Source organism: Scophthalmus maximus, chromosome 21 (assembly GCF_022379125.1).
Source record: "Scophthalmus maximus strain ysfricsl-2021 chromosome 21, ASM2237912v1, whole genome shotgun sequence".
Taxonomy (NCBI): domain Eukaryota; kingdom Metazoa; phylum Chordata; class Actinopteri; order Pleuronectiformes; family Scophthalmidae; genus Scophthalmus; species Scophthalmus maximus.
In genome coordinates, this window is record NC_061535.1 from 3211346 (window position 1) to 3499703 (window position 288358).

The window sequence follows — 288358 nt, forward strand, 5'->3', positions numbered from 1 at the left end:
TCTGAGATAATGACAAATGTAACCTGCAGAAATTTGAATTTTTTTTGGGGGGGTATTTTCACTCTCTGCAGCGCTCTGTCTTTCGTGTCACCAAAAATGGATAAGTTGCAGAACTGCAAAGTAAATTCCCCATTATCTCACAGATATTAGGGATACGCTCATTCGCCACTTAATGATGGTAGCTGAGGTTTTATGACCGGTATCGTTGACTCCATTAAGCAGCCGCTGCGCTTCATAACAAGGAGAGAGAAAGCGATTAAGCCAATCAAAGTTAAACAACGTCGTTCTTTTTGCATGGGGAACTTTTGCAGTGGCACTCATTCTTCTGCAGCTCGGTCGCAGCAGTAAAAGGTGGGCATCACGAGAGGGAGGTTTCGGGCTGGGGGATGCTTTATTCTTGGCCATTATCTCACTCCATCAATGTCAGTGGTGTGAAATTTAATTAGAAATTTGTGAAATTGGAGAAAAACTGAAGTCTGTGCAGCCTTAAACCAAAATCTTGTGATGTTTAATAGATAGAGATAAATAGAGATTTTTATTGTTACCGTAGTACAATTGAATTTTGTGTGGAGCAACCTGTGGATGCCTAACTAGGTATGGTACCAAGTTATTTTAGCTATTAAGACTAGTAAACATATGGAATTAACAGTAAAAAAAAACAACAACAGTGAAGATAGGATAAAACTATATATTTTCATATACATTTGGACAGGGAATCAAAAAATAATTATGTAAATAATTATGTCATGTTCTACTATCTCAGGTTTATGAACTGGTATGTATGAGAATTCTATCAGACTGGAGATAACTAAAATAACCCGAGAAGTACAATAGTTGTTCCTTCAATTTAAGAGGGAGCCGGTGTCACTAACAATTAGCCAATTGTTCAGTTTGGCCAGTGTACCTGAAGCATTCCTGTATTTTGTTTTCAATTGGCAATTCTACGTCATATGTCGTAGATGTGGTTGTAAAAAAACCCATCTGGTTAAACATGAGTTGGTGTGTTTTCTGAAAAACAAAAAACAAACCTGTTGCAGCCCTTTTATTTTGACAGCCGCAACCGGAAAACGCGGCGCGCATCGCTGCTGCCTTGACCGTGCGCCCTCCACTTGAAAGGCAGCAGGGAGGCAGGGTTAGGATGAAGACTCCAGGAATCACGTGGACCCAGTGTGTTTCACTGGAGTCCACTTGTCCCGCACCTCGGCTCTGTGGGGACACGTCTCACGGTGCTGCTGTCCAACTACCAATTCATTTCATAGTTCATCTCTAAACCCACACGTTTGCCGTCTCCAGCCTTGTCGCCCAGCATTTTGTCTTCGTATTACTCTTTTTTTTTGTTGTTGTTGTCGTGGACGTGCTGCAAACTGCACACACTTGCACAACTGAGACCTGCTGAGTGATGTGAAACACACCTCGATCCGCCGAAGGGAAAGGGAAATAAGTTCGGCAACCCACTTTACGCACGATGACCGAGGAGAGCAGGAGCGAGCACAGAGCCGAGAGCGGCAAGGACCTGGAGAAGCAGCTCCGCCTGCGCGTGTGCGTCCTGAGCGAACTCGTGAAGACCGAGCGGGATTACGTCGGGACGCTCGACTTTCTGTCGGTGAGTGTTTGAGAGTTTGAAAGAAAGAAAGAAAAAAAAAAAATGGAGACATACATGTGGCGATCACGCTCAGGGAACAAGAAAAGTGCAAAGCGCACAAACCAACACATCCAGCCTGCTCAGTATGCACGGTGCACCAGGCTCCATGAGCACCCCCACATGTTGACAACCCGTGTGAACCTGTTCACTTTTACTCAGGATGGCAATCTACTTTTTAAAAGTTTTTTTTTTTAGACTGTCACCTGCTGAATCCCATCACTTTCATGGAGATGTTAACTTTTTCACGTAGCGAGTGTGAAATTGGGAAGAAATGGAGTCACCAAAAGGGGGGCTCGGCACATCTTTGGTTCCTGCACAGCAAGTGTGATCTTTAATCCGCTTCTCACGGGCTGTTGAAGGCTCCTGCAACAGCTGATCACACATACACTGAACCCCTGGGGGGGGGGGGGGGGGGGGGGGGGGGGGCTCTAGATCTTTTATGTCTAAAAGAGAATCAGTCACACAAGTAACTGGCAGATAAACCACGAACCCCCACAGGGTTGAGTATTTTCTGTCACAGTGATTATTTCCTCTTTGAAAATGACCAGATCCTCACAATTCCACTTGGGAAGGGTGTTATTGTGATGGACGTCTTCAAGTTTAATGTGCATCATCCAAATTTTGCTGTGTGATTGTCTAATTCTTAAAAAAACGATTTGCGAAGCAGGCGGAAACAGGCGGAAATATAGAAAAGAAAAGTAAACAAATTCACTTGAGAAACTTGTGAAGTGGCAGTAACTTGTGTTGGCAGCATTACATTTATCATGACTCCACGCACCACACGGCGCAGAAAAAAATACACTGTAGGAGGAAGAAGTTTTGGCTGCTGCCATTGCAAGATCCTGATCAAATTCAGGGTTCAGGGTGAGAGAGGTCCGCCAAGGAGCGGCTCAGCTGGGCCTCGGATGAAGACCACTGGAGCTGGAGACAGTTTAATGGGATCACATCAAAATTATAACTCAAATCTGAAGACGTGATGGAAGGGCAGCACTGGGAACGTTCCCGGTTGAAACCTGAAGTCTATGAGAGGTTGTCGCCAGTGTTTTTAATCGCCTTATTTGGGTGTGGGGTCTCTGGCTGTTGAGGACGTCCTAGCAGTCAGCACACTAATCTGTGGCCTGGATCCGGGCCTGCTGGCTTTCATCATATTTTCTCGGCGCAATGGGAACTTAAGCGTGGAAGTCGGGTCAAAGGGGACGCTGTGTTGTGTGTCATTAAAAAACACTGTTTCCCAGACCACATGTATGAATGCGTACCCCCCCCCCCCCCCCAACCTACTACCCAGATGTTACGAATGGAGGGCAGAGGGACCAGGGAAGGGAGGGCGCTCTATCACGACCTTTCTCAGAAGTGGCTTAATTGGAGAGATGGTGTAGGCGATTACACCGAGGGACTGTGTCCTCTGTCGCGATGGTAGGGGGTTTCGGGGAATGCAGCCGCCCCTCCTTCATCTCCCCTGTAGTGCTGGAAGTGGGATTCGTTTTCAGAAGTTGCTGACCCTTACAAGGCGACTCTGTTCTCAGCGGGAATGTCGGGATGGGAGCCCGAGATTGAGATCTGACAGTGAGATGATAGTCAGGCTATTGTGGGCTCAGCTGACGTTATAGCTGCGGAGGTGGATGATTGGAAAAAAACCCCCAAAAAACCTGGAAAGTAAAGAGAAAAAGACAAAGAGCCACTATTATCCACTGTCTTATCATCTGGGAGGTCCCGGGGAACATCGTGGAAGATACTCAGGGTGATCAAAGACAGCTCTACTGGGGAGAGGGGTCATATATAAGACTTTCATCGGCACGCTTGCATGCCCCCTCTTCCTCCACTACTGAGCTCCAACCAGCTCTGTGTCTAGAGGTCACCCCCACCTCTCCCCTCTGTGAGGGTCCCTGGTGGGATAATCTAGGGTACTCCCAGCACCAGCAGGAATAGTTGTAAACGGGATATTGCCAGAGGGGTGAAAGGGAAAAGGGTAGAGAGGATCAACGCAGTGGATATTGCCAGGAGGGTGAAGGGTAGTGGGGGGTGGGTTCTTCCCAAGTGGCTGGGCTTGGTGCCTTCTTGTAAACCATATTTCCTGGAGGAGGAATTCCTCCGAGGCTAGGAAATGCAGGGGAACAATGAGGCTACGGTCAGCAGCCGAAGTTGAACCTCGGAGCAGAGATTGTTGGCGCTGATCCGTGGGACCCAAACATAATTCACCTCACACATACTTTACTGTTAAGGTAGTGGAAAAACAACACAGAGGACAAGGATGATTAGAGCAATTTGTCCCGGGACAAGTCTGAGCCTATTGTGTGGCTTTACCCAACCTCTAGGGAAATTTTGTGCAGATTTGCATCTTGAAAGGTGGACTTGCTCAGGAGTCTAAATTTGACTCTCTCTGGATTTCAGCGTCACCTTTCTGCACACCACGCCGAACCTCCACAGTAGTCTTGACAGAGATTGGTCGGGCACTCGGCACTGGGGAATGTCTGAAATATCTCCGGCCTATCTTACATAATGAACGATTGCATCGGGAGAGAGTAGGCGGCGGTGGACACTGGTGTTTATCTTGGACAGCTACGAGCCAATAAAATGACAGTCCCTCTTAGGAGAGCCTCATTGAGAGGAACAACTCAAGACATTATGTAAACATCGACTCTAATGAGCTCTTTCTGCACTTTTTTTCTTTCAGTCACTCTGTCATATGAAATTCTGTGCTGAGTCTCTGCCATTGTTCGCCGTTGATACAGAAACATTTGCTTGCACAATAAGCACTTAGGAGAGAGAATGCAAGAAAATGGGACAATGGAGCAAACCTTTCATGTCCCGGCTCTGGAGGGAGATCTGAGCCACGAGTTAATCTAATATATTCCAAAGAGCTTTGCTGTGCTTTAATAGTCCCTCAGCTGCTGCCTTCCTCTCCCCAACAAAAGCCTGTTGGTCTGTGAAGCAACCACTGACTGTAATGTTTAAAACATTATTAATCCCTTTGCATAAATTGAAATGGAGAAAAGTAGTGGGTTGACACATTGTAATATCCCGGATCTTTTCATTATCTCCAGAAACCTATTGAGGGGTGACATCTTTGAAATTCTGTATATTGCATCTGTATAGAGCTGCAACAGTAATTCGATTAGTAATCGATTACTAAATTAATCGCCAACTATTTTGATAATCGATTAATTGGTTCAAGTAGTGTTTTATGGAAAACAAAGTCCAATTTCAGCTTCTCTGATTTCAGCTTCTTATATGTGAATATTTTCTGGATTCTTTGCTCCTCATATGACAGTGAACTGAATATCTTTGGTGTGTGGACAAAACAAAGCATCATCATGGGGTCTGTGAAACACGATTGACATTTTATGACATTTTCTCTTCCAAACAACTAATCGATCAATCGAGAAATGAATCGACAGATTAATAGATTATGAGAATAATCGTTAGTTGCAGCCCTACATGTGTAGTTTCAGCTTTAAGCTGCATGTGATTATCCTTGTTATGTTGCCTGGGCTTTATGTGGGAAGACTTGTTGGTCAACAGACATGTAGGTGGTCACTTTAAGTCAGTAGCCTCTTTTCAGGGAAAATGGCTCCAGGAAGCGGGGCATCGAGCCTAATGAAGAAAGCAGCTGCGGAGAGGGAGCACTCACTAGTTCTCAGAAACCCAGGTGTCCAAGTGAACCCCGAATTAAGTGTTTGTATAAATAGGTTCCACATCTCTCTCCCTCTCTCCTTCTCCAAGGATTTGGATTTGTTCTTGGCTGGGACGGTCATGTTGGCCGCAGACTGCTGGCCCAAGAAGTTTCTGTTTTCCTTGTAACATATGACCAGTCAGCAGTCCTGCGTGAGTTCAGGTCAAGGGGGGCGGGGGGGGGGCAGCGAGAGGGCTCATTCCCTTCGGATAGACAGCACAGCTGATGACCCCAAAGGTCACAGCCGTGCCAACATCCAGGTCCCCTCCATGTGTTCTAATGGAAACAACAACATAAGATGCTAATGGCAATCAGTGCATCCTGATTTTATGAAAACACACAAACTAACATGTGTGAACGGCCCCCAACCCCCGACTTCACTGGAGTACTATAATACATGTGAGTTTAACTGATTTAGAAACACTTACAGATTACTATTTGCACAGAGTAAAAAGTCAATTTGTCAGTGCACTAGCACCGGCATCCCAGAACAAAACAAATTCGTCCTTGGCCTCTGCCTTTTTCTTTTGATCTACAGAGCCAGGGCTCGAAAAAAGACGAAAACCCCGATTCTTTTTCAGCGCACACAGATCCGACAGCTAGCGGACCGTGAGGAAATATATTTGCAGATTTTTTTTACAAAAAGTGTATTGCTTTAGATTCGCTTACTGCCCCTTTAAATCTGCTGGGTTGTGGTTTGGTCCAGCAGGTCCCGGCCATGTCGGATATGGTACTCGATTGGCACCGTATTTCGGTACCCAACCCTACTCCTGGGGTGAGCTATTCTCAGCTCAGGATTGAATATTTGATGAGATATGATTTTAAAAAGCCTAAATTGCAGAGCCAAGTTCTTGTTAACTTTTCAGAGGACAAATAGAAAGCATCCTAACACACAAGCCCATTCCCCCTGCTGCTGTCTGGCAAGCAATACAGACGTATCGGCTGCCGTGCCACTGGAGTAGTTTCTTTCCTCAGGATGCGAAATTACTGAGTTCATCCTCCACACTACACCACGAAAATATGTATTTTTATGACATTTTTTTTTTTTACAATAACTTATTTTGTAGCATAAGGGGAACACATCACTAATTTCCTACAATCCTGTGTTGCATAATGACGATTACACAGAATCTTAAATCCTTAAAATTGATTTCAGAAAGCTATGTACTCTTGCTCTCTTTATCTTTTTAATGTCTTCTTTTATGCCTTTATTAGGAGTTGATGAACGATGCATTGCACTGTTATTTCCCCCCACACCCGCCTCTCATCCCGCGTGCCCTTACAAATACCTGAAACATCTTTTGCTGCCTCTCTACCTTGCTTGTTGTTCACCACTGTGTCCCAGGGAGAGTGGTGTCTGCACATGTTCCTTCCATTATTGTGGATGTTGTGTTGAAAAGTGTATTTCTCCCCACTCTCTTTCTACATTAAAGTTTATTATGATCCCATCAGGCTCGAGCTTTTCCCCCTCCGTGGAGCAGAGTCTTTGTCAGAAACTTCTCAGAGAGGACCAGGTTAAATTCAGATCTGCCCTAAATCTGTCTTATTCCAAGTACATAAATGTGTGTGTGTGTGTGTGTTTGTCAAGCAGAAGAAAGAAACAGAAATGTTTTTCTTCTTGACTCTTTTTAATTTGATTCGGTCAGTCAGTCCTCTCTCGGAGCCCAGGCAGTTTTCTCTCTCTTGTGTGAGGCCCACTGAACTGACGAAGTGGCTCACTTGCATTTCAATTTCACAGCACCGCCACAACACAAAGGGGATGGCATTTTATGCCATGTTTACAAGGATGTAGCTGTCACTTCTGCATCGCCTGTGATTTGTCATATGCATTCCCGATGAGCGCAAATGCCTCCTCTCTCTGATTGGCCAAGCTGTGGGGATGTTATTTTTTATTTTGCATGTGCAGTGCGAGTAGAAGCTTGTGTGTCGTTTGTGTGCACAAACCTTTTTAGCACCTTGTCTTTGAGCTACATTTGTCTTTTAGCCAGGCCGAAGATAAATGATGGTGAGGATTAGCTCGTCGACAGGCCTTTCCTGAAGAGATTTTTGCTTCAACCTTGAGTCCCATATCAATTAGAACACTGAGTGGGATAATCCTTCATCTTCCCATTGAGCAATGCTGTTCGGGGAGCTGTTTAGGATTTGCACGACTTTCAATAAATGCATCCATTCATCTTTAGAAAAATACATTCAGCAATTTCCTACGAGGGAAAATATTCAGCAACACGCATGCCCACATTCTGGCAACTTGTCAAATGACGAGGAATATTGAATTTTGCATGTTTGGTGAGAGATGTGATAGTGAAAAGTTGCTGAAGGTTTATCTAAAAAGTAGCACCTTATATGTTTTACCTTTTGTGTTGGGCTGGGTTTGAAAAACCTCAATCTTATAGGGTGCAAGCCAATAGACTTTTAAAGATGGACAACATGAGAGCTCCCCAAAAGGGAAGCCAAATCATCTTGGTTGCCCCCTGGCGGCCGGCTGCAGTATAGGTCATTAATACTGCCTCCTCCATGTTAGTGGATGGCATATGGACCAAACTGTGTTTTTAGATTACCGGCAAGTGTGTGTATCAGCACAACCTTGAGACCACGGCTCCTTTTTCCACAATGTGGGATACTTTAGCTTAATTATTGTACAACGGGAGGAAGTGGAAACGCGTTGTCCATCTTTAGGAACTCAGTCTGGCAAGTTTGAACAATTGATGTTGGTGAGCTCAGCTTAGCAAAAAGACTGAAAACAGGAGGAAAACGGCTTCTCTGGTTCTGTCAAATCTGTCTACCGGCATCCAAAGTGTAAAAAAAAGAGTCAAAATTGAGGTTTTAATGCGGAATCGTGTGCCAGATGCTGGGCTGAGATCTGTGACAGGACTATGCAACCAGCAGAAACTCCAGGAAGAAGCCACCCCCACATAAAGACAGACCCTCTGTACACTTTGGTTCCTAGGGAGCTTTAGAGGTTTGTGGCGAAGCCAGGCTGACCAGCTGATGGCTGCATAGCTTTGTTCATAGTTCCTGTACAGATACAGATAGTAGTGATAATAATCTCATGGAATATCCCTATAGCACAGGTTAAGTCAGGAACGGTGATGACTATAGAACCCAAGAAATCCCCCCATCAAACTCTCGCTGTGCGAGTCTGTTGTTAGTCCGGTGCATCAAGAAGTCAAGTATGAATTAGAGGAATGACTCCATTGATAACTGTTCTGATACCGTCCTGTGCACATTCTCCCTGTCAGTGTGCCGTTCCCTCTCGCAGGGTCTTACTCTGCAGAGGCTTCTTTTGTCTCGGAGGCCATTTTTCAAGCAGGATTTCCTTCCTTCCTGGCCCTCCCCATCTGTACATTGTGCTGCACGTTTCCTGCTCAACACACGCACGCACGCACGCACGCACACACACACACACACACACACACACACACACACACACACAGGCCAAGGGAAAGCAGAGTTTTACCACAGATGCCCACTTGGCAGCATGAAGCTTCATTGCATTTGCGATGCTGTGACCCCCTGCATTGATTCCATGGCGTGGGGATTCAGCTCAGGCGGCAGAGGTGGTGCTGCCCCGCTGCCCGGAGGAGAAGGCCGCCTTTGATTTGGCCGGTGCCAGCTGCCTGGTCACATGGTGCTTACGTGCGTCAAGTAGTCAAAAGTGGTGGGACTGTGACAGAAACCTCTCAGGACGTATGCAGTGTGAAGGGGTCATCATCACAAGGGGGGCCTGTGTTTTTAGCTGGCATGCTCTGTTGCAGGAAACACACGCACACACACACACACACACACATGCACACACACGCACGCACGTACACGCACGTGTGTTCAAATCAGTGCTTGCAGAGTCAGTTAAGCGCTCTCAAACCTGCGTTTGCCATCATTTTGGAAGACACTATTGATAAAATGACATTTTTTATTTTGTCCACATGCCAATTAAATATTGGTATGTTGCCTAATTGTCCCACAAACTGTGGAGTGCACTCTCTACACTTTTGACACTGAGTGTCCGCTGAAAATATATGTCTAGACAAGTTTGCATGTTTCCTCTGTGGCTCTCCAACTCAGTCTTTCCGTGTCATTCATGTCTTTGTGTCCGTCCCGCATATCTGGGCTCACGATCCGTAAACATCCAGAGCGGCCCGGCCAGACGCGCTGGGAAATTCCACGTCGCTCGCTCAATTATTTAATTAAGCCCTTGAATAGCATTTGCAGAAAGAAGCTCTGAGATAGACAAGTGTCTCTGTGTCTCTGGGCATGCTTGGTCTGCAGACGTCCTTTGAACCACTTTCTTTTGCTTTCTTTTTTCTTTCTTTCTTTTCACTCCACTAAAACGGTGACACTATAAGCCAAATCTTGGACTGGCTTTTACAGTAAGAAGAAGAAACTCCACCATACTATGCTCCTTTTACTCCATGTCTTCCCTTTCACATAATACACTGCGAACTGTCAATGTAAAAATATTTAGAGTCCACACATTTCCACATTTATGGGACTTGAAATTGTTTGTTCCGGTCAGATTATCTTGTATTGAGGTTGTAACAATCTTACCTAGTCGCTGATATGAACTGACTGAATGGAAATGTATTATTTCACGTCTTTAGATGCTCTTCAATGGAAGTTACAAATGAACGTCCACTGACACACCGACGAAAAGAAGGCACGACGAGCACATCCCTGGCAGGAGGGTTTTTTTTTGTGGCCATGCTCTCGGCAGTCGTGCTCGGGGATAGAGAGTATAGGGGAGAAACCGGCAGGGTAGGTAGTTGTTCCATACTCCATTCTCCACCGTGTCCTGTGTTGTCATGTGTGAGAGAGCCTGACGCTGCAGGTTTCCTTTCTTCTTGCCGCTTCTGCTGAAACAGACAGCGGGGGGGAGGGGGGAGGGGGTGGGCTCGCAGACACTTTGGTGGGAGTCTGAAAGCGGCAACCAAATTCACCCTCTGGGTGTGTGTGTGACGGTCACGCTTTGGAGTGCACTACAGATTGGGCGACTGATGATTGTGCTTAATTACCTCGGAGATCAATACGGGGTGCTGGCGTGCGGCTCTGAGGAGGATTCGCCGGCTAATCGGTGGCCGGCGGTTCGCTTGACTGCACGGAAATAGGCGACGCACGGCGAGCTCGGTCTCCGAAGACTAGCGCTCATCTACTGGCGGCTCGTCTCACTGTTAAACAGCCAATTCCCCACAAGTCAAAGGATCTTCCTCACATGCTGAAGACGTCGGGCCGTTTGCCATGCCACGGGAAATTGAACGGACCCCGCAAGTCTGTCCGACATTCAGTTTAACGGCCGTGGCCACAAGCGTAATTCAACACTCACAGAGCTCCCCAGGCGCAGACACTGGACACAGACATATTCAATAGATAAATTGCTTCATTCCAGCCTCTTTTGAATCTCCGCGGGTGCCAGGGTCAGTGAAAGGACAAGAATAACATCAAAGAGAAGAGTGTTTCTTCTTTACCCTTCATGAAAAGGGTGAATTTGTGGTCATTTTACATGCTTGACCCCCCCGTATTTTTGGCATTTCCTAAAACAATACAATTTCAAACTGTATTCCTAGAGCTATCTCTTGTCGTCTTGAAAGAGGCCTCTTCATCTACAGTGTCTTATTTCATGCGGGCTGCCTGGATTTCAAAACGACGGCCGACAAAGCGCTCCTCACACAAATGCACTGTTGTTCATTAGAAGATCCTGCGAGATGAATGTGCACTATGTTCTCCGTTGCTGATTAAAACCGGAGACCCCGCACCGAGCTGGGCAGATGAGCCTCAAATCGCCTCTCCCGAGATGGACGCATTAACATTCCCCGCTGTATTTAAAGTGTCTGCTTCCACTACACGTCCCCGGTGGGGAAAAAATAGACCCGTTTGAAGAAAAAAAAACCAGCCAGAGGGCTAATAAGATAAGAGGCCCAGGACGACTTCTTGCAGGTGTTATCAGGACCTGTTGAAGACGGGAGGAGAGTGGCCTAGAAGGGAGAGGAGCTACAAAGAGTCCCTTTTCTCTGTGCGGATGCTCCCCACTGTGCGCTCGGGCCTCTGAGGCCGACTCTTGTTTGTATCTGGTCAGTGCGTCTTGGGGGGAAAGTTCAGTGTTTCATCGACGAGGAATTCAGTGTGTGCGTGTGTGCGCATGCCGTACAGTAGCTGTGTGTATGGGACTTTCAACCCCGCAACGTTGAATTCCAGTTTCGAAGCAGTTCCGTTGTGCAGGAAGTATGGTAAAGGCCCCGTTTCCTCCCTACAGGGTTGCCATGTGAAGGTCAAACAAGATAGGTCATCTCTTCTTTTTTTCCCCCCTCTCCTTTCCCTCTGTACTTCTTCTGCATTTCTTGTCTGTTTATTCTGTCCGCCTTCTATCTCTTCTAGCTCTCTCGTTTTCTCACTAATTCGCACACAGACAATCTGGAGACTCTTGCCCGAGGGGTGCCGAGCTGCCGGCGCACCTGTCACCTGCCGTCCCGTAACTGTTACCCGTCCGTTTCAACTCCGCCCTCCCAGGAGGACAGACGCTCCCTCAAAAAGACATTGTTACACTGACGAACATACCTTCACCCGTCTAGTGATCCACTGCGTTGGGCATCGTCACGTCGGGAGCTGCTGTTTGTTTGTGTCTCCATCTCTGCCGTGGCATGGCCTTTTTTTGTTTCCTATTTTCGCGATTCTTTCACGGAGGCTATGGATTAAAATCCAGTGGGATACTTGTACATATGTACTGTGATAGCCCCGCACATTTACATCTTTTTGTGCAACGGTGTAATATAAAGTGGAAAACAAATAGTGTACATACCGTTTATGTTTGGTGTCCGTCTCTCCAATCACGACAGCAGATCGGATCGGTGAATCGGCGGTGGACAAAAGAGGCAGGTTGTCCAATAGAGTTAGAGACAGGCCTTTATACTGGGGGACTAGTGCCAACGCTCTGCCACTGGGAACTTTTTCACTTGTGAGCAATAGATGCCGCATCACAGCAAAAGCAGTTGAACTTTTGGGAACAGACTATGATATATTTTTACCACTTGTAGTCCCAGGGAGAAGCAGGGTGTTCCACAGAGGGATTAATCTATCTGCTGGGACCTAAAAGGTCTGTTTTCATGTAACACATTAAGTGGACCCTGCGGTCCTGCCCACTCCTCCTTGAATGCTGAAACAGATGTTTGAGCGTTGTACATGATTCACACTACTTTCTGGTGCATGGGAGCTGCTGGATAACTTTTTAATTTGTAACGATAGCAATTTTTCTGCATGCTTTTTTTGCTCCTTTGGATCCGTTTAGTGCTCTTTTTCCCATTTTTTTATTCCCATCAGAGTCTGACGACGACGACGTGCATTTCCTCCCCCTCATTTTCACCTTCCTCATCCACATGTCCGCTCTCTTCACATCCACTGTATAGCCTCTCCTTTGTCACAACGACCACTTCGCCTCGGCTTGGCACATGTACTATACACACACACTTTATTATGAAGCACAAGAATGTCCATCATTGTCTGTCTGCTATGTCACTGGTACCTGCTCGAGGAAGTTAGTTGTTTCTGTTTTTTTTTTTGCCAAACTCCTCTGGTGTGATTCATCCGTTTCATTGACGCAGAGATAAACATATACGGGGGGAGAGAAGCCTCGCCTTCCTTTCATTATATCTTTGCAATCTGGCAGAGAGATCCAGGGGGGGGGGGGGGGCAACGCTGCATAACGACCATTCACAGAGTTTCCTGCCCCAGGTTTGGCAAAGCACACACAGTGTTGACATGGGAACGGCTCTCCAGCCAGTCTGAATGCCCCCCATGCCTCTCCTTTTACTAAATGAGACGAGGATGTGGGGTGTATTTTCAATCTTTTCTATCCCGATCAAAAAAAACAACTTTTCTGCAAATGTCCGTTATTGACTGAGCTGTCACTTGTCCAAGCGACTGCTCGGTCACGGTAAGCCGGTGATGGAGGGCTGCGTGATTCGACCTGCTGCGTGATTCGACCTGCAGGTCTGCCCACCGAACCTAATTTCAGTCTCTTGATTTTCATTTTTGGTTTGACAGTAAACATCTTCAGCTTGTGAACCCATGTCGATTCACGGCAGGTAGGGGCAAACGAAGCGACACATGTAGTCCCCACGCTGAGCCATCAGAGTGACAGCCTAGGAGATTGAACCAGGACTTTGTGCGAGTGTTTTTTTCACCGTCGAACGTTGTTCATTCATTATTAGAGATAGCAGTCGATGGGAAAACCACCCCTGCTAAATTTCCTTGCGGAAAAAACCCCCACGTCAGTGGCTACTCGCGCGCTTTAAAAGTGTGACATTCGTGTGACATGTTTTTATGAGTCTACCGCAACAATCAAAAGCACTTCATTCATAAAACCACAGACAAAAACATTAATTTTGTTTGGTATTTACTGCTCAGTCCGCCGCCCGTCTGTGTTCACATAAAATGTGACCGGGCTCACCAACAGCTCCCGTTGAGCTTTAAAAATTCATTAAAGTCTGCTTGTGTTTCAACAGCGGCGGCCTGGTGCCCATTTCCATGCCCAGGGAACAAAATGTGTTCCTCTGGAATTCAGTTGGCGAAGACAGCAGCCATGGTGAAAGATGGTGGAATTCTTTTTCTCCTAAACTAAACAAGATGTGGTCAAAACTATTATGTGTCTGGACTGTTTATGGTCAGTGTGTGAAATTACAGCCAGGGCGAAGTTGGAAAAACTGATATGAAAATGCAATGAGAGATGTTCAATTGTTCCCTTCCCGATACAGATTCCGAAACGTGGAATTTGCTTATCGGCAACAACTTGAATGACATATTTCAACAGCTGTTTTCTACTAACCCTGTATGGAAGCGATGATCGCTATAATTTTTTGTTTTGCCTGGCTCAGGTTAAACTCTTTGAAAAACAGAAACACAAAGAGAATGAATCACACACAACTTCTTTTGATATTAAGTTTGACGTCATGAACTGAAAAAGAACAAGACATAAAAACAACAATTACTTCCTATAAATGGCTGTTAAAGTGCAGCCACAGCTTGTAAAATAAAAGACCTTTAACGTTTCCAACAGAACAGCAACAGTATGAAAATAACTTCAAAACTGAATAAATCTAGGAATAAATGACAAATCCTTTGGGGAAAAAAACTCGAGGTGAAGCAAAGGTTCAGAAAAATAAAATACCTTCAGTCTGTATCTTTCACAGTAACAGCATGAATATGGTACACGTCGTCGCTGTTTTATTTTTGGGCCTCTCCATCGTGGAATATTGACAAATGGTTGACATTTTCGCCGGGTCTGGCTAACGCCACGCCATGGGGAAATCACTTCTTCGCCGCATTGCTGTTTTAGAATGGTGAAGAAGAAAATTGCAATTTTATGTGAGTGAAACTAATACACTTAAGAGATGTGGTATCGGATCGGTACATAGATTTGTGTGCTCGCTGATGCCCGATCGCGCATTTTCTGCAGTGTCTTTGAATACTATAGTTTGCATATTTTCAACGTCATTGTGTCGTATTTGAATTCTGCCAAGTGTGAACAGCTTGCTCTCATTTACATGTTTTTCTGTTTCTGTTCTCAGACAACAAAGAAAGTATGAAATAGTGATTCGGCATTAACACTATATACTAACCAGCCATTTCCAAGCCGCTTCTCTGCACTGCAAGAATCCTAATTTTATATCTGTGATGCCAAATCTACGTATGCATACATTAAAGACAATGGCTGTGCTGTTAGTTTAGCTCATTTACATGCATGGAAAGTGAGAAGCGACAGAATATGTGTGCCTCTTTTGTCCGCATGGAATTCTGGAAAATGTGCAGAAAAGAATCCGGTCCGGACGTTTTTCACCCTTTCGCACGCAGACGCACGCACGCACGCACGCACGCAGACGCACGCACGCAGGCACACGCACGCAGACGCACGCACGCAGACGCACGCAGGCGCACGCACGCAGACGCACGCACGCAGGCGCACGCAGACGCGCGCACGCAGACGCTCGCACGCAGACGCACGCAGGCGCACGCACGCAGACGCACGCACGCAGGCACATGCACGCAGATGCACGCACGCAGACGCACGCACGCAGGCACACGCACGCAGACGCACACGACCGGAGATTGTCCGCACATCGGCTCAAATCGGACATTTCGGGGACTTTGTGGTGAGGAGGCCGGCAGACTGTGGCCTGTGGCCGAGCCCCCCAGCATACTGTTACTGTGTCCATGAATCCAAGTCAGTCAGTCGGTCAACGTCCCATTCAGCCTCTGTGGAGCGGGATTAGTCTCTTAACAACATCAACCAGGCAGTGTCCTTGGCACCGTTTGCGGAAGAGTCATGGCGTTTCCACAAAACGAGTCTGAACCGTGCACAATTCTTGGAATAACATGAGCACTGTCTCTTTGCAGACTTTTCGTGAACGGTTTTCAAAAAAACAAACTAACAACCCCCTTATCTTGATAAGACAAGCTTATATATCTCCATCCAATCAGACTCCCTGCACTCCATCACAATGTGTGGATTTTCTTTTGCTCTTTTTAATTCTGATAAGCATCTGCAGTGAGGCTCCTTATATATTGCGGCAGAGCCCCCATAGCTGTAGATACATAATTAGTGCTTTCGCAGATGTAGTGATAATTTCCTGCGGGATAGACCCTTCATTATTAAAAAGCAAAAGTGATGGACTCCCTAATGAGCCCCGTGTTTGATGTCACACATCAATGATAGGAAGCGGAGTTTTTTGATGCAAATTGGCGCTACTTCTGCTCCGCTAAGGTCCTGTACACTAAGAGCCCTGTCAGACCTGGCGAGGGCCCGTGGAAGTCTGCTCCGTGTTTGTACATATTAGAATTGCTAATCAGATGCTAATGCCTGTGAGTGGCAGAGTTGCGAGGCGAGGCAGCTACAGAATGGTAATCAGCGCGGAGTTGGCCTACAACAAAGAGGCAGATTATTTAAGGCCCCCCCCCACCCTTTTTTTTTTCTTCCCTCCAACCGCAAACTCAGATTCGAGCATTCCCTTGCACATTTCCTTTTGAAGTGTAGCTTGACGTCAATGCGATTTGATTAAGATGATTTCCGTAATTCCCTTCACGTCATCTTGTTTTGCTCACGAAAAGTTAAGGGAACATTGGCGCCGTAATTGGCTGGAAATTGAGAAGTTACCGCTGATTCTCGGCCCGCGACCTCGCCATCTGTTCACACTTAATCAAATTGAACACTCGAAGTCACGACCACTCACTTAGTGCTGTGCGTGTGTGTCAAGGGATAATTCTTTGGCTTGTCTGCTCATTAAAGTAAGCTGTTTACTTGCTTTGTGGTTGCATTGTCCCGGCGCGTTCGGGTCAGGCTACCTGCTGTACGGGCTGCGCTGGGCGGCAGATGGCATGATGGCCCCTCAGCGGGGCAGTAAGGGGGATGCCCATGGTTAGGGTCAACTGCAAAGACGGATGCAACTTCTCGCGGCACTAACTGCGATCATGTGCTCCGGGAGCTGCTGTTGGTTGTTTGGTGTCATGCCGCACCGTGAAATGACTCTTTGTGCTGCCGAAGTGTCTTTCTGTGTCAGGATCAGTCTCTTTTACCTATTATGTTGTCTATCATGTTGCAGGGGTTTTTGCGAAAGGATTCGTGTGATCAGAGACAGGCCACTGACTCTTTCACAGGCAAATTGAGTCGCTGCACTGTCTGTCCTCGAGATTGTGCCATGATGAACACGGCTGGAATCAAAACCAACATTTTATATACCTCACTTTTCTTTCATTTGGGTAATTTACCTTCACTTTCATGAAGTGTTTCAACATTTTAGGATAATAAAATCCGAATGCACAGTTTATTCTACTTGGAGACCCAATCTGTGTCTTTGTCTTACTTGAGTTACTGCCTTTTGTGCCATTTGCAGATTAAATAAGTTAGCGGTGTGACATGAGAAATTAAAACAAATGCGTTATGCAAGTGACTTATTGCATGTTATGCCAAGGACATTTTTTTTTCCTGCAGTTTAAATTTGCACTCATTCACATTTGACAGCAATATACGAACACCGGTGGCCTTCATTGTTTTTTAACGCCTAATTTGATGAATTTACAATTCAGAGCTTTGGAATTCATTTATCCATGTACTTTATATTTTGTGAAAGTTTTGATTTTAAGCCTTGCTTTGGATTTCATCATGTGTTGTTACCCGACGTGCATCACAGACATCCACCAATCCAACAAGTTGGATGCAGCCACTTTGGTTTCCCCGGAGCTTTTCTATTGAAGACAGCATCCTGTCTGCCAAATTGTATTCCAAGCGTTGCACACACATAATAAACATAAAGATTCTTGTCTGATACCTGTCGATGGATGTCTACTTTAAAAGCTCTCCCCTCAGGCAGACTTCAGAAAATAACTAATCCCTCCTTAGTCACATTTTACGAATACATTCGAAGCACATCTTCTTAATTTGCCATTCTCAGAAAGTGCCCTGAAGCATTAAATGGGTTGTCGAGGGCTTGTGCAGCGAATCAGCCTGGGAATGGGCATCGTCGGAGACTGAAGAAAGTAAGAGTACATCCCATCCATCTCAATTTGCACACTGCTGGCCTCTCCAACTCGTCTCTAGCCACTTAACATCGCCTTTGAAATACCATGCGCTGCAATTATTCAGTTTTTTTCCCCCCCCATCCGGTGAAAAGATCGTGTTTCACGGGTATCAGGTGTCCATTGTGATAGTTACCAATTTGCTCTGGCAGCAGCTGCATTCAAAGCCTCAAAGCCAAGTCCTCTAGTTCGGCCTGCCGAAGGTACGAGCGGTCGGTCGCCAAAACGTAATTTGATCCTGGGGCCAGTTCAAAAGTCTTAACTGTTGCTTTCCTCCTCTGCTCTCCTCCAGGTGTTTCTACATCGTCTCAACCAGTTCGCCGCCACCAAGATCGACAAGAACATCACAGAGGAAACGGTTAAGGTGAGGGTCAATCGGCGAGGCATGGGACTGCATATTCAAGATTTGGGGAAAAAAAACTGCAAGGGCTGGTGCCTTTTGTGCCGCGACACTGCGCTCAAACCTTATTTTCATATAGTAACCTGATCCATGAAAGGGCCGGAAATTACACTGGAAGCTAAATTAAGCGGGTCCCATGCGAGAACCCATCGGGTTACTCTAAAATAGTTGAGTTCTGAATGGAGAAAGAGGCAGTGGGCTGTCCAGGAAGCAGCTGTAAATATAAAAAGGATTCTGGCCGGAGGATAATAAAGGATGCTCTCTCACAGTGGGAGTGAATATTTGAGTCGGTTTGCTTACTCGCTTGGAGGTAAACACACATTCAGGGGATATTTACTGCACGTCCCCGTGTTTTGGAGGACGTCTACTCAGGCGAAGTCTTGTTTGGGAACATGCTGTATGGAGGAGCTCTTCAGATAACAGGGGTCATTGGTGCTGTCGCCGAGCAGCTAAATAACATCCAGTCCTCCGGAGTGGAAATGCATTGATCCGGTTTAACCAGACTTTTTACTGTTCTCAGTATCACTAAAGATCATTTTGGCCTTGTAAAAGCCATAAAAGACTTCTGGTTTTTCCTGCTTTGATCTTTATTTCACTAGCCCTCTTCTTCCGTGCAGCCTCAGCATATTATTCTTTCGCTTTAATGCCCACCACAAAAGTGGCAAGAGAGGGGACAGAAGTCCGCGCCACATGAAGGCAAAGTTGCCATCGAAGGGATCTTAAAAGAAAGGGTTCCCTTTGTTTTAGCATCTCTGTTAAAATCTCCAGTAATCCACAGTATCAAAGACATTGCAGGCCTAAGATGGCCATTACAAAGAAACCTCATTTTTTATTCCGTGGCCTTTGAAATTCCCTCGCCCCACCGCCACTGACCACAACAAAGCAGCAAAAGCCAGATAATTGATTCGGGCAATCTACACTGGAGGAAAGAAAAGTGTTGACAAATATAAAACCCCAGTGTACTGTATATACTCAGTTCGGCCTAATCGCTTCTTTTTCTCTCTCCTAGGTTCTCTTCTCCAACATCGAGGAGATTCTGGCCGTTCACAAAGACTTCCTGTCCATGGTGGAAGAGCTGCTGCAGCCCGACCCTCATGCCCACCATGAAATTGGACGCTGCTTCTTGCACTTTGTGAGGAAACGCATGCTTTCCGTACCAGCGCCTTTTTTCAGTAACGCTTCCACTCCTGGAATGTCATCTCCCCACACCTCTGATTCTCATGTCGCCGCCTCGTCCAAGCTCTTACAGCTCACTTGCATCCGTGCCCGCTCTGTTTGCGACACGCCTTTCGTTCACTGGAGCCTGTGAGCTAAAGACTTTCTGTACTCCTTCAGTGTCGGAGCTCAAATGCAGTTCTGAGTACTCCTGAAAAAATGATGAGATACACCACGTGTTATCAATTTATCTCTCTGGAATACCCACGATGAGACAGCGCACATGTGTGATATGCTTGATAGCGCTCTGATACACTGTTCTCTCCTGCTATATATCACATTTCTTTGATCCGGAGCCTGCAGGCGCACTGGCATACAGTAGGTTTCAAAGTCTAATAAATCTTTTCCGTTGGGCTTTTGGGCGCCTCCTCCACCAGTAGTGGCAGGCTGCTGGCTGACACAGGTGAATGAGAGCAGACGTAACAGCACAGATAGTATTAGCAAGGTTTTCTGATGAGATGACCTCATTGAGAAAATGGGACATAATTCAGAGCATAACTAGAAACCCATGACTCAATGACCATCACTCATGTCATGTGTGATCATGTGAATCCGTTCAGATAAGAATTGGAGGCTGTTCTGCAGCTTTTTCCATCTCTGGGGCGATTTGTCGACGATCCTGAAAGTCCCAAGAAATCATTACACGATCCAGCTTTACTACAAAAAACACAAATAGGAGCAAACTAAGCCAACTGGACAGTGGTCCACTCTGAGTCAAGAATCCGCTCCTCCCTGTTGGACCGCAGTGAAATCACCCAGCGCCAAAAAAAAAGTTCTTTTCGGGGGGGGGTTCATAAACTGATTTCCTAGAAAACATGATTCAAAAAGAAAAGTACACTGTGCAGTTATAGTAATGTGTTTTTCTCAGCGCTCCTGCCTGCTTGTTGTCATGGAAGTTGTATCTCTCCATGTCCTTGTCAAAGCAGAGCGCCATTGTCCGAAGGACCGTGTGGCTGTGTTTCCTGCTCTGCAGCGAGTGATTTAGAAGCTGTGTGGTCTGGTGCTGCAGCTGCTGCTGCCTCTAAAAGACAAAGCAAGATGAATGTCGTTGGAACTGCATCAGCAGAAGGTTCATATGGCTGCAAGGCAGATGTCAGGATATAATCACATCCCCCCCATACGACTTATACATTATGTATTCAAAGATGGAGAGAAGTGTGTGGAGAAGAATACATACTGACTATGAATCCTGTAATTCTTCTGTATTGCCCTGTCCAACTCAATTCATTTAATGATGCTCACCCCCTCGCTTTTTCCCTGATTGACGCCGTCACACTCTTCCTCTTGCCTTCTATCTGTAAAAATAGTAATAATAGAATGATCATTTTCTACCTATTCATTTGACTTCGTGTCCATCCCTTTCACCTCATTTCTTTCTGTGTCTTGCAGAAGAGCAGTTTCCAGATTTACGATGAATACTGCGGGAATCACGAGAAGGCCCAGAGGCTGCTGCTGGAGCTCAATAAGATCCGAAGTGTCCGCACATGTTTACTGGTGAGCGGGGACTGTGAATGCGAACGCACTGTAAAAGTTGTAACTTACGTTCAGTTGTTCATGTGCTGTAAAGAAGGGATGAAGAAAGATGTAGTCAAGTCAGAGTTTTCAAGTCTGACGTTTCTTTTTCAGTTGTGCACTGCCATGGGCTTACTTGTTTCAAGAATTTTAACCATAACACTCTTGGATTATGACAGTTTAACATACCCAGTAGTTGTATTAGGATGTTTCTAATTTTGTGTTCATAAATGTCTCCATGCATCGTCGTGTTATTAAACCTCCATATGAAAAGAGTCCAAATGGGGTCGTGAGTGATCGAAAACTTGGTCTTGGGAATTCCTCTCGTATGAAAACACATCACGGCGCTCTCCCAGACATGCAAACACACAGTGACCCACGCATGGCAGCTGGACAGTGTAAAAACTGTGGACTTAATGTTCCCGCGTTTCTGACAGCCTGATGTGTGGGGGCGGACTCCCTCCTCCTGTCCCGACACTCTGAGAGACTTTCACTGCCACAGGGGAGCATCATGTTGCTAGAACATAAGATGAACACATCGCCTCTGCTGGCTCGCTAAACTCTGTCTCTGTGCGTGTCGAGTGTGCGCGTGCACTCCGAGAGGTCTAGAATAGGCACCCTTTTTATTTACTCACAGCTCTCCACTTTTCTCCTTTTTGGCTCTGATAGTTTGTTATCCCAATGCTTCTCACTCGGTTGCCTCACAGCGTCACACACTGGCATCACCGCACCCCACCACCCCTCGTGTTTCAAGGCTTCCATAAAAAAACTAAACGGATCGCTTTGAAATTGAGATCTGCAGCAGAGTTACAAACCCAGGAGGACCAGAGTGCGACCACCGACTTGTATTGATTGACCGGTTCCGTGACCTTTAGACTGTATTTAATGGTGCGAGAAATGAAACACACACACACACACACACACACCATCGGAGAAAGAGTTGCTACAAGAGCTCCGTGTCTGATTTACTGTCCGTGCGTGCCTTTAATTTAGGGAGTCAGAGGAGGCCAAGGTATTAATTGACTTTGATTTAATGGGGTCTTTATAGCCTTGACCTTTCCGTGACCTAGCCTTCCATCAGGGCTGTGCGGATATCGTGTTACTCTCAGAGTGTTACCCCCCCCCCCCCCAGGCCCTGCAGTGACCAGGGTGGGAGTATCCGCTAACCTCCACTAACCCATTTGACCTCATAGGCTACGGTCTCCACAGTGCAGGCAGTCGACGCTACATCTGTGTTTTTTGCTGCCAAGGTTTGTGGCTCGTCTGCGGGGTAGCATGTTAGCATGCTAACATTAGCTCGTTGGGAAAGTTTGACTTTCTGCCAGACAGCCTCATCGGTAGAGAGGCTTTCTGGGCTCAGTTTTCTGTCGCATTTGTTGGTTACATGTAATACACCGATACTTCTTGATAAGGTTTTATTAAAATATTGCGGTTCAGGGTGAAATTGATCCTTTCACAACAGTGTCACTTGTTGACACTGACAATAGATACAGAAATCAATCACTAAACACTACATATTTCTTATATCTATCTATCTAGCCAATTTTGGACATCTTTACCCAACAGTATGTGATATCATAAGTTCCTTCCTGGTATAGTTTGACAAAGACCATTCCCTGGCCCATTGTTGATATTAATTCACTACAACTTGTAAATTGTAAAAGATTTATACAAAATTAAAAAATCAATCAATTTGTCTCCTCTCCTCTAATCTCCTATTCCTCTCCTCCTGTTCTCCTGTTCTCCTCTCCTCTCCTCTTCTTCTCCTCCTCCTCCTCCTCTCCTCTCCTCTTCTTCTCCTCCTCCTCCTCCTCTCCTCTCCTCTCCTCTCCTCCTCCTCTCCTCTCCTCTCTTCTCCTCCTCTCCTCTCCTCTCTTCTCCTCCTCTCCTCTCCTCTCTTCTCCTCCTCTCCTCGTCCTCTCCTCTCCTCGTCCTCTCCTCTCCTCGTCCTCTCCTCTCCTCCTCTCTTCTCCTCCTCTCTCCTCTCCTCGTCCTCTCCTCTCCTCCTCCTCCTCCTCTCCTCTCTTCTCCTCCTCTCCTCGTCCTCTCCTCTCCTCTCCTCCTCTCTTCTCCTCCTCTCTCCTCTCCTCGTCCTCTCCTCTCCTCCTCCTCCTCCTCTCCTCTCCTCTCTTCTCCTCCTCTCCTCGTCCTCTCCTCTCCTCTCCTCCTCTCTTCTCCTCCTCTCTTCTCCTCCTCTCCTCCTCCTCTCCTCCTCTCTCCTCTCCTCGTCCTCTCCTCTCCTCCTCCTCCTCCTCTCCTCTCCTCTCTTCTCCTCCTCTCCTCGTCCTCTCCTCTCCTCTCCTCCTCTCTTCTCCTCCTCTCTTCTCCTCCTCTCCTCCTCCTCTCCTCCTCTCTCCTCTCCTCTCCTCTTCTTCTCCTCCTCCTCCTCCTCCTCTCCTCTCCTCTTCTCTCCTCCTCCTCCTCTCCTCCTCTCTCCTCTCTCCTCTCCTCTTCTTCTCCTCCTCCTCCTCTCCTCCTCTCTCCTCTCCTCTCCTCTCCTCTTCTTCTCCTCCTCCTCCTCCTCCTCCTCTCCTCTCCTCCCCTCCCCTTCTCCTCCTCTCCTGTCCTCTCCTCTCCTGTTCTTCTCCTCCTCCTCCTCCTCCTCTCCTCTCCTCCTCCTCTCCTCCTCTCTCCTCTCCTCTCCTCTTCTTCTCCTCCTCCTCCTCCTCCTCCTCTCCTCTCCTCCCCTCCCCTTCTCCTCCTCTCCTCTCCTCTCCTCTCCTCTTCTTCTCCTCCTCCTCCTCCTCCTCTCCTCTCCTCTCCTCTCCTCGTCCTCTCCTCTCCTCTCCTCTTCTTCTCCTCCTCCTCCTCCTCCTCTCCTCTACTCTCATCTCCTCTTCCTCTCCTCTCCTCTCCTCCTCTCCTCTCCTCCTCCTCTTCTCCCCCAGAACTGCATGTTGCTTGGAGGCAGAAAAAACACAGAGGTGCCACTGGAGGGTTACCTGGTAGCTCCCATTCAGAGGATCTGCAAGTACCCATTGCTTCTCAGAGTGAGTATATGGTCATGTGCATGCTATAACCATGTATTACGGAGTTGCCACGCCCTCTTGCCACCTCCGTGGGGCACCTTCTGCCCCTCTCTTCATCCTGCACCACCACCTAGTCATTAGTCAGGGCTGTCCCGTCCCATTCACATCAACCTCTCCCTCGCTAATGAAACACTAGTCTCATATTCCGACACTTCCCCGCTTTGGTTCCCCGGCGCAAACCGCATCGTAGGAATAACACAAGACCTATCATCACCTCCTCTGCCCAGCTGCGCCTTCAGACACTGTGACTGGGCCCATTCATACCTGCACTCTTGGTTTGTAGTTTTGAAATTTCCTTTCCCCCACACGTGAAACGTGAGCGAAACAAAATATGCGTTCAAAGGCTTGTTTCAGTCGGTGATCTGAGCTGTCCCGTGTCATTCGTCTTGTTATGATCTATTAATTCACCCAAGTGTTTTTAAAACAACGAACAGCACAGGAACAGAGACGTAACAATAATAAGGGGGTAATCTGATGCGCGGCCATTTGAAGTCTTCCAGCTGCCGGGGCCTCATTCTCTCCTCAAGATTGTCACCGGTGGCTGGAGATATATTCATTATAAATCAGCCCTGTGGTAATTGACACGCTGAAACTTAGACTATATATATGCAGAGATCGCCATTGCTTTTGCAGGAGCTTTACTCACAATGCTCAGGAACCGCTGGAAGGTGAGGGAATGTGGTATGGACATGAAATGGAATACATTTTTCTTGCTCTTTATGATTCAGAGACAGATTTGCAACATCGTTTGAGATGACGTCATTCAAACGTAGTTCGGCTCATCACACTGTGTATGTGTGTCTGCACTACCATGTAACACTCTTTTAAAAGTGTGCACATATGTGGTTTGTACGTATGCAGGAGCTGCTGAAGAGGACGCCGAAGAAGCACAACGACTACGCCCTCGTGCAGGAGTCTCTGCATGTGATGAAGGCGGTGTGCTCCAGCATCAACGAAGCCAAGAGACAAATGGAGAAGCTGGAGATCTTGGAGGAGTGGCAGTCCCATATCGAGGGTTGGGAGGTGGGCCTCGAGAGGACCAAGCACACTCGTGTTTAATTATTCAACTTCCTTCCAATTAGTTAAACTTAAATAGCTGTATTGACTCCTTACTGCTTTGTCAGGTTTCTCCCCTCGCCTTTTAACTCGCACAGCGGAGCTTTCCCCTCGCCAAAGCCAGAAGTCATGACTTATTTAAACCCACTTAGCCCTACTCCAGCAATTCGACAAGAATTCCAAGTGGCCTGACTTTTGTAGCCTTTTAAGCCTTCACGTTCTCTCTGGGAACAATGACTTGTATTCACAATGGCCAAATTCTTTCCGCCTGGATGAGCCTGTAGTTGAAGCAGTTATGCTTTGAGGTGACTGATCCAATCATCATCAGGTAGGCCGTACTTCTTGGTCTGTAGAGTTGCCTCTAGATGAGTTTAGTCCCCGCGTTCTGGCACACCTTGATAAGGGGTCAGTGGGCCTAGTGCTGGTTGGAAAGAGAACACAGTGGTAGTAATTCTGAGGGAGGGTGCGTTGCCTGTTAAATTGACGTGGCTCCATCCAAAGAGGGCCTAAAGGCTTCCTGGACACATGCGGACAAAGAGATGCTGCCGGTGTTGATACAGCTTCTGACTAACGTGTAGGAAGTAACCGTTTGTTTCTTCTGCGGCTTCCAACCCAGATACGAGTGAGACAAGATACAGCCGAGCGTGATTAGACTTCCTCGCATGTGTCCGTGAAGTTCTTCAGTTTTATTCTGAATGTGTTGTTTTAGGATCACTGTCAACATTAGAATGTTGCCGTAGTATTAACAAGGCATTTTAGTTATTTTTATTCTCATAGTAAAATAAACTGCCGCAATATATATATTTAGCCAATGTTGATGAATCTTGAACGCATTACCTAAAAAAAGCATAAGCGGCTAATGCATACAGACGGAAATAGAGGAATTTTTGGTGGTCATTTCATTATTTCTGCTTATTAGTTCAAAGAAAATAGACATTACATCTTTTACATTTGCATCATACATACACAAAAAGATCTAAGAATAAGACGATTGGACTGAGGCTTAGTGTTTGGGTGGGGTGACAAATCTTGTACTTGACATGGTCCTGGCTGTAGCCACTCTGCGGTTTTCTCCTCAGCGCTTTTATTAATTGTACACATTAGCTCATTCTGGAGCGGGACCCTCTTAAGTGCTGCACGCCAGGCTCTGCTGCTCCACATGAGATCGGGCTGATGGAGGAGGGAGGACAACCCAAGACAGAGTCGGGCTGGGGGGAGGAGAGAGAGCTGAGTGATGGTTGCATCTTGCCTTTCTGTGTGGGTGTTTTATGTTTTGAGGAAATGATGAGGAGTGATTGTGAGCGCTGCCGTTTTTTTTCTTCCATTCCTGCTCCGCCGCCTCGGCCGATTGCTTGTTAGCGCTGACCTGCTCCACAGCTGGCTGCCCTCGGGGCATCCTGGCAGGTTCACCTCGCGTGGGAGAGACAGGGCGATGGCCCGCCGCGGTCACCATGGCGACGGCTGCCAGCATTTGTCAGGGGCACCGATTGCCAGTTGGCCAGTGATGGAAGTGTCTGTGTTGTGGGTTAGGTTTAGGGCACCATAGAAATATGTTTGTTTTAGACCAGAGAATCATCAGTTTTCAGCTGTGCTTCACTTCACACTCTGGTTTAAGTTAAATTAGTATTCTTTTACATCCACTTGGAGTTGTAGACTTCTCTCTACTTTTGCCTTAATTAATGGCATTTCTTGTTAAATCATTTCCTCCTTCTCCGTAGTTGTTATTTCTGGTAGTTGTCTGCGTATGAAAACAGAGGGTTGAAATTCAGATGACACTGATGACTGAGGGTTTAAAGTGTTGCTCAAGTTTTTTAGACTGAATACACCCACTGTGGAGCTCTGGTTTGGAAAAAGGTTGATGCGAAGAGTGATAGAAAAATGCTGCAGAGAGAAAGAGATAAAAACTACACAAGGCTGCACAGAAAGAAGTAAATGGGCATTGGGGTTGTGTTGAAAGCATATGAGGCACAAAGGGAAAGCCTTAGTTCTTTTATTAAGGAAATGCAACTACATAACCTGGACCTGTTTGATATTGGTCCCTTCAAGTGACCAAGACAAGTTGGCCTTTCCATGTCTGGTGTGCACACTGGCTGCAAATTAGTTTGACATCTGGTCATGGGCTGGAGAGTTAAAAGGCCCTGAACCAGTGGGAGAATAATAAAAAAGAAAACCAAGTGTGGAGGAAGGAATGAAAGAGATAGAGGAATCGACCGGGGAATCGAGAGGAGGGGAAGGGAGGAGAAAGGAGAATAAAAAGGGCGAGGAGAGAAAGAGGGGAAAAAGCGGGATAGGCTCTGGCTCGCTGATGTCTCCAGCAGGAGGAAATGCTTAGCACATTTTCCGGCCCTGTGCGCATGGGAGATATTTTTAGCTCCGAAGGGCCGATCAGAAGGGGGCACATAAATTCCCAGCACGGGCAAAGTAAGGGAAACGACAGCGCACTTTATCACTTTAGCAGCAGGAACCCCGACCAATATGGTGACCGGGCGCGACAATGCGACGCATAGCTTGACTGGACGGGATGTTATTCTATAGAAGCTATTAACAACTGCGCGTTTTAAAGTCCCACAGCAATCTGCTCCGAGGAAGCAGGGAGTGTTTTCACAGACCCCTGAGAGAGGTAACAGGAAAGGCTGGGCCGTAATCCCCTCCTCCTGTTCAGACAATGTATGCAAAGACTGAATGGTATAGAAGTCATTTGCAGAAACTTTCTGCAGCCTAGACACTTTCTCTTTTAGAAAAAAAAGAAGAATCACAGTGAGGTTATTCTTTAGTTTGAACAACATCTTTTTCTACATTCCCCTGTGTGTCAATCTCCGTCCAAACATCTGCCTTCTTCTGTCTGTTTGACCCCTTTTTTCGCCCGTGTGTCCATTTCCAGGGCTCCAATATCACCGACACGTGCACGGAGATGCTCACGCAGGGCGTCCTGTTGAAGATCTCAGCTGGAAACATACAAGAGAGGATTTTCTTCCTGTTTGACAAGCTTCTGGTCTACTGCAAGAAGAAAAACAGGTGTCTGCGCCCTCTTTTATTCATTGCTCTACAGACAAAAAAATCCACAAAGCAGAAGATGAATTCAAAGTTTCTGAAGCGACGGAATGAAAATGTTTTTTTCTTTTTATTCCCCCCCCCCTTTGTCTCTTAATGTTTCCAAAGCATTCAGAGTATGGCTTTTCATAAATTATTGACTGCACCAGTTGTTTTCCTTTTTGACAATTCTTTATTTTTATAGAGAAAGGAGAGCAGTGCACTGCGGGAGCTTTTTAAGGGTTTTTTTGTGTGCAGGAGTTGAAAGAAAAGTATTGCTTTTTTTTTTAAATTGGGGGGAAACGGGGACATGTGATTAGTTTATGTGCGATCATCTTGTCTCCTAAGTGGATTTGTCTATCAATATCTATAAAAAAATGATTACGAAAAGTGCAACTTGTGTTGTTGTGCTTCTGCAGACAGAACCCGTGATAGATAGGCAGCTCTGTAAAAAACTAGTTTCTATTTCGCTCACACTGAACTAACAACTCGGCTGCTAACGATGCAGCCACATCCATTGTATGCTTTATTTCATCTGGGTTTTTTTTAGACCCACCACCAGCCAAGCGGCCACCTGCTTTGATCTGCTTTTATTGTACGTGTGTACGTCTCTCCGGGTAGTACATAAAAGTAGATCTGATCAGCTCAAAACGAGGAAGAAAGAAAAGAAAAAAGTGTTGCCCTGAGCTTCACTTCAATAAGTGGATACATTATCCTCGCTTAATTTGGTAACATATGGGCAAACATCATATGAGTACAATTAGTCTCTCATAAAACCCTGAATGGACTGTGAGTGAGACGAATTATACTGTAAGTGATAACATGATATGATTAAACCATGTTGGCTAATTCGTGCGGTTGCTCATCTCCGTCTAAGGCGTTTAAAAAACAGCAAGACGGCCACCGAGGGTCCGCGCTACCTGTTCAGAGGGAGAATCAACACTGAGGTGATGGAGGTGGAAAATGTGGATGATGGCACGGGTGAGTTTTTTCCCCCTGTAAAAAGATCCAGCATTTATTTTGGACAAATAAATGTTTGATTTTCTTTCTCTCTGTCTTTGCTCACTCGCTCACAGATGCTTTTTTTCTCTTCTATTTCTGCACTCCTGGCAGCAGAGGTTTTAAAATTATGCCATAATCACTAACACAGGAAGGTTGACAACACAGCCCTTGGCCTGAGCTGGTGCACAACTGTGTGATTTTATACTTGGATCACCAATGGAAAAATAAGATTTACCTATAAACATTTTTTAGTCATCTAGAGTGACACATCCCTGGGTCTGTGCTACTGCTGCTGGTCCTTGGTGAACTCTTGCGCTTGTGTCTCTTGGCCTCACGTAGCCGCTGATTATCATTTATATTTGTAGAAGCCATCATTTCCTCTCCAGCAGGCCTAGATGGGCCATAATATTGGGTCTTTTTGGGTGAGCGATGGAAGGGCTTTGGAGAGGGAGCGGGAGGATAAATATGCGAGGCAGGCGGCGGTGCGGCAACTCGTGGGTGTTCTGCGCCACAGGCGGGCGATCTCAATCTGAAGTCCAGAGTATTTTAGATGGATTCCTGCGCAGCGAAAGCGCCACAGCTTTTTTTTCAGCAGGCACACACTTGCTTGCCTGAGGTCGAAACACGCCCTGGAGGCACGCCATATAAAGGACACCACACTGCAGATGAATTTAGACCTGATTGTAATTGATGATTGTAATGGTTTGCTTTTTGTTACACCCTTAGAGGGAGAAAATCAGAGGTCAGCCAGGGAGGTGTTTTGAAATGTTGCCTAAGAGATGGAAATAATGACTGAGAACGGTCCAGGGTTCACTTCCATTTGCTGGAGGGTTTGGACATTAACGTCTATGTACAGTGATGAGCGTATATATATATATATGAGCTTAGGTGGTGAATCCCAAGTAACTTGTCCAAGTATTCTGAGGACTGGGTAAATAATGAAACAATGCTGATGAATCTTTCTTCTTCTTGCGTGCGTGTCCCTTCGTTTATCTCATTAAAGGAGAGGAGTGATAATCAATGAACCACTCAATAACCGGGCTAAGAGGGTTGACTCAAGAGGTTGGGAAAAAAAATTTTCTCAATACTTATTATGGGTGTTGTTTTTGGCCAGTAGATCACCCATTACTGTATAAAAAGTCAGATAAGTCTGCTTACTCTTGCATGAACCACAGTTACTTGGCTTATCCGTGAAGACAATCATCGGATCGTCGTGTTCGCCCTGTGTTATTGCTGCGTTTAATGCGGCAACCCTTGTTTACAGTGTCATGATCAGCGCGGCCCCTGAGCGACGGCCCTCCCTTTCAAACTTGGAAAAACGACCCTCCGCCCTAAATGAGCGAAAAAAATGTTGATTTGCGCCGTTCCACCCCCTCGAAAGGTGCCTTATAAAACGAGTGTGTCTGTGCTCTCCTTGCTGTGCCCCACAGCCGACTACCACAGCAGCGGGAACATAGTGAACAACGGCTGGAAGATCCACAACACGGCCAAGAACAAGTGGTTCGTCTGCATGGCCAAGACCCCAGAGGAGAAGCAGGAGTGGCTGGAAGCCATAATGAAGGAGAGGGAGCGGAGGAAAAGTAAGGAGGCGTTTTGGTGTGTCAGTGTCAGGGCGGCGGGGGGGGGGGTCTGCTCCCTAAAAATCACCTCGTTTTTTCTTGGTTTAACTGACGATATACGCTGTGTTTGGGAAGATCAATGCACTGCAATATAAACTGAATCATTTAAAAAAGGGGAACAAGTCCCAGCCCTGATTAGTATGTGGAATCTGCATCAAAAGACTGAGAGACAATTTCGGGGGTTTGAACAGATTTACAACGATCTAAAACGAAACACAGAGTGAAGAGGGCATGCCTTCTGTTTCCTTATTGTGAGATTGTGTACATGATAAGCTCCTCCTAATGCCGGTCATTAACCCCGCCCCAGGCCATTGGAAGGCAGACACTGAAAGGCACTGCTGATTATCTTGTGAAATTAGGAGACATTAACCTTCTCCGGCTAGTAATTGATGTCCCATCTAGTCGTGCTGAGTGCAAGATTATTGATGTCATGTTACTGACAGGCTTTTTGCACCCTCCTCCCTCCCTCCCATGTCCTGTTACGTAGGTCTGAGGCTCGGCATGGAGCAGGATACGTGGGTGATGGTGTCGGAGAAGGGAGAGAAGCTCTACCACCTCATGACTAAGGGTCACCTCATTAAGGATCGGAAACGCAAGCTCACCACCTTCCCCAAGTGCTTCCTAGGAAGGTATGGCTTCCTCTGTAGGATGTCATTGCGCTATACAGTGTGTAACCGTGAGGGAGTGAGGCGGGTGTCAGTTAGAGTGGATGAACCAGAATAAATATCCATATCCAATTCTGTGTGTTTGTACTATTCAGATTTGCGGGTGTTCTCATCCCATGTACTTGTACTTGAAGTGCCAACCGCAGATTAACAAAACACGTTTGTAATAAGGATCGGTTTCTCCAACCCTGCTTTCATTTTTTTTTAAATTGAGACGGATTTGCTAAGAAAGGGGCTTGGAAGAAGAACTGCATCAGACCCTCTTTTTTGTTCAGGAGACTGTGTGTGTTATGCGTATCCTGCAGTCTCAGCCGCGGGAAAAATCAAATCCGGCCAGATTTAGGCCATGAATCTTATTTACGGATTATCGGTGTGGTGTCTGGGGACGGATTGGCCATTGAACACCAGTCATAAATCACAGGGAGATATCTCTGTGCGGCTCAGCTGACTGGCCGCTCTCTCTCCCGCGACCATGTCGGATTACAATAAACTCTCTGTTGGGGAGTCCATGAGGTAACTGCTGGTAACTGCTGCAGAGGGCCCGTTAAGCCAGAAGGCAGCTGTGTGTGTGTGGATTTGTGACGTGTTCATCATCATCATCATCATCATCATCATCATCCTCGTCATCGTGCCCTCGAGTCTTCAGTTACGCTTGGGAACTTTCCATGTTTACTTAACGAGCCCAATTATGCCTATCTATCCTGCGTTTGCTGATAGGTGAGGATATTTACTGTAAGGGGTGCTTTGATCATAATCCCATCCTTGAGCTATTTTAAGTATGCATAGTTGATACCCTCATTTCAGTTTGCTTTCATCGTTAAGGATTCAGACGTTTCGCTGTCATATAGTTTCCCAGGGTTTAATGTAACTGGGGAAAAAAGACGTTCACTAACGCTTAAATTTAGTTCTGGATCTCCTGCAGTCTAATTCAGAATCCAGTGTTTAGGGAGAACGCACTGTATCTACAATCACTGATGTACTGAGTTCCTGTTTTCCGTAGACGACCATCCGATCCACAAGCTGTGATATAATATTCTTGTCGTCGAGCCTGAAAAGCTTTTCACAGCAAATCTTGATGGGATATTACACATCTTGCTCTCCTAAAATGGTGAAAGCGCAGAAACTTGTAACTACAATCCTTAAGTCTTAAGTCTTCACATCAAGATATTGCACAGTGTAGGGACGTGGGACTCTGTGAGACTGAGGAGGGGACAAAGCTGGATCAGGATGATAAAATCGACAGACATCTGGCTGCTGCCGAAGAGCGCTCCATGTTTGAAAGGGAGAAATGCACGCGACAGCCAGGAATCTTTTTATAGAGTGATGACACTATGCAATTTAATAAGGGTTGGGTGTTATTAGAGCTGTACTCCTTTCTTGGCTTTTGAAATCCCTTCACAAATTTACCTTGTAAACGCCCCATCACGCCTTAGAATGACCCCTCTTTTTCATTTGGTTTTCATTTTTATAGTGATCCCACTTAAAGTCACCTTAACTTATTCAGTCACTTCAAAATCCATGTTATTTTAAAAACACGGGGAGAGAAAAAAAACAACCCAAAAGTCCAGTCGGACATATTTGTGGTGAAGTTACATTTCACGGTGGTTTGGAACGAGGAGTTACTTTCTCCTTTGGTCCACGCGGACACCACCAGAACCCCTTGCGGTCTCGGGGAGGAATGGATCTGTCAGCTAAAAAGATTAAAAGGATAAAATGTTGCTCGTGTGTAGGTACCTCGTCGAGATCCGAGGCGATCGCACGATGAGAAAGCAGCCCAGCGGAGCACGTTTTTGAGAAACATATCCCTCTGCGTACAACTTGGCCCGACACCTGGGCGACCACGTGCGAGCGAAAAGACATCTCGAGACGCTCTGCTCCCCTCGTCTGCGGTGATTTTGGAGATGATTACACGTAGGCGTGACTGCTGAATTGGAACCAGCATGGTATGTCTCTGATGAAAGCCACATTGCCTATGGCTTCAACTCAGCCCACTCCCTCCATTGTGAAATGCTTTGCCTTTATTCTTTTTCAAGTGATCCTTGTTTTCTTTTTGTTTTTAGCTTTTTTTTTTGGGCAGAGAGCTATTTCTGGGTCTTGCACTCCTCCCGTTTGCATAGTTCAATCTTATTTGTTGTTCGGTTTCCAGAGACAGTGTAATTCATCAAAGAAAATGTCTCTGACAGCCAGCTAGCTCGCCGTGTACTTTACCGCTTTGAACAGAAAAACTCAAAGAGTTTCAAAGCGAATGTCTTTCCAACATACGGCGGACAGCAGGGTCCAACGGAACGCCCTTCAAGTGCTCAAAGAAGAGGTCGTACATCATGTGAGAAATGCCCTTTGCCTTATTCAGCTTCTGCTCCTCCTTTTCAACATCACTTGGCATACACCTTTTTCTTGATCGGCGTACACAAGTGATGAATTTAAGCACAAGCTGAGTTGAAAAAAAAACCTGGGAGATGTGTTCATACATCACTTGATATACTTCATTGACAATGTAAGAATGAAGATGCTTTTTTTTTTAAACGTGAGGGTGTTTATATTCTTCAAACAATAGTTTGACATTTGGGAAATACAGTGTGGTTCAAAAGTCTGAGACCACATTCATTGTACTCCACTGTATATTTATTTTTCTTTCTGGCTCTCAGAGTTAGACGGGAAGAGTCTCACCACTCTCTGGTTTGCTTAATACCGAGCCACAGCCACCAGCCAGCCACCTTAGCTTAGCATAATGACCGGAAACCGCAGATCTAATATAATAGATCTATGCTGGAAACGGGAGGAAACAGATCCTTTGTTAAGTCTAATGAAAAGAATACACGAGTTCTACTAATCTATAGTTGAATAGTCCGAAAATAATCTTATCAAATCCTATACAAAGCGGTGAGAGTAGCACAAAGAAAGCACACGTGAATGCAGAAATCCCTCATGGGAAATACCCAACTTATCAAAATGTCCCAAGTTCAAGTTTTGATTTTGGACCCCATTGCTCATGGTGGGAAGCTGGTCGACAAAAACAAGCTCTCAAAGGCTGAATTAAAGTTAAAACGAGCCATGATTTCTTTTCCTCAGAGACCAAGCTGCAACAGTCATACTCTGAAAAGATTGATATGTAATAATGAGTCTAAACTATTGGGGTGTATGATTTGCTCAAGTTCTTCCAGACCCACATGTAGGTTTCAATTGCTCAAAACTGTTTATTGGGTATGTGACCCTCGTCTGCTTGAGGCCATGAGAACTCCATCGTCCAAACTTTGCGGGTGTTTTTCCTTCCACGGTTAAGGTACAGAGGGTTGACAAATTGACACTGTTATGCACTTATGTTTTTCCCCTATGGCCTGTTGCAGAGAGAAAAAAACTTCAAGGATGAGTGGTCAGAGCGCAAGACTTTGGAGGTGGGATGTCGTTGGTCCGCTGTTCCTCTTAAAAAAAAAAGAAAGGTTTTCTAAACGGTGCTGTTGGCTTCACGCTCACGCCCCCCCGGCCGCCTCCATCGTGGCGTGGACGTGAATTCCACATAATTACGATGGTGCCGCTGGTCGTGTTTGTTTGACTTTTGTGGCCAGACGGGACATCGAGGATGTAATCTGATAAGCTACTGCTTCTCTGCTTGTTCTCACTGTTCATTCCTCTCTCTCTGTCTTTTCCCTTTCGTCTTCTGTCGTTCTCTCTCTCTCCCTCTCTCTCAATTGCCGCCTGTGGGAGTCGCTGAACAACGGAGAATTATTTACCATTTAGCTCATTAGGGCCTTCGAAGGATGATGGATGCTTTGTTTGTTGATTGTGCGGTTGGTTGGTTTTCCTCTTCCCAGTTGTAAATGATGTGGAGTCTGAAGCTCGACGCGTCAAGAACTTCCCAAGATCCAATCAAGTCTTTTGTGTTTATAAAGGAAATAAAGTTAAACTAGACAGAACACACCAACAACCGTAAAGCCTGCTGGTTGTTTTAACAAGTAAATGTGGCGGGTAAATCATTTTAGTTACATTTTTGCCAAGATAGTGTTTGTTGCCCTAATCACATCAATTGTGTGTAAATGTTCCTCTCTGGAATGATGCCAAAGGCCACCACTTTTATTCCCATTTTCGGAAAACCAAGGGTAAATTCCCCGTTGTTGGTTTTTTTTTTGTGTCTGTAGATGTTATCCATGCGTGAGTGTGTGCGTTCATATGCCGGTGTGGCGTTGTGTGGTTTGTGTTTCCCCAGTGAGTTGGTGTCTTGGCTGATGGAAATCGGTGAGACCGGCAACCCGGAGGAAGGGGTTCACCTGGGACAAGCTCTGCTGGAGAACGGCATCATCCACCACGGTGAGTCCCCGCATTTCTTTCCCCCCCTTCCCCTCCGACCTACTTCATCATCCTCTACTCGCCAATATCTAAAACCAAATCTACCACAGTCCAATTAACTTTGTGCTACACGACGTAGAGCATGCGAACGCTTACCACTGCCTGAGCCAACCGCTCTCCGTATCTAATGAACGCTCTTCCTCCAACAAGCAGAGGTTGATGATACTCCCACTCCCTTCATTGTTGATGCAGCTGTCTTATTCATGTCTAAGCAGGTATCCCATTTAAACAACCCCTTGACATAATGTTTAGGTAAGGGATTTAAAGCATTAATCTCTTCTCGCTTCAATGTTTGTGTAATATTTGCTAAGTGGCTGCTCCGTGGCTTTGGGTGACAAGTGTGTTCAGTGCATGAGGATAAGCTGCCTAAAGCTTTGCATTCACCCTAAACGGTGCGTATACTGCTCTACGTGTGTTGTTCCCTCAAAAGAGTCGGGGGCCCCTGAGCCAAGTCGTGTCTCAAGTCACCTGGAGGTGCTTTATTGCTTCCTCGCGGAGAAATGAGATTGGACTTTAAATGTGCCCGACAGAGAGGGATAACTCGGGAGACCCTCCGAGCTCCTTCACGCTGCGGTTAAAAGTCCCCAAGTGAAAAATGGCGGAATATCTTTTCATAATAGAAAAACCCTTAAATGGGAATCCACACGGCATTCAAGAAAACAGAGCAAACTCTTATTCTTGTTGGGAGGATCTCAGAGTCTCCTGCTCCTGCTTGTCCAGGAAGCTTGTTTCTCCGTGCGGCCGTGCTGGATTTCTTATCCTTTCAAACTTGAAGCAAGACAAATAATGCCCCCCTTAGGCTTTGGGACTTTTTTTGGGGGTGCATGTTTCTTCTTTTTGCTCTTTCATTCCTTCCAGAAAAATCCTTAATTGTTGAATTGCATTTTCAGTCACAGACAAACACCAGTTCAAACCCGAGCCTGTGCTGTACCGCTTCCGCTACGACGATGGCACCTACCACCCCAGAAGTGACATGCACGATGTCATATCCAAGGTAACCATATTACAGCAGTCTTGTTCAATTAAAATTGAACCTTACACACCTTTCACTGAAACAACCAAAACCCTCTCTCTTATTTCCCTCAGGGTGTTCGGCTCTTCTGCCGCCTCCACAGCCTCTTCACTCCTGTCATCAGGTAAGCAGCCATTTTCTTTTCCACTCCACTGCCACCCAGCCAGGTGGGCCTCCGGTAGCTTAGCATCTGGCCCGTGCAGCTAGAAATAACTTGGCCACTAAGATACCAGAGTGCAGGGGAGGGAATCTCGTGATGAACTATGAACTCATTGTTTTTAAAAGAGAAACTGACTAAGGAGGATTTGGCACAGACGGTGATGGAGTGCAGCAGGGCGTGCGGGTGATTGGGCTTGGCAGGTTTTCTGCCCGGTCTCCAAAGACAGATGTGCTGGAAGAGATGGAGTCGCTCAGATGTAACAAGTGGTTTAGGTTAAAATGCACTTGCTGATCAGGATATTTCCAGCTAGGCAGTCCAAAGGTATCTTACAGTGCAGTTGGTGATTTGTGTACACATATAAAAGCACAAACATCTGTCACGCCCCTTGAATAGTCACTAAACCTGAATGCAGAACGGGAGTTTATTTTTGCACCAATTACAGCACATGTAATCCCTTCGCCTGACTGAATCAAAATTTCATTTTATTTGGCTGATATGGTTTTCGGTGGTGTTTCTGAAAAAAATTCCATTTGAATAGTGTTCGAGATTCCGACTGCTAATGTGTTTTCAACCCGAGTCATGGCATTAAGGTCGCCTATTTATGCTGGATGTCAAATGGCCTGTAGAACAGCTTTTATTTCACACCAATAAAACTAGCTGGAGGATCCTGAATATATTCCAGTATAGAAGTTTCTCTGTGTATGATCCAGCTATCAAAAAAAGCCTAAACGGTGATTGCATGTGTTTGTGTGTCAGCCTTCACCAGTCTGCTGGTGCTTGTGTGGAGGCCAAACCTCTTGACGTAAAAAAGTCTTGGTCGGTGCAGCAGAGTTGTTTGTGTCGCTAGCCAGCATATCTGCGCAGCACATTCTGAGGGGCCAGTACAAAGCCGCGCAGGGCCTGGGAATGCCAGAGTTTAATTGGAGCAATCAGCCGCTGCCTAATTAGGTGGAATTTCCTGGCAGAGCGAGATAGATGAAGCAAAAGAAGGAGAGCAATCTACGCAGCCCCCCCCCCCCCCCCCACACACCCCCCCCCCCACACAGCTTCTGTGTCCCCATTTACAACCCCGCTTTCCTCACTCAAGAATGCTGTGAATCCTTCCACTCCAGGTGATCCGTTTGCGAGGCTTGAAATGTCCTCTATCAGCTGACACAATGTGTGCTGTAGAGAGGCAGTAAACACATACAATACGGGGAAGGTCACTCATAAATTATCTTCAGACGGAATGGATAAACTGGCATTTCAGCTCAGCGTCTCAGAAATATTGACAAGTTTTCCTCACAATGCTAAAGACTCCTCTAGAAACTCAATATTTATGGATATATGTAAATAGTTTTTTAGAATAACAAATAATATAGTGCACTGTGCTTGAGTAAATAATCAGACTGGAAACAGTTGATTATCATCTGTACTAGGTACTCCTAAAAAAAGGGCTTAGAAAGGACTACATTTGCCTAAATCATCCATTTACCCCTGCTCAAAATGTCAATGGAAACTTTCCCCTGTGGACAGAAAGTTAAGAACCAGCTCCCTGACCTTTCCCTCTGTTACTCCTAAAACTGCTGTTTCCTCATGCCGGACATATGGCTGCCCACTGGCCCGTGGTCTACCCCCCATTTTTCACTCTGACAGCCTCACTGTGCACCAGCCGCTGTAGCCACAGTCTCCCTGGCTCTGGTGTTCCCATTGGGGGGGAAAACAGGGTGCCTCTCGCCTCCTCTGGTCCGAGTGGTTTTATGCATTATGGCACGGCAAGGTGATGTACCTCACCGGCTCATATCCGCAATCAAAGCCCTCATCAGAGTGCAACGCAGGCTGTCAAATGCACTTGTTTGGAAACAGGGCGACATCCGGCGCCTCACGCTTCACATTCTGAAGAGCTCCAGACAGCTGAGATTGGAAACTTAAACTTGGCCCACATGTCTTGTTTGACTTGCCTGAACCGTGTATCATGCGCTTGCATGTGTGTGTCTGAGTGAGTGTTTGCATTTGATGGAAGCGGTGGAGTTGTGGAAGTCATGGTGGCTCTGGACTTTCCCTCGGCCCCTGCGTGTCCCCGGGGAGGCCCCTGTGTTCATGGGAAAGGCACTGCTCTATTTCAGACAGTATTCTCGGGGTCTGACAGAGCAACACTGAGAGCAGCGACGCCAGACCGACACGGGGGCACCCGAGGGCCAAAGACCGCTGGGGCCGTTACCAGCCTCGCTCAAAGGAATGCTGTTTTGCTGTCAGAAACTCACTTCGATTTATGACGCAACCGCCAGTGCTTCAAAAAGAGGCCGCGCCTTGACAGCGGAAATTATTAGTCCTCTTTTAAGCATTGTTTAAATAGGCCAAGCAATTACTACTCTACACGTTCCCCATCTGGGTTCATTACAGTTAAACTGAATAACACGGATGAATAACAACACGACACAGTCCAAGATTAAAGGTCGATTTTTGTTTTCCGAATTCTTAATCGTGTTTTCTTCTGCTCGGATGTCCATCCAGGGATAAGGACTACCATCTGCGGACCTACAAGTCGGTGGTGATGGCCAACAAACTGATAGACTGGCTTATTGCACAGGTAAGCCCTATATTATCATACATCAACTTACAGTGGAATTGAATAATGATGATGTGACTTGTCCAAATTGATGATTCTGAGTAAATTGTGATCCAAAAGGTTAGCTCTGTTCGTCATGTGTCAAAACTTTTGACACGTATAAGTTTAATTTTTAAAACTGTTTTTTTTTATACATTTGTAAATGTCATTATATTGGATAGTATTTAGCGTTTCTAATCAATTATACTGTGTTATTCTTTTTGAAAGTCATCGCCAAGGGGTAATTCACACATATTGTTCTGCACCTGCCACACTAGTTTCCAAGCATATTGGAAACATATTTGCGTCCATATGGAAAGAAAGAGAAGTTCAAAAGAGGCAAGTGGCTGTTGTCTTAACAGGCGAGCCACGTCGAAATGTGCTACAGAGGAAAGGGAGTGAGACAACAAAGCGTTTCTCTCCATCACACTTGAGGCTCTCAGAAAAGGAAACGACGGAAGAAAAAGCAGAATCGATTCGACAGCTCAGCTCTATCGACTCTGACAGGAAGCTTTGAGGTTGACAGATTGATAGTCCTGTCCGGGATGACAGCAAAGAAATGAAATGTATACAGCCACCACCGCAGAATCAATGACAGACATCAAAAGGTCTTTGTGTGTGTGTGTGTGTGTGTGTGTGTGTGTGTGTGTGTGTGTGTGTTTGCTGTCTAGACAAAGGGGTGTGTGACATCTTGACAGTTCCCTAAACACACAATGTTCTTTTGTCTGTTTTCTCTTCCTACTTTGTTCATCGACACACACTTGACACCTGAATCTCCCTTTACTCCTCTGCGTCCACTCTGTCTCTGTCCTCTGTCTCCTGGTGCAGGGCGACTGCAGGACGAGGGAGGAGGCCTTGATCCTGGGGGTGGAGCTGTGCGACAATGGCTTCATGCATCACGGTACAAGCCCTTTTCACCGCTTGCGGATCTCTGCGGAGCTTAAGAAATAGAAGAAGATCTGATCGTTCTGTGCACAAAAACTTTGGAGGCCTCCCCGTCACTGGCTCAACGAGAGTCGAACGCTGTGGAGAGACCGCGCAGAGGGCGTCTGGCATTTAGCGTCCTGTTTTTAGAACACCACTGCTCTTGTTCTCTTTCCATCTCTACTTATAATCCCTTCGACACGCTACAGGAATAGAAGTTTTTTCCAATCCAGCGAATGAAATTTGCAATTGTGTGTGCATGTGTTTGTGTTGCTAGGGCTACACATGCTATCATTAACTTCATGCATTCTTGTGCGCATATGACTTGATTGGCGAGTGCAGTGTACATGCATGATTTGCTTTAGCTTTGAGGAACTTGGAACAAATATATATTGCGTGGCTGTTTGTCAGATTAAGTGCAAAATTGTCAGATGCCATGGTTCCCTTGTGTTTATGAGAGTCAGACTTGTTTTTTAACTTCCCCGCTGCCCCTCGTGCTCGAGTCCACATCACACACTTTACAGTATGATTCACAGCCTGTCTCCTCGTATGCTCATGATGTAACCGCTCTGAACTACCACAGTGCAAGCCTCACACTACAAATTACCAGCGCGTCTGCGGAACATAGCAGTCGCAGCCGTCCAACTTCCTTTTCACTTCCACAGCCTACAGCGTAATTTTTTACCATCCGTGCCCGTAAGTTATTTGGCCTGACGATGTAGCTATTAAAGCTCCTGGCATTGGATCTGATCTTCAAAGGGATGAAGTGAGGGACTCTGAGGGAACTCTGTTTTCCCCCTCAGGGCTATATTTTTTCTTACAAAATTAAAGTCGAGGCGTTATGTTGCTGTGGAGACCGGGTTCACTCTGGAGTGATAGTTTACAATGAAAGTGGGGTCTCCCTCTTTTCTCACAGCGTGCATTTGTGCAATTGGTGTGCATTTGTGTAAGTGCTTGGGCCGACTCCATTTGGCATGTCACACCATCGCTGTCATGCTTAGACATCTTTAAACCTCTCAGCTTGATGCTAAATGATAGTAAGAGTTAACATAACATATTATTCCTTTGTCCAAAAATAATAAGGAATACCTACAGTAAGAGAGTCCAGATTTCTATAACCCACCAATAATTGAAGTAGAATGGTTGTCTTCAAGGAGTATTTTAATGTTTTTTTTATGTTTCCTTACTAAATGTCTATACTATACTTAATTGTAACGAAACCCAATTCATCCTGGGATCAATAAAGTATTTTGGATTCTGATCCTGATATACATTACTAACCAAGTTGAAATTTGAGTTACTGTGTGTAAGAAAATTGAATGGATTTTCGCCAAGTATCTTCTGGTTTCCATTCCCTTCCCAAGTTTTTTTTCAAGTTACATAATAGTTTTGAGGTTTTCTTACCATGAGAAAGATAATGTGACAAAAGTAAACTTTACTGTTATGGATTTTACACAACTTGGACAAATTTCACTGTGATGCCGTTTAATTGAGTCGTTTAATTGATTTCTATACTGTCTCGAAATAATTGGAACACAATGTCTCCCAGGAACAGTAGAAAAAACACATCCCAAAATAAAAAAAAGCTACCATGCATTTTATAATGGTCAGCAAAAATGTGTTTTATACTAACACATGATCTGCAGCCAAGGAGTTAAAACCTGTAAACACACTGGTTTGAACATCTATGCCTCAATTTCTGGAAATTTGATTATAATGCAAGCTAAGATTCACATTCATTGCTGTGTCCTCACCTCCCTCAGTGTTGGAGAAGAGTGAATTCAAGGACGAGCCCTTGCTGTTCCGTTTCTTTGCCGACGAGGAGATGGAGGGCTCCAACACCAAACACAAACCCATGAAACATGACCTGAAAATAGTGGAGAACGTCATCTCCAAGTCTCTTCTGGTGAGTACTCACTTGCAGTGTTCCTCTGTGCCTTATTGACTGATTATCTCTCAGTAATGTGCCATGACATTGCTATATTGTCCGCACAATTCAGAGGAACTCTGAAAAAGGGAAAAGTCATAACACTGCAAAAGTCCATTGTATACCTCAGTGAGCATTCTTTTCAAAGGAGTGAGCAAAAACTACCACAGCTGCTATCTGTGTGTGTGTGTGTGTGTGTGTGTGTGTGTGTGTGTGTGTGTGTGTGTGTGTGTGTGTGTGTGTGTGTGTGTGTGTGTGTGTGTGTGTGTGTGTGTGTGTGTGTGTGTGTGTGTGTGTGTGTGCTCTGTGAGAATGTGCTCTGTGAGAATGTCTTGGTTTGCTGACTTGGGGTTTTGCTGATGGGAGACATGTTTTTCACTTTTCCAGATAAGACCCAGCGATGGAGGCTGTGGCTTCACCCTAGAAGAGAGGAACCGAGTCCCCATCATCAAATCTGTGGAGAAGGGCTCCCCAGCCGAGGTGAGAACAATGAACAACTGACAAACACACACACGTAGTGGATACACACACACTCAGAAGTGGAGGCAACATAATCCCCTGTGGTCCTCTTCTAGGTTTTTCTTAAACGGTAACAGTTCTCAGTTACACCAGACATGTATTAGCATGCAGTCACTAGAAACTTGGTGAATAAAGTCACAAAAGTTGGCTTTTTGATCCAGCACCTCGATGTGACCTTCTCTCGACTCTTGTCTGTCACCTTAAAGGCGCAACAGACAACTTTCGTGCCCTTAGAGGTTCCAGGTGGTATTATTGTTCCGTCACTGCCGTAAAGACACCGGTATGTGTAGCAAGACGCCGGTAAGGACACAGGTACTTTTTCTTACAGCTCCTGAGGAAGTTGTCTACACAATTTTGGAGCTGATGGAGGAGAAGTATGTACCTTATGTGCCGTAAATCGCGTTGTTATATTTCTGTGAAAACCGCGTCCCAGTGGCCAAGAGAATAACATGGTGAAAGTCTTTAAGTCATAAGCGCGGGTGGTGACGTTTTTTCTGTCCCCATTACGCTGTGCAATCAGTATTAAAATCATAATGGCGATAATATGACAACATAATAATTAATTCATTTAAACCAAAAAGTCGTTTATTTCCACTTTAACCTCGGCACTGTCAAAACAGAGTCCAGATTGTTTTTAGTTCAAAGTCAACTACAAAAATGTGCTCATCATAGTTGAAACCAAAGTTGAACTGTGCTTTGACTGAAATCCACTGAGTGCAACAATTTACAGTAAATTCCATTCATGGATTTACATAATGATTCAATTAATTCTGCTGGAAGCGAGTCCTTCCTGATGGATTTACCTATTGTGCGATGAGGAGTAAATCCATGTAATCTCGTCTGTAACACGGTGGTACTCGGGAGCGTCAGTGTGTCCCCTTTTGTAATTCAGCCTTATCCTGCTGGTTTTGATTCTGCAAAGCCGCGTTGCCTTCAAAGCAGATGCAGACCGGTGAGCAGAAGCCTGCTGTTGATAAAACGTGGCTGGATCGTCAGTCAGCAAATATACAAACCTCTAACTGTTTGCGCCATCAATTAAACCTGATTTATGGTGATGGACACTGATGCGAGTACAGCGCATTAAAAGGCCGCCATATTTTCTAAAGGGTCTCATTTGGTGTTTAGCTTTGATCTGGGACAGAGGAGTTCGAAGGCAAATGTCATCACTCTGAGCGCGCGACCCATAATTCCCTCCAGCCGTGAAGTAGCTCTGAGTGCGTCTGGAAGGTCTGGTTCGCATAGAGATGGGTATTGTGTGCGTTTGCTTTTAAATAATCAATCTGAAACACGTGACACGATCCAGCTTCATACTCGTAGATAAAAGCTCTCCCTCATTGTCTCCTGTGACTGGTTGTGTGCACACTCTTCTGTGTAATATTCAGAAATCCTTTGGGATTCATATTAGTTGTCCTTTAATACCCGAAAGGTTAACTCGATCTAAACAATGGCTTACATTATTATTGTGATCTCTTGTAAGATGGCTGGCCTGGAGGTAGGAAAGAAGTTGTTTGCCATAAATGGAGACCTGGTGTTCCTCAGACCTTTCTCTGAAGTCGAAGTTCTCCTCAGGCAGTGCTTCAACAGCAAGGGACCTCTCCGGGTGCTGGTCAGCACCAAGCCGAGAGAGTAAGTCAGACATTTGTATAATAGTATAAATATATAAAATTATCATAACATCTCAATTCATGAGCTGCCTATTGTTCTCCCTCCTTTTCTTCTCTCTCCAGGACGGTGAAGATCCCAGACTCGGCTGACGGGCTGGGGTTCCAGATCCGGGGCTTTGGTCCATCGGTGGTCCATGCTGTTGGGAGAGGTATGAGATCGCCGCCGCTCGAGCTGTCTGGCTTCATCAGCAAAATCCTCTCCCTCACCTCTCTGTTACTGTGGCACAGCTGGCAAGCAGCTGCCACACAAGTCATAGGGGGTTGTGCGTGACTTGGCCACAGGAGGCCAACCACCCCCCCTCAGTGCTCTCCGTGACGCTCAGCCGGTCGGTTAACGGAGCTGCCAAAACAGAGAATTGAGCTGTGTTGTGTTTTTAGACAAAGGCGGGGCTCAATGTGCAGAACACAGGTAGAGAGACACGATGGAAATATCAAAATAAATAGACTCATCAACCTAACTCAAGCTATCGACAAGGTGGACGTGCAAGGGCTGAACTAGGAATAGCAAAAAGGTGCTGTCAACTAAATTACACCCAGAGTCTGTGCTCCAGAGTTTGAATTCCAAAGGTTCAGAGTTTTCCAGCCGACAGCTCGGGGCAGTGAAGCCTGTCTTCGTGCAGAAGCAGTGGTGTTGTGGCTGAGCGCCGCAGGGAAAAGTTCCTGAGCACAAGAAAGGCAGTTTGATACCAGGCGGGCAGGCAGGCAACCAAACCGAAACCAAAAAATCAAATGGTGTTTCTACCACGAGGTAGAAAGAGGATCTGGCAGAGAAGCTGTGGTTTAACCAGTCTTTATATATAAGCAGGTTCTTGTAGATTCGCTTGAATGATGAGGTGTCGGCAGAAACACACATAGTACCGACGAAAAGGCAAAACTACAAATAGCCAGAAAAGTCCATTGGTTATCAACCGTTTTCCCCATCACGCTGATTCCCACGTATTAAAGATTTATTTTCCTCAGCGGTTCAATTCCTCTGTGAGACGGAGAAGCAGTCTGCAATTTTTTTCCCCCGGGTCCAAATTCATTAGAGAGTGCCTCTTTCTCTTTTTTCACCTAACACAGCATGTTTAGCATCACCGCTATCGGAGCTGGCACGAGATAGGGTTCAATCAGAAAACAATCCATGGCCTTGTCTGGCCGTTCTCAGCGGAGTCGATGCTTGTTTTTTTCCTTCCCCTGAGCAATCTAAGTGGGATGGCAGGGTGGAGACGTGTCGGGGTATGTGCCCTAGTGTGCGTGAATGAGCTGGTGTGCGTGTGCATGCGCTAGTTTGACGATGCGGTTGCCCTGGGAACCTGCTCGGCGTTAAAGTGGATGCTCTGATCCCCGGAGACGGAGCTGATGATGTAGGAGGTGTCTAATCCCTGGGATTGTCGTAACAGCTGCCGTCCCCTGGTGTCTGGGGTCAGCAGGAGCAGGTAATATCAATGAGAGTCAGAGAGAAACTGGGAGATAGCAGAGAGGGATGAGATGGGGATATATGCAGCAGCTGAACAGATAACTTCATCGTGAAATTAATTGGATTTTAATCAATTAATTTTGTGAAATGTCTCCACAGCTATCGGATTGATTATCATGCTAATGAGCAAACCTGTGTCACCTTTCTGACACCATACTAAACTATGCTTTAAACAGTATGAAAATATAACTTCAAACTAAGTGTGCAGAGCTATTGACTATAGCGTCATAACAGTCTGTGATAAGAGAGTGAAAATAGACCACACACAATATGAAGAGATAAATCTCAAATAATATGAATGCTTTATTTACCTTTAGTGTCCCTGAAACATCAAATTGAATTCGAGATTATTGATAGAACTGTATAAGAACTTGTTCAAGTCTTTGCTGATTAAACTGCCTCTATGGTGTCGGCCTGTCGCCTGTTTTTCTGTTTCCGCACAGTGGACCTGTCTGATGGTTTACTTTCTCACCAAGACAGTCGAGGCAGCAGAGAAACTACCAGCTGAATAATTTGTTTCTTACTACACTCTTGTGAGCGGAATACAAATTCTTTGCATTGCAATGCGAGGTATGCACGGTGTGTGTGTGTGTGTGTGTGTGTGTGTTTTAGGAGCAAGAAAAACAAATGGGAGGAATATTTAGTCTGCCATGCACTTCCTCCTGATAGCTGTAAACCTTGAAGGTCTGAACTCCATCCCTCGGAGAGGCCCTCGTCTACCCCGGATAAACAACTTCCCTCCTCTCGGGCTCTCTCTCACACTCCTCCTGAGCTGCCAAAACAGGAAACAAAGTTGTAAATACAAAGAAGAAAAAGAGGAATGTTGTTCAATCAAATGTTTGTGCGCGCAGGAAATGGAAAATGTGACAGTGAGTGCGACGTGCCGTTGTTTTGTTTCACGCCGGAGTTCGCACCTGCCCGTGCAGTGGATGTCGCCCTTGACGCCCTGTCCTTTCTCTCTGCTCGTCTCTTGTCTCACGCCAGGCACTGTGGCAGCCATCGCTGGCCTCCACCCAGGCCAGTGCATCATCAAGGTGAACGGCATCAACGTGAGCAAGGAGAGCCATGCCAGCGTCATTGCTCATGTCACAGCGTGCAGGAAGTACCGGCGACCCACGCAGGTGAGACAGGAGGAGAAGAAAGAGAATGCATATGGTGGTAAACTACAGGTTAGACCTTCTTCACCCAATATTTACTGCAAGCTACATTTATGACAAAAAAAACTCAATATATGTAATTATAAACAGCACTAGACACTAGAAAAATAAAGTTCTCTAAGAACTCTAATGGACTTAAGACAATTTGCACTATGTGCTGATTGATCTGAGAGTTAAGCAACGGAACTAGAAGGAGAAGTGAGGGGGATCTTTAAAGAGCAGAGGGACACAAAAAGAGCAGCAACCTAGTTGACTAGTTGACCGTGAGAAAAACACAGACCTCCCTGCTCCCGCTTACCTTCATATCTCTCTCTCTCTCTCGCTCTGACTCCGTCTTTCCCTCCCTTGGGTCATTACGCAGTAATAATAGTAGTTTTGGCTCCTCCAGCGCTGACCTCTGGCTCACAGCGGTGGGACTGCTGTGGGAGACTGGCAGGCTGCAGTGAGAGGTGGGAAAGGATCTGGGGGTGGTTGGGACTCGGGCTGGGTTAGAGTGCTCGAGGCAGGGGGGGTGACGATGAGGAGGGAGGGGGGCGCCAGCCATTTGATTTCCTGGGAAAGTGGTTGACAACAGACAAGTGTGAGAGGAGAGAGTCGGCTCAGTCCACCTGTCGAAGGTGGGAAAATTGTGTGTAACCAGAAACCCTGGGGTTCGGGGCGCTGTATGGTGTGAGTTAGTGTAGTGTGTCGCTTTAAGTGAGTCCCACCGGGGCATCAGATTGAAGGAAGCACTACAGAGTTTCAACACTACTGGAGATCTGGTTTACATTAATTATGGACATGGAGGAACCACCCTCTCTTTCTCTGTCTCTCTCTTTCAGTGTGTGTGTGCGTGCGTGCGTGCGTGCGTGCGTGCGGACCACAGACCAGTAGGCAGGCACAGCATGTAGCCTTGGCAGAAAACCCACTGTGGGTTTGGGTGTGGAGTGGAGAGAACAGACACAGACGGATACACAGGAACACACACTCACACACACACACACACACACGGTGGTGGTGGGGGGGCTGTGCTGCACGCTAGAGTGGGTTGATGAAATTGGCATAGGTTTGCTTTTGCGGTCTCAACAAGCAACATGTTTCCATATGTGTGTGACGGCTTTTCACCGTACGCTCTGCCAGCCCAGCTGTGTCACTGCGCACCGTATCTGGGCAGAATCGGATATACATGCTACAATCAAATCCAAACCTCAGCACACACTGAGATAGACACACACACACACACACACAAACAGACACCTCAGTTCTGTTTTTTTTTCCAGTTCTGTTTTTCCTCATCTCCCATCTCTCTAGTAATACAAATGCTACCTGTTACCCACAGGCGAGAATGGGAGGCATAACATTAATTCCACAATAGCCTGATTTGTGTTGACAGTTGTGTGCATATATGACTGACACGGTTCCAGTCGATTTTATGTGAGTAAAAACACACAGATGTTTGACCTTTCAACATAAGTCCAGAATATGAATAGAAAACACAATTCATCAGAGTAAAAATAATTTCTTAGTTTTTATGATTTAAAAATCATTTTCTTCTAAAAATGAAACTTCTAAATGCATGTAAATCCTTTTTCTATTTTCCTGTGCAGCAAGATACTATTAAATGGGTGTACAACAACAGCGAGAGCGCCCAGGAGGACAAGCAGAAAACGAACCAGAAGCCCACCGCCGAGGAGAACGGAGACGGCTTTGAGTGTAAAGTAGAAGGTGAGTGCACTCGCGCACGCACGCTCACAAGAAATCAACATGGGAACTACTCGACTGGGACTAAAAAATTCTGCTCAAGGTGTCTGTGGATGTAACACAGGCTCGTTCGCGGGAACACGAGCCCCTCGCCCTGCTCTAGTTAACAAGTCAGGCCCGTTCAAAAGGGGCTCATCTGGAGTGTGTTAGCCTGAGAACAGCCTCCTCCTCTGGCTCATCGAGTGTTAACTCCCCCCCTGCAATTTATGGATCCCAACGAGAAAGTAAAGCAGGAAAGCTGTTCCCTTCGTAGCAAACGGCTCCAGAACAGGATTAATTGCCATATTAAGTCGTCGTGCTAGCACACGGCCGGTTAACTTAATGCCCTTTGGGATTGCTCATCATTCGAGGGTCTTCCTTCGAAATGAGCTGCAGGTTTGGTGGTCTGAGACCTCCTACGGAGCCACAGTGTGTTGGTGATAAAAACCCTTGCAACATTTGCAACCATGCATTCTGTGGGTGGAGATGGTGTCTATTTGTGTTTATCACAGAACATAATTACGGCCTAATTTCCATCTGTGCTGTCACGGTTGCGTGTTAGCAGACATCTGTGTCACCGCTGTCTCTCCGCTTTTCCGCCATCTCAGAGGTGATGGACAAATTCAACACCATCGCCATCATCGACGGGAAGAAGGACCACGTGAGTCTGACGGTGGACAACGTCCACCTGGAGTACGGCGTGGTGTACGAATATGACAGCACAGCGGGCATCAAGTGCCACGTGCTGGAGAAAATGGTGGAACCCAAGGGATTCTTCAGCCTCACTGCGAAGGTATTCTTGTCCAAAATCTAAGTGGGAGAAATGCTGAACATCTGGACTTGACTCGAGGCTAATTGGTTGGTTAAACATCGGGTTAGACGTGGGTTTAATTATGTGGGGCTTAGCCTGTTTCTTAAAGAACACAACAGTGAAGCAGTGAAGCTGGTAATTCAATAATTTTGATTTGCTTAGTCCAGCCACAAGGCTACACCCCCAACTAGGCTCCAGATTCACTCTTTGGCAATTACCGAATAAAGTGGTACTGGGGTAATTTGATTAATTGAATTGAATCGGTAATTTTCCTAATTAAAAGACCAAAATAATTCCCTTAATTTGATGTACGATCTGTGTCCAAATCGAGTCTGCAATCTCTCACCGTGCTACAGGGGAGCTGCGGATGAAGTCCAAAATAATGATGATTACTTTTTGACACATCTCTGCTGTTTGGTTGGAAGTGAAATCATCCAGGTTCTGTCTGATAGATCGTGGCATTTTCCAGCAAATCTGACACCTAATGCACATTTTCTATTTTTTCACTCTTGGAGCTCTTCAATTCAGCCAACAGCTCTCCTGCTGTGTAGATCGAGGGGCTTGACGCTTGTTAAAAGTGACAGCTTTATTTCCGTCAGGTTCCTTCCCAGCTGTGTTTAGTGCTTGCTTTTTTACATCCCAGCAGTGATGTTCACAGAATGATCATCATTGATTTAAGACGCAAGGGGGAAGGAAGATTAGACCCGACGTGGACTGCGCAAATGCGGGTGTGAAAGATAAATTGCCAAACTTCACAATGAACAACATCTCTACACTTCACAGTAAATTAGCAGAGATCACACGTCGGGGTTCATGTCTTGCTGATTACGGGCCTTGTTTCCCAGAGTCTTTAAAAGCACCATCCTAAATGAAACCCAGTGACATGCGTAAAAATAAAACTTACTGCATCCCATGCGACTATAAGTAGATTCCCATTCCCCCAAAGTGATAGCAATTGAAGTATTATTCTAAACATCTGCCCAAGCAGTCCATTGTTGTCCCCGGAGAATGGTGTTCAGTTGAATTTTAATATTGCAGATGCTGTCGGGGTGCTCCACTCTCTTCCTGCTGTTACATTTCCTCCCCAGCTTTTCTCTCTCCTCCACTCGGCAACTCATTAAGACAGCTCAGAGATTTGTGTCTCTCTTCCTGCTCATATCTAAACAGTGTACGTTTCTCAACCTGCGCTTATCTCCAATGGGTTTATGAACAGCTCACGGAAACTTTAGATGTCCGAGTTTAACTGCTCATGAAAATTCTGTTGAGTAATCAACCCTCCAGCCAAATTGTATTTTGTTTTCCGAGGAAGGAAAAAATACCTTTTTGGAGGCATTGCCGTATCAGTTAATCATCCCTGTCTCTGATTGCCCTCTCGATGACCAGATCCTGGAGGCGCTGGCGCGTAATGACGACACGCTGGTGCAGATGTGCGGCAGGCTGAGCTCCAGCTGCGATGTGATCCCTGAGGAGCTGCAGGTACGCTTCAGCGCCATGTGTGGCGACAGGGTGGAGCACATCAACCGGCGCACCACCAACTACAGAAAGGTAACTAACCGGAGCTGCTCTGATGACAAATGAGACCTTTCATCAGTCCCCGCCACGGACTGCATACATTAACACAGCTTACTGTAGAACCATGAAAATCGACTTTGTCTTCTGTAATTCTCTTTATACTGACAATAATAGAAACGGGATGCAGCCGGTGATTCAGCAGAAATTCACCATGAAAATAGAACAGAATCTCCCACATGTAGGGGAAGTGGAGAAAACTTGCTTTGCTTGTGTGCTGACATCAGCCTGTACAAGTGCATCAGTACAACGACACACTATAAACAACAAGTTGAACTGAAACATCTGACGGACGCTGTAAAAAAAAATAGGAATCAGTTCTTTCCTCACATGCAAGTGAAGAGGAAATGCTTAGCCAAGAGGTCTGTAATCGACGTACTTGTCGAAGGTTGTGTTAATGACGACACGTTGTTTGTAATTAGGTCACAGCCAAAGTATTTTCATCATTTTCCATCCCATCTGCATTCATGTGTCTAAAATGCAAAACATCCTAATGTGATGCATGTGTGATCCAGCTAGAGGGGGGGGGGGGGGGGCAAAGATCTGAGTTGACATTACAGTGGGCCTTGGATTAATTACCAGTCACTTAAAAATAGACGAGCTCAGACACAGCCGGGACTTTTGTTGTGTAAGATTCCCCTCCTGCATTGGAGCATTCCATCTCAGACCCCTAGAGAGAAAGCAGGGGGACTTGAAGAGGAAGAATGAGTGAAGGGCTGAGAAATGTAGACGGAGGAGGCACAAAAGAATGAGGACAGAGGGACGGTGAAGTGGAAAAGAAAGTGCAGATAAAAGGACAGATGTGAACTTGGGGCCTGGAAATAAGGGTGCGCAAACCTCAAAGGGCGAGAGGGAAATAAGGGAGATTTGAAGGGAATGTCAGATCGTGGTCCATCTGGACCATATCATTTCGCCTCCAACTGTCTGAGGTAACTGAGGAATTGTTAAGTTTTAGTTCCTTAGTTAACATATACAGTGTGGGGCCGAAAAGTCTGAGACCACTTTCACAGACCTTTGGACCCCCAACTCTACATTACGTTACGCTTATGTGGCTTGATGGGCCAAGTTGCTTGAAACTGATCCGATGGTTTGACCCATCTGCTTTCTAACATCCAAGAAATAATACTGGCCCTGTGACCGGAGCAGAGGGTTCAAGAAAAAATGCAACCAAATGTTGGAAAAAAAAAAAAATGTGCTTGTGATATTTGGTCTCAGTCAATCATGTTTTACATGGAGACGCTATCTCGTTGCACCGTGTACGGTATATTCAGATGCTCCTTCCACTTAGACAAACTCCTGTAGCATTAAACCACCCCAGAGGATATTGGCAGTCATTTATTTTGGGGCGGATGTGGCTCAGGAGGTAGAGAGGTTGTCCACAAACCAGAGAGTTGGTGGATGGACCCCTGCTTCCCCCAGTCAGCATGCCAAAGTGTCCTTGGGAAAGACGCTTAACCCTAAATTGCCTCTGACGACGCTTTGACTGTTCAATAAGACAAGAATTGCTCTATAAAAATACAGTCCGTTTACCATGTAACAGTGTATATACGGGATGCATGTGATGTAAACATATCTTGATATCATTATTTTTCAGTCTTAAGTTAGTATGATGTCACTCAAAACACGATCATACCTTCTGTAGAAGTTCCGAATCCAATCACAAGCACAAACAGTGAAATAAAACACATTTCCATCATTGTATCTGACAACATGTTGATGACAGCTGCTACGAATCTCATTTAATGAAATTCTTACCCATGAATGATTAAATGATAAATGGTTACGACGGGACTGGAGTTTTTCCAGATATGTGTGCGATGATGATGATGATGATGATGATGATGATGATGATGTGTGTCTGTCTTGGATCTTTGAATGGGTTAAACATTTGAGCTGCCACACAAGCAAGGAGGAATCTACATGAATGGATGTTTTACGCTTTTCTTCCAGTGCCACTATCATTCATGCAAAATACAACTATAGACTTCATTGGCAGGTTTTCGGTTCTGTGTTTCATCTGTACTCCTCATGGAGCCTTTCATTCTTTAGCCTGTTACGGTACACCGTAGCCATACAATGCCAAACTTCATACCTTTCAAGCCTGTCTGTTCTAATATATTAATTTCAACACATTTGATTGCTATTGATTATAAACCTAGCAGCCAGTAGTATCATGGGATGGCATTCCCTGCAGTCAGTGCCATCGTAGTGCATAGGGGGTTTCTATCTCTAAACCATGGACTTCCCTCTCTTTGTGTCAGTTTGCAAGGGTACTGAAGAACAGAGCGTGGCCCACCTTCAAGCAGGCCAAGGCCAAGGTGTCTCCCCTCCACAGCAGCGACTTCTGCCCCACAAACTGTCACGTCAACGTGATGGAGGTCTCCTACCCCAAAACAACCACCTCTCTGGGTAGTGCCTTTGGCGTGCAGCTGGACAGCAGGAAGAACACCCTGGAGAAGGGAGGACGCAGCAGTGCTGAGCTGGGTGAGTTGGGAAAGACCCCTGCCCACTGGACTCATTTTACATATTCATCCCAAACTGCTTTAGATTCCGGACTTCTTACACTAGTGCCTTTTTTTTCCTGCCTCTTCTTTACCTTTTACCTCAGGTAAGCTCAACCCGATGGTTAACGTCCAGCACACCATCACCACTATGGCCGCCCCGTCGGGTCACAGCTTGGGCAGGACCGAGGGACACGGCCTTCGCTTCCTGCTCAGGGAGGATGACCTGCTCACCCTGGACGCATACCAGAAACTCCTCTACAAACTCACCACTGTTGTCAAGGAGATGGAGACGCACGGCGCCCATATTCACGAGTGAGTAACCTCATCGGTCACATGCATGGAGGGATGCAAGTGGTCAAACGCGATCACACGTGCACACAAATAATCTCACGTATGCACAGCTCCTTGCAAATCATCCCCCCATGCGAGACTGGGTTTTGACTTTCGTCCAAATTGCCCGAGTTTGAGATTAATCTGTTCTCACACATTCCCCCCCTCAAATTGCAAAACACAGGGTGAAATTAATATTTTTTTGGAAACACTTCAAATCACTTGTCTGTGATGGAAAAGCGATACCCTGCCGCTGATTCTATTCAACTCGATTTGAGATGTTCCGTGAAACCAGATTGCCTCATATAACACGCTGTAACTTTAACTGCCTGCGTGGTCAGTGTGCTGCATCTGGCACTTGGCGGGCATACATTTCGGTCATTACTCTAGCACCAGGCTGAGTGCGTATCTGTGAGCGAGAGAGAGAAAACAGAGGGATAGAAGAACAACGGAAAGTCATGGCTGTGTTTTTTTCTCTGCCATACGTCGGCACAATTTGTGCACAAAGGTGAGCTCACGCTGCATCTATGTGGAGCATTTTTCACCTGCTGTGGTGTGTGTGTGTGTGTGTGTGTGTGTGTGTGTGTGTGTGTGTGTGTGTGTGTGTGTCTGTGTGTGTGTGTGTGTGTGTGTGTGTGTGTGTGTGTGTGTGTGTGTGTGTGTGTGTGTGTGTGTGTGTGTGTGTGTGTGTGTGTGTGTGTGTGTGTGTGTGTGTGTGTTAGATCAGTGTTTCCTTCCTGGCAACTCTGTGTTCGGCATGGTTGGCAGGTTCATTGTCTTGAGACACATGGGGCTATGAAAAGGAAATGGGAAACTCCGCTCTGTTCCTGCCTCCCCCCCCCCATCCCCACACAGGAAATACATCTCAGTGAGAAAGAGGGGTGTGTCACGGAGCCAGGTGCCCTCTCGAAAAGGCCATTCGCTAACAATGGACTACTGATGTATTCATGTGCAGTAGACAGAAACATACCAGAACACACAGCAACCTCTAAACCCACCTCTAATTATTGGCGGACAAATGACTGATTACAATAGCTGTGTGTGTGTGTGTGTGTGTGTGTGTGTGTGTGTGTGTGTGTGTGTGTGTGTGTGTGTGTGTTATGAAGCTTTTATATGACCACTTGATTGATTTAGATCATTAGAAGTCTGGCAGCAGCATTTCGCAGAATGACATTAAAAGTTGTTAGATGGAGCGCGGGGCTGTCGACTCACTGTGGGTGATAATGAGTTGAGTCCACAGCAGGGCTCTTAATAACCGAGTCCGGACACTTTTTGTCATGCTCCTGCCACCGCCAATTAGCGTGGACGCATCCACGTGCATTCAAATGTTGCGAGGCAGTGCGAGCGAGGGGGATCCTGACCTTTTTACCACGCGCACCTCAGGAGCTTGTTAAGGATGAGCCGCTCGGGCGTGAGTGTCTCACAGCTGTGGAACTAATATGGCCTGTGTTGCAAGTAGTTGCAGTCTTGTTGCACTGGGACCTGTGTTGGGTGAGTTGAACCCTCCAGAGCTCTTTGTTAGATTAGTTTGCATGTTGCCCTGTTCGCTGACTGGCGTTGGGGTCACGCACGCACGCACGCACGCACGCACGCACGCACGCACGCACGCACGCACGCACGCACGCACGCACGCACACACGCACACACACACACACACACTTGCCTGCCCTCTCCAAGCTCTCTCAGTTCCTCTTTGTCCCATCTTGTTTCTGCTACACTCTGCTTCCTACACACCCGCCTGCACACACAGACACAGACATTTGTCACTCTCGTCGTGTCCCTTTCTTTTTTTCTGTGCTGGGTGTGCCCAACTTTGACAGCACTACTTAATAATGATGTAATAATGACCTGAAGAGAGAGAGAGAGAGAGAGAGAGAGATATATATATATACATATATATATATATATATATATATATATATATATATATATATATATATATATAAGGCCTCATTGTGTGCTATGTCAAACACACCCCAACCACAGATCTTAACCACAAGGTCGAGAGACGAAGTCTGTGGGGAAATTGTCGTAGAATCTACATACAACTGGATGTAGAATGATGATACATCATTTCTTGGCTGATTCTCGAGGGTATCCATTTTGAGGCTGCGACTTGTGAACCTGTGTCACAGATGAGGGGTCACGGCCGTGTGGGGCGTGCCCGGTGACGTGCTTTATGTCGGGGGCCTCCTCCCCCTTTTCATCCCACTTCCCTTATTCTGTGCACATCATTAGCAGCGTCCCGACAGGCAGTGGTTTCCCAGCTATGGGGCGCTCCAAGTTCTTTACCTCCAGTGTAGATTAAAGCATTATGTAAATGTCCTACCATGAAACCGCCTGACGTGCAGCTTTGTAATGCAGATGCGATGGAGGCAATTGATGTCTAATGATTAAACGTGTCAAAGTAGGTTAAAGAGCTCCATGTGAGAGATTAAGAGATCTTTTCCGATTGCTTGCGATAAGCAGCGGTGCACTTTGGCGCACCCTCTCTTGCTTTTTGTTTTTCCCCCACTCTCTCTCTTTTTCCGTTAAACCCCCTTCTCTGATCCAGTCATTGTTATTCTCATTTGCTCCCTCGGTTAGTTTGCGCCCAGAAGGCCCCAAACTGCGCTCGCTTCTTTATTAACCAATAGCCAATCACAGGGCCGGGAGAGCTTCTCCATAGTGATGGAATGCCAATCTCCTCTTGGAGGGGCATTGTGGTGGCTCCTGGAGTGGACCATAATGAGGGCATCTCTGTGGCCCAGTTAGCCTCTGAATGGGTAGAAAGGGGCCAACGGAGAGAGAGACAGAGAGAGAGACGGAGGAAATGGGGGGTGGAGGTGTTTAAAATCATGAAGAGGCATAAAAATCGGAGACACATTTGGGTAACATGAGGGGGACAGGTTGTTTATTTCACATGCGAGTGGCCCCTAGCGGCCCCTCCCACACCGCCTCCACTCTGAAATGTCCTTCAGGCCGATGTTATGACACAATGGAAAATGTAAGCGGACACAAATTAAAATAGGCTCGAAATGTAAACAGACATCGCGTGTCAGAGTGTGTCCGTGGGGAGAGATCCCAAAAAAAAAAAAAAAAAGTCCAACCCCAGCATTTATTGGAATATTGCCTTAAATGCCACCATGTGTTGCTGCAACTGTAAAAATATCCAGGGCCCGGTCTCTTCCTGCTCCCGCCGATAGCCGCCAGAGAGAACACAGAGCAGCGGGGACAGTGGGAGCGGAGCTGGTCCCTGCAGCGGAGTTTGCTGCGTGTTGACACAGCTGCAGCCTGCTACGCGATCTGACCTATTAATATGATGTGGACGCCCGACCGGCTGAAGCTGTTGGTGCGGAAGTCGAGCGCAAACAGATGGGGGGGTTTTGTTTGGCCCGTTCAGTCAGCTGCTGGAGCCCACGCACGTGAAAGCGCACACTGTAAATACTGTCCGTACACGCAAGAGCTTCCTGTGCCGCATTTGTCCGATCAAAGAAGTTGCTCTGAGTGTTCGTTTTGAACGAATGTCGTTGCTGCTTTTATGTGTAATCTGTCTTTTTGCTGTTTGCTTCTCTTCCGCCCTCCTCAGTATCCTGTCCACCATCACTCACCCTCCAGCGTCGGAGGCGAGGACCCCGGAGAGTTACATTTCTGCAGAGAGCGAGGGGGAGAAGGGCGAGCGCAACGGGAAGAAGGTGTGTTTCAACGTGGCCGGGGACGAGCAGGAGGACTCCGGACACGACACGATCAGCAACAGAGACTCGTACAGGTATAGCTGAAGTGAACGGCTGTTACTGTACACGAGAGGTGCCGACTTTAATAAGTGTCTTAAAATTCATGGTTTAAAGCTTTTTAGAAAAAGAAAAAGGCCTTGTTGTATTTTATCAACTGATCGCCAGAAGTGTCGAGGAATCGGACCAAGGAGCACTTTCAAGTGTGTTTTGTCTCCTCTCCCCATTTCCCATCAGTGACTGTAACAGCAACAGAAACTCCATCGCCTCCTTCTCCAGCATCTGCAGCAGCCACTGCAGCTCCTACGTTCACAGTGATGAGATGGACTCAGGTACACGAATGCAACGCAGTTTACACAAGCATTGCTCCCCCTCCATATGAGAGTCAAGTGACAGTATTTTGCAGGTAGAACACACTCACCTGGATGACAGCTGGCGGCTATTTAGCATTGCATCGTTCTGTGTGTCGTCCACAGACCACGGCATTTCTGGTTGAACATCACAGTAATTGGCAGGTGCTAGGTGTGTTTTCAGAAGCTCGAATCACAACCAGCCCACAAAGGTGGTGTGTGACTTCAGTGTCTGCTCAGGACGCCCATATTCCACTGTATCTTTACACAGAAAATTGTTGTTGGCTGCTTTATTAATGTTTAAAACCGCGCATCGCTAGACTCAGGTACACTGGGACCACGTGACGATGACCCAGATATGTATTATAATCCAGAAACTTCAACAGCCACAATGTTGCAAAAAATACTGTGGTCCCAAAAGTGACAGGTCAAAATATAAGCAATCTTACTGGATGATTTTTTGTTGTTGTTGATGTCTAGAACCTTAAAAAAACCTGTTGAAGTTGATTCTAATTTGATTTGGCAGCTGTTTGGCCACACATCTCAGCTGGATTTGCCATTAACGTCTCACACAGCTGTTTATGCTGTCAAATATACTTCCCCCCACTGTCTCCAAGGATGTCACATACACACACACAAACACACACACAAACACACACACACACACACACACACACACACACACACAAACAAACATACACGCACACTTCTCAGCTGTGTGTGATGTCAGATATTGTCTCCTTTTCTTTATCCTAAGAACATATACATGTGAAGGAAAGACAAAAAAAACAAAAAACAGACACACATACTGAATTTGCAGTAATCATATATTAGTTTAGTTAGTTGCATTAGTAAATATATATATGTCATAGCATCAAGTATTTCAGTAAAACAACTTAGCAATTGTGCATGTGTCCATTTGTGGCCTAACGCTGACACGTTGCACACACGACTGTGCAGGAGATGAGATGCCGTCCAGTGTGTGGCTGTCCCAGGATAAGCAGAAGAAACTCCACAGCTTCCTGGAGCATCTGTTCAGCCAGGTGAGTAATTAGATTGTGTGACAGAAGGCAAACAATTATTAAGTTGCGTATGCAGACCTTCAGCAAAGGATAACCATATCTTACCTATACACTCCCGAGTGTGCTAGTGAGTGTATACTGTACGTGAGTGTTCATGAGGATGTCTCCATCGACAGTGGACAAGGAGAAAAGGCTTTCCTTTGCTGTCTTTGCACTTTTCGTGCGGCTTCCTGTCATTTGTAACAGTTCAGAGCTGTTTCCCCAGCTCTGTTTATACACCGCGTAGCGAGTTGTATTCACCGGGGCTCTGTGGGATTATGTGTTACAAAGACAGCGAGAGGAACAGGTGTTGATTATGTTTTTGGGCGGCACTCTTTTTTTTTCCACATGCTTTCTTTCGATACTTTGACTTGGTAGGGAACTGTATCATGCCGCCGCTTGACCCCTGAGTTTTTTCTTCAGGTGGACTCAATCACCAGCATGCTGAGAGGAGCAGTGGTGGCTCGGGCGTTCGAGCAGACAAAGTGCTTCACACCAGGAAGAGGATTACAAGGTAAAACAACGTGATTGCGTTGTACAACCGGCCCTGAAACTCTTCACATCTTTTGCCACATCTTATAACAAAGTATATGTACCCAAACAAACTATTTGATTCTTATACAGATGTTTGCATGTAGCTCTGCTTTTCGGGTCTTTCTGGGCTTCACAGTTAGCCCAGGAGAAGAAACATAATATTGGAGAAACTCCTGAGCCCGACCAGTACAATATTGAGAGAAAACAGAGCATATTCTCAAAACTTCGAAGCCGTCTGCACATTAGGGCTGCAACTTCCTGTCGTATAGAGTCCGTGTGTGCACAGATGTGATTGCAGAGACGACCGGGGATTTACTGTGGGTGGATTCCAGGCACCTATAAAGAAGATTCACAGCCATTTTCTTTATCTTTAACTCCAATCTCTCCACTTCTGTTCCCCTTCAGCGTATTCCAGCACTTTATAGTGTCGAACCAGCGCCACTTAATTGCACACTCATCTCCTCTTACATGGTTATTGTAGTGCTACTTACCAGCTCAATGGCAAAAGTGACCCTGTAACAACTTTTGTGCTCCTGTGTGTTATCTGCTCGTTTTGTTTTTCACTCCCGTGTTTATTTGCCGGCTCACCTCGTCTTGGCCTCGGCAGTTTAACAGCGGTGGCTATTGTTACACTTTATCTCTCCCAGGAAAATGTAGGAAATGTCGCTGGAAGCGGCTAAATTTGTCCTTATCATTAACCACTACAAATACACGGTGCCCTTTCATGATCCGCGGAGCTGTTCATGTGACTCAACCCATTCTGAAGATAAGGTGGAGGGGAAGCGAGACTCAAAAGCAACAATTGTTGTCTTTTTCGTTTCGATACCCGGCAGTGGTGTGCGAGCGAGTGTTCCCAGACTTTTCAAGGACGACAACTGTATGTTTTGTACCCATGTGGTCTGTATTAAACTATGTAAGGCTCTTTTTTGTGTGGAAACAGTTATCTCATTGTGTTTCCTTGAATTATTCTCGCATGGAGTGTGATAACTAAAAGCTAAAGAGGAGATTACCCATTTATTCTGCATGCAAGTGTGGCCTCCAAACACAGCGACCCATTCGGTACGCAGACTCCCCCGAATTGAGTGCAGATTTGCTTTAACGGAAAATAGGTCTGCTTGTGGTTTGTGTGTGTGTGTGCATGTGTGCGTGCATGTGTGCGTGCATGTGTTGTGCTTGTGTGTGCACAAATGCCCTATGGGGGGGATATGAAGGCCTTGATCAAGAGCTGATCCATCTCAACTCCAGTAATGTGTGTGGTTGATAACACAGCAAACGGGATTATCTCACAAGTGGAGCATTCCTGCATCTGATCTCTCACTCTCTCTCTGTCGCCCTCAGACTCACGCACGCACGCAGGCATGCACACACACACACACCCCCACACCCCCACCCACCCCCACCCACGCGAAGCCTGTGTCAAACAGCCACCATTCCGTTGCAGATCTGTTCCTTGTCTCCAGAGGAAACTTTATCACATTCAGTCATTTTGTCTAGTTTTGACAGAAGTTACAACAGGGTTTTACGCTGCAAAGGCACAATGACAAAAAGTTTATATTACAGGCAATCGAAAACTCCTCCACTTCATCTGATAGATAGATGGATAGATGGATATATAGGTGGATAGATATGAGGAAGCTGACATGGAAAGAAAAAGAGAATGAGACTGATGTTAATGAGACACATTTAGAGCAAGAAGACCAAATATGAAAAGAGATGATTCATGAGGCGAAATACAATAACAAATCAGAGAAAGATGCTGAGGAGTATAATGATTTATTAACATCCGTTATCTGTTCTGATTGCCTTTTCAGTGAAGACATGTGTTGACTGAATGATCAATCTCCTTAATAATTTAAGTGCGTTGTTCTTTGAAAGAGTTCGACTGCTTTAGCAAAGTGATGGCACTTTTACGGCAATAAGTTACGAGTTGAGACTCTTTGAGAAAGAGTGCTAGAGGAGTAATAGCTCATAGATTAGACATTATGAGATTAAGAATATATTTTTTTTTTTATTAGACACAACTGATTTGTACAGTACTGTGCCCGATACCATGTGAGTGTTCACCTTAATCACATGAACTGTACTTTTGGGTCAAGTGGGTCCTCAATGTGTCCCCTCAAATATTTCGGATTGCAAAGATGATTACAGAATTAATTTAATGCTGAATCCTTTTTTGTGGCCTATTTCGACAAAATCAGTTTGTAATGTAAATCCACTTTTCCCTTTATGCAAAATGTGCTCAACAACTGATACACATCTCATCCCATGTGCTTATTATTTGCGTCTGTCTGTGTGTGTGTGTCAGAGTTTCAGCAGGAGATGGATCCCAAGGTGAACTGCACCAAGAAGCTGCGTCTCCATGTCAAGCAGGATCCTTGGAACCTTCCCAGCAGCGTTCAGACCCTCACGCAGACCATCGCTAAATATGTTGAAGGTCAGAGAGCAGAGTGAATTATCCCGAACAGGGTTAACACAAACACACTTACACATTACTTACATATGACCGCTTTCACAGTGTTCCGAGCCTAAAGCCTCCTCCGCAATCAAATGATCTTGGAAAGGAAATGTACGCCTGGCTTGGGAAGTACATTAAATTGACCAATTCTCCAGTGCCCCTCATCATGTTTTTTGGATGCACTACAGTTGTGTAGTTACAGGTAGTCCCAGACTGCTAACTGCACTGCTCTCTTGAAACTTTAAGCCACATACATTTGAGCTGCAGTGTAACAATGTAAGCAGCTGAAGAGCTGCACTCTGTGAGATTCCCCCCTTTTAAAAAAAGATCTAGTTAGAAAGTCCACCCTCATTTATCCTCAGCCGCAGTGTATGCCATTGTGTTTGTTGGCGCACAGATTGACAGACACATGTAGACTTATACGGTACAGTATGTACATAGACACACACAAGCATATACAGTACAGATAAAAAAAAAAACCCAGCCCAGACCCAAGGCCAGCCACATGACACTCCTGGGAAAGGTGAGCTGGCGGTCACGACAGAGAGTACAAACAAGCAGAGTTATTATTAATGCGCAGCTTGGCCCGTGTACACCACTATTTTTTTCTCCCTACCTCTCCCCACGATGGCTTTTTCGTGCGGTGTGGTATCCTGCCAAGCCACCCGCAGCTCTGATATGACAATAAACAAATGCGGATTTATGTTATTATCTTTGCCTTTGGCTGCTTTTTATGATGCTGTGCTTTTTTCCCTTTTCTTTTGAGCGAAGATAAACAGCTGTGGAGCTTGTATAGAGCTAAAGAGTTATATGACATTGTCCTATTTATGAATTTACGATGTTGGGTTTTGTTGTAGAGGTCACGGTGTTGCCGTTGAGGAGGATGTCTCTTTGGGAGGTGAGGTCGTGTCTAAGGTTGTTCGCTGTCTCACAGGACTGCTTTATCTCTATTTTTTTCAGAGGTGAAGACAAGGCTGCTCTTGGTCTTACTACAGTATACAGGTTTGTCTTACCTTCCTCTTGCAGCGATACAGAAATACAGAATACTATTCTGACTTCAATTTTATAAACTGTTTATCAATTCCTGCACCCTTAAAAGACATAGCATCTTGCACCAACGACACAAACTCTGCATGTGGGTGGATTCGTTAAAAATTTGACATCACATTAATCATTTCTAAAAGGTTCATGAACTCATTTGAAACTCAGTGGATTGCTGAACTTTTTTCAAGGAGCCTATTTCTCAGGAATATGTGGCGGCTAATTATTTTCCACTTGGGCACACCTGTCATTTGCGCTCATTTTTTTTTCTGATACAATATTTAATACCCAAGCAGCCAACTTTTTGTCACCTTACTAAAAGCTTAGAAGTTCTCATAGCACCGAGTCTGTTGTAATTACCTTAGCAAACTCACAACTTTTATTTCTATCACTCCTTTTCTTTTGACCTTTTTCCTTACCACTTTACACCTCAGTTAATCATTTTCACTGACTTGGTTTTGTGTATTCCATCTCCTCTTCACTGTTCTTCTCACTTACTTTGACTGTTTCCATGTCACCTCTTTTTTTTATCACGGCTTTTCTTTCAACCTCATATCCTTTTGTTTTCCCATTAGACTCAGAGATCCAGTTGCGTCGAGATATGGTGTTCTGTCAGTCTCTAGTCGCAGCTGTGTGTGCCTTCACAGAGCACATGCTGGCCGTCCTCAACCAGGTAAATCACACAGTGGGGAAGAAAATCCGACATACTTGCCGATGTAAACTTTTTACATCATTTTGTTTGTTTTATTCTTTAAAGCTCACTGTTTAGCTTTATTGTGTCCACTTCCAGTTTCACATTGTCAGCAGGGAGACGGACGAGGACAGCTCGGATCCCCAGGACCTTCAGGAGGCTCAGGAGGCCAGCTGCCGTTGGCTGGAGCAGATTGCGAGTGCCGGGCTGCTCTTCCACTTCCAGTCCTTGCTCTCCCCCAATCTGGTGAGCACCAGAGCACGCACCTCAGCTCATCTGCTTTAACAATATTAATCTGTAAAAACAGGAGTTGCTGTCTATACACACGTGTATTTAAAAAAAAAAAATCTATTTCCTGTAGTTTTGTGCACGTTTGCGTAGATTTGCATTTTCCTCATTTTTCTACATTTTAGCTTTAGTTACAAGTCTATTATCAGATATTACGCTTACCGGCGTAGCCACGGGCAGAATTCTGTCTTCTCCCTTGTTTGTGTGTGTTTGTGTGGACAACATAACAAATAAAAAGTGCACAGTACGCTCGTGCAGAGCAGGGCCGTGGCCTGCTGCAGAGGACAGTAAAAACCTTAGGGATGCTTTAATGAGACACCGATGTGGGCGGGGTTTCTCCCGGTGCTGCCAATGGTCAGTCTGGCTGTGACAGACGGTCAATGTGATTGTGAGAGGGAGAGAGAGAGAGGGTGGAAAAGAGCGTGTTTAAGAGCTCTGCACACAGCTCTACGACAAAGCAATGGTGCAAAACACTTAGTCAGAGATCTTTTGTGTTGTGTAACAAAAATATTTGCTTCATTACGAAACTGTACTATATTATATACAGTATAGTGTTTATATAGTAGCATGTATACATCACCCATCCTTTTCATTTTCTGTTGCTTGAATAGAAGCTGGGATACATATAGACCATGATAACCATAATCAGATGTGAAATTATATGAATCACTGCATTAAAACAATTTGAATGACTTGACTTAAGCATGATCCACAATGCATGTTCTGCTCTCTGAAGAAGCGTAGTAGTGAGCTACAGGAAAGTAAATAAGATGAGATCTTCCCTCGCAAGTTAAGATTTTAGATAGATCATCTATCAAGATGCCTCGACCAGGCTGCATGGTGGGCACCAGGGGGAACAAAATCACTAAAATGTGCTGAGTGTAACACACAGTCTGCCCACAGTGACTGTGTGGATGCGGTCGGAATCGTTGTGGTGTGCTGCTGATTTGCAGAACCAGATCCTACAGCCGACCTCCCTCCCGTGTTACTCGGGTAGCAGACGGCTTCCTTCGTCCTTTTGGATTATTGCTTTTTAAGCTGGAACTGCTGTCTGGTGGTGATGTTGTGGGAGTATTCCAAATGGACAAATATGCACACACAATCAAAAACTTTAAATACCTTAAAAAGAAGACTGTTAAACGTTTTTTTTTTTAGAGGCAAACGCACAGAAAGTGTAAAGGTGAATTCTTTCGTGACCAGTGACTCAAGAAAGGAACAACAAGTTTGACCCTTCATTAGTGGCTGGATTTATTCATCGTACGACAAACAACCCTAGACTACAAGCAGATCATGCAATGCAGAATGAGATCTGGGATCTGACTCTACTTCCTCCAGCCCACCAATATATAGGACGGTTTAGTGCCCCAATAAAAGTTGTACTGCCCCCATATCTAATCGGCACCAGGACCTTCTGGTCAGTACCAAATGGCTGTATCTTTCCCACGTTTCCTCAACTCCTTTCCCAGATGTGTTATTCTTCGCACTCCGTAGAAACATCAGTTTACATAGGTCATTGGCCCCCACAGTCCAAGATCTGTTCCCGTGGATATTGTGGTGCCACAAAGCATATGGGATAAAAATTTCTCCCTTACTCACAGGCAGGGACACAACAACATAAACATTTCATACTCACAGAAAGCTCTAATTATCAGTGCAGTTCACACCTAAAAGTGAGGCGCTCAGAACTGTAAATCTCAGTTCATTGGTTGATGCCTTTTATCTTACATCAGTCATTAATGTAAATATGACTGGGCTGCTACCAGAAGTTAGTGGACAAAGAAAGTATTAAAATGTATCTAAATATAGAAACATAAATTTGACATAACAATATATATATATAGACATAAATATCAGAATTTAAATGGTTAAATACGCAACACAAACTGTGTGTTTTGGAAATGTTTAGCCACCAAAAATGCTCATCTATTCCAAAACAGCCTTTTAGAAATATAGGAAAAAAAGTATGAGTAGCTTTTAATATATATAAGAGTACGATAATCTATAACATTCTGTTGTGTATTTTGATGTGAAAAAAATCAATAATTCATTTAGTTTTGAAAAAGGAAACATGAATCTTTCCGTGACTCCAGGAGGCTTTTGACCTCTTTGACTCCAGGCTGCTCTATCCTGCAGTCCAGTGGTAAGACAGGATGTAGACAGGAGTTCATAATGAACAGTCACTGTGGGCTGCTAAAAGTGAGCAACGCACACACCGTGACCTCACTGAGATCCGAATTACTCTTTCCCTTCAAGAGTTTATTAATAATTCCAAAGGTGCCTCCGAGTTAGTTAGAGATACTGAAACTTAAAATGTGACCGGCTGAAGTAGCGGTAAAGATATTCTGTCATTTCATCCATGCGTCTTTACTGCATTTTGCGTCATCGACCACATAGAAAAAGATTTTTTATTGCAATGAGACATTTTTAATTCCGTTTCTATTTTCTCTCCCCCATCACTGGGAATACAACACAGGAAGTGCTGTAAAAGTTTCTCTTGGATGACCATGTGTTTAGGTTAGAGGGGAGAGCGGCTTACATCAGATCCCTAGAGATGGTTGATGCTTTCCTCTCTTCCTGCTGCCGCGCTGTCTCCTTCTTTCTCTCTGTCTCTCTTGAGTCTCTCGTTCCCTTTCTTTCCCAAGACACTTCCCTTTCAAGTGTCCCTGTGGAACACAACAGGGTTTCAGTACCTGCAGGTGATTCCAGAGAAATTTCAGCATGCTCCTTTTTATTTTTTTAGGGCAACACATGAAAGGAAGCATGAGACAAGCATTGGATACTGTTGATGTTTGTGTCTGCAGTGTGTCTGTGTGTCTGTGTGTCTGTGTGTGTGTGTGTGTGTGTGTGTGTGTGTGTGTGTGTGTGTGTGTGTGTTAGTGTGTGTGTGTGTGTGTGTGTGTGTTAGTGTGTGTGTGTGTGTGTTTATGTGACGCCATTTGACATAAACTTGCCCACGCGCAGCAGGCGTCACTTGGCAGGGCAGCGGGTTCCCCTCTTTCACATGTCGGACCATCTCAAATGTGACTTTGGATAAATAGCCTAATCCTCTTCCACCACGGCCGTGTCTGTCCTTCTGTGTGTGATGGATAGAGGGAGGAAGAAAGGGAAGGGAAGGGGAACGTGGAGGCGGAGGGGTATTGACCGAGGGGTTGCAAAGCGCCACAATTTGAAATATACGAGCTGCTATCTCTGTGGCCAGGAGCAGAAGTGCGTGTTTGTGTGTGAGGATGAGTGAGTAGATGTTTGAAAAGGAAACTAGTGCGCGCGCACACACACACACACACACACACATGCGCACACATGCGCACACGCATTCAGAGATATAAGCAAACACAAAAAAGCAAAAGCAAAAGCTGGCATAAAAACAGACCAAGACATGGACATACAACCACAGTCATGTGTGTAAACATAAGCAGACTTCTCAGACGGGCACGTGAGCATCTCACCCGTACAGTTATCATGGTCATAACCCACTGCTGGATGGTCGAAAGTCCCTTTCCTTCAAGGACATAAGAATAGTTTGCCATTTTTTTGGCTTTTATCGAGCAGCAATCCTTTTTACTTTGATAGGTATTGCTGATAATAGGATAATATTCCTGTACTTTTTACTTAAGTAAAATGTTTGATGAATGATTTGCAATTTCTTGTCATTAAGGTTTTTTTTTATTTTTTTTATATTGGGGTCAAAAGGAAAAACGAACATGAAGTGACTCAGTGAGCAGATGGATGAAACCGTGGGTCATCGTATGCTGCAGAACAGCAACAATCATCTTCTTCTTTTTTTTACTCTGTGTGTTTTCTCTTTCTCTCTTCAGACCGATGAGCAGGCCATGTTGGAGGACACTCAGGTCGCCCTGATTGACCTGGAGAAGGTCACATTCTACTTTCGGCAGTTCGAAGGGGAGCCGCTGGTGGCCAGTATGTCTATCTGTGACTCTTTCAGCTTACATACGATGGTGGCTTCGGCTGAGAGGCGTCATTACTGCCTCCTCGTCGCCACGTCCTTAAGCCCTAAACTGTGCTCTGGATCAAGCCTCTCCTCTCTTCTTCTCCTCCTCCGTGACAGACATGCCCATTTCCTACCAGGTGGAGGGCACCCGCCAGGCCTTGAAGGTTTGCTTCTACTTGGAGCGTTTCTACTTCTCCCAGCTGCCTCACAGGCTGAAAAACGGAAGCGGCATCAAGATCTACCCCGTGCTCTTCACACAAGGTAGAGTGAGCGTGGTTCATGAACATGTCCGCCTGTGGTGAAGAGATGAAAGCCTCTTCATAGATGATTGTAAACACCGGCAGAGGGATGCTTATACAGTGAATTTACCACTCGATCATTCACTCTTTTAATTTAACCCCTTGTCTAGCGCTGGAGAGTATGGAGGGATACTACTACAGAGACAATGTCTCGGTGGAGGAGTACCAGGCCCAGATCAATGCTGCCTCTTTGGATAAGGTCAAACAGTACTACAAGAGACTGAGGTATGTTGCACAAGACCCACAGACACAGATATTTCTTTGACACTACATATCCTGTCCGATTCTGCAGTTTTTCTACTACTACTGCAAATCCAGAAGACCTCTCGTCCAGTCGTGCTCGGCTCTTATCGCCCAGCGGGTCCTTGGGGCGGGTTGGCTGAGAGAACCGCCGCGGTGATGTTTTATGATTGGTTGTGGACCCACACAGCATGAGCGGTCAGCGGTGATTGGACGGTATTGCCCAGCGTGTCGCCGACGCTGATGTAGTGCTTCTGTAGAGCCGCCGCCCTCGGTAACCTCGCACCCCATTGGTTTTCCTGCACACAGGCAGACCCTCCTTTGATTGGTGGATAATGTAATGAGGTGGAAAGGGATGTGAGGAAACTGAGGGCTTGGCTTTATTTAATCTCCAGAACATGTGCAGATGTCAGGCCTGTACAGTATGCTGTCTGAATACGAGATGTATGTCGTCTCGTGTGAGATGCTACCTTGTGATTTCAGAGGCTGAAAATCACATTATTTAACCGGCTCTGTGTAAACGGATGTGAGTGTGATTGAATGTGAAAGACACATTAAGACTTGCTTATGGAAAAATCTTTGAGTAGTTAAGAAATAAGTTGTGGCTTGTGGAAAATGTGTTCTGCCGGTGTTTGTGCAGATCTATTATGAGCACTAAGTTGAGAGCATGATAGAATTACACACACACCTGATGTGTAATACACCTGATTCTTTTGGAAGTCTGTAATTTGGACACTTCTGTCCGTCTGAACATTTGAGTTAAGACTCTGCTTTGTTGCCCATGGACGACAGATACTGCAATATCAAGATTTAATGATACATAGACTGATGCCGTGTTGGTTAATAGAAAGAATCAGTCACACTTATGGAAAGTGTTTGAAGCCTGGCCGGTGTTTCCCTCACCGAATACCTTGGAGAGTGACAGCTGGACTTGTCTGCTTCAGCTAAAACATCTGCTGCTGATTGTGTGGATAATTAAACACAGAGCAGAGCTCACAGAAGAACTTCATCTTATTATTTAGGAAAAAATCTCCTTAGGTGGGGGGGTTTATGATATACGGTTTCGAGCTGCCATCTGCCACATCAGTTGCATCCGCTGCAACAAAGCTTCAGTTTTAAAGGGACTGCAGTTTTTCATTTATTTGCAGTGTTTAAGCTAGATGATCGAAAAGAATCTCATTCAAACATTAGTGTCTGTGTTCGTCAGATTTCCCAAAGCACAGTTGAGGAACAAATTGCCATTGGTCGTTTACCCATTTCTGTGCAACAGGCCTTCCCAAACGCCCTTTCATCTCTCAGTGTGCTGCTGATACTGTATTGTCAGCGAGATCTTCTGGGACACCACAGCCTTTTGATTGTGGAATACTGGCATTTTGTGGCTTCTCTTTCATAACACTGAGTCCTTGATTAGAGGAGTACAGTGTGGACGCAGGATCCTTCTCTCAAATGTCACCCTTCTAATTAAAATACCACTGGGAGAGATGTGTGAAATGCACAAATGTGTGTTTGGGCGCCTGCAGCACCTTTTAATATGAAATAATCCTAATAAGCCTGAATGAGGTTTAGTGTGCAAACTGCATGGCTTTACTGAAATCCGGCCATCCAGAGCCTGTGTTTTTGTATGTGTGCACGTGCTCCATACATGTCTGTATAGTTGGACCTGTACTGAAAGAGTCTCACCGACTTTACAGCAGACGCTCCGGCAGTAACGGGGAGCAGATGTGTGCTGACAGGCAAGCGAGTGGGGCTGGTTATGTGGGCAGCGTTAGGGTGGGGGTGTTTTTTTCATAGGCAGTGTTTTTCAGAAACCCAAACTAGTGTAAAACCGTTGGAGACTGTACTCTTTTTCAAATACTCAATCTCATTTTCAGCAAAAACCTGTCAAATTCCAAAACCAGTCAGCGCTTTGAGCTGTCAAGACAATTTTGCGGTATCCCACTGTGTGTATTTATATATATATTGTTGCACTTGGGGTTAGAGCAGTAAATCCATAAATTATATCAATATTATAACACTCACATTGGCCATTTTTCTTCATAATAAGAACTTTTACTTTTGATAATTCAAGTATATTTTGCTTTTAATATTTACATTCTTTTACTTTATTTAATTTGAATTGAAATTGAGTAATGTTGCATGTTGCATTGCTGCTTTTAACTAAAGTAGAAATAGACAACTTTTTCCCTTAAGCTTGTCATTATGGTGATAGAAAAATGACCAACCACGCTTATATTTGTCCCTTGCTAAGCCTCGAGTTCACCACGTTATTCTCTTGGCCACTTGGACGTGGTTTTCGAAGAAGATTTATTAATCGATTTTCGTCACAAAGGAACTGTGTTACCCGCTGCGTAACCAAAACAAGGAATAGAATGGTGTTCTATCGCCAATGATGGAAATGGCAGAAGGCGGAACAGCTGAATTGACAATATTAACGCTACATCACGAGAGAAAAAGAATCCTGTTGACAGAGAAACAAAGGAGAGTGATAGAGTGACCTGGAACCACTAGGGGAACGGAAGTTGTCTGTTGTCTCTTTGAGTAAAGGAGTACAATTCCACCACTGTGGCTTTAAGGTGAGTTGTCTGGGGCTGCAATTATTTATATTGTCCAAATTTTAACAATATTCAGTTTTTACTCGTGTGGGGTATAGAAAATGAAAAAAAAACCTACTTTAAAGTAGATCTTTAAATTCGACAATGAAATCCAGTCATTCAAGTGTGGAATAATGCTGTGAAGCAAAACTTGTGTAGCACCAGACACATGCTCGTTGCTCCCACCCGGGGAACTCCCTTGTATCAACTATAGTAAAGAAAATATTCCCAGCTGGTTGTCAACAGTCAGAAAATGCAGCGTCGCTGTCCATGTGACATTACCAGTAGTTTTTCTTTCGCCGACCGCCATGTGTCTGCTGGGCTGACCACAGGCCTAGGCCGTGATGTCACTCCCCTCTCCCCTCACAGCGCTCCGACCTCAGGCACCTCGTTATCCTTGGATCACGGCCACGGCAGGGTTGGGTTAAACCCACACTTAGGGGGTCGGAGCCAGAGGCTGACTGACAGACAGAAAAACAACACAGCACTCGCAATACTGGACTGAATGAAATGCAGAGCTGCGATTCTTAAATGTTTCGATGTCGTCAAACCCTTAAACAGACACCTCAGACCCACACATGCATTTAGGAGTCCCGGAATAATGATGTTCCTAGGAGGTGAAAATTTGACTTTCTGCTAAAATTGCATGTGGAGAAATGGTAGTGGTGAAAATAACCTTTTCTATTATTAATGGCATGATTTGCATTCAGTTAAAGATTAAAGCGGAATGCTTGAGCATGCAAAATTAGTATTATCCAGTTTCAGAGTTATATTGTTAGATCTCCCAGCAGCCTCTCTCCCTTGCTTTTGCTTTCTTCATCCACACCAAGATATAGTGTGATCCAAGCAAACCCATGGTGCCCGGTGAAGTCACTTAAATCATCCTTAAAGCATTTAACCCATGGGCAAATCACAACCACATGGCCTTCATAAACCATCTAAGCTGATGACGTGTATTTAGGAAGATGAGATATGAAAGTGACAGTTTCCTTAGTCATAGCCGTTTGTTTGAATTCCCTGCAGGGTAAATCAGGGGGATACACACTGTCACAACTTATGAGATAAGTGTTTAAAAGCGTGTCTCTGTCTACCTCTCTTGCAAGGAGGAAGAATCTGAAATAGGGGGACGGAAGAGCAGGCTCTAAAGAGAAAAAATAGTTTCCTTTAGGACACAGTCAGAATGGAGAAGGAAGGATTAAAAGGCGAATATAGATCACCAGAGCATGCTGGGAAAGATGGAAGGGGAACCAAGGGAGGGATGAGGATGATGGGTTGAGGAAGAGAGCAAGCTAGAGAGGGTTTGTCGGTGAGGGGCAGAGTGGAGAGGGGAGAACAACTAGAACAGAGGGAGAGATTATTGCAGGCATGCGTTTTCATCTCATTTTGCTCTTATTGACAGTAAGTTTCAAGAGGGGATCTGGTTTTCCCCTTGCATTGCTCCCTTGCTATTGATATTAGGAAGATGGCACATACAGCTGTGCGAAAGAAGAGGAGAAAAGAATGTCTAGCATGCATTACAGTTCGTCCGCTGCGGAATCATACTTGTATCATGTCCGTAAATGCAGAGCATAAGCGTATTGCTTTTAATCAATATCTTGGCCTCACTGCGGAGCGTTGGCTTTACTCCCAAATTGAAATACATCCGGGAGTAGTGGGGAAATGTTTGGCACCGTGTCACGAGGCAGTTGTGAATTTTCCACATCACGTCCGTTTGAAAAAAAAGCACTTGATTCTACACAATCTTACAAAGTTACAAGTTCAGTTAATTAACTTGTATCTACAACACTGTACAAAGCGGCATTTATTTTTACTTTTACAGATTTGTGTTTCATGCTTTGTTAGCTTTAACAGTCATCTTTCATCGGCACACAGCACATTTGTTCTCTGGCAGCGTTTGTGCTCCCAGCAGCTATGGGGGAATGTGTCTATCGCAGTGCACTTTGTCTTGATTAAGCCAAAATGCTTGATGCTCATTGCAGGTCAGAGTGTCCGTTTCAACACAGTCACTCCCTCCCTCCCTCCTTCCTTTATCTCTGTCGCCTCGTGGCCGGAGCAGCGCGCCCGGCTGATCGGATGCATCCACACACACAAAAAGATACAAATGTGCACACAGTTCTGCAACTGCAGCCGTATACACAAGTCACCCTGACAGACGTTTTTTGTGTAAATCATGCCATTTTGTTCTCCAAGGACATCCCCACGATATATGCTCGGAGAACGAGACGATAGATGATGTGGCATTGCCTCGAGTGGCTCAACACACACAGGCATGAATCCCACCGCAGTGCTCGACATCTAAACAACACCACAAATCTGTAACTGAGCTCATAAAGCGTAGTTGCTTCATGTAATTGATGATATTCCTGTCCTCCCTGGGGCCAGGCTATGCAATGATGACTAATAAGCAATAGCTGCTACCACGACAAGTTCCCACATCTTTCATCTGGTATGCGGTCGGTTTTCCAAAGATCTTCAAACAGTAAAACAGCAGAGTAGCTAGTTTGACGAGCATGATTTGCCGGGTGGCTGCGTCTGTAACCTCAGAAGTGATTTTTGTTTTTCCAGCAGAGAGAAAAAGTGCAGCATATTTTAAGGGATCCTAATTGATTATGGATATTATCCTAGCCTCAGCTGGGAGGTAATGGGGATTTTTTTGACATACGGTATATATATTTCCCAAACAGAAAGAGCCTTTTCCTCATGTTGTTCCTCTAGTTTTCAGATGTGATAAAAACAGTCTGCACCGACAAAGGGAGTCCCAATTCACCAGAGCACAGAGGAAGGTGTTGGGCTCCGTTCTGCTCCGGCTAGTGTGCACTGAACCCCTGTTTGTTAAGCCAAAAAGGCTCACCGTCAGAGACCCACTTCTGTTTATCATTTCGCAATAATGATGACAGCTCTACACTTAGAGAATACTTGATATTGTTAAAAAAAAGTATTAATCTCAGTAGTTTCCAAAACAAGTAAAAGGATACTTTGCATCTCCTTATGTGCAGCATCAAGGTTGGTTCTCTTTCATAGCATTTGTTTCCTGTCTCACCATGGGTAACGCCCCTTGCGTGCCCTCAACAGAAGCCTTCTATCACATTACGCCAGCCTATTGGCTGGCCCTGATGTCGTGTACGACATAGGCGGTGACAGTCCTTCCCATATATAAGGGGTAGGCGTACCGACATTCATCATTCTAAAACCTCTTCTGTCTTCACAAAGCCGGTCGCCGAATGCTTCGCTCTAGTCGCTGTTTGGTGTGAAGGGCAGAAAAAGCATCACCGCTTTAGCGCAACAGCCAGCTGGACGCAAATTGTAGCTGTAGCTGCTAGGCTAAGCCGAAGTAGCAATCCTCAGGGCTTTAGCCTAAAGAGTCCGGTGAATAGCAATATTCCCCACTCACCAGGTAGCAATACCTATCCCCTTAGTGCTAGCTCTACAGGGTAGCAATGCTCTGTGGTCAGCGTTAGCGCCAGCTAAACGAGTAAAGAATAAAATAGCAATATTTTTTCCCCACACTCGCTAGCCGAGCGATTGCTTTATTTGGTGCTTACCTCCCTGCTTCACAGCTACGGTGTACGATAAAGCTGTCAGTGTATAGCCACCCGTAGCTATTTACACTTCTCGACTAGTCAGCTGGCACACCTGTGGTTAGTTAGCAATGGCTACACCAAAAAACACCTTCAGCCTCTGCAGAGGAGGACAAGCCGCGGGCGCGAGCCTGTCCTAGCGGCAACAAAATCTCCCAATGGGACTCACACCCGGTGTGCGCTAACTGTCTCGGGCTGAAACACGCTCAAGCAGCTCTCGCCTCACCGGACGAGTGCATCCACTGTGGCGGAGACTAGCTCGTCAGGCTAACCTGTCTGGAGGTGATTCTCTCTTGATAACGGTGGAAACGCCGCGAGATCAGACAGAGCCGGCTGCTAGCTTGGAGCAATCCACCACCGCGGCATCGAGCTGGGCCGACCAGGTGGATATAGTTCACCCCCGGGTGCAAAGCCCATACCCACTGCAGCGGGCACAGAGCATGACGAGGCGGTGACGCCTTCGACTGTGTTGGATATGGACATGCAGGACGTTTGCAAACGTACGGCTACAAAGCTCAATACCCCATGGCCCACGATGCAGGTGGAGATATCCAGATCCTGCTATGATGGAAAGAAGCTGCCCAAAATCAAGAAGATGGGAAGGCAGCTCCTTCCCATCTTTACTCCTGATGGCCTACCAGGCAGAGTTGGAGGAGGAGATGACAGCAAAGCCAGATGTGAAACTGGGGGAGGAGATCTGTATTGTTATGAATCACTGCCTATGCCTCCACAAGATCGCAGTCCAGGCCACAGGAGAGAGCCAGGTGGTTGAAACTCACCAACCTCGCTACTCGTGAGAGGACCTCCTGGATACACCTGTTGTCCCACAGGGTCTCTTCGGCTCAGCAGAGGCCTCGATGCAGAAAAGATGTGAGGACAAGAGAAAGGAGGATGAGCTCTATAGCTCTGCCTGCCCAGGAAGGTCCAAACAGGCCCTACTGGATCTCCGCGGCAGGCGTTTGCACAAGCGGGAACACGCCCCGGTCCCACGCCGGGCTACAAGATCCCAAAATTCCCCAGAGCTCAGTCTGCACCGCAGACTGCTCCAGGGACTACACACACCAGGTCCCCTTGGGAAAGAAAGCCTACAACCCAGGCCAACCCACAGGCAGGTCAGCGAGCTCCTCCACCCTCTCAGGGGGCATGGAGTTGTCACCAATGCCGCATCCTGGCAAAATGCAGAGGGCTTAAGTGGCAATAATAAAGGAAAGACAATCTTTGAAAAACGAATCGATCTCCCACATGAACCCACGGGTAGAAGACCTGCCCGCCCGGGGTAGAAAAGGGAGTGTGGGGACAAGCTTGCGGGGGGCGGGGCGATGTCAAACATAGCTGCCTGTGTGGAGCCATTCCCATTTCCAGTCTCTGAGAGCGACGCATGTACCAGGAGTAATGAACTTTGGGGCGGATCTACTTTCGAGGGGCAGCGCACTTTACGCATAGTGGAAGTTGAATACGATCTGGGAGAATTACGGTCAGGCGGAGGTAGACCTCTTCGCGGCTCCGGAGAACACTCAGTGTCCCCCGTTTTTCTCTCTTCAAGATTGCACAGCCCCCCTGGGGGTGGATGCGTTAGCGCACAGGTGGCCCAGAGCTCTGCTGTATGCTTTTCCGCCGATAGGCCTAATATTTCCGACCCTTGCGAGGAGCCGACAGAAGGGCCTGTCGTTGATACTTATAGCCCCGAGGTGGACAGGGAAGCACTGTTTGGCGGACATAGTTCAACTCCTGTGCGGCCAGCCAGCTACGCTGCCCCTCTGCAGAGACTTCCTGTCGCAGGCACAGGGAGAAATATTCCACCCTCACCCAGAGAGACTGGCTCTATGGGTTTGGCCCCTGAGAGGTCCAATCTGAGAGCGGCGGGTCTTCCTCAGAACGTTATTGATACGATTCAGTCCACTAGGTCATTATATGTCTGTAAGTGGGGGGTATTCGAGAATTGGTGTACACAGAGCAATGTTATTCCTTTCAAGTGCTCTGTGTTATCAATATTGTCGTCTTTGCAAGAATTGCTTGAGAAAGGCAAGCGTTGTCCACAATCAAGGTCTATGTGGGGTTTGATGGTCACACAGCGGGTCAACACCCTCTGGTGGGTCGGTTTATGAAGGGGGCTCGTAGAAAATTGCTTTCGGTGACGTCTACGGCCCCATCATGGTGGATTTGAAGTTGGTGTCGTTAAAAACGGCACTGCTGGTTTCCCTACCCTCTGCAAAGAGGGTGGAGGAAATTCACGCTCTATCTGTGAATGAGGCATGTATGCACCTGACGGTTTGAGCATGTCCCTTAGGCCTCACCCAGTTTTTACCCCTAAGGTGGTGGGCACTTGCGCTCCTATAGAGCTGAAGGCCTTTCACCCTCCACCCTGCACACTTTGTGTCCTGTCCGAGCGGTGCGTCTGTACGTGGACAGGACGAAGGTGCTCCGACGATCTGACCAGATGTTTGTGTCCTGGGCGAAACCCCACATGGGAAAGCCAATTTCTAAGCAGAGAGAAAAAAACGCCAGTGCCTGAAGCCTGTAGTCTCTGGAATCACCAGCAGAGTGCGACTCCACTGGTTGCAAAATAGTCAGTTTCTATCAAAGTCTATGAGACAATTTCTCTACTTGTCACTTGATTTATAACGTCAGTAAACATTTTCCTGTGGAGTTTATGGTCTCATAGCTAGTTCCAAGTCTCCTTCAATACAGCATGATGTTCAATTTGTAAATGAACATGGAACGTGGTCTCATTTAGGGTAAATCAGGCGATAAAGCCCCGGAGCGCGGATACAGCGTGACTGACAGCTGGTGATGTCCAATCGGTGCATGGTTGCAGGTGCAGGCGGGCGCGCAGTGGACGAGCTCTCAGTCAGACCAAACCCCCAATTCTACGTCCGGGTGCAAAAGAACCATCATGGCGCTGGTCAAAATGCGAAACTCAAGGCTTCAAAACGTCAGTTCACAAACTGAGGGGTGACGTCAAGGTGGGTTGCCACTTGGTCATGACTGAGTAAACCAACACTAACACTAAATCAACATAAAAATCCACACCATTGTTACTTACATGTACTTCTAGTACTGTATATCAGCATATTATCCTGGGGGAGATTTCAATGCCTTTTCTGCTGGCTTGTGCCTCCGTATTAAACTGTGGTTGACATATAGGCGGTCATAAATATTTGGCTGGAATTGTAAATAGGAAGGAGGCGTGGGATAAGGAAATTACTTCCAATACACTACACACACACACACACACACCATCTCACTGGTGTCAGTGCAGAGGCATCAGTATGAGGCATCTGAGGGCTCCTGGAAGCTCTCATTAGCCCCCAGGCAGCTCTGCCACACACTGCAGAGGTTTGCCGGGGAAATAATAATGGTAGAGTGTAATCCATCATTTGTGTGTGTGCGAGAGTAATTTAAATGGACTAGCATGCACCTCTGCAGGGTCACTTACGCTGACTGTCATAAATCCCAGACACTTTACTTGTGTCCCCATGGGTGTACGGGTGAGTATCAAATCAAATCTACAGAACATGCTCATTTTAAACGTTGTTTCTCAGGGAGTCATTCTTGTTTGTTTTGGACCTTTTCTCTGGACTATGTTGTTGCTAATGTGTCCGTTCCCAAGCTGCTCCTGCGAAAAAACATCTGTGCCTCAGATCGTTGTTGCTGACCAGTAATGCTCCTGTGCTGTAAAGGGCCATGACTGTCCTGTTGTCATGAGAGAAGCAGAAACAAAGAATTAAGTATTCTCATTGGCCTTGAGAGAAAAAAACAGCTACACCAGCGGTTCGCCTCTGGCCCGCCGCCAAATTCTCCATTAGAGCATCATGTAAAAAGCTATCGTGACTGTGTGCGTGTGTGTGTGTGTGTGTGTGTGTGTGTGAGTGTGAGTGTGTGTGGTTGTGGAGTTCGTGACAGATCCCCAAAAGTGACGCCAAATCATCTTGATCGCCCCCTGGTGGCTGGCTGCATTATAGGTGATAAACCCGCCTTCTCCATGTTAGGGGATGGGATATGGACCAAATTAAAAAGTCAAAGTAAACATCAGACACATTTTTCTCAAAGATGGTGTCAGTCAATTTAAGGCGGTTCTAAATCACACTGACATATTTTTATAAGTGTTCTTTCTTAGTATTAATTAGTTATTTGATGCTACGATAACGGGCTGAAATGTCTCTATTGACTGCTGAGACCGACTCGCTGTTGGTCGTGCGCGTGTATCAGCGGGATCTCGATACCAGGGCTCCACAGCTTGATCACTACTGGGAAGACCCTACATTTTTGTTTTGATTTGGGTAAATTGCCCCTGAAAAACATGAGAAATAAGAAAGAAGCTGTTATGTTGTTTTATTTTCTTCTACTTTTTACCCTGAGCGAGCCAATGGGCTGATGGAGTTCAGGGGCTTGGACCTGAAAGCCATTGCAGACGGGAGAAGAAATAATAGACACCCTGTAGATTTAGACCACATGTAATATGCTCTTATTCCTCCCCCACTATATGTTTTCATGCTGTGTGTGGGCCTAAAAGTTCATTTTTCACCTTTAATAAACGTTTCCGAGGTGTTCAGTGTCCAAACCTCTGACTAAACATCGACAGCTCACAAGATGGAGTGCAGGTCCTTTTTAAACCACACATTACTTAAAGTCTGACACTTATTATTTAGTCATCAGAGACCTCCAGGAGAACCAGCCCTGTTCCTCAAGTTGCGGCCGGTGGTATTTTTAGAACAACTCCTGCAGCTCGGGGATGAGATAATCAGTGGGTACTGTGACCTTGCCTCTGTGTTAGAGGTGTGCAAGAGAAAATACAGAGGAGCTTCTATTTAGTCTAAAACATAAACAATATGTCAGCAGATGAAGTAGAGTCGAGCATTCATACATCAGTCAACTCCTCCTGGACAGATTCTATTATAGACCTCAAAAATCTGAGGAGGTCTGAGCAGTCGACCAATAAGCCATAGGGACGAGGGTGAGTAGATTCACAGTCGAATTAGAGAGGGATAACTGGGCGCACACCTGCAATACGAGGCGGAATAGGAAATGTTTCAATTTCCAAAAGTTTAATTTCCATTAAACTTTCTGTTGTGCTGCTGTGTTGACACAGTGTTTCACACTGAACCTAGACTCTCTCTTTGTTTGACCTGTTAGGAGAACGATGTTTTGTTTGCAAGCTGTTGGGTGTAACTTTCATTCACGGCAGTGGTTTGCCCAGGTCTTAAACACACACACTTATATACATAGACACAATATGGATGCCAGGTGTTAACTGTAGAAACTCAAGAGGAAATCAAATATTCAGAGGCTTTAACGTTCCAATCCCCCAAAAAACTGCAGTTACACCTCTAGATTGTTCAGCAGCTGCGGCCGTTATCCTCGGTCACTTGCTTTTTGTGAGAGCAATTGAAGAGGTGCTCAATCCGGGTGCGCTGTGATGCTGCGTAAAAACTTTATTGTGAGCATCTTTTGAAAGATAAGGCCATCTTGACCCAATTATACGGGCTGTTAGCTCCATCCGAACCCTCTGCAAGCTCTGCTCGTAGTCATTTGGTAGAGCCCCGCTCTTATTGAAGAATAATTCACCGGGTGTGGATCAGAAACCTAGAAACGTTTGACAAGCGAGGGTGTAAAATGGACAGCTCACTCATCTGTATCACAGAACCAATGTGTGTTAAACTGTGAAATTTGTGTGCGAAGGCGCTGGAATGAAAAGGTAATTCGTCGCCTCGGTGTTTGCAGGTTGTCTGCAGTATGACTTGTGTGCGTTTATGTGTGTGCTCGCTCGCAGTGACTTTTTCATTTCAACTCTGCTGCTTTCTAATCAATGTAAAATCTTGAATCAGGGATGTGTTGACTCTGCCCTGATTAATTAATTTCATTAATACTATGTCGGGCAGAAATGCCGCAGTCATAATGAATGCCTCCTTGGCCTGATTTTAATCACTTAATAGCCGAGTGAATGCAGAGGAATGAGCTCTGCTTCACTGATTCTTGTAAACAATCTCCGTCCCCCTGACTCTTGTTCGTTTCCTCTCTCTCTCTCTCTCTCCTTGACTATCTGTGATTACAGATACGTGTAGTATATGGGTGACTGTGTGTTGTGCGCTATCGTTGCCTCTGGCAGAATGTAATGGAGTATGGGGTTTTTTTTTTATGACATGGGGTTTAATGTGGTGTAGTGTTGCTATTTTTAGCGCGCTGCTGGTTTTACGGAGATTTGATGGAGTCGCAGACTGCTGAGTTTGCACCAGGAGCAGTCCTCCTCCGATTGACTCATTGCGGCATGCGTCCTCTCTCGTCTGCATAATGGGGACACTCGGCACGGGGCTGCCCCCGGTGGTTGGAAGGGGGAAATAACAGCAAATCGAACTCTACTACTCCATGAATGAATGAGGCAATGGCATTTGGAGTGATGCCCGGGACAAGAGATGCTCAGCCTGTGTTTCTGCTGAGCTGTGCCAAAGTTACTCTCGTGATTGATAGTCAGATGGCGGCGCTCCATAATTAGCAGGTGGCCTACTTTTCCCAGAAAGGTAGTCAGTGCCCCTGATGACCTGACGGTGCGTAGAAAAAGAATGCCAGTGTGTTTTTTTTCAAGCAGTGAAGTTTCTAAATAAAAAACACTTTTTAACGTTTTACTGTTAAATACCTCTGCCACAGTTTGTGTTGTGTCTCCTGCTGGGGTGCACATATCCACTTTTTGTTCGAATCGTTCCATTTGTGAAATGTTGCTTCTCCCTCAGGGCCTTCTACCTGGATCAGTCCAACATGCCGCCCAGCTCTGCGCCTAAAGCGGCCCTCATAGATAAGGTGAGGGCAACATCACACGACTCCATGCCGCATGACATAATGGAAAAAACTGAGGAGCCGGATTTGATCTTATTGCCGCCATGTGGAAGTGCTTGCACGTGTAACACGATGGAGCTTTCAGGATGTCAGTCATTAAGCTAACATGTGAAATCAAGCAGTGGCATTGAGTGAACCAGCTCGAATATATATAAAAAACAAATCCTATGTGGAATAATATTACATGTAGTTACTACCAGGAGGCTGAGATTTTAATCTTTTTTTAAATCATAAATTTGTGCATTACCAACACATTCTGAATACACCTCTTTGTTCACAAACAGCCTAGAAATGTTTTTTTGTTTTTTGGGGGGTTTCATCCTTCACTCACCTCTGTCCCCCTGTTCCCGCATAGTTGATGCGTCCCCTCAATGCTCTGGACGAGCTCTACCGCCTGATGGAGAGTTTCATCAGTTGCCGCCGCACCGCCGCCTGTCAGTACACCGCCTGCGGGGCCTCCGGCGTGGGGCTGCTCACCGTGGCCTCTGAGCTCTGCTCGCGTCTGGGAGCAACACACATCGTCATGTGCAACAGCGGCGTTCACCGGTGAGCGTGCGGGCACACACACATGCACTGTGCGCGTCCGCCAGTAAGCCGCCTCCAGTTAAATGTTCCTGCTCATCATTTTTTCTTTCTTTTGACACTCTCTGCAGTTTTCCTTTCCCTTTTCATCTCCCTCTTGCACCGACACTCTTCTCACCTTCTACCATTTCTACCACAGCCTCTCCCTGGCTCTGTGGTCCTCCTTTCATCCGCTGTCTACCAGTCATTTTCATGAGATCTCCATAGCCCCTGCTCTCCTGCACCAATGGGGATTTTCTGTGAATACACATTTTTCTGCATTAATTAACAGCAGGATATTCTAGTTAATGGGGCCCATCATTTCTCGGACCAGATCAGGGACTTTTAAATAGGCATAGCACTTTACGGGGGGGAAGGAGACAGGTCAATTACTTCCATTCTCATTGAATTCTATATATGGCTGCCTAATTCACCTGCTGCTGAGGGCGCCATTCATCAATGCACAGGGACAGAAATACCCTGATCGTTTGTCACCGCTGATCCCTCGTTCCAGCTCATCTTTCATCTCTTACTCTGCTCTTTCCTTCCACCCGCCCACCTAATACTCTGATACCCTCTTTCTTCACCCCTTGACAGTTTCCACATCTTTTTGTCTCAGACACACACACACACGAACACACACACTCTTAAGTGTGCTGGATGTGACTGATAGCTTGATAAAGTGCTGTGGATGGAGCTGCGTGGTTGCCTGAGCTCTAATAGAAAGTTCCTGTCTGTGCAATGACTGCTGCTGCTTTATTAACACTCGGCTTGTCTGTGTGTATATCTGGGAGCACACACACGCACTCATCCAGATAGGCAGCCTAAGTGTACCATGTCATAGCAAGTGACAAGGCCTGCAATATATAGGATTATTTTTGAACTGGCTTACTCCTTAAACACTGCTTTACCCTCCAAAGCTGCAGAATGATGGGGGTATTGGAGTCTATATCAAAGTCAAGTAAGTTTTAATGGACTCGCCGGATGTAAGTCTCCTCTGCTGTCATTGACTTTATGTGTAACCCCCCTATCTATTGACAGAATACAGATTATGCATGAATAAACCAATTTCACTGCTTACTCTAATATGTATTGCTCATGTAGATTGTGAGCACTCAAATCCATCTGGCATAAAGCAGAAACCTGTGAAACCAAGCCAGTGGATTACTAATGTGGAAACTGCATTATCAGTGTGGCAGCGCTCTCGGGTAGTATTGATTGGATTAGTTGGCTTGATGGATGAGTTTTAATAACCGTAAAGGCATGATATTTTAGGGGCATCACCATTTTGTAATATTCTTTACTCCACTACTTTTTGTTTTTTTACTCAGCTACCCCCCTTTTTTGTTCTCTTCTCTGCTGTTCTTTCCCTTTCTTTGTGTTTGTTGCTCTTGTTTCTCCTCTCTTATAAGTAAGGACCCAGCTCTGGAGAAACAATTGGGATATGGGCTGGAATGACATAAAACGGCTGGATATAAATCACGTCATACTATCTCTCACCAACCCTAATGAAAAGGAAAAACTGTGTAGCCTCACACACACACACACACACACACACACAGAGGAAGAATTTGTGCAGCTCCTTCGTCCTGTTCCAGCTGAAGAGATATTTAAAGATCCTCTGTGGGTGACTTTATTCTCCCCCATCTCCATCGGTGTGGGAAGCTGAAAACGGGTACTTAACATATTCTGGGGTGGACTGTGAAAGAACATCTTTTTCACTTCTATCCTGGGATTTTGTGTTTGGCGCATACTGGAGGTGATTGTTGAGATCATTACTTTTATTGCATCACTTTTAGCTGCTGGACCTCAAGGGGACATTTAAATCTACATCTGATTGAGTCAGAGTAATGGCTTCCGGAAGCAGCGTGTCCCTCTCGAACATCTGCTTCTTCTTTTGAAATCTTTAAAGATTTGTACAGTGAAGTCTGAACCCGACTGCAGGAGAAAGGGATCCGCTTAGATTTCCCAGCAGCCGAAGGGGAATGTGACCTAAATGAAAGAGAGCTTGACGGTGTCAGAACTTTGGACAGTTCAATTTGCAGAGAAAAGGCCCTGGGTCGATACACTGGTACCATAGAAAGGTCACCCAACAGCCTTTGTGTGTGTGTGTGTGTGTGTGTTTGTTTGTGTGTGTCTGTGTATCTGTGTGTGTGTGTGAAGACGAGAGAGGTCAGTGACGGCGTGTCTGTGAATGTGCCTGGCAACAAAGTTTGAGTCAGAGACTCGTGTCAACTCTCATTTTACACACCCTCTTGACGGTGAGAGTGTATCGCCTCTGCCACAGGAGAGACGCCGACTTCTCCTTGGACCCTTCTCTCCCGCCCGCAACAAGACGTATCAATCCTGTTGATCAAGAAACTAGGAAGTGTCCTCAAGCGCCGAAAATTCAACACCAATCTCTCCTTCCGCTCGGTCCCAGGCGAAGAACAGGGGATTTGATATTCTCCCGAAGCCGCGCGTCTGCTCGCCGTGAGTGACATTTCAGTGGCAAAGGGAATGATTCATTAGTGAGGAGATGAGCGAAGGTGAGGCCGGAAGGAATGCGATGCAGATGACGAGGTGTCAAGAGGAGCAAAAATTCACTCGGGATTTGACGTAGTCGTACTGAATCCTGCCAGCGCTTCATTACGTCTGAACGAGGCCCAGAGTTTAACATGCTTTTATTTTCAATTGATGCTCGCTTCAGTCTCAGATCTCGCTTTCAATCTCCATCTGTCGTTGTTGTTGCCATGAAAGCATGTTGAGAGAGGGAATGAGTTGGAGAAGGTGCTTATTGTCACTACAGATGATTTTCTTGTGCAGACTGTATGCTTTACCCACAGTAAATGCCCCATGTTTTGCTGCATATCAAACTTAACCAAAATGTACACCAATTTAACATCCACTTACCTAGCTCTGATGCATACGCAGAATGAGAGTGTATATGTTTGAGTTTGACCTCACGTTTTCCTGTCTGATCAACAGCTGCACCTTGAGTGTGACATTGGAGCAGGCCATCCTGCTGGCTCGGAACCACGGCCTGCCCCCTCGCTGCATCATGCAGGCCACCGATGTCATGAGGAAACAGGTATGTACTGTATTCTGCACATGCACGCGCATTGCATTTAAAACACGCACAGCATACATCGCCCCTTTGTTACTGTCTCCTTAGCTGGCGCACAGTCCCTGCAGTGACATTTTCTGCCTTGGAGTGAATCTAGTGTTTCAATCCACAGCACCATTTCGGCATCCAAAATCATTAGACAAACTGTATGCTTGATTGATTCGAATAAACGGTGCCTTTAGTGGAGCCAGTTTCGCCATTTTAGCTTCCTTGGTCAATGTTATATTCCTCTCAGACACTACTACATCAATAATATTGCAAGTTTTAAAGGAAGCCAACAGTACAGTATATATTTGGTGTTTGCTGTCCATAAGCAAAAAATTCCTCTACTCATGGCTATATTATAATTTCTATCACCTCCTTCCTTTGCCCTCCCCCTCACTCCCTTTCTGCCTGATTTTAATCTCATCAGATTTGCATCACTGTAACCAGAATATGAATTTGGCCAAATGGGGTAAAAAAGTAATGAGACACTGGACAGACCGGTTGAGAGTCTGGTGTTTGTTTGTTTGTTTGTCTGCATTCCTATTTGGGGGTCAAGGGAAGGAATTCCCATTACTTGCTCAGTCAGTGCGTACACATTTTCACCCCTCAAAAAGCTGCAGCCATGACCAGATTCTTGGCTCGCGTCTCAGATGCTCATTAGAACGTTTGAGAGTGGAGGTCATTTTGCTGTGTGCAGTGAGAGGAGAGGTTAGTCGAAGGGCTTGAGATACTGCGGGAGGAGAGGCATTAATTCCCAAACCCCTAGAACCAGGATCGCAGCCAGGAGGATGAAACTCTGTGCATTGTTTGACCTTGAGTACTACTGGACTAAGTCTTATGGAGGGCGGGGTTTGGGAGATTTTTTTAATTTATAAGAAGAGAACTTTTTCATTGTGTTGTCATTTTTGTTATGTCCGTTGTTAGACTCCCTCTGTTTTTCTTGCAACCTCATTGCCCTGCACACTGCTGAGAAGTGGCCTGTGCGTGCGTGCCAGCGTGTCTGTCCTCTCAGAAATCAGCCGTTGAACCTGATGAACGTGAATATGGATGATGCCTCTTCTTCCTTGCAGAATAGTGATACTTACTCACAAAAAAGGTTATTAGCACAGAAATCCTGTCCCAGCAGGACCAATCCATCAAGCTCACACAACGTCATTCAGAACAAGAACGCACAAAATTTATTTGGTTTGTAAACTTAACAGTTTTCAAAATGTGGACTGTATATGTATAGTGTATTATGCAGTATTTTGAATGTAAAGGTGAAGAATTGCTCATTATAATACAGTGGAGGACTTGTAGACACTTGCACATGCTTGTACTCTGCTGCAGCTTGAACAGTTGAATTGGATAAACTGAGATACATATGGTGAATATGTTTTTAGCCATGATGGTGGCATGGATCTGTGGATGGCAATGTTGGCCTGATGGTCAGTATTTTAAATATCTAAAACCTTCCAGAGGTTAGAAGTCTCAGAGACCTAATTTATGTGAATGAAGTTCCACTTGTTGAAGAAACCGTAAAAAGAGTTTTGATTCCTGCTGTTGTCTCTGACTCATCTGATCCTCCCTGGGTGCCGCGTCCCGTAGGGACATCGGGGACATCTCATGTCTGGAGGAATCAGATTAATCGAATAATTGCTGATGCTATCCTGCTATCTGAAACATAACTCTGAGGCCGACTCTCAGATTGTAGACGACAGAGCTGTAACTGAGAGGTCAGCTAATGCACTCTTGGACAGTGGCTCCCTCTATGCTTCAAAAGGAGACGCTGATGACTTGTTTGGATAGTGATTCAATTGTGTAATTTTTGTTTTTGTTTTGTGTGCATTTGTGCATCATAGAGGGAGGGAAGGCATTTGTGACAGCAGGGTGTTTGTGTGCTTAAATTGAAAGGCTGAGTTGCATCTTGGCCCCCCTGCAGATGTGTATCTGCCGACTCTGCGCCCAACAAGCAACCTACAGGAACATTAGAAGAGAGCAGACACGCACCTCACTGAGCACTATCAAACTCTGCAACACACAAACGCAAGCAGCATTCATCAAAGTCCTCTGTACTGTTATTTCCTCACAAAGTTTCTTCTGCGTGTTCTCCACGCACGCACGCATGCATTGTGAGAGAGCAGACACAGCTGTGGTCTAAATTCTAGGTTCTCCTCGTGCATCGTATGACGTCTAGTTTGCAACCTGCAGTATTTATAGGATCTGTTTATCCTAGAATTTATACCCTCGCTCTCGCAGGTGAAATGTCAGTCATTCACGGTCTGACGGGAAGCAATTTCACTCGACTCGCGTCAAACATCATAAGATGTATTTCACCTGAGATGGTTTTCGATTTTTTGGTTGTTCCTCTCCGGGCCCAGCTGACTTTTGAAATATGTGAACAAATCTGTTCAACAGCCAAGGGGAGACCTATTATGAAGAGTTATACCATTAAAATTTGCAAGACCTCAAAAATTTCAAATGCCCCCTGATAATGATGTAGGAAATGCATACATAATTCCAGATAGCATTGAGTTTGAATAATAATACTCAGCAGCGTATTATTTCGAAACAAATGCTGAATCAACAGACTCCTGTGTGTTTTTTTTTTTGAATACCATGCATTGGGAGAAGACATTTTCAATTCTCAGCAGGCGCAACTGTTCACTGGCTGTCTAAGCTTTGTTTAAGCTCTTCTCTCTATGGTTTTATTTCCAGCACCTTTTTATAGCTGTTGCATTTCAAGCTGATCCACAATGTCATGAATTGTTGATTTTTTTCTGTTGGTCTTTCAGGGGGCAAGAGTTCAGAATTCTGCCAAGAATCTGGGAGTGAGGGATCGTACGCCGTCATCTGTCCCAAGGTAAAACTGCAGTCATGTCCTGTCTGTGTGGCGTAACATCAGCCTATTCATCTAAGTGGCCTTAGCAGGCTTTGCATGTAATCAAGCAGTAACTAGACACATATCACATATACTGACCATTTTCAATATGACACGACTGCTTAGAATATAAGATGCTTTAAATATGTTGTATCGCGGAAATGCAGATGCAAAACTTTTAAGAATTTTCTTCCTGTCGGTGCTTTCAAGAACTCTCTGATTGGAAGATTTCCTTAACTGGTGTCAAATCACATAGTTTGGCTTCCTTTTTCTGGTGGATGACAATTGGTCATTGAAAGGGAGAGGAAACAAAAAGTCCTATTTAGCATAATTAAGTATTTGAAAACTTCAAAAACACACACTCGTTTTTGCTGACTCTTGAATCTTGGATGTCGGATCTCACCTGAACGCACCATGCTCTGTGTGCACTTTTTGTGCAGGAACAAGGCCAAATGGTTCCATTAGAGGGGAGCTCCCTGTTCTCAGTAGCTCCAAGACGAGGACACGGACCGCCTCAGCCATTTGGCTGTGACATATAGGCTTTTGTGTGACAGGCAGCCCTTTTGAACCTTTTAGTGAAATTGAAAATACAATTAAGTAGTGGGATGATTAGTGTTGAGACATCGTTATCACCGAGCAAAATTGCTGCACTCTCAGTAGGTTTATGTCATAATTGTTACAGATTGAGCGAGTTCTGTCGAATATATGTACTGTACAGTAAATGCGCTTTGTGGATCATGAGATATGCCGGATGTTCACGAGGCAGAGCTTCTCACTGATCTGTCGATGAAAGATTCCAGTGTAAGTGTCTCCCTGCAGCCGTGTGATGTGAAGTGAGTCTCTTCAGAAGCCAAAAAGATGTGAGTGGTGCAAATGATCATTTAAACTACAGAGGACAGTTACAGTAGTGCTGTGTTGACATGCAAGAAATGCAGCTGGTATTGGAGAAATTTGCTCTGAGACCGGAGGAAAATTGATCGTTTATGCATAACACGAAATAAATGTGTTACTAAAGTAATCTTTTCTGTTCATTTAGGAACAGAAGAACAGAACATATAATCCTTGACTGTAGAGACTGACTGATATGGATTTTCTCTGGCCGATGCCGATAGCGATATTGGGGATTAAAACATTTCTGTTACCAAAACATCAGTTTATATATATATATATATATATATATAATTAAAAGGCAATCATTCCTAAGATGGGATTTGAAGGGTTTGATAATGAACCCTAATGACAAAAACGTGTAATTGAGTCTTTTATATATTTTACAGTTTAATCATATACTGTACTGTAAAATATTATGAATAAGAGAACAACACAACCAAATTCATAGAACTTGAATTAAGAAAATACATTTTTTTTCCCATAATGTTTTTCACAGATATGTGTGTGTTTTGGCACACATATACCGATACAGTATGTCTGTGAAAGGTTCACATTTATTGATTAATTGGTCGGGCTCTACTTGACTGTGAGATGTGCATTGGCATGGTTGGAAGTTGAATGGACTTTATAACAGCAACAATAAAAAAAAGCTATTTAGCCAGTATGCATACTTTCTAATTCCCTTAAAATACAAACAGCTCTAACTACTGAATTATTGACATAGCATTTAAAACACAAAGAGTTCGACCAGCGCGAATTTATATTCAAGTGCCCTTGTGATTGTTACCATACACTTTAATTCGTACCAACAACACTTGTGAAGGGCTGCACGGTGGTGTAGTGGTTAGCACTTTTGCCTCACAGCAAGAAGGTTCTGGTTAATTGAAGACTTTAAATTGACCGTAGGTGTGAATGTGAGAGTGAATGGTTGTTTGTCTCTGTATGTGGCCCTGCCATAGGCTGGCGACCTGTCCAGGGTGAACCCCGCCTCTCGGCACTTCTAAGAGTAATTATTTTTCCACTTTCGTCTTGAAACTGCGGAAAAAAAATCTGATTGACTTTCCTTTGGTATCAGTTTAAGATACTTTTTTTGAAAATATTCTCTCTGACTGATCACTGTTGTTCAGTGTTCATAATATTTTATATTGGAATGTAATTAAGGGACATTTTCCGTGTGTGTTTCTCTGACCAGGTTGTACAAGCTGTGCCAGCCTCCTCCCCCTGATGGTGACCCATAATGCATTGTGCCCAGGAAGACGCTGAGCTTTGAGTGCCAAGCAGTCTGTCCTCCACCCATGAAGGACCAACCTAATGAAAAACATTTCATGGACATTTCTATATGTTCAGAATACCTGGCTGAAGTGTAAATAGACATTTTAAAAAACGTAAATAGTATTTTTAATACTTTATATTTTTCACTGTTGTACTTTATACATATTTTGATTTTTTTTAAATTGTTTAATGTATCTGTCAAGGAGATGTTACAGAGTGAGAAAACAAAAAGATTTTACGGAGTCGACCCTGAAAATAATGCCTGTTTTCATGAAGGAAATTTGCATTTCATGTTATCGGTGCATATGAAATAAGCAAGATAACTCTGATTAATAGAATATTGGATGATGTTTGGCATTGTATTTGTTCAGATTAGCCAACAATTTGTCTGCTTCTGTTCTGTGCCTTCAATGCTTTATTCAACCTGTGAGTATTTGATAACCATATGAATGTCTTTTCTAACATTCCTCGACATGATTTTTATTCACTTGTAAATATACATTTACAAGTATGCCCTTGTTCCCCACTGTTTACAAAAAAAAAATATTGACTGTTATATGCATGCATATAAAGATTTCCAATGATCCATCAGTATTAACACATAATAAATATATTCTGTTATTTTATATTGACAATGCTCAGGATTAAATGGTCTCTCTGTGCTACTTATTATGGGATGTTATCGTAGTAGAGTGGATGGCTAGCTTGATTCTATGCAAACAACCAAGTGATAATAAAATACATTAGTGTAAACTCTATTGCTCTTCCTACATCTTGTTGCTTCATCAGTGTAAAAATGAAGGTCAACTTTAGCTGCACATTTTCCTCAACACTAAAACGACGCAAATTTATTTAAGCTGATAACATGTAGTTTTACATCAATTCACCATTGACTTTATTCATTCAATAGTTAACATGGAACACTTGTATAATAGACTTGATTCATGCCAAAAAACATGCTAGCCTATCAGGCAAGGCAGCTTTATTTGTATAGGAACATCTCATAAACTGCAGGGCAATTCAATGCGCTCTACTGATGAATAGAATATAAAACATGATAAAGGATACAGATTCACAATTAAAAAAAGTTGATGATGTAAATGGTAAGATTAATTATTAAATGATTTATAGATGATAGATCAGGATTACAATGATTAATGCATTATATATATCATATAAAAAGTCAAATTTCGTATGGTCATTCTACTTCTATTAAGTAATAGTTTTATCTTAATTGGAAGACAAATAATAGGCTAATAGTTTTTTTCTATTTTTTAACCGCCATTTTTTCTCACGCTCGTTAACAAAATGCGCAGCACCTGCGTTAATTTCCCTCGGTGAGCTGCGCGTGCGGCTGCGCAGTTAACTCACGTCATCGCTCCAGGTGGAAGCATAAACGAGCGCGGATCACGAGAACACTCAACAGTCGCGCTGAGCTCGGGGGAGGAGCACGCCCGGCGCCGGCTGACCGAGATCGCCGGATAAATGGGAGTCGGCGTGGCACAGTGAGCGGAACCTTTGTAACGTCTGTCACGGAGCTGCTCGCGGAGCCACTGGCGTCCTGTCCGGGATAGCTGCCGCCGCGGAGTCCGCGAGTGAGGCGACGAGCGGGGGGACGGTCCCGGGGCTGAGTGTCCACCATGAGCCGGGCTGCGAGCCGCCTGCTCCAAACTTAACGCCGCTCCGCCGCAGCACCAGTGACATTTTTGCACGTTGTTTTTTTTTGCTTTTCTTTTTTCGTAGTCGCCGAAACGCCCCCCCCCCCCCTTTTGAAGGACGAATGACACCGGCTCACCCCATAATTTCATCCCGCTAAAAGCTCCAGGAGGCACAACAGTTTTCTTTTCTCCATGGCGTCTCCACAACAGTCAAGAATTCAGTCGTACCTGGAGAGGAACAGAATCGGACCCTTGTTCGAGGTGAGTGGCCGGATTCATCCTAAGAACTAGAACTCTGAAGTTCCAATTTAGAGCACCAGACAACATGAATGATGAGCGAGCACCTGCGACGCGAGCTGGTCACACTGGAGTCACTGAGTTTACATTGAACACAATTATTCCTCCCTATAGACCCTGTGCTGCATTGTACTGTAGATTATTTAGCATTTGGCTGATTAAATGGAAAACGATTGATTTGTATGCACTTCCTGGAACGTCCCACTGCTCTTCCATTTAAATTGACACACTACTATAGCACAGGAATACAAATGAATACAAATGAATACTGTCTGCTGTGTTTGCCCTCATATTTTCCATGTTTAGCCCTTTTATCGGTCATTTGCCTTTCAAGAGATGATGATCACTGCCACTGCCTGACAGTTTGTTGAAGTCATAGGGGCCACTCTGGGAAGCCAGTTCTGATTCCTATTGCACAGCAGTGTTGGCGTTACTGTGCCTTCGGCGACACAGTCCAACCAACTACCTGCCTCTCTGTTTGCCAGTCAAGGGATCTGTGCTCATCCTGGGGTGTTCTCTCACTGTGGCTTCTAAGCAACCCCGGGGGACGGCATGACTTCATTCTTTGTTTGCTATTGGATTTACTGCTGACAGGCAGAGGTGTGAGCCATAATCCCAGCAAAAACAGACAAAAATCCAACTGTCTCCTTTTTTTGTCGTTGCTTGAAATGCAGCAGAGTCTGTCAAGAGAGCTGGCGAGACAAAAGCGTAATGGGCATTCAATAGGTCGACATGCACTGTGCTCAGGGCAAGGCAATATTCACATGCACGTGATCTCGTTTTCTCGCCAGAAAGTGCTGACGTGTCAGTTCTGTGTTCCAGCTGGATGTGTAGTACTGTAGCAGCAGTACACACATAAACATGAAGTGCATGTTAATCAGATATAAGAGCAGTGGCGAGGCGCGTTTCAGCACCGTGGACAGAGACATTGTGTCTAACAGACAGTAGATTTAACCAGGGAAGAAGACATCTTGATGTGAGGCCACAGCAGTCACACAGGCTCCGCTGCACAACCATGGTCCTTTGTGCTTTCTGTCTCTTTCTGTTTGTTTTTTAGCCCTCCATCTTCCTCTTCCACCTCTCCTGCATCTGGTTTCTCCTTTTTTAAATTTTAGCATCTGTGCACAATTGAGCCGTCTCTGATGTGACCATTAAAGCAAAGTGACTCTAAGGTGCATCTCTTGGTGCTGATCAAAACCACCTTTGGTCCAAAGATGAATGAGCTCACATGTTAAAGCTCATACATGCTTTGTATTGCATCATGAAGTGTGTCCTGAAGGTGTGTTTATATACCCTGTCGACTCTCTATCCTGTCCAGCAATGACATGGATCATTGCTGAGTATTTGGATGATGGATGGTGTGGCTGAACTGTGCAATGTTGATTTTCAGGTTTGTTAAATTAGTTGGAAGGAGGCGTAGTAAGAGGAGAATGCATTGGAGACTCTCCTGTGTTTGCCACTCTCCCCATGAGAACATGATGCAAGTGCTACCCCGGTGTTGTGTTGTTGAAAAAGAAGAATCCAGGAGTGGGGCAGGAATTCTTTTTGTATTGTTTTTTTTGTTTTTTTTGGATCAGATGAAGAGAATTGATGCAGCAGATGTAATCATACGGCTGTTCTGCTGCAGTGCCCAAACCAAAAAGAGCTGATTGAAACTTTGATTGTCACTCAAATACGAATATACAACACTTTTTGGTTAAATGCATCAGTTAAAATGTCCCAACAACTTCCAATTACAAGAGCTCAATGATTTTTTTCTATTACCCATTGACACAACGTGCATTACTGTACAAAACCTATTAATATCGGTAATATGAGTCATATGGTGAACATATTGTAAATCCATCTGAGGGAAAGTTGTGCTTGCTGCACAGATAGTCAAAATAACAGGGAGACCAATGTTATGACCAGTAATGGTAACAAATTGGTTCTAACATTCCACTCTAACTCCAAACCAATAATATCAAGGATTGAGGCAATGCACTGCATACAGTACGTTACAGTGACACCATGCAGAGTTTCTGCAGTAAATTATATAATTTCTACAGAGAATACATTGATCGCCTCCGTGTGAGTGGAATAACGCAAAATCTTTCAGTCGATCTTAGTTTTGTTTTTAGATACAGTTGCCTGAATGTATTAATTGAGGAGCCTTTTAAGTATGTAATGTAGCATCATGTGTATCTATGATATGGGTGAGCCAGCATTATGTATGAACGTTTGAGCGAGGCTCTCCAATCCATATCTAATTAACACTGTGGGTTTGTTACTTCATGCCAAGTAAACACCACTCAATGTAATCAGTGTTTCACCAGAAACTGTTCTCCTCGCGCTCATCTGCAAACCACATAACCTCGTCCTCCTGCCCGCCACACTGCTGCAGTATTAAAACGTCTGTGTAACAGTGAGCAGGGATTCATTTACTCACTCTGATGAGACACAGCTTATGATTTGCCAGAGAATTGATTTTTTTCCCCCCCTTCCTCTAATGAAATGGTTGCTGTTCAGAGATAGGAAGCTGAGTCAACACCAGCGGCATATTCTCAGAGAAGTCAAGCAGTTGTCATAATAATTGAAGTAATTGCACCCCAGATTATTGTCGGCCACTTAATATTGATAATCTTTTCAAACACCTCCTCCTTTTCCATTCTCCAAATGGTTTAAGTGCAGCGTGATCTTTCATGCGTCTGTTACATTAAGAGTTATAGTGTGTAGCCAGTACAGCAAGTTGAAGGCCACATTTTCCGCATCCTTTTGTGCGATACAGCAAGCATGTGTGTTACTTACGTCATTATTAAAAAGGATGAGTTTGCCCCTTCCTGGCATTTGGGATTTGACACAATCCCATTAATTGTATGGAAAAAAAATCTGTAGATTGACATTATCAAGGATGATCAGCTGGATCTGACATTTAAACTTGTGTAACACAGCCAGTAGGAAAAAAAATGGGGCAGTCTTTGCCTTTATCACCAGACGGAATGAAAACCACTCATGTTGCTCCCTGCCATGATCAATGTAATTGCTATGTTGAAACAGTGAAGCGAAGAATCATGTAAATGTAGCTTTAACCCAAAGGTGTCACTGGATTGAACCAGAAATGGTGTAACCGTCAAATGTTGAGTTATGATGTTGTCCTGTGGAAGAATTGGTGTCATTGTTCATGATAAAGTCTGAGTTTTTCTTTAGTAGATTTAATAGCTTGAATATTGGTCTGCTCATATACTGTAGCTCAGGGCTTTTAATGATCCCTTGCTGATATGAATAAAATACTGATGAGTGGAAAAGCTGGATTTTGTATTGTCTTGGATACAAATTCTATGAAATGGATCATGTCTGTCTTATCTTTTTAGAGGTTTTATTGGTTGCACAAGAGCACCCACATTGACAATGAGAGTACAAATCACTGATGGCCATAGAACACGACTAAAGCTATAATTCAACTATAATTCATCACTTAAATCTTATCTCGTTGAAATACAGCACATTTTTCTCTCTGTAGTCACAGCCTCAGAATTCCTTTCACACAGAGGAATGATCCTTCATGTAATTCTCAATGTGCAGAAACTCACTGCAAATTACATGGTTGAATTCCATAAATAAAAAAGAAAAGCGAACTGCTGTCAAATCTGCAAACGGTTCCAGACAATAACTTGGGTAAAGGTGTATGAATTCAAATAAGCAAGCTGCTCTTTTGCTGCTATTGCTCCCAATAGAAAGGTAGAATAACTTTGGTCCTCCCCATAGACTTCTCTGTGGAAATATATTCATCCACATGGTTAAAAAGGTTCATTCCAACCTGCTCAGCCGTGGAATTCCGCTAATCTGCTGTGCTCCGTCTCTCAGTCGTGCAGTGCTGGAAAGCGGTCAGTTTGTACAAGCAGGACTTGGACAGGCCCACTCCCTTAAGAAGAGATTTATTGGACCTTGGTGTGATTGGGTTGAGGCTGTTTTCATGTGCTGTGCTAGCAGTATGCTCTGCCTTGTCTTTCCCGGTGTCATTTCTGTTTTCTTGTAACATGTCTTGTGTCTTTTAGCTATAATTCCTGTACATTTCCAGAAAAATGGAACAAAATCTATGGAATGTGTCGCAGATAATTTTTAACCTTTTTAGAGACAAAACACCCACACGCGGAAATTTTGCCGATATAGAGGTTCAGTTATACATGGAGAATAATCCATCATGGGTCCTATTACAGAACATGTCCAGTACAATCGCACCTGGCAACATTTCTCTCTGACAGGGTTACTGTGTCAATGGCATGCCTCCCTAACACTAGGTAGTAAAATCCCAGTCATTTTATCTCAACAGTTGGTTGCGTTGTGAATTTATTTGTTTGATATTTCACTTAACCCCACAATCCAAAGCAAGAATGTCTGCAAACTGAGGTTGTTGTTTCAGAATGAATACTGACCCTTTTTAATATTGATCTACAGTCCAATATGAGAACTGAGGTGCTTATACCATACTTCAGAGCAGGATAATCCCCTATACCTTCATGAATGACTGAACAGATTTTCATGAAATTTGGTCAAAGGGTGCAGCTATGGCAAATGAAGAACCTGTTGATTTTTGGAACGGATCCAGATAAATGAGCAGATCCAGGAGTTTTTCAAAATTCTCTTTAATATGCAAAATTGGCCGTTAGTCTTGGCGGTATGGAGATATGCGCTCTCCAGGAACCCATATTAGCACATATTTACATCTAAACGCATAAATGCTCACTTGAAATCCTATTTGCAAAATGCATGCTAAAAATCGATGCAATCGGTTGAGATTAACATGCAATTTGCAATTTCTGGTGGCATCATTTGGAAACTGAACTGAGGCGTTTCCCTTTTGTTTTGTCTCTGCGGGCCAAAGGAAGACATTAGGATTCACATTTAGAAATCAACAGTGAAGGAGAGAAACTGTTTTTTTTTTTTTTTTTTATTGGCATACCTAATCAGGCTGTGTTTTGGTTTTTAATTTCTAGATACCATTTATCTTTCAGTTTTGGTGATGGTCCTGAGTTTTATGATTTGATTCTGGCAGACATTTGGTCATGCATGGGTTTATACAGCTCCCCTCCAGGCACTGTGAGGCACACTTAAAGTAATTACATGACGACAGGCAGATGAACAGGCAGCCCAGGGCCGGGCCTGGTCCTGGCGGAGTAGAGGAATATAGAGGAAGTTGAATGGGGAAGACGAAGGATATCTGGGTGATCAGGCAGTGAGACCAAGAGCAAAGTCCAGTTTGGGGAAGATTTGGACCGTGCGACCTGAGGTAGTGTCAGGGAACGTCTGCGATTTGTGAGAGCACAGAGGAAGGAGACGGCGTACATGTTCTGTTGTGCATACTAATAAAGTTATTGTCCAATTTCAGCCCGAGGACGCTCGTGGCTTACTGCTGTGTATAATTGATGGTCATGCTGGTGGTATGGGAGAGCTGATCGTCTGCTATAGGACCTTGACAGTTTTTCAGCTGATGACTAATTGTGTGTCTATTCCTTTAAAGAGGGATTAATACAGTGTTTGTCTGTGCATATGTGTAAATACTACGAGGATGTGCTTTGTGCTGAATCTTATTTTTCAATCAGCTTCTTACTATGAGTGAAAGGGTCCTACAAATATTTTCTACCACAGTTAGAAGTTAGAACTGTTACTTCACAATAGAAATTTGTACTTTATTGACTTCTTCCGACGTGGATTAGTAATTAAAACAGTCCTGATTCTGTCGGTGGAAAAAATCTGAGTTTATCTTAAGTTCAATGTGAACTTGTATAATGCAAGTGAGTATAATGCAAAACTAGTTTTAATATAATTGATCAGACACTGTTTAGGGATGGTTACACAGGAGGATGAAGATAGTTCTTTTTTTTGTGTGTTTACACAATTTGATTTGACCAACAGAGACTCATGAAGCCTTAAGTTTTGCCAGAATTTAAGAATGCAGAAGGACCGTTTGCAGTGTTTAATGAGGTGAGGGACAGGGTAAAATGTCTGATTAGACCTCCTCTATGTGAGGTATCCCCATCAAGCATAGATGCATGTGATGCATGTAGAAGATCTAGTGTGGTTTAGACACTGTCGGTGGTGGAGTGCAGCCTGCAGGTTAATGATGGAAGCTCTCCGTTCCATCTCCTGACCAAATTGTGGTTGATTTAATTTTCAATCACTGTATAATTGATTGACTAATCATGAGCCAGCCCCTCATGCTAAAACATATTAACATTTGTGGTTATAAATGTGGCCTGGAAGCATTACTGCATGATGGAGTGAGCGAGGCAGACCTCTCTTCTAATGGGTGTTATCTGGTAGCCTCGGTCTGGTCAGGTGACATTGCCTCTCCCACGGTCTCCTCTTCCGCATGATCTCTGCTGATCTTGTCTGCTGCTTATTCAAGGTCTGGATGTCTTCCAGCGGCATCCTTCTCTCACTCTCTACCTGTCTTCACCTATCACATTGCTCTCTCCATTTCACCAATAATCACCCTTCTCTGTCTATGAAGCACATTGGACAGACACACAGGCATCACCTTAAATACCCTGTTATGTGACTTTGCATTCCTATATTTCACTGACAAATGACGGCTGCTGTAAATCAGTGGCAGCTCTTGGCCTCCAGTGCAGGCTTCAGGGACGGCGAGCCTTTTGGGAGTCTTGAAAGAGACGTTGCTGCATTTAAATGTTTTTACACAAGGACGAGTCGTGAGGAAAAATGTCAGATTTTATATCTGATCAGAGCCACAGCTTCAGAGTTGGTGTGATTATTGATTTCAATTCAGAATATCCTGCAGGTGAGGTTTCTTCTGGTTATTTTCCCTGACAAAACATGTTGTAATACATGTAGTAGATTGCTCCCGACGCCCTGTGTTTATCCTCAGACATGCAATATATTAACACACACTTGTCACGTTTCAGTAAACAGCTTAATGGATCTACTGCTTCTTAGGAACATGGACATCATAGAAATTGGGCCTGAGCAGAGTGTGTGTGCCGTTGGTTCAGTGCCTCCTCACGTTACACCAGCAGTCTGCAACAGCTGAGGTGGAAATTCATCAGCTCACAGTTTGACAAGAAAGTAAAGCTTAGGTAGGGACACCAAGGGCTTATGTAGCTGCATCAACTCCGTCTATCAGATTTTTTTCAATCCATTATTTTACTTTGCACTTTTTAGTGATACTGCCTTTTATTCCCACAAGCAAAGAGTCGTCCATTGGTCGGAAATAGAAAAGAATCCCTTAAGGTTTGGAATAATTGCTATACTCCCCTTTAAACACTTAAGCAGGGTGTATGGTCTCTGTCATCGTTAAACTCTGTGGCTGTCTTCCCTCTGTCCTTCAATCTACCCCTTTTGAATAGCCTTCAGAACTTTCCCTGATTACTGGTCTCTCCTTTTGATAGACTTTTTCCACTTTCAATTTGGGTTGAGTTTGTTTAAGTTGCAGAGACGCAGGGGGCATCAGTGAGAGCATCAGGATTGTCACTGTACCCGGAGGGAGTCCTTGAGAGCTTCCAAGGACACGGGTGTCTCTTGGCCGGCTGACAGCTTGTCGATTACCACTCCCAGACCATACTGCCTGGGGCCCGCAGATCTGTCGCCCCGACAACAGATCTGCACAGATACAAACTGTATGTCTCATGCCACCTGTAGCCTTGCTTACTGAACACTGATGCAGAGGCTCTGACTCTCTGCCCGTCTTTAGCTCTCTCTCTTGCACATACACGTTAGGGATGCACATCACTCCAAGCCAAATCCCATTAAAGTCTACTGGAATATAGAAATATTGACCAAATTTAAAATCTTACTATGCCTCCTGTCAAAAAAAATATGATCACCAGTCAAACTGCATTGGCTTATTTAACACAACTCATGTTTTTTTTCTTCTAAAACCACGATATCACCATAGCAATTGAAGGTGTCAGCTACAGTTACTTTGCTCTGCTGGATTTACGAGTTATGTAATGTACGCAAATCCACCGTGTGGATTCAGTAGGATCAGTTTCCTATGTTTCTTTGCTTTTTTTATGATGTTATTGAATATGGTGAAGGACACAAGGGTGCTTTAGTTTAGTCAGAAACTTGTGTCATGGATGCAAAACACTATAAACTAATGGGATGTGCAATCAATATACAGTATAATGTTGGTACAACAGTGTCTTACACTACAGATGTGGGCAGAATGCAGATGTTACCCACATGTGCTGCCTCTTCTCTGTCCATCTGTTTTTGCATTTCGCTGCTGTTTACTTTAGGCATCCACATCATGCCTGAGTTCCTCCCTCTACACATCCGAGTGTGTACTTTCCACTGGGAAGCAAAATCCTGAAAATCACTCCCCTGCAGTCATCCTTCCCATTCCCCACAAAAAAATAAACTTGGAAACCCCAGGGTAGTTAATAGAGTTCTGCTGGTGTGACTACGTGTATATTCTACAAAATTACAAACTTCATTCTTGACCTCCTGTTGGTACGTTAGTTAAATTACCCGCAGCAGTAATTATCACTTTTACATCTTTGCATCATTAGTGGTTTCTTATTGTTTCACACGGGGACACAGAAATCCCTTGCAGTTTGGAGGAGGGTATGCTTCACTAAACTCCCTCTGTCATATATTCTCTCATAGGATTCACTCATATGACTGTTACTCTTGTAGATCACGTCAGCTCACCGAGCAGTAGGGTTTGGTTCCTCCATTGTCAGACCTGCAGTGAAACATCAGTGTGATCCCTGTTTGTTACTACACACGCTGTGTGCTGTCAGAGCTGCTGTAGACACTGCAGCAGGGCAGGAATCTCCCCCTGACCGTTTACCTGATTAGCTTTCTGAGCACACAGTGCAGCCAAGGCTAGCAAGCAAGCTACGTATATTACGCACGCACGCACACACAGGATGTCTCCCTGTTGCCCTCCCCACCCCCTGCAACATACACACATGCAGAGACATGAGCAGGTCCACAAGGGGAAACCCATACCAGCCACACACACACAAAGATTTTATCCATACATTACTGCCAATTCACTGCAGTCTACTAATGACTTTCTTCTCTGCAGTAGTCATCCTGAAGTCAGCCACAGCTGCGTGTGACTGGCTTCAACTGGTCAAACTCTTATATTATATAATGTCAACACACAATTCACTCGCTCACTCTAGCATATGCTCATTTCACTTCACCGGTATCCCCCCTCCAACTGTAGTAAAAATAAAAGCTTTGCTTTGGTGTGAAATTCTTTGGAATACGTAAATTAGCGTAGACCTGAATTTTTTTGTGCTTATCAGTTGGCAAAGCTCAGAGATGGGACGTGATTAGTTCTGACACGATTGGCGGATTTGATACTGAATTCCCATCATGCATTTGAAGGATTTAAAATCGGCACGCAGCGTAAGATGTGGCCTCTACCCTTAGCACCTGTTACTGTGACTCCCTGTGTGCTCTCCTTTCTTTTCCACTATGAACAATTCCCAACCTTCCTGTTCCTCAGTGTCTCATTTTCCTCATTATAGAATTAACCTAAAATGCACTGAATAACCAAACCTTGCAGTGTTCGTCCGTTTGTCCGTCCTTGTGGTCTGATTTTGATGGAGCTTGCGGACATGTTTGCTACTAATTTGTACAAAAGGGAAGTGCTCCCATCTTTGGGGACACGCTGTTGTAGTTTGCCCTGAATTTTCAAATCATTTTTTAGGATGTTGACTCGGAGTCTAGCAAATTGCTGCAATTACATTGAAGACGATGGGATTATCCCACCAGTTGGCCACTTGTCTTCATGTACTCTCCCTTGATAGTGAAGTCATCTACAAAAGACATTTAAATCTTGTAGGGATTGATTCTCTCTTCTCGAGCATGTTCCGCTGGCCATACTCTCTATCTCATTTTGTAGTGCTGCTTTTGTCTAACTGCCCTCTGCTTTACTCTGCTCCTGTAGGAGTTGATGACCAAATTGATAACTGAGACTCCAGACCATCCAATCCCTTTTCTCATTGATCACCTGCAGACCAAGCAAGACAGCCCCGGCAAGCTGCACAGAGCTCTCTCTGGCTCCGCAGCATTGTGGGCACAGAGCTCCCCAGGTCAGTACACACATGTGCACATATTCATAATGTACACGTGAATGCAGAGTAAGGTATTTGTCTTTGTGCCTACTCCTCCTTACGATATCCGCAGGCTATGATAAATGGTAGGTTCAAAGACAGCTATTAGTCCGCATCAGTGTCGGAGACAACAGAGCTTGCAGAGTGAAGTTGAAATGCATTGATGCTTTCTTGAATTAAAAAACAACAACAAGGTGTCCTTGATGCTAAATGTTACTATATCTCCTAACAACAGAAAGCAAAAACACTCGAAGGGAGTACAGTAACTACGAGAAGCCATGGCAAATTCACCCAAAGAAACCGAAGAAATCCAAGAGCGACCTGGCTGTTTCCAGTATCTCTCCTCCTTCACCAGAATCCAAGTCTTGTGAGTTTCTTTTTGTGTGCCAACCGTACTTAAGCAAAGTTTTCCACTTCCTGAATAGTTTTGTGAATATTTAGATCACAGACACACACAATCCACTTAAGAATATGAAGCTGCACAGTGTTGATACCTGTTGTATCGGCTGTTTCCCAATTACATGCGCCATTGGCTTTAATCTCCATTTTTAATTTTATATAATTATATCTTATTAAAGTTAGTCACAGTATATAGTCTAGCATCCTTCCTCCAACCGCCTACAGCCCTGCACATGAGTTAATTACAATGTGCCACTTTTTTATCCACTGCTGCACTGCTACGCACTAAAGATAAATTGTTCACAAAGTTGATGCATCGCCGCAGAATGGACGCAGATGAGAAGACTTTTCTGGAACTTTTAGTTGCAATAAATTACTCCAGTTATGGTGTCAGAGTGAAGAGTGACACACTAGGTCAGATGGGGAGCGAGCAGAGCCATAGACTACTTCAATAATTTAACATTGTGCTCTGTCAAAGCCAGACCAAGTCTATTTTAGGTTGAGCTGAGAATTATTCACAATCAAAGAGACACAAGGACGAGTAAAGGAAAACAGGTGAGGGGGAGAAGTCAGAATAAAATGAACAACACTTGGCACACAGAGGTACACTTAAGTGAGGAGTGTTAGCGGTATTCCTGTTGCCCCCGTCAGAGTTAGAAGCCTCCAAGATGCATTTAAAGTCAAATCACATAAAAAATACATGTGAAGGTGTTTTGGTGTGACGAGCTAATGAAAGATTTAAATCAAAAGAACGGCCTCTCATCATCATTGGACATATCGCACAAACCCCTAACAGCGGTTGTAAATATACAGAGGTCCCAATAACACGCTGATCTAGTTGAATCCCTCCCTTTTACTCTTTTTTTCTTCACTGTCTACATTTTGCCAAATGTTTGCTGTGCTTTGGTCTCATGTCTACGTGACTGACGCTTTAATGGGCGGCCCCAGTGGGAATTGAATCCTTAACCCTTAATCTAAGCTATTAAGAAACAGCCCAGCCCTTTGCTGCGGCGGTGCAACACTCAGAGGGACCAGAATGGCACTCTTAGTCAGAAGTAATGGGAGATTTTTTTTGCCCCCCACCCCCTCCAGTCTGTTTTTGGTAGAGACATTTGCTGTATGTTTATGGTGCCAAGGAAGGATAAACAATGGTAGAGGATGGCAGATTGTGGCAACAGCGTTGTCAAATATTCACTATCTCACATTATTTATTTGACTGAATGCATGAGTGCAAATGCAAACAGAAGGGTGACGCTCAATTCAGGCGCTTGTCAACAGATATGTTGTTGAATGCAAACATGCAGGAAATGTATTCTAAACTCTTTTGCATTACATTCTAGTTAACATGTCTGTTCAGGCTGTGAAATGTGGCAGAGACGACCAGTTAATTTATTTGGCATCATAACCCACTGGTTTTTCATGTTCATTCAAATTCAGCTGTGTTTGAGCATAGGAACGTTTTATGAGGAGGGAACTACAAGTAATCCCCCCCCCCTCACAGCAATGTTGCCCTTCCTTTATCAATAATGTCTGAATCCAACAGTTTTTTTTAATTAACCATCATACAGAGGCTGAGCTATGCTGCCGGAGGCTGTTAGCTGGATGTCAGTACAGTATGTGGGTCATTGCCTGCTCCTGTTTTGAGTTATCTTGAGTGTTAAATCAAAGAGACTGACAGACACTGTCCCCTGGTCTCTGGCCAATGAGCTTTGTGCTCCTGGAATGAGACATGTCGGCCATTCTGCTGGTGTCTCTGCTCCATTTCATGCTGCAGTAATTCACACAGTCCAGTTTGTGGCGTTTGCATATCACATTTCAGTATGACAGATTTTATCTGATGTGCTGTCAATAACATAGTCTATTTTTGTGCGTGCTTTTTGTTGTCCAGTGCCCCGGTCAGTCGAGTGCCCATCCTGGGACTGGAGGGAAAGTCGGGACTTTGACGAGCTCAGCCACATTCTGCAGGAGAGCAAGAAGCTGGGCAAGGCCCTGGAGAGCCTGTCGCGCAGTGAGTGGCTGCACCACAGCAAGATTGCATGTTTACAATATACTGAGCAGTGCTTGATACATCGTAACATACAGAACTCGAGTGTGGACCTTTTTGTGAATGTCACTGTAAATCCTGGGAGGAAAATGGATCGAGCGGCTAGTCTTAGGAGCTCGCTGCTCGGCTCAGACTGCTTCTGAGCTGGGATTTAAGCAGAAGATGCTTCTCTTTGCTTTTAACTGTTTTCTTCTCTCTACAGGCATTGCTATCTCTGATGAGCTTGACCAGGTAGATATTAACTACACTGGAGTCCTTGATAGTCTCATATAAAAACATTGACATTGAAATTATGTGGAAGCAGTTTTGTCACAGTTTGCGACATCACTTATCAAATAAAACCCATGGTTTCAGAGCAGTGCTGCTCTTTTACTGATGAGCCACTATCTCATGGGAGTGCTATGTGAATGTGATACTTCAGTGAGCATGTCCTCCATCTCCCTTTCCTTTGCTGCTTCACTGTGCATCTTACTTGCAGATCCTTTTTTCTCTGAGCCCTGTCATTGTCCTCGCCTGGCGCCAACTCTCTCCCAACACAATAGTGCAGCGGCTGCTCAGGTTTGAGATGCACACAACGATTTGGAAAGGATGGGTCTGGATAGGAAATGCAGCATACGTTTTGACAGGGACTTCACACTCTGCTCAGTGCAGCAGTACAGTACACGTCCAATGTCCTTGGCTCTCAGCCCAGAGATTTTCCTGCGTTTCTGTGGGACAGGACAGAATGAATTCTAAATACCTGCTCCGATAACGCAGAGATGATGGAATTCAATGCTATCCCGGATTTAGTCAAAGACAAGCAGACATGGCTCTGAATTTTGTATATTGAGCAGGGTTGTAAATGTGTGCTGGCTGGTTGTTGGGAGCAGAATTGGAGGGTGACAGATATCAGAAAATCATCTGCTGGCTGTCAAAAGTCTTCCTGAGAACAGACACAGTTGTTATAGTGAAGAAAATTGTCTCACCCTGCATAGTGTTAAGAAAATGTTGTTGTTTTTTTTTTAGTAGTTCTGACTTTTTAAATTGAAATCTGCATTTTGTCTTTATTAATTTGCCATTTATCATTTCCCTACTGCTCTTTTAGAACTTGGGGGGTTATAACTCGATGCTGCGCCCTCGGGTGGTGGGGGAGTGGGTTGGTCGTGAGGAGGAGGACGCAGACCCACTTGCTGCCGAAATGCTGCGGCCCCCTGTCCCTCGGGCCAAAACTGAAGTTTGCTGGAGTGGAGACAGCAGTCCTGCTGGGAGGTTAGTGGTTGGCATTATATATATCTTGTGTGTGTTGTGCTTGCTTGCGAGCACGTCTGACTTAAATAATAAAAGTTTAAAATTGAAGAAATTTAGCAAAGCTATTATCGCTTTAAACATAAGGATGTTCTAACTGTGGCTCCTGCTGCCTGAGGAATGCCCATGTGAATGGGTTTGATAATCCCATTTCAAAGGCGCAATCAAACACGCTTGCCATGATACCACTTCGACCCAGTTTTGAATGAAAGCTAACCTCATTTATGTGTGCTCAAGGCCCAAATAATTTTTTGCTAATTTTAAAAATGTCTTATAACTGTGTCATGTGTTAAATAATTTCTTATGCTCATAGGAATCTTTTTCTTCACTCGAATGTTTGCAAAACTATCCAGATTCCAAACAGCCTGGTACTGCTTGGGTCTTCCTTGTCAGATGTTGGTATTACTTTGTATATGATGTAACATGCACTGACAAATTAGAGGAGGATTGGATATAAAACCATAAATCATGCGCGGGCCTGAGCTGACATAGACGGTGTTAATCTCATTAGTTTACTGTATGGGTGGATTATAGGGGGGAATCACTTAGTTCGAAGCCTGAGCTGGGAGATACTGTAGAGATGTGTGTGGGCTCACTGATGAGCTCTCCTCTGCGTATGCCTATAAGTGAGATGTGATGCGTTTACCTTTTGAGGAGTGTGATAAACTTGCTGCCTTGTGTCTTTGAGATGGCGCAGCAGCCCAAAAAGGATGACAGTTCCTTCTCTCAGTACTTTGCTCATCTGATAGATCACTCGTCTATCAACAGTTAATTGCGTTCACTGGGAACTTGCTCCCACTGCAGATTCAGTTTGAGGATTGAGATCACTTTCATGTTCTCTGAGCTGTTTTCTGGCACGCTGTCAAAAATGCGGAGATCAGAAAAACATAAGTATTTTCCTTTGCAAATCAAAGTTACAGTATGGTTCAGTAAGGATCTTGGCTTAACACGTTAAGATCAAGATACTGTAACTCTAGGGTCTAGATAAGGAGCTAAAGAATGAGGACACGGGGTGAATAGAAAGCTGGCAAAGACCAGCGTTGACCTCTCTTAAAATCCCGTCTGAGCCTTAATTAGATTAGATTAGATTCAACTTTATTGTCATTGCACAGAGTACAGGTACTTAGACAACGAAATGCAGTTTATCATCTAACCAGAAGTGCAAAAAGGCAGTAAAGTGCAATGTATGTGGGTATGTACAGGAATATATAAATAAATACAATAGGTTCAGCAGCAGATAGCAGTAGGTAGTGCAAATGGATCAGTATAAATAAAGTGCAGTTGACAGTACAAGTGATGGAAACAATGAATACACTATGAACGTATATGTGTATATATAGATATAAGATGAATACGCTATAAGGGATGAATACAGTTCTAAACAGATCTGTTCAGATGTTCAGTGGCTGGAGGGCAGATGTTCAAATGTTCAGTGGTTTGAGGGCAAATGTTCAGTGGCTGGAGGGGATGTGTGTGGCAGTCCAGGTGGAGGGGGAAGTACAGTCACTGGAGGGGGAGTGTGGGGGGTGTCACCGAGGTGCAGAGTTCAGCAGGGTGACAGCTGCAGGGAAGAAGCTGTTCCTGAACCTACTGGTCCGGGAACGTAGGACCCTCTAGCGCCTCCCAGAGGGGAGGAGGGCAAACAGTCTGTGGCTGGGGTGAGAGCTGTCCTTGACGATGCTGCGCGCCCTCCGCAGACATCTCTTGCCCAGGACAGCCTCAATGGTGGGGAATGAGGAACCGGTGATGCATTGGCAGTTTTCACCACCCTCTGTAGCGCTTTCGGGTCCGCAGCAGAGCAGCTGCCGTACCATACAGAGATGCAGTTGGTAAGGATATTCTCGATGGTGCAGCGGTAGAAGTTCACCAGAATCTGAGGAGATGGACGGGCCTTCTTCAGTCTACCCAGGAAAAAGAGACGCTGGTGAGCCTTCTTGACCAGGGTGGAAGTGTTGAGAGTCCAAGAGAGATCCTCGTAGATGTGGTCACCCAGGAACTTAAAGCTGGAGACACGCTCAACCTCCGTCCCGTTGATACGGATGGGGGTGTGTGTGCCGCCTTTCTTCCTGAAGTCCACAATGAGCTCTTTGGTCTTGCGAACCAGGTTGTTGTCGGCGCATCACTCTGCCAGGTGACGGACCTCTTCTCTGTAGGCCGACTCATCGTTGTTGCTGATGATGCCAACCACCGTTGTGTCATCTGCAAACTTGACAATGGTATTAGAACCATGTACATGTGTGCAGTCGTAGGTGAAGAGGGAGTAGAGTAGAGCAGAGGACTCAGCACACAACCCTGTGGAACGCCGGTGTTCAGGATGAGGGTTGAAGAGGTGTGGTTCCCTAGCCTAACAGACTGGGGTTAGGAATTCCAGAATCCAGTTGCAAAGGGAAGTGTTGATACCCAGGTCACTGAGTTTGGTGATCAGTTTGGAGGGTAAGATGGTGTTGAAAGCTGAACTGAAGTCTATGAACAGCATTCTCGCATAGGTGTTGTTATTGTTCAGGTGAGAAAGGCCGGAGTGTAGTGCCATGGAGATGGCATCCTCCGTGCTCCTGTTCTGGCGGTAGGCGAATTGGAGGGGGTCCAGTGTGGGTGGCAAGCAGGTTTTGAGGTGAGCCAGGACCAGCCTCTCAAAGCACTTCATGATGGTGGAGGTATGTGCAACAGGGCGGAAGTCGTTGAGGCTCACTGCCTTGGAGTGTTTTGGCACAGGTTGAATGTGTCAGTCAAGACCTCAGCTAGCTGCCCTGCGCAGGGCCTGAGCACGCGTCCGGGGATGCCATCAGGGCCAGCAGCCTTACGTGCATTGATCCTGATCAGTGCTAATAGGTTGTCCCCTCTGGTTCTCATGCACTTTCAGGCTAGAGTCTTCACATTCTCCTATGTATCTAACCTTGTTTGTCAAGCCACTCTATCGTCCTGCTCTTACTTTGCCTAGTTCCCTCTGTTTATTCTTGTTTCTGTCCATCTTTCCAGCCCACCTGTCACAGAGGGACATATGGAGAGATGACAGGTGGTGGTGAATCTTCTCTGTATGACTGACTGCGGAGTCTAGTAGGATAAATACAAGGGCCACATGGGAAATCAGATGCAGCTTTGGCAGAAGTATATTCCAGGAAAGGTCTTGTTTTTACAGACACTGTCCGGGGGAATGGGACATTATCACCCAGCGGAAGTCTGTGCCATATACTGAACTTCTACCCTCCTATATATCTTCATGTATTCTTTCTGTTGAACACTACATATACAGAACAAGTGTACATAATAACAGGGCCCGATAAGAGATATATTCTGTGGTGGGGAAAGGTAGCGTTACACCCATTTTTTAAAATTTTGTGTATATAGTTATTGTCTTTAATGACCTTGGACCTGAGGTAGGTCCTATGGGGAAAAATACACCGTTAGGTCTACCGTCATAAAGAGATGCATATTTTCATAGCAGAGTCTGTATTATTGTGCAACATAAAAAAAGCAATTAAGCTTTTAATTGCTTTTTTATATTTTTGCTTGTATATTTCACTTCTATAGATTCATATTTTTTGTTGTCTAAAGCTAAGACCACTGGAGAAAACAGTGAAAAATGTGCAGCACCGCACCAACCACCCTTCCTTGCTCATAGTAGCAGATGTAATTACCATTCTGAGGGTATGATGAAATATCTCTCATCTTATGGCCCCTTCCCATTATCTGTAAATAGAAGTCATTAAACTGAGATTAGCTGCAAATTAATTCTCTCCCAGCTCTCTAATCCATGCCTTCAGCTATTTGAAAATGGAAATTAATTTCTCTCTATTGAGGTAATGTAGTCTTCACAACTGTATCAGTGTGTTTAACTGTATTGGAGATGGAGAGAGTATTTTATATTTTTCATCCATTCTCCACAGATAACATGATTTCATGCCCAGAAGTAGTGGGAGAAGAAATGTGATTTCTTCATCATGTATTGTTTTTTTAAATTTAAAAACAGCTTTGGTGACCGCCCGAGAACTATGAAGATTTCTGGATTTCAGTTTCTGTAAATAGAAATGCATTTGGCGGCAATGGTGTTTCCACAGCTGCATCCTGTGGCAAACGGCAGCCAATGTCTCTAAGTTGTCATGTGTTGTAAATGTGAGCCAACGCTTTCATGATGAATAGTTGATTATGTAGACAAAGATCAGATGTAAACAGAACATAATCTTGCTGGAAAAGCAGTACTCTCGCTCAGTATGAGATTGGAAGCCATATCACAAACAAGTGCTGCTATTGGGCTACTTTACTTGAACGATCAAACCATTAAAGAAGTAGCTTACTTCTCCTTTGTCTGTTTGCATTAGATTTGTCTTCTTACTGACTAAAAACTACAGGGAAAAGCTTTCAACAAGTCAGAATACTTCTGTTAATAATTTGTGGCTATTTAAAAGTTGCTGCTTCAGAGCAATTATCCCTTGTTACTGTCTCCATGTTAACCATTTATTGCAAGTTGTGCTGCACCTGCATGGTATGTGAAATGACTATGTTATTTTGTCACTTACAACTATAGACTGGCCGCCGAGTGTAAGCAACAGTGGTGTCAGGTCTTTCACCACTGAAAGAAACAAAGTAGTCATGCACAACTAACGCAAATTAAATATTGTTGTACTTGCTAGGAAGCCTGAGTCTGCTTAGATACAAGCCTGACAGAGAAGGATGAGATGGTGTTGTTTGCTCCTCATAAGCCCTGACTCTTCCTCTTCATGTCACCTTCAGCCTCAAGATGGACGCAAAGAGCAAAGGGCTCAAGGAACAGCAGCAGCATCATAAGAAACTCCTTGCAGCCATGTTGTCCCAGGACTCCTTTGACTCAGTCCACAGCCCGGCCCCCTCAGTTGCAGAGGAAGAGATTGAGGATGAGGACGATGCCATGGAGCTTCTGGGTAATGTCTGTTTTTACACAACAACACAAACTGTGTAGCACTCTGCACTTCATTATATCCACAAAAAGTTTAATGTATGTGGTACTGAGCTGATTATGGGCTAAACAGGTGTATAAGACCTCACTGTGTGTATCATCTTGCTGTGTGAGATGGACACCTGTTTTCTTACATTACACAAGATTTTCAGTATTTCGTCAAGTCATTAAAAAAAAGATTCTGCTCTGTTGTGCATAATTCCACTTTCATTTCATTGACTTTTTGTATATCTACAAAATAATGGTTTGCTCTCTAGTTTTCAGTAGACCATAAAATGATCATGGAAAGAATTCAGTGTAATCCACACCTGCAGAATAATATTTTGAGCTGCTGTACCTAGAAAAGACGATGGCTATACTGTATGTCTGATGCCTGTTGTAGACACACCAAAAGTGCACCAACATTATGGATTCGGACAGGTAGGAATTCATCATAGAGGAGGCATTGATTTAAAAAAAAAAAAATACCCCCCCCCCCCCCACAAAAACCAATACTATCAGCCAAGGTTGTGGCTGTCCGATAGAAAAAATTGAATCACATATTCTAACAGTGCTACTACGATTATAAATACTGTTTGGCACTAGGCGGCAGACACACCATGTTCTGACCTCTTCTCTGGGTGGAAAAGCATTTAGAGTGAGACTCTGCATTTGAGGAAAAGTACATTATTCAAATTATTTCATTTTATTATAAGGGACTGACAGCTTTAAAATGAATGGATTGTTGCATATGTGCAGACATTTAGTGATGTACCTACTGTATGTACAGAAGTGATTGGAGGTCTGAATGAGCGAATCTGCAGTCAGTTTATGTTGCTGTACTGAAGAGCACTTGGGTAGTTGGCTAACTGTTAAAGGAAACTATGCTTCCTGTTTACATAGTCTGGCCAGAGTTCTCAGCCACTGAGTCTAGGTATTCAATCTGACAACAGGAAAATCACGAAGTAGCTCCTTTGATGTACTTTTTGAGCTTTTTTTTTTTCACATGCACATCATGCCATCATGTCATAATGTGCCGGCTTCAGAAGGATAAATATGTGGCAAAAGGAATGTCTGATGTGATGTCTTGTCTTGGCTTAATGCGGTGCACGGTCCAATGGTCATCACCCTGTCTGTGCAGACACAGGATGTAGTGCCTCTGCCTCATGCCAAACTGAATTTGTTGCCAGAAGCATTTTGTAAGGTAAAGCACTCTCGCTTTCTCTGTCACTTTGTGTTTGCTGCGTAATAACCTTTACTACATTATTCTTTTTGGTAAAGTAGAGTATCCCTGCATAGTTACACTACTGTAAAGGAAGGTTGTACGTATGTATGTACACACAACAGCTGCTATAAAGTAATACCATGCCGATTTTAGAATCCAAGCATCATTTATAGGATGACTGGGAAAAGTCACCTTTTTTACAAATTAAACTCATTAGCTATCACATCACTGACATCCATGAATTCTTTGAGGAATAACAACCCAAAACTTGCTCTTTTTCACTTCCGTCTGTCTACAATATGGGCCCCAATTATAGTGTGTCAGTGTCTTTTACCAATCTACTGTTGCTCTGTGGTAACACAATCTATGTAGGCCTTCACTCTCTGTACCACTGTCACAGCACTGTGTGAAACCTCTGGTTGTTAGCAGGATCTTTTCATCAGGGTCATTGGCAGGGTAACATTTCTTTATTGATTTCGGGCAGTGAAGCCCATTGCTATTAAAGAGCAGAGCTGCAACAAATGATTGGTCTTCTGCTTGTGTAACGTATAAAATATACAATACTTCATAATCGCTAGTCTTTAGAACCAAACATAATCCATACAAGTTGCTGATTTGGTCGGAAAAAATTGATTGTTTTTCTCTGACAGCTGACTCATTTGTTAATTGGCTGTTTGAGCACTAATGCAGGCTGTAATCAATTAAATAATGATCACAAATTCTGTACTTCTATTATATTTTGTTCATTGTTTTTTTCAGTTTTATAGTAACCCTGGTACAGTGATATGGTGTAACATTTGTGAAGGAATACATTTTCTTCCTTTATTACATGTGAAACTTATTTGCATTACATCTGTTCTTTATAACTCTTCTCACAATACGATGGCGGCAAGTTTCCTTTTCCTCATCAGCCAAATGCAGCCATGGCCCAGGACGGCAGTATATAGTGGTGATAAATGGAGCAATAAAGCCGGATGTTCATGGTGTGTGGTGGCCCTCTCCTTGATCATAGCTATGAAACCCAGGCCTGTCCCCCCAGTGTTTTTTACATTATAGTCCAGGACAGTAATGCAGCAAGGTCACAGTTGATTCTCTGTCAAGGCCTGGTCACGGTGCTGCTCCCAGGGACCAGCGCTCTGTGACTCTGAACGGCCTCGCTACTTGATTAAAGTGACGCTAACACGTAGCATGTGGAGGCCTGGTGGGCCTGGAGACGAACGACCCATGAAGGAGGATTTCTGTCTTGGCACAAATTGTCTTCCTATGACCAAATGCATGCCGGAGATGACTTATGATCCTTGGCAGGGATGGTGATACTTATGGTAGCATATTGATCCCTGAAGGTGATATTTATCTTCTTCCCCGTGAAGGTTAAAACATGCTCGGCAGCTCAGTGGGATTCGGTAACTGTGCTCAAGGACTTTGGTTTCTGTGTAGACGTTTAGCTGTAACAGTTAAACACATCTGACAGCAGTCAGTGGATCTGTGCACTATTTTATGACATGGCACTGTTGTAATGTCGTGTTTTTACAATTTCCCTAAGTAAGAGGACACCATATCAATTAATTTCCATTTCTGATCACTGCTATCTTTTAATTTGCCCTAGAGGCTTTATTGTGCAATGTTTCACGTCAAGTTATTCCCATTTGGTCTCTCATACACAGCAATGCAGCCACGACTACAGTACGAAAGAATGTTGGAGGCATGTTGTTTTCTAAGCATTTGCAGAGGGTGACCTCTAGTGGTTAAAATACGACATTACAACTGATATGACACATTGAGCCAGACCAAAGAAGTATTTCAAAAACGGTTAATTTATTAGTGTCGGGTGAGTACATTTGAATCAAGATGGAGGAATGTATTCACAGGCTTCAATAATCACAGCACAGTGACAACACACTTCACTGGTTCGGTATGTATAAACTGCACATGAAAATGTTTGAGTGCAAATAACTATCACACACTATTTAAACAAAAGACACTTAGTCTCTTCCATATATCTACACAATTTTCAATCATAGACACAACCATCTACACATACAGTGTTTATTCGGTGTATTGCAATAACGTACCATGAAATGCCAATCAAAGGAACATATGTTAACTCCAGATGCACATCAGCAGTTTCTTCATGTAAATGATTGTATTATCATCTGAGCATTGCTTTGTTCATCACTGCTGCTAATTGACTCTGAGCCTCCTTGTTGTGTTGATTGCCGCTCGTGCGGAGAGATCCACACTATACACAAGTGAGAGCAGTTATATTAACAAGAGATGAGCTGGATGTGATCGGTCACGTTTGTGTGTCCCAAACCTCTGGAGGATGGGGAGAGGAGAGTTCAGAATCCACAGTCAACATTAAACATATTGCAAAATAGCCACTGGGAGGCAGGAAAGGAGCTCTAAGTTTGTCCCGTAACTACATCTTCTGTGAGGGAATAAGATGCATTATAAATGCAGACTTAAAAGATACAAAGAAAGTTGGCAAGTGATCCTGATTTCCATATTGAGCAGAGATGTTTTCCTCAGTGAGTTGTCTTTTTGCCAGCACCTGGATAAGGACCTCATGAGAATGTAACACAATGGTTTACAATACTGCCGTCCAAGGTTTTACAGAGTGGATGCAAAAACCAAAGACATGGCTTAAGGTCGTTTTTGTTTTGTTCAGATTGTTCCAAAAACAGAAAGAAAAAAAATCTGCTTTGTGGTTAAGTCTTACTGATTCTTTAACTGCTCTCATGGATTGCACTGTGTTTTTTCCAGTTGTTTTCATTAGGTCTGCGCTTAATATTTACCACAGTCAAAACCATACTGGAAATAAATGACTCGCACGTTCTTGTGAAACCACAAAGTGTCAAGATTTGAGCTTTTCACTCGGCCGTGAGACCACAGTTTTCTACTGATCTGAAATGAGACCCAAGCTGAGTGTCAGTGTGTGTGGGGAGAAACACCCCGTCTTTGGCCTCGCAGTGTTGTTTTATAGTAAGTTAATGAGACAAGTTAGCCAGTTCCCCACTGTAAACTTACTGTTCCCGTTATCTCTGGTGGATGTGTTCCATTTCAGGGATATATCCTCTAAATTCTCAATCCACTTTTGTGTATAAAATCAGTGTGATCATGCAGGGAATAAAAAAATATATTCTATTTTTAAAATAAAGCAATTGTTGAAAAAAAAAAAATCATCAGTATATGTTGTATATTGTTCCTCGGAGCAACATAAACCTCTCAAGGTGCTATGAAAAAGCTTTCGTCCTTATCTACTATTACTCTGCTGAAAGGCCACTTGAAGACATTGCCATAACTTTTGACACCCTGTTGGGAGGAGGGGGGGCTTATTGCTGAATCCATTTCACATGCACACATTTCCAGTGTAGCAGTGTAAGGTAACACAGCGCCTCTCAGTACAAAATACAGTACACGACAGTCATCAGACCGTAAGTCCACCCCCCCCTTTTTTTTTGTATGTCTGCCCACTCTGGCATGATTCCTGAAACAGGAGAGGAGGACGCAAGAGTAGATTTACTCCCTCTCACTGATTCACGGTGACAGTGAAGATTTGGTGGGGACAGGATGAGGGGATGATGAAGTTCTTGTCTGATCTTTGATATACACACAGAATAAAGCCGTGTCTGGCGGATGAGTAACAATGCCTGTGTGTGGCTGTTTTTGTTTGAGGACATTATATCTTCTTTCATCCAGTGCTGCCTGAAGTACAATACAATGGCAGGGTTTTTTTTTATATATAACATATAGTAGACAAAGGAAAGTGAGCCAAACTTCTTTTCCCCCCACAAACTTTACTTCCTGTAATAGCCTGAAATTTAACTGCATTAAAAAAACCAACTTTGTTTCTGTAAGGCCTTCGCCTTTCAACTCATAGAAGCCTAAACATTTACTTAGTCCAACTATCTATCTTTCTGTGGTTAAAGGCAAATCTGTTATTGGATTCATTAAAGATAAGAATGACAAATATTTAATATTTTAATTCTTTCTTGTTGGAAAAATCTAATGGGAATTCTTTGTTTAAACTCGAACTGTTTTCACAAAAGCACAATACATCATTGTAAGTACAGCACTTGAGTAAATATTAGTTACCTCCCATCATTGTTAACAACATTAATATTATACCCCTTGCTGTGGTCATGTAACCTGTCATAACTATACATCCCTGTGTGTCTGAACGGACTAATTTCAGCGTTAACATTGCTGACCTCTGCCGAGACCAAAATCCAGATTGCCAGTGCTGGTAGGCACTTCCTGATGCCAGCAGCCGCAACGACTCCTGGCAACAACAGCAACACACACACACACACACACAAACTCTCACCGCCCGCATCAGCCCCTTCATCCTTGTCCAACCAACCAAAGACACAACAGTTGCCCTGAGAACAATATAAACCAACATTACAGCACCATCATCATGGCGCTTTGAGAGAAGAGGCGGCGGTGGATGAGAACATAGGCCTGTATGTCAGTGGTGTGGTTTGCTTCAGCACTAAATCTTTCACTTGAAGTACAGGCTTGAAAGGGCAGGGCTCACCTCTGAAGGTTTCAACGGCCCGATGGTGAAAAGAGTGTCGCCAGTAAAAGTCTAACTGTGCCCAATTTGACGCCAGTAAAAGTCTCCACGGTGCAGATGGATACGTTAATCGAGAGGCAAATTGCTGTGCTATTACGGCGGTATTACTGGAAGCAATTACCAATGGGCAAGTAGACTGCTGTGATCATACCATAAATCTAGCAGGAGTCATTACATGGAGCATGGTCCAATACCAGCCGGCGTGCGTATCTCTGCTGTGCGCATGCGCCTTAGATGAACCGAGCAGATTGTCGAAGGTAGCTGACCGGACACACTGATGCTATATTGTGGCTACTGTAGTCAGATGGAATAGTAGATAGACCCAACGTGGATAACTGTGGACAGTGTTATCTAGAATGACATTACTTTATGTTCATTTGTGTTTATTAAAGTTGGCTAAACACCACGACCAACGCTGCTGTGGGCAGTTTTATCTAGAGAAGTAAATGGTAAAATTTACCGTTTTCTGGCTCCTGTCTGCTTCAAGATTAAGATTGAAGAGACAAGCAGACAGATGACGTCATTTTTGTGCTTCTATGAGTGATTGCATATGTCAAGCTGCCCCTCTGTCCAAGGTTCTGTGCATGCTGCCGTATCCATGCGTTTATCAGAAACAAGCAGGGAAACGGTGATCATCAAAAAAGAAAACATAAGCTCGCCGGGGTAAATGCCTTGCACAATACTACCTGCAACATTATCCCATCACTCAAGATAACTTGTTTCTTTTTTTTTTTAATAGCTTTACAACCCCTCTCTACATTCTTGTACAGGCACATTTTTTTCCTGGCTGGGTTGCTCAATTCTTTGATTTATATTATTGTTTTTCATTGTAGATGGCAGCCTTGATCTTGGCAGACAGTAATTTTGAAATACATATTTACTATCTTCATCATTTGAAATAAATAAATAAATAAAATACTGCATTGAAGATCAAGCAAATACAAGTTTAGCAACAAGTTTATGTTGGAATGTCCAAAGCAGCGAATGAAGTGGCTTTATTCAAGTACAATGACTGGCATTGTGATGCATCGGTACATCGAGCTCCGCTGTGTCTGCAGTGAAGTCCTAATCTCTGCAATACTTGCGGTTAGAAAGTGAGTTAAAAGGAGGTTTTCACCAAGGTCTGTGATAAGACGTTCCACAGGCGTCAGAGCTGTGATGTTACCCTGCTCATGTGTGTCCCCATCTGATTCTGATCAAGGTTTTTACTGCCGCACTCAGAGTTGTGGGGACTTGGAGCCTAACGGGCATATTTTTAGGCCAGAAGGGGAGGAGGGAAGGAGGGGGAGTGAGCTGTGCTATTGAAAGCCGAGACATAATTATGAAATGTAAGTTGGAATATTGTTTTTATTACAAAGCCATATTTTTAGGCCAGAAGGGGAGGAGGGAAGGAGGGGGAGTGAGCTGTGCTATTGAAAGCCGAGACATAATTATGAAATGTAAGTTGGAATATTGTTTTTATTACAAAGCCAAACAAATGCGTCTCTGCCGCAGCTCACATCAAAGTTGTCTGTGCGACGGCTAACCGCTGAGTGGAGGCTTTGTGCTGCAGGCCTAATGAAACACAAATGCTGCTTGTATGTGTGAGGTCAACACAAGTGTGAGGTCTGCAAGTGTCTCTGTGTGTTGGGTTGAGTATGTGTTGCAAGGCCTTTTTATCTTCGCGTCTGAGTACGCTGCTCACACATGTGGTCCTGTGTGTGTGTAAGAGTGACTCTACATCGCAAGGAGCAAGCATCTATCACTTGCAGACTATTAATTAGGGCCCAGTGTTGTGTGGCGAGACGCCGTCGCCGCTCATGAAAGGATGGAAAATTCACTTAGATGAGGAACGATAACTCACGGCACTCGATGAAATGCTGTGGATTCGGTGCGAGAGATGATGAAGTGTGTACGCGTGTGCCTCCCCTCTCCACGTGTGGGGTGGTGCGTGAGGTGCGTCTGTCAACGCCAGATCCAAGAAGGTGTATATTAAGTTATTTGTGAAGCCTGTGCGCTAATTATGACTTCAGCTCTGCTTCTAGCCCCATGAAAAGCAGCGCCGAGCCAGTCAGTCCGTCGCTATCTAAACAACATTAAATTACATGGAAACTTGGAGAGAGGAGCACACAAACACTATCTGTGCACTCTGCTCCTTCCTGGCTTTACTGTGAGTGAGTGATTGCGGCACGGAATTCCTCATCGCTCAGGCCTTTTGTTGGGGTTGCATCGCTCGAATAGTTTCCATCAGCCGCCCCCCCCCCCCCCCCCCAGAGCAGACCCATTTTATTTATCTGCCATGTCTCATCGTTAGACAGGGGGAGCACGCATGGCTGCCCCGGTGCCCAGGGAGTGGAAATGTGACGGGGCTGACAAACGGGCGAGTGTGGACAGACGTTTGTTGTGTCTAGACGGAGGCCTGGGAGGCTGTCATGGTCTCAGGGTAAACTGGTCTCACGGGAGACGCACGGTAAACTTATCATGGTGGTACTGTGTGGGAGGAACACCGGGCTCTATTGTGAACCTGGAGAGAGTATGCATTCGGTCATGTATGTTTGACTAAGTAAGCACCGAAGAAAAGACCACTTGGACGTATCACATGAATTGTGTATACTAGATCTTCTACGTGAGCATGGCTTTGTAAATTTTCACATTAAAAAAAACAGCTAGGTGTGTTTAAAGTTTATAGAAATCTAGGTTACATAATGTATAAAGTGATATAAAAGCTGTTGAAACAACAAGCAAATATAACTTGTCCATCAGCAAAAAAGGATAAGCTGTTCATACAAGTTTGAACGCTGATTTGAAATATCTGTTTATTCAAGAACACAAATGTATTTATTTGGTTAACAAAACATTTCTGTGGTCATATTCAGGCCTCTACAGTTACACACTTTAATACCTGCGAGCTCTAGTGCCTGAGCAGGGAACACCAGCAGAACACTGCGGTTGTTGGTGGCATATTATTTTTTGTTAACTCATCTGTATCCACAATCTAGCACTACAAAGAGAAATGCATTGGCTTATAATGAGTTACTCTTCCCTTTTTAATTGAAACTGACCTGAAATGTTGTTCTGCCTTCTTTCATCTGGCCAGAAAGTTGGAACAGTTGCAAGTGTGGTACACGTTGTGCTCCCCACAAACCGTTGTGACTGTCTGCTATGTTTTTCAACTTCTGCTCCATGTCATTCAGCCACAGTCTGATCTGTTTTGTGAAAGGGATGCACTCCAGACAACGGCCTTTGTGTAACCCTGTGACCTTTCAAGTGTCTGAGATTAGCTTTCACCTCCCTCAGACACTGAGGTCTTTCTCTCCATTATATTATCATTTTATCTTGACCAGAGGGAAGCGAGTCCAAAAGACAAAGTGGGAGTTGAGGTGACGAGCAGCTGTGTACACTGAGGTCATATTGTCTGTCGGCGTCAAAGCCGGTTGCTGTTATTCTTATGGTGTGTCATGAAAGCTGCGGCCTCATAAGTGAATGTTTCCAAGAGTGGAGCAATGATTTGTATCGGTCTTATGACCCAAGGAAAATCTGGTATGTCATGTTCATCAGTTGCCAAAAGGAGAGGAAATGGCTAAAGAGAGGGAATGGAGGAAGAGAAAAGAGGAAAAGGTGAAGACCCAAACTCCAGCAGTTCCCACGACCAGCAAATTGCCCAGATCACTGGTGGCTCTCTGTCCCCACCCCCTCCATTGCATATCGTGATGAATGGGACATTTAATATTGCCCTGCTTAAGGGCATTACTGGAATGTATCTGTCTTTCTTGAAATACTACAACAACACTTGTTCTTAGACAGTCTGCACACAAATTGGTATCGGTATCGAAAAATGTAAGAAGATCTAGCATCTTTTGGACTTTGTTAAAGGCCTTGAATTAACATATTGATTTAGACATTTTGAATTTTAAGGTACTTTGACTGACTCTACAACTGTACTCGTATCATATGGACAAACATAGGGCGCACCAATGATTATGTTAGTAAGCTCCATCTTTTCATATGTAGGATACTAACAAGCTGCATATATATTTTGCATGTGTATGTTTTAGATACAAGTGTTTGACCGCTGTAGTATAGAGCCGTGTTCTCATCTGTCAACAAGACTTAATGTCTCCAGTCACTGTCACGGTCTTAGTTAAGCCTATTAGCATGCTAACATTTGCTAATTAGCACTTTTTTGCAGGTGCTTGGTCATAAATTAAAAATTTGACCTGTTATATTATGTTGGGATCACCATAGTTATTACAATTCATCAATTTAGAATTAGGGGGAATAATTTACCCCTAGAAAGATTAAAAATTGCATCATTATTATTATTATTATCTAGAGCCACACCACATTCTTAGAAGGCTAAAAAGAGTGCAAATTTATGAAAACACAGAATACAATGCATCCATTCTTACAATCTTTGCTTGTGCTCTGTGGTTTATGGGGGAAAAACTAAAGTAAGGATGTATTAACACAAGACTCTGCTAAGCGAAGGATGCCGTCACAGATAAGTGGACTAGATTGACGGAGTGCATTTAGGCATCCTGTCAAAAGGATTTCCTGACACCCAAAGGAGACAGGAGACGGGTGAGATTTTCTGGCTCCGCGCCAAGCTGATGGATGTAGGGAGAGCGTTCTCATGAGCGAGTGTCATCCAATATAATCCAGGTGATTAGTCATGCATTCTCTTCTTTCAAGGTGTGAGGCCCATTTTTGTCGCTCCCCCAAACCAGGGCTCAGGTAACGCGATCCCGAAGTGTAAAGTATCAACGTTGGTTTCAAATAACTGCATGTGCGCATACATGGACAGGCACGTAGCAAACTGTATGTACAAGAGCAGAAACAATGATAACAATGATGAGAATATACAGCGTGTCCTTAAGGCGTCCCACCTCATTGGCAAAGCTCCGAAATTCTTCTGTTCTGGTGGGAAGATCCTGGGGGAAGATATTGTTATGGTGACCAGTCAAAATATTCTGTGTGATTAAACATGTGTTCAAAAAGCTTGACTAGCACACTCAACCAATCAAGAGTCCAGACACTCACTCATCTTTTCTTTCTCTAATTGAAGAACGCACTGCGACATGTTCTATCTCTGGAGGATGCGTTCAAAACCAAAAGGTTCTGGCTGGTTCAGACTCATATCTTTGTTCCCCTGTAATATTTAACGGGCTGTTGCTATGCTACAGAAAACTCAGCAGTCCTAGTATTCCACTTCACTGTTTATTCATAACTCTTTATACTTGTCTCCTTCGTGCTAGTGCAGTGACTCTTAAAGAAAACCCGATGCAGAAAATGTCAGTATCATGATGATACTATAGTTGATAATCCCGTTTTGCTTGAATTACATCCAAATGTCAAACGTTTCAATTCTTCAATGAGTATTTCATAAAGACCTGATAAATCTGAGCCACTCAATAGACGGATAAGTGATTGTCGTGCATACCAAATGGATGCATATTCTTTGAGCAGCAAGTTGGTTTGACCCATGTCTCTCCTTGCATCTATCAAATAAAGGCTTGTACATGAGAAAAGGGTGGAAATAGGACCTGTGTGCCTGTTAACCGTGTGTGAGAGAGAGCAGGTGTTCATAGTGCTGTAAGAAGGGTTAGGATGAACAACACTGGCATGTCTGATACATATGGACGTCTTTAGAGTCAGAGGGAAGAGGGTCTATGCGTGTGTGCTCTCAAGGACACAAGGAGAGATCAGACTAAACCCAGCTCTCAATCTCCCTCTTTCTACTCGTTTTTTTTAAATGTCTCGTCGACTTCACCATCAGCTTGTCGACGTACCCTTCCTGTTTCTGCGCTGCTGTGATGTGGTTCTGTCAGCAGCTCTTACTCATCCTTCCCTAATTCAAAGAGTTTCTTTATGATAAACTTGTAAATCTGTATGTCTTTGTCGATGTATGTGTGCGCGTGAGCGATCGCTGCAGCAGCAGCAGCAGCAGCAGCAGCACTGGGCCGAGTGTGTTTATTTACTGCGATGAGCTTGTTTGCTCCCTTGGCTCTAAGCAGACTGTCATCACTGGGCATCATATTGACAGGAGAGACCAAAGTATGATTAATGACTGTCCCATCTCTGTGTTGTTTTCTCTCCTTTCCTTGGTTTCCTCTTTCTGACTCTCCTTGCGTCTGTTTGGCTCGCTCCACCCTCAGAGGACCTGGATGACCTGCGGATGGAGGGCGTGACAAGCTTGGCTCCATCTGGCAGTAAATTCAGCCAGGGACGCAGCTCCTATCAGGCTGAACCGCAGGCCAAAGTTACACTCAACATCTGCTCTAGGTGTGCCAGGTAAATGTTTCTGACTTCTTTTGGCGAGAGAATTTGTTTTTTCCCCCCTCCAAATAAACAAATAAATACAGCTCTACAGAGTCAGAGTTATATCTGTCAAGTTATTATAGCATAACCATTTAAAGTCTTAAAGGAATAGTTTGATATTTTGGAAAATACCCATATCTGCCTTCTCGCAGAGAGTTTGACGAGGAGATTGACACCAGTCTCATGTCTGTCTTGCAAATATAGTGCTACAGTCAATTAGCTTAGCTTTACATAAATACGGGTGTGACCACAAGTTGCTCTGCTCTTAAACTGCTCTTTTAAGAGTTTAAGTTACTTGAATTCAAAGATGTTTTGGTAACTTGACTTAGGTTTTAAAGCTACACTCTTATTTCCTTTCTGACATCCAACTTTATTCTTATCCCGGGTAATTCTTATTCCTTGTGCCCAACCCTCCACTCCCACCTCTCTCTTTAAATAGGTAAGGTACCTCAACATCCCAAACAGAGAACAATATCATATCTGAAGTGTGTTCTGGTGTTGCATGTTTTCACAAAACTGCTCTAGCATGCCTAATCATCTCCATTATCACCCTCTCTCTCTCTCTATCGCTGTTTTTCTCTCCCGACACATTTCCTGTCTACCCCCCCAGTCCACAGACATCTGAGCACACACGGATGCTGTGTGTTGGTTGTGATACCCCACAGGCAGGTGTGGGCAGGACTCTTCCCCGATGCCAGTCAAAGATAAACTGGTATCTCTTCGATGAGACGCCAGGCACAAATCTGCCTGCACAGCCTCCTCTGTTTGGAATTTGTTTGTTTCCTACTCTCCTTTCATTCACGCAGTTTATCGGTTTCGTTCCATGCATAGGCTGCGGGATGTTGTCAGAGATCCTGCAGGAGGATGAATCGTATCACTGAAATTTTTGCTGGCAGTTTATCGACTGGATGTTTTTAAGCCAATAGTTTATACTTCTGGGTTATCATAGAGTTCTCTGTTTGGATCAGTGGCAAAGCAGCACCTGTATCTGTAGTCATTTCTGGCTTTTGTGCTGAGTTTTGTCAGACATCTGTTCTCCTTCTCTGTCTTCCTCTCTCCTTCTTGTTCAAGCCAAATTCTTGCTTCGTCCTCTTTAACCTGACCACCAAATTCTTCCCAAGCTTTACTGGCGAAGGAGTCATGGTCGATCATAGCCATTTTTGGTGTACGGGTCATAAACAGATAAGTAAGCTGGAAGTGTTGCACGCACCATTTGCCTTTTGTGATGTTTTGTAGACGCAGAATTCTGAAATCAGGGGTTGTGGAGGAGCTCACACATGCACAGATACTCATGAGTCCACATAGAACATGTGCATGCATGTTTTCGCACGCATACATGCAGAGGTCAGAGGGGAGTTTGGGGAGCCACAGTCCTTACAAAGACTTTATGTGCCATTGCACTGTCATGATGGGATTCCCAGAAACACCTTCAAACGTGGCTCAATAAGGGGCCAACCTTTAAACCTGCTCCTCAGAAGACTAACATGTGGCACAGTTAATGCCCTCGTGGTTCACACCTGCAGATAGTACTACTGTACAGATGAGACCTTACGCTCAGACTAAAGTTTTACACTTCAACTTATTTTTCAAAGTTAATGATGTTTGAAATGAAGGGGCCAAGAGGTCTGAATGGTTTCTGTCTGATATTATATAACTCTCACAAAGATAGTAGAGGGTTGCTTGGACAAGCATTCCTCGCATACCCGCCACCCCTCCGGCATTAGAATTCTTTTTTTTTTTCTGCACATGAGCTCTTACGGGTCAGTGAGGTCCATCGTTTTGTGCATATTTACTCCGTCCTGTTGTTGAAGCAGTCAAATGAGACTAAGCCACTCGGCTCTATACCATGTACCGCCCAAAGCCAAGTAGAGGCGACGCTTACCTTCACACCCGCAGCGTCAAGGCGACAACTCTGTTGCTCACTGTCAAGTTTTACTGTGTTCAAGATCAACCTGGAATGTAACCGGTCATTCCTAGGAGGAAAGGAATAGGACTGGCACAGAAACCTCACACAGACCAAAACAGTTTTAAGAAAAGCCTTTAAGCCCTTAATACACAGATTAATATAGTGTCAATTACTGTACTGTATGTCATGCCTGTGTGCATATAAAGGGTTGTGCAGTATTGTGAACTTGCTGAGCCTATATCCAAACGTATCCGGGGCTTATCAGTCACCTTTCTCAGCCATTGTCCTTTTCCTTCCCTTCTTTCCAGACACTGTCCACACCACGAACAGTCCAGTCTGCCTGTGTGGCTCCTAACTGGCAGTGGCAGGTCAGGAAACGCGCTGCTTCCTCTGGCTCTTTACTGGTTGGTTGAAGTGTTAAGTGCCATGTGGCCTTTCTGTTGTGGCCATGTCTCTGTCTCTTGGGCTATAGCTGTGGTCACACCGGCATTCCATCCACCTCCTTCATGCACTCGATCAATTATTTTAATGGCTCTGTGCCTCTGCCACAAAACCTCCTGTGTACAAACGCATCCCAGATCGCGAGGCATGGCCCCGCAGTTAGAGGAGCAGTCTTAAGGAAATGGCTAGATCTCCGCAAACCTCTTTTGGGCTTGTAGTTCTCATTAAATTAATTGCTTTCATATCAGGAATGTACTGCAGGAATTGGTAGTCAGGACTTTTGCAGCTATGAGCAGGTTTTGTCCAGAGAATGGGAAAGGCCTTGTGATAGTCATTTAATGGTCTTATAAAGACCATTAAAGAGAAGGGAAGACGAGGAGAGGGATGTATGAAGAATACCCTTTAAAAAGCCATGTTCTTACCCTCATCGCAGAGGTACAGTAGAAACCAAGAGGCCCTGCGGCTGTGACGGAATGTAGCCAGGCCGTAAAATCGCCTGGATTGCTCTCCTTTGTCTTCACCCAATGGTTGTGCTGATGACATGGAAATAACATGTAGCGAAAGAAGCTGGAGCTAAAGCGCTGTGTAATTACAGTTAATATGTAGGATGATTTACAGTCGTTCAAATAAGCCTTAGAAAAATAAATGCTGGTTTAATTCCGTACAGTTAAGTGTGTAAATCACTTTGTAGAAGAATTCAAATGCAGTGAAAAGCCACGTGTGGCGTGTTTGTCTTCCTGCTGAAATGGCATTTCGATCGCTGTTTGTCTTTCATCCACAGTATACTTTTCCTGTCTATGGGAAACTTTTAGTACCTTAAAGAGGCCGGCCAAATCTTTCAGACCAGCTTCCATTTCAGTCCAAACAGATATCTGAAAAATGGTTTGGAACACATTATGATAAAGAACAGTGATTTAAGGGGAATCTGTGCCAATTTATTTCAGTTTTGCTTTTTCAGCAAGTAGAGTGAAGTTGGGTCTGTAAGTAGTGAGCTGTGCACAGCTGTATGTCTGTAATGCCTTACTATGGTTTCATGTAAAAGAAAGTGCCATGTCAGAAATATTTGAGAAGTAGTGATGAAAAAACAGACCCCTATTTTCTTGGTGCCATCCCAGATTTTTGCAGAAGATGATGTTGTAAACTCACCAAACATTTCCTCTTTGTCTCATCACCTCGGTCTGATAGTGACTTGCCTGTCTTTTCCTTATCAGTTTCTAAACCTGCATTGCAGTGTTGTGGCTAAACGCTGATTCGAGGGCTGATTTGAATGCACCCTGTTGCCAATGTGTACAGTAGTGTATTCAAGTATGTTTTACGTGTTGTTTCTAGGTTGCAGGGGGACAGTCTATCAGACAGCAGATCTGAAGAGGAGCGCAGGACTCGAGTATCTGAACAAGCTGTACCTGACATCTCCTGTAAGTTACATGACAGAGTTCAAATTAGTTTTTTAATTTTTTTATCTGTATCTACAATTTTGTGGTCTCATGCTCTGCTATGTCCATCTTTCCCCCCCTGTTTTTGTGTGTTGTTTGGAGCAGCTCAATTGCCCGGCTTGGACACGGTGGCGGCACGGTTGCAGGAATGCGAGGCCTCGTCTCAAGTGTCGGGCTCTGTAAGTGTCCTCCCTAGATCCATCACCAAACAATTATGATCCCCATACAGCCATCAATTACCACGTCACCCTCTCCTCCACAGCCTGTATTGTCTGAGAGTGAGTGAAAATCACCTCAAGCTTCTGGTTAATAGGACAAAACTGATCCATCTGTTTGTGGCCAGTTCAGCTTTCGGGCATTTTTTCAGCTTACACAACAGTTGGTAGCGCCGAACAATTGATACCCCAATTAGAAATCTCCCTATATCACTTTGCTTACCTCTAAGGGCACTCGTGGGGACTCTGAAAGGAATAAATGGAAAGAATATCTAGTGACACAATGACAATTGTGGCTGATTTAGAAGTTCTATACAATAGAGCGAAATGTTTGTGGGTTATAGGAGAACACACCGTTTTTGTCCAAAAGGAGGACTGCGTGATAACCTCACATGCTTTAGGGGGGAAAAAAATCCAGACCTAATGTGACGCAGACAAACATTCACATGCTGTTAATAAAGCGGTCAGCTAAGACGCCTCTACCTTTGTGTAATTATCCCTGCAAAAAGCCTTTTTTTTTATAATTGCCCGATCTAAGTGTTAGACTGAGCTTTTTACAGCATTTGTAAAAGAAAGAAAGGGGTTTGGAGCCGGTTGCTCCGTGTGCGGAGCAGATGCAGAGAGACTCCAGACTAACTGGGAGCAGACTTTCAGTCACTGACGGACCCATTGAAGCAAAGCCTGTACTCCGTCTGACGGAGTAGATGAAATGCATGCAAGACCCCGTCCAGAAAGTAGAGAAACTCGTAACATTAAATAGCATATTTTACTCTCATTTTCCTATTTGTGTAAACTGGCTTTTAGACATATATATATATATATATATATATATATATATATATATATATATACCTATTAAAATGGTTCAGGTGAAAAGCTTAGGCTTATACCAGGCACACGTTAAATCATTTCAATCCCAAATAACATCTTTCAGAGAAAGTCCAGCAAATTAATTTAGGTTTTACCTAGATCAGTTTTTTCTATTTAATGCTGACCTTCACATCCACGTGGAGCCTTTAATTTAGCTGCTTATACCAAGGAACTAAACACTTCATCTCTGCCGTTACACTACAGTTCATCACCACAGGTTAAGCCCTGCCTGGCACACTTAAGTGCAAGGAACTAATATGTCCCACATGAAGTCCTAACGTCTCCTGTCACCTACTGTAGCTAATCTGGTTGTTTTGTGTTTACTTGCTCATGTTTGGCTCTCTTTGAAAAGAAAATGCAATTTGTAATAACTGGTTATTTTTAATAGGTCCTTCAGGGGCTTGTGGGTCACGAGCTAAAAAAACCCAAATTTTTGAAGTCGTACAGTATGCGAAATAAATCTGTTGCAGATTGTTTCCTCTTTTTAAAAATTGACTAAATGTATCTCCCACTGCTACTTGTGTTTATTTAACGTGTATTTAAAAAGTGAGATTTAAGTTTCCTTGTTAGAAAAGTGCCCAATTATTTCTTCACTCGTTGCACTAGTTCTTGGTATTTAAGAAAGGATGCGTGCAACTTATTTCTCAGTTTAAATGTGTAAAGTTTTATTGTATTGTTGGCACAATTCATCATGTACGGCTATACATAAATGAAGTATGCCTTGAATTGCATATAGCCTTGGTTTGGGCAGTAAACACTGTTAATGGTTATCATTATTAGCCCTACATGCTCCCTACCTCTGCCAGCTCCTTTAGGTGATAATTGCCCAATAAAGACAAATATTTTCCTAAAGCAATCACCGGCACAAGTTCCCCAAAGAAATTCTCCTACAGTTTCTTTTGTAAGTGTTAAGTGATCAAATTTAGATTTTATGGGTGTTGCCATCATAAAGTATGGCAGGGGAAACGTTTGTACGGTAGAAAATACATGTAAGATAATTAGCATGATGCAATGCCATGCGTATGATGCAAGGCAGAGCCATTGTGATGGTTTATTTTAGTTTTTCCAGTGGAATTTGGCAGAGTTTGAGCCGATGAACTGTACGGCTTTTTGTATTTGGCACCGGTCTGCACCCCACACCTCCAGAGTCGTGCCCGCATGGTTATCCTCTGAGCAGATCTGTGATGTAGTGTGCAGGTAGCTCCAGTGTGCTTCTGCTACAAAGGTTGTTAAGGGTTTACAGATTTCCCATAATTGTGGTTTTGCTTAATTTCACATCTGTGTGCTGTGGCTTTAATTATTATTACAATACAATTAACAATCATATTGAACTAGAGACTACACTTCCAGTTTTGTCACAATTTTAATAGCCACGTTTTTTTTATTTTATTTTTATCCCAAAGGAAGTTGAATGGGGTTGGTAAATTTATGTTTATCTGAGTAATGTAATGTAAAATGTATTCTCTACTAGTGGTTCTAGTTATCTTAGGGTCCAACATACACCTACACTTGGACAATAACCCACTGCACTGCAGGGCCACATCACTACCAGCTACTGCTCATTAGCTGGAATTAAGCCACGGTCATTCTGACATTAGACATTTGACTTCCATGATTGTTTGTCATCGATTACATTAATGCTCCTAATGATGAGGCTCCTTTAAATTTCAGTAATGACATAGTTAAAACTTTAGGTTATAACAACAGATTAGAAAATGTGAGTTTTTCTTCAAGATTACAAAGTAGCTGCCTTTTTGACATTTACTAACCGTACAATATGATTTCTCTTTTCACCTCTTTGCACTTTGTTTTGGAACAACGCTTTACTCTTTCTGTTTCTTGTGTTTTGATTGAGGGACAGGCCGTATGTCATAACATATCCTCAAAAGGCTTACCTTAAAGTTAACTCTGTTATTGTCAATATCCTGTCTGTTTTCTGCTGTGGTTTGGCTAACACAGTGGTTGGGCCCATCAGCTGGTGTATATACTCTAGTCCATAAAAACCATCAGGTGTTTCTGCTGTGAGCCAAAACAACATGAACTCATATAGCCACCAATGGCTATGCAAGCTGTAGGGGATATACTGTGTCATAAAATTCAGTATATCCAGTGTCTAACAGTTGAATTTAGTCCATCAACCTATTTGAAGATTTTGATTTAAAATATAGATTTTTAAATGTCTAGGTTATTTCAGAAACAAGTTTGATCAGAATCGAGGAGTAAATACATAACACTTGTCTCCCTCACTTACATTTGAACATGCTTTAAACAAGGAAACAACTGTTGATACAAGTGGCTCATGCTATAAAGAGAGGAGACTTTTCCTTGCACGTTTGAAGAGCTGGTAATCACTAACTGACTTCGTGATTTAGTTCGAATCAAAATAACCCAAATGTTATACTCAACGTTCTCTATCTCACATGTGCAGATCAAATCCTTATGCCAGCAAGATCCCCTCTGCCAGGATGTTCTCATTTATTTGTCTCTGTCGTGAACCCACCCTACACCTGATTGATAAGAAAGAGGCATTTGTTGAGCTGTTGTTGGTCTTTGTTTATTTTTACATATTGGACCATTTTAAGTGCGATCGTTTAACTGAGCTCATTAGATGTGAGTCGCATTCACTCTTTTAGAAGGCAGAAGTTATTGATAAGATGTATGGTTGTCCCAACTTTGACCCTGTAGACAAAGTGTCCATGATGACACTCAAGCAATGGTGGTAGCATTTGTCTTTTAGAACTATGTCAAATGAAATCCATGATGCTCAAACATTCTTGAAGAGGAACCTGTATCAAACACAGGAATGAGTGGCCCCAATTTGTGTTACATTTGCCCAGGTAAAAGCCTTAAAATAATGAGAAATGCAGCTGTCTGGTATCTGTTTTGTTGTACATGTCATTGTGTGTGTGTTAGTCCCAGTGCTCTGGCCTGACCACAACAAGAGAGTTCCACCAATTGTGCTTTGCAAAGACCTCCAGCCCGAACATGTTCAAAGTCTGTGACTGCATGCTCACATCCCAAAGAGTTCGTGTTGTGTGGAGGGCAATGTTGGACCAAACCCCAGATTGTGGTGATTATTACTGGTGACCACACACGTATAGCTGCACACATGCAGGCTATAAAATATTTAACTCTAGACATCCATCCTCTCTCTTTCGGTCTTGTTTGCTCTCAACATGGAATCAATTTAGCAAAGAAACAGGATCCACGTTTGTTAGTTAGGCAGAAGCATCACCAAAGGGTTTTTCCCTTCTCTTTTTTAGGACTCCTTAGCTTTGTCGTACTTGAGAGGGAGATTATACAACTTGGGGTTTCCGCCATTGCGAAATCATAGGCGCTCTTTATTTTGGAGAGTAAAAAGCAAGCGCACCCATCTCTTTGTCTGCGCGGATTACAGCATCCACCCAATGAAAATAAGTTTGACCCATCTGCGCCCCTGTCATATGTTGTTTCCGATAAGGAGAATGGCTGTGGTGAAGGGAAACCACTTTTCACCACTTCATTTTGTCTCCTCAGTGTGTAATATAAAGTCCCTTTTGTAGTTCCAATTTTTTTTTGCCCCCATCTACCACAAACAGCCTTTCTGTTTTTTGTATATGATTTTCTGATATGCACCGTTGAGGCAGGCTGAACATGTTGACATCGCCAAGTGACTTTGTGTATGACTTCACCAAACACCGGGCTTCACACCAAAGAAAGGTCACATTTTGATCCTAACATCTGTTTATTTATTGATGTTATCTGCGGGAGGTGAATCGCGAGCAGACTCTGTATATCCTTTTTGTTCACCGGGCTGCGGGCCTGTGCAGCACCACCTGCAGTCCCCAGGATACCAGGTCTTGATTACAGTGTAGTCTTTCCTTTGGTGGACAGATCAGCTTGAGGGCAGTATCAATTCGACTGCTAAACTGTGAATAGTGCCGATAAGAGGAACTGCACATACACCAACCGTTCTCCTGAAGTAAGGCAGACTTTTTTTAAGGCGTCACAATAAAGTGGACCATGAACAAAATTGAAACCTGTATATGGATTTCCCTATAAAATGTAACGGTAACACTTTTATCTATGTTAACTTGGAGTCAAACTACATTATGACTTGCAGTATAATAAAGATTATACAAATGCATTTGGGAATCTGTTGGTGGCCTTGTTTGAGCTAGAGGAGGACGGGATGAAGTCATGCTATCAGATTTGGGGGGATACCACCAAAGAGAGCGAAATAAAGTCAGGGAGGGGATTCAGTTGTAATGTTTCAACCCGCCATGCTGCTTTATGAGGGCTGTAATTAAGGATTGGCTTGCGGTGCTGTGGCTCCGCTGCCTCAGAAACCCCTCATGTATCTGACCGACACAAAGTTCAATGCTATAGACCCTGGGAATAAAGTTGTTCCATTTATCAAGAGGATGGATGCTTCATTTGTTTTCCACCACACCTCTTTTTCAGTCCACTTTGAATTCAGAATATCATAAACTTGAGTTGCCTGTTACATCCCATGGTTTGTCTTTAAATATCGTTGGAAGGCTGCGGTGATATGTATATCACAGATCTCCCCGAAGCCTCACCCTGTCGGCACTTTGTCAAGTCCACTCATTAATTGCTTAGCACATCAAAAGATGTAAGCGCTGGCATCGGAGGCATCATAACTTATCTAGTGTAAACGGAACTAACAGGAGGTGGAGTTACGTCTGACAGCTTTTATTTCTCACCTGTGCCTGCGGCTCATGTGCTCTCAATCCATTGACTAAGCAGATCATCTGGCCACTCGTGTCTTGTCAGAGGATTAAAAAAGGAGGATTTTTACATGCTGCCATTGCAGGACTTGGCAAAGCGCGGGCTGACGGGTCTTCTTCAAAATCCTGCATGTGACAAGGAAGAGCTAGGAGCAAAATTATAGTGATCCAATCTGCCTCTTTAGAAGTTCTTTTCTTCCATATGCTCTGGAATATGATAGTCTTTATTCTGTCTTCATTTTTATATAGTACTAATATTGTGTGCATCTAAGAAACTACCCAAGAATTTGGCTAATTTATTGTTCCATAACTACTGTTGTGAGACTCCTTGTGTAACTGCTGCCAGGCTCTTTGCCAACAGACTAGTGAGCTTACAAGCTCCTATAGATTTACTGAAAGTTATATAAAAATTTCCTGAACCACTACTCAAGTACTTGAGTAAGACTCAAGCATTCCACATTCACTAAACAGAGTGTGCTGCACGCTGTAAAGCTTTCATCTACACTTGTTGTGGTTTCTTGTGTTTTTCTTACGCCCATAAAATCATAATTGCCCCTTCTTTTTTTTCCAGGAGATATGGCTCAGATATTTACAGCAATGGCTGAAAATTCTATTAAGAGCTAATTGAAGGGGCTTTCTTCTAGTGTGACTTTTTCTCTTTTTTCTCTTTGCCTTGCTAACCAGCGTCAGGCTGTCTGGGAGGCTGATCTGAAGGCTGCGAGAGGTGGGACCTCTGTCGGGCAGACGGGCCTGCTACTGGGCGACTCCCTCTTTTCTAAGGAGCTGGAGAACATGGGCAAGCAGCTCGCTGGTAGGCAGCACTGTGTGCATGTGTGTACATTTGTGTGTTCTGCCTTTGTGCCTGTGTGAGTTTGTGTATGTATCAGTAGATGATTATGATGGATTGTGCACACACACACACACACACACTCTTTAACTACAGAGACTTATGAAATACAAAGGGGTTAAGAGACTACTTTTGGGAGTTGGAGGGTGGATTATCTTGGTTAATTAAAAAGTGATTTTCCTGCTAAATGTGTCAAGGCTCAATTAAAAAACTAAAATATCAAATTTCCACATACCATACATTCATCTCAACTCCAGCTCTGGCAGGTTTCAAGTCTCGCTTTGCCGAGTCATTTGGAAGTGATTGACTCTGGAGACTGATCTGGCCTGACAACAATGGAATCTGTGTAGCATTTTGGAAAACATTTTTTCTAGTGTAGTTCAAGGCTCATCTTTGCTATCTGTGATGTCCGGGTGACTCACAGGCTGCTTCCATTGTCAGAAAGATCAAGTACGTATTCGCTCAGTTGTGAATCAGATGAAAGCCCGGAATGGAGGAACGTCGCCGTAAACCATCATATGTCACCCACTTGTTTGTTAACACAAGTCCTCCCACTCTGCTTGACAGTGTCACTGTTTGTGAAGAGCTCGTACACAGCTTCACATACCAGACTTGTTTGAAGCATGTTCATCCCACTAAGTCACCCTGTTGCTGTCGCCCAGTGGTCCCAGATCTTCTCAACTCATCTGCACTGAATGCACTGGTTTGTTCTGTGAATACGACGGGCCAGCTGATGCTTGGAAGGCAACAAAAACTGGACTGTTTGTTAATAACAAATCAACTTTCCCCCCCAGAGATTCTCAAAAGGCACTGATTGTTTTACTCCGGGAGAAAGCTCCCACCAGGAATTTCGTTGAAGCTGTTCAACAACCTGATTAAACTGACTCTTTTAAGCGTTTATTAATTAACTGCTCAGACTTTACATTGTCTGGAGCCAGAGCCTCACTTGTCATCTTACATCATTACCCCAATGACTTTTGCAAACCCTTTTGTGATGCAATGAATCTAATTATTATTTTTTTATAATATACAATGCAATTTAATTTAATTGTCACAGAAATGTGGGTTTTAATTTTAATTATCTATGTTATTACTGATACAACGGTTTTAGAAATATGGAAATATATCTATTATTTTTGCCGTTTTACAAAAACATCCTACTGCTTCTATGCATCAGTGTTGAAGGAAGAGTAACTAAAGCATTTGTTGCCAGCTTTTGACTTTTTGGCACTTTTCAGTGCTACAGAAATATTTTGGCCCGTACTCAAAATTATTAGCTTCTTAGTTACACCATATCAAAATGTGTACTTCTGTCCATTTTTGTACTTATAAAATGACAGTGACTGGTTTTGAAATGTTTTCAGGCAAGTAATTGTTGAAAGTAATACATGAAATACAGACAAATGATATGGCAATAGTGTATTTATTTATTCATTTAATTTTAGAGAAGGGAACCAGTAAAGTAAGCAGGAGTTCAGAATGGTTTTATAGCGTGCTATGGCCCTGTACTCTCCTACCATGTGCAACTGCTGCTTGATCAAAGAGTTTAATTGATTAGATCTGTTTCCATTTCGTCTTGTCTCCTTCTCTCTGTCTCACTTTCTCCCCGTCTTACGGAACGACTGGATCAAAACTTTATCAAAGATTTCTACCATATGGATTTTGATGGTAACTCTTTGATGTGTAGGAGCTGTCATTATATATCAGCGTCTCGGCGATGACTTATAATATTTCTGTATTAAACACAGTCAACTGCACAGAATTTCACAAATAAAGCTGCTCAAAATCGCCGGCTTATTGATGTCGAAGAAAGCGACTGGTTTACAGTAAAGACGAGAGTGGAGCAGCCCTTTACGGAAGGGAAAAAGGTTTTCACAGCACAAGCATGTTGTGTTTATCATTCTACTGGTAAATAACTTGAGATTAAATGTCAACTTCATGGGAACAGATTAATAATGATCACGTCCTGTTTACAATATAATAACACCATGTGGTTAAAGGCTCAAACTGGGACATCTTTGAAGTACTTATGCAGCAGGTCTTCAGGTTATGATCTAGTTGTTTATATAGACTATCAACTTAATGACAAAGCGGCTTTATGGTTTCTACCATAATGTTATGTACTGCAGTCCTGTCACTTCCACTAGCTGATGTCATGGTACAGTATGCCCTGTACGCCCTAGAGAGTTGATTTTCTATCATCTTTTTACTCCGACATAGCAAGGTCAAGGTGTGACCTGATCTTCTCTTATTATTTAGAGGGTAACGTGTACAATATACAAGGGGTTAAAGCAACACAGACACAGTGCCATTCAGTCAACACGCAGGTTATTGAACATATAGTCGAGGCAATATACAAAATGTGCTCTGCAATGCATCTCACTGTATAGGTCGCCCTCCTCATGACCAGAGCTGACTGAGCACAGAAACGGCAATCAAATTATTCATGTCAGAGAATTAAAATGTCTTTTATTCCCCAAAGGATGGTGTACAAAATAGTCCGGAATATATTTCAAACCAACCCAGTAATGTCCAGAAGCTGCATTTAGAGTAGTATTGCTGACATTTTCTGCTTTGCATTCTGCATTGATATTTCTCAGTGAATAGGAGCATGTGTTTCAGATGTTTGCGTGGAAATATATGTTTGTGTAGCAGGTAAGCACCAGTCGCTCCAAAACAAAGGTCAAGGTTTGCGAAACACTGACTGGCGAGTCATTCCTGACATTATCCTCTGAAATGATAACTCCCAGACTGATGAGTAAAATCTTGATTTGCCAAGATCTGGAAACGAAAGCAGAAAACACGGAAAAAATGACCCAGTTGTTGATCACAGAATTTGGCAGCGTCACTTCTTCTACAAACAGAAATGTTTTTGAGACTACCAGTGAGGCAAACAAATGTGTTCTTGTCATGAACGGGTAACAAAAATATTACCAGGCTGTGCTTACTGTATATCAACTTGGAACCTTCTGTCAGAGGAAACTTGATTCCCCACAATTTACAGGGTCTATAAATATTGTCATCATTGCCCAGAAGGATTAAACCAAGCAGTCTCGCCCACTTTAATGCTCAGTAAAGTTTGTGAATCATCAGTCTCCTAGGACACACACAAACCTCCACAGCTTCTGAATATGGAGTAAGAAATCAACCCAACTCCATTATGGAATCTGAGTCCATTTGCCAGAGTTGACTGAAATTAATTTTGATATATGCAATGATTCACAGCATTTTACACGAATCCCAAACATTCCCATTTACATTAAAGTGATTTAACTATAGAAACTACACCAGTTGACTTCAGTTCAGACAGTGTATGTGTATGTGACTGTTTTAAATTTGAAATATAACGTCTGGCTGTTGACTTGTTGAATTATGTCCCTCTTTTCCTCCAGAGGTTGAGAAAGATCTGGCCAAGTTGGCTGAAGTAGGGAAGATGACCAACTGGAGCTCTAATAATCTGCACAGTAGTCTGCTCCACAACCCTCTGCGTCACCGAACGCTGCCCGACACACTTCCTCTCCCCAGTCTGGTCTCCAGGCCCCAGTCTCCTGCCAGCAGCCTCTCGGGCAAGCCCTGTGGCGTCGGCCTCCCTTTGCTCAGCCCCAAGCCCACCTCCCTGGTCATGGGTCGGACTCAATCCCCCAGCAACCCTGGAAGCAGGACTCAGACCCCCAGAACGCCCAGCAGGCCTCTGACCCCGAATAGTTTACTGACACGCTCCACCTTTAACCCTGGGTCCCATAAAGAGGTGACCTTTAGGAGGTCGCGGAGCCGCCCGGTGACGCCGACGAGTCAGCCCACACTTCCCCGAAAACTGCTCACCCCTCCAGGACTAAGCACTACAGACAGCCTTGGTGCCAGCCTGCGGGCCTATCTGTCTGAGGTAAGACCACAAACTGAGAGGCGCGACCATGAAAAACACATTTGTCCTTACTGTTCAGATGTGAGCAACAATAAATGACGAGGTGCAACTATGGAGAGGAGACAACCCAACTTGTTGGGCCTTATTAAATGCACATCAAAGAAACCAAAAGTATTTTTTTTAATTGGGGTAAGTCTTGAAGGAATGTGCTTATTTTTTCTGTTTGAGATTTAGATGAAAGGTCAAAATCGATATCACTCTCAAATCTGCCCATTAATACAAAGGTGGAGTCAGAAGACGGTTTGCTTAGCTTATAGGATAAAGACTGAGGGGAAACAACAACTAGCCTGGCTCTGTAAACAAAAGTCCACCTTCCACCTCTGAGATTAATTAACACTTTGAACCTCATTTGTTCAATCTGTACAAAAACAGACAAGCTAGCTGCTCCATCAGTCCAGTCTTTATCCCAAGCTAAAGGGTCTTCTGGCTTTCATATTTAATGGGCAGGCATTGATTTTATTTAACCGTTGTAAGAAATCGCGTAAGGGCATTTCCAAAAATGTTACTGCTCCTTTGATAAACACGCCGACTTCCATGGGAAATGAAAAAGATCAATTCCCGAAAGGGAAAATCTCACTGTAGAACTCGAGAGCCTTTATACAGAAAGATTACGATGGAGGATACACAATATCACACGTGCATAAAGAGACAAACGCCGCACACACTTTGTGTGGGGTTTAGCCAAGAGTCGTGGAGGTCTGTACAGTAGGATGTCATTTCATTGTGGAAAATGAATCTAGCATAAAAGGGGGACTTTCAATGGGATTTTTGTCTTATATTCTTTTCATGATCTAGTTAGCAGCAGTGCTATAAAAAATATGAGACCTTTGTGAAGGCTCTATAAATGGGGGGGGGGGGGGCAGGAATTTTGGAGTCCCTCTGTATACGCTCACTTATACTAGCTGACACCTACTAATATTATCGAAAACAGCACTGTGCCCAGATTGGTTTCACTGAGGCCACCTGGTCCCATGTATAGGAGGAGTAAAGCCTCTAAAAAAACCTGGTTAGAGAGTGAGGGAATCATCATCATCCTCTCAATATACTGGATGAACAGGAAAGAACGGATGTAAATGCTGGTTTTCTTCACGTTTTATTAGTGTAACGCCATCATTTCAGCCCTGAAATATAAGACGTGGAATTGTTTTTGTTGGGACATTTATACAAGGCAATTGATGTTTCACTCTGAGGACTCCAAGTGTATGATAAAGATGATGAAAAAAAATAAGCTGCAGTAATGCTGTGCTAGTATATGCAGCGAGACGAACGGGTGTATAAATAAACTGACAAGACTGAATAACATTATTTTTCATCTCCATTTTCCTCTGTCCATTGAAGGCGCAGTAAAATTCCTCTTCCGTCATTTTTTCTCTGTTCCGTTCCCATTTCAGGATGAGTTTTACCAGCAGTTACAGGCCATCAGGCAGCCCTGGCATATCCCCAGTGACACAGACAGCGACATCCTGGAGCCTCCTGAACAGGATAAGAGTGAGTGACCTACCTAGCTCTTCCTTCCTTCTGCAGTTTCTTTTTTTAAACTTTATTTTCATTGTTTATCATCTCCTTATTCAGGTCCTCTTTACTAGAGCGAGGGAACATTCGTCGTTCAGCTACTTGTGGTTTTTTCAAAGCCTGTCTGTTGAATCAACAGCTCTCAAATCTGACTAATTGCCCCTCTAATGTTTTTACCTTACCACAGTTTTTTTTTCTTTTTAGCAGCAAGGCGTATTTTATTACTTTAAAGTCAAGTTGTCACAGTGAATAACTGATGCATTAAAGTGGCGATAGATCTATTTTAAAAAATTAAGATTTATATGCAAATATTACTTGTGAAATTTTGCGATGGCACACAAGGGCTGACGCATTAAAAGCCGACAAGGTTGGGTGAAATCCTCTGGGTTGAACCGTTGTCATGTAAAACTTCTCTTCCTGGCACCGCATTGGAGATGCACTGTATATCTATCAAGATCCAGTCAATAGACGGGAACGGTCCTTGCGAGAAAGTCATAAATCCCGTCATAGCAGTGGTCTGGCTGGGATACAGTAAAGCGTACAATATTACTCCAGCTCTGGGTCTGACAGACTTAGATCAGACCTCCTTCAATGTTCAGGTCCATAAATCAAATGACTGTATATGGTCATTTGGTCTGATAGTTGGAGGCTTGTCAATGCATGCGACTAAGTAGTTCTCAATTCACTGGTGTCATACAAACAAACTTTAACCTGTTAGCATTGGTTTACATATGGCTTAACTTCTCAGATCCTCTGAGATGTTTGTTCAGAGTTTATACTGTAGCTGCACCAAATGAAAACTAACTTATGTAAACATAACGGGTTGTGTTAAGGCCTGTGGGGTAAGGAGATGTTGGACAGAACATGCAGACCATAGAAAATGTTGATATTCTTAAATCCCTACAGTTAGGACTAGCATTTGTCCACATCTTGTCACTTAAATAAAGGCTTTGGCTGATGAAAATCAAAAGGAGATTATCCCCCTGGAAGAATATGATCTGCACATTTCATGACAACTTTAGTTTGTATTAGATTATGAGTTACTGTGTGCAAAGTTTCATGGAGTGTCAAAACAGGAAAGGCTCATCCACTGGGATACCTAATGGAAGTGTTATGACCTGATAAAAAAACAGAACCAGATTTCATGCTAACCTGGCATGAACAGTAGTTGTATGGACATGTCACTCTGGGGTAATGTGCTGGATGGACAGACAGACCAGACCAGTCCCCTACCTGGCCGACCAATAGGTCCCTTCACTGCTGTGCCAATGACAACTTTGATGTGAATGTAGGAACCCAAGTCCAAACATTATTTATTCAATGGATTCAGAAATGCTCTCCAATTAAACTCAGCCCTGTTTTCTCAGTAAGCAGAGAATCCGCATCAGCTACTCAATCAATCACACGTGGGATTCGCAAAGACAGCTTTCATTGATGTTATGAAACGAGAATCCCAGTCAAACAAAGATCAAGCATGCAAATGGTTGTCACATGGAAACTTAACCCCCCTGACAAGTTCCTCTAGAGGGTCGTTGTTTTGCCAAATGTGTATCTTGCAAAATAAATGGAGAAATTTTCCTCATAGCCCCTGGGAGCCTTCGCTGAGTCTTGGCAATGGCGATAGTATGTTGAGAAAGGATGTGAGCCACATATCGAGTTAAGAGGTGGCTCAGACACAGGGAGAGACAGGCTGACAGAGAAGGAGACCTAACAGCCACAAGACGTGACAAAGCATTTTCTGGCGTGAGAGAGGGCCCACAGTACTGTTCGCTGAAATCTGGTTTGTATGTCTTTGTGTGTGTGTGTGTGTTCAACGTGTGAGTGATTGTATTAGTCTGGGAAGACGGTAAAATTGTTTTCAGCAGCTTTTTTTGTCCTCTTAATTTTTTTGGGTTTTCAGGGATCTTTTTTTTTTTTTTACTTTGAAATACTGGAAACGTTGCACGTTGGCAACTGAACACTTTATTTGTACCCAAGTTTTTTTTTAATATCTTCTCAACAAACAGAGGAACAGGGCAACAATCACAAAACTCTTCCATTGCTGTAGCCCATGACTTAGACGTTGTCTGATCAAACTACAGCAAATTTCTTTTGGCAGGAAAACGTGCTATTGACTCATTTTACTTCACAGACATTTTTTAAAATTTTCAAATACGACGGTCGTGTTTGTCCTCAAAGCGGTTTGAGTTTGTCCACATACCTATGTGTGCGTGTGTCCGTGGATATTGGGCTTGCTTCATTAACACAGTGACACCCTCTTCTCATTATCACAGCAGATGTGTCTGAGCCGCCGCCAAATGTGTGGTGACTGAGAGTAAAATAATGGGGGGGGAATCCATAGGTATTTCCTGTTATTCTATAAACTTCCACAATGGGACAACCACACATACCACAGTGGAGATGAAAGAAGTCTGTTCATTTTCTCACTTCTAAACTACTTGTCCTTTATGGCTGTTGCCTCACTTCGCACACTGTTGAATCCAATACGGACGTGTACAGTGGACGTGAATCAAAATGTGATGCCTTACACCTGTTAAGACGACTGATTGGATTTAATGTACACAAGGTAATTATGTTATCATAATTTATGTGAAAAGCGTGTGATTGTTGCACATGGTGGACATGCTAACTATTTCAGCATACACACCACTGTCATGTTTGACAGTTACAGTTATGTGCAGCTGACCCCTCCTGATGAACTTCTTCTTGCACCGAACTTTGACTCTCATACTGAGCCTGTCTGAAGCTACAGTCGCGTGCAGCCCCATGTGACGTATATTCTGTCTTGATTTTTACAGGTGGTGCACGAGATGCCAGTAAAAGGTCGGTGTTTTCAGGTGAGAAACTGAACAGCCTTAAATCCAGAGACAGATTCACCGCATGCTGTGCCGTCCCTTTTTTTATACCAAAACCCGCTCCATTCTAAGAGTTCTGCTCATTAAGCAACTGCCAAACTGAGCGAGCCTCAACGTCTGTCAGTGACCTCATTTGTAGAGCCACAATATGCTGCCTAAATAACCACCAGTGGGTGACTTACCGTGGAAGCCTCCACCTTCATTTATGGTCCGTTCAATTAACGTCACAGAATAAATGGAGGGCACAGTGGCTCTGACATGTGATTGGTTCGAAGCCGGCCATGTGTGGAGACGTGCACGCCGTTGCCCAGTTCCATTAAGTCACTTTAGGCTCTTGAGTTTACACGCCTCAGACAGCGTCAACTCTCAGCGTCAACATTTGGGAGCAGGAGAAAGTCTGTCTGGTTTGAGGTTGTCTGCGGTTCTCCTTCTTGTGGCTCCGGAGGTGCCCACAGTTCCCAGTGTCAGTGTGCCAGTCTGGAGGGAGATCTGAGAGCAGGCTCCTGCCGCTTGGCTATCAGAGAGGCCAGAGCATTGCCACGGTAACCAAACTCAAAGCCCGCGGCTTACTGTAAGTCACCCCAATCACTGCTCTCCCAGAACTTATGAAATATGGTCGTTGGAACCCCGACTGGGCAACACGAGGCCTCATTTTCCACCTCATGTTTGCCTATGACGTTTAAATATTAAATGACTGTTTCATAGTAATTGCCCCAGTTATTATTCTTAGTAGTGGTTAAATGTGTCTGATTTTGGTTACTAGGAGACTGATGTTTTTGTCTTTCATTTTTTCACAGGCCTATAGTGACGAAGACCAAGGGACATTGATCCAATCTAACTATTATGCAAAACCCACTGGACATTTTGAAAATGCACATAGAAACAATTATTTTTATAATTCATATGAATGAAAAAGAAAAAGATTGTATACTTTTTTTCCAAAGATATTTCATAGACATTGTACTGTAACTGTATGATAAGATGTGACAAATATTACTTCAGAGTATGGAATACGACATTTATTTTTGTTTGCTCTATAGCATGCCTTCGAACTCCATGTGGAATCTGGAAACAGATGCATTTTGTCAACAGACTCTTTTTCTAGGCCTAGTGCACATTCACCTTGTGAGGGCAGCGCACCCATGTTGAGAAAACATTTATTGATATGCACTGTTAAAAGATGTAGTGTTCCAAATGCTTCACAAGTCGTGGAAGGAATTACGAGGAATGCTTTTATCTCAATTAAAAATGATTTGGTGCACAAGTCATTCATGTCCTTTTCTTTTTGTGCTTAGAAGATTCTGACATTTTGACATTGGCACTGTGGCGCTTACAGAGACGAAGTAAGCGGTCCTGACCATGACGACATTGTTCCTGTGTGTTTGCCCGGCCATGTTTTGGTCAAACTGTGGTTGTCTGTGTCACATGCAACGTCGGCACAAGACACACACACACACACACACACACACACACACACACACACACACACACACACACACACACACACACACACACACACACACACTAACTCTCTCTCCACCCTGACACAGTCTGATCCCTCCATTCTAAGACTACTGAGTTTTGTAGTGTGGTGTGGTACGCCCAAACCACACCAACTTTTGAGTCTGTCTCTCGGGATGTGGTCAACAAACTGCTCAAATCTCCTGTCTCCTTTCTTTGAGGGTGATTCCTGTAAAAAGGATGTGTGAGAAGACTAATCACTTAAATCCTGACCCTGTAAAACACTGCATGTGGAGTTATGTCCCATGTATTTCTGCACGTTTATTGCTCATCGGGATGTGGTTTTGTGCGATCTGTGGAAGAATTTTTAGGCCATGGCATAATCGAGTCATATGGATGCCTTGATAAAATCTTTATATCACCATAAACAATATTTTTCTGCCATACTTTTATATTCAGTATTTACTGTGTTGCTGGAGAGTTCAGAGCACGGTTCCCAATCTGTTCTTGTCCTGCAGATCAGCGGCACACTAACTCAGTTTATACTATCAATATCTTCTATTGAGTTCATGTCTCCTCCAGTCCTTCAGCTGTTATGTCAGCACAACGTTGGAGGCTCAAGGAGCTCTGGAATACGGCAGGATGAGTTTGCGAGAGGAGGACTTCAATTACAGCCACAGATGTCACACGTAGACGCCGCTCCGATGCTTCTCCTCCCCCTGTGGATCTGAACGACTCGGCACGTCACAACTCAAAGATGAATGGTGGAAACCTTTCTGATATCTCTTTGTATTGTGTCGTATTTCAGATTGAAGCCATATGACTTAAATATGATTATTATTGTTAAATGTATCATGATTGTTAATTTTATGCCTCACCTATAATTATTTAGTTAAAACTGCACAGTGTTGCGAATACATGCCATGTTACAAAGGAATTTTGCGAGACCACGTTTCATATCATTAATTCCGCCTCTCCTCAGTGTGAAGCCGCCGCTATCTCCTCAAAGTATGTTTTCTGTGCAGGCTTTATACACAAGGCCCTATTCAAAGCAACTGCGAAGGCCACCCAGGAACAGCGGCAGACATCACTGTACTTACTGGGAGATCCGGACCACCGTCAATGGTCAGCAGACTGACCCAGGTCTTAATTTACAACTGAACAGACTGGGATTTATCCTGACGTACAGCACGAATAAATCCATGGTGGAAGGGAGGTATGCTTTGAAGGCATATAGAGTCAGTATCGCTCACTGCTTGAAATGCTCCAGTATGGTGAGAATGTGCTGTATATGGAAAAACTAGCAGGGAGCGAGCGTACAATACATGAGCCTGGGTCTGTGTCGGTGTGCACAGGAAAGCGTGTGGAGATTTGCAAAACTGTTAGGTAAATTGAGAGTAAAAAAATACACCTAAAGGATATAATTACTTTCTATAGCCTCTTTAAGTGAAGAGAGATGAGACGGGACATGTCGCATGTACATACTCTGTGATGATGTGTGTTATATGACATTTACTTTAATATCCTCAACTCTATAAATACATACATTTTCCAAGAGAAAACTGCAAACTCCTGTCATTTTCCCCAAACATGACCGGACCAATGTTTGTACTTTGAGCTCAGCTATCACTACACTATAGCACCGTGTATAATTATGCAGAAGCTCATTTTTTTAACCCTCTTTCAGCAGACCTAATGAAATCAACCTCCTGCTGTTCTTTAACCGTTGACGTCTTCAAGGGGCTGTCATCGACATGAAAGTTACAAGTGTGGCTCTGTGCTGTCATTTGAAGCCAAGGTAGAAGTTCTATTCCGCACCAAAGTACAGTAATTCACTTTGTTTTACAGAAATTATAGTAATAAACACTTATAGTTGCTCGTGTTGACAGCACAGGCTCGTTCGTGTTCGCAGCCAGCATTGAGCTGTTCTGCACCGCTGGAACTGTGAGCGTTCAATTACCCCCAATCTCAGACATGTATTTTGTCAACCCCAGAGTATTTGTGGGAGTTGATGATTAATAAGAAAAATAGATAGAAAAGCAAAATCTGACATGTTTCGGACAGATTTCTTCTGTGATGCTTAACATTGTTTAAAAAAAAAAAAAAGAAGAACTCTTAGAATGAGATGGTAAAGTGTAAAATCACAACCTAGAGTTGAAGTTGCCAGTGAGTTCAACACTGAAGAGGATGTGCCATCTTCTTCATTGCCACATGGGGTTTGTTATTGACGAATGCCAACACAATAATAATTTATGTCTCAAGATTATAGAAGATTTCCATACATATTATATACTTTGCTCATCTGTCAGCCTTGCAATAACAAAGCTGTTTTTCTTTAGTGTGCAGCCTCTCATTGTAACTGGGAGAGTTTCATTGATCAAAGCCTTAAAAGTGTTCCAACTGTCAGTCATGTTGTGTTGTGATAAAATCTAATGGGGCATGCCCTCCTTGGATTAATGTAGTCCCACTTGATAATCATCGTTACATCTGAATTCTACATCAGAGACTCATCGTCTGCAGCTACAGATTCATTCAAGTCACAGATAAGGCCGCGGGTGAATTTGTTTGACGAAACATGCTGCTGGTTAAAAAAGGGAAAAAATGATATTTCCAGTGGAGTAATTTCTCAAAGACTGTCTAATTCAGATAAAAAATACAACATCCAGAACAAATTATTTTTAATCAGCATATCTTTAAACCAAAGCTGGGAATCTGTAATGACTAAAACACTTATGCCTAATAACTTACAATAGCTGTAAAGTTATACAATCATCTTCCTCTTCTGTAAGTGATGGCAGACTTGGAAACAGCGAGGGCGCATTGCTGCCCTCTATAGGTCGGATGCGGTCTAACGTAAACTATTAAATTAGTTTCTCTTTGCGTATATTTTGTTTTAATTCCCTTGCTCTTCTATTTATATTCCTCATGTCAAATGATTTTTAATGTCTCCACCATTGCAGAATGAAATATGTTCATTGTTATTTCCTCTGCGCACTTTTTCTCTTGTGCATGTTGGACAATAAAGTTTAAAAGCAAAACGAAAAAAAATTCACTTCCGGTTTCCATCTTCGTCAAAGTGAGCTTGCAGCATGGCCATCACGGTGTCCGGTGGGAAGACGTAATAATGAGGACTGCGTTGTGTTTTGGTTCCAGTCTGAGAATTTTCAGGAAATGCTAACTTACCAGTTAGATTTGCAAATAAAGGAGGCTGCGTTCGAGTCCAAGAGAAAGGAGCACGTCAAGGTAAGCTAACTGTCCTAGCTGTGTTTTGTTTGTTGGAACCGGGCTGAGGTCGGTTTCACATTTGACATCCGTCGGTTTTCGCGGCTGTGCTCTTCAGTAGCTCCGTGCCTAAACCTACACCTGTCCCCGTTGTGTCATGATAATGTCGGAGAGGTGATTCGGGAATATGTTTCACAGATTTTACCAATTCAAATTGACCGAAGATGACGATGTGGCGGAGAGCGCAAGGGGGTGGATGTCTGCCCACTGCGCATGTCACTACAGGCGTTGTCAGGGACGACCCGTTTCCATCTTTCCATCCAACTTTTTAGTTTTTAGACGTAGGAATGTCAAACCACTGACACACACCTGATGGATAAAAAAAATAAAATTTAATAAAAACACTAAAATAATATATTTCAATATATAATATTTTTTTACATTAAAGGTGTGCATTTCCAATAGCTCACTCATTTATGAATTTATTGACATTGAACCACCTCTAACGTGTCTGGGACATCCTCTCACAGCCTTCACAGCTGTTCGATTGTGAAAAAAGGCCTTTAATAATGAAAAGGACATCACCCTGGTGTTTGTTGGTTGGCTTCGCTGTTTTCATTATAAAATCTTTTGTTCGCAACCATGCAATAACCCCATCGCTCCACAGTGTTTGAAACGCTTGCTCTTGTTAGCTCATGTAGGCTACATTTGGTAGCATGACGGTGTGTGGCTACCTGGCGAAAGTGTAAACTCCAGTGTAAATGTGAGATGGCTCCAGTTTCTGCGTGCTTTGTTTGTGTGGTGTTTGGGGATTCTGTCTTAGGAACAACGGCTTAAATCCACTTATTTGGTCAAACCTCAGGCAGCATAATAAAAATAGCCGTTGACCATCCTCGCCCCAACGCTGTAAACCAGAAGATATCCATCACTGTTGAGTGGATAAGTCGAGGCTGTTAGGTTTGGCAGCGCTTGTGACGTGCTGAAGGACAAACTTGTCCGCGTTGAACGCATCTCGTGTTGTTTCTAGCCGAATAGTTTCCCCAACGTTTACAGCTGTTTGCTGTGGCAGTTCACCGACCTTCTCGTTTTACAATCATACGCGATTATGGTAACAAAACCATCTGTTCTCTTAATGCCTTTTTCCGTAAAGCTCAAGGTGTCAGTCTCAATTTTTGATCATGAAGGATGTGGAAATGCCCCCCCCCCCTCCTTTTCGTGTGTTTAAAAGAAAAATAGATCGCTACCGGGATTAACGATTACGATTTTGTATGATCCTTTGGAACGTCGCGCATTTAATGTTGTTTCCAAAGAATTGTTCAGAAAATCCAGATGGATTACACGTTGGATGGATCAACAGAATTCCCGTTGTGATCGCTGGCTGATTGAGAGGCTTTTCTGTCAAATCTCTCTTAAGAGTCCCACGAGGCCCCGGGGGCTCGAGCGCAGCCTGCACTCTGCTACGGTTCAGTTGTGAGACTCGAGTGTGTGAGAACAGTAGTCTGAGCTGTCTCGTCTGTATCTCCCTTTTCTTCCTCGCGCACTAATTTATGGTTCTTCTCCCTGACCGTGATGTGGTCAGTTTTCCAGACGCGCATGCGTGCGTGCGTGCGTGTGTGTTACACGTTCGCAGGCCCTGCGGTGGGTGAGGCTTAGACCTGGGTCAGATGACTCATCCAAAGTCGGTTGCTTGTCTCAGGGTCCAGTGTGGAATCCAGTGTGCTTGCATTAGACTTATTATTCTTTCAAATGCAAGCATCTAATCTCGGTCTGGTGGTCTGCCCTGTCTTGGAAAATGTTTGCGCTTTTACTTGCGTGCATCATGTTTTTTTTTCTTTTTTCCCCACGTCTGGAATGGACTGAAACTAAATAATTTGGCAGGGACACAAAAGACTTGTTAACCTGATCATTTGTTGAGCTATTGTTGAAACTGCATTCTCCTCTCCTACATCCACACAAACGTGCCCTCGGGCTGACGTGGAGCTCCTCCACTGCCGTAGCTGCACATGGGTTGTATTTCACCATCAGGGCTGATGGTTTCAGTGTCCCGTGATCCGAAAGCACCAGCGATCCCATCCGTATCCCCTGCTCTTTCCTTTTTTTTATTTACATATAAAGTTGCAGTGAATTTATTGAGTCTGCACATGGCTTTTTACTCTACACTGTGATTTATTACCCGTTGTCATGCTGCTTGATTCTAATTGGCTGGCTTGGTACTTTTTTGTGCATTCACCCATTTATCAAAGCCTTCTGCCTTGGGCTGCAACTAACAATTATTAAAATTTTTCGATTAATATGTTGATTGTTTTCTCGATTAATCGATCAGTTGTCATTTGTTGTTGTTCACAATTTGGTCATTTGTGAACAACCTTATTCCTTCGACTCACCAGAAACTTTTACTTAGTCCTGATGCTGCAAAGTCCCATTTTCACTCATCTGTGTGTGTGTGTGTGTGTGTGTGTGTGTGTGTGTGTGTGTGTGTGTGTGTGTGTGTGTGTGTGTCTGTGTGTCTGTGTGTCTGTGTGTCTGTGTGTGTGTGTGTGTGTGTGTGTGTGTGTGTGTGTGTGTGTGTGTGTGTGTGTGTGTGTGTGTTCTGAGGATTGATTGCCTTTGCTTAACCTTAAGCAGTTCCCGACCACTTTGGACACGTCTGTGGGTTTAATATGTCTTTCATTCACAAAACTATACTACCCCCATAAACCACCACTGCATCAAAGATCAACTCCGACATTCAAGACAGAACCGTTCACTCTGACGTGATCGGAATGGCTAAAGAGTGTTTCTCACAAAACAGAAAAATCCCTCCCCTGCTAATACCAAAGCACTTAAGAACAATTACAAGTTCCAGATAACCTGCTGTTCTCAACTGAGAATGCGGTAGAGACAATATTGAATCATTTGATTTGGCAACGCAGTGCGAGTGTCAGTGTTGTTATTTCATCAATGGACAAAGAAGGGCGGGGTACGGCTGAGCGATGCTGTCTGACGTTCAATAACCTCTGGTGGATCTTTGACCATAGGAAACCAGAGAGTGTGTGTACTGAAGCCAGAAGAAAAATATGACGGCTCTCAGCTGCTTCACACCTGCTGCTCCTTGTCTCAGCTCTTGCTCTCTCCCTTCGTGTATCATGTCCATAAGTTGGCGAGTAGTGTGTGAGAAACCTTTTGTTGCCGTTCTCTTTGCACATACCTGTCATCAGAATTAGCCTCAGTCAGTTGATGATGGTTTAGGGGCCACTGGCTTTGTCAGGTCCGAGCAGAAGGAAATGGCAAAGGACAGATTAATTGTCGCTCATGTGAGTAACGCTGCAAGTGTTTGGTTCTTCCCCCTTCCCAATCACAGAGATGACGCCGTTTCCCCTCATCAAAGGCGAATGCTGCCAAGAGTCTGATCTCAATTTCCCAGCAATGCGATGCTAAGTGGAATTATTCAGGGGTCACGATACATTAGCTTCAAGCGCGGTCGAGACCGACATGTGATGGACGGACCGGAACGTTAACAAGTCACATTTGTTGTTGTGACGGAGTTTTTGGTCATGATTTGCAAAAGATGTTGAGAGTATCAACATGAACAGAGGAGACAAATTCCCTAAACTTCACATCACAGCAGAGCCAGGATGAAAATTCTCCCTGTGAGTCATAAGTATTTTTTTGCTCTGGCTGCACAAAGGCTTTCCATTTTCTGGGTTTCACTTTTATGATTATTTTTTTCAGAGCAAAAGAATGACTGGATGTCTCCTCCAGCTGTCCCAGATAGTATTTTTTCACCATATCCACCCCTAAAGGCCATCCATTTTTTTATTTAGGGCCATTTTCATCAAAAGCTGTGAATGTAATGTTTATCCAAACGGGAGTGCTTCTGAAACCCCAGTAGTCACTCGAACCATCGGAGCAGGGTTGACTCAAAAGAAAATGTCGTACCAGAAGGTCACACAGCAGGTACGCAGCACCTCGACCACCAGCTTTGAAACAATAATACATTACAGCCACACACTCCCTTTTAGTCCTCTTTTAAGTGGGAACCGCAAAGGTCTAGAGAAGAGGGTTGGTTGGGGGGGATGGTAGAGTGTAGTAAAATTCTGACCCCACAAATGTGATCTATACAATATGGTGAGTGTGCAGTCAGGCTTAACAGCACATGATCTCACTGGGTGTCAGCGAACATGAAATAAAAAATGGATTTATTGGATAAGGGGGAGAACCCTGCTTACTACTATCCAGGGCAACTTTGTGCAGAATCTTGTGAAACATCAGAGCTAATTATATATAGAATACATAAAGCATGGATTTGAATCTTTTAAAGGGAGCAGACCCAGTGTTCAATGTCTTACCTTTTACGTTGTAGACCTAAAAGGGACAGTCATCAAATGTTTCTTTGTACTGAATGTTCTTTCCTCTCTCTCTTTTTTTTCTCTCTCTTCCCCAAGTTGTTCCCGTTACAGCATGTGAATCAGTCTTTGTCTCTTGCATCATCTCAGCGGGGTAGAGAGGCTGCCTCTAAAAATCCCCCCTTTTTAAATAGATTTTGATATTAATGTCTCCCTGTGGCTCTTCATAAAGAGGGGCGAGGGGAACGAACAAAGAGAAAATCATTGATAACCGAGTAGTTCCAGTGCTCCTACAGTGACGTAATTGACAACTTAGCTCATGGTTGGACTTGAGCTTATGAATATAGCACACTTGACGTTTAGGAGCCTTTCAAGTCAGAGCCAAACAATGAGGAGGTTTTTTGGGGCCTGATACTAGTTCTCTCTGATATATTTCCTTGAAGCTGAGAGGTACTTGTGACGTGCCAACAGTTTTGAGGGAGAAGGCGAGAGAAGAGCATCTAAAGAGAGAATAGAGAAGCGCGTTAGAGTGACTGTTGACAAATGTTTCATGCCAGTAGCTGTGGTCTCCTGTGTTTTTTTTTTTTCTTCCCCCCTCAGACTACATGGTGAGGGAGTGAAGACGTGTGAGGAGGTTGAACTGTGCCAGCCCTCCACAAGAGGGCACAGATGATGTTGCTGAAGGAGGTGAACTCAAACCTCCTCCTGGAGTGTTTCTGATAATGTGCCTTGTTGGTAGGCTCCCTCCTGTTGAGACCCTGGTCTTCAATCTGTTGTTATTAATCACGTCTAAAGTTTGCTGATAAAACCCCAGAAAATCCCAAGGAACAGAATGTTCTGTATTGCTTTTTCGATGTACACGCAGACAGGTTATTTTTTATAGTCTCCGTTTTGAATGATTAGTATAACGTGTGTATGATCCCTTCAGGAGGCTCTGCTGTAAAAAGTGATTTTGCAAATTAGCAACAGGGTAGACCGAAGTTTTTTAATATTTGTTTTAACAAGCAGAGTTGCTCTCATGTTTGAGGTTATAAAACACGTTTTATCAACTATCCCAGTCACCTGCTAGAATCATTTCAAACATCCTGTGTTTTCTAATGTTGTAAAAATTAGAAAAGGTTGAAACTTGTTTTAAGTCAATTTGGTAAATATTCCTTCTCGATCCGTTGATCAACAGTAAACATTCTGCAGCAGCTTGTTGATAAAATGACTTCGACCAGAATAAAAAAAGACATCAGAAGATGTAAACTAAGGCTTATGAAAAGTGCGTAAATGAAAAAAATAACCTAATGTTAATTTACTGGATTAAACAATTAATTTAGAAAATAACTTTAATCAGTGTTCAATATAATAATCCAGTACAGCCCCAATTCCTACCAGGTCTCAGTTAGCCTGCAGGAGTTAATCTAATCACCTGTGGGTCAGGAAATAAAGAGGTGAGCCACAAACCAAAGGTCGGTGGTTCGATCCCCTTTCCTTAACACTTGAACCCTAAATTGCCTCTGATGGCTATTCAGTGTATGAATTTAATAGAAAAAGTACGTAAATAGCAGCACCGTATGAATGTGACCTGTACTGTACAAAAGCTCTTTGGTAGATAAGACTAGAAAAACACTATATAAATACAGTCCATCTAACTTGACTTTATAGGTTGACTAAAAACCTGTTGAAGGTAAATATGTGTAATTAGGTTTATTTTGTCCAAATGTCAATGTCTTTGATGGCTGTTGAGATGTTCGCTCAGTTAAAGTTCCTCATCAGTGAGTTTCTCTTCAGGAAATTTGATTTCCCATGCTTTTCTTGTAGTTGGTCAACAGAAGAGTGAAATTGAATTTGGCAACTCCCTGGTGTGAATTTGACCAAAGTACAAGAACATTTGTACTTTTGGTCAAAGTTTCCATTAAAAAATAAAGGTTTAACACATCTACTAGTTTTTCCTGCTTCCTCTGTGCAGGTTTTCTACCTCTGTCTGCTTTGCTGGGCCGGCTTGCGAAGTCGGAGCTATGAAGTGATCTTAACGGGATCACCTGTGCTTTAGTGCTGCGTGTCAGGACGCTGACACAGAAGTGCAAGTCTTGGGGGTTTGATTTACAGGAACATGTGGTCAAGGCTGCTGTTTGTCCTTGCAGTCGGTGTGCTGTTACAGAGCCGTCCACTCTGTCGATGGCTCCATATGGAGCCCGAGACATCTGAAGTTGTCTTACTGTGTGTGGTGTTTTTCTTGGCATTGAAAAGCGGATAGAGCGGTTTCCAGTTGGGGGGGTGGGCGTTTTTCAACCGACGGTCAAACCGAATGTGTTCTTAGGTGACGTCAAAAGACAACAATCCTTCAAATGGAAATTGGTACTTTGAATTTGTGCCATTAAATTAAACCATATTCCCATCCATAGTTTTTTCATTGCAGCAAAGGTGTTAAACTTAGTTCTTCATACGTTTGCCATCGCTTTGCCTTCGTTTCTGCAGTTTTATTCAGATGTGCTGTTCTTTTTGCGAGGCCAAAATCCTTCTTTACCTTAAAAAAAACTGAGTGTTTACCATACTATACTATTAGCCTCCTTTTCCTCATGAACATAATTGATACCTTTAGGTTAGTAGTGCAATGTAAACAAGACCAGGCAGCTGGTGAGACGGCCATGTGTCTTTGATGGAACGAGCCAGCCGGTCCACAATGTTGTGCCGTTTGCATTGTTCACTCCCTCTTCTGCGGCTGTCAGGGCCCAACAGAGGCGAGGAGACGACCGCACAAAGGAAATATTTGTCCAATCTGTCCAAGCAAACTCGCCAATTGAGGACTGAACTTTCCCATCGCGTTGCTCTGTGTGTGTTACATGGAATTGAAAGAGGACTATATGCTTTGAACTGGGCGAGAGGCAGCCTGTGAGGAGTTGACATGTATCGTGTACCTGTTCCACCGAAGTTTGACCTGGGCCAAAAATTCATCATGCGGAAATAAATTTCGGGTTTTTATGATAATGAAGCCGAAAGTTGGAGTTAACAATAGCTTGGCAGCGTTTCCAAAGCTCCTTTTTTGCTTTTTGACAAAACATTTAAAGTTCCAAGAGGATTGTTGAAGACAAAAAGATATTAGTTTTAGGCCGTGCTCACTTGCAAATATGTTATTTTAATACGCCACATGAAAGAGTTTCCACTCTTTTTTAAATTTAACAAAAAGCCAAATCCTTATGTCTGCACAATGATTACCATATGCAAACATCAACTAAATCCTCATTGCGCCACAGCTGAAGGCTCGCCATTTAGACAGTGTTTTTCAAAGTGCTGTGGTCCAGAAAGCGGGGTTTCCTCTCGTCGTTTTTCTCCGAGCTTCTCAGAGGGCTTTGCTACCAGCGTCACAAAGAGCCAGGAAGTCGCCTTATTATGTGTGCGACGGCTCAAACCACAACCCATCTCTCGCGATTCATGAGATGGTGTTGGGTCTGCCGTCAACAACCCCCCCAGATTCAATGTGTGTATGTGTGTGGTTTGCCAGTGTGAAGTGAAAAGGGGTTGCCAGGGCGGTGAAGACAAGCTGTTTGCTCATGTCCAGAGCGGCAGAATGGATGGGGGACACAGATGGGATTTCTCTCCGGTGGACTTTTCTTCTGACCTGTGCCTCCCTGTGTTTGGAGAGACATGGAAACCCCGGCTGGAATTGACAGGCATCTTATTGAATGAGGGAAGACTTAGGGCTTTCGCCCGACATGGTGTGAATAGGTCTATGAGGAGACAGGCAGCCAAGGATTGTGTGTGTTCGGTGGGGGTTTGTCGAGATGAGGTCAGTAAAGTGAATGGCCCATGTCGTCTGCAATCGCTCTCTCCCTTTTTTTTGGCCCTAAAAAACATTTTTTTTTATCCCAATGATGTAACTAGTAATCATCTTAAATGCTAATGGTCACACTGACCCTGAGAGCATATGGTGGATTGATAGGAACTAGCGGTCTGGAAGATATAGTTGTGTGTGATGCAACTCAGGCGTGTCTGGGCCTTGCCCTCTGAGACTTCACAGAGCTGTAATAAAATTCAAAGTAGAAAAGGACAGATACAAGCTGCGGTCAGTCGATTTTATTGGCCCCGGTTGGCCTATCACTGATATATTGATATCGACTCATATGCTGTCAGATACGAAAACCTTACTTTAACAGAACATAATGCAGTAAAATACGCTCAGAATAATTTCGAAGTCTCCACCACAAATTAATCGACAACCTACCAATTCACAGTGTATATATACTTTGTAACACAAAGAATATATGTCAACATATTGAATTTTTTACTCAATAAAAATCGGTATCAGCATCCAAAATCCAGTGCTGGTCTCTACTTCAAAGCCTAGACTTTGAAATCATCTGGGTTTGTTTTTCCCCACGTCAAGCATTTTTGATTTGCTCTGGAGAACCATCGGGGGATTGGCAGAACATCAGCACACTTTCAAGAGAAACCAAAGTACACCTTGCTGTAATTGGAAACTGTTAAAACATATTTCCCTTCACTTTGTCAGCTTATGTTTCCCACGACATGGTTTTCTATCTACATCACCGTTTCTCACTGTGTTGCTTGTTAAAAAGCAAAGGGAGATACAGGTGTTGTCGGATGTGCTGCCGTTCATCAACATGCTGAATTGTTTGTTTTTGTTTGTTTGAACGGGAATCAAAATGGGGAAATGTTTCCCTTTTTTATACAGTAGGTGTTGGTCAATGGCCTAGAGCCTGGGACCAATTTGCCAGAAGCTAAGTGATCCGGACAGCACCGCTACCCACAGGGTCACACAGGCACAAAGTTCTCTCTGCCATCATGCGGTGCCTTGTCTCGGAAGAGAAAATGTGGATTTGTTTGCAGTGGTGTTGGGAGCAATAAAATTTGTTTTTTGCATAGCTTTCATAAGACACAGACTGACATTTTTTTTCTGGTGCAGGTTATCGACAGTGTCAGGTATTGTTGGGATTCCTCCTTTCAGTTTATAATTAAATCCTCATACATATCTTACCAAAGGTACCTACTTTAGTTGAAAGCACTAACTGTTTTGGTGCTGACAAGAATGGACATATTGTCTTAATAATTCTATGTCGTCACCTAGAGGGTGAGTTGTTTCAAAAAAAGGGAAGGACTTTTCGTTTCTCAGTATCTTGTTCAGGAGTGAGGATATAGTGGGGTGTGGGAGGAGGGGGATCCCACAGTGCAGTTGTGACTCACTTGACAGGTGTAGCACGTCCGGAGGGGGGGTCAAGAAGGTAAAGAAGGGTGCCATACAGATTTGGTAATCTGCTTCTCACAGGATGTACAACATGATCAACCAACAGTAGATCAACTTGTCATATACAGTAATATGGTCTCATTTGCATAACTGGCCAATTCACAATTGTTTATTTCATGCTTTTATTTATTTAGCAACTTTAAAACAATTCCTGTCCTGAAGACCTATCTTTGACCAATCATACCAGCACCTATCGCTTTAAAGGAAAATAATAGGTTTCAAAAGTCCGGTCTAACAGCATTGAATCTTTCCAAACACTCTCAGGTTGCCCTGGGACATCTGCACGGTTTCTCACATAATGTCTTGTCCACTGTGACGGGCAATAACAAGCGGTGATTGCGGAGGCACAAATGGGGTCTGTCTTGTTTTTTAAGACGGCGCTACTTAAAAACCACATTCGAAGGCGGGGGTGACGGCGGCTGGACGTGTGCAAGACCCCCATGGAACAGAACTTTGTTTCAGAAGTGCAGAATGGGCACATTAACATCAGGTTAAACCAACATTGGGAATGGGACTGAGCCAACATCATTAGAGAGCGAAAGCGAGCGACGGGCCGGGTCGGGTAACGTGTGTTGTCGACCCCGGACCTGCCCGCCCCAAGCCCGTCTGTCAGGGGAGAGGAGAGGGAGGAGGAGAAGGGATGGGGGGAAACTGATGGGCGACACATTTTGATACACATGCTTTTCTCAACAGCGTCCATTAAGCTGGACCGTGTTGCTGTTTTTGACATCGTAGAAAATGCCTAATCAGATGTGACGCTTCTATCAGAGACATTTCAATTCACGTTTCAGTGGAAGTCGAATGCGTGCTCTTTCCTTTTTGGACAGCCTGCGGCTAGTGAGTACTTTTATTCCAGTGAGACAAAAATAATACTACAGTATGGATCAGTGTTGTGTCAGTGACTTGTTTAACTGTGGGATGTCTGTGGCCTGGATGTGACATAATTCAGGGAGGTGAAGCCGGTGCTTAGTCAGGACCTAATGAGACCCGCTGAAGAGTCATTACAGTCTCTGGGAGAAAGTTGGACTGTTGAGCGTAGCAAACCGCCGAGTGAAGTCGGGGCCTCCCCCCCCCTCCCCTTCCTCCTCCTCCTCCTCCTCCTTTTCTCCTCTTCTTCCACCAGCTGCTCAACAGATGGAAGGACCTGTTGGCCAAAAAAGTGAGGGAGACGAAGGGATTGAAGGCGAGGAGGGTGGAAAAAAAAATTTCATTGACAGATATATTGAATGATAAGCAAATTTGCGGGTGTTTGAATGAGAGCTCGGGGAGCGCTTACACCCCCCCCCCCCCCCACACACACACACTGTGGAGTGTGTGTGTGTGTGTGTGTGTAGGAGTGACATGTGGCCACGATCGGTGATTGGGTTGTGTTATGTTAGAGTTTGGTGTGTTTGTTTACAAGGCTTGCGAAATGGAGGAAGTCAGATTGTGCGGGGGAAGGTGATGAGAATGTCAGAGGATGGGAGAGAAAAGTAGGTACGAGCCATACTGCTTACGGGGCTGATAAGGGTGTGGGCGTGGGTGTGTGTGTGTTTACTTCTATCCTCGTGAGGACCGGTTGGAATATTAGACCTTAAAGAGTGAAGACATTGTGGGGAAAGTGAGGACATTTTACTGTTCAATGGTTAAGACTTTAGGGTTCGCATTAGGTTTTTGTTCCAAAACTGAAACCATCTCCTTCCACACTTATCAGGATTAATCCCTGCCCAGACTGACACCCCTGAAAACGTACATCACTTGACCGTTCACATACACCGAGCATGTTTGTACCGGTGTAAACAGGAAGCAGATTGTCTACTTTGCTGTTGGTTACGGAGTTACAGGAAGTAATATGAACGAGTGATGACAATTGTGAAAAGTAAAAGCAGGGATTTTTTTTCTCTTGGAGCAATGATGAAGGAAGAGAATATGGGTGACTGGCCCATCGTTTCCAAAACGTCCACATTTTTGCTCGTCCATACCGCAACCCAGCGTTTTCAAACTAAAACAGGGCGAGCATCTTTCTAAACGTCTTAGTTTTAGGCGCCCGAAAACTCCGGAAGTAGTGTGGACGGCAGGCGCAAACGTAGCAGCAGTGATGCATTTTAAGACAAAACCGTAGTAATGTGGATGTAGCCTAAGGGTTAGGGTTAGGGGTTAGACATTTGGTGGTGATGGCAAAGGTTAGAGCAAGTAGCTGGCAAATGCATTATGTCAATGAGCGTCCTCACAAAGATACAAGTACAAGTGTGTGTGTGTGTGTGTGTGTGTGTGTGTGTTTGCACTCGGGGTGGAGGAGAGCCGCCGTCAGAATAATCTCTGTCCTGCTGTTATTTACTCTGCAGGCCCTTCAGAGAGGAAACCAGTGGGTGTGGTGGGATCAACAGGGACTTGTCCTCCTTGATTTATCCAAACACCACCTCCTCCGATCGGTTGAGAGTTTGCTCTGTCTGTGTGTGTCTGTGTTAATGAGTGCAAAATGTTTTAAACTGTATGCACAGGTGGCGAGGGAGTGAGGTCTCAGTCGAGTTTACCGCACCGTCTTTGTTGATTTTGGCTTCAATAGAGAGATTGTGCCCATTTATGGTATTTGATCAGTTCTGTAAAAAGTACATGTGTATTGATAGAGTACCTAATGACGACCGTTTGCTGTTTACCGTGAACAATCCTTTAGATGCAATCAGTGAATTTACATGAGGCTTTTTGAAAGCCAACAGAAGCTATCAAAATATTTTCAGTGTAATAGATTTATGATTCTATTACCATGGAGCATAGACGCACTTTTCTGATTACATGACAAGTAGAAACACCTAAAGAAAAAGTTTGTCATTGGTGTTGATGGAGCTTTTTATCTGCACCACAACAGTGGGAATCATGTGAACCTCTACATGGTTACCTTCACCAAGGAGGTCATGTTTTCATCTACGTTTATTTGTTAGTTCGCAGGATTGCGCAAAAAATACAGATTTCCAATACATTTTGTGGACGGGTGTGGCCCAAGCAAGAGCCAATTAAATTTTGGATCGGATCCAGATAAATGGTCGGATCAAGAAATTATTTTTCTTTTTTTCTTTTACATGGCAAGATAGGGCGTTAGCCAAGGCAGAGGTATGAGCTCTCATAGTGCCGTTCTAGTTGTCCTGTTTGTTTCCAATCCCTGCAAAACTATAATATGTTATATTTATATATATATATTTGGAGATACCAAAGTTAAGAGCCTGATATATTGGTTAGCCGATATGATCAGTCGATATGAACCTTTCACAGACATAAGAAAAGATGAGCATTTATGTTTACGTTTTAGGTGAAAAAAAATTCTTAATCTAAGTTCTATATATATATATATATATATACAGCTGAACTTGGGTTTTTTTAATTTATAGTTTTTTATCAGAAAGTTTATGATTAAACGATTTGATAATAACATCTTAGGAATCATTGCTAAGAATTTTTCCTATATCTATATATATTGGCCGATGTGCAGTTATCTGAATTTTTCAGCATTGGCCCCGAAAAATCCATGATGTTTAGGCTCTACTATAGATATAATTTCATGATCATGAAGCCATTTAATGCCATGAAAATAAGAGATCGATATGAATGGAGAAGAATAAACGGTATTCAAAGCTAATATTCAGATGCGGGGGCAATGTCGTTCATCCTTTTTGTCTGAATTAACTTCAAAGTAACACAAACAATTGAATGCGTCTTAATTTGGGCTCTTTCTCTACGATCCTGAATCTATTCTCGCAGCGCTTCACAGGACAGAAGGTCATGAGTTGAGCCATTGTCTTCTGCATTAACACAGAGACCTATCAGGTTGTATCGGGGTGACGATGGCGCTATAAAACCATTTCACATTAAGATGTTTAATGGTGACAACTGACCTGATGACTTAACACTCAGGTGATATTATTTCTGCTATTTCCTCTTTGAAAGTTAATCCTTTTGTTGTTGTTGTTTTATTTTTTTTCCCCATCTTGCATGCACATGCTCATAAACAACAGAAAAGATTTTTACAGACTTTTTTAACATCTTTTTTTCATCTTCTTGAAACAAAGTTAAATCAAGTGAATATACATATGATATGAACATAATTGTGAGTGAATCTTAATGATATAGTTGTGGAGCTTAGCTCACACAACCCTTTTAATGAGAACAGATTTCATAACACAAATGCATGTTGGGAAAGCTCTTCTCCTCAGCTGTGATGGAAAAGTCAATCTGGCTGGGCACACAGTGCCGTGTTGCGGGGCCAGTGCCTTGCAACATCTTTTTCGTATCAGTATACTCCTCTTCATCGTTGTCGGATATTTCAGGGAAATACAGACATTGGAAAAGCTTTTGTGCCTTAGATCAACTCGGTTTTTACTTTCCCACAGCTCCCAAAGATATTTTGGCCGTCGGTCCATCCCAGTGGGACCACACTGTACAGGCTGTAGCATGGGAGAGGTTGTTTGCAGTGAATTCCCGTCGTTGGTTCGGTTCTGGGTCGGTCTCCCAGCTTTGGTGTCATTTAGATTCAAAATGTCATCGTGTTTCCTGGCCTCAGATATCCTTTTGTGTTCTTACTTTGTTTCCATTGAGAGCATTTATACTTTACTTTGCTGAAAGATTTGTTTACCACTCTACTGCCAGCGAGTCTTTTTTCCCCCCAATTCTTTCGATGGACTCATCGCTTCTGCCACAATGTGTCTTTAATAGTGGTTCCACATATGCTGGGTCCAGCTTTTGCATCTTCAAATTGTTTTTAGAAGTCTGCAAATCGACTTCAGTCCTGAACAGCTGTATTTTTTTTTTCACCTGCTCTACATATTTTAATTCAGTTTCCTCAACCAATATTTACCCTGACACTCAGATGGTCAGCAAAAGTTTTCTTTGTGTAAAAAAAAATGTCTCCATCTATATTCATTATGCTCAAGTTACGCTTTTACGACCGTATGAGGGACAATCACTGTCAATGCTGTATCTCAGGTCAAAGCCCCTCACTTCCTCTCGCCCGCCCCCTTCTCCGTCCTCCCAGTCCCCCCAGCCTTGTTCTCTGTTGCACCTTCCTTACAACCCCAGACTATAAAACGCTAATTTACCAGTCAGTTGTCTTGGTTTGTTGTTTTACTTTTCTTAGCTGAGAGCTGGCCCGACCAGGCTCGGGACAGTTGGGTGGGGGGGGGGGGGGGGGGGGCAGCTGCTCCACAGCTTGCGGACTGTGTCGCAAATTGCTCATCAATCTCCTCTGGGCTTCAATTTTCTCACCCTCTGCATTTTGTTCTGTTGTGGCACTGGGTTATCCAGACTCGTATTCCTGTCACAGCACCAACAGAGCTTGGGGTCGTTGTCCACCTTTGGGTAATTTGTTCCCTCAAAAAAGCTATGCGTCACCTGGCCGTCCTGAAATACTCATTTGTATCAGACTCAATATAGCTGTGTTTCGAGAGTCAGACTCGCATCTTTCTTTATTGCTGTCTGCACTAAAGGCCATTCTCATTTAATAATGTGAGAAACACGCTTGACTCGAAGCTCTGACTAGCTTGCTGAACAGTCAGGAATGTTTCAATGAGTGTGCTCTTATTCTCTGTAACGTGTGGGCATAAAGATGGATGGCATCCGTTTCGGGCTGATTGACGCGGTGATATGTGGCACTTGCCTACCCTGTGCTGAAAGTGTTGTTTGTTTTTTTTGATAGTTCAGCATATACTGGATTTATGTCCGTCTGAGCTGCAGGTTAGACGTTACCCTCAAGGGAGCGTGCTAAAATAAACTGTTATGCCCCCAAGGTTCCTTGGGGAGCACCTATAAACCCAAATTCCTCTCACAACTGAAATCCCCCTTGTGTCTTGTAGTTAAAAAGGTGAATGGAAAATTTACTAAGCATTTGAAGGGTTGTTTTTGTTGGGTGTCGAGTCTAATGCATATTGCGACCGACCCAAAACTGTCTGCTCAGGTGGAGGCTGTAAATGGTCGTCGCGCATAATAGATGTTAGAAATCATTCCGTCTGTGTGTTACACTGTCAACGTGTTTGTCCATTCACAGGACCCGTGTCTTTAGCCCCATGAAACTTTTTAATTTGTCTGAGCTGGTAAATGCTCAGTGTTCTTTATCACCCACAAAGGAGCCATAGGTTCAACCTAACTGCTACTGTGCTGCCATGCACAAGTGTAAGGCAAAGTGTATCATGATTTTTTTAATATTCTTAATATACAGATTTAAGAGAGAATTACCAAACATCCAGGTGTCAGTGAACGTGTGTGCGTGTTATCGACTGTAGGTTTTGTGACTAGAGATAGTGGAGCGGCCGATACCTGCGGATAAGATCAGGAGCTGCCTGAAGTTATTGGGAGTCCTTTCCGAAGGCCGTCATTTCTTCTTTTACGTGTCTCCACATAAAGACGTAATTGAATAACCTTTATTAGCCCGTTAGTTCACAGCCTAGACATCCTTTTGCTTCCATGTATCTTCTCCGTGGCTTGTCTCTCTAAAGTTATTGTGTGGAGACCGGTATTCTGATTGAGCAGTTTGCTGATGGAATTCTCTATATCTGTATAAATATTAAAGTCTTTTTGTTGAAAGTTTGGCTAGTAATGTATGACACAAAAGTCCCTCTGTTAAGACCTAAGGCACCTCTAAAAGAAAAACATTTTAAAACCTAAGCCTTGTCTGAAAACAATCTAAAAACTAAAACTCTCATTTCTCAACCTCTGTTAAAAACATGAAGTTAAAAACCATTTGAGAGATTAAACCCTAGTCTTTTAGCGTAAATAATCGCCTTTGCCTTGGATATGGCACAACGACAAACAACAAACTATTTTGTCAATGACTTCAGTTCCGTTTAAAACAAATGATATGTATTTCCCATAATGCATTTCGCTTTTCGAAGTGAATTTCAGCAAATCATGATGCATTTTCCTCAGCCACGTGTCTTGAGAATGAAGTGAGATGCACCTGGTCTTAAAGGGACATGCATGTTGCATCCAGTCGTAATGGGTTAAAGCTCTGAGATTGTGTCTATCCATTAAGGAGTTTATCTTTTATTATATAACTGACTGAATAGATACAATACATGTCCCTGGCTGCAGCTTTTGCAGATGTCAGTGTTGTTCTTGGAGTATCGTGAGTTTGAAGGTGTTCTCATTGTTCGCATCCATATGAATTGATTTATTCTGCAGCTTTGTAAAGGGACAGCACAGGTTTAAACAAAGCGTTGCAGTCTTCCTTTTTATTTTATTTTTCATTTTTTTATGTGCCCCTTATGTTTACAGAAAAAAAAATCCTGGAAGTGTAGCCAGCCTTTGATGCAAAATGTCTGCACCTCAGAATGTGATGCTATCATCACTCAGTAAACTATGCTGCAGACGAACACTTAGATAAGCACCATCATATCATCCTGGTCTTCCTCAATGGACCATTTTTTTCCCAACATTGAATTAAGCCCATAACCTGAGTGCTATTATAATTCATCAGTGGACTTTGTTTTTACAACTTTATGTGAAGGTTTCTGGCATTCGTCTTCCTGGATACAGAGTCTTCCCCATAGGCACGGTGTCTTGTGTTTGATGGATAAAAGGAGCTGGACGGCGCTTTAAATTCTTATTGTCAGTAAATCCAAGGGGAAAAATAACCACGGCTAAGCGAGGGACTCTCACTTGTGCGGATTGTCACTCTTTTATTTTAACTGAAACCTTCTGTCCAAACATTTAGAAAAAAACTCATTCACTGCTCCTTTTTCTCAAGTAAACTGGATTACTCTAATGCACTTCTTACTGGCCTCCCCAAAAAGACCATCCGACAGTTACGACACATTAAAAATCCTGCTGCTAGAATACACATTTCAACAGAACAACACATTTCGCCAAAGCTCAGATTGTTGCACCGGCTCCCAGTTAAATACAGAATTGATTTCAAGGCCATAATTAGTACGTTTAAGTCGCTTAATGGTCCTGGCCCAATATTTTATACAGATATCATTGAGTACAAGCTGAGTAGGTCTCTTGTATCTGCAGGGACTTGTCAGCAAGTGGTGGCCACAGTTCAAACCAAACATGGTGAAACGACCTTCAGCTAGTAAAGTTCCCACCTCTGGAATCAGTTGCTCTTGGAGCTAAGATATGCCCCAACTGTAGTCATTACATATGTGTGTCGGCCGATGTACTGGTGTCGGAAATCTTGTACTCCAAAATATGAATATTAGCATCGTCCCACAGAAATCTGGATTGTTCGGGCTCTAGTGTATGAGCAATTAATTTATCTACGTTTTGTACTTTTTCTTTCCCTTGTTAACTCATGGCAATGATATGTTTAGAGTTGTATTCATTTGGACTGCATCTCCACCTGGCTAAAAACACTGATTCAACACTTAAATTCAACTCTATTTGCCTGTTTAATCTGGCAAACAGTCAAAACTCTCAAGGTTTTGAAGTCACTGACCAGTGATAAAAAGTAATTTTCAATTGAAACTAACTAATTTTGGTGTTGTTGCTGCTTTGTGAATCAGTGTTAAACCAAATCATACTGTTGTCTATTGTGATGTAATGTATATAATTTATATATAAATCAGCCTCCTTATATTGATTATATATTAGAATTTCCAACGGAGATATTTGAGGTGGTACTCGGTAGATTATTGACCTTTTTTCAGTGGTAGCTTAGGCATCCCTGTTGCCCAGATATAAAAAAAAAAAGACCTAGCCAGTGCTACGTGATCAATATGTTTTCCTTTACTCTTTCAAGCCAGCGATGGTCCCAAATTGGGTCCTGCAACCTTGGCCTGTCTGGCCTTTCTCTCAGCCACAATAATCAGGAGTCCTTGTGTGTGTGTCCTTGTCTGGCCCTTTCACAGCCAGCCCCGGGAGCTCCTCTAATTTACGACTCATTTCCTAAAGAAAACACACCGCCTCTCGGCAAGTCCTGATATAAGGATACCTATTGGCGGGACAGTTTTAAGTGAGGTTTGATTACTGAGAGGGTGAAGGAGGGGTTTAGCTACAAGAGATGGAAGGAAGGAGATGGAGCGATGTCTGATAGGGGGAAAATAAGGATTCATTAAGCACTATGAAATCGGCCAGCCTCTGGGATGATGGCAGAAGGTGGAGTAAATGATTAAAGGAAGGCAGATTGAATGAGAGAGAGAGAATGATAAAAAAGGAAAAGGAGGGAAGTGATGCACAGCATGCAAAGGTGGACATCCAGAGGAGGCAGGTTGCATGTGACTTCATCCAAAATTAAATACTTTATACCCCACGGAGTTACATACTGTCCAATTGCTTCTTTAGTCTGTCATGTAAGTCATGTAAGTTCAACTCCTGCTGATGCTGAGCAGATACAATGTTCCTTGACCATGTTCTCCTTCTTCGTTTAAGTGTATTAGCATAGTCATTTGCTGATTATTAGCTCATAACACAAGGCAGCGCCGAAGCTGATGGGGTTGTCAGTAGTTTTGTAGGTATTGTGACATCAACCAAATTATTGTACAAGCTAAAATGTTGACGCCAAACTTGTACTTTATAAAGAAAAGATGTTAAAAGATCACCAGAGTTATAGCAGTTAATCCTGAGGCATTTCACCTAAAGTCACAAATGTCAACCTCATGGTGGAACTAGAGGAAAAGTCAGGGGATAACTAGATGAACAAGTCATTATCCTCTAGGGCCATTGAATATTGGCACCAGATTTCAGGACAATCCATCAAATAATTGTCAAGATATTTCTGGATAAAAGTGGTCGATGGACTGACTGACCGACATTATCATCTTGGGAGCTATGATCTTTAAGTTTGTAAAGAGTTATTATTTGACAAAAGGCCTTCATGGTACAAATTTACGGACACTGTCAATCAAGGCCAAATTGGGTTAATATAAGAGGAAACAATGAACTGTTATAACAGCACCTTTAGTTTTAAAAAGTGCATTAAATGGTCTTAAAGTCTCTCTGCTCATCAACATTGCTATGGGATTAGGTAATCCCTTAAGCAAGAGCTAACCTGCTTATTATTGGTATTACATCGCAGTTGAAATACAGACGGTTCATACTGTTGCTAGAGCTCTTTATTATATCATTAAGGAAATGACAAACCCTACAATTCTTGCAAGTGTAACTTGGTAGTAGACTGACGCAGGAGAACCATGGACAAAAGGAGAGCAATGTAACTCTTTTTTCTTCTTCCTGTTCGTGGCAGGGTGACTCCTGCTCATCAAGCCTTTCCCTGTTTCCCTTTGTCCGTCCAAATCCATGTCAGTTATGTAAATCTCTTCCCCTCCTTGCCTGGCAGTCCTTTATTCGCAGTCTTTTTAGTATTCTAAAGGTTACAAAAATCTCGAATTGCAAAGCCAGCATCAACTGTCTCTCACACAGGAATCCTCCATTATGCTGTGAGCCCCATTAACAGTCAGGAAGCGAGGGGAACATACAGGGCTCCACATCAACATTTACCTTTTACGTGTCCAGACACATAAGTCACTTGTCTGGGTTAAAATGACAATTTACTTTTTATTTATTTTTGCATCCATCCATGCATGCATACGACTATCAGACCATTGAAAACATCCAAACTATATAAATATTTCAATTGACAACTTTATTCAAGTGGCTGTAGTAGAGCATTGTTTGTTTAGGTTGTTTTGCAGTTTCACTGATTGCGTTGAGGCACATTTATTTATTCACTGTGAATTTATTAGCCTGAAATTAGCCTTTGTTTACAAGTTGTGTAGATCAAGTGACTACTACAACTTATCCACTTATGGGACTGATCTAGTAAATGAGTCATGGCAGGGAGTCTGTTTTGGAAATCTTGTCAGGGCAGCATTTGTAGGAGACAAGTCCATCTTTTGTTGTACATTAGTTTTGGAGATATGGGGTCTGTACTGAGCGAATATCATACCCCACCTTCATGAAGGCAAATGGAGTTAAGTCACTGTGACCGTGTCCTCAGCTGTTTATGGACAGCCAGTGGATTTCAGATGTTTCTGCAGGGAATAAATAACTGTGGACATATTGTGATAAGAGCAGTAAATTCTGTGAAGGGGAGGTCGGGGGTTCTGTTCTGTCCATCATAACCCTTTTTGCTGTCTTGTTTCAAACCTGGAATAACAGGTGTTTTTCATTGGAGTTGTTTTTAACACAATCTTTTAGTTCCACCACCTGTCTGCCACTGTCCCTCTGCTGGGAATTACTGCCCGGGAGTTGTGGCTTCCTAATCTCACCTCTTTGCACTGAGCTACTCTTACATATATATCATTTAGAAAAGGGAGGGGATGGAAATAATCTGTTTGGTAAAGTGGTTGTGTACAAATTAAAGCTCGTTTTTAGTTTTTTCATAATCTGATGCCATTTGTTTGTAAACTGCACAAATGACAAATGTTGTTGCCTGCATGCAAATTCTGAGATGAAGTAACCAGCCCAAGAAAACATTGAATAACCATTCATCAAAGCTGGCAGCAGCTGGTGAAGAGTTAAAGGAACAGATCCTTTCTACTCCTCCCTGCACCTTCAGCGATTTCTGTGCCTATGACGCTACTCACTCCCAGGATTACTCGTCAAGGCTGGCTCCCACTTTTAAAGGCTTATTTGAAGAAACACAGCGAAAGTGGTGTTAAAAGTTCTGAAGGCTGGGTAAAGACAATAGTATGTACTCTCTCATAAAGCAGCATGGAAGCAGGAGAGCCACAAAGGCCTTCAAGGACTTTGCCGCAGCCGTCTCCTAAGTCCACTTGAGAAAATGAGCCGACCTGGCTTGCCAGATGGGAGTTCACAAAAAATCTTCTGGTAACAGATAAAGTCTAAAGAACCACTAGCAGTTCTCTGAATATCTCAATAAGAAGTATACTTAAATTTATTTATGTAGACAATCTCGTGTGCAGTTTAGACACTAATGTAGGCTTATACAGCAGCCTGTGTCGGTGAGGGTGGAGAACATCCAGGCGAGTGGGTCATTGAGTTTATCAAACCGGCTCCGCCTATCACCCCGTCACAGATGTTTCATTGAATGGCACATGACAGCTTCTGAAACACCACCTGGTACTCCCATTGCCATGTACTGTTTCTGTCTCTTCTGAAATTGACATAATATTAAGTGTTTGCTGTTGTGACAAATGAAGAAATTAACATTTTGACTTACTATATTGTAATCACTATAATGTGTACAAGTGGAATTTCTCCAGCAAACATCAGAGAATCCAAATCGACCCATGTTTCTGGCCACTTGTTCAATTCAAACCCCATAGTCAGTCAACTTTTGGCTAAGCCTTGGTCCAACAGCTTGTAAGAAAAATGTCTGTAACTTTTGTATTATGATTCCTTTAATTTTAAGCTGGACTGCAACAGCAGAAGATTGAGTGAGTGCGTTTACAGGCAATGTTGCCAACTTTGCGCCTTTGTCGCTAGATTGACTAACTTTTCAGACCCCTCTGTAGCTTTACTGGGATTTCAGCTCTCCTCAAGTTTGTGAGCAAAGTAGAGGAGAGCAAAGATAAAGCACTGACACCGGCTGACACTAAGCAGTAAGCAAATAGGACCCGACAATGCCAGTTGTTTACAGCAGTACAACAGTTTTAAACTACATCTTCCATATGCTAGGTTTTGACCTAGTCATGGGTTTCATGTCAACTCGCTGTTTCGGTGTTTTACACTTTGTGAAAGTTTAAGCAAATGAAACTTAACAGAGAGATGTGTTGACTTTGTAGCTGATTTTTTGGAATCAACTCTGTTGGTATAACTGCTGGGCACAGCTCAAAATATTAACAGTAAGGTTTCAAAGTGCAAAATAACAAAGAGGACACAATATGCTTTACAGAAATCAAAGTAGTCAGAGATAAATTTGTGCTTGGACTTACTATGGATCATGTAACGATCCATATGATGATGATCCATGATCCATTTCCAATGCACCAATAGGTGCAGATTGCTGTACAAAGTGAGGACTTATACATATATATATATATATATATATATATATATATATATATAGATATATAGATATATATATATATATATATATATATATATATAGATAGATATACATATATATATATATATATATATATATAGATATACATATATATATATATATATATATATATATATATATATATATATATATATATATATATAGATATAGATGTATATATATATATATATATAGATGTATATATATATATATACATATATAGATGTATAATTTTGCCCAAAACATGAGACAGAAATTCATAGTGTGGACTCCAGCTGCTGTCTTTCTTTTTCAGCTCGAGCTGCTGTGTAAATGTGAGTTATTAGTAAGAGGACCATTCATTTAACAGCTGGACAACACAGATATTTATCAGAGGAAATGGTTGACATTTTTCAGATATGTCCAGTTATGCACAATTAATGACCAACAGCCAGATAGTAATTCATACTCTGGAATCTGTGACAAGGAGGGAAGAAGCAAGTTTTGTTTTTCTTAACAATACCGGCTTTCTTCATTTCCTCGCATCACTCTCACATGGACACTTCCAAACCTAGCGGATGGTTTTCACATGGGGTGGGGGTAGCGCTGTTTTTTTTTACTACGATTAGCCCCTCAGCTGAGGCCCATAGGCCTGTTCTTTGCAGCTGCTGGCAGAACAAGGTTTCGACTTGTCCTGACGTCTCGATGCCATAAATCAATACACAACCTGGCCTAATTGTCGCGCTTTAAACCAGCAACCAGTTTTGATAAATATCCTTATTAGAAATGTTCAGGGTAAACTACCCCTGCTAGATATGCTCTGTCAAACATTTCCCTGTGAAGAACCTCGACAACAACTAAAACAATTTGATGCAGAATAACAGCACTACGTTGTTGTTGTATTCACTTTCAGACCTGCTGTAGGGTAGTCACTGGGTGGCCATGCATCATTAGCTGTCGATGACATGTTCAAAGAAGCATATGGACACCAACTTTGTTATTGATTGATTGTTTTGACATCCAGCGGTCCTCTTTGAGGAAAAATATGTCCTGTGTTTATATTTTGGTGTTGTATGTGCTGGTGGTCCATATCTAACCGCCTCTCAGAGCTAACAACCATGTATCTCTTTTAATTGAGCTAATATGGAAGGACTTTTCTTGGTATTTAATCTTTGGGGCATATAACAAGTTGTCCCAATCTGTGGATTATAATTTTGTTCTCATACTGACTTTTAAAAGGTAGATTTGACACTGGGATGTAGAAAAATTAATATTTCAACACCTGGACTTGCTAAGCCAAACCAGCTTTCAAGTTCCACTGTATCGAAATAAGGGTAAAACATCCTATTGAAGTAACCGCTCTTCCGTTATTAAATTCCACCCACTTCACTTTGGAGGTCTGAGGTAAGATGTGTTGTCCTGGGATGGCACCACTGCATGGGCGCAAGTGTGACAGTCATTTCTTTGGGGAGTTTGTGCGTTGGTGTTCCATCATGGATTGTGATGATGGTTGGTCTGAAGTTGGCCACATCTGGTACCACCAAAACCCATACGGGGCGGGGGGATTTATTATTTCTTGGTTTGTTCAAGATGTCATTTTTTTAAACGCTCTGCTCTGTTTTTGGCAACAACCATAATACAACATTTTCGTTGTAGTATGTAGTCCACTCAAGCGCTTTAGCTCAGTATCTTTATTAATCCCTGTCCATACTAACACACACGAAAATGTATGTGACGATTCACGTATACTGAACATGTGTGTACTATTTTGAACAGGAAGATGATTTTCTACTCTGCTGTTGGGTACTAAGTTCCGGAAAATACTACAAACGAGAACCAACTATGGTGAAGAGTAAGAGCAGGAATTTGTTCCCCCGGACAGATGACGAGGTGGAACTAGAACTTAAAGTAAGTGTTTAAATGTTTACTTCACCACTGGAAGTCAAAGTCATCACTGATAAGAACCAATCAGGAAGTGAATGCGGGTGACTGTCATCGTTTCCAAACGTCTCAATTTTTGCTCGCCCATACTAAAATGCAGCCCCAGAATTTGGAAGTGGATGTGTCCTTTAATGAACATGTCATGTCCCTGTACTTTATCACCACCCATTCAATGGCAATTGGAATCCTCAAATGTGTGAAGACAAATTAACTCAAATCATTTAGTGAGGCATTAAAAGTGATGACATGAATGCGTTCATTGACGATAACATAATCTACTCTTACACACTCAAGCACAACTGGCCTTACACAGTGATGTCATATAGAGAACAATGTGGGCCCCTGCACTACTAATGATGTGGTGGGAACAATATCTCCTCCAGCATCAATGCGGCGATAGGGAGTTTGATTAATGATCTGGAGGAGACGCGACTAGCAGATGGTATGCTGATCTCATGTTTTTTGGTGAGCTCGTCTCAGCGCGGCAGCTGTGAGGCCTATAGCGACGTGTGGAGCATGAGGCTGTCATTAGTGCAGGCATTTTATAGGGGAGATGGAGTCCAATCCCTTCTGACTGCCTGAAGACAAGTCCATGGCTGCCGACGGTGGGTTTTGTGTCTTATGTGGTCTGCGGATGGGTGGGCAGATTCTTGACGAGATCTCCATTGCTTTACACACAAGGGACAAGAGAGACAGCAGTGTCGTAAAGGGAAAATATGATGGTGATTTTTTTAAAGGAACTGTTTTAATGCTTTTAGCGTGGTTATGGCACATTGCATCCATTCTTTGTAATCGTTCCTAAGCTTTCATATCTGAGGTATTGCGCAGCATGCAGCGGCACAGTGTATGTTTTCTGTGGCCGTTGCTTTGATATTTTCTGTGGGGTAGGGCCATTTTGAGTGAAGAAATGAAAGCTCTCAATTGATCAATTGGTGCGTGTTATCTGACAGGACGCGGGTCCCGAGGACGGCTTTAGGAGCCATTATTGTTCACTCCGATGGAAAACAGGCCTTGTTCTGGCCCTCTGGTCTGGTGCTGTTTGCACCACACTGATTAGGACTGCCACCGCAGGGACCTAGGGCGGCCTCTCACGGATGTTTTAGAAGGTTAGAAGCTGCTGTGTGACAGTCAACGCGACTTCTGAAGAACGTCAGCAAGGCCAAGTCAAACTGAGATTGTGTAATGGTTGTCAAATGGGAGGTGAAAGAACTGCAGGCAGTGGATATGTCCTGATGTGCTTCATTAAAGATGAATTAACCACTGCCAAAATATAGTACGTTACATTAATACAGTTGGACAATGTTTGGTTGAATTGGTTCCCATTCCCCGTGGCTGCACAGGATAATATCTTGGCAAAATTTCTAGCAGATGCTCTCTATTGTTTCAGATCAAAGGGCCACAAAAACAAGCTTAGCGACATCATGCCTACTGTATTTCACATCTGGACCCGGGGATGTCAGTCATGTGTGGCTGCTCGTCATAATTTGAATGGTCTAGCCTTCACTCAGCATTAGAGGAATACTACTGTGAAATGCAGTTCATGTGGTTAAAGGAAGATTATGTTTCATAAACTAGGATTGTTTTACAAATCTTCAGTATTTTCCTGCTGCACTTGTGCTCACCTCTGTATTGTAACGTGAATGGATGAGGTACTGTTTTCATTGCACTATTGGGAGTGAATCGCTGAAAAATGTACAGTGGTGTAGGTCATCATCCGTTTTCTATTATATATGGATTGGGCCTCTTCAAATAGGAAATGAATTAGCGAGAGCCAAATTGTCTTAAATCCTCTAAGTGAAACTTCAGATTTTTCTTCATCAACTAGTGTCTCTAAGGTCTGGTTACTGACCTGATGCCGGTTACTGATACTTTTATGGCACCGACCAAACTGCTTAGATACAATCAACTATTGAAAATACCTTTTTTTCTCTTACATACGTGCGTGCGTGTGCGTGCGTGAGTGAGAAAATACACTGAACTCAGCTTTACAATGAAGCAACTGCACAAAACACTACGTGGGAGATATTTTTATGTTATTATGAGAATTTTTTTTGCATCATTATAAAATTGGTGGGACAAATTAGACTATGGTGGGCCGCCACAGTCTAGTTAATTAATGGGAAAATCTTTGCTAGCTAGCTAAATCAAAAACTGCCTTCAATGGGAAAAATGCCAAGGTTCTAAAACATAAAACTAAAGAGTTGAAACAGGCAACTTAAGTTAAACCACATTGTGGTATTTATAGATTTATGTTGTTTTATGTTATGAGTGTGTAAAAACGTCAAGGGTATGAAAAAGAAAACTAAAGATTTGTGCCGTATTGGTACAAGTAATTTTCTTTTCATGTAGAAAAGGGTTTTAGCAAATTGGTATTGAAAAAGTTTTGTTATAGAAGGCATATTGAATTCAATGTATCGGTCCTGGTATCAGAATTGTTTTATGGCTCTACGTAAACACAAATGACATTGCCCCGTGATCGCCTGGTGTGTTTAGTGTACTTTGACTGTTGGTCTCTCTGGGTTTGACATTAGAGACTTACTCTGCCATACTTATGAGGTCATACCCATAATATACATGTCTAATAAGAAGAAACTGAAAAGATTGAAGGGTGGGATATGAGAATGAAAAGGTGATTAAATAAAATAATTTCGCACCCCCTTTTGGCTTTACAAAGTCAAACAGTCTGTGTGCCAATGAATTCATGAATGGTCTTTGGACAGATTAATTGACATTACAGTCACAGCCCTGTGGCTTATGTGGCTGAGTAGCTGTGTACCAAAGAAATGGCAGATGTGAATTATCATTTTGAAGAGCATTCCTCTTTTAAAAGGCAGCTCAAGTTAAAGCAGTTATGAACAAAAGTGTAAGCTGACATGTATACATGTGCATGCACATCAGTGTAAATAAGTCAAAGTGGTGTCTTGGCCAGACCCCTCAGTTCCTCCTCTCCTGAGCTCAGGTTGCAGCTCCCAGATGGTTCCTTAATCTGCAGGTCCCGCTCAGGTCAGCTCCAGCAGAGCCAGGTAACACGAGCCAAACTCATAACGCTGCCATCCTCCCAAAATGCATCCATGGAGACCCAGACAGACGACTTTAATGTCTTCACTTCTGAAAAGCGAGCCACACGGAGCCCAAGAGCTATGATGGAGGGGTTAGCCCAACTGAAACCTATTATCTACAAGACCCGCCGCTGTGAGCCAAAAGCGCCGTCACCACATGCTTTTGATGACAAAGCATCTAACCTGCACCTACTAGAAAAGAGCTTGAACATGATAGTGGTCAGATTACCCTAGACGTCACCTCATGTGGTGTTAAAGCACCTCATCATTTTCCACTCGCTCCTAGGAGCCTTTATAGCTCCGTCCTGTAAAGCGCACAGGCATTATAAATGTAGGAGTTGCATCACCTTACGAAACTGGACCAAACCCCACGGAAATGCCTGTCAAAGCCGTGGTGGGAAAGTATGGCCCACTCCTGAGGGTTTGATTCCTGGCCAGATAAGGGACTGTTTGATGAGATTTCCCCCCCATCCCCCCAACAACAACAAGGAAGAGAACAACCACTGTAGGTCCCGAGCCTCGACTGTGATAAAATGCCATTCTGTCAGAGATCGCCCATCTCTTCTGATATGTCTAATAATTTCCATTCTCTCTCTGATATCGACTTGACTTGATAGGGTTTGGGTGCTTTATTGCTACCAAAGTTACAGCTGGTAAACTTTTCCAGGCCAACATGAAGGGTGCGAATAAGCAGCTGAACCATAATTTCCCATTCCAGTTTAAAGTGTTTTGAAATAAGCCCCTGGAATTAAGGGCTTTTGAATCTGTCTGTTCTCCTTTGATGTCCCCTATGCAGTGCATTCAGACCCCTTCACTTTGTTCACGTTTTGTTATGTTGCAGTCTTATTTCCATCATCAACCTACAATCAATACCCCATAATGACAAAGTGGACATTTTAAGCAATGCTGTGGGCAGTGGGAGACTGAGTTGAGGCAAAGCTGAACGTAGCAAAGTACAAAGATATCCTTTGTGAAAACCTGCTCTATGGCTTAAACTGGACTGAAGGTTCACCATCGTACAGGACGTCGACCTTACTGTAAGCACACAGTCAAGACAATGAACACACTCTGTGAATGCTCTTGACTGGCCCAGCCAGAGCTCGACTCGAATCCTATTGAATATCTCTGGAGAGATCTGAATGTGGCCGACAACCGACAGATAAACAAACTGAGGCCCCGTCCACACCACAAGATATTTCGAAAACGATCGGGGCCTGAAACTTCTCCGTAATGATGGATTCATTGGAAAGACGCATCTAGCTGTAGAAACACTGTAGTACCTATTCACGGCCTATATGTGGCGCTGTTTTCTGCTACAGAACTCCACCAAAAAAGAAGAAGAAGAGGCGGAGCATACAAATACTCGTAGAAGAAGAAGCCGAACAACAACAACAGTACGAAGATGTTGAGTGAGAAGCGAAAAAGTAGACTCCTTTGTTTGGTCCGATTCTGAGTGCGAACTGCTGTTGCAACCTATGGTCGCCTCACTGAGTGGCGAGTTGTGTGGCGTGCAGCGGTGGCCGGAGCTCGCACTTTGCCGGTTCTACTTGCTCTGTGGTCTCAGTGAGGAATCCTTACTCTGAGCGGTGCTGCGTGACAACTGTTTGGTTTCTCCCCTCTCCCCGGCCCTATGGAGTGACCGAGCAATAGTATATATTGCCCTAGCGACCCAAGAAGAGTCAGCATCTGATGCAGCACCGTCACAAGCCTGTAGTCCACCAGGGGACCGGACGATGACATCATCGTATGCGTATCTGGCGTTCACACGAACTCAAATACACAAACGCAGGGGGGGAGATTTATCTTCTCCACCCTGGGACCTGGATTCAAAAGAGTGCGTTTTCAGGCAGCGAAAACTCCGGGTGCGTCTGGACGGGAGACCCATACGTGCAAGACTTCCCGCGTATTTACAACAAATTTTCATTCGTGTAGACAGGGCCTGAGTTTCAAAGGACATGGAGAGAAGAATGGCAGAAAATCCTCATATCCAGGTGTGCAACACTTTTACGCGTAAAACTAACCAATACTTATATCAAGATGATATTACAGTCTTTGTGTTTTAATTAATAATTCTAAAATTCTGCTTATGTTTGACACATTTAGTGTAGATGAGGGGGAATTTTAATGATTTTTGCATGAGACTGCAACATAACAAAATGCTTAAAAAAAAAGAAGGTCTGAATACAGTGTTGCCTTTTGTTTATTTTCTGTTTGACCTTTATTTGCTTGGGTGACAGTTTTATGTTTGAGGGTGCAATTCTTCTGAAAGGTAAATGGAGAGTTATAGATGCAGACCAAGCAGTATTTTTGCCACTTCACTGCAGCACCTTAACATTAGGGAAAAAAATAATTGGATCATTTTCCTCCTCTGCCTTCCTCTGGAAACCGTAAAACACCTTTTAAGATACATTTTTTACTGCATAGTGCATGCTTTCACCAATACAGAAACCAATTATACCGGTTGCTGGTGTAAGAACAGGGTCTAGTTGTTCAGGAAGGCAACTGCAGCCCAAGACTTGTGCCGTTTTTCAGTACCTGCATTCTCTCCTTTGTGCGCTGTCTTACAAAATGGAAAACCCCCCAGTCATAAACGCATTGTGAAGCATATTGAGCTTGATGTTTATAAGAAGGTGCAGACGTTTGTGATTGTCAACATGTGTTTTCTTTTTTCCACTGACCCTCAAAGGATTCCAGTGATCTTAATGAAGCCAATTTTCATATAAAGACGCCTTTTAGCTTTGGCTCCGTACACAAGGGTAGTAGCATTTTGGACTCAGTCGCTGTGAGGAGACCTCGCCTTTGAAGTAGCCTCTGGTTATTTTTCTGCTTGACAGATCTGAGCGACTGTGCAGAAATCAAAAGGGAAGTGCACTGCCGCCGCAGGTAAATGGTAACTCCAGGACTGAGCTGGGACATTTTGAAAGCTAATATGGCCACTGCTGAGTTAGGGCCATCTGGACAATTTGCCCTCCATCCGAATTCTTGAAAATGTGATGCCTAATGGAGTGAGATTGTGTGCTGCACTTGTGAGCACACTCATGCCAGAGGGATATCGAATGACTCATCAGAACAAATGCCACTGCACACATCAGAAAGTGTGAAAGGCCGACCTGAGTCTGAGACGTGGTTTGTTGCCGGTGAGGTGTTGACCAAGGCTATACAGGCACGTCTGAACGATATCCACTCCTATAGCAGGAATGCAGAGTGGGGGGAAAAGTTCCGAAAATTCTCGAGACTCTTAAGATCCTATAGCACCTGGTGGAGCAAACTTTCCCCATGAGAACAGTAGGCATTGAGGGATGAGACACGGTCAATTTAGCTAAGTGAGATGTGCTTCTTCACCAGGAATACCTATTGTGCCTTAACCAGGGCCATGAATGGGAGGAGGACAAATTTTCCAAAGCGCTTGCATTTCATTTTCCAATGCCCCCTGGAGGTTTCAAAACAAGCTTGTGGGGTTAAGAACAAAATCACTGAAAGCCGTTACGCCACAACTGATGCCGAGTCATGTCTGCTTCTCATTGGGAGGGATCCTGGGTGAGGGAGAGGGCTTACCATGAAGGCTCAGTGTTGCAAACAATCAATGCCACATTGGTGCTTGATCCCTCTGAGATCATAGATGCCGCACGCACGCACACACGCACGCACGCACAAGCAAACAAACACAAACTAAACAAGGACATAAATAAAAGGAGATTTTCTATAACTGAAAATAGAAGAAAATTGTTATTAATGATCCTGATCAAAATGTTACTCTCCCCCCTTGTGTGGTCCACATGTGGTTGTTTTTTCCAAAGGCTCTGGTAACTAGTTGACCACAAACGGCATTATCTTTTTAAATGTATATCAGCAGCGTGCTCTGCAACAGTTTTTTGCATGCAATCTTAAATCAAGAAACCACATCTGCTGAAATATTCAATATAAATCGTATAAAAGAAGTAAAGGATTTTGAATTACTTGAGAAAACAATGATATTATCTATAATGTGTGTTATGTTAAAGAATTAATGGTGGAGGAGAGGAGTTCAGTGCATCATGGGAAGTATCCTGGCTGTATTTATATAGCGCTATGTAACGCTATATAAAAACATTATACAGTTGTTCAGTAAGGTCTCAATTTCACACATTGTCACACACATTCAAACATCACTGCCATTTACAGCACAATTTCGGTCACATTCATACACTGCCCGACAGAGGTGGTCGACCAACGCTACGTCCTGGGCCACAGCTGCCCAGCATAAGTTTAGTATAAAATTTTCTTTGCAATTATGCACAGTACACCAGAACACATTGAAAAATGTAAATTAGGAAACTTTCTGTATATGGTCAGACTCTGTCTGAGTCATATATCACACAAGCCAATGGCAAGTGAGACAAGACCGAGCCCAAATTTTCTCATACTACTGATTTTTAAAATTAAATGAATGTTATGATGAATGTTGATTTAGTTTCAGTACCAATAGACGACTTTTCGTGCTATTAGAATTACTTAATACACTGTAGTGTTGTCCTTAGAGTTAGTTGTGTGCAAAGTTGTTTCAGTACACAAGTGGTAAAAATAATTTAGTGTTGTTTTAATACAGCTGCTTGTGGCCCTGTTTGGCCCAAGGGAAACTGGGAGGTCCTGGAGGACGGGGAAGGAGCGAGAAGGAGGATATGGACAGAAGTTGATTTATCTGCGGTCTGAGCTCAACCTGAGCTTCCCTTTCACTCCCAAACCTCTCAACTCCCAGGGATACGGGCGCACAACGCACCAGCTGTATCCAAAGGGACTGATATGGAAAGTGGCCTCGAAGAGTTTGTTTGTCATTAACTTTTATATCTGGTTCATAAAATCGTAAAAAGTGAAAATGTCGTGGACCAGGCAGATTTGGATGATTGATTTGCTCTAACTCTAGGTTAATATTTAAACTTCCGAGTGTGACGCTGGATGTTTGTGTAGTATATTAACACAAAGCAATAATTGAAGTACAGGTTTTAGTCAATCAGAAACGGCCATTAAAGTTAACGATGCTGCTGAAGATGTAAATACACAGAGGCAGGTTATGTTGTAAACTTGAGGAAGGTACAGTACAGGTACAGTTTTGGATGCATCCTAACCTGACTTTTTATTTTAGCTTTAGCTTTTAGTTTTTTGGACTGGAAAATTGGGTCCGGACTTTGCTGTTATTAAGAACGCAGCAGGAGATTGTCCCGGGTCAGACGCAACAACAGGAACATTTCTATTCAGGCAAGGGGCTGGCGCCAGGGTAGAGCGCCCACTCGGTCACTGAGAATCTTCCGGAGATTTTTCTCACCTAATTCTCACATGGCCTCACTTGGACATTTTCCAGAATATTTACTAGAGGGCTGGCAGGAACGTGAGGAAAAGCAACATTTATGTTCTCACATACAGCCCCTATGAAAAAATTTAGGAAACTTCAGTGCATGTCAGAAAGCAGCTTATGTCATATTGTACCGTCCTGCAACAGCTTGATCAGGCCACATGTCTTCACCAATAGGAACTATCAGTCTTGGCAAACAGTCTTTACCCAGTACTGCATAAGAGAAAGGACTGCCTTGGGGTTTGGTTCACACAGCACTGAGGGCTGATACCTGATAACCTCCTCCTACCCAATGAATGGCCAGAACAAACCTGCCAATAATGATTGGTATGTGTTTAAGGCTGAGCCCAGAGCTGATGCTGTTGTCAGACAAAAAACTGCACCAGATAGTCTCTGCGCCCCATTTTCAAAGATTAGGCTTGAACTCTTTCATACCATCTCCTTATTAAAGAGAAACCGCCTGATCTTTTTTTTCTTCTCCATTGATGAGGTCCATTTTAGTGGGGATTAAGAGGAACATTGTGAGGGTTGTTGCTCTGTTGCTAACATTAAGGAGATGTGGGGCTTCAATACTTCAATATGTTCTGCATTAAGTCTGAGCGTGTTTGCCCCCTTCGGGGGAGTTAGATGCTTCAGCAGATAGCAAATGTTTCTTCAAGCTCAAGTTTTCGAATACCTGTTTGGCATCACTGTGTGCGTTTGGAGGAGCAGAACAAATCGGCCGAGGGTGATGTGTTGTTTTTATTAAGGGATTATTAAGAATCAGATCGAACAGTGTTGTATTGCTCAAATGTGGAAGCTTACACAAGGTGAAATGAGAGATGGTGTCGTAATAAAATAACCAAGGAGAAGGTGAGCGAGTGAAAACGCAGCGCACACAGTTGTATCTATGGATCGGAGGTATGATTTCTTTCCTCCTGCTAATAATGTGTGTGTGTGTGTGTGTGTGTGTGTGTGTGCGTGCGTGCGTGCGTGCGTGCGCGCGCGTGCGCACGTGTGCGTGTTCCTGTTTTTTGTATTGTGGTCTGGGCAGACCCAACTTGGCTCTGTTTGAACAAGGCAGGGATAAAGCCTCATACATTTTAATATATTGCCCCCATGTCAAGCAAGAAAGAGCAAACACAATGCCACAGGGGGAGAAGCTATTTGGTAATGAGAATCAGCTTCAGAGGAACTGCTTTAAAAAGAGACTCCTGCCATGTATTTGTGTATATAGAACTAGATGTGGGGGACAACAGAGTTGGCAGGGTGGGCATTTAGCCCTATGTGGGTTTTTTTTAATTTATTGTGTCCTTACAGAACAAACGGGGAAACATCTAGAGAAATGAAGATTCGTGGATTTGTGTTGAGTGTTCTTTTAAACACGTTCAACTTGTTTTGTTTTACCAAGTTTTCCAGTTATTAATACAGATTATTGAACACCACCTGTTAGATATGTCTTCAGGACTCCGATTAAGAGAAATGATTAAAAGTTGACGTGCAGGCCCCACATCAGTCTCCTCCACATCAACAGATCGTGGTGTACCTGACCGCAGCGCCGGCCTCCGCTCCATTTGTGCTGGAGAGGATTCATTTTTAAGACGAGGGCGATTTAGTGAGAGTACCATGACTAAAGTGTGGTTTGCTACTAATCCCAGATCTCTTGACCCCTCCAACCCAGGTCAAAGGCCACATGCCCAACCTCACAGCACTGAGAGCATACAATCCTTTTGGGGTCAGTTCATCTCGGCGCGACAACGTGACGTGCTTAGGCAGAACGGGACGTTTCCTCCGAGTCGCTTCGTGGGACGTTAAGTAACGCCGCAAAGCCATGACATTGTTGGGAGATTATCACTCTGATTGTGGGCCTTATTTGTTCTATTTATAGCAGCAAATAGTCACATTTCTGCTCCTTTCCAGATGGCTCCCATGGCTGAGGCTCGCATGCCCTTGACAATTGACTCCGAAAGTTTGGCTTGTGTTCAGCACACTGGCACCACACACACATGTGGGCCAAACGCTGTTTGCCTGCTATAAAGTGTGCCTGCGAGCAATTTAGAGTATAGTGACCTTGTCAGTCAAGTGCAGTGCAAAAGGGCTCAGTTTTAAGTGCTTTGTATTCTGGGATCAATTTATGAATCTTAATGGTGGTAGTACAAACGTTGAAGTGAAAGGCCCTATGACTTCCTGTTGATTTCCCCAATTTGTGGTGCCAGCAGCCTCGTTCTCTTTTGACTCGGATTTAAAGCTTTGAGGGTTGTGATTTCCATTTGGCCGGTGATGCAAGAGGACCAACGTGCTGCTCGACATGGAGCACTGTTGTGTAATGCCATTAGAGAAGACGCCAAGAACACAGGGTTCATATGGGAAACTTGATGTGATGTGGAAAGTGCATAGATCACATTTACTGCATATTTGCGGTCGTGCCGAGTTGAGTGTTCATCCAAAATGGGGTTCAGACAAAAAGTTCCCAAAACACAACCAGTTAACCTGGTGTGTCAGTAAGTGTACAGTTTGTGGCAGTAGCTCACAACAGCCTTGACCTTTTTGGCAGCCTGTGATCCCACCCGAACTGTAGCCAAACTCCTCCACTGTGTTGAACGGTTGTCTTCGTTTTTTACACTTTACATGACCGTTATTCCCCGGGAGTGGACTCAGCCCTCATGCTATCTGTTGTGGCCACGTTTTTCAGAAAACAGAGCTAAACAACCATAATGTGGTGTATGGATCCAGAATGACAGAGATTGCCTTTTTTTGGCAAGTAGGTGTCTCCCATTCATTTTAGCCTGAAGTATCAGATTAGAAGAACACGTGTCTTCATTGCCCATTGTTTAACTGCCAGTTTATATCCCTCGTTCTCTCAACGTACCTGGATGGGAAAGGGGAAGTGCAAAAAAAGAAAAACCCTCCTCCACAGCTGTGATGTTTTGGATTTCTCAAGGCATGTTTATCTAAGCTATAGGCTCCGATATTCACGACTGTTTTTAATTCAGTAAGCGTACAGTTTTGATTTCACCATCGGCCCAAGTGGTGTACAATATGTGGCGAGGGGTCCATAAAGCCGTCAGTATGTTTTATCCCTTTCTCTCTCTCACGTGTATGGTTTCAGCATGTCCAACACCAAGCTAAACACATTCATCACCGTATAAAACGAGACGGTGTGTTTTTCCCCCCAGTTTTTCAGGAATTCAAATTGAACCCACGCACTGAGTTCAGCTTGCAGGATTTTTGAGTTCAACGGAATTAGAAATGTGAGATTTCTAAACATATCTTGTTTTGTCTCTGTTATGTCTATTATAAGATGTCTGTGGGTACGTATGCAGTTTTCTTTCTCGCTAGAGTACAGTTGCTCATCTTCATGGGTCTAAGACACTGGACATGTTTATGTTATGAATACCTCCCACTTCAACTTCATCCTACTCCGCATCAGCTTGATCGTGAAAGTCTTTGGTCATTTTGTTACGGATGTTCACTGGATCCTTTGGCCATCTGGACCCGAACAGGAAATGAAGAATGAGGAACTACGTAGAGGGGTTCTCTTTAGGATATGAAGGCTTGGGGGAAGCAGATTTAAGCCTGGTGTGCACAGATTAGAGTACTTTCTCTTTTCTGTTTAATACCTTCCATCCTACTCCCCCCGTGAGATAATTAATACATTGTAATATTTAATATTAGAAAGTAATTCAGAAATTAGTACAAACCTTGTTTCTGTCTTTACCCTCTCATCTGATGTCATCTCCATAATGTTATGTAGTGACTACATTGGATCGAAAATCAAAATGAAAGCTTTAGCTACGCAGGAGACCATTTTTTATGACTAAATATTCACCAGATATTTCCTCTTTTCTTCTTTTTTTGGCCTTTTCATTGTGGCTGAGATTCCATGTCCCAAGAAGGAAGATAAGTGGTCACCAGGAAGATATTCTGAATTCCTCTGCTGTTTTTTTCTCCCCTGTAATGTCCCTCTCGTATTGCTTGAGTGTAGTCACTGAGACAACAATAGTACCCGTGACATCTTGGAGAGAAGGAAATGAATTCAAATAAAGATTAATGACGAGCTTCAGATAGATTATAGTATGTGGCTTACATTCGCCATGTCACATACTGTAGCTTCTGTTGTCACGGTCACTTTTCCCCATCCCAAAATTTCTCTGGTTTCTGTCTTTGTGTGCAAGTATGATGCTGGTTACAGAACACTGCCCAGAACTGTGGAGAAGCACCATCTCCTCTCATGCATAAGCAAGCACGTGTGCACAGGCACACTCACGCGCTGTGAAAGGCAGCTTGGCTCCTGGTCAAGGGATCTCTGCTAAAGACTGGTCCCGGACAAGGGAGCTGATCTCCAGCCAAGCAGGACAGTTACAAAGTGGAGCACGGGAGGCCCCGCCATGTTTGCTGAGATCTAAAGCCTCTTTCTCTGTAGCTTTGTTTGCGTTTTGTTCACTGTGGCAACTGAACAGTACACCGTAAAGCCCTGCCCTCTCTCTGTCCATATTCTTTTCACTTTTCACCAATTCTAACTCGGCTGCCTTCTGACAGTCGATTCAATTCCAGTGCAGTAAAAGAAATTATGTGCTTGATTGGATTATTGGGTGTTTTCTTCAAATGGGTGCTCAGCCACCCACACAGCCCCAGACTTTTGAGTACTCCTTTGGGACGGGCTGTTGGCTAGATGTTTTCACACTCCACAGTCTGCACGATGAGCATGAAATGGGAACCTTGGGGTGTTACAGTTTAATACTATCAAGTCATAGTAAGTATAATGAATGTAAAGAAATATTCATGTTAATCGTTTCTTTTTTTTACTCTGTTACAAATAGTTTTCAAATCAAGGCAACCGTCCTACTATTTAAAAAAAGATTGAGTAAAAAAACTGCGATCACTGCTGGCCATCACCTTCAAAAACTGCGATCACTGCTGGCCATCACCTTCAGCGTGCTACCTGGCCCAGATTTCTAGAGACGCACGCAGGCATCACTGGAATTTGCACCTGTCGGACACCTGGCTCCTGCCGTCTTCTGTCCAGAAAGCTGTTCCAATGGCTCCTTATGTGCATTCTTCACCAGTGTATAAGTGATGCCCAGAAACTTACAATTGGTGGCATGGAAATGATTAAATAAATCTTAAAAGTGAGAGTTGCATATTGGTCCAGGGCCGAGTGGATGATGAGAGGGCCTGATGGTAAAAAATAGGTTGGATGAGGGAGTTTTGGGAAGGGTTCTGTTCTTGTACCTATTCTCATACAAATAATCACTTATGTAGTGTGGCGATTCGGTGGGTCATAAACATCCCAGTGGTCGTATCGTTGCGTAGTTGTGAGCTGCTCATGTTACTGATTTTCTCCTAGAGAGAGAAAGTCTAGGGCACAAATTAAAAGGCCTCTCTTTCCATCTGCGTGCGAATCACAAATCTCACTGAGCCACAGTTCCTCCCTTTGCCCAAAAACCAACAAACACCCTGTTAAAAGCCACAGCCACATCCCTGTGTTTTCATTGTCCTGGTCACAGAAAATATAGTTTGTTTTCTAATTAAACATACCATTTGTACCAAGTGCCACAGTGGATGTCTGTTGACATTCAAATTACGCTTTTGTGGTTAATTCTTAAGTATTTTCTGATTGTTCCCTTGGTTCCTGGAGGGCTTTGGCGCTGTGGTGGCTTGAGGGGCACAACACAGGTTGTGGTTTTTCACATTACACTCAAACATTAGTAAGAAGGCACACAGGAATAAATATGTTCGCTGATGAAGTAAGCACAATGTCCTGGAGTAATCTTTCACATTTTTGGGGTTGATCGCACTGTGCGTCATATAAAATAACTTTGGTACAACAAGATTTATAGTGAATAGATTTGACCCTTCTCATCCTCCCATGGCCATCTGACAATGTAGCATTGCTTGGCTGCTTATCAAACATTTTGTTCAGCTGTACATATGTAGACCGTTGATGGTGGCCATTAATCAACCTGCTGAAACTCCTGCAGGTTTAACTGGACTTACACTTTACAGCTAAATAACTCTGATAACTCTGGCTCCAAATTTGAGAGTTCTAACTGTAATAAATGGGATTAAGTCGGACATTAAAGACTTGTCAGGGAGACTGGGGCAAGCAGAGGACCGGATCGGTGTCATGTAAGTATTCTCTTGCCTGTGAGAAAACCAAAGTCACGGCACTTGAGCTCACCTCCAAAATAGACGATCTCGAAAACAGGAGCCGCCGTTCCCATCTTAGACTGGTGAATCTCCCAGAGAAAGTTGAAAAAGGCAATGCAACTGCTTTTCTGGAAAAGTGGTTGCCCGACATCCTGGGACCAGAAACCTTTCATACACCACTGATTATTGAAAGAGCCCACAGGCTGCCAGGGGCGCCACAATCCACTACACCGCGAGTCATGATTTTGAAGTTCTTAAACTTTCAAGACAAGATCCGAGTCATGCAGGCAGCCAGAAAGAAAGACAAGATCTTGTTTGAAGGCCACCATGTCAAGCGTTTTAATGATGTTAAACAACATCTACGTGTCCTGAAGATTGACTACGGTTTCATGTAACCTGCTAAACTCAGGCTGCTCCACGTAGGGAAACCTCACGTGTTCGCCGACCCTGCGGGTGTGGAGGCTTGGTTAAGTTGGTAATTAAAAGGCTCAAACAACTTAAATCATCAGTCATATTTCTCCAAGAAACCCACCTATTGTCAGATGAAGTGATAAAAATAAGGAGGAGATGGCCAGGTCAAGTAATCTCAGCTTCTTTACCTGTCACACACCCAAGGTGTGATGATCCTGATTCATAGATCTGTACCCTTTGAGATGGACAACATAATCCGTGATATAGGGGGTAGATACCTGATAGTCCAAGGCACATTAATACATGAAAAGATTAACCTGATAAATGTATATGCCCCAAACGATGATAACCCCAAATTCTTTGAAAATGTATTTTTATTAATAGCTTCTCTCCCAGGGAAAGCTCTTATAGCAGGTGACTTCAACTGCGCTTTAGATCCTAAATTGGACCGTTCATCTGGGGTGGACTCTTCTCATGTGCAGAGTAGGAAGAAACTGTTACAGTAAGTAAATGATCTGAATTTATGTGACCCCTGGAGGAGATTAAACCCTGATAAATTAGAATTTTCCTGTTACTCTCCCTGTTTTAAATCATACTCACGCATAGATTTTTTTCTTATTTCCAGCTCCATGTTCCTCTCTGTCATGCTTGTAACTACAACAGTATATTATTATCAGACCACTCTCCTACCTCACTTGTATATAAAGCTGGAGGGCTGGTTAAAGCCACCTCTAGATGGAGATTTCATCCCAGATGGCTTTCCGATTCAAATTTCCTGCCTTTCTTAGAGGAACAAAATGAGACATTTTTCAACATAAATACAGATGAGACCTCTGCTATTACCAGGTGGGAGGCCTTTAAAGCATGCATCAGAGGCATGATAATATCTTATACCAGTTCAAAAACAAACAAACTCAAGTTGAAAATGACTGAGCTTGACCACAAAATTAGACAACTGGAGAGAGGCCTTTTTGGATGACTCCACAAAAATAAAACAAGAATTAATGTTTCTTAGAACCGAATATGAAGAACTGTCTACATCAAAAGCAGAAAATAGTCTGATTCGGCTTAAACAGAGTTACTATGATCAAGGTGAAAAACCAGGGAGATTGTCGGCCTGGCGTTTTAAAAAACTGAATGCAGACAGGGCAATTAATGCTATTCAAACACAGGATGGGACAATATCGACGGACCCTCAGGAAATTAACAACATTTTTACCACTTATTTTAAAACATTATATACTTTGGAATCCCCAGTAAATTTGGAGAGACAGACTGAATTCCTGGATGGTCTCTGCATTCCTTCTATAACAGATGATTTTAAAACACATATGGATGATAAGCTGAAGGCTTCAGAAATTGCTGATGCCATTACCAATATGAGGGGAGGTAAAACCGCTGGTCCTGATGGTCTCCCAGTTGATATCTACAAGATATTTAAAGATAAACTTATAGGACACCCCTTAGCAATGTATGAAGAGGCCTTTCAACAGGGGCGTCTCCCAGATTCCCTGAGGGGTGTGCTGATAACACATCTTGAAACCTGATAAGTCACCTACCAATTGCACATCATATAGACCTATTTCGTTGCTTAACACTGACGCTAAGATTATTACTAAGGTCATGGCTAGAAGATTGGAACAAGTGCTTCCGACTGTGATTAATCCAGACCAGAATGGGTTTGTGAAAAACCGTGAGGCCTCCCATAACGTCAGAAGGGTGTTGAATGTAATACACGCGAGGGAGGGAGCCCCTGACACTGCCATTCTGTCTTTAGATGCTGAAAAACCATTCGACAGGGTGGAGTGGAGATATTTATTTGATGTACTATCTCGATTTGGATGTGGAAGCTATTTTCGAAAATGGATAGAGATACTTTATACTGAGATACTTTTATACTGGGTACAAATCGAAAGTGCCTGCACCAAAGGCCTGCAACTTGACAGTTATTTATACTCTGCTGCTGTCAAAAAACTAAAAAAGCTCACTGTCAACCCCTTTGTGAGAAACACAATTAGTGTCTGGCACGATATACAATCTTTTTTGGGCAAATCTACTTCATTTTCATGCTTTTCACCAATATGGGGGAATGATAGCTTCTCCCCTGGCAAAAAAGACCAAGGGTTTAAAATGTGGGCAACAAAGGGCATCTGTAAAATTATATATCTATACAAAGAGAACAAACTAGTGTCATTTGAAGAACTCAAAAGCAAATATGGTAAACCACGGACACACTTCTTCAAATATTTACAGCTAAGGAGTTTAATTTACTCGCAGACGCATTCTAACACACAACCTGCTTTGTCCATACAAGAAAATCTAGCAGTGAATAAATGCATTGGCAAAGGTCAAATATCCTTACTCTATAAAACACTGCTTAAAAAACTCAAAGACTCTACTGAGCATAAGGGAACTCAATGGATGCAAGACCTGCAAAAAGATATCTCGGAGGAAGATTGGAGTGCTATATGCTCACAAGCTTGTATACTAACAATAAGTACCCATCTCAAACTGATCCAGTACAACTGGATTATGAGGACATATGTTACTCCAGTTAGACTGAATAAGATGAATCCAAATATTCCTGATACCTATGTCAAATGCAAATACAGAAAAAGGCACCTTACTTCACTGCTTGTGGAACTGCCCTGAGATACGAAAGTTCTGGAATGAAGTCAATATATTTCTCATATGACCTTGAACCCAGTCCCTGACTGCCCTGAACTTTGCATTCTTAATTTGTACCCAGAGGACTGTACACTAAACAGCAAAGAGAAGAAACTAACTGACTTATGTCTAGTACAGGCTAGACGCTTGATATTTCTTTGCTGGAAGGATATTAAAAGCCCCTCCGTTGGTCGTTGGCTGAAAGAGCTATCAGCATGCCTTGTCCTAGAAAAATTAACATACACAATGAAAAAGAAATCAGCCAAATTTCATGAGATGGAACCCCTTTCTTTCATTCTTGGAGAACTGTGAACTGGGGGAAACTCTAGAATTCTCAAGGTGATATATTCATAAGGAATGCCAATGTAACTTTTATGTTAATTGTATGATGCTATTTTAATGTCCTATTTATGTAATGTCGTTCCCCTTTTTGTGTTTTGCTTTTGGTTGTGGGGGGTGGGGGGTTTTGCTTTGCTTTAAGTTGACTATTTTATGCTTTGTTGGAATGTACTGTGATGTGATTTGTTAAACAATCAATAAACATATGTTTATAAAAAAAGATTCAAAAAGAGTATATGTGCAACCAATGTTAGAACACATAATTGTTTAGTCGTGAAATATAAAACCTAAACTTTAATTTCAGAAGAAGAAAACACTGTCGTAGAGCCAATGTGTCTCCTGATGTCCCTTGATTTGGTTTGGTGGCAGCCATTTAGAGCAGAACTGATCATTAAGCTACTGTATGTCGACATGAGGGGATAACTGACCGGCCTATCTGCCCTACGCAAATCCTAATTCTCCCTCTCAACAGGTCACTGGCGGCATGCTTTATGGGATTATTTTCAACCAGGCATTTTGAACGTTGAAGCATACATAGGCTTTCCTTCCCACATACCGCTTTCCCCCCTTCTCCTTGTTCCTGCCTTTCACCTTCTCGCCTGAGAGGATTAGCAACTCTGGCTTCCGGAAACGGAGCACCACTCGGTGAGGATGTGACTTCCAAAAGCTCCTCAGAGACAGGAAGGAGCTGAACACTGGCTTTACAACAATTACTGCTTTCTCTCAATGTCTTTTGGGGGTCAGCGTTTTGAGAAGTTAAAAAAGAGCTGGCCTGATTTTCACAGAGAATATCGGTAAACAAACACTTTTGGACGAGTTTTTGTCTTCTACCCAAGAGACTTGAGTGGAGTCTGTGGAGTCAGGAGGTTGAAAGGAAATGATTTTTTGTTGAATGCATTATTGTTTGGTGGTGTGGAGGCTTTTGGCTGCAGAGGAACTCTGCTCGAGGGGTCAATGATTAGCTTTACCAATGACCTTTATCTCCAATAAATATTTTTGGAGGTGAGACCACATTCTTTAAGACAAACATATATCCTTGGCTTATTGACAGTTCAGCAGCAGGGTTCATATTCAGGTGGGGCTTAACAAAGTTTATGTACAAAATAACACCCATGGTTATGGATATGGTGTTTCTTCTACATCCCTGAAAGTGTCCGTGTGTAATCTGACTGTAGATACTTGCTGTTTCAGAAAACACAGCGTACATACAAATGGCTGACAAATGAAACGAAAAAAACTGAAATACGTGTGGAGAACCAGTATGAAACTGCCCCCTCCATCGGGCACGAGGGGTAACTGAGCGGCGTGAGAATGAAAATTATGTGGATCCCATACTATGGCCTTTGAGGTCAAAAGATTTCAACCCAATTTAACAACGATGGAGATTTTTTACCGATGTTGTATGCATCGCTTCCCACATCCTTCTTCAAAACACCATTTTACAAAGACCAAAAAATAAAAATCGGCCACTGATTTAAACTAAAAGACCACAAATAGCAAGTAATAACTGGGTAAAACTACGTAAAATACAGACGTTTAAGAATTTTATTTGTTGAATTTTGCAGGAAGTTGGATAACCTATTTTTGTGCCACCTCTGCGGCTTCAGTATAAAGGACACTGTCTACAGGGAGACTCACAAATTAGCGACATTGTGTTTTTATAACCATATTATTGCAACTCTGTCTTAATATTTCTAACACCGTTTGTAATGTTTATCTCACTTCTACTGTTCTTGTCTCATACGACTGATAAAAAGTGCTACAGCATGTTTTGTAAATTCAAACCAAAAAACTACAAGTGGAATTCAGTTGTGTTGCAGTGTGAAAGGTCCCTGGGGCTTTGGCTGTGGAACCTGGCCACTACATGACTACCATTGTCTTGGGTGTCAGAATGTCTTTCATCTTCTTTCTTGCACCCAGGGAGACCGATCAGTATCTCCAAGCTCTATCTATCTCATATCTTCATGGCTTACAGCACTGGTTCTCAGCCATTTGGCATTTACTGAACCTTAAGGCTTTCCCAAATCATTTCTGTCATCCTGTGATTCAACAGATTGGGAGTGATAGGATTGGTTTCTCTCGCTATCTGTTCCAAAGAAGTTCTTGGAAAGTCTTAATCCTGCTTTAAAATGGCTCCCTGGGTGGTCTATCAGATTTCTACAGGATTTTCTTCCATTAATTTGCAACAGATTTTTAAAAGGTTTATATCACTATATGCAATGCTACATAGTACCTAAAGGCTCGATCAGTAAGGTTGACTGTGTATTTGTGAGTGTGTCTGGCAGCTAGTGAGAGCCAAGGAATCAAAGTCTGTGCTGACACTTGTTATATGGATATCTGGAGGCACATACCTTTATTCATGCCAAGAATTTTCCATTGAAGGCTGCATTCTTTCTGAGCCACATACGTGTATGTGGAAGCGGTACAACCTGCCTTTTGATATTTTGTTTTGGAATCCAAATTATAATTTATGTCAGATCAAAAATGATCAGCAGACCGATTAACTCAAATGTAGTTTGGGAAGCTGGTAGAACATGTTTGATTGGCTTGGCTTGTGGCAACAATTGTTTTCAATGAAGGATAGCCGCTTCTGCTCTCAGTTAGTAGGAAATAATAAATGTGCTAAATGCTGAACAAATGTCACAAATTTGGTTAAAGGACATAGCATTAGATCACGTTATTAAAACACAATGATATCTTCAACTTTAAGTGGAGCTGGCTTTCACACTGATGGTTTGTTGCCATGGTTGACCGCCATGTAGATATCTGCCCGAGAGGTGATAGTGCATCTGGCATCTGACTGAGGTCTGTAAGCTGATGTCATTATGAACAGGCCTCTAAATCCTATTATCATTACCTAACATTTGATCTCGGGTTACTCTTAATGAGTTTATTTTGTGTTGGCGGGCCCCTTTTGTCTGCAGCACTACCTGTTAGCTGCTTGACAGAGGGTTTTCAAGTATAGGTGTCGGTCTTGATGTTTATTGTAGCAACGAGTGGCAACCTTTTGGGTTAAAAAAGCCTAGTGATGTACTGTGTTATTCAAATGTATGGTTTATTACCTGTGAATTGTGTTTTCACCCACATGAATTACTCTCATTGTGAGTACCAAGATAAGGGTAATAGCTCAGTTAAGTTCCTACAAACTATTGACTTCTACAGTAATTGCATTTGACATGTTTCTGGTAGTTAAGTAAAAAGAAAACACACAATGTTTCCAGTATTCTCTAGTAACTGATTTATGCTTAATCCAAGTACATAACACAGAACCTTGATGCTTACTCAGTAGAACATGACATTTGGTCAAACCTGGGTAAAATATATATTTTTATTTTATGTGATTGTGTAGGGATTTGACAGTTTGCTCTATTCAGGATATTGTCACAGATGCTGCCATGCATGTCGGCACGCATGTGTGGTTTTCATGCGTGTCAAGTCACGTAAAGCAAGGGCACATGCATGTCACAGCAGCGGGGTAGCGTGAGCAGAGATCCCTTCACATGCATGTTCAGCTGTCACAAAAGCCCGTCCTCCTCTCTTCCCCACTTGCTGCTTCTATTTGTCCTTTACCATTGCCGCCCCTCTGTCCCCACTGTACTCCTGTCTCCACTCGGGCCTCCCTTCTCCGGCCTTGCGTTTCCCCTTCAGGCCCTGCACATTCATGACCAACTGTGCATGCCATGTACCTCTCTGGCATGAACTTGTAGAAGACACTGGTTCAACTCCCTGCAGTGTATGGCTTCCTGGGAAACAGCAGGACCAAATCTAAGCTTAGCTACTACAAAGCAAAGGTAGAACCTTGCTTTGGTCTTGTTAACTTCTCTAAGGTTTCCACATGGCTCTGCTCCCAGAGTAAGCATGGTACTAGCCATGTGCGTGGTATTTAAAATGGTGCATAGCAAAGAGACAATGTCACCCTCACCCCCCTAGGTTGCCTGTCCTCCACATCATGGAGATATCCCCCAGCTTCAGCTCTGGCGCTCTATACTGGCACAGAGGCCGGATCACAGCTATGACACCCCTGTGTATCTCATTCAACTATAGAGAATGGGGCTAGTGAACCGAGTAGCCCCCCAACACTGGCCTCTGCCTGCACCTGCAGGCCCAGCTGATGGCTGGAAGGAAAAGGGGGAAAGTGATTGTGAGATCTGAGGCTTGGACTCGGTTTATAATCAGGAGTATGATATTGTATGCGGTGGCCAGTAAGAGAGCTCTGAAAAGCGAAACCATGGGCGTCTTTATGCTAATTTCTGCGTTAGATATCCACCCTGATACGCTTGGTAAAATCTGTGAAAATGGTTTGGGAGAAGGAGGGCGATTGGGGGTAGGCAGACAACCACTGCCCCCCTGCAGGTCATTCAGTCATTCATAAGATGAGGCCATTTTATAGACCTCCCTCCACCCACCCTTGTGTCCGTCAGCGGAAGTGAAAATGGAGATTAAGTGTGGTCATGCAAACTCACACACCAGTCTATTGGTATAAGGTAAGTGAGCAGTTTCTACCGCTTGAAAGTATGGTTTCTACACGGGCCCTCGGTGGAGAAGAATTTTTCCCTCGCAGAAACTCGGCCTGATAACCTTTGCTGTCTGCATGGATTTATGATGTTTACAGATGTGATCATCTCCCGAGGAAAAAAACAAAAACAGCCCCTCTGCTCCAGTGATGCAGCCATCTTTAATCCAGTAGAGAGCACAGGGATTTGGCCGCCCCTCGCCTGCCTGAAGGTCTTTTGGAAACCTCTCGGCCATGAGAATGGGGACTGGGGTTGAAGGTGTGGGTTGGGGTTTGTGTAGCCATGCAGGAGGGGCTGGGCACAGTCTTTGTGAATATAGTTAATCTAATTTGAGCTCTTTCCCCCGAAGGCCCTTTCTCTCCCTCACCACTGCCCCCGTTTCAAACATAAGGCCGAGCAGGGGAAAGTTTCATGTGGCCCCGGTGAAAATAGGCTTTGTTTAGCTTAATCCAATATCCGCATATGTAAACCTGAGGGGAATGTAATCGGGAGCATCCACTGTAAGAAAAAAAAGGGACAGTATCTGAACAATATCTAGACTTTACCACAAACGGAGTTAAAGATTGCGCGATACCAAAAAAAGCCATAAGTTCACATCAACAAAACAATAACTATTGATGAAGGGTCAAATTTTCATTAATTACTGGCTGTAAACCTGTTTGAACTTAATGAAACACATCAAACAACTTCAAATCAAAGGCCACGGTGTTGATGCTGCTTATAGAATGTAAATGAACCACTTAGAAGCCCTTTCTTCTGCTTTCACACCTCTGATTAAATCACTGCGATGCTGTCGGATATCAAATGGGTATTAACTCATTAGGGTTTCGCCTTTGAAGCTTCTCCCGAGTATCGTCGGGGTCTCGTAATCCTTTTTTAATGGATCAGCGAGTCGGAGAGTGGTTCAACAAAATGATTAATGCGACAGCCTTTCTCACCTTATGTTCCCTGTGTTTTGCATGAATGGGCCGAGAACTGGTTGATTCATTTAGGAAACGCAGCGCTAATGATGTTAATGTCGAGGGGCTGATAGTAACCGGTGGATGTTTGCTTTATCGTTCTGCTGCCATCTAGCCGTAAACCCATAGCCCCTCTTATCTTTGCTTCTTTCCCCTCGCTCCCTATAGATCGCCCTTACCTTAGCTTTGTAATTTTAGTGTGTTCCCCTCTGCCCTCCCTTTTAACTTAAGGCAATAGGTGGTGAAGGGCAGGAATGCAGCCGTGCGACTGTAAGGATTTATCACACTGAGGTGTGAGGGCTGCTGCCTGCGCTTCTGTGCCTGCAGATGTAACAGTTTAGTGCCAACAGCATTCCCACCATGGAGCCAATGCATAATTTTATTGCTTTTTAAGTTTTATTCTTTCGACCACATACTCTGTGGCTGCAGGGATAGAGAGAGAATGGGAGGGGAGTGGTCAGGGAAGGAGGGTAAGGTAGATTAAATGTTTTTTTGGGGGGTTTTGCGTGAAAATTGTTCAGTAGCATTACCATAAGCAAGGTAACATTATGCAGGAGAAAAGTTTATCTCCATCTATTTCTCTTTTCTGTCTCTGCTTAAACAAGCGCTCTCACTCTCTCTCTCTCTCTCTCTCTCTCTCTCTCTCTGTCTTTCGCCGTCAGCCCTCCCATTTCTCTTCTTTCCACTCCTCTCACTCTCCCTGTCCCTTCCTCCTACTCTCTGGCTCTCAGGTTACGATGACTGGGGGTTTTCTTGCTTCTATCTCATAGTGTGTGTGTGTGTGTGTGTGAGTGCATGTGTGTATGTGTGTCTCCCTCTGCGCTGAGCTGTGTCCTTGTCCCTGCCTCCTGGCAGCGAGGAGCCACCCAGCAGCCGGCCTGTGATTGGGCAGTGGAGTGGGGTTCTTGACACAGTGCGGTGCTGACTGCTCTGGGACGTGTTTCAACAGATGGTCGAGGTTAGAGAGTGTCATCACATTGGCGAGAGGATTAGAAGAGAGAGGTTGTCTTCAAGGAGCTGTGTGGTCCCCTCTACTCTTCAACCCCGAAAATCTCAGCACGAAGACACAAGCCCCTCTATGAGCGGAGGGAGACCCGGTGAAGGAGCTGCGAAAAGAAAACTCAGAGAGGAATCCGAGCCTTGCCTCTCACTCGGCCAGCACTCCTGCTCTCCTGCCTTTCAGGTACTTCACAACTTTCTCACTTTTTTTTAAATCCAGTTTTCTACCTATACTCACTGCTTTTGCAATGTCAATGCCTGTTAGTTAATTTAGTTAACAGTACATTTCTGATGCAGCTTAGTCAGGACTTGGAGTCTTTAAGCAGGGATTTGTAGAGGTGGTGAGCTGTGCTGTTTCTGCAGTGAATCTGTGTTGCCTGTACAGCAGCAGCTCTGTGTGTGTGTGTGTGTGTGTGTGTGTGTGTGTGTGTGTGTGTGTGTGTGTGTGTGTGTGTGTGTGTGTGTGTGTGTGTGTGTGTGTGTGTGTGTGTGTGTGTGTGTGTGTGTGTGTGTGTGTGTGTGTGTGTGTGTGTGTGTGTGTGTGTGTGTGTGCAGGACTTCATAGTTTCCCCCCTGAATGACAGGAATTCCCTCCGTCGCAAATTCTTCCCTCTCAAGGGATTAGAAGGCAGCACATTCCATTAATGTCATTTTTTCCCCCAATCCATAAGCACCCATCTGTTAATTCCTAGATCTATTTGAAAGCCAAATGAACCTTCTGGTGATTTGAAAAGGGTTACTGAGAAAAGTATGCTGTATAAATGAACTGTGTCATTTGAGGGAGTATAAGAAAATACTTACTTTATCTAAAAACTTTGCCAAAGATGAATCGTGTTCTTATTAACTTTGTCAGTTCTTACCATGGGGAATTAAAGTGCAATTTTTTTCTACACTCCCAAGACTCAGTACAACAACATTCCCTCACCTCAGCCCAGATATTTTTTTTTTTTCATAAATCTTCTTCAGAGTGCACTTCTGGCAGATTGTGTCAGTATACGCTAAATGGATGAGCTGCTGAAGAGCGCTTTCAAGACAAACTGTCAGAGCGAACCAGAGCGGCAGAGACTCAGGGAATGTACACCTCACTTCTGCTATTTAGCTCAAGTCAAGTGAGAAGGGAAACTTGCCAGTGGAGTGGGAATATGATGTATAGTATTTATACCTAGCTCTAGGCTCTCTTGCAAATGGAGATTGTGCAGCTGCGAAAGTCTGTGTGGACAGGAGCCGGGCCGAGAGGAGAGGAGGTTGTATGGGTGAAAGCTGCTGTTGTGTGACTTTGTGTTTACCTTGGTAAACCGGTCGTAGCTACACTTCCTGTCTGCTGCTTGAAGCGTCTGACACAGCCACCAAAAAGGTTGTGATGACTGCTGCTTTAAGGCTGGTGGAAATGTTTCTACACAAATTTGGCTGTAAAAGCAGATCGATGGGGGGAAACGAGTCGGGTTTCTATTTCTATTGTACATTGAAGTTCTGACTTATGTGTTGACAAGTCACTTTTCATATAACACTGCATCTCAATGCTTCAAAAAGTCTAAAAGACGGAGCTGAACATATTTTTACTTTTTTTTAAATTTAATATTTGAAATTAGCTGAGTGTGATTATACCTGTAAATAATCCAAGTACCAAGTAAGTGATTGTTCTTCAGTCTATTGAGTCAATGTTTTCAGCCATTCCACAAGAACTGCAGAATTTATCCCTCTGCCTAAATGACAAAATTATACTGTGGTCCCAATTGAAGCTGATTAATTTTACCAGGCACAACTCCAACTTCAATACTTTGACGATGTGTGTAACTGAATGTGTGGAAGACGGGAGAAAGTTGAAGAACCCCTTAATTTCAAACGTTCAGCATTGACAAGACCGATCCATAAATCCTCCCTTCACTCGAATTTCACCCAGCAGCGTTTAGATTGACTTTCTGATTAGCCTACCCAGAGCGCAGCAAAGCAGCTTTGGGGCATTTAAAAATGCAATGCTGACTGCCAGCTCAGAATGAGAAAGGGGAGATCCTTTAAACAGTTTAGCTTCACTTTGCTACAAACAAGAACATGAGCAGCTGCTGCAAATAATTAGGTTCTGGGGGGGGTTGGAGGGTTAGACGCTTGCCAAGACAAACGTTGTTCCAGTAGCGGCGCTGCCATCGTTCGAAGTCAACATTGTGTGTCAGTGTGTGTGAGAGAGAGAGAGCGTGAAAGCAATAAGTGAAGTCATTTGTTCCTCTGATAAGTTTGGTAAGTGTCTGAGTGTAAGTGGAGGTATTATCTGTGGTTTTTATTATTTGTATCTGTATAACGTGTATCTTTATGTCAGCCACACTGTGAGCAGTGGCGTTTCATTCTTTCTTTCTCATTAAATCCATTTTTTTTTTTTAAAAACCCAGCTAGATGAGTTTTGACAAGACTCTGCCGTCTCCTCCCCAAATCAGCGGCGTCATATCTTCAGCTGAGTCAGGCTGTTATCATGTCTGTTTTATCTTTTTCACCTCTACCCTACAAAGATAGAAGTGACATTTATGAATTCTATCATTATAGGGTTGCAGAGTAAAAATTGGAAGCATTGCAGTTGACTTTTCTATTCTTCTGTGAGAACAGGAAGATTTTCATGGCCAATAGAAAAAACAATTTGGTCTAGAACTGATGTCTCATGGATTTTCCAAACTACCATGAACATTTTGATCAATAAACTCATAATCGGTTGATGATTTTATAAATACACCTACGGAATTACTCAACACCTTTCCTAAGGGAGACTAGTGAAATATCTGCTCCTTGCATTTTTCCATCTTTCTGTAAAACACAGAAGATGGGGAAACTGCAGTATGTGTGTGTTCCCTTATGTGCGAGTGTGTTAAGAAAAGATTTCCTAAACGATCCTCTCCTCTGGCACTTGTTTATCTCTTCAGCTTAATGATAGTGTTCCTCATTCAAGTCTGATTGCATAGTAGCGCTGGAGTAGATTGCACAGTCCTATCACTGCAAATGGCCAGTATTTGAACGGTGAGCACTCTGCATGCTTTTATTTATGTGAAAGTCGGGGAGGCTATCTTTAGATGAGTCAGTCACTTTCTCGGTCCCTTTGTTATCCTCGCTGATCAAACATCGCTCCAGAGTTTCAATACACGCACACATAAAGGCCTTCAAACGAGAAGTGTCCTTGACTCTTTTAAGATCATTTTTCCCTGGGAATAGCCACAAGCACATCTGGACGGACACACACACACACACACACACACACACACACACACACACACACACACCCTAGATCTATTTTGGGGTATTTTGGGAGCTCACAATAGCACCCCCAAGTGTTTGTTCAGCCTCTCATTTGAGCAGCACAGGTCAGGTCATGCAAACATCACATCCAGCTCATCATAGGTAGGAATGCCCAATGCTTTTTTTTGTGTGCATCTGGCATTCATCCCATTTCGTCTTGAGCCACTGCTTTCATGACTAGTTGGAAAAAAAATTTTTGCGAAGAAAACTGCTCTCGGTAAATGGCTGAACTAGGCAACAGCCAGGACTGACCTCTGACCGGGACCTTGTAATTGTGGAATGAAAATGAATGGCGCGAGACAAGATGTGAGATCGCTGCTAGTGACTAAAACTGCACATAAATGGAAGTTGGGGAGAAAGGAAGGAAGAAAGAGAGGGTTTTTTTAATGCTTCTGTGTGATGTCCGAAGCTGCTTTTGTTCAAATGTCACCGCACGTAGACGCAGCTTGGACTCAGGGGGGAGAAAGCGAAACCGGGGTCAGGAGAAACGCACCAAAGGGGGGGAAGTGGACGAGGGATAAAGTGGAAGACGTATAAAGACGGGGAGTTTGAAGTGGAGGGAAAAAGATCCCGCGGTCTTGTTGTGATCAGAGACCGGATCGTGTGCACTCGTTCTCGTTTGTCACCCGCACATGTGCACATCTGAAACACATCGACACAAACATAATCTCCTTGTGGCACTGGCATGTACAAAAGAGAAACACAGGAAAACGTGTACATACACACGCACATTATCCACAAGCTTACCCCCCCCGCGCGCGAGCATCGGCCGTCCAGCACCAAGAGAGCTGCACTGTCCCTGCTTTGTCATCCCTTTTGTCCAATAATCCCCTCCCCAGGGAGAAGCAATCTGTTTTAGATTTGAAAGAGAAAGGGCCCTGCCGGTATCACGTACAATTAAGCAGCCGTCAGAATGCGTCGGCGTAAGTTTGGAGGGAGAAGTGCTGCCGCTGGGGGGTTGTCCCTTTCATCCGCCGCCTTTCCAGAATGGAGATAATGGGGTAGGAGGGCTGGATGGATGGGAATGAATATGGAGGTGGGGGGTGTAGAAAGAATGAATACGTTTCCTCACCCCTCCATCCTGCTCCGCAGCCCGACTAATAGAAGCCAGCATGCATTTGTTTCAGCTCCTCTGCTCCCTTTCTTTCGCTCTCCCCTGGAGCGGGCAAACACATTCAGCCTCTGCCAGCACTCCCCTCCTCTGCCCGTGTCCATCTATGTGTGTGTGTGCGCATGAACATGCAGGTTATGTGTGTGGACTTGGCCATGTGCTTCTTGTAGCCTGTGGTCTTGTTTGCCCTCTCCCGGAACAGCTCTTTGTACAATTGCAGTATTAAAGGTTGAGTAACTTTGTTTGTACTGACTAGGTTTCACCATCGCATGTCATGCATTATCTCTGCTTAGCTTTCCCTGAATTGCCTGTGGCAAGTTCGGCCGAGTTTGGCCCGGTGAACGATGTTGCGATGATGTATTGACTGCATTCCTTCAACTTTGGCTTGAACGCGAAGGAATGGGAACGTTTGTAAGGGGGAGCTTCCCGCTTCATACTTTGCAAGCTAACAAGTCTTTCAGCAGATATGGTATTTTAGATATTTTACAATGCGCTAAGATGTGGAATTTTAACCAGGCAGGATAAAGTTAATTCAATTACAAATGACGTTACTGCGTGCTTCAGAAAGCCACACGGCCTGCCGGAGGCAAGAGCACGGAGCGCTCCCTTGTGTACAAATTACAGGTTACGTGTCTGTCTGTGCTCAAGTCTGACTGATTCTTACTCTGCTTACTCTGAATGCTCACACACACACACACACACACACACACACAGAGTATATGATACCCAAATACACACACGCACATGTGCCGGCGGGCATAGACGGAGGGGAATTGGTGAGCAGGCACAGGTGCAATCGGACGAATGAATTTTTATGAGCGGTATCATGTTGGTGTGTCACAGCCACGGAGACGTTTGTTTATGGCGTCCAGGGTCACGCAGGCTTGGTTCTCATGGTCTATGTTTGTCTACGGGTTCCCAAAGAATATGCCTACACATGCTCCACATTTAAGGGGTGTTCAGTTTCATGCGCCAGCAGCAGCAACAGCTCCACACTTAACTAGGTTTTGCTGACTGAGCTGCTGCCACCATCACCATTTTTAATGATTGCCACTTGCAATGGAGTTGGTTTGTACTCACTCAAAGTAGTGAGGGGAACTTTTTAATGTCGAATTTGCTTTTCATTCACTTTTACCAGCATTTGGTGCCTGTATGGATCCGTAGACAGCACTGTTTTCACAGAATTCAAGTCACACTCCTCAAGCCGGTAGTCAGCGAACATTACGGGGCTTTTGAACTCTGTAAACTGCTGAGCTTCAACAGAAAATAAATCCTTCAGACTTTTGCTCTCTCTCTCACTTTCTTTCTCTCTTTCTTTCTCCCCTTCTCTCTCCCTCTCTTGCTTTCTCTGTGCCACCATACTGCTGATTTCATGGAAAAGAGGTCAATCTCTTTATTCTTGACAATTACCTCAGTGGAAACCCATTGAAGCAATTTGCCATAGCTCTCTTTTGTGGTGAGGGGAATAATTTATCTGGGGTATATTTGACGCGTCAATGAGACAAGAAAGCCACCCGTGAGTGAGCACGGCGCTCTGCTCCCTCTCTCGCTCCGACAGACTCTGGACTTTCTCTCGCGGCCTGATAGTGTTTCTGATGGGAGTGTGGGTTTTGACAAGAAGGCGGCTGGAGGAATATAAATGCGCTGTATTTGTATTCATCCAAGATCATCTATCGCTAATGGTTTCCATTCATGGCTGCGAATAGATTTAGCAAGAGAGCGCTCACTTGATAGAGCCTTGGCTTCTGATCTTCTGATTGTGATTCCATGTTTTCCTATCACACTATAAATCAGAAGAATGATTCCCTTTTGTTCAACCCCCTCCCAACCAACCCCAGGCTGGTCCTCACCCTCTTGAATGGTAACTCTGCTTTTCCACTTGTGAAATGTGAATCTTACTCGAAAAGCCAGCCTCCTGAAAAAGCAGTACCTACATCTTAGGGAGGGAAAAAAATATAGAAAAACTTTAAGGCTCATGTATTTTAACGTGGATTAAATTTCCTCCAGAGCAGTGACCATAATGATAATGAGCATACGTGAGTGATGTGACTCCCGTTCGCTGACACTGAGCCTCATTTTTCAACTTAACAGCGTGAGGCTTTCGCTCAGAGCTCAATAAAAGGGCGACCATCGTTCAGGATATGAACATTTAAATACAGACCACCTTTCAGGACAGAAACGCACATGAACACACCCGTACACAAATAAATACAGGCAGCTCTCCCCATTGCTGAAATGACCTTGCGTGTTTTTCAATCATTTCCCTCTCTGGGTTTTCAAAACCCCCTCATGATTTCCAACAGGCCACCTGGTGGCTGCAAGCCATTCCCACTTTGAAGTCTATCTGAGCAGGATTCATTTAATTATACATTAAGATGCATCAGTAATATTGATGGGGTGGCCTGGCAGCCTTGGCACTACAAAGGACCTCTCACTCGGTCCGAGAGAAACATGAGGGGGTTTGACTAATAGCCGTGAATGCTCCAGCTCCAGGTTCGCATTTTAGTGAATTTGGGCCATTCTTCCTCATTAAAAGTGGCCCACGTTGTTCCCCAAACACACTGCATACCGATGGATTAGGATCATTTCTAGCTGCAACATCTGAAGTTTTGTACTTGTGACACGGAACAAAACAAAGATTCTGAAATCGCCTATAAACATGTTGGAACAAAGAGCCAGTGATCTCTCCTCGCTGGCTTGCGCTTGATTTTTTACTCTCACTGGAATTTCGTCTTAGAAGCTGCACCAATTTGGGCATTTTGGTCAAACAAATCAGTTGAGTTAAGAGTCTGAAAACACCAAGGTTTGAGCCTGTTCCCAGTGCGCGCCCAGAGCCAAGTGAGTGCACTGGGACAGAGCTCTCCTTCACTGAGCCCAGTGTGGTCGACGGGTGGGTTCTGGTGGGCACAATGTGCCGCCCTTGGCCCGCTGGGGACAGCGGGCCCTGACACAGGCCCTCCTCAGTGTGAACGGCCCTCATCAGTCCCCGTGGCTGTAGACTAGCAAAATTCCCTCGGATTACAGAAATATTTGGACAAAACCTCAGTATTAATCTAAGACCTCACAATAATCATTTTCCCCCCTACTGAATTGGAGCGCAGTCTGGCTTACACTGAAAATGTCACCGGTCTGAAGCAAAAAGAGATCTAACACTGTTCTCCATCTTCATCTACAATATGAGTTCCTACAGCCTACAGACTTTAATTCCCCTCTCTGCCATTACTCCTCTGTGACTTGGCTGCCGTAGAGATGGACCGGGCAACAAATAGAGAGTTAACAAGAGAGGGAGAATGGTCAGAAATGCAAAGGGATTTTCTGTGCTTTGAAAATGGCCATTGTCTTTATTAGCAAGGTCCTTTTTATGAATGGTTGTTTTACTTCAGTGGGGCTGCATGGCATCTGGTTTGTGTTTGACTTGCATTTTGTTTTGGGAGAAGTGAACCCCCTTACCTCCGGCTCCACGTTGTCTTGAACGAGATCCAAAGTACATGAGTAAATTCACGTTGGTGGCCAAATTAGTCGCTTTAAGAAATTCATGGATTCGTGACAGTGAATCAGTGTCTTCAGTGTGTGTCTACCAGTCACAGCTGATCAACGTACAGAGTGCTGTTGCCGACTGAACAGAAACCGAGCAAGATGCAGTCATATTTTGTGATTAAAAGAATCTGCATGGTGATCACCACCAGGTTTTTTACAAGATTATTATTACCATTTTACCTCTGTATTGAGCCCCCCTCCACTCCGTTTTTTTTTTCTCTCTTCCTTCAGAGTTTCCCCTCTTAACCCCTGTGTGTGGGTAGCCCCAGGTTGCTGAGGTTAGGTTAAACAAGCCACCATCAAAGCCATATTACCACTGGGGTCAGAGGAGGGTCGGGGTGCAGCAGGGTGTGTGGTTTTGAGGCCCTAACAGGAGGGCACAACTGCCAGCCGGCCACATAGCCCTGCCCTGGTTGGTTACACAAGCAGCAAATCTATTATGTTCAGCTTTACTCCATGCACAAAGCACAGCTGTCCGCGTAGCCATACCCCATCACTGAGCAATGCAGCCTGTGCCAAAGGAGAGTAAGTGAAAGAGCTTGTTTTCTGCAAGTAAAGTAAAGAAAAAATCCTTTACTATCATGAAAGTAAAGATTAGTGGGTTGTTGAGGTTCTCTGAAAGTCCCTAGTGTTGATGTCCATTAATCCAAAAAGTGCACATCTTTTATGAATCAGGCAGCTGTGTGACTGAAAACTCAATAGTAACCTTTTTGTTCCAGTCCTTTGAACCCTTGGGCATTTTACGTTCCTCCGATTCCATCCCCAATATTCCTCCCCCAGCTTAATCACGACGAGTCCAGTAAAGGCTCATTTAAAGGGTCATTAGTGCTAATCCCCCCAAAACAATAAGCAAGGAGAAATAATGTGCTCTCTAGTCCTCTGACTCTGTCCAGGAATAAAGACCTCTTTTCTGTTACACAGAAGAAACTCCTTTTATCACATCACGCTAGATGACACAAATAAATTAGTTTTTCAAGATTACGTGTTTGTGAAAATGACAGCTCTCTCTGGGGGTTCACGAAATTCACAACATGCATTTGAACTCAGATCTTGGAGGCAAATGAGTGGCAGTGGCAACAGCAGAAGAGAGATTCAGTAGCCAAGTGCATAATAACTTTCAGATTTCAATCCATATTCGCGCATTGTGTTTTTGTGTGTTAACAGTGTATGAGAACAAATCCAGCGATGTTTGATGCCGGGTGCACTGAGTACTTTCCCAATTGCCTCTCATCCTGAAGTGTGCCTGAAGGCAAGAACTGCAGATAACACTTTGTTGAGTGTGTGTACAAAACAAAAACACTAAGAAGTGATGGTGTTTCAACACACAGATCAGAAATATTGTCTTTTGTATAGAAGCTTACTCACCTAAGATTGTTTTAGACTTCAAACTATGCACGGGAGAAATGTCTGCCAATTATTGTCTGAATTATTATTTTGATTATAAACAAACAGGAAACATGCCACACATGCCTATAGGTATTAAACCAGCCAGCCAACTGTCATCAGTTCATCTCTGCTCTGCAAACGGAAGCTGCTAATCTCTACACACTGTTCTCGTCCGTTAGCTTGGCATGTCCTCCGGCAGCTTGATGTCCCATATGTCATACTAACATGGGAAAGTCAGATAAATGAATAGATAATTGTGGGGTTTCCTTTGATGAGCGGTCACTTTGAGATGGGCGACTGTCAGATGATCCGGGGGGCACCACAGAGCTTCTAGAACTCCTTCTGCTCGTACAGTAAGTGAACTTCAGATGACCTTGTTGGGAACGTGGATCAGGTGAAATTAAGTGAGGACGAGAGGTAACCCAGAGGACAAAGGGAGGTCTCGCTCTTATTCGCGGCAGCAGCTGTGTCGCCTTGCCGGCGTGACTCTGGCCCGCCCCTCATTGGTTCATTATATGCATGGCACTTTCATTAGCCCTGCCATCTCAGTCATTTAAGACAGTGTATCTATTGATACCGCTGTGGCTAACCACATCAACACCACAAGGTTTGTATCAAATTCCACAATTAACCTACTTGTCTATTTTCTCACTTCTGTAAGTCGCATGAGAAGGCTATTGCTGGGAACCATTGGCATGTAAAATTGAATGTGCGCTGGGTGCTAAAGTTACACAGGCTGGCTGACTGGCTCACAGTGGATTTCAGGTCTTGCACAGCGTTTACAGAAATAGAGACTGAGTTTTTTGGGGTTTGTGTCTATTGTTTCTGGGATAAGTTCCCGTTTATGTAGGAGGATTTGGACCCTCTCTGCTGGAGATTGTGTATTTGTGGGAGAAAGATTTGTATGTGTGTGAGTGTCTTATGGCTTTTTGCGTGTCACCATATGTTTGCACAGTAGTTTGTGTTGTGTGTGTGTGAAATTCTCTGTGAGGTTCTGTGCACTCTGCCACCCTGCACTGGAGGGGTGTTTGTCCAAACGGCGCCAATGTTTGCACTGGGCTGTCACGATGACTGGGTCGGCTGACTGGCCCCGGCGCTGCCCGTCTGAAATGGAGGAACAGAGCAGAGTGCTCCCGAAGCTCCTGCTTATCGCAGCCAGCGTCTAACCTGAGGAAGAGCGGATGAGCGATGACTTTCCTCACCTATTCACCAAAATATTTGAATGGAAGACTTGTTGCTGGGGGGGGTTGAAAATTACTTATGATGGTGTTGTCATCCGTTTGGCACATCAGAATGAATAGGTGTTGTAATTTGCGTGATGCAGGCGTTGTTACAGTTGGACAAAACTATTATGAAACAGTATGTTAGGACTGATCTCTGGAATATGTTATGCTGGGCCCTCTATTTGTCTACTATTACCCTATCTGAAAAAACTCAAGTTAGTGAACAGTAGTAGTGCTCATGCATTTATGACAAAAAGGATTTCAATTTCACCACTTGAAATTTACACTTGTCCACAGTGTCCTCCATTATTGTCCGACTTATTAAGTGAGTAATTATTTCAGTTTACAGTTTGGACTGACCCTTTGTGTAAATGAGAGTATGGTGTGGTGGCGGGGGAGGGACCAGGCTCAGGTGTTGTGGACCTGCCATTTGCTTTCAGGCCATTAACTCAGAATAGGGAGCAGTATGGTGCCACTCAGTGGGATTGCTGCCCATAAGGCACTTCTTCACAGTCCATGATGGAGCACTCATTATTAAAACCCCATGGCTCTCTCTCATAGCCACAAGCCGTTCTATCTGCTAATTTAAAAATATTCTGTCTATATCACCTGTGCACTTGATCTCGTCATGTGGATTTATGGATACCTCTTGGTGATAGCATGATGACTAAAGTCTGTTAAAAGTATGCTTTTCTGAAGTAAAGGATTAACTTTAATATCAATTTCACTCCAGTCGCCGGCATTAAGGCAAAGAATACGTCAACCTTTTTATGGACAACCGTGACATTGTAAGTGAGCAAGCGGCTCCAAAGTGTTGTGATGATTCAGTGGTAATCTGTGATTTCTGACAGTGGCACTGGGGTTAATGTAGCGGAACCCTCTCCCCGCCTCCCGTGCCCCCTAACCCCCTCCCCCCTAGTGTGGTCCCATCCTCCCCACCGGCCCTTTGTCACGCTTGACTCACCAGGGGGTGACTTTTGAGTGACAGGTGGAAGGTGGAGGACGATTGGCTCGCGCCGGAGAGTGGCTTTGGGAGTTTGAGTGCAGGCAGCCAATGGCGCGACCTCCGCACACTTGGCTACGCCGGCAGCTCTCCAGCAGCGATGGAGAGTTTCCGTGTGTGAGTGTGTGTTATCTGACACAGGAGAGAGTGGAAAAACTCAAGGGAAAAGTACTAGGACACTGTGAGGAGCGACCAAATAGAATAAGACATGGGATTCTCTGAGGTGAGAATTGTGTTTCTGAATCTTGACTGCTCTTTTGTTTTTGTTAAAAAAAAAATATTTGTGGTGTTGCTGTGATCTAGTTCTTGTCGTCAGTCCAGGTCAGGGGAGGTGTTGCTGAGGGATTTTGCTTTTAGGAGAAAGTACTGACTGGGTTTCAGTCAGCAAACAACATGTGTTGGAACTGTTGGGCAAGTTTTTCGTTGGTGGCTCAAGCACGAAAGGATGTTTTTTTGGCTTCTCCATTAATGGATAAACTGTTGCGTTTGAGCGTGCTTTGTGACCAGATGAACACAATTAATGTGTAGTAAATATGTGGAAATGTTCCTAGAAGGGGTATAATGCAATCCTCTCTTCTATTTCTTTTTAAATTGCCAACTTCACTTCTCTCTTCTTCTTTTTTTTTTAATTTCTCTCCATTTATGTGATGTCTCCATGTGTTTCCCTCTGTCCCCTGACAGTCAACCAAGGCTGCGAGTGCTGCCCGGGTGTGAGTGAGTGTCCTGGCTGGACCTATTCCCTTAATCCTTCCATCCACCCCATCCCATCTCCTGTCATCTCAGGCACCATGCTGATTCAGTGGCTGGCCTGGTTGGCCCTGCTGTCCCTGGACTGGGCTCCGGGCAGCTGGGCCTTCACCACCACCAGGGCTCAGAGCCTGAGGGGTCGCATCCAGAGAGACCGCAGAAACATCCGGCCCAACATCATCCTCATCATGACTGATGACCAGGATGTTGAGTTGGGTAAGCCTGGCGCACATCCTGGTCTTCCTGGAATTAAATGGGCCCTATTTACTTTTCATTTGGGTCCTATTTTTTCCCCTGTACATAAAAAAAAAAGATTTTGCTCACTGTTTCCATCCCAATAACTGTCTTTGTCTTTGTGGATATTTGCATTAGGATGTATGTGGTCTTCCTCCGCTCATGAAATATTAAATAGAGGCCATAAGCCTGAGCTGAATGGCCATCTGGCCTATTAAATGCTGAATTCTAATTATCTTACCACTCAGGGAATTCAGTAAGGAAAAGTTAAGTAATGTAAATCTTCATCTTTGACGAATCAAAATCTTTGTTGAAAAAGTTGTCCCCTAAGATTTCAGTTGAACTGTATCACCCATAACTAATCTTTAAACCTTACCCCCCCAGGTTCTCTACAGGTGATGAATAAAACCCGTAAAATCATGGAAGACGGGGGAACAAGTTTCACCAACGCCTTTGTCTCCACGCCCATGTGCTGCCCGTCACGATCGTCGATGTTGACGGGAAAGTACGTCCACAACCACAACACCTACACCAACAACGAGAACTGCTCGTCCCCCTCCTGGCAGGCTCAGCACGAGCCGCGCTCGTTCGCTGTCTACCTCAACAACACCGGCTACAGGACAGGTTGGTGAACATGGAGACGGGCACACATTTCACATTTCTCCTCCTGGCCAATTCTATATTGACATTAGTACGCTAGACTCCGCCTGCCTGCCTGCCTGCCTGCCTGCCTGCCTGCCTGCCTGCCTGCCTGCCTGCTGTGAGAAATACAAACACGATGAGCTTGTCAGCTAGCTGTAATGTCTTATCAGACGGTGTCTGTGTGAGTGGTGGGCAGACGTTGGACTGGGCAGCTCAGTGGGGTCCTCTGGGCTGTGGCATGGCTTTCGGTTTTTGAGCTGATGTGTTAGTCTGCAATTAGCCCTCTCTGGGACAGGCTGGCTTCCTGCCCAGCCTATCCGAGAATTCTGTGCAGTGAAAGCCAGGGAAAAAGAGATGAGCAGAAAAAAAAGAAAGTTGTGCGTCACATACTCGCATGCAGATAAATTGACATGGACACAGACCATTAAAATTGAAGCAAACCTAACAAAACACGCACTGGTGGCCTAAGTCTTCCTATTAAAAGAAAACCTTCTGTCTCTCTCCTTCTCCATCTGCAGCCTTCTTCGGCAAGTACCTCAACGAGTACAACGGCAGCTACATTCCACCTGGGTGGCGCGAATGGGTCGGATTGATCAAAAATTCCCGCTTCTATAATTACACCGTCTGTCGAAATGGTTACAAGGAGAAACACGGTGCTGATTATGCCAAGGTATGTGCTCCCATCATTTGTAAAAATGGAATCTCTGGAACTATTAACTCAATTACTCACTGGTTTTCCCTTTATGACTGAATGTGAAGACTTTGCCTGACAAATTGCAGGTTCCACTCACTTCTAATTACAGACAGTGAGACACTTCACTTATCACAGTGTTGTGATCCTGGTTGGGAGGAATTCTCGCTCGAGAATTAAAGGGAACGAGCCGACTCAAGGTGGTGTCTCTTCAACACCGGTCCCTTTATTATGACAAGCTTCACTTCAACATTTAGATCCTGTACAATTGAAGCATCTTTATGAGAAGCCAAAGTTCCCTTTGATAAATACCAACCTGCACTTTTTTTGTGTCCCTGTCTGACTTTTTCCTTTTCTAATTCGTTTTTTTTTTTTGTCTGACTATGAAGTAATGCAGAATGAATTTGTGCTATACAATAAAAACAGGAGGGGAAATTTCACTTTATCACAGTCAGACTCTGGAGATGAACACTGTGTTTACACTGTCTTTTCGGGGGCTCTAGTTGGCATCAGTCATCAATCTTCCTCCAAATGTTTTCATACGAGCTGTCAGTTTATGTTTGCGACTCCATGCCAGTATCTTCCCAGGTAGCATAATGGGGGGGGGGGGGGGGGGGGGCATGAGGAATCCGTGTGGTGGGTTTACAGTCTGGATTCCTGTCAAGTTTGAAGATGGCCCATCTGAGAGATGGACAAACAAATGTTTGGACTGCTGCTCCTCTGCCAACTCGGACTGAGGTGTAAAGTTACCCACAAGATGAAGCCAAGGTGTTTACACGACATGGGTTTGGTTGGCAAATTGTGGTTTAACACCAAATGGAGACATTATTTGCTATTTATTGCGAAAAAACGGTCATGGTGCCACCGCTAGGTCAACCACAGCTCCTCTTTTTAGGTCCGCACAGGGTGGGAAGATCATGCTGTTGCACACGGAAGGCAGCCGGCACACAAAGTCATTGTTATTAGATGAGGCACTTACCCAGTGATTTCATCCAATTAGATCCCATCTGATTTTCCATCCGCATGGAGGATGAGTTCATCGAGGTTAAAGCCTTTGTAAAAGGCCTTTTGTCTGCGATTTGGTTTGAGAATATGATCCACATACTTTCTTTTTTTCTCTTTAAATTCCATGACTGAAGACAACTGTCACAGAGACACAGAGCAGTTTGCATTGCGAAACACATTGACTGTTTCTGCTGATCAGTGACAAAGCAGCTTGAAATGAATCTTGTACATTCAATGGCACAGCCCCCCTGATGCACTGACAGTCGAACCATATACGTTTAAAATGTCAGGATCACACTTCAAATGGAAGAATGTCATTAGGAAATTAAACCGTGTGTGGATGTGTTTGTATGATGTGAATGCCACTTAGCAGTAATCATCTCCAAATGGTTCTGGGAAAAGTGATACTCTTCACCCCGCTGACCATTTCATAGCCGTTGCCCAGGCATTCCCCTCGACACTGTCACTTCCCTCTGACCTGCCAGGGGCCTTAGCAGCAGCGGCTCAGATTGTGGAGTGGCACATGGCAATGCTTTGCAGTGCTCTGCCATGTGCACGCAATCACCAGCCTCCATGGGCATCCGCAGCTGCCAGGCCATTAAAGCTGGCCTGCTATAAAGCCTATTAATAGAGACAGGATGAATCCACCAAACCCACATCTGACATTTCAGGGAAATCACCCTTTACCCTTTCATTCTCAACCTGGCACTCCCTTCCGCACGTTGTTTGCCAGGCAACAACAGCGGCATTGCCAAGGCTGCAGGTAGAATGGTTGCTCTACTGTTGGAAACTTGGCAAATGTTACTGTGAATTTAGCTCAGGGTGTGATCTACTCTACACATCAAAAACAAACCACTCCGCCATGCCTAGAATCAAGGTTTTGATAAAAATGTGTGCGGATTTGTTTGATGGGACGAACGAGTCAATGCTTTCAATAGGTCACGGCTTCATTTATTCAGTGTTCCTCTCCTTATTCATGCCTCTAAAAAAAAAAGTAGAAACAGAGTGCCCCTATGTCTTCAGGACCTTGTGTCCTTCCTGTCTCCAGTACACAAATCATCATGCTCTCCATCTCATTTTTCTTGTAATTGCATTTGGGGTTATTGTGTCTGATTTGTGTGTTTCTTCATCTCCAAGAGTGAATCAGTGAGAAGGAGGAAAGAAAAGAAGACTTGTCAAGAGAAAATGGAATAAAATAGAATGAAGCTAAGCAGGAGAGAGAGAATGGATGGTCCAGAGAGGAGTGGGGGGTGGGAGCTGTCATAACAACATACCATTCGAGAGCGCCAGGCTGCTCTCACCATCAAGTGGTGTCACATTCAATAGGGCAGAGATTCATTGATGAGGCAACAGCCCATGGACTGTATACACACATACACACACACACACACACACACACACCGGCAGGCTGCCAGCTGTTGACTGGACAGATTGGTAGTGTACTCAATGGCCCCAGTTCATATCCCCACTGGCCCCTCTCCATTTATTTGAAAATGACTGGACGGGGGAAAGCAACATGTCATGGTGAATGGCCTGCGAATTAGTTTTTATCAAAGCTTGTGTTGTTTTGAATTTTTCCCTTCCACCTTCACTCAAAGCCTTCTCCAGATGTGAGTCATGCCCTTTGTGGCGCTCACTAAGGCTCTCGGTTTTGCTCCTCTTTCCAGGACTACTTCACGGATCTGATCACCAACGACAGCATCAACTATTTCCGTGTGTCCAAGAAGATGTATCCTCACCGTCCTGTGATGATGGTCATCAGTCACGCGGCCCCTCATGGCCCGGAAGACTCGGCACCTCAGTACGCTGAGCACTTCCCGAATGCTTCTCAGCACATGTAAGTTACGCGCACATTGTTGCATCCACTCGAAAACACACACCTACCTTTGTAGGACTTATTTATGATTTGGAAGAACACATATAATCCAGAAATTGCCGTTACAGCATAGCTAACCTTATTACAGTACGGCCGCCCCTCAATCCCCGGTGATGACAGGTTGCTGAGAAGCTGCTGGGGCTGACGACTCGGCAAGCATGAAATCAAAATGATTTATCATCCAAGAATAGCTGGGGCACATACCACAGAGAAGATCAGGGGTGGCTACGCTCATGCCAAGCTCACACTGGCCTCCCACAACTCTGTTGAGTTGTGGCAGCGCTGCAATACTCAGGGTCGTTCCATGGCAACACGCCCTGCCATCTCTTGGTACGCCTTCCAACAGGCTCCCAGGGTGCACTACTCCACTGGGTGGGGGGAGGAGGATGTTGTCAAAGAGAAACGGGGTGCAAGGCTGCTATTGCCGCACAGTTATCCTCTTTCTCAGTGCTCAGTGTGTTTCCTCACTTTCTACTGCGCTTAACATTCCTCGTCTGTGTGTTTGCTCTACGTCTGTCTCTATCTGTACATCTCTGTTTCTGTCTGTCTCTTTTATCTCTCCCTCTTTGTGCCTCCCCGGTGTCTTGTCTCTTTTTTCTCATCCCTGTTCACCCTGTCCACCCTTGACTGTGTAATTCGCAAAAGACTTCCTGACCCTGTCCATATCAATCAGCCGTTTTTCCCCCTGCAGATCCTGGGATGAGAAGAATGCATTGTGCGCTTTGGAACACCCTTTGTGACATTATTAATCTATTTTTACCCGGAGCCTCCGGGTGGAAAAGGGGGTGGAGCTGGGGCCCCGGGGGTGAAAGAAGGGGTTGCCCCAGTGATTTTGTGTATAGGTGCAGTGTGTGTGTGTGGAATATGTGGCGTGGTTAGTGCAGTAGCACAGGTGGTTTGCATGGGTGGGTGTTTGTTTTGGTTTGTTGACAACACACTTCCATAACAGATATGGGATTTTTTTTCCCACAGTCAGATGTTGTGGAGCAAATTCTTTCTTTTTTTTTAAATGTTTTTGATACTGTTCCATTTTGAGATTGAGTAGGTTGACTGCAAATTTTCTACTTGGTCAGAGAAATACTACTTGCAGGAAATCTTTGCAGCAGATGCCATATGCAGCCAGTGTTTAATGCATAGAGTCGTGGAGAGACAAGCGTGGCAGTGAAGGAGGAGCTGCCTCGTAAATCAAATGAGCGTCTGTACTCCTGACAGCAACAATAGCAGGGGAGGGTTTGATGTTAATGTCATTAACATTCCTTAGTGTAGGTGCTTTTACCCAGTCTCTTACATGTAAGCCACCTCCTCACTTATTTCTAAACGCTACAGAGCGTTCAGGTTTTTCAAGGTCTCCATGGCAGGGAATGAATCCCGGTTATAACTCAACAAGTTGCTTCAGGCAACGTCACTGCTCATCGTGCAGGATGTGTCAGTGTGAAGTTTTGAAAGGTCGGAAGGTATTTTGGGGTGAAAAATGGGCCCTGGGCTTCTGTAACACAGGGCTAATACCACAAACCACTGACCTTTATGGTGGCAGGTGTGACCTCTCCTATGCATTGGCTTTCGTTCCACTGACCTCTGCATTCCTGGTTCCCTTGTGCCAAGAGACCTACACCTTGGTGGCCAATTGCCTAGAGACAGGTCCCTTTGTGGGGCTTATTAGACCGCCTGGCTTGGTGGGTGAAGAGTTCACCCTTCGCACTAAGCAGGCCTGGGGAAACGAGGGCAGGATGCAGCGCACTCGATCAGACCAATGAAGCTCCCAAAGCATTAAATAAATCTTTCCGCTTTGTTCCAATGGCTGATTATTCAGGAGTTGAACCTGTTCATTTATAGTTTTGCCTGAGGATGAATAACTTTTTGTCAAAGAGAAAATGATTGGTTATACAAATTTCATCCCAACATGAAGCTGCAGCTACAAAGTTGACTTAGACTCTGGGGCTTTCTGGAGCCAGAGCACATATTTTCTGTATATTATTTATGTACTCTTTTGCTTTGAATTACAACTTCACTGGCACAAAGTCAAAGTCGCACAGTGGTCTATGGTGTACCTTCCTCCTTTACTTTACAGCTAACACCACAGACGGGGGGGACCGCTTCTCTCAGCTATAAATCCACAAACAAGACTCTCCCTCTACCGTTTGCTGTTTATCTTCTCTTGTTATTCCCCCATTTTAAACGACCATGACTTATTGGGGGTTTTTCGGTCCAGAAGTTGTTGCAAACATGACTCTGGGGCCTATTATTTTCTTAAGCATGTGCCAACCCTCAAATTACTTGTCTGTGCCAAGTGCACAGTGGAGCGAGGAGACTCTCGTCTCTGTGTGAGGGGGGAGAGATGGTCGGAGAGAGAGAGAGGTGTGGAAAAACAGCGAAGGTGGTGGCTGCCGAGTATTAAGACATTTCCTTGAACAAACAGAGAAGCTATTGACGCGTGTCGAAGTCAGCGGACGACTGTGGCACCTGTTACCGAGCAGCAGTTTGTGAAAAGTGGCAGACAGGTGTTTTTGGTGTTGTAAATGAGCTCTTGGTAGCTGGTACAAGGTCTGATGGCTCGCACGTAGACAGACGTCCACAAAGATTCCCTCCTCTATGTTCATTGTACGCGCAGTACACACGTATGTTCCATCGAATCTAAATAGAAAAACACATTAACATATCTGTGTCTGCTCCCCCTCCTCTGTGCTCTCTTAGCACCCCCAGCTACAACTATGCGCCAAATATGGACAAACACTGGATCATGCAGTACACCGGCCCCATGAGACCCATCCACATGCAGTTCACCAACTTTCTCCACCGGAAAAGGCTACAGACACTCATGTCCGTGGATGACTCAGTGCAGAAGGTGAGTTCTTTGTGTAATTATTTAATGATTTTTATTTCTTTTAGGATTTTATCTTTGGTCTGTGGCATGTAGTTATATTAGATAGTTTGTCCATCCACATTGTTTCTTCTCACTGTCTTCACCCAGGTGTATGATATGCTGGAGGAAACTGGAGAGCTGGAAAACACTTACATTATTTATACGGCAGACCATGGCTACCACATCGGTCAGTTTGGGTTGATCAAGGGCAAGTCGATGCCTTATGATTTTGACATCCGCGTGCCGTTCTTCCTAAGAGGACCCAATGTGGAGGCAGGGGCAGTGTGAGTACAAGTACCAACTAAAATCATTGTCAGTTTGTCCACATCGTGAAAGGTCACAAATGAAATGTACCGTGAGTATCTTGATGTTCTTTCTCTCAGTTCCTTAATGTTGCATGCACTTCTTCTAGAAACCCTCATCTGGTGCTTAACATCGACCTGGCTCCGACGATTCTCCACATCGCCGGGCTGGACACCCCTCCAGACATGGATGGGAAGTCCATTCTGAAGCTGCTGGAACAGGAAAGGACTGGCAATAGGTCTGTATGCCGTGCAGTAATTACACGGCGTGCATGATATGTGCAACAGTTCCTGCTTACTGGCCGTTGCCGAGCGAGCGCAAATGGCCATGGCCAAAATTATTGCTTCGACTCCAGCTGTGCACAAAGTGGGTGCAATTTGGCAGATTTTCGTGGCTAAGGGACTTTGACTTTGGGATTCACTGAGGTTTATCTTAAGCAGATTCCCGAAGAAAGTGTTTTGTGTTGTTTCTGCATCCAAACCCAGTTGAAAAAATGCATGCAAAATCCTTGTTCTTTACTCAAGGCATTTAAAAGGCACAGATTGTTATTGTTATTATATCTGAATACAAGAGGAAACAAATCAGATAAGTCACATTGTTTCCGGTGAAAACATTTCCACAGAAAAAGAAAGACCCGAGACAATTCACCTAATGCTCAAAGAGCAGATCACTTTCCATAATTTTGGCTAGCGGCGCACCCGACACCCGCGAGTGCGTAGGCCGTATGAATTCTCTAAACTTGTGCGTTTTGTTTTCCCAGATTCAAGCCCAACCGGAAACCCAAAGTCTGGAGAGACACATTCCTGGTGGAACGGGGGTAAACTGGAGTTCTTTATTCCCTCTCCGCACCACAGGCACATCCATGTCACTGCAGAGCATTGTCACACAAACTTGACAAAACATTTCACTGAACCGAAACATTAACTCGTCCAGCAACGCGGCCGCTTTTCCCAATTATTTCTCATCTGACAGACATTTCCTGACCACAGCCAGTTTGGCAGTGATGGTGAAAGAGGTCGCGATATTCCAAGTTGTTTAATAAAGCTGGCAAATTATGACGGTTCACTCAAGAGGCGCTGACACGTGTGTAACCGGGCATTTTCTCATTTACAAGAAATACAAGCAGGATCTTTGTCTTCTGACAGGGTCTTTGCATGTACTGAGCACATGATCGGGGGCCTAAACCTGACTCGGCCGCCTGTTTGTGCGCCGGCGGAGACAGACGGAAGATACATTTCAGTAACATGGTCGAGAGAGACAACATGCAAAACAAACAAAAGCCAGCCAGGCTCAGGGTGATGTTACCTGAGGAATGGCTGGAAGGCTCACCACTCGGTCCAACTCACAGGACGTGTCACCAGCCCTCCCGGTGTGGAATGCACCAGCCACACTACAGCCAACGCTCCACCGTTTCCCCAAGACTGTTTTCCGCGAGATGCACGCGATCGCATGCCGTACACGTCTCCCCCTCACAAACACAGTCAGTCCTTTATTTAACCTCTCCGCCCGCTGCCAGATACGTTGCAGGAAAACGATACCTCCAACCTGAGAGCCTGCTTTTGTTCACTTCACATGTTAAGCTGCACTAATGCCAGGGGTGTACTGACAGAAACCTGACATCTTGGAGGGAAATAATCCCATCACGCTTTGCATGATACAGGCACAAAAGGGGAAACGAGGTTAAAATGAAACAAATAAAAAGGCGGGGGCATTGGTTGTAAGATGAAAGGAGAGAGAACAGTGGTTGAGACCAGATTGTGCTGGCAGCATGTGTAATGATAGTGGATATTACAGTATGTCACATTCTCACATACGGCTGCTTCACCCCCCCCCCCCCCCCCCCCCACACACACTATTATTTACTCATGATCCCTATTTTTCCCCCCCAAATCGCTGTCTTGGCCCTTCCATCTCCTTTCCAATTATTCGCTAATTTGCCAGCATTTGCCAACATCCACGGTCAAGAATCCAAGAGTACCGAGGGACAAAGCCAGTTAGCTCTGCTGCCGCACATGCAGATCAGTCTGCTGCTGGCATACGTTTGTGTGACAGGAGAACTGGCTGCTTGGCCGAGAACTGGCTACTGGGCCGCTGCGTATGAAATGAAAAGAGTGTGACCCTTGACCTGTCAGGGCATTAGCTCTTTTAATCCATTCGGCATTAATCCACACTGTTTACAAGGGCTGTCCGCTTGTGTGCTCGTCTCTTAATGCTGAGATTAGCCTCCACAGACCTCTGTTACTCACAGATGGAGCAGCAAACACACACACACACACACACACAGTAATGTTTTTTTGTACAGTTCTCTCAGCGATCATGTGATCTGCTGTATGATTTAATATCCTCACATGACCTCACAGCACTGTACCTACGAGCATGTGAAATCCTGACGGACAGCTGGGACAGACTGTGTTATATGAGAATCTAATCATCTACATAACGCAGCCATCAGGGACCGACAGCAACTGTTAGCTCTTTAATCACCCGTGGCTAAAGGCGAGACACCGCAGCCAGGCCAGTGTGTGAACATTGGCCGTCCTCCCCTGGAATAGTGTGGCAGACGGGAATTTGGACAAAACAACTTCACCACTCTTGAAGGGGACAGGTTGTTCTTTGCTACGTTGTCGCCGTCGTTCTGTCTGTGGGTCTTGAGCGGCCAGGCCGTGTTGGCAGAGAGTTGGGGGATACAGGAGGGGGTGGGTGGCGGGTTGGCATCGGCCTATGCAGACACTCGGCCAGTCCTTGTGGTGGTGGTGGCAGAGGAGAAGGAGGCAGCGCAGTTGAATGTGATGCCAAGTCGAGGTCAAACAGCTTGGAGCTGAGCTCCATGCCCAGACCGTCTGGCACACACAGATGCTACATAACCTATCCATTCACTGGCTGTGAGCATGAGACGCACACAGCTCTGTGGCAGAAAGTATAAAAAACAACTGGAACTACTGCAAAAATTTGCTTTAGTTGAATAATACTAGTTAAACAACATATTGACTCCCTGAATGAGTTTGTTTGCTGATGATGATGATGATTTCCTCTCAATTCTTTTTTTGTGTCGCGCAGGAAGATCCTGAGGAAGAAGGAAGACTCTGTAAACACTCAGCACACCAACAGCCTGCCCAAGTACAAGAAGGTCAAAGAGACGTGCCAGCAGGCCGAGTTCCAGACCCCTTGTGAACAGCCAGGACAGGTAACACGAACGCACCAATGTGAACTCAAGAGAACTTATTTTGCAAAGCCTTGTGAACAGAAGTAAGTGCTTTTGATATCCACTTGTGGAAAAAGTGGAGTCACTTATTTCCTAACGGCAACGAGAGTACCACAAGTGACCTCCATGCCGCTTGTTGAACTGTTCTGCAGAGCCCCAGAGTGAAATAGTCATTTACATCACTCCCCTAGTAATAGGAGCCTTGGAGCCTTTTGCACTTTTATTTTGTGGTGCATTCATTTGCTGGTACGTCTGGTACTTTCATCCGTGCCCATTAATTTTCTGGCAGACCGACGTCCAAGCGGTACAGTACGTGGCCCTGTAGCAGACGGACCAGAACAACACAAATTGTTACAAGTCTCAGGTAGCGTTAAATGGCGGGTGGAGTTTCTGAGGGGCGTGCAGTAGTAATGCAACCCAGATCCATTTTATGGTCTTACAAATGTGTGTTTGTAACAATCAGTTATTGAAGACAGCAACGGGGCAACTATAGCTGAGCTCAGCTGCCTGTGTGTTGTGTGTGTGTGTGTGTTTTGTGTGTGTGCGTGAGAGTGTGGGTACAGTATTGTGTCTTCAGCTGTAATTATTACCAGCCACGACAGAAGAAATGAAGGTCGAGTTCAAAGATAGGTGTGGAGACTACTCGTGTAGTAGTGTAGACCTAACTATTGAGTACTGGGTCTGAACGTCAACATGTCAATGAGCGTTGCTGCTGGTGGGATCCCATCACAAGATGGTCTCTAGTTTACAGTATACATCATATTATATTGCTGCATAGTATGAAAGCATAGGATCTGTTCATGACTGGCCCTCCTGGCACGATTTAACATGACCACCCAGTGAGCAGCCTTACGGTCTGTGTGTTTCTTACACAATTACAGCACAAACGGTGCCTGATCTCCCTCTTTATTATAATGTGCTCACTCTGAATATTACAGTATATTTTATTAGCTATGCCGTTATAAACCAGCTCACCTCCTTGTTACGGAAGAAAAACCCTTGGCTCACACCGAGGCACTGCATCGCACTAATAAAAGGGGTCCTCGAGGACGTCCAACCTCCGTCCTGAACCTGATCTAATTCAGAATGAGTAAGGTTTTGTTTTTGTAAAGCCTTAAAAACCTTGATGTCCTTTGAATATGACCATATCTTGGGGTTTTTTGGGGGGGTTTTGGAGCACAGCCTTTGGTGTCTTTTTGTTGCAGTCCTTTGGAATCAATCATGTGATAACTGTACGGGTTTGTTGTGGGATATGCCATCATTTACTCAGCAGAGACGTGGAGCAACCTCTGTCACTGCATGGTTTTTGGGGGTGCATGACAGTGTGTGAGTGACTTGCAGTTCTTTGGACCTTCCACTCAACACTCGTGTTTAAGCTAGCATGGTCATTCTTGTGAGCAGACCGCTCCTCTCCTCCTCCTCCTCCTCCGCCTCCTCAGTTTCCCATCCATCTATGTCCTGCTGCCCCGATGGCACTGTTGTGCCTTAAAAGCTCACAGGAGGTGAGATCTAGTCCAATACTATTAGCTCTGGACCCTTATGCTCTTAGTCTCACAAAAGAAACCTGATTTGCCTTCTGGCCCTTTTTTTTCCTTTTTTTTTACACCCATATTCACCACTGATCATCTGTACTTCGCTCTGCAGATGTGTCTCCTCCATTTACTCAAGTACTAACCAGTGGCACTATTCACTGCAATTAGTCTCGGCTTTCTTTTCCTAGTGGGAACGAGTGTTTAGAAGGGATACAAGCGGGTGCGTGGAAACGTATTTATACAATTTCTGCTGGTGACGCACTTGGCACGGACATACCTCATGTGAGGGTGATAGGGGTTTCCACATTGTTTTCTAGACACCAGACAGACCCAGTTCATGTCATGTGGTCGTTTTTGGTTTATCTTTCCTGCTTTTCTTGGAGGCCATTCTCTCCCACAGGCTGGGTTTTGCCCAATGCATCTGTCAGGAGCATGAGTTTCTCCAAATCACTACAAGACCAGAGGCTTTGCTGTGAGATCTGAGATTGGATTTTCATATTGTAAACATCTACAACGCTTATAAGCTATGCCAAGAAAAGAAAAATCGTTTTTTTTCTTTTACAATTCAGATCAAGGACACTTAATGGTTTTAATTTTTTTATAATCTACAGAGAAATAGGTTTATGAGGGAATGTTTTTCATTTATCTCTGCTTTTGTTTTTCCTCGCAGAAATGGCACTGCGTGGAGGAGATTACAGGGAAGTGGAGGATCCAGAAGTGCAAAGGTGGTTCGAAAGAGGGCTCCAGGAAAAGGTCCCGCAGCCTGAAGCCTAGGAGCAGTTATGACAACAGAGAGAGGGGCTGCGATTGTGGGGACGCTCTCTTCAAACCCTCCAGAGCGGAACGCCGCTCGCACCGGCAGTTCTCTTCCTCATCTGGCCAGCGTGAGTACATGTGCACACAAGGATTGTAATAAATATCTGCTGGAATCACGGCCAGCGTGTTCTTTCTTAATCACATATTGTATAAGAATATAATTGAAGTTATGCAGGTTCGGATACACAGATGTGAAGGATTATTTTGTTTCAAGGTTCGAGCATCTGGCATTGGACGAACTGCTTCAGTCGTCGCCCAGCTTTTTCTTAAATTTCAACATTGTATTTGAGACCTTGTGTCCCAATATCAGTTAAACACAAATAAGTCTGTAAGGGCTTCAGGCTCCTTGTAATTGATTAGACCGATCAGCAAACGTTAAAACCAGTTACAGGTTTTATTGTTTTACTTATTCGGTGTATTTTATAATCTAAAAGGAGACAGATGCACAGAAAAAGCAAACACCCCTGAACAAGTCCTGCAATGTGTTCTGCCTGAGCCGAGGCTGTGCTTTGACGCCCTCTAGTGTAGCTTGAAAAAAGTGCATTGGAAGAATGAATTTCTTGAATGGACTATCCCAGAAGTGGCCTGAAAGTTATAAAGACGAGGAAATTGAAGTTGAATGCTGGGGTTTGGTTCATCAGGGGGAAAAAAGGAGGATAAGCAAAGTTTTTTTATTTTTAATTTTTGCCCCTATAGGATTTCGGCCTCGTTTTGTCCACACCCGGCCCACCAGGTCTCTGTCGGTTGAGTTTGAAGGTCAGATATACGACATTGACCTCCAAGCAGATGATCAGTCTTCCGTTCGCCGCCGTGTCATCTCGAAGCGCCATTACAACCAAGAGGGGCAGGAGTTTGACTTGGGGTCGGACGACGGCTCAGAGGAAATGCTCGCCGATGACACGAATGCTGTGGGATACCCAAACTCGGTGAAAGTTACCCACAAGTAAGACATCACTCTCTCGATCTCAATAGAAACCTTAACATTTATCCCGTACATCTGTCAAGGGAAGTGTGTAACTGGTCATCTGCATCTGTTCCAGGTGTTATATTTTGATGAATGACAGTGTCCATTGTGAAAGAGAAATCTACCAGTCCCCCAGAGCCTGGAAAGACCACAAGAGCTATGTGGACCATGAGGTGGGTGCTCAAACCTTAAACTGAGATTCTCACAGCAATCGTCCAGGTTTCTCGTTTCTTTCGGGGGTCAAGGATTTGTCAGCAACAACAGATGATAAATAGTAGTTGTTTCCAATTTGATTCCCCCAGATCGAAGCACTTCAAGACAAAATCAAAAACCTCCGGGAAGTCAGAGGACACTTGAAGAGGACACGGCCCGATGAGTGCGACTGTGGAAAGAAGAGGTTAGTCATTTAAGTTTTACCTCAGAAATACTCTCTCTTACAGAATGGAAGTTGTTTGTAGCTTTCTATAGGCCCAAGCCAAACGATGTTGGACTGCACTGGTGAAACTTTTCCTTCCACGGTCCTTAGACTTGTGTCTCTGTTTATAAAACCAGCTATTATATCAAAGGAGACAGAAACAAGGCAGAGAGAGTGAAGAGCAGGAATGATCAGCTCCATCCGTTTAAGTGAGTTTCTCTTCCCCTTTAATTGTCCGACTTAGTGTATCTCCTGTCCCTTTAAATAATACTGACCGTCTGACCGTCAGACAACTACGTGTGTCAATAGTTTGCATCATGATGCTGGATGTATGCATGACCCCTGCATGTCAGGTTTTAACATGTGACCTTCTCACCAAAGATCCCAGATGTAGTCCAGCATGTGTGTGTGCGCGTGTGTGATGTGTTGATGATGTCTGTGACCCTGAAAACACACAGGTTTCTGAAGGAGCCCTGTCATGGTCCATGGATTGAGTTTAAATGAGAAAGCAGATGTATTGTGTGTGTGTGTGTGTGTGTGTGTGTGTGTGTGTGTGTGTGTGTGTGTGTGTGTGTGTGTGTGTGTGTGTGTGTGTGTGTGTGTGTGTGTGTGTGTGTGTGTGTGTGTGTGTGTGTGTGTGTGTGTGTGTGTGTGTGTGTGATTGAATTGCATGGAAAGATGGAACGAGGGGAAATCAGTCAGTTGCTCAAACACAGCGATCAACTTCCACCAGGAAACATTGGGAACACATTATGCCAATACAATGCAGCTGTATTTTTTTCTCTTCCTTTTCCTTTTTCTTTTTTTGGTGTTCAGGCAGGGATGAAGAGGGAACAATGGCTTTAATGTCATCCCAGAGAAAATTGGACATATACTAAGAGCTTAAACATGAAAGTAAACGGACTGTCACATCCTGGCACCGGCGATGTCTTGTGGAAGTCCCCCTTCCAGATCATCCACTGCTTTGAGGGTTTCAGGATTCTGACGTCACATTCTGTTTTGTAATTCCCTCACGTGTCTCGTCCGACAGGGAGGCTGCGCAGGAAATAGACGGGAAGGTCCAGTTGTACAACGAGATCCGCAGGCGGAAGAAGGAGAGGAAGGAGAAGAAGCGGCAGAGGAAGGGAGACGACTGCAGCATGCCCGGCCTCACCTGCTTCACGCACAACAATGACCACTGGCAGACTGCTCCTTTCTGGTCATGTATGTGCATTCACCTCACGCTCCCCCCAGTACACTACAGTTACTCCACTATAAATCCTGGTTTAATCTACAAAAATAACATTGTTTTTAGGGAATAAAACACTGGTTTGATGCAGTAGAGTCTGTTTACTTTACAGTTTTAGCCATGTTAACTCTTCTCTGCAATCAGACTGACAAACTTTTCATCCCCGTGTAGTGGGGGGATTCTGTGCCTGCACCAGCTCCAACAACAACACCTACTGGTGCCTGAGAACCATCAACGAGACCCACAACACGCTGTTCTGCGAGTTTTCCACTGGCTTCCTGGAGTACTTTGACCTCAACAGTGACCCCTACCAGGTGGGTGAACATCTGTCCACCGTCATTCAGCTGTTCGCCTAGTGTCCGTGTCCATCTGCTCCCTCTTTCTTTTTTTTCCCCGAACCGTTTTCACTGGCCCCTGCATTGTAAAACTCTTTTCATAAAAATCCCTCACTAGTAATTTTGATGGTTGGTTTTTGTGTTTGTGTGGAACAGAGATATGCAATTTTATCCTGCTATATTTTGTGATATATAGACTCTTACCAGGTGTGTGTGTGTGTGTGTGTGTGTGTGTGTGTGTGTGTGTGTGTGTGTGTGTGTGTGTGTGTGTGTGTGTGTGTGTGTGTGTGTGTGTGTGTGTGTGTGTGTGTGTGTGTGTGTGTGTGTGTGTGTGTGTGTGTGTGTGTGTGTGATCTGCAGCTGACCAACGCAGTGTACGCAGTGGATCGGGACGTACTGAACGCGCTCCACGCTCAGCTCATGGAGATGAGGAGTTGTCAAGGTTACAAGCAGTGTAACCCTCGACCTAAAGGCCTGGACGCAGGTAAAAACGCTCGATCCTCAGCCTGTTCATTTGCATCTACACCTTCCTTAATTAAACGATCAGATGGTTGGACCCACAGACTGATATACTGGACTTAGCGTGGGTTGTTAAGCCAACAATGAGTGAAACAGATTCTGCACAAAGGAGAATTTGAGTGAAGTTAAAATGATGAACCGAGTTATCAGATGAACACGTTTAAATTTGTGCCGAATGGCTAGTACTTGTAATATCGGGGTGTGAGATTTCATCATAATCCTCTGCTGTGTTTAGAATCTGTTTCAGTCTCAGTGGTATGTGTGTGTGTGTGTGTTTCGTTGATTGCATATACTGTACCTGCATGCTGCATGTGTTTGGGGAAATTTTCAGGTGGAGGAATCATCACTGAGACTTGTGTGTTCTTTGTTTGATGTTTGTTTGATGTATATCTCATGATGAGACACTAACACACACACACACACTCATTCTCTCTCAGTGCAGGACCTTTTACTCTGCTTGAACATCCCCCCACATACACAGTCAGTACAGTCAGAATATGTCCGTGTTACAGTTGTGCGTCCTGGCCCCGATCCCCTTTGTGACTCACTCAGTGTCAGAGAGATTATTTGGAGGATGCTGTCATCACGGCAGTTCAAGCCTGACGTGCACCACGGTTATAATCAGCCACAGTATTATTATTATTTTTAGACCACCACGCGGTCCAAGCCTCATGTCAGCCACGGAGTCGGTTAAAAAGTGATATCATGATGACCTGAGCCCTTGAGGCTCTGAGAGCTGTGGCTGGTTCGTGTGTGGCATAGAGCTGGCTGCATTGTTTATGTCCTGAGGATAAAAACGTCACGTCTGTAATTACCAGCTGGAGAGTGAAGCACAGGGAGGGGGGTTTGGGGGGCAAGCAAGCTGCTCTCTGAGGAAACCGATTGTGTTTCAGTGCTGGCACGCCGGACCTGTCAAAGCCGTGCCAGCACGTCACATAGCAGCCCAAAATCTCTTACTTGCACTGGCTGCCCTCGCCTGGGTGCGACGCCAGCTCCCCGCGAACCCATCAGGCCGTCGCTGTGGTTACACAAAGTGATGTTTCTGTTGGAGCGATAGATTATTAAATTCTAAGTGTGGGGGCGAAATGGAATCTGGCAGCTTACTCGCATATATTTGTGGAGTTTGACTTGAACCATGATTATCACCTGACTGGATAACAAACCACTTCACTCCGATCACTCCTCGTCTCTGACTTTACCTCTGTTTTCCTCTTTCCTCCTTTCTGAATCATCCAATAATCGCATTTCTCCGTAGGGAGTAGCAGCCGTGCATGAAGAAATCTGCAGTGTGAATGACCTTCTTTTTTTTTCCCCTCCCCACATCTCCCTGAATCAAAAGCATTAACAATCGATTGCTTCTATTTTCCCGATCAGGAGGTAAAGATGGAGGAAGCTATGAGCCACACAGGTATCCATCCAATTTTTATTTTGTCTTCAGTGGCTTTTTCTTTAACATCTGCATGGCCCCGAACTGCCTTCATTCACACTAATACATCCATCCGTATAGCGCCGGCGCTCGGTCTGATCTGTGGCTGCATGCTGGGGACGCGCTAACACATCCGGACAGACGTTTTTTTATTTTCTTTTGTTCATTGAAAAGCAGCTGCCTTCACCTCCATCTGCTGTGTCTGCTTGAATATTCAAATACATATTTTCACACTTTTAGCTTGGGACCGCAGCATTTCCAGCAGTTGCCCATGTTCAAATTTGGATCAGAAGTTTTCTTAGCGTAGCATGACTAAATAGAAATGAAGACGTCATGTAAGGGAGGTGCTGAATATGTGCTTCTTCTTGAGACCCAACCCCAGAGCTTCAAGTGCACGTGAATTACAACGCATGATACTGTATCACCCCCCACTCATGCATCACATTCTACATGAAACCTTAAAGGAGGACTTCCACGTTTTGCAGAAACGACATGATTCTCTTTTTCTTTGCTCTCAGAAAGGAAGTTAATGAGGACATTTCTCAAAACGTTGAACTGCTCCTTTAAGGTCACCCTCCATGCCTACAAACACAACAGCCATCGTCACTCTAGTGTTCCAGTGTAACATCACAGAGCATCTCACGTTTGCTCATGGCCACCAGCTGTAGTTGTAGAACGGACGCTTGAGTCGCCGTGACCTCTCTGTCCTCCCGCTGACCTTTTGACCCTCTGTCTCTGGCACCTGCTAACCAGGCGGCAGCGGCAGCAGCAGCATCGAAAGTGGTCAAAGAGCAGAGCGAGCCTCTCCCTCCTGTGAGTCCCTGACCCCCCCCCATGTCCGACCATCTCCATCCTCTAGCTGTGACAGGGAGAGCCGAGCCCGAGTGGCATTGATTCTTCTTCTTCTGGTTTCTAACTTGCAGACATCAAACTGAGCGAGACGCCCATACAGCTTTTTTCGCTAAAGCCATTTTCTTTTTATTTGCCTCTTTTTCCTGATAGCATTTGGAATTTCTTTACCTTTGTGTCTGGGGATACAACATTCACCGGCAAGCTCATTGTCCTTTAATTATTTTTTTTATCCTTTTTGGCTTCTGAGCATCTTGTTTTGTTGTTCACCTTTTGGTTTCCTCTGCTGTTCTTTGATTCATTCATTTCTTCCAGGTTGCCCGACTTTGCATTTCAACCCAGTGCAGGCCTATTGTTAACTACGCCTCGACACGTCCGCCTGTTGTGGCGGATCTCTGAATATTTTTCTTTTCAGTCTGACTTTCTAATGTGAACTTCAAAGGCAGCATGTGTTTGCACTACTCATAGCTTGAGCTTCACGTGGATGCTGTGTTTATATAGTTTATCTAATGCTCCTTACGTGTGTGTGTGAGCGCGCGTGTGTGTGTATGTGTGTTGCTTGGGGCCTCAAACCCCATGGAGCTGGCTGCTTTAGTGAGAGGCGGAAGCAGGGCATTACTGCATGCTGTGTGAGTAAACTTGGAACAGTGTCCTCTGTTCTTCCTGCTCCAGATGCTCACAGTCTCCTTCCCTCCCTCTCTCTCTCTCTCTCTCTGTCTGTCTGGCAGCACACAGCCAATATGGGACGGACGACAGGGTTAAACTGCCCAACTTGACAGACGAGGAGGTGAACTGGCAGGGACTGGAGGATCTGTATAGCGTAAACGAAAGCCTTTATGAATGTAGGCCCGACTACAGCCCCAGCCCAGACGACTGGGCCAACTTTCAGAAGGATGTAGATAATATGTTTGCACTGCGACACGTTTTTAACAAATTCAACCGAACCCTTAAGCTTGACGACTCCACCCTGCCAGAGCTTGGCTCCGGGGCCGGGGGTGGAGGCTTGGAAGAGGGCAGCGGAGGAGAGTCGGTCTCGGCCAGCGATGTCTGGCCGGGCCCGGGCGCGGAGGCTTGCCTCACCACCCCCGCCCCCAGCAAAACGCCATCCGCACCACCCGCACCCAGGCCCGTACTGGAATGGAAACTGGAATCTGCCATGAACGACCTCCCTGAGAGAGTTATAGACAGACCTGTCAAATCAGAGTCGACAGCGGCGGTGTCGTTGTCGGGTCCGAGGAGAGACCTGGTCGTCTCCCAGAGCGACGCGTGGGCGCAGCAGCTGGAGGAGATGGAAGGAGAGACATCCAGCGGGAACGGGCTGACCGAGCTGGAGTCGCGGCACGACAACCAGCTGGAGCCGGGCCTGGGCCACGTGGAGGTGACCGGCCCCCGGGGCCTGGGCCTGGGCCTGGACCCCGAAGAAGAGGAGGACATTTTCCAGGCACAGGGCTACATCCCTCTCTCCCCACAGACACTGAAGCCCAGGGTGCAGGCCAGCACCACCGGGAGCCCCCCCACCACACAGACTAGTGCCCCACAGAGTGTCAGGGTGGTACTACAGGCGCTGCCCCACAGCTCGGACTACGAGGGCAGCGGCTCGCTGCCTCCCCCCTCCAAACAGACCCTCTGAGGGCTGATGCGAGCGCTGCCGGTCGCCACAGAGACACAGTGAATGGGAGCGACGCCACCTCAGTCAGTCAGATTTGTATAATGAGTATTAAAGTTATTGTTTATTTTTTTACAGGTGCCTACATTTGAGTTAACAGTGTTATGTTTTCTGTTTTTGTTTTTTCTCCCCCTCAAATATATATTTAGAAAAGAAAAAAGGCCTTAATGCAGCTAAACAAATGTAAGTGTTGGGAGTGAAAATGGATGACTTCCATACAGATAACACCATTAATGGTTTTGATAAGTTTTTCTATAAAAAAAACAAGGGTGAGTGGTGAATCTATATTTCTACATCTGAATGGAGACTATTAATCATAAAGCTGCTCCGTCAGAACAATAACCACTCACCAACTCCATCATGGTAAAACTGACCCCAAATGCACTTTTTTACATTTACACATCATGAACCCCCTCACTCTTCACTGCTTCTGTCCGTTTGTTTTTTTCGATCATTTCGACAGACTGCTTTCAAAACAAGAACCAAGTTACAGAATCAACTAAACACCTGTTTTACTATTATTTCATTATTTTAAACTTTTCCATGTAGGAATATTTTTTTTAATCTTTTTCTCAACATGGCAACAACGGGATCACAGACTTTAGACAATCACGCAACAGTCTTCCACTCAGCTAAGTCGACACTCGTAACCGACAGTTTGACGTCATCTGAATCATAAAAAAATACCCAGAATGTGCATTTATTATTCTTGCCTGGGCACAATTTCCTGTTTAGTTGCAGAAGCTCTGACTTTGCAGAGATGCAAGTTTTTTTTTTTTTGTCACCATTTTATGTTTTAACAACATTAAATGATCCTTACACAATCGCCAGAGGATAGAAAATATTTTCTTTTTTAAATATCACGTCATCTTGTGCTCTATGACGTAGTGCTTTGATAATCCAGAGTGTAGTGTTGCACATGGCCAATTCATTTTGAATGTAACGGTTTAAAAACAGGATATATATATACGACAACACACTTTGTCCGTGACGGTAGAGTCAGTGAAACACTCTGTGTTGCATAAATCTGAGGGAAAATGTTTTCCGCTTTTCTGCCAGTGGAATCTCTTAAGAAACCAAACGTGTACGTTCTGGTTACTAGAAACGAGTTCTGCAAAACAAAAAAACCTGCTGCTGCCTCGACATTGCGTGTGTGTATGTAGATTTGTTAGAACAACTGTGGTTTCAGGAAAGCCACGAAGCTGTTGAGAAATAAACCCTTTCATCCTTCACGGTGATGTTTCAGCCTCAAGTGTTGTCGCACCACACGGACTGACTGCTGCAATGATTAGTCGCACAGTCGCAAGACTTTTTTTACGTTGTTTTTTTTTTTTATTAATGACAAATATCAAGTATTCAAGGCATTTGTAAACCAAGTGTTCACTAACATCAAATGGGACTCCTGCACCTGAGGAACACAAAGAGCTCGACCTGTCGGGGCGCAGCAGCTTCTGTTCGGTCCAGGAGAATCCAACCTTCAGTTTCAAACACTGACGTAAAAGGAGAACGTGTTAAAGCAAAACGTCAGTCGACCTGAAGTTGTCTGCATCAGTAGTAGTGAACCAGGCTTCTCCACGGCAGGACACTGAAGGCCAAGCAGTAGAGGGTTTTTTTACAGTACAGTAAGTCAGACACCGTCCCCTTGACTGTCTGACATTGTTGGATGATTCTCGAGCCTTCCCCCGTTTTGTTAACTGCCTCTCATTGTGCGGAGAGAGTTTTATGTACAAGAACCCAATTTTTTGACTCATTCATAATTTATTGCCTTTTCCTGAATTAATTCCGAGGATGTTTTCATGAACATTTTTGCTCTTCGTTAATTACCAAGATGATTATCTTTGTTGATTCAGAAAGAAAGAAAATCCATGAAAACGCTTGATGGAATTCTAAGATAATGAACTCATTAATAATTAAAGAGAGGGCAAACTTTTTTTTCCATCCGTAACAGCCAGTGAATGGAATAAAAGTTTGTCTATTTGTCTTTTCCATTAGCAGATCAATGATCTCGGGAGTTTCTTCGAGGCGAGCGTGATGAACACGGAGCACAGAGGGAAGGCTAGAGAGTCAGTACAGAGATAGTAGGGTATTGTGTGTAGCACTAGTTCAGCTTTTACATTAACTGTATTGTGCAGTCCTCTTGACAGAAAAAAATACATTGCAATAACCCAACACCGCCCCCCCATGGCAAAATCTGAACTCAACCTTTTCCATGTGAATAATACTGTTCAGGCACTGCCAGACAATCCACTGTTTAGTTTTTTTTGTAGCTTTAAGTTTACTTTTTTTCTATTTTTAACTACAATGTCATGGGTTAGTTCATAAATATGCGTCTACCTATGCGTGAGCTCGGTCAGTATTTACAAGATCACTTATGGATATGCAATTTGAGGTACTAAGTCATGTTAACACTAAAATGAGCCCCTGCCGTTACCGCGTTATAATCTTTCCCCCCGGCAGAAAACTGAGACTGAGCCCTAAAACATTAATTTAAAAAAAAATTTTTTTTAATAATTTGCAAACTTTAATAGTTTAAATTAATTCATACTGATTACAATATAAAATACATTAACTTCACTAGACTTCTATCCTCCCTCACAGAAGAAAAAATATCCCTAAAATTGTTTTTTTAAATACAATGTGCCACGGATTTGATATATTTTTATTTATGCACTTGATATATCTAATTGTTTAATTAAGAGTGCCATAGTGACACCTCTTATTTTACAATCGGTGCTTCTCCCGTTGACAGGAAAGCAAATACATTAGATGATTTACAACACGAGCCGCGGGTCAAAGGATGTTCGACACCAGCAGTTGACGCTCATGCAAACTGATCTGTGCCACATTCTGTTTTAATTTAATTTAGTCTGGTCTAGTTTATCATCTGCAGAGTAAGTGTTGGTCATGTTTTGCTCAGGTACATCTTTGGAGAACTGGAGTGCTGAATTCATTGCAGTGATTAAGTTTGAAATTAATTAACCTTGTGACCGAGGAGGAGGAGGTCTGACCAACAGCCACATTCACTGGCCTTCACACTATCACCTCTCCGTCCACTAGAGGGCCCCAAACACACAGTAACTGAACCTGGCTGGTAAAAGGGGGCTCTCTTTTTTTTTTTTTACATGCTTCCTGCACTTCTTTTTTTTTTTTAAAGCCTACACTACTAGATAACTACTATGTACATCTGATGACCATTAGATTGGAGAGAAGCCTAAATGACGCGATCTATTTTTGCAATAAAATTGGCTACAAACATTTCACCGTGGAGAAATTGCGTTTTGCGTCAGAGTCAGATTTGTTAAGAAACCAGCAGTGGTGCCACATTTTCCAGTTTCGGGCAAGTTCACATGTTCAGGACACAGTAGCTTCAGCACATGCTCACAGATGAGATACCGCTCTTCTTACTTTCTCCTGTTTGCCATTTGGCAATAATTAAGTATTGTGATGTCATATAGATTTCTTGCTCACTGACAAGACTCCTCATAAAAGTCAGTATACACCGTACCATTGGTGCTTGTCGGCTTTAAGCTACATGGTTACCTCACCATGGTGAGAAACTTTCACCTCGTCGACGACTGATCCCGAACACAAACGCTGGAAGAGACAAAAGCACATTACTGTTGCTCGACTGAGGGGCGACAGCAACAATCTTTTTCTGTAGCTAGCATTTACCCTGGGGGCTAACTCCGTATGCTGTACTGGCCGAGGCAGCCTGAGAGGCACTGTTACGGGGGGAAAAAGGAAGATTAAAAAGAAAAAAAGAGGTGGAGGATTTTAAAACTTTTCTGAAGATAGAACTTGTTCTTGTTAAGAGCGACCTGGAATGGCTCAAATACGAGAGAGGGAGGGGTCGATATGTTCGCAGTTCAGACAGTAAGGAAAAAATCTGAAAGAGCTGACGACACGGTGGGACGATATGCGACGTGGGCAGAGAAGAATGAAGAGGTACGGGTGTAGAATACTGAGGATCTGTAAGTACTGAGAGGGGAGGAGCTGTACATAGGATCTTGCATAGTACAGGTTTGTCTGTTGTGCTTTAGACGCCGTGTTTATTACGACTCGTCTGTACGGAGGTTCTAATGCCCGGCCTTTGAACAGTAGCACCATGTGACGCCTCTACATCATCGACCGATCCTTGAAGTGGAGGTGTGACCGTCTGTGCGGATGCTTGTTTGTGGCTGCAGCCGATGATTTGCTCATCCGTCAGTTTCCTGTTATCGTACACGACAAACGGCAGCCCTTTACTGTACGTCTCCGCCTGTCAGCCCCGCCCACGTGTCTGATTGGTGGTGCGGCGCGCGGGGACACAAACAGGAAGGCACGTGTCACAATGAGTTCCCACCACAGGTAGGCCTGGCGTGCTCTCAGACGTGGGCGGAGCCTCTGTGGTGGTGTGGCAAGATAACTGGCGAGGTTATTGCTTTGAGGGCGTTGCCGGGGCAACTGAGGCTGCTGTGGCCGCGGTTGAGCAGCGGGGCGGTTGGCGGGTCGGGCCGCGGCGGGATGAACACGGGGCAGGAGCGCGTGCGGGCGTGGCTCTTCTGGCCCCCGGCGTGGCAGATGAGCTCGCTGACGGTGCCCAGCGGTGGCAGGCGCTGCAGCCAGCGCTCTGCGCGCTCCTCCTTGTGCTTGATCGAGTACCAGGTGAGGAAGATGAAGATGAAGCCGACGAACTTGAGGCTGGCGGCCAGGCCGAAGTAGACGAAGCGGAACGAGGTCACGTCGTACTCCCAGCAAGAGCCATGCACGCCGCAGTCCTGCTGCCACAGCATGCAGGTGGTGTCAATGACGGCGCCGAAGTAGATGGGCGTGGGGATGTAGGCTGCAGAGGGACAGATACGGTTCTGGTAAACAACTTCTTCACATACGACATCTCTTCAGCACCATATTTTATTATGAGCAGTGGTGTCTCACATGAACGTTTTCTGCCAAATTTAGAGTTTGGGTTATTTCACAAACAGAAGCTTCCCTGTTTGGGCAGGGCCAAAAATGATCATGTGATTTCTATAAACCAACACCCACATGGTTCTGATGAAGCATGTTGCAGAGGTTCTGTTAATCAATACTGATTTTTTTTCCCCAACACTAACTTTGTTTGTTGCTTATTTAATCATTAATATTAGCAATTAATATTCAAAAATCGAAACCAGGTCGTGAGGGGCTTTAAGTGTTATTCAGAAAAGGTCTGTATACATAAAAGAAAATGCATGATTTCTGAGCTTGCTGTTGGCGCACAGTCGCTATGACTGCAAAGAAGTAAATTACAGAATTTTGGAAAATAAGAAAAGTAGTAGTATTGCTAACATTTTTGATATTTAATATTATGCTATATTGTACAATTTTTTAACATGTAGTGTAGAACTGGGACAGAGGATGTGACTGTAGATTGGTTGTACTGCAGTATCACCACTTGGTGGCAGCAGTTAGTCTCGTGCAGACCAGCAGCAGGTCTGATTCCCTCAGCAACAGTGGACAGAATTTGAGACAGACCTTTCAAAATATTTGATCCAATACAAAAGCACAATTTTACTTACTTACTTACTTACTTACTTACTTACTTACTTACTTACACACACACACACACACACACACACACACACACACACACACACACACACACACACACACACACACACACACACACACACACACACACACACACACACACACACACACACACACACACACACACACACACACACACACACACACTTGAATCAGCACCACTTTATTAGTATCCACAAAAATACCGAACATAATGTATTTCATGTAATATATTGCATCAGCTGCTGTAGGTGTATATAATGAATTGATAACTGCAGCTTTTAGACCCTCCTGCCACATCACTCTCACACGCATGCACGCACGCACACCTTACAGTGGTTGATGAGAAGTGATGTGACAGCTTTATGTTCACACAGCCATACCAAGCAGAGGACAGGCATGTCGGGGCAGTACTTATTAACCCCCCGAGCTCTGCAGCTACACAGAAGTTTACAGAGGTCAGCGACAACGCTGCATTCCTGCTCTCTGGGAAATTGTGGGGTTTTTAGCCAAGGACAAGAAAACAGGAGGTAGAGAGGTAGACTACACACCAGCTGGAAAAATGGCCTGGACAATAAAAAATCCTAAAATCATATAAGGGACGTGACTGTCTTCACATGTTTGTGCTAAGACCTTTTACAGCTATTTACTGTACAACTGTTGACAAATTAATTGCAGATAATTTACTTTCACTGAAGGACAAAATTCATCTTTATGACCAAAATTGCAGAACACTTACCAAGAGTTCGCAGCAAGACAAACTGCATCCCGAGAGCAAAAGGCCGCTCCTGCTCATCGACAGACCTGCGCAAAGAGGAACGTGTCACGATTTATATTTACCCCATTGTATCCAACCCATCAGGGACATTTCCTCCGACAGCAAGTGACACGGGCGGCCTCTCACCTGAGTGTGACGATGATGGCCGAGGGCTGGGCACAGGCGGTGATGAGGGTGACGATGAAGAGGAAGACCAGGAAGGGGATGAGTGTGTTGCACGTGCGGTCGCACTTCCCCGACACGGCGTGGCCGTTCTCGTTCAGGTAGGTCTTGACGATGACCAGCTGCAGCTGGTTGACCTGGCCGCCGGAGGACGGGGTGATGACTTGCCGGCTCTGCACGCAGCCGCAGTCAGTGTAGTTCCTGATCTGCTGTCAAACACAACACACACACAGTGAGTCCCACTGTCCACTACTGACTGAAGGTTGTTGTGGCTACAGTGAAAAGTGAAATGTAAACTCAGACACACACAGACAGACTGGGTGGCTCCACGTCAGCGATCTGGACAATGCATCTAGACATTTTCTTTCCTTGTGTTGTTACGACTTCCTGTCCGACGTTTTTGTGGAGCCTGACACTTCCTTTTTCTTCAGAGCTCACAGGAGGGGAATGAACAGAAAACAGGCCTTTTGTGTTTCCTCTTAGATTTGTGTGCAAAATCATTTATTTTCCATTGTGTTCGATGCATGAATGACTCTGCTCCGATTTATTTATTTGACAGGAAAACGCAAGGAAGAGCGCGAGTGGAGCAAGTAGGTGAATGAGTGTTTCTGTCCTCGTGTGTGTGTTTTGTGTGCGTGCGCGCTCACCCCAGTGCTGTCGTTGCCCACGGCGCTGCATCCAGCCAGACAGGGGTTGAAGTAGGTGATGCCGTCCGAGCCGCAGACGGGTGCGTACTCGTGGATCCTGCAGCCACAGTTGACGTTGCAGCTGCCCGTCAGGTTCCTGTGGGCCATCGTCAGGGTCGGGCTGCACAGACGGGAGACAGCGTTGAGAACAGGAAGCACCGGTCGTGTGCAACGACTCAACTCTTAAACCTGGATCTCTACCCTCTCACACGTAGTCTCGAGTTCAAAAAGAATGTACTGTACAGGACATTTCAGTAGAGAGGCTTCATGCTTCTATTAAAACTTTTTTTTCTTTCATAGCCTGGATAACATTTAAATATCCTGACAAGGCTGTTTTTCCTTTTTTCTTTTTAATTCACACTTTGGAGACGTTTTCTCCACAGAGATGCGATGTCAGCACGGGCCAGAGGCGGAGGGGACGCGACCATTCAGCTCTCTGTAGGAACATTTATGCACTTTTTTCAACATCAATTTCTAATATCTACCCTTTTTTTTCCAGACGTAGCCATGCTGGGGTAGTCGCAAACCCGTTTAATTCCAGTAAAACGAAAGACAAATTTAAGGCAGTACGTGTCCAATTTTACACTAAACTTTCCATAAAACTCAAAACTCCCTTCTGCAAAGAGGATACTACTTCTTGCCCCCCTTCCCTGCATGGCATCACTCCAGAACATTTTGTTACAGCAAAAATGTCTTTAAAAAAAGGGGGAAAATGCAATATAAATTGAAAAGTAAAAATAATTCTTATTTGGGGGCAGTAATGCAAAAAACTAAATGTAGTGTGGAAGTTAAAAGAGACCACCAATGATGTCTACACTGTTCACTGCAGTCGTGGTGTTTCATGATTAATCTGCTGCACATAATTCTTTTAATGTGCTTTAATCAAGCCCCCCGACCCTCCACCAGTTTTGTGTCATGTGTGATGACAAGAGGACGGAGACGATGAGGATGGGGAAGTGACACCTCCAGTGGCCCGGCTGTGAGAACATTCTCTCTAGGCAAAACACAACTTTGGCTTTCGCCTAAACCAGGAGCAGTGAAGCGAGTCGGAGGTTTTCTCTGGGAAGCTTCCCTCTAATCCCCCACGGAATGGCCCGGGACAGTTCCGGACAACACCACGGCCCGGGGTGACGCTGACACACACAAACACATATTCACATATACACACATATTTAAGAGTTAAGGGATCTAAATCTCAGAAAGTTTCTGATTTCATATGTTTGAGGTCATTCTTTGCACCATATACCATCATCCACGTATCATTTTTTTAACATCCTCGCTTTTATATTGGTTGTCATGGGGGGAGGCACATTTGGGCTTGTCCTGACAACAGCGTCACATGCTAGACACTGTGTGTGTGTGTGTGTGCGTGCGTGCGTGCATGCGTGCGTGCGTGCGTGCGTGCGTGGCATCAGCCTTGCTGGAGTTGTAGGCTCGCTGCACTGATTGCACATGTCCTTTTCCAGGCTAAACCCCGGCCCTGGCTGAACCCTCCAGATGTTGCAGGCTTGCACTGCATAAAACCCAAACATGGAGCCAAGAGAGTGAGTGGCGGCTTAATGTGGTTTAGCACTGCACACAATGCAGAATGACAGTAGCAGTGATTTGTATTTTATTCAACAATAGAGGAAACAAATATAAGTGCATCAACTGCTTAAGGCTGAACAGCTGTTTTTTAATGAATTGTGACAGCCAATCATACTCTGCTTGTGCAGATGTTCAGGAGCATTTCAGAACCTGGATGTGATCGTGGCGCTAATAGGGTTGAGTAAGTTTGCCGTGTCCTTTTGTCTCCGGCCCGTCAGCGCGGGGGAAAGCCACGTCTAGACCGGACTGTGAGCGCAGACGAGTGACACAAAGGGCGGGCTTTGGCTAAACATTCCTCATGTGGGTGCTACCAGCGACTGATGGCCAGCGCTGTTCATAATGAGGAGCCCCGCAGGCTCACACGGTCCCGTTGACCCCTCTGTAAACACCGGCTCAGACAAAGAATACAGTTATCGATGGGTCACCCGCGGGACTTTAAAGGGCACGCCGAATATTTGGCAAATAATCACTTTGATTAGCTCTGTCATGTGAAAAGTAAATTTCACACAGGTTTACAAGTTTTCGCTTGAGTGTTCAGTATCTGGATGGAGTCAGTCCACCATTTAGTATATCTATAAATGTAATACTCGAGTTTTGATCCATAAATCACAGTTAAGAGCACACTTAGCTAAGATGAGCAGGGATATCATGACAGTCAGTGTGCAATGTGATCAGCGTCTTTTGCATCACCCGAGGTCACTCGCCTGGTGCGGCCATGTGTCTGTTTGAGTGCTGGCTAACACGTCGGATGAGCGTTCGTTTACTCTGCAAGCCTGGCTGCTGATGTGGTGTGCGAGCAGCGGCTTCAGAAATAGAGGTGGCAGAGTGATTCAACGGAGCCACGGGAGCAGATGCCGGCGTTGCTAATTAACCACTCGCATTGCAACGCAAAACGCCACAACACAGGATGACGGGAGCGATGACAGTTTCCTAGACACACACACCCTCTCCTCTGCAGTGTGAGGTCTTTTTGTTATCAAGCAGTTTCTAAGCAGATGTATATCTGGTGTCCATGTACGTCATGTATAATATGATAAAAACAGTATATGGTCAGAAAAGGAGCTTTCAAAGCAAAAAAAATAAAGAAAACATACTACTGCAGAAGGAAGACATGTCTGTGTGCTCACACAGGATCTTGAGTTGATTGCATGATGAGATGATATGATGATAACAGAAAAGATATTTGTCCCAAAGGTGACGCTAAAATATGTCCCGATTTTTTTTAATCACACCCACTTTGATGATTAATATACTTTCAATTGACATACTTAGTCTTTTGATGCTTTTAATGTTCAGATTTTTTGTTATCATATTAATATCTTCTCCTTTCTGTCAATCAGGTTGTTAAGTACTCTGTGCAACATCTGCAGTAGGTTTGAGAAGTTAAAAGATTCTGCATCGTCGCTGGATTGTGCCATTGCACACTCCAGTTTCCTCTAAACTGCACATTTGATTTGTGCACTGTGAAATATATAATCATAATACTTCCTCAGTCAGGAGGGAGTGCAGTAGGTGGGGCAGGATTGCAGCAAGATTCAAGGGAGACTTTTAGAAGAGGCAGCGGAGTGTGTGGTTGGTCCTGCAGCTACGTTTGCCTCAGTAAAGTCACCACACGCACATTGATCTGTCCAGTGTGTTCTGGCTACATTACGGAAAAAGTTGAGCCCCAACCATTTTGCAGTAGATTAATCTTCTCTTATGATATTTAGAGTTGAATGAGATTTGGAAACCAGAGGGTTTGAACTTGAGCTCTCGATTCATCTATAACTGTTTGTGTGTGTTGGTGCATTCGTCCTCACCCGGTGGTGTAGGGTATGTTGATGCCTCCCAGATTGATGCTCTCGCAGCCGACTATGAAGAGCGTGGAGAAGCAGAGCAGGGACACGCCGCTGCAGATCATGGCCAGCTTGGCCGACTCTCTGGCGCCGAGCTTCAGCTTCTTGATGATGTAGCCGCCAAGCACGATGCCCACGCCGGCGCTGGGTACGATTATAAGACCTGTGACGGGGACCAGAGACAATGCGAGCGGGTTAGATGGAGGAAAAACTTCACAGGGGTTGCAAACGGTACAGAAATAGACCAACTCATTTGTGTTCCCACAGCATGTTAACACTGAATTGATTACCGTGAATTATGGCTGAAGTGCAATAAGCATTTGAGCAGCAGTATTTCAATAAGTGTAGTAATAGGAATAATAACTATCATGTCACCACGATATAAAAGATTGTACGGTGAAAAAGACACGTCGATCGACCAGGCTGCGCTGGAGGCCAGCGGTGAGTCATCTCGGGCCGTGGCAGTGTCAAAGCACGTGCTCTCAGGCCACTACAGCTGGTCTAATTGACAACAAGGAGAAAGGCAAAGATGGCTTCTGGCAGGATTGACCTGGTGGCAAGTGTCATCGTGCAGGAGTTGCGGCCCCCGGGGAGGCTGCACGTGGAAGCCCACGACCCCGGCTACAGGCACTCGAGGCCGGGGGAACGGGCAAGACAAGAGGATCAGCAGAGATGTGATCAATGTGCACAGAAATGTAATCTGGTGTCACCCTTTCTGCATGTGTGTGTGTCTGTGTGTGTTTGTGTGACACGGATCAGAGAGGCAGAGAGAGGGCAAGTGAGGGTGAGCGCTAGGCATCAGACAGCTGTAGCATAATATCCTGTAAGTGCATGTTTTCTGTACTAAAACCTTGTGCTTTCTGCAGGATTAAACATATACACGGCCAAACGGGACATCATACCGCCCGCCCGCCCCCACCCACCCACCCACCCACCCACCCGAACGAACACACGAACACACACACGAACACACACACACACACACACACACACACACACACACACACACACACACACACACACACACACACACACACACACACACACACACACACACACACACACACACACACACACACACACACACACACACACACACACACACAGCAGCAAATGACTCTCACAACAAACTTTTGTGTGGCTTTACGATCGCCGACCGCAGCTTGTGCAGCGGAGACAGAAAACGACGGAAGAAATGAGAGAAAAGTAATAAGAAAAGGAAAGTGCACAGTTTAAAAAGGGGAACAGTGGCTGAGATAAAGAGGAGCAACCACAGAGAAACAAGTCAGAGAGCAGAAGCAGTGTGGGGGAAACTGCAGCTGAGGGAGGCCTGTTATATGTTACAGTGCTATTTCTGTCGGAACATCTAATGAGCATGTAGCAGTGGCAGCTCTTTAACTGAGCATGATACACAGGGTGACATTTCTATTCATTTTGATTTTGACCTCTTTGGTGTCGTTTTTATGGTTCAATCCTTTTGCAATGTGTATTTTTCTTTATAAACTTGTCTTGTGGCTATTGCTGCTGCTTCTAAATACACAGTTCTTCCATTTATTGCTAGTCAAGCACATATAATGTATCTTCAACGCAGCTCAGGATTTTTCTCAACCTGATTCTAATCGACATTATCAGTCACATTGGAGTTGAGCTCCATTAACTTGTTGAATCTGGTCTAGTTGCTAAAACATCCCAAATTGTTCAAGCACAACTAACACTGTGGACAGTAGCGGGATAATGCTTAACGCAAATACGGGTCAGCTTTTTAAATGACGTGGCAAACTACTGTGATAGTGCAAAGAACAGTAGCAGCTGTAGGGAATAGACATACAATGTGTTTTGTATGATCTGCCGAGGAGGTTATGTGATTGGTCCGGTTTGTCTGTTTGTCAGCAAGTTAACAAATGCTTTGCATTAACATTTTGTCAAAGATAGGTATCGGCATGGTAACGGTTGATTTCCTTCTTTCTTTCTTTCTTTTAAAAGACACATAGTCTCACTTTTAACCTGCATTACTGGATTTGTTATGGCCACTATCTTAAAAGAAAGTGAAAGAAAATGTATCCTTATCCGCTACAAGGAAGGTACCCATAAGGTCATACCCCATCCCTCCACAAAAATGCCATGAAAATCGGATATGTCGTTTTTGTGTAATCCTGCTATCTGACAAACACAAACAAACGCTGATGAAAACATAACTTCTTGGCGGAGATAACACACCGGTTGGCATACAGCTGCTTTTCACATCCAGCAGATACAGATCAGCGTTCGGATTTTGACACATATTACTGTTCATCACCAGGTGATGAACTGGCTTCGTTTTGCTTCCCCCAATGGCTGAGGGAATTTTTCTGGCTCTTTAATTGCTAAACGCTCTGCCCTTTTTACCCGCTGGGCAGGGATCATGGGTTTTAGAGCTCTTCTGCTGAAAACAGCTGGCACCCACTATGTCAGGAAGCAAATTGACAGGAGCAGCTTAAGTAAACCAAAAATTTAAACAATGAACTGAAGGATGCAAAATGCCTGCTAACTTTGCTAGCTTCTATCTTTTTATCAATTAGCAAAGAGCAGAGTACACAGCATGTATTGGAGGTCAAAGGTCATAGAAACCTAAACGAATTGAATACTCAAATTAGATTTAAAACAGTGATATTAAACCCAAACTTTGTCTAGTAAGGTCAATGGGGTTGTTGTTTGATAATCAAAACACATTTACTGTGGAAAACGAATCACAGATTCAGAATTCAATTATTATTTCATTATTATTATTAAGATTCAATTACAGATGCAAACCCGTCGTTCTCATCCTCCAGTCAGTCGTTCTCTACACTCATCAGGTAAATGTCCACCTGGAAGCACTGTGCTCTCATCAACACGAGGGCCCTCTCTTCTTCCTTCTCTCCAACCATCATCATATCCCAGCAGCTTAGCATCATTTGGGTAGCCACGGCAACCACGCCACCCGTTCGCCCTTACCCTTGTATCCTGGCAACAGGCAGATGAGATGAGGCAATGGCATTGTGTGTGTTGGGGTGTGTTTACGTACGAGTGTCGAGAAAACGACGTGTGTTAGCCCCACACACACACAAACACACGAGTTTTGCTTTCAAAGCCATAATTGGGTTTTCAATCACTCCTTTCGATAGAATCCTGATACCAGATTTGTGTATTAGCACCACTGGCTCAGACACGACTGACGGATTAGACTGGTGTCTTTGTACACCCTAGATACGTGGTGCACAAATTACAGGCAGAGCAGTGTGTGTGCGCGCGCGCGCCTGACTACATCATGATGAATGTGTCTCCTGCAGACAACACAGATTTGTGTGTTCCAGTCAGGGGATGCAAAAGAAGCTTATCACAAGTCTGCAAGAATCCATGACTCATGGTGCTGCCCTCCAACCATGAATGATTGTGGGCCCGTGGAAAGGTGAGAACAAATGTGACCTTAAACTGATACAGACGGATGACGAACGCAGTGCGTGCTGATGTATCATTTACAGTCCCGTCAAGGATCAGGTCACACTGAATAAAACCGAAAGAAAGCAATACACAGTTTATAATAAGGCAAATAGAAAGAGCATTGTTCCCATTTTTCTACAACCAATACACTTGTTACTATTCTTTACATCCAGACTTTAAATTAATTCTTAAAATAATAAAAATACATATACTGTTTTAATAGAAATTATCTATTTGCCAAATACTGCAGACCAGGGTAATACATTTTAATGAATATTTTTGCTGAGAGTAGTTTTGCCTGATTGATCTGACATTTCAGGTAAGAATTTCCTGTACTGGGTTTTAGGGCTGAACAATTAATCGCATTTGCGATAATATCGCGATATGATAAAATGCAATTTTCGAATCGCAAGGGGCGCGATTACACGGGTCACGTGATACGCGAGCGAGTGGACCGCTCGGTGCAAAGAAAAAACAGCAGTCACGCTGCATTAACCTGCTGTGCAATGGCCTCATGCTCGACAGAACAGTCGGAAAATGATACAGCGGAGACTTTAGTGTCGAAGAGGAGCAGCACGTCGGTTGTGTGGAAGCTCTTTGGTTTTAAAAAGGAGGATGGTGCGCAGCGTCAGGTGTTGTGCAGAACATGCCGTGCTACCGTTGCTACTTCACGGGGCAACACCACCAACCTGTATCAGCGCTTGGCACAGCGACACAGCCGCCGCCGGTGTACGGCCAACCACCGCGGCACCGTGAGGTGACGAACACCACGACTATTCCCTCGTTAAAGAGACAGACAGAAAGAGAGCTCTCTCTCCCCTTCAACACATCTCGCTCTCTGTCAGTGTGTGTGTGTGTGCACGCGCTAATTATAATCGCAAATCGAATCGCAATTGTAATATCTGTTAAAAAAATCACGATTCCATATTTTCCCCAAATCGTTCAGCCCTACTGGGTTTTCTGTTTTTAAAAATCACACCATGTGTCTAAAATGCATTCTTCAAGAGAGTAAAGTCATAGTGAAGCCTACAGAGGAAGACGATCAAATCATTTGTTCCCGACCAACCAACGTTTACGCTCGTGGATTATACCTTTTTCTTACCATCGTATCCATTCTAGGAAATGAAAGAATTAGTTGACTGCTCAGTTAGTCGCAGTGGGCAACATTTTTGATGATAGTCTACTCATTTATCATTTAAAATAAAACAATTTAAAAATGACATATTAGTTGCATCCCTAGTTGTTTGAATTATTTTATTATATTCGCCTCGACTCTTGTTTATGTGTTCCACTGTGGAACATTTTATTTGACTTTATTGCGCTGAGCATTTGGTAAACAATCCCAAGCATCCTTGGTGACGGCGCTGACTCACAAAACAAATATGTCGACTCTGCTGTGCAACTGTGGTGACATTTCATAACACGCAGCTGTGGGGGAGATTAAAAGCATTTCACACCGGACCCTCGGTGGTCACGACAATGCGGTGATGGCAGCAGTTGACGGCGAGAGACTTACCGGTGTAAATACTGGCGTTGGAGGCGGGGATGCCGAACTGTGACTCAATGAATTTGGGGATGAAGGTGATGAAGGCTGTGACAATGGCGCACTCGGCCGTGTAGGACAGACTGACGAACAGGAAGGTCATGTTGCTGAGGATCCTCAGTGCTGCCTTGGGGAGGTCTGAGGAGGGGCACACAATTAACACACAATCAGAGTCTTCATTTTGTCACTCACTTCCACACAAACTGAACTCGATGGAATCATCTTACTGGAAAACTGTAATTAAGGAAAGACAGAAAAAAAGCTGCGTCTGTAACCCAAATAAACCTTAGATAGTAATTACCTAAGGAAATAATAGTGTGAGTCAACACCGTCTTTAAATGCCCCTGAAACACACACATATACACAATCACATTCAAACATGCACTCAATCAAATATCATTTTACACCATTTCACGCAAGACTGCAGATGCGAACAACACAATACATAAACATGAAGATGCTCTGTGTTTTCTGTGCCAAACACTCTCGGGTTATTAATGAACACAGTCTAAACACAGACACTGCCTCTTTTCATTACTCGTCCGCGAACGTCGTAACCTTGAAATCCCATCAGACATTAATTCAATTCAAATCAAATGTATTTGTATGGCGTCAAACTAGCAGCATACATCCTCCCAAGACACTTCACGTAGTGAGGTGGAGACCTCACAATATTACAGATAAAACAGTTCCCACAATGGGCAAAAGCACTTGGCGACTGTGAAGAAAGCTGAACCGGCTGAAGTGGACTCAGTTGTGGGCGGAACATCTGTTGCGACCGGTCGGGGAGAGAAGAGAGAGAAGGGTTGTGTAACTGTTAAATGCTTAAATTAAATCATATCGAGCCATCAGCTGGTTCGGCCGTGCAATGCAAGAACGTATGTGGATCATGTACATCTACGCTGCAGGCACAAACAAAAACAAGCTCTGCAAATCTAGCCTGAATGCCATCACCCCTGTTTCAACACAACAAGGGCGAACATGCCCTTTGTGTCTGCTGGAGGGCGAGTGTCTATACGATTTGGCTGCCGTGGTGCAGAATGCCCTCTCATCCCGTCACTCAAAAGTCACGCGGGTCAAACTGCGAGTGCGTTACTGTTACTGGGCAGATTGGAACAACTTCCCTCTCTTTCTCTCCTGCTTTGGCTGGATGAGCACATGATCCCCATGATACCGCTCAGATGTCACTTTCTCTTCCTCAGATGAAAAGCAGCGCAAGAATCATTTTCCAAACAGGAGCTAATCGGGATTCAGCATCTCACTCACAGGCAAATCGGCAGGGCAGATGCTTGCTGTCATAGCAACTCCGGACACGGGCCTCCCAGTTGAACTGCCATCTCCAAACCGTGACATCACCCTGCTGTCCATAAACCAACTGGGTAAGATGTTCGCTAATGGCATATGGGCCGTTTTCATTCAGGAAAAGCCAGAATATTATGCTTAAAAGGATCTTAAAATGAAAAATACCTTGTTGCATTTCGACCTTACGCCCATGAGTGAACCAGAGGACACGCCAAACATGTCAGGAATGCATTTCTGACATGTTTAAGAATCTCAACCACAATTCAACATCCATTCTTTCTGTAAACTCACAAAAAATGAGATAATTAGCACTACTGCTGCCCCAACATTTGTTAGGATGTGTCTATCTCAGCCTTTTTTTCTATAAGTCTATTAAAAAAGATATATATTTTTATATTTGATGCACTTTGCATGAGAAAGTTTTTCCTTTAATGTCCTTTACCAGAGGTACAAGGTTGCTGGTGCATAGGCTGGCTCCTCCGCCTCAACAGGGCTGAGGTGTAAGATTTCAGAGCAGTGTGACAGAATGGGGATCTCTGCAATCCACAGGGAGCTCGGATCCAAGCCGCTGCTTCGCTCCCACGTTAGGAGGAGGGAGAATATGTAGTTTGGGCTGATTACTATGGGATGTCCCGAGGAAGGATGCAGAACATGCTGCGGGGACCTCTTCTTCAAGCTACCAGCCTAGAGCCACAGCCAACTGCAGGTGAAGTAGATGTTCTGTTTGTTCTTTTGCCTCGTTTACATCCACGACCACAACACCTGAGATTAAAATAATATATATAAAATAATGATATTAATCATATAACCTCAGATTAATCGAAATAAAGACAGATTGCTGCTATTATGTGCAGCTGGAAATCCAGAAGCCAGGTAAGGTCCCTTTATCAAAAATAATTATCATGTACTCAGAAAGAAGCAAGGTCGCTTATGAGCACGCAAAGCTTCATTGTTCAAATCCATTTGAACTGTGGGGGCTGATTCCAGTCAGAGAAACTTTGTGTTGACGTCCTTTGACCTTGACTATCTGTGGAATTAAAGATGGAAGATGAGCATTTATTACAGCCTCTCAAACTAAAGTGTTACAGTCAGTTTTTGACTGGCCGTCACAACTTGGTTTTAGGGTTTGGTAGAACTCTGTTTTCGTTTGGTTTGGTTGGTTGATGTACAAGGTGGTCTGTCTGTGTGTGTGTAAGGGCATCATGGGAGCTTTGTCTGCCTCGTGTGCTTCACACAGATGCCACAGAGCAGAGAAAGCACAAAGGAAAAGGCAGGAATAATGTGAAGTGGATTATTATCGCCTTTTTATTATGAATCTGGCCAGTCTGACTGGTTGGCACGGCGCCTCGATTTGGCCAAAGCCGTCTCAGCGCTAATTCGGCTAATCTAGTTGTAGGTGGGGAAATGTTAGCATCTGTCATTGTTATCCAAGATCAAAAGGTAGGAATAGAATAGCGATGCTAATTATTTCATTCCGGGGGACTTGGGCTGTAATCTTGTCTGGAGGGGGGGACAGATGGCGAGGTCCTGTTGACGTCCACAGCAGCTGCTCTCTCCATTAGAAAGACCACTGGCTCGCAATAGTGGCCACACTTCCTATTTTATATGTGAGAATTAATTTTATGATTGGTAAAGGATTGTTTCAACCATTGACTTTCAAAACATCTCTCTTGTGACAGAGACTGGTCATAATGTTATATAGATCATACACGTGGCGTTTACACCCATAAGGATGGTAAAGTGTCAGTTTTTATGAATCTGTGGTTGGAACAAATATAAATGCCAACCACTTTCAGCAAATTTCCACTTTCCTGCTTTAAGTCAAATGTTTCTTTATGTCAGTTTCTTCCCATCCATCAAGTGATCAAATGATATAGTCTTGAGTCAAATCTTATTCGTGAGTAATGGAACTGTTCACTGGAACAGAGTAAAAAAAATATAACCATCTCTTCTCCATCCATTTTTTAAATCCTGTCAGGTCAGCAATCAGCTATTCAAATATTGTCATCTACAGTATGCGGCTGCAGTTATTCATCAACACTATCTAATATTATATTAAAAACAAAGTTCAAGAAACACACAATATTCGTGCTTTCACTCAGAAGTTAACCAGAGCCCGGAACATTCAATAATCAAAGGTGCGTCCCTCTGATGTGTTGGCGTTTTTCAGTGCTCGCTTGTGTTTTGGGGGCAAAAAAACCCAACAAACATGTTTGCTGAAAACAGCCACTTTCAGTGCAGCGTACCTTTCACAAAAAGTGCTGAATTTGTGCGATAAACACACAAACCTCAATAGAAGGACATACACAGCACTAAAACACATTACAGATCCAAACACTGAAGTGCCTGCGTCCGCGAAATTGGCTGTAGTTTGCACTACTACTGCTGGGACGAGTCAAACAGCAGGAGAGCTCGAAGCTCATAGTAACATTATCCGCTGTCCTCTCTCTGAGGCAGAGTCCTGTCCGCACGGCTGCAGGCTGTGCACAAGCACGGATTTATGCGCTCATTTAAATACAATGTTGGAATTCGTGGTGGTGATGAAGAGTGTGAGCGCAAACATGTATGCTACTGTTTTCTTTGCTCTGCTGCTCAGTTTGTCTCCTCCTGTGTGTGGAAAGAAACGTGACTGCATTCCCCCCGAGAGCTAATTTGAGGGAGTGAGCGAGATAAAAGTCCTTCGGAGAGAGAAGAAAAAAATGGAGACGAGCAATAACTGGGAAACACTACAGCAGGCGTCAGCTTTTTCAGGGGGATCTCCCAGAGAAAAGATAGGAGATTCCTGGTGTTTCTCCGATGAAATCGAAAAATGTACTGATGCATGAGGTGCATTGGTACAACCAGTTATCTTCATCAAACGCAGATTTTGAACTTTATTTCTCGCTGACAGATGCATTATCGATGGGAGTGTGTAATGTCAACTACAATTGTTGCCAGATACCGTTTACATATCTGTACATACAGTACACGTGATAAATGTAGTGAAGCTTTAAAGGACTTTAATAACACGGTATTAATTTGCCAGATGTAGTGAAACCCATCACAGGCATTCCTGATATAGAACATTCACAAGAATGAGGCGGGGACGAGGTCACAGTGACCTTGGCCTTTTGATCTTGACCACCAAAATTGAATCAGTTCATCCTTGATTTTGAGTCAATGTTTGTCCCAAATTGGAAGACATTCCCTCCCTTCCCATGTTCTGGAGATATGTGTTAAGCGACGGACAGATGGACAACCCAAAAACATAATTTCTTTGGGCATGGCTGTCGCCGGCGTGGAGGCATAAAAAAAACGTACGGCCCTTTATTTAAAATCAAGGTCGCAGAGCCGACCACAAAGGCCTGAGCTGGCATCAATAATGTGTGACCTTTCGCCGTGTTTACTATTCATTTGCTTGGGTAAACAGAAGCTACTGTGCAGTAAAACCGCTCATGTTTACAGTGAATTACTTGTTTCATTAGACAACTCATAGGACAACCTCTTCCATCAATCAATAGCACCTTTAAAAGGAGATCCCAATAGAGCTTCCACGATTAGATGAGGTGACTAATTCCATCCACTGATTGGATTGTGGGGTCGTTTGAACATCAATAGTTCACACTTCCTTTATGTAAAGAACTGCTAACACGCAGGAGTCCAGATTTTATCTCTTCCTCACCTTTGATGTCCTTCCCGAAGCCCATGGAGGAGGTGACTTTCTGGCCTTTGCCACTGGACTTTTCCTTCATCATCTCGTCATCGCTGGACACATCACCCGATGAGCCCATCTTTTTCTTCTTCCTCTTTTTGTGGCGGGGCGGCAGCTTTTTGGGGAAGGCAAACATGGGGAAGATGACCAGCAGCATGGCCACGGAGCACAAGAGAAAGCCGCTCCACCTGCAGGGAAGAAGCAGCAGATGTTTCGTGAAGCAAAAGAGAGCAAATAGAGGACGTGAAGTACAACAGGCAATCGTAAGAGAGATGCACGTGCATGTTTACCAGTTGCCAATGAAGCGAGGGTCATTCTGGTCGATGTTCACCGCAGTTTTGGGGTCGACGTAGAAGCCGATGAGGACGCCGCCCAGCAGGTAGCCAGCTGCAGGTCCCAGGGCTCCCATCACGTACATGATGGCTAAAGAAACAAAAAGGGACACAATCAGGAGCTTCAATCAATTGACTGCAAGTTTTTTTTTTTCACTTCCTTCATTAATGCTCCTAATGACCCACTGTTGCCTGTGTAAACCCAGACCAGTGGGAGCTGTTGACCACAGTATTTAGAGCACCTGCTCTGAGATCAGTTTGAATGCACTACCGGCCCCGAGGTCATTACTCAAAGCTTTTCGTAGAGTCTGGAACAAGTGACCTGAACACTCCAGAGGTCTCACTTTGACCCGAGGACACACCTGCAGCTCGCCCACATCGGCAAAGCACGGAGCAAGTGGGGGCGAAACATTAACCCACGGGGGCTCTCACGGACCGTCACCGCGGAGAGCCAATCACGCGGCGCCACTTTGCCACAGGAAGGGGAAAACTCATTAAAGTTAGATAACCTTAGTTGGACAAGTGGAAAAATCTCCTGCAGACGTCCAGCAGAGACGTGAGTCAAATCCATTTACCAGCATAATCAGGGGGCACACTGTAATTACACCTGGAACATTGCTGCAAGCCATGAAGGACGAGTGTGTGTGTGTGTGTGTGTGCGTGTGCGTGTGTGTGTGTGTGTGCTTGCATGTGGAGAGGGATTGGCTTTTTCATGGTGTGTGTGTGTGTGTGTGTGTGTGTGTGTGTGTTACAATGTTTCTATGCATGACAAAATTCTCACCCGCAAGTAGACATTGCAGTTATATTTTAATTGACTAAAGCATGTGGTTAGTAGCTATTTTGTCATCTCTCACACACACACACACACCTAACAAAATCCATATTCTTCTATGCCTACCTTAAATGTCTATTTCTTTTCTCGGATGCTGTGCACTTATGTGTGTTTTGTTCTGGAGCATCTGAGGCATCAGGTGTGCCGCGTGTCCAGACCAACACTCAAAAATGTCTAATCTCTTCCCCCAAGTCCAGAGACACACATTCTCCCTGCCAGATTACATAACAAATGCACGCACACTTCTCTCCAAAGTTTGCTTTTCCCCAGAATGGAAACTCAAAAGCCATTTTCCCCTTGACGCGTTCCGCCAAATGTTTCAGCTGCCACGCCAACATTTGCATACGTAATCGTTACATCCCGAGTGGCCTGCAGCCTCAAATCTTCATCCCAGCGCAGAGCACAAAGACGCATGTACCCGACTCCACTCCACTACAGTGAGGCTCCAACAATATCCCAGAGTCCAAATCCTAATCTGGACTTTAATTAAATCACGGCCGTTTTGAACAGAACTGTTGGAGGAAAAGAGTAAGGAGAGAATATTGCTATAAGAATAAAAAGGACCTTCAGCTAATCCTCTTATCAGCCTAATACAGACACACACTTGCACACACTTAAACACATTGCACATATAGAGTACAGTATGTGCATTCATGTGCTTGAATAGAAATTATAGGAGACGTGAACAGCGTATACATTTGAAAATCGAATAAGAATGTGTGTGTGTGTGTGTGTGTGTGTGTGTGTGTGTGTGTGTGTGTGTGTGTGTGTGTGTGTGTTTGAGCCTGACGGTCTAAGCACTAGGGCTGAACGGAAAATATCGAATCGCGATTTTTTTTAACAGATATTGCGATTGCGATTCGGTTTGCGATTATAATTAGCGCGCGTGCGCACACACACTGACAGAAAGCAAGATGTGTTGAAGAGGAGAAGGGGAGAGAGCTCTCTCTCTGTTAGCAGAGTGTCTCTTTGACGAGGGAACAGTCGTGGTGTTCGTCACCTCACAGTGCCACGTGAGACATTTTCATACGGAGTAACAGGCTCAAACAACTCTCGTGTGGTTCTGTGTTCGTCACTACTGTCACTGATTGTCGGCACCGCCGCGGTGTACGGCCAACAACCGCGGCGGTGGCGGTGGCTGTGGGGCTGTGCCAAGCGCTGATACAGGTTGGAGGTGTTGCCCCGTGAAGTAGCAACGGGAGCACAGCATGTTCTGCACAACACCTGACGCTGCGCACCATCCTCCTTATTAAAACCAAAGAACTTCCACACAACCGACGTGCTGCTCCTCTTCGACAATGCGATTAATCGTCAGCCCCACTAAGCACCCAATGCAGGTGTCTGTCCCGCTTTCACTTCTCCCTTCTCTTTGTCTCGCATTTTATATTTCATCTTTTCCTTACGCTTTTGCTCCTTTTTCATATCCTGCCGGTAGGAGAGTCAATCCACTGTAGCAGTCCAACCGTTCCACAATGTAACAGGATATTACCACCCAGGGACAACAAACAATTAATTCCAGTTGGCAGGGATTGGGGGGGGGGTCGAGGGGTCCCATCTTATTATCTCCGTCTTAAAATTAAAAACCTCTCACAAAAACCGACGCTAGTGACTGACGCTTCTGTTGTGGCTGATTGTAAAAATGATTTCCCATCTATAAAAAACAGAACTCAGTCTGCAATGTGATCATGCTGAATAGACCTTGATGAGAGTTTAAAGACGAGTTCCAACAAGTGGAACATATTTTATAGCTTTCACATTCAAACCTCCTGTCTCCTGATGGAGATTCAGACCAGCCCCACTCTTAAAAATCATGTTGCAAAAGTAAATCTGCATCTGATCTGAAGACAAACTTTAATGGAGGAAATGTGAATGGACTCCACCATAGTGCAAGTCAGCAGGTTTTCATGCCTGAATTTAACTAAACAACAATTTAAGATGGACATTCTTGTGTCCATCTAGCAAGGAAACATTACCCTCATCTCACCCTGCAGACTGCTGACCCCTCATGAGCTCCAGATATAAACTTACAATCTTTTTAAACACTTTCTTGCCTGAGCCAGATGGAAGGTGCACCCAGCCATTCAGTCGTCAGGCAAAGCTTGATCAGCAAGTACGGTCATTTGTTTGTCCTCCGATCTCCATCCTCACCCTTCTCGGGCACCCCCCGCAGGGACCGCTATGTTTTATTCCTCTTGGGTGATTATGTCAGCATCTCTCTTGCCACTCCATCCATCACGATAACGGCGTTCTGCCCCGACTGGAGGATGGGGGGGTGTCATAAACCGCGCTTGACTTGTTGCCCTACCCTGCCCGCTTGGCACCAAGCCGGGGTAGTTTTGGATCAGGAGGTTGGGATGAAGGGATTGGAGAGGCACGGCGCGAGCTGAAGGGCAGGGATGGAGGAACATGCTGGCACAGCAGCAGCAGCAGCACTCCATCATGCACGAACACACAGGCAGACTTCAGCGGAGGTCAGAGGCTGCATGCCGGGGAAGAACACATGATGCTCTCAACCACCGGCTCACTTTACTCAATTACACAAACAGACGTTCACCAGCTGCACGTGAAGGACAACACATTAAAGGCGTCGCATGACTTCCTTCACGTGTGGAGGTAATGGATTGGGAAATCTCCATAACAGCTATTGGCTTTTCCCTCTTATGTTATATGTTAAGTCAGCATCCAAACCATCTACGCGCACGGCCATTCAGCTCCAATACATTGTGGCATTTTTTGCGCTGACTTTGTTCTATGCGTTAGAAATACACATTAACGTGCATGAAAAGTCAAACAGAGGACGAAGTCGCAAAGCGTGTAAGTTAACATGTTTCCAAGCAGAAACCAATATCAGCAAAAAGATATTAATGAGGTTCTAGAAAATGTTTAAGAAGTGAGAAAAAAAAAGAAAAGAAATAACTCATCCAGAGGCAACAACAGATCAATTACAACTCATCGACTTGAGCGTCATCCAAGGTCAACGCATCTCCGCATGCACGTGGAGACGTGGCGAGGCGGCGCAAGTGCATCAAGGCAATAAGTGGAGAAGGAATAAGGTTAGACCGTTTTATGGAGCATCATTGACCCCAATTTATGGGGGAGATTTACTCGACAATATTCCAGAAAGGGAAAGGCAATAAAAGGGGGATACAGACAAGAATAAAAACTGATCAAGTGAGATGAAAGTGTCAGGGAGGGAAAGTGGAGACAAAAAAAACAAACAGATGACGTCGGGAGATACAATAACATCTGAGAGGGCGAGAGCGAGGAGCGTTGGCATGATAAAGAAACAGAGGGCGTGGACGTCAGAGGAGTTGGGCTGTGTGTGTCTGTCTGTGGTGACTGATCCTGCTGTGTAACGGACAGATAAAGCTTGCTCAGCAGCATCCCTCTCATGTGCAACCTTCAGAGACCGGCGTCTGTTTTGTCCCCACTCCGCCTCCTCCTCACTCCGCTCCTCCCGACTCTATTCATGAGCTGCTCTGACTCATTCAGAGCCTGTAGGAATGAATGAGGGCGAAGCAGAGAGAGGAGGGAAGCAGTAAAGAGCAGGAAGTGTGAATCTGTTTGGAGGTAAATGCTGCAGATGCTTTTGAATCGATCAAGTTATCCTTGATTCAGAGATACTGTATTCAAGACGTTTCGGTAATTTGACCCATCTTTTATACGACTAATGATTTTTCATTCTCAATCCATTTGCTGATCATTTCTTTCTTTAAAATTTCAGAAAATAGAAAATACAGAGTGACGCCTTTAGAACAACTGTCCAAAAACTGAAAGATGGTCAATGTGCAGTGACGTGACACTTCCGCTTTATAGTTGTCCAATATTTATTACTGGCAGTGGTCATTTATACCTGGACACCATCCTACAACAAACTGAGTTTCTTATAATGTAATAAAAGATGAAACATCTGCAAAGAATGACAGGAATTCTTGGAATATACAGCACCCAGCTGTTTCCTCAGTTGCCTCGACTGTGGACAGAATTCCAGGCATAACAATAAAATGGCGTCTGAAGTGCCTTCCCCCCATCCCCCCATCCCCCGACCCCTCCTGACCCTCTGTTCTCCTCACCCCCTCACTCCTGAGAGCAGGAGCCAAAGCCGGAGCAGCAGAGAACGAAGGAGCAGAGCAACCGGAGCTGATGAGAAGGCACATTGCACCTAATGAAGCGCCCCCCCGGTTGTCAAACTAATTAACGCCGATGAATGACTTGATTTAATTGCGTGGGCAAAATAGAGGACAGAATTTCCGCTGCCTCGTCAGGAGTCAGGACACTACGGGGTTAAAATGAGTGAGGATAGAATTCACACAGCGGAAGAATCATCGGTGTCGGGCCGTTTATTTAATCATATCTGCAACTCCACACACAAGCTGAAATCAAAGCATTAACAAATGTGTGTTTATGTTTAACGTACATTCATTTGTTTCTCTCTTGTCATTGTCCCCCTATCAAAATCTGCAGCCTTTTTTACTTCTTACACCGAAATTAGCACATGGTGGTGTCATGTCGCCGATCAGAGCTCGAGTGACATTGACCTGGGGATGAATGTCGTTGTACCTTTTCACGCTGAGGACAAAAGCCAGATGTTAGTGGGTGTTTGTGAAAGAGCCTTTAGTTTATAATGAATTATGTATTGTAGCCCTCCACCTGGTTATAATCCAACAGAGCTCAGTCAGCCTCCAAACCGACCTGGGAAAGGATGGATGGATGGATGGCGGGCAGGCAGCGACACATTGACCTTGGATTTGTAGTTATCGCATTACCCTGGAGCCGTGTAATCTCTAAAAGATGCGATCACATTGTCAGCGTAACTCAGGAGCAGTGCCGCGCTGAAAGCATTATGAATCACACATTACCTTTTGACTCCGACCCCGGATAACAATAGATTTCCACACCAGCGGTATGACAGAGAAAAAAAAGAGTCTGTGAGCCACCCTACTTTATTTAACAACGGCCACTCTATGCGATACGCCATCGCACACTGCTGCACAGTCCAGCCCAAGGCCTGAGGCTGTTTGGGACATGCGGCTGCAGGCGACGGCCGTATGACAGGTGATCCATGCGGTCGCCGCCCTTTGAAAGAGAATGACAGAGAGGGAAGCCGCTTCCATGTATCCCAGTAAATGGGGGATCAATTCAGTCACGTGACACGCCAAAAAAAGACTATAAAATAGGGGGATGAAGGCATTGTCATGGCAATTGGCTGACATGGCAGTGTCTTCTTACAAGTCCTAACCTTACAGTTTTACCCAGACGGCAATGCATGAACAGTATGGCGCCTCTCTCTCTCACACACACACACACACACACACACACACACACACACACACACACACACACACACACACACACACACACACACACACACACACACACACACACACACACACACACACACACACACACACACACACACACACACACACACACACACACACACACACACACACACACACACACACACACACACACACACAGGACAGTGAAACAAACTGCATTACTAAGCTATTATATATATATATATACATATATATATATATATATATATATATATATATACACACACACATACATATATATACATACATATACAAAACAAGAATGCAACATCCCTTTCAATTCATGATGCATCATATTTTGATTCCCAAACTGATAGTATTACTGCAATGTATATGGACAATGTCCTGCATACAATATACTGTGCTGGTGGGACATAAAAAAGGGTAATATTTCATTATTTCACCCTGTGAATGTGATGACTTGGACATAAAATGATGAGGGATTTATTTCCCTGTTGGACCAGCAGACTGCATTGAAAGAAGGGACACAATGTTTCTGTGCGTTGTTATTGATTATTTTAACGATGGGCCATCCTGGTTTTGAAGTGACCCCATTGGCTGAAAAGATAAGAATCTATTCTATTCATCTATCTCTTTGTGCAACATTTAATTGAGGTAGGAAAGGTTACAGGCAATGCTGGCATCCCACAGGCAGAGCATTGGGTGGTAAAAGCCTGAGTACAAACTTCATGCCGTGCAGTGCAAACACAAAGTACGGTACGCTACAAGATGTGAATATTAAGTACAGTAAAAGGGCTTTGCAGACGGTATAGACTGGTACGGCCAAAGAGCTGAGACTTTCATCAAGCACGCGTTACTTCTAAGAACTAAATCAGGCAGAGACATCAAAGCCTCTCTGATTCAGAAGTCAATGTCCGGGGCCACCCATCAGGCTCCTGTAAGACATCACCTCTGGGCATGACCGCTCTAAGCCCCTTAAGCAGAGACATGACTAGTCACAAGGGCCTCGCAGGACTGGGGGGGGGGGGGGGTTCCCCAAGCTCACTTTGCTAAATCAAATATGTAGAAAATGAGAGAAAAGGAGAATGGATATATTTTTAGCTGTTCCCCAGCTGCAGGAGCGAGGCTACGGCACAGCAGTCAGTCGGCCGGTGAGGCGACCATCTGTCAGCCACGTGTTGTTATCCCTTCATCGGCTGATACCAGGAATAACCAAAGTAACCCGGCATAAAGATATGCATGAATGCATCTCTTACCTCTTCATGTATGTGGCATGCAAGGCTTTCCAGCAGGGCAAAGTTTGTGTGCGTGAGAGGGGTCACAACTGCGACACCAAACTACCATCTTTATGCCGATTCTGTTGCTGGACGAGAGCGTCTGAACGTGCACTGACCACAAATCTGAAGCTGCTGATGTCGACCAGAATCCACCTGAGATAGGGGGGTGATTGGAGTCTAGGGGTGTTGAAATTAATCGTTTCTACGTTGCATCGCGATGCGGAAGTGGACGATGCTGCATCGATGCAGTGATGGACAATAATTGCTTATAGATAACTGCCGTTACTTGTTGATTTTCTGACCGCGTCTGGACAATAAAGTTTTAGAGTTCAAAATTACTTCCTGGTAGTAGTAACGCCTGTCAAAGAAATAGCGGACCCAGCTCAGCCAAGAATTGATGCTGTAACCTAGCTTTTATTGTTACGCCTGTACTGTATCATTTATACAAAATAATGACACAAGACCGTGGTATGAACTAGCGTGATCCAAGAAGGAACAACAACAACTTTATTTATCACCATCAAACACTACAGCGCATCCACTCCCTTCTTCCGTTCTGCCCTTCACAATAAAAGCTCAACTTCAAATCACTCAGCATTTTGCTGAGGCAACCCAAAAACAGATTCCAATTCAAATGTAATGTTACATGAATAAATTACCTTACACTACGTTGCTGTTTGCTAAGTGTCCTTTTTTAGGTTAAAATAATAAAATAACAAAGGGAGTTCATATATATCTAACTGCTTTGATTCATTGATCAAAACGTAGCCATAATGTGCAGTAATATCAAAAATGGAAGATGCTTCGCATTGTGATGCATCCTGATGCATCGTGAAATTGAATTGAATCGTATCGTTGACAGGAAAATCGTAATTGAATCGAATTGTGAGACCAGTGAAGATTCACACCCCTATTTAATGCTACCTGTACTTTTGTGTTCCAGATTCATTGTGATGTTAGTCACAATCAGGAAGTGCTCTTGTCCTGTGATGTTTTGTAGAATACAGGTTACAGAAGTACTGTAATTTATTGCACCTTTCGAAAACATAAGGATTTATGTTTTGTTTTGATGACCATTTTCACACTAATAATGTAGATGGTAAGCTCAGCCTCTATTAATTTTGATTTATAATTTAATGTTATGACATTTATTTCAACATTTTCTTTTATGAATAAGTGCACTATATAAACTAACAGTTTGATAGCATTTTAGTATTTACTGTTGTAAATTCTCCTGTTGTCTGCTGTGGTCAGATTTAAGTGTTGTTGAGGGTTTTTTTCCATGTTCAATAAGTGTCCTTTCTTGGATAAAATAAAAGAAGAAAGGGAGTGCTTAAAGTCTGACTGCTTGTATTAACTGATGAAAATGTAGCCATGTTCAGTAAAATAAAAAATTGAGAGGGCAACGCATTGTTATGCATCGCGCTGCATCGGGATATCGAATCGAAGACAGGATAATCGTAATCGAATCGTGAGACCAGTGAAGATTCACACCCCTGTTGGAGTCTGGGAGATAGTGCAGCTGAATGCAAAGAAATACGAATGGCTAAAAGGCTATTAAGAAACGATTACGACTTTATTAACTTATGGCGTCACGGTGCTAGGGCTCTGTTTTCTTTTTTAGCAAATTAAGTATTTTATTGTGATTATTGTGTTTTCAGATTTATATGTTGTTGTTGAGATGATGAGCACTGGAATTAAAGTTGCAGTGTATTCCCCACCTCCCCATGATACAACTATAATAGAGACTAAACACACTTGTCTCTTACTAATGTGGCATGGAGCTCAACAAATCCCATTTATTTTTAAGTGAAAGTCTATTGCGACTCACAGCCGATAAAGCCTGTGGCAAACAGCGCTGTGCGTAATGCTTTTGTTATCTAATTAACATGAACTATTTCTATTTCTCTAAGATTGTTGATACAAGTGAGCGATGATTCACTTTTGATTATATTGCTATGATCCATTTCTGTCTTCACCCTCACACAGACGGGTATATCTGTCTCTAACTATCCGGGAGGAGGAGAAATATTCTCACCAACTACAGCCACTGTTATTTTTTCACTTTTTATTTATTATTTCACATTTCACCTTCTTCTCCCCTCATACAAATTCATATAATATCCCTCAGAAGTCTTGCGCACGCCACCACATTTAGGAAATCCTTTTGCCCTCGGCTGAATTGTATAATCCATCATCTTTAGTGGATTTTCCTCGGAATCAATCCTTATTGGTGTCTTTTACTCTTGGTCCTTTTACATCATTTCAACAAATACATTTTTTTCTAGCTTATACTAGACTAGCTGCTTGAGATGGATGATTAAAAGAACGTTTTAAATTGGCTGGCAGTGAAAGCCCCTCTGGTAGAGCACGGTGGAGGGGCAGGGCTACAAGAAGGAACAGGGAGTCCACTGTTGAGGCTGACTTTTTTTCTCTGGTCGAGGTGATAAGTCAACAAATTGCCCCTCTACGTCAAGATTTCAGACATTAAAGGTACAGTCAAGGTTTATAAATGTCTTTCTGGGCCAAAATATTCCATGTTGTAACTTTATAGCTTGGTCACACCGTACGAGTCATTGAAGGGAGGAAGACTGAGCATTTACCTCCAAGTGGCTTACTCCCAACTGTAGCCTCAAACACACCACTTCTGTTGCCACTCATTGTGTTTGTCTATGCACAGATATTGTTGCATCATGTGAAAGGGTGGGCAGATAATCTTTTCAGCTGAGGAGTAGCCATGAATGAGGCATCTGTGGTTGGGGTATAACCACGTTACACTCGGGGGCTGTGTGTGTGTGTGCGTGTGTGTGAATCCATGAGAGCAGTGAGTACGGGGCTTAGGTTCTAGTTTGCCACAAGGCTGCCCGTGCAACTCTTCAGCCCCTCGCACCGACAGATCTGGTTGATGGTGCACCCCTCATCTTCAACCAATGCCAAGAACTGGGCCGATTGAATTGGGCCGATTCCAAACCTACAGAGCTCACTGAGAAACATGGTAAACATCTTCATACACAGAACACCATTTCTAATAGTCTACGTCAGCTCATTCCTTGCTTTCAAGGGACAATTACGACCTATCTGACATTGCTGGAGATAACAAGGCCTCCATAATCACATTTACCGCTCGTCTTTACGCCCGCAGGTCGAGTACAAGTTCCATTTCCGTGGTAACAGCGGGGCGATTGTATTCATTGGCGTCTAAAACAAGGAAGGCTAACATATAGAATGTGATCTGAAGCATGAATACTTTCATAACTGTTCTTGTGAATATAATTACTGTGGCGGAAAAGCAAGCAGATGGAGTGACCGCGTGTAGTTCGCTCACTCCGCTCGGTGCCAATGCAGGTAAGAAGAGGACTTGACACGCTGTTGTGCAGCAGTTGTTTCTCCCACGCATGGCCACAGTGACCATCAGCGGTATTTATAAACATCTGTGCCAGTGTGACGAGGCTGCAGACCAAAGTCTCAGACCCATCAACCGCAAACTGCGTGCAGGAAGAGCAACTGAGGCAATCTTGACGTTGATGGGTCTGACACTTTTTGTCTGCAGCCTCTTCACACTGGCACAGATGTTCATATACCACAGAATGATTTCAGGAAGTGTGCCTTTTTGCAAGGCAGACCTCCACCTCCTGCACACACACACTTGTGCAAGCGCCCTGCCAGCTCTCAGCAGCTGCTCTCTCCCCATTCACACCCTGGATCATCTACCAACAAGTACCCCCCCAAAATAGGAAAAAACTAAAACGCACAAAAGCCTGAAAAGATTGGCATCAAACCAGCAGACTTTGAAAAGCATATTCATGAAGTATCCGTATCCAGCTCCAGAATCCTACTGGGTGGTTTTAATGAACTATTATACAGCATTTTCTCTCCAAACATCCAGCGAGGAGCAAAACGTTCGCCAACATCTGCAGACAACTCGTCTCTCCGTTGAGCTACAGCACGGTTGGTAACATGTTGGCTAATTAGTCTTTGTTATATAATGCACAACCAGCTTAGCGCTACATCTAGTGGGATAACAGCGCCTGGCAGAGCCGCTGTGACAGACAGATGAATGTGCACCATGGAATGTGCCCAGTCTGTTTGGCTGTTAGGCTACATTTTGTGGTCCTAGAGCATTCTTTCTCTACACGTCTGTGTGCGTTCGTGCGTGCGTGCGTGGGTGCGTGCGGCGTGTGTGCAACAGTGATCCCACAGGTCAGGAAATGTTTAGTAGCATCCATCTCCCTCAGAGTGGACTCTTGTCCATCCAGGAGGCTCGTCACAGATGGGTCTATATACTACGTTCAGCCAGCGCAGTAGAGCAACAGCTGAAGGTCAGAGGGGGACAAACCGCAATTTAAGAAATAAAAAAAAGTCTAACTAGTGAATAAAACGTTAAATGAAGCACAAAATAAAATTCTCTAAAGGTCTCACCAATGTTGCACTAGCGAGCAAATCTGTTTGTATCATATGCCCATTTGGAAAAGATAGTTTTGTTCACAATATCCTCATATCTGTGGACAATGCCACATTTTGTCCCCCAGCCTTTTTTGTTCTTACATTTATTTAAATGCCATTATCACTTCTAGCCCCAGGAGCTCTCCCTCCCTCATTCTCCTTCTTTGCAGCGCGGGGGTCAAGGACAAGAACACCCAGCTCACTGCTCTGCGGGCAGCAACACTGAAGTTGAACATTTTTGTTTCTCCGTCTTTGAAGGAAAACAAAAAGATGCTCAATGTGACATTGTGCGCTTCCTAACGGCCGAATCAACATGGCGCGCAGATTAAGCAAAGCAGATAAGATGCCCCAGAGACAGAGCTGGGGATGTGATTCGGCATGACATGTATGTACAGGCTGTCTCTATTCACTATATGTAAATATTTGATCCACAGGGATTTTCACAGGGTGGATCTCAGTCAGAGAGAGTTTCAGTTTTGGGGTTTTTTTGGGGCAGTACGCTCTGCCCTGACAGCCATCAGTCCCAGGACATGCTGAACCCCTGGCAACAGATGAGCATCTGCTAATTATTGACAACAACTCATTTCCTGGCTGGACACAAGAGGCTGAGGGAGGACATGTGTCTACTCGCGATGCTGATTAGCTCAAGCAGAGAGAAGCAAACGAAGAGAGGCTGCAGCTTTTTCCAGCACTTGCAGCCAGCAGAGATTAAAAAGGGCAAAGGACGAGTCAAGTGAAGTGACCTTGTGCTGTTTTTTTTAATACTACCACAACCTATAAAACTATTCCAAGAAAGGAAGATGAGGCAGCACAGGGGATATCATATATAAGCCATTCATGTAGACAGAAAAGAAAGAGGGGAAAAAGGCACATTGAAATGTGTTCCATGTGTAACGAGTATAGTATCACTCTGCAGTTTAATAATTAAAACAAGTTCCTAGCTATTTTAGGGGCATTATTTTATTTCAACACGGACCACAAAGAGCCAGGGAACAAGGAGCATTTCGTTTGAATGGAGCCTGCAAGAACAAAGAAGGGAAAAAAATGCCTTCCTTTTTTTTTCTGCATCGCTGAAATCAAAAGGTGTTGTTTTTTTGGTATAACTCCGATCACAAAAAAGGGTTGTGGCATTTCCCCAGGAAACTTCCCACACTGTAAAAAAAACAAAACCTGGGAACAACACAGAAAAATAACCACTCGTCGTCGGCTACTGGTGTAGAGCAATGACTAGACTCAGTCAAGTTGCGGTGGTTAAAACCCCTGCCTCTGGAAACAGCTCTCTGCCTTGTTCTGTCACTCCGACTCTGCCTGCAGACAGATTTAAGAGAAGATTGTCTGTAAAGGAATGGAGGTGGGTGAAGACGACGACGACAACAACAACAACAACAACTGTGAGGGGTTTGAAAGCACAGACGGGGTCATCGGAGGCAGAGGATCTGCCAGAGGGGTCAGTGGTTCACAGGGTGAGTCGTGGTAGCAGCAGCCAGAGCTGACAGCTCTGCGTTCTGCAGCTAAAAAAGGTTGCCTGCTGCTGCTGAGTAACCCTGAGGGCCGACAGGACCGAGTAGCAGGAGAGGGGGCAGCGATATTTAAAACCTCTGCGTGAGTAAGGGGACAGTCATGAAACTGGACCGGCCTTCTTTCTGTACGGGTGCCAGCCTCTGACGGGGCCCAAACGTGGACCCTAACCGATCCCTGAAATGTGATCCGTCAGCCTGGAGGGGCAGAGGGGGAGGGGGGGGGGGGGCCGGACCTCCTCTGTGTGTGTGCACAATCTGCATTTGCTATGGCTGCTGCTGAGTAGAACAGGACACACCGTTTAATGAGATTGACTGAGCGAGCACAAGAGGGGTCGAGCCAGGACCTCGGCAAAAAAATTTTAAACAGTGAGGTTCGACTGACAACTAACTATTCATTTTTTTCTCTCTCTAATCTGCAGGGAACACACACACACACTCTGTGTGTGTATGAAGCGGATGAAGCCTTAATATCAGCATAAGCCACTGACAAACCCATGTCGATCAACCACCGCTTGTAACATTTCTTCTAGAGCGGTGAGTAAACAGCAAACAGCGGTTGATGCTGTGTAACTTTAACAAATGCTTACATAAAGTACCTTTAAAGCTGTTTTTTTCCCTCTCTCCTTAGCGAACACACAGTCCCTATGCATCAAGCAGGAGCTACGTCAGAAGCCCTTTTCGTGAGTATCTAACAAGATATTAATAATGAACGAGCACTAATAGCAAGCAATGGTATGTAGTTCGAAAGTCACCTGCTTTTGGAAACTAGTTAATGCAGAGGCAGCGAGACGGTGTTGGCCAGGAGGAATCAATTAACCTTATCCTGCATGTAGAGAGGAGGGCATGTTCTGCATGCAAAGCGGCTGCGGAGTCTAGACAGTGAAGAGGTTGTCAAAGAACAACAGCGCATAAACCCAAAAGGGGTAATACAATTTCTGTTTATGCATCTCTACTGACTAGTAATGTGAACATATGCAGACCTGACCGCTCCATTCATCCCACATCAATAACAGCTCCTCAGCATCATTAGCTTGTAAATCACAGAGGATGGGGTCACAGCCACTGTCCAAATTTTTGTAATGGACAAACAAATCAATGAGGAGAATCTTCTAGATTATTGGTCGCCTCGATCCGCGCGTCACTGCGTTTGCCAAATCAGATTGAGACGGTGAAGGATTGCCGGAGAACAAACAGTAATTCATGAAAAACGGAGCCAACAGAACAAGTGCGTGAGATCGTAACAGGGTTTTTTTCAGTTCATCCTTCGCCGTGATTTTTTGGGGGCCGAAGGACTGAAACACCACGGAGCAGCCTTCACACAAGATGGAGAGGCTTCTCAGAAAACGGGCACAGACAAACGTTCACCATAGTAACACAAAGAATGGTGCACTGTAAATCTGTTGGAGCAGAAAGAGAGAATGGACTGAGGGCGGAGCGGTGGAATGTGCATACCGTGGTTTCTTTAAAGGCTTGAGCTAGCACTTCTTGTGTAGATGAAAACTAGACGTCCTTTTTAAAAAAGAGGGATATCTGCAAGGGCAAGTGAACTGTACAAGACTTTCACCGTTTGCTCTCAAACTGGAGGTACAGTTAGAGGTAAAGTTCAGATGCCGTGCCCGTGACATTGCCATGGTGACGTGGGGCCAGAGCTGGGAAACGGGGTGATGGGGTCAGAGGGAATGCCCTACTCTGTGCATGCATGCCTACACAAAGAAAACTGGAAAAAAAAAAAAGATAATGCTCGCACTCGCACTCGCACACACACACACACACACACACACACACACACACACACACACACACACACACACACACACACACACACACACACACACACACACACACACACACACACACACACACACACACACACACACACACACACACACACACACACACACACACACACACACACACACACACACACACACACAAACACTCGCACCCTCTTCAAGGAAACCGAGTACCCTTCATTGTAAACTGCATTGTCCTACAAAAGTGAGCGGCTCCTCCCCTCTGAGCCAGTGCAAATTGAGATGGGGTTTACATTAATGGGTTTGTGGGGGGAGGACCACCACAGGGTATGTCTGGGGGAAGCCTCCTCAGGATATTGGTGGACTAACGGGTTTAGCAGTGCAAGCTCTCGAGAGGGAGATTTCTTTTTAGAAAAATCATTGTGCCTTTTTTTTTGCGTATTTCTTAAACTTTTCAAAAGAACAGATATATTTTTTTGAGTTGGGAACATCCATTCAAACCAGCATGAATGCAAATGACTCCCGGGCTCCTCATTCATGAACCAAACACCACCGCAGCAAATGTGAAAAGACGAGAACGCACTCAAAACACTTGAACGATAAAACTGAAGCTCAGTTGCCATGGTTATTGAAAGTAATAGAAAAATCAGAGGACATTTTTCCCTCGCGTGTCAGCTCGCTCTGACATGTCGGAACATGTTTCTGTTTTCCCCAAACAATGTTTTTAACAGATTATCTCTGTGAATCCTCAGCCACCAAGGTCACCAGAGCAAGTGCCACGTTTTTGATGGATGCCTGATGAAAAGGGGGGGATTAAAAAAAATATCAAGGAGCCTCACAACCCTGTGGTGCATTTGCTGTGGAACACCTTTGCCTATAGGTGAGGCCGGGACACGTTGCTGTCCGATTTTGTTCTCTCCTCGCTCTCCTGGCCGGTTCAATTGCTTTATGCTGCATTGGCTCCCTGTGACGCAGGGTTCCGATCAATACTGGGCCTCGAGGGCAGCGGCGCAGGCAGGAAGAGGATTCGACAGCGACAGCGACTGTACCTCGGTGATGTTTGTCGGGAAACATTCCTACTCACACAGATGTGCCCAAACAAAACAGACAGATATCCAGATGTACACATGCTCGAATAACCGCACCCACTGACATAATTGGTCAATTAAACAGAAGATTAATTGCCCCACAATAGAATGTAATCATTCATCAAGCACACATTCAAACATTCAGTGGTTCTAGCATCGGAAATGAAACGATTCTGTCACTGTCGATTGAAATTTACAGTACAAATAGTTCACTGTTGGTCGGACAAAAGACACAGCAGTGCTTTCGTTTGAATACGAAGCCCAAGCGCTGTGACGTTTTCCAATATTATTCATGTTTTTCTAGATTGAACATAGACCCATCTGAGTCACGGATCATTATGACAGCACTCATTCGATGAAGCACCGCACAAAAGGTCAGTGGGACAGTGACCATCTGTGCAAGACACCGCACCAGATTGAGGGGCGCCCCGTGTCCCAATAACTCAAGAGTGTGCGGACGGAGAGAGAGGGATTACTCCTCCGATCATGAGCTACTCTGTAGGCTACGTCGAGTATGTGGTATGGAGCATGCAGCCAATCATTCGCAGCGAAACCATTAAGGCCAGCCGAGCCCGCGCATACCGGATAAATTACACGATACCCGAGACGCCGAGGAATGTCTGAAATGATTTAAAGGACGAACGCAGCGGTACGCGAGTATAGAAAACAATCTGCAAACACTAAAAACACAGTGGCACCCTGTCCTTTCTGGCTAAACGTGAGAGCACGTTGCTTTATTGCTGCCAGCCGGCTGAGCACGGAGCAGTATTTTGCACACACACACACACACACAGACAGAAAACACTGGACCATTAATCATGAGCAACCCAGTTCTGCTTCTCGTCCCGCACTCCTCTCTCATGTGCTTCTGGCCCAAGGTTGACTATGCAGTCTCTGTATTAACCTCAGTGTGGTGCAGAGGTTGCATGCGGGTAAGATTAAATCAAAAGGACCGAGGGCTGGGGGCTGGGGGCTGGGGTGGGGGATGCATTGTTTCATACATGCACACAACCCTATGGGTAAACATCAGCAAGACCAAACCAGATAAACCTATCAAAATGCTTTTTTTTCCTATTTTTAATGGAAATTCAATCAATGAAAAGCCAATTGATAACTGTGTGTATGGATAATTTACTCTAATTGTGTTAGAGACCACAGACTGTGTAACCCAAGACCTCTGCATCCCTGCAGTCACACTCCAGACTTGCACTGTTCAAATGTAGTAGTCTGTGTTTATTCTAACAAATCCATCATGTCTGGCTTGCGTAAAAAAACCAACACCTAATTGCCGTCCAACATTATTCCTTCACTTTTCGTAAATGAGAAGAGAAAAGAAAATCTCTCACAGGATGGAAATGATTCATTCTCTCTGACTAGAGTGCTTACACGTTATTCTGGCCTGCTGTTCACCTAGTGGTGCACCTCAGGATGGCTTACCCAGGTAGAGAGACGCGTTCTCTTTCTTCACATTGTCGTCCAGGTAGGTGGGCCCCAGGGTGTAGATCGGCGTCGACCCCATGCCGACAAGTATCTGGGCACAGATGAATAGAGCCACGTACAGGTTGTGCTCGTTGCCCTCCTGGTCGCGGGGGCATGACGCGACGTCGAGCTCCCGCCCGCTGCTGTTGCCGCTCTGACAGAGGCCTTCGTGGCCCGCCGACAAGTTCACCTCCTGGATCTGGTAGGGTGGCGAGATGAAGTGGGGCAGGGAGAACAATGCTGCCCCGACAGCGATGATCACACCACCCACAGCCAGCCAGCGTGGCCTCTGACCCCTGCCGCCAAAATAGGAGATGAAGACCACCACCAGCAGGCTGCCGATGTCGAAGCAGCTGACCAGCAGGCCGGACTCTGAGCTGCGGAGACTGTAGCGCTTCTCAATGGTGGTGATGACGCTGCTCAGGTAGCCCGAAACCATCAGCGACTGGATGAACGTCAGGTAGCACATGCAGAACAGGAAGCAGCGCGAGTCCCTCAGGATGACCCGCACATACTTCCTGGCTGGGATGCGAATAAGGCGGGTGAGAGAGAAACCAAGTTTCTTGCCCCCAGGGCCACCGGCCTTGTGGCCCTCCGCAGTCAGAGCGTTGCTGAGCCCCACCATGCTGGAGGCGGAGGGGGAGAAGTCTGTCCTGGAGGAGGGGGACTCCGCTTGGCTCGAGTCTGGGGTCTTCGGCTGGAGCTCGCAGCCCTCGTCCACGACCACACAGGCGCATGCTGTGTCGAGCAGCCGGGGCTCCGCAGCCTCGCGATCCGGCGGACAGGGGCCATTCAGGATGGGTAAGCTCTTGGATTTGAAGCTGTTCTCTGGCTCCGTGTACTGGTCCTGGAGCTCGCGGATCTCCAGGGACTCAGACAGGTCGCTCCCCGTCTCGTCATTGTCCGACGAGGTCATGGCGCCGCTGGACTTTCAGCTTGGGTCGGCCCCTGGCTGCGCTGACTGGTCGGTCAGTGACTAGACCCACATGAGGACACAGTGGAGCTGCTGCAGGGCTGGTTGCTGGAGCGGGGACTGCCCTGCCAGTGGGACCGGGTCGGACCGAGCCCCTCTAGTTATGTGCATGTTGTGTTCCACAATTCTTTTTAAGAAGCACTCCAGGATCAATGTGTCCTTGCAACAAGCCTCTGAACAATGATAGTGTTATCTTGACTGACAACACAAGAACATCACCCTCTTTAATTTAGTAATTTATAGTCTTGTCTCTTTGATTTGTTGACAATAAATAGCCTACAATTAAAAAAAAAAAACATGTAAATAACAATAAGGGACTGTAAAGTTGCCCTCGTCTAGTTTCCAATGTTGATTTTATGGCTCTTTGTTAGAAGCTTGGGGTTTTTTGTTTGTTTCCTTTGTCCGAGAGCTTTTGCAGCATCCTAGAAAGAAGATAAAAACACGAAATATAAACATTAATATAACATATAGGTACACATCTATATTGCTATCTAATTTCCACCTGTTTAGATTACTGGCATCCCGTTAATATGTCCCCACTGGATCAAACTGGTCCTTTCGTATCGCTAAATTGCCGGACACAAAAAAAAACACATGCCATCCCCCAAAAACTGAATGATCAAAGCCTACTCGAATAAAAACAGCTGTCTGGATGTCGACCTGTCGCAGCGGGGGAGATGGTGATACCAGCTGAGCTCTTCTCCTTTTTGTCAAACGCGAGAAATACACACGAGAGAACAAAAGACCACGCTGTCCGCAAACGTCTCAGTCGATACTTTGAAAAAGAAATTGAACGCCCCCCCGTCCGATTTCTCCCAGCGACAACAAGTCTCGGCCTCGGATAGAAACGCGGACGAATTGATATTTGCCATAACTTCTGAGCGAGGCATGGAGGCGGAGAGGAGGCTGTGGTACTCACCCCCGGGACGGACGGAGGTAGCCCGTTGTTCTCCGCGGAGCGAGCGCTCGCTGAATGAACGGCGCTCGGTGCAGACGACTGCTGCTGCTGGTTAGCGAAGTGCTGCGTTCAAATGCTGTCGGGAAAAATAGTTACATTTAAGAGTTCGGGGGTTAACCGAATAGGGGGAAACAACAGGGGAGATAGTTCCATTTTTCATCGCGTCATCTCAGGACATAAAAAAATGTGATAGTGATAGTGATAGTTACACATACGAATTTGGTAAGAAAAAAAAAAGTTTTCAACTATATTAACGATGTTAGACGTTCCCCTACTGTATTTATGGCGCTACTACTGCGCTGTTTGAGCTCAAAACTGTTCAAAAAACATTCACCGTCTCTTGGTCTCTTTTTTCCCTATTTTTTCCACATACGAACACTAATACACGTCAAGTCTCATCTACAACTTTGAGCCAGCAGGGTCACCCCGGACGGAGAGAGGGGAACGCGAACGCAGCAGATCGTGGTGGGTGATTGTTTTCACGTGGGCCACTTCGGGACTTGTAGTTCCTTTCGTCGGCCCGATGCGGGCTCACGCACACACGTTTGACCCCATATGGAAAGCGGAGTCGATAGACAACGACTCCCCGAGACATAAGCCTCTGGATACTTGTAGAAAATACGGCACATCCACGTTTCCCCCCTCCGGCCAATTGCGACTACAGCGCGCCTGGGACTCCATGTACCGACATGCAGTGCGGCCCCATATGGTGTCTCGGTTAGTCCACTACGTCATGTGAACACAGTAGGGACCCTCTGCTGACCCAGCAGTCATCGACTGGTCACAGGCTCGTGTGGACAATGGTCTCTGTGCCACTGATGCAATAAACGTGTGGCGGAGGAGTCGGTTTAATTTCTCCAGAGAAAAGAGTAGAGGCAGCCCCGGCGGAAATAACCTCTCAACACTTGTACTGGAGAAATACAGCTAATGTACCTTTTTTTTTATTTTTATGAATGAAGCTGCAGTCAACATGATACAATCCCATTGGTATGGATTGTAGACCACAAATAATCAGCTTTGTCCTTGATGTTACTAACGTCAGAACAACATGAGGTGAAAGTAATATTATTGTAAAATGTAAATTAAAAGCATTCATCCTGTATTGGTCATTTATAAGTCAAAATAAACATTAGCAATTTTTTTTTCATTCTCCTTTAGAATTCTGCCTCATTAAGGTTGAATGCAAACACGTACACTGACAAGGAATGACCTGTACATGTTTGAGATGGAGTCGACTCCCAGTGGCTGTCAGGTGGATGGATGACTTTCTCCGAGGTCATTAATTCATTGGGCGACGCTGGGTGATCAATCTCACTCCTCCTCCTCCTCTCATTCGGATGCTCTCCGGTTCCTCTTTGGAGGTCATGCAAGTCGCCTAAATGTCAAATGTCTGCTTCACCAACCGAAAACTGGTTTGAGCGTGGGAAAATGTCTACTATTTTTGTGATATCTACACAAGGTTTTCCCACAGTGTGCAGGTTTACACAGTCTCCCATCTCTTTGGTGTCTAAGAGAGAATGACCATCTCTCTCAACAGTTAACCAACAGGGATCAATGAAAGCATCACGGTCCATCATCGTCGTCTCTGTTCGAGGGGGGTTTTCATCTCTGTCTGCTGCAGGCCGATCAATACCACAAACCACCGTGAATACACAGCTGCATAAAAGGATACGAGGAATTATTCAACAGATAATGGCACTGTGTCATGTCCATTGTGCTGTTGTTGCACTTCTGCAAGTATAGTTGCGGTAGAAGATCTGTTACAGAGGACAAACTCTAATTCTAATGGGTTTTTTTTAATTGCTGTTAATGATTGTGAAAACTAGTTTGAAAGCCTTGAGTGTTGGAATGAGGTGTAGCTGTAGCCTGTACACTCCTTGTTTCATTTGCAATTGCAGCACGACATTTAATACGTCTTTCTTTCGAACAGCCAATGTCAGGTCAACCCAACCACAAATATCTCATATAAGTTGGTGGTATTGGTAAGAGCATGTTGTTCTTGTCGAGGTTACCCCCCACTGAGTGATAAGGCTCACATTTTCACTGGAACTGTCTCATTTTGGAAAAAACAACAACAATGTTACATCAAAATGATTTGCATATCTGCATTCTCCCATGAAAAAATCTGTACCTGGTGGCTTTAAAACCCTTGAATCTACAGTTACTCAGTAGAGTCTATACCTCTGCCAAGGCCAAGCAAGCCTACACACGATCGTGTTGCTCTTACCTCATATATCTATACATATTTAATACATATATATTTAAAGAATGTGGGGGGGGAAAAATGTCCATGAGCTGCCTCTTAATCTACATCCTGACCAAAATTTAGTTGATTCTTCTGAGGTCTAGGTCCCATCCCCAGACCAAGTTTGGTAGAAATAAGCTTACTAGTTTTTGCATAATCCTGCTAACAGACACACCAACAAACAGATACAGGTGAAAATGTATCCTCCTTGGCGGAGGTCATTAACAGGCATTTGGAAAAGGCACCTCAGTTGACCGGGCAGACAACAATTGCGTCGGTTAGTGACATTATTTGTTGGAGTATAATCAATGTTTATGCAATGTGTACTGATATATTACAGTTTATGCATGTGGTTTGGTGTGGCAGATGCTCTTGACCTTAGTTATTGTTATCGGCCTATATCTTTAAATGTGGCAAAAGCAGAGGATAATATAATCCAATGCAATTCTGTAATAGTAGTACTCAGGTAGGAGGAGCTGAAGATGTTCAAGTAGAAGAATATGAAAATGCAACATGTATGTGTTTATTGTCCACAGCAGCTTTTTCTCCAGCCAAATGCCATGAGTTGGGAAAAGATAGTGAAGCTGTACAGTTGGTCCGGAGACATCCATGACCTTTCTTAAAACAGAGGGAGAGAGTGGAGACTTCGCAGATGACAAGAGCAGCCTTTTCCAACAGTTGATATGTTCACGTCTCCTCGGAAATAGTTTCGGGGTGGTGGAGCAGTGTGAAACTTTGGGAGAATTTGGCTTGGATGCCATGCGCCATCAGAAGAATGTATTTTGGAGCAGAGAAACATACGGAGCCCTGTGTGAACTGCTGAATTAGTACAATAGATTCATGCCTGTTTACAAAGCTTTCCTTCATATGAAAAAAAATTCCCACACTCATTGCCAGTTGTTAATGTCATTTTAGCATTTCTCAGCATAAAATACCCAGCGTCCTATTATAACCTAAAAGAAAACAGTTAATTACTCACAAAGGTCAAAACTCCAACATACTTAACCTATCAACATTGTATGGGAATATTATGACTGGTGTAACAGAGAAATTGATAATTCCCTGTAGACAGTGATAACACTTTATAGTCACAGTAGAATGCATTATGATCATTTAAATATGGTGTGATGTAGTGTTACAGAGAGATAATTCAGTGGCACTGTAAACTCCAACTGATGGCAGAAGAGGAAGTCTTCTTGTCTTGGATGCAATGACCTGAAGGAGCAGTGAGGAGGGAAATACAACAGCGCCCTCTAGTGCACAAACGCGAATAGTGAAGCCAAGGATCTGCAGTGCGGTTGTAATTTGTACTTCTGGCCCACAGATGGCGCTCTGTGCTCAAGGTTCCCAGCATCACACAGAGGTCTGAGCAACATCGTGTCCAAGGTCAATGTAACTTCACTGGATTCAACTTTACATAACGACTACTGCACCTAGACAGTGTTCATTATATAATTCAAAGCAAAGACAAAATCTACATTTCGTTACATGACTTACAATCATCTTTTTCAAGGGGCCACTGATTTTTAGACATGCAGATTTATTTAACTGTCATGAGGATTTCTACTCAGCCCATGAAAACTGTTGCACAATGTCTTCTGTTGCCCCAGAGAGAGCTGTCTGAGCTCATCAGGTTATCCACGATAGTTGTTGTTGTGTGTGTTTTCCCCAGAAACCCGCTTTAATGCTATGGGAAGAGTTGGACTGATGTGGGTTCACACTGTATTAAAAGATACACTTGTCATATTGAGCAGCATTAGTTGGGAAATTTGGTATTGTTGCATCTGCTGCATTGATTTTGACAATTCTTTTTTAAAACAAGTCTTACAAGTCCCTCAGTTTTGTGAACATGCAGTGAGAAATTGCTGTGGGCTGCTATCAAATCCAGTAGAATTTTTGAAGTTGAGTAAGCTGCTTTGATAAAAACTATACAGACCTGGAACTGTCTAAAGATATATATTTTCCCCCACTTTGGCACTATGGATTATTCAACAGTTGATGATATTCTGTATATCATTGATTCTGTTAGGTACAGATACACACATTAGATTCACTCTTTACAATGTCTGGTTAAAAGAGCTTGTTAAGATCACTTCCTGTCAGCTGATAAGTGATGACATCATCCTCATCATCATCATCATCTCAGCCTGGTTCAACACCTCCCATGGCCTTGCCCCCCCCCCCCCCCCCCCCCCCCCCTGCTCCATCCCACACTCTTCCTGTTAACCATCACAACTTTATTGACGTTACAGGAATCACTAATGAAACCCTGTCTGTTTCTCCGCTCACAGTGTCTGCCTGTGCAGCTGTTGAAGGGACTCATTCCCAAACAGATATGCACGTTCATAAATATGCTGTACGCCCCCCCCCCCCAGGTTACATCCACACACTGCATCATTTTCCTGTATGTAGCCTTGGCTATCATGTCCGCCATGAAACATACGGGAACATGCAATAATGGCCGACGCTGAGGTGTGCGCATCTGTAACTGGAAGTCGGAGGGGGCGCTGACTTCCAGGACCTCTGAGAAAATGTGATACTCAACAAAAACATAATTAATCCAAACTCTTCTGAGGGCTCTTCGTCTGAAGACCCCTCGACACGTCGCTATTTCTGCATCACTGAAAAGACACAGAGAAAGACAACCCGGTTGCCTCCGACTGTTGCACGGCTTCATCAGCTAATGGCTTTACAACAGCACTCAGAGATATAGGAGGACTCTATGCCTAAACTATAACCTTCCGTGGAACTGTTTTACTACGCTCAGCTTCCAGGAAAAGGCTCCCTTTTAAATTAGTCGTCCTCTTTTAGCTGCTATCTAAGGTCAGTGTTCTTCCCCCCCCCCACCGGTTCATAGTCGGGACTACTCCCCAAATTAGTTTACCCATTCAGAAGGACTTGCAGCTGGAAACTTTGCAACCCCTGAGAGCGACTTATGCATACGAATAAGACAAGCAGATCAGGACAGAAGGGTGGCGTAGTAATTGTGTTAAAAAGTGCAAGGCCCCCCCCCCCCACCCCCAAATAAAGACCCCTAGTATAAGCCCACAGAGGCCCCCTCACTGTGCAGAGCAATCCCGGCAGATTGGGCCCCATGCTTATGCAAAAGTCCTCACCCCCCCCCACACACACACTCTCCTCTAGACCCATCACCCTCAACCAAACCATCACCTCCAGAGGCCTGATTGGTGGGCCAGGTTACCCAATGAGCGGATTCTCCACACAGGGCCCTCCATGACAATGGCTGCCTGAATGTCCCTTTCCCTAATACATCATGAGGACATTAACAAATATGTGCCTTTGCTATGAAAAGACCACAACAGCTACAACAGCACAACCCTTTTCCCCCCCGAAGGGATCTTTATCACTGATAACGCACAGCCTTGATTAACAAGAGCAACCAGAGAATTCCCTCCCTGCTGAGGGGAAAAAAAACATTTGACTGAGTTTGTTACGTTAAATCCGATCATGAATTACTCCAGTAATTGCAGTGCTGTTCATTTTCCTATCAAAGAACATCTGAAGTAGTCATTAAATGTTGTGCTCGCAAATTAAAACACACCAAACTGAAATGATTGTATAGCGCAGAAGTGACACTGACGTCTTGTGGAAATGTAATTTCAGTTTCTGTTGTATTAAAACAGAATGCGGGCGGTCACAGACATTTGAACATCTTAATTCAATTCATATAATTAAACTGGATGTTAAATGAACGAGGTGGTGTGCATGTGAGTGGAGATGTTATTATGTGGAACTCGAATTTTCAATTCAAAACATTTACTGTGCGCTGCTCTGCGATCAATTTTGCACTGAGCAGTGGCAGCTCATCCGTACAGTAGTTATAATTCACAACGAATTGGTATCTACTGAATTAAATCACACAATTTTGTGAATAGCAAGTGTCAGAGACTTTTAATGAGACACATTTCGAATTAGAATAACGTGAACCCAATGAAATACTTTTAACACAGGCTGGTAAACATCGCCTGATGCATGAATGCGGGGGAGTGGGCTGCTGCTGCGAGTTTGGAAAAAGACGTTTAGCTGCATACTCAGCATGTCTGTCCTTCCAGGAGCTCAGAGGAGACCCTGAGTTTACTGTAAACAGGGGGCTGTTTCAAGCCCACCTCAATTCCCCTAACACATATGGAAATGGCCCATACCTTTGGGGCTTTGTCCTCCCTGCAAGAACATCCATACAGCCCTCACAATGTTAAAGGAGGGACTGGCAAAACATTTCATATTCATGGCGTACAATTACCTACATATGAATGGAATAATTGCTCTTTAGAAGGCTTAAGCTACTAAGTGAAGTACTGTATGTGGGCATCTCTCAAGCCCCTGGGCTAAGGTGATCACCATCAGCCTCCTGAGCAGAGGGGTCTTTTCGTATGGTAGAGGGAGGGAGGGTTTGAATGCAGTGACAGGATCCACACGGGTTCGCAACATAGGTCGCAATATTGTTTAGTGTGTGTGTGTGTGTGCATGTGTGTGTGTGTGCACGTGATGATTGCTGTACCTGTGCATACAGCGGGGAAGAACTCTTATCTGATCGCTTATCAATGGAGAAGAATTGCCAAACTGTAAATTCATTATTTCCATTGTTTGTTTTTATTATGAGAAGGAAGCGACGTTGCTAGAGATAGCGGGGGAATGCATTTGACGTCCCACCAACCTATTTTAGGATGGAAAACTGTTTAAAAAAGCAATGTCTGTCTGCCGAACTAATGCACCTGTGTTGTTTTGTTTCTTCATCCGAAAGTTTTTTTAAGAATAAGTAGTTTTTCATTATTACAACGGCATCAGATAATGTTAACTAAACCTCAGATATGGATCTAACTGTAGTTTTCACGGGGAGAAAATGTATGTTATTCATTGAAAATCAATACATTGAGGTGACTGTCCTCTGAACAGGTTGGGCCCTATGCTCGGTTAAACCTAAAGGGAAATCCCGTCCCTATTGTTGTCCCTCCACCCTGACACACATCAGCTCTCCTGGCTCCTCAGAAGCCAGAGGTGCTTGAGCGTGTGCCTCCTTAACCCCTGAAGAGGATCCTTCTGCCCAGCTCATCCCGCTAATTACCTCCTAGCCATACTGTAAATGGGCCACTCCTGCTAATCAGCCCTAAGCCGGGAGGAAAGCTGGATATGGGGGGAGACACGGGATGGATAGGGGGTTGAAAGGATGTCGGGGGCCTTTCAATGACACTGATTAGCTGGGGGCCAAAAAGGCCTCAGTGTGACGACTGGTGAAGTTTTGATGACAACATCCAATCATGCAGACGGCGATTTGAGATCAATGCCGACCTGATTAACTTTCCGCCTGCGGAGTTGAGACTCAGTAAAGCTCCGGTAGCAGCGCAGCAGCCGCTTTCATGTGCCCGTCGGCCGCCGCCGGAAGACTCCACAGACTCTCGCACTTAGGTTTTAGGTAGAAGCAGGTTCGGGGAGTTTGAACAGTGGCGGAGAGTGTGTGTGGTCGGGTGGTTTTGGCAAATATTAAAACGGAACACACACACATCCTCCTCTTACAGTCATCAGGTTCTTGGGACACAGCTGCTAATAGAGCAATGCCTTCTGCCCCCGACCCACACGTCAGTACACACACACACACACACACACACACACACACACACACACGTACAATGCAGCAGTGTTTGCACTGTAATTACTGCAACACTGTCTTTGTCTTGACCATAATCTGGGGGAATTCATTGTTGGTCATACGAGGCCTGCTCCTTCATTAGAAGCAACACTCGCCCTCCTGCTATAGTCCCCCAAAACCCCTCGAAAGGACTGTCTCTCTGTCACCCCCCTGCCCCCCCCCCCTGCCCCGCGCACAAGAGAAGTGTGCTGCGCCTCAGAGGGCCTACAAAGGGGCACAATTAGCCCAGTGGCAGTGAGCTCCCGTGTGGGCCAGGAAGCACGCCACACAAAGGGGACAAACTTTTATACGACGCTTTAACGCAAACACTGGAGTGTGCTGCCTCGTGCCTCAGCGTTTAGGGTCCGCCACCCTCTCATCGTGGGCCTTTTGTGACTGAGAAACAAGTGGCCATTCATTTCATTTATTAGTTACCCATTAATTGGGGAGGCACAGTGTTTGCCATTGAGGCAATGAGGGAGGGAGGTGGTGTGACACCGGTTGGATGGATGAAAAAAAAAGAAATGATCAGTGGGCTGAGCCTTTAATTGAATCCCATCCAGTCATTCAGAGATTGCCCTGTCAATGATTATATGGGGATCAATGCGGCGAGCGGCAACTGCTGTCTGAGATGGGATTTTTACTGTAAACTGCCTTTGAAGGTCTTTGAGAGCTCTCTCTCACACACACACACACACACACACAGCTCTGCCCGTACATCCCTCTTGAAAAAGCCTCTTCCACGATCTCAGCGACGCAAACAAAAAAAATTGCACATCTCGTTCCGCCCTTGTTTGTGTCTGCCAAGCTGTGTCGGATAACTTCAACAGGTGACCACCGCCGCCGCTGCTCTGTATCTGCAATGCAGGAGCCAGTCAGATCGACAGGCTTAAATAAACCCTGTTCCTCCATCGATCAGGTGATCTGACTATCAGATAAGCCAACAGATCCATGAAGGACTCGTGGTGTAATTGAGTTGCACCCTGGGAGTGTGTGTGTGTGTGTGGGAGTGTGTGTGTGCGCGCCTCTGTTCCCCGTTTAAGCACATGTTTAGGATTATCAGCACCCTTTAAGCACACAGTGTTGCTCTTCTTTTTAAAAGTGTCTTTTACATCGGTGACACGAATGGGAGATGTGCTCCCCGTGCTAATTATGACTTGTAAAGCAGGTTGTGATTGTGGTTGTTGGTTTGAGTCCCAGAGGGAGGGGGGCAGTATTCAGTCTGTCCACCGTGCTGTGTGATTAGAGAGACTGGAGAGGGGGTGAGGGTAAAGTTTAGATTGAGATATTGGTCCACTTAATGCAAAGACCGAGACAGCAGCATGTAAATCCCTTCCACGTGCACGTAGTTCAGCCGTTCCATTATATTTGACTGGAGTCAGTGCATCTTAAAAATCATCTAATGTGACTTGCATGTTGTTATACACAAACATATGAACACATTGACTGCAGCAGGGATGCTGCACTAGGGAGAATTAAAAGGCATCACACTGTTGTAGGAGCAGACGACCCTTTCGGTGTTAAAGGGGCAGGAGACATAGAAAAGGGAAAGGAAGTAAAATACTACGTTCATTTACACTATTTCAAGTCCATCTTAAAACAATGCTCACACGCCCATTTGCACCATCAAATCATTTCTGGTGACTGTAGTCCTTTCCTCCGTCCAGACCGGCTGTGAACTATGACATTCGATTTTGATGTGAATGGTGTGGGGATGCATTCATCTCATCTAATAGAAAAACATATTCTTAATTTTGGCCAAAGCTAATATGAGGCTTCAGCAGTCTGACTTAAATAAATGAAGTTTACATTTTTTTCAAAGTTTCAAGTCTTTTTAAACATTAAATGAATGTAAAACTTGCACAGTTTCTCCTGCACAACCTGTACAGCCGTAACGCTCAGTGACATATTGAACATATTTACAATTTGCACATACCTTTATATATATTTACATATTTAATTTTATTGTATACTTTTTTTTAATTTACTGCTCTTCTTCTTGTTCTTACAGAATTTAGTTTTATTTTATTTTATTTATTACGCACCAAAACACCAAAGCAAATTCCTCAAAACCTACTTGGCAACAAACACAAGTATTTGTGCTAAAAGAGCTGCGGCAGTGGAACGTGCCCACTTGATTCAACTTTATCTCAACTTTCATCGGAACTGTGGATTTTGTCCGGTTCCCTCTGAAGAAGGGGTTTCATAATAACCAGAATGACAGGAGGAATCATCACAATCAACAAAAGCTGTTTTATATACACACATCAGTGTAAATACAGTGGTGGGAAAGACTTTAAAACACCTTCCGAAGCAGGATGCCTATCACGGGTGACCCTGACCTTACGAGGCAGCTCACACAGTTAGCTTCGCGGCAACAGCAAGGATCCACACCTCACACCTCTAAATCAGGGCCCGTGGCCCCTCAGCGTTTTCCCCCGTCACCTTTCTCCTCCTCTGCTCCCAACAGGACTGACGGCTTTTTGTTTGCACAGGGTGCAATCATCACTCACAGCCGCTGCTGTAAATCTGACAGGCCGCAGCCGACTTTGCCAAGAAAAAACCCCCCGAATGAGCTCATCCCTCTGGCATCGCTCTGTTTCTGTGGTGAAATATCGAGGAGGGGGATGATGGTGATGATGATGATGATGATGATGATGATGATGATGATGATGATGATGATGCCGATTATTGGTGATTTCCTCCTCGGCTGTGTGGGTCATCAGAGGGGAGGGGAGGGGGGTGTTGTTGTTCTTTGTTCCTCTGCCTGCTCAGAGCTGGATGAATAGTCTGTCCTCAGGTCACTGTTTGGATCACCTGGCTGATTGTATTTCAGCTGCTGATTAACTAAGGCCAGATTAATGTGAGGGCTATATATGGGTCTAAAAAAAAGAAAGAGTAATTGCTCCGACTGTGTCCTTCCTGTGCCACTGTGTATATATATATATATATATAATGGTGCTTTACAAATGGAGCACTAAAGTTCTCTATCTCTTTCCTCTCCTCCTCTCCTCGCCTCCACGCTCCCTCTTCCTTTAATTACTGTGTTCATGCTTGACGGCCACTGATGACTTGATTAAGGCGGCCGTGTGCAGTTCCAGTCTCTACCCTGCTGATGAATGAGTGTAAAGCTTATTAACTTACTCATTCTGATCAATAAGGCGCTGGGCCCGAACGCTGCAAGGACAGAGGGCCGCCCCTGCTCCACGCCGGCAGCTGGGAGGAAATCAACACACACGACGCGGCGTAACCAATCCCGCGGCTCCGTGGAGAGAGGAGTACAGGTACATTGATTTTCTGAAATACTTTCTGTTGCAGAGGCTTTCTTCCCCCTGACTTTCATGATAAAGATATACTGTACAATTATTAAATTCCTTTGGTTGGGACTGATCACACAATTATTTGATATTATGACAGTATTTTTTGAAATATTCCAAACAGGATATATACTTCAAAAAAGAGGTATCTCAACATGGGGGGTGTTAAATGGTCTGCGTTCAATTATTTAAATGGGAAAACGTCCCCTCCCAAAAAAAGATAAAAGGTTTTGGGTATTAATCAGCAAGTTTTAATTCTTGGCATCCTTCCTGAGAACATATCAGATAACGATTTGAGTATTTTGCTTCTTATTGCAGGAAAAGAAACAGATTATGGTCACCAGAGGAAACAAAATGACCCAATAATTGAGTAAGAGAATGGAAGGGGATGGTTCATGTCATATGTGTAACAGCAAAATGTCAGTTGAAAACAGAAATTTGGAATTACTTATTTATTACAAAGTGATTCACATGTTTTACTGCACTTTTATTGAAAGTGTTTCAATCTTCTGTATCATCTGCCTGTTTGATAAGGCTACTGAAGCACAGAAAATGTAATTAAAGTAAACTGTTGAGATGTACGTTACCAAACATGGAACGTATATACAGGGACAGAGTCACAAATAGGGCAAAGACCGTCCAATCAACAAAAAACTGATCAAACATGTCCTTTAAGTTTTTAAACATGAACAAAAATTAGGTTGTCAAGCGGGTCCGAACCACATTTCAACCTTTGTCAATTCAGAGCTGCTTCAAGATGCAACGAGAGTTGGTTATGTCTGTTGATGATTTTTTTATGTTGGTGTGTGGAAAATGCAAACTAATATCCCTACGAAGACAAATAAAGTATCTACTTATCTATTTATATTGTGATCAGAAATAATCAGAAGGTCAGCGGTTTGATCCCTGGCTCCTCCGTTCTACATGTCCTGTACAAATGCAGCCTTTTACCTTTTAATTCTATGTCTGTTAATTATTGATTAATGTAACAAAGATACCTATATACCTGTATATAAAAAACTAAAAGCTGTTTGTTTTGGCCAACTAGCTTCACACCCTATGACAAACTGAACCATCAAGTGCTTGTCATTTAGTAATGCTTGAATCATTTACTCTTAATACCATCCTCATAGAAAACCTTTCATAAATTAGCCGGTCTCCCACAACGTATTTATACTCGGGAAGTTCTTTTCACACGCGTCCAGGAGGCAGAGGCAGATCTAAAAAACCCTATTCCCCCGAGGAGGCCTCTCAGCCCCGCCAGGGCCTTTGGAAATAAGACGCTCATCATTGAAGCTAATGTGACCACCAATGGAGGCAGTCAGCGTGTGTGGAGCCCTACTCGCTGGAAAAGAGTTATGGTTTGAAGGTGACACGTTAACTGGTAATCCTCGGAGCAGGAGATTATGATGCCGCGTGTGTCTGTCTTCACAGGAACATCGGGGAATAAGCGGGCTTTTCTCAAATCCTGATATTAATCATTTTTTGTGCCGCGGATTCAGTCATTTTTTTTGTTGGTGTGAGGTGCCAGTACACACACAACACACACACACACACACACACACGTGTAAAGAAAGCACATGATGCTCTCTGTTGCAGGGGAGATGCGGATCACACGATATCCTCTCCCGCCCGCTCGCGTCTCATGTCGGAGAACTATCTCTGCTCCGGCTGTAGGCTAAACAAGGCTCTGTATGCCTGTATTGACCTCTGTGTCCCCCCTCTGCTGGCTGCTGCTGTTGTGTTCAGAGTATGTGTGAGAGTGTGAGCAGGAAGGTCTTCTGGGAAGAGCCCCTTTAGGATGATGTGTGCGCCGTTAATGTGACTGCGGGTCGGCTCCATTTCACAGACATTGATCTTTCTGCCGGGGCGTTCGGAGTGGCGAGGCAGCAGAGCTGACCTGGAACCCGAGAGAAGAACCAGAGGGGTTGGAACGTTGTCCTGGAGGGTCACAGATTCTGAATGTTTTTTCTTTGTGTCCCGTGACCCCGTCGTCAGCTTGTTTTGCAGAACAAACAGCTGAGTGTGTCCCAGAAAATCACATCACAGCTAACACTTTCTGGAAAGAACGAAGGAGAATTATTCTTGGGTAAACCATATGTATCATTTGCTTATGTCATAACTATAGATACCACCGGTTGAGATCTATCTCTGAGATTCTTCTTTTTTTTCTGTGTTATAGTATTTTGAAGTCAGTTTGATGCGTGTGCCATGGGAGAACTTAAAATCCGGTGCGAATACATTTCTGTATTTATATGAGTTATTCAAGAACGTGGAAGTTGAGAAAAGTCCCATGTTGCATGTGAACCTATCCAGCTTGATAAAAAAAATGTGTTATTGTGTAGTGGTAGAATAAACACTGGACATTTTCTTGAATCAATTTGGTTGCTGAAAGATGGGTTTTGTATTTATAAGAATCTCATCTTTGTAGAATAATGCGTGTTATTTTGGTTTTTTTAAATCGATAAAAGCAGCAAGGGCGGAGTTTATACCCGGAATCCAGACACTCGGCGGGCACCGTATCCCCACTGGAACATAGATCCTGAAGTGAAGAGAATTCTTGCAGAGCTTTGCAGTTTTCTACTGATGAATGTACATTATCAGAGATATAGACTGACTCCGCTGTATCCTGACGCTGAGCCGTCTTCTGTGACTTCTATTACCTCGGTCAATACGAGCGCTGTCAATAATGTAGTCTGGGATGTATAGTTTGTATTAAGTAAGGGGGTTGGTGTTATTGTTTTTTTAAGTATTGAATAAAGCAAATTGGTCTTTTTGACCAAACAGTATTAATGTACAGTAGGTTGCATCATTTCATAAGCGAGCCAATGCTAATGCTTTGATAACGACTGACGACTAAAAAAAAAAAAAAGCAGCAATGATTCCCGCCACTAATTAATTGGTCTGCTGCGACCAGATGAATCAATGACCATCAGAAGATTGTCTGTGGCCCAGATGAATCTCATGTGTTGCAGATTGTTAAGGAAAAAAGCACAAACAAATCAATGGCGCTCCACTTTATAGGCCCGGGATGTGGCTTCGATGTCCGCGCCGCTTGATGCCGGAGTGTGTGTGTGTGTGTGTGTGTGTGTGTGTGTGTGTGTGTGTGTGTGTGTGTGGGGGGGGGGGGGGGGGGGGGGGGGGGGGGGGGGGGGGGGGGGGGGGGGGTAACCAGAGCCGTAACACAAGCCCATTTAGCATATGGCATTTTTTCACCACGGAGAGGTAAACACAGTGGGGAGGCCAGGGGAGTAGTAAAACACACACACTGCTCAGACCCCATCTCCCCGTGGACCCGCGCGGGTCGGACACACACAGAGGACACGGCGCCGGGGCCCGAGTCACGAGCCGAGGTCAGTCGCTTTGCTGCGCGTTTCTTCGCACCTTTCCTTTGATTGTAAATGGGTTTTTTTCTCTTCTGACTTTTGCGCTTGTCTCGGGCATGAAAAGGGGAAATGGCGCACCTGAACTCAGCTCACTCGGGTCTCTCACCCACAGTCCCCCACGCTACACACACTGGTGTGAGGGGTCAAAGTGCATCTAAATCTGTCACAACACTGGAGGATGTTGATATCAACTGTCAAACCTTAAAACCCTAATGGGGCTTTTTTCAAAGTGACAATCTTAACAGATCAATGCACCCCCCCCCGTATAGGAGTCACATTTCAAAGGCCGTCAATGACCACACGTGAAGGAGAGGAGAAACACCAAAGGGGACGCATATGACAAAGTCGCCCTGAAAAGCCCCCAAAAGACAGTGAGCTGACACATGCCAGCACAAGCACATCGTTTGAGGATGTCTTCCTTTGTCGGCTCAGGAAAACTCATGGTGGGGTGAGGCCTCTCTCCGACAAACTGCTGAACGGGCGTAAAAAAAAAGAGCAGTGGCGGCAAAGGGTGTTAAGAAGTTAGATGCCGGGAAGCAGCACTAACGTGGTGCTAGGCTAGAGAGGAGCTATAAAGGCCTGTTAGGGTACATTAGGCGGAGGAGAGGGTCATAAGGCTTCATGAATGTTTCAGCAGGGCGGGGGGGCATTCGTCTTCCAGCTCCGCTGTCAAAAAGCCATCATGACTCAGAAAGTTGGAGGAGGGGGTGGGTGGCTGCGGCTCTGAGGGACCAAGACACTCTATTTCTCTGTGGTGGAGCACACGTACACAATCCCAGACGTGGACTGACAACGCACCACGGAACACACACAGCATGACGCACCTAGTGTACACACACACACACACACTCTTAGCTGCGGCAGCGCGCTGAGTGCCCACCTCATCCCTCACCGTTGTCATCTCCATCACTGTCAACGCACCCGCCGTTGAATCATTGCCCCTCGTCTCTTGGACAAGCAGGTTTAAGACCTTCCGGCCTCGCGCTCGCCAGTGTTTGGCGCCAAACGCGGCGCATCAGGTGCTTAAGCAGTCATTCAGGCCTCGAGGTGTAACACTGCCAAACATCCACACCCCAGGGCCCGTCGGGGTCTTCTCCCCTTTGACCCCTTTGACCCTCTGGGAGCTGCCTCGTTTCACGGTCAATTGTCACATTAACAATGGAAGTGTGGCCGTGATAGCAACATAGACTATTTAACCACGAGTTGTAAACTGATTTAGTAAAAAGGCAGAGGGAGGGAAGAGAACATTATTTACCCTGACATCAGTGTTGCATCCTCAAATGGATCTGGTTCCTGGTGGATTAAAAAATTCCATGTGTGTATTTGAATGATCTCACTCTCGAATCTAGGCAAAATTCTTTTTTTTAACACAGGCAACGTTGTTGCCAACAAGCTGGAATGTAACTGAATTGCTATAAGACAACACAAGTTAGGTAGGAAGCAACATAGGACATAAGAAAAAAGGTTGAAGAGAATCCAAAACATACAAGAAACAATTTAAGGTTCGCTTGGATTATGGCTTAAAAACACCACCAAATCTTCAACCGTTACTACCTCACACACACACACACACACACACACATAAAACTCCCTCGGCTGTGGTGTTGTCCCCCCAAATCCGACCAGGAGTTAATGGAGCAGCAGGGTCACGATGATTAGAGAGGGCGAGGCGGTGGGATAGAGGAGGTGACGAGAGGAGGAGAGGGCTAACTGGCTGATAAAGCAGTTGTCCTCCCTTGTCGCTGTGACGCGATCTTTGTTCAGTGTGAGTGCTCACTTGTCCTCTCTGACCCCATTTCTGTCCTCACCCCAACCGGTCGAGACAGATGACCGCCCACAACTGAGTCTGGTTCTGTCAGAGATTTCTTCCTGTTAAAAGGGAGTTTTTTTCTCTCCACCGTCGCCAAGTGCTTTGCTCATTGTGGGATTTGTTGGGTTTTCCCTGTAATATTGTAATATTGACCTCACTATGTTAAGTGCCTTGAGACAATGTATGTTGTGATATGGCGCTATACAAATAAAATTGAATTGAATTGAATTGACTGACAGCTATTGATGAGTATGGAGCTGATATACCCCCCCCTCTGCCTTATCACTTCATGAGTGTGTGTGTGTTGTGTGTGTGTTTGTGTGCGTCTACACGGCATGTTATGCATGTGCATATTTTTGTCTTCTTGCTCAATTGCCTGCCTATACCATCAACCAATCCACCCATGCCTTTGAGAGTGTGGACGTGTGAGTGTGTGTGTGTGTGTGTGTGTGTGTGTGTGTGAGGCCCCATGGTTTTGCAGGGTGATGTTGTATTTCTGTGCGGCCCACTCTTCTGTTGTACTCTCATGATGGTCCACAGGGGAATCAATCATCGGCTGTCCCCATGCGGGCTGGTGACGGCGCATTCTGCAGGACGAGGAGATGAAGGGAACAAGGTTGGTGAGGAGGTAAGGACAAGAGTGCTCATTAGCCGATCCACTTTCAAATCGCCCACTTCCTTCGCCCGCTTTTGCCGTTCATAACAAACATACTGCAAATGGGCTGAAATTCTTTCAGACTGTTTTTGTCCTATTCTGTTTCAAACACACTACAGATTCCCCCCCCCCCCCCCCCCCCCCCCCCCCCCCCCCCCCCGTCTCGAACCCTAACAGAGAGAAGGCAATCATCTCTACTCAACGGGGTCGATGACTGCCGTACACGAGCGCTGCCCTCTGAGTGTTCATCTAAATGGACAGCTTAGTTGGGATTAGTTGGACTAACGGCAAACATCTTTAGAGGCAGGGAGGTCACCTCGCCTGTGCATGGATGCGCATGTGGTCGGAGTACAGTGTCCATATGTTGTAAATCCTTCCCTCAGGGACGACACATGCAGTCCCCCCCTTCTTCCTTTTCTTTTTTAGACTGGACAAGGTGCACATTCTTGGGCTTTTTAACATTTAAAATCCCCTCCTGTCTTTCAAACGCACACACTATGGAATATCAATTGGTGCTGGTAGAAAACTGTATCCAACGGGTCTGAGATGTCAAAATGTAAAGATTTCCCGGGGGGATAATGGCTTAAACTTTAACATCAAGCAAATAAAGCACCGGTGTGTGAGTCTCTCCTGCGGTCAATGGTGTCGCAGCAGCATGTGGCCGGACCGTCCTAAAGTATCGGTTTGAGATATCCCTGGGCCTTTCAACCCCGCCACCCCACCAAGGGGAAACATTCGCCTGAGAATAGGCCCGGGGCACAACAGGGGCGGCCAAACAACACGAGGCAACTGTCACGTGGGATTCACACGCTCACGTTCTACCAGAGCCTGGCATTATGCAGTGTGTGTTTTTGTTGGAAAAGAGGGTACCGGGCCATCATTTCAGGCAGACACACCAGAACAAACACACAGCCGGAGAGGGAGCAAGACATGACGCAGAAGTGTGTGTGTGTGTGTGTGAGAGAGAGAGAGAGAGAGGTGGAGTAGCAGGGGGTGCTGTAACAGTAGCTCCTCTCCTCACTACCCTATTGCTATGGTTCCATCACCCACAGGAATAACAGTCAGGCACATACAATGGCCTTGCGCATAAAGACACACACACATAACATACTGGGAGCTACTGTGAGGCGCGACGCATGGGGAGAAGAACCCCGTAACACTTTCTAACATCCCGCATGACAAAGCCAGATGTCGAGCTACAAGCATCTTTCACTCTTTTCAGCACAGTTGCATATGAATCGGGCCCCAGGAGAAGAGCTCTGCAGTCTATCAGGGGTTAAATAGTTCAAACAGCAAGAGAACGAGAGAGATAGATGGATGGATAGCTAGATAGATAGATAGATAGATAGATAGATAGATAGATAGATAGTGTGTGTGTGTGTGTGTGTGTGTGTGTGTGTGTGTGTGTTGGGGGGGGGGGGGCAGTAGGACAAAATATGTTGTCCCATGGGACCACAGGGGAACCTCACACCCCCACAAAAAAGGATAAGGCCATCTGCCCTCCTTGTAGACCAATCCCACCTAGAAACACACACACACACACACACACACACACACACACACACATGCACGCACGCGCGCGCGAGTGTTGGGCAGCAATATGGAGAGGCTTTGCGGACAGTGTTTGAACTGCTTTTCATCCAGTCGGTAGCATGCAGGCCGCTGAGCCTCTCTGTGTGTGCCCCCCCCCCCTCTTTACTGTCCACTGTCCCGGTGGAAATCACCTGCCGATAAGAACTGCTCCAACCTGAGGCGTGAATGGCAGGACACACTCTGATCCGTGGGGAATGGGGGGTCAGATCCTCTCCGCAGTTGAGAGGATCCACTTAAACTAAATCACTTAACAAAAATGTTTATTTGAAGGCAGAAGTCACGCCGATATTATACTGACTGAAGTAAAACAGAAAAGTAGGATGAATTAGACATGATTTAGAAAATGCAGTTCCAAATTGCTTGAGTACTTTAATAGTGCAGTACAGAACTGAATCAGTCAAAGGCAGAGAAGGAGGACACAGCAGAGTTTTAAATATATAGTGTATATTGTATATATTGTATCTTACAAGAAGTTTGGACTGTTCGCCATGTGCAGGGATAAAAGGCATCAGGGAATCAGGAAAGTCCCTTTAAAAAAAATTGCACAGTATTCAATTGGGGCTGGTTTTTTTCTCCAAATGTTCTACCAGAAGTTGCTTCTCCGGATAGTTTCAAGTGGAATGAGAGAGGAGAGGGTGTGGAGACAATCATGTAGGTGACGTACACCGCCAAAGTAGATGTGTGTTGCGTTTGAGGTTCTGAGCGGATGCAGTAATAGAGACAGAGAGTGGAAAGATGGGCTGTGCCTAATGGAGAGATTGTGGGGAGGTCATGGAGAAAGTGTCTTTATTCGCAAAAAAAACAACTTTCCCAATTCTCCTTTATCTTCATCATCGCCGATTCTTCGAGCGGTTCGGAGAGCAGACTGAGGCACAGATTGACAAAGAGCCGCTGTGGTTGTAGTTTATGAGCCTACTCAGCTGAGGGTCTGAGGCCTGCTAACACACACACACACACACACACACA

The 288358-nt window shown here is 44.3% G+C and overlaps 4 protein-coding genes and 1 long non-coding RNA gene across 14 annotated transcripts; 3 read left to right on the forward strand and 2 right to left on the reverse strand.

Moving 5' to 3' along the window:
* The first annotated feature begins 1128 nt into the window (after positions 1 to 1128).
* Positions 1129 to 91121, forward strand: prex2 (phosphatidylinositol-3,4,5-trisphosphate-dependent Rac exchange factor 2). The gene is made up of 41 exons (XM_035619353.2): positions 1129 to 1603; positions 18157 to 18228; positions 19274 to 19396; positions 20869 to 20973; positions 23880 to 23981; positions 24882 to 25043; positions 27958 to 28091; positions 28984 to 29087; positions 30539 to 30688; positions 31215 to 31356; positions 35594 to 35694; positions 36624 to 36727; positions 36820 to 36869; positions 39399 to 39474; positions 40321 to 40393; positions 42180 to 42322; positions 42731 to 42823; positions 44340 to 44488; positions 44590 to 44675; positions 46970 to 47106; positions 48729 to 48846; positions 49470 to 49654; positions 51056 to 51217; positions 53503 to 53725; positions 53850 to 54057; positions 57644 to 57823; positions 58023 to 58117; positions 59096 to 59178; positions 59620 to 59710; positions 62036 to 62164; positions 63146 to 63187; positions 63802 to 63899; positions 64017 to 64163; positions 68021 to 68123; positions 68272 to 68415; positions 68564 to 68678; positions 81588 to 81654; positions 82046 to 82236; positions 85219 to 85321; positions 88117 to 88184; positions 90286 to 91121. The coding sequence occupies exons 1-41, from the start codon at positions 1466 to 1468 to the stop codon at positions 90329 to 90331; spliced, it is 4842 nt and encodes a 1613-aa protein (XP_035475246.2). The 5' UTR covers positions 1129 to 1465; the 3' UTR covers positions 90332 to 91121.
* LOC118291252 lies at positions 45901 to 51117 on the reverse strand. The gene is made up of 3 exons (XR_004786580.2): positions 50992 to 51117; positions 46900 to 47694; positions 45901 to 46757 (listed from the first exon to the last, which is right to left on the reverse strand). It is a non-coding gene; the product is annotated as an uncharacterized LOC118291252 (long non-coding RNA).
* Positions 91122 to 91715: 594 nt separating the features above from the next.
* c21h8orf34 (chromosome 21 C8orf34 homolog) lies at positions 91716 to 143129 on the forward strand. Of its 5 annotated transcripts, XM_035619720.2 has the most exons (17): positions 91717 to 92284; positions 102228 to 102372; positions 102629 to 102760; positions 104681 to 104800; positions 105039 to 105067; positions 105921 to 106084; positions 110849 to 111015; positions 122968 to 123103; positions 125345 to 125404; positions 126807 to 126892; positions 127016 to 127089; positions 133410 to 133536; positions 136965 to 137455; positions 138886 to 138982; positions 141805 to 141843; positions 142307 to 142432; positions 142659 to 143129. In XM_035619720.2, exons 1-16 carry the CDS (start codon positions 92216 to 92218, stop codon positions 142405 to 142407), a joined length of 2037 nt encoding a protein of 678 aa, XP_035475613.1. In that variant the 5' UTR covers positions 91717 to 92215; the 3' UTR covers positions 142408 to 142432; positions 142659 to 143129. The 5 variants fall into 5 exon arrangements, with proteins under 5 accessions (XP_035475615.1, XP_035475613.1, XP_035475617.1 ...); XM_035619722.2 differs by lacking the exon at positions 142659 to 143129 and having other exon boundaries at positions 91716 to 92284; positions 102297 to 102372; positions 142307 to 142652; XM_035619723.2 differs by lacking the exon at positions 142307 to 142432 and having other exon boundaries at positions 91719 to 92284.
* Positions 143130 to 146375: 3246 nt separating this feature from the next.
* sulf1 (sulfatase 1) lies at positions 146376 to 229428 on the forward strand. 5 transcript variants are annotated; one of them, XM_035618994.2, is made up of 23 exons: positions 146376 to 146565; positions 170786 to 170917; positions 195304 to 195537; positions 207568 to 207849; positions 208252 to 208491; positions 209028 to 209179; positions 211873 to 212042; positions 214773 to 214923; positions 215050 to 215225; positions 215354 to 215482; positions 216005 to 216061; positions 218302 to 218428; positions 220649 to 220862; positions 221491 to 221737; positions 221835 to 221931; positions 222061 to 222155; positions 222311 to 222382; positions 223204 to 223376; positions 223573 to 223715; positions 224097 to 224220; positions 225630 to 225663; positions 226435 to 226494; positions 227259 to 227441. In XM_035618994.2, the coding sequence occupies exons 4-23, from the start codon at positions 207675 to 207677 to the stop codon at positions 227290 to 227292; spliced, it is 2670 nt and encodes an 889-aa protein (XP_035474887.2). In that variant the 5' UTR covers positions 146376 to 146565; positions 170786 to 170917; positions 195304 to 195537; positions 207568 to 207674; the 3' UTR covers positions 227293 to 227441. The 5 variants fall into 5 exon arrangements, with proteins under 5 accessions (XP_035474887.2, XP_035474888.2, XP_035474885.2 ...); XM_035618995.2 differs by lacking the exon at positions 226435 to 226494 and having other exon boundaries at positions 146379 to 146565; XM_035618992.2 differs by lacking the exons at positions 225630 to 225663; positions 226435 to 226494 and having other exon boundaries at positions 146381 to 146565; positions 227259 to 229428.
* A 77-nt stretch (positions 229429 to 229505) lies between these two features.
* LOC118291078 (solute carrier organic anion transporter family member 5A1) lies at positions 229506 to 268818 on the reverse strand. 2 transcript variants are annotated; one of them, XM_047329784.1, is made up of 10 exons: positions 268704 to 268818; positions 266770 to 268206; positions 249074 to 249206; positions 248754 to 248971; positions 243764 to 243928; positions 238753 to 238951; positions 235328 to 235487; positions 234645 to 234889; positions 234480 to 234544; positions 229506 to 233018 (listed from the first exon to the last, which is right to left on the reverse strand). In XM_047329784.1, the coding sequence occupies exons 2-10, from the start codon at positions 267725 to 267727 to the stop codon at positions 232561 to 232563; spliced, it is 2601 nt and encodes an 866-aa protein (XP_047185740.1). In that variant the 5' UTR covers positions 267728 to 268206; positions 268704 to 268818; the 3' UTR covers positions 229506 to 232560. The 2 variants fall into 2 exon arrangements, with proteins under 2 accessions (XP_047185740.1, XP_035474889.2); XM_035618996.2 differs by having other exon boundaries at positions 234645 to 234886; positions 268704 to 268817.
* Between the last annotated feature and the right edge of the window lie 19540 nt (positions 268819 to 288358).

Excerpts from the sequence above, each read along its gene's own strand:
- prex2 (XM_035619353.2), top strand. The coding sequence starts at position 1,466 with ATGACCGAGGAGAGCAGGAGCGAGCACAGAGCCGAGAGCGGCAAGGAC. Across the intron at positions 1,604-18,156 it reads GGACGCTCGACTTTCTGTCG|GTGTTTCTACATCGTCTCAA; the intron begins GTGAGTGTTTGA and ends GCTCTCCTCCAG. Across the intron at positions 42,824-44,339 it reads AGAAGGGCTCCCCAGCCGAG|ATGGCTGGCCTGGAGGTAGG; the intron begins GTGAGAACAATG and ends ATCTCTTGTAAG.
- c21h8orf34 (XM_035619720.2), top strand. The coding sequence starts at position 92,216 with ATGGCGTCTCCACAACAGTCAAGAATTCAGTCGTACCTGGAGAGGAAC. Across the intron at positions 133,537-136,964 it reads CATGGGCAAGCAGCTCGCTG|AGGTTGAGAAAGATCTGGCC; the intron begins GTAGGCAGCACT and ends CTTTTCCTCCAG. Across the intron at positions 137,456-138,885 it reads TGCGGGCCTATCTGTCTGAG|GATGAGTTTTACCAGCAGTT; the intron begins GTAAGACCACAA and ends TTCCCATTTCAG.
- sulf1 (XM_035618992.2), top strand. The coding sequence starts at position 207,675 with ATGCTGATTCAGTGGCTGGCCTGGTTGGCCCTGCTGTCCCTGGACTGG. Across the intron at positions 218,429-220,648 it reads CTTGTGAACAGCCAGGACAG|AAATGGCACTGCGTGGAGGA; the intron begins GTAACACGAACG and ends TTTTCCTCGCAG. Across the intron at positions 224,221-227,258 it reads ACCTAAAGGCCTGGACGCAG|CACACAGCCAATATGGGACG; the intron begins GTAAAAACGCTC and ends TCTGTCTGGCAG.
- LOC118291078 (XM_047329784.1), bottom strand. The coding sequence starts at position 267,727 with ATGACCTCGTCGGACAATGACGAGACGGGGAGCGACCTGTCTGAGTCC. Across the intron at positions 234,890-235,327 it reads TGGGCAACGACAGCACTGGG|CAGATCAGGAACTACACTGA; the intron begins GTGAGCGCGCAC and ends TGTGTTTGACAG. Across the intron at positions 233,019-234,479 it reads TGTCTTGCTGCGAACTCTTG|CCTACATCCCCACGCCCATC; the intron begins GTAAGTGTTCTG and ends GTCCCTCTGCAG.